Source organism: Podarcis pityusensis (genome assembly GCF_964106645.2).
Source record: "Podarcis pityusensis genome assembly, chromosome: 1".
NCBI classification, from domain to species: domain Eukaryota; kingdom Metazoa; phylum Chordata; class Lepidosauria; order Squamata; family Lacertidae; genus Podarcis; species Podarcis pityusensis.
The window spans coordinates 63,511,440-63,799,797 of NC_138028.1; the positions used below are offsets into that span (position 1 = coordinate 63,511,440).

At 42.0% G+C, this 288,358-nt stretch overlaps 2 protein-coding genes across 5 annotated transcripts; one reads left to right on the top strand and one right to left on the bottom strand.

Annotated features, from left to right (window-relative positions):
* Positions 1 to 18,436: 18,436 nt before the first annotated feature.
* On the bottom strand, positions 18,437 to 57,204 carry KIF18A (kinesin family member 18A). Of its 2 annotated transcripts, XM_080983217.1 has the most exons (17): positions 57,095 to 57,204; positions 54,014 to 54,401; positions 52,894 to 53,051; positions 52,045 to 52,149; positions 49,412 to 49,522; positions 48,055 to 48,252; positions 46,281 to 46,457; positions 45,331 to 45,405; positions 44,978 to 45,075; positions 41,264 to 41,426; positions 38,938 to 39,102; positions 37,346 to 37,467; positions 35,656 to 35,894; positions 25,646 to 26,123; positions 24,002 to 24,106; positions 21,767 to 21,876; positions 18,437 to 18,585 (listed from the first exon to the last, which is right to left on the bottom strand). In XM_080983217.1, the coding sequence occupies exons 2-17, from the start codon at positions 54,339 to 54,341 to the stop codon at positions 18,470 to 18,472; spliced, it is 2,748 nt and encodes a 915-aa protein (XP_080839343.1). In that variant the 5' UTR covers positions 54,342 to 54,401; positions 57,095 to 57,204; the 3' UTR covers positions 18,437 to 18,469. The 2 variants fall into 2 exon arrangements, 1 of the variants encoding a protein (XP_080839343.1); XR_013979854.1 differs by lacking the exons at positions 18,437 to 18,585; positions 57,095 to 57,204 and having other exon boundaries at positions 25,678 to 26,123; positions 54,014 to 54,404.
* Positions 57,205 to 59,328: 2,124 nt separating this feature from the next.
* On the top strand, positions 59,329 to 161,726 carry METTL15 (methyltransferase 15, mitochondrial 12S rRNA N4-cytidine). 3 transcript variants are annotated; one of them, XM_080983735.1, is made up of 7 exons: positions 59,329 to 59,459; positions 66,043 to 66,362; positions 66,601 to 66,684; positions 101,879 to 102,015; positions 134,740 to 134,931; positions 137,084 to 137,262; positions 159,661 to 161,726. In XM_080983735.1, the coding sequence occupies exons 2-7, from the start codon at positions 66,102 to 66,104 to the stop codon at positions 160,104 to 160,106; spliced, it is 1,299 nt and encodes a 432-aa protein (XP_080839861.1). In that variant the 5' UTR covers positions 59,329 to 59,459; positions 66,043 to 66,101; the 3' UTR covers positions 160,107 to 161,726. The 3 variants fall into 3 exon arrangements, with proteins under 3 accessions (XP_080839861.1, XP_080839863.1, XP_080839862.1); XM_080983736.1 differs by lacking the exon at positions 59,329 to 59,459 and adding an exon at positions 59,475 to 59,664; XM_080983737.1 differs by lacking the exon at positions 66,601 to 66,684 and having other exon boundaries at positions 59,330 to 59,459.
* The last annotated feature ends 126,632 nt before the right edge of the window (positions 161,727 to 288,358 follow it).

Below are 288,358 nucleotides of genomic sequence, written 5' to 3' on the forward strand. Positions count from 1 at the left end.
AGTTCATTTGTCAAGTCCAAAAGCTCATGTTCCTGCAGGGCCACAGCTCTGGCGCCCAAAATTCAGCAACATCCTCTTCTCTCATCTGTTCTGTCAGGGCACACTCCTGATTTGATTCCTGGGTGGGCTCCATATAATTTCCCACTGCCTGTTCAAAAATTCTGACCGCATTAGTCATCAAATCTGTCTTCTCATGTAGCTGTTCCAGTAGGGCATTTGTTTTACAGAGAGCACACCACAGAGCTTCTGAATACATTGTCCTACAAGGTCACAAGTCTATTCCCACGATTGTAATCTGTAACAGCTGCAAGCACCCTGGAATTAGTTACAGTTTCACAGTCTCCCTCTAGGGGGAAAACTTCTATTTGTTCTTTCTTTTAAGTACAAATCTAGCAACAAAGTTTCCTTTTTGAGATATTTTGTCAATATTTGTTCCTTTAAAATGCGAAAGGGAACAGTGGAATCACTATGTTTCTCTTCTTTTAGCTATCTGTCAAAAACGTTTGTCTCTCGTCAATGAGCTTCAAACGTCAGTCCTGACACCCCGCTCCAGGATCAGGACGGTGGAAAGTTACTTTACTTTAAACTCACTTCTGCAGGTTTAAACAGTCCGAAAAAGATCCCCCTTCTTCTCCTGCTTCCGAAGGGGGGTTCAACAATTTTAAAATGATGAAAGTTAATCTTTTAGAAGCTATTTTCTGAGCTCTAGTTTACGTTGTCTTTGCTTTATTCTGTCTACAAAGAAACGGAAGGCTGACTTCCTGTTTAGACCTTCCCGTTTCAGTGCCAAATTGAAGTAAATTTTTAAGTCCAATTCCTTTCTGCTCGCAAGTCCTTATTTAAAGTCCAATTGTCCGAAATTTAAGTACTCACGGGTGATTATTTTAGAAGCCAAATTGTCCCAGGAAAAAGGCAGCGCTCTCCGGCAACAGCTATGTGGCTTCGCTCCACGGAAATAGCAGTTGACTCTCAGCACCGCGCCACTTCCCCCTCTTCACTTCGGAGCCCGTTAGTGGGTTCCTTTGCGGGTTGGGGGGCGCTAAGGGTGCCCGCCGAGTCCCATGGTCACAGGCTTCATCCGCCTGTGATTTTTGAAAGGGTCCCCGCTTCGCCGTAGCGGAAAAGACCCGTTTCCCGCGGAGCTAGTCCCTCCAGATCGGAGGGAGTCCGCCATTGCCGATGGCGCCACCCCGGAAGTCGAGCCCCATGTACTCATAGAGGCCTTCCCTGATGCTCAACAGTCTCCCTCTTCCTGCTGAAGCTAGGCTTGAAAGTAGCCACTAGAATAGGTTGTGGTGCATAATATCTAGGATACTACAGAAATGCCATGAATGGAAAACACATGGAGCCAAGCAGCATAGCACACCCCATGCCTTACAAGATCTCCAGAGGGAAGGTGCATTCGGACATGGAGATTATTCTGCTAGTTTTCCTGGTTATAATGCTAGTGCTTCTGCCCTGAATTCCAATGTTCCTTTTACAATGCATTACCTGTTGCATTGTGGAACTGTGGCTTTTGGTCAATAGACCACCATGCCATGCTAACTTTCGTTCACAACAGACATCATGGGACATGTCGGCATGCTTCATGCACATGCACACTTCTGTTTCCCCATAACTCATTCATGAGAACACCAGAAATAAATTTATGCTAGAATACTACCCCAAATTTCCTGATGTGAGCAGCAGTGATGTGGTCCATGAAAAGTACAGCACAAAACTGCCATGATGTTCTGGGTTACTGCGTCTCTCTCTCTCTCTCTCTCTCTCTCTCTCTCTCTCTCTCTCTCCGTGTGTGTGTAAGATGCCATAAAACAAAAATGAACTGGTAAGGAAATTTGGGGAAATGGAATAAAGTGCTGTCTCAATGCAGCCAGGGGCAGTCTCAAATGATCCTAGCCTTCCACAGCTGACTTCAGCTTAGAATTTAGTTTTCTCTCAAAACTGCCATTTTTCTTTTGTTCCTTTCTACACACACACATGCCCAGCTATTTTGTATCCAGTCTGGATCCTTTGACTGCAATTTCCTTAAAATGTGAGACTGACTGCTGACTCTTATGGAACTTTATGAAAACGTTGCCTCTTTCTTTGCTCCCCTGTCCAAGTTGGGCCTGCGGTTGGCATATCCATCATCTCACCCTAATATACCATTACTGCCAGCAACACCTGAAACAGGAAAGCAATGGGAGAAGGCTGGACAATTTGGCAAATTTTGCCAACAGCAGCATCCAAACTGTGCTCGCACGAGAAGTGACCACAACATCTGGTCTTCTGATATGCTATGCTTGTCAGTCTTTAGGACCTGCTTCCTGCTCCATGTCCATACATGGTAAAATGTGGACTGGACAGCAGTAAACATGTCATTAATATAACAGCTGGTCACATGTGGACTGGGTGAGATAAGTGTTAGGTGGATTTGTAGCTGGTTGACTGACCCAACCCAAAGAGTGCTCACTAATGGTTTCTTGTCATCCTGGGGAAAAGTGATAAGGTGAGTGCCACAGGGTTCTGTCCTGGGCCCATTGTTGTTCAATGCCTTTATAAATGACTTGGATGAAGGCATTGAGGGGATGCTCATCAAATTTGCAGATGACACCAAATTGAAGGGATAGCCAATGCCACAGAAGACAGAATTGGGATTCAATATGACCTTAACAGATTGGAGAACTGGACAAAAACAAACAAAATGAATTTCAATAGGGACATATGCAAAGTTCTACACTTAGGTAGGAAGAACTAGCTGCACAAATATAAGATGGAGGACACTTGGCTTACTAGTCAAAAGGATCTGAGGCTCTTAGTAGACCACAAGCTTAATATGAGTCAACAGTGTGACACAGCAGCAAAAAAAAAAAAGGGGGGGGAGGGAGAAGGCTATGTGTGGCTGCATCAACAAAAGCATAGTGTCTTGATCAAGGGAAGTCATAGTACCACCCTATTCTGTCAGACCACACCTGGAATACTGTGTCCAGTTCTGAGCACCACAATTTAAGAAGGATATTTACAAGCTGGAATGTGCAGAGGAGGACAATCAAGATGAACAAAGATCTCGAAACCAAGCCTTATGAGGAACAATTGAGGGAGATGGGTATGTTTAACCTGGAAAAGAGAAGACTGAGAGGAGATATGATAACCATCTTCAAATATCTAAAGGGTATCACATGGAGGATGGAACGAGCCTGTTTTCTCCTGCTCAGAGGATAGAACCTGAACCAATGGCTTCAAGTTACAAGGAACAAGATTCCGACTAAACATCAGGAGGAACATTCTAATGCTAAGAGTTGTTTGACAGTGGAACAGAATCCCTTGGAAGGTTGTGGACTCTGCTTCCTGGGAGGTTTTTAAGCAGAGATTGGATGCTCATTTGTCATGGATGATCTACGTGAGATTCCTGCGTTTGCTCAGGGTTCCTTCCATCTCTACAATTCTATGATGCCTTGATTCTAGGGCAGGCATAGGCAAACTCCAAACCTCCAGATGTTTGGGACTACAATTCCCATCATCCCTGACCACTGGTCCTGTTAGCTAGGGATTATGGGAGTTGTAGTCCCAAACATCTGGAGGACCGGAGTTTGCCTATGCCTGTACTAGGGCCATAGTTACGTTACTCAGAACAGGGCTTTACATGTCTAGTGTGTGTGTGCCTTATGAACGATGGATATTCCTGCTGTCACCATGGTTTCAGTAAGCAAGAATTTCCTGCTTATTCAAAGAATGATGATTGAAAAGTCCAGCACCGGATGTTTCGGCTGGTACTGTTAATTTCCCTTGGGCTGATTCATGCTACCAAACTGGCTTGTTGAGATCACGTAACTGCTTCATCACTGCACACACTTAGCACACACTGATCAGTCAGGTGTTGGCCCCATCACTAAGCAAAGTCAGGTGCCCGCCTCAGGTGATGGATTGGGAGTGCTATCACAGCAGCAAATTGTCAGCTTTGTGCCAGGTGTGAACCTACATGAAGGCAAGGTTTCAAATATAAAGGGACAAATCCCCCTAACTGGTCAGCGAAGGGGAACTACACATACAGAGAGCATTCTGAGTGGACCCAAGAAGTTTGTAGAGTAATGCATGTACAGTGGTACCTCGGGTTACATATGCTTCAGGTTACAGATACTGCTAACCCAGAAATAGTACCTCGGGTTAAGAACTTTGCTTCAGGATGAGAACAGAAATCGTGCAGCGGCGGCGCAGTGGCAGCGGGAGGCCCCATTAGCTAAAGTGGTGCTTCAGGTTAAGAACAGTTTTAGGTTAAGAACAGACCTCCAGAACGAATTAAGTTCTTAATTCAAGGTACCACTGTACAATATAATAAAATATAATCAAGCTTTCCTTTGCACAATGAAACAAGAGATTCAGTTTTCTTTCCTGTTTTGACATCCTTTCCCTTAAATACATATTATGCTTCTCACCTAAGTAAGGATTAATGTTTGGATTCAAAGAGTTGTTTATATTCCAGAAGGGTGCTAGTGCTTTCCCAGCCCAGGGGCATTTTTGGCTGTTCCTCCTTGATAAACTGACTCCCCTGACATATTCCAAAGTGCTTTTGAAATTCTCCCGAAATTCCTCACAATTTGCAGTGCACCAAAGGAAGAAGGCTGTTTGAGGGTCAGTGGGGGGGGGGGGACACCCAAGTATTTAAACTGTCTCCCAGTTTCATGGACTAGTTTTCTTGCATCCTAGCCTTAAATTTCGGGTCATAGGATGGGAACAGGATATGGATACTTTGTAACCTATTGTAAGTTTAGCAACCAGCTGTAGTTGACCACAAATGCAGATGTTGTTGTTTGTGTGTATTAGGTTGCTTACATTTCATTTGGTATGCCAAAAATAAAAGAAAATCAAAATAGTTAAGGATAATACAATTTAAAATATATCGAACATGGGTGGTTAGTACCTTGATTTTATTTTTTTTAATCACTTTGATCACTCAAGAGAAGTCATATTGATTTAGCTGCCTGGATAAAGAGGATGCTGTTGAAAAGCAATGAGTCAGAGGAAAAGCACAGAGGCTCTGTGTACAGAACAGGTCTCAAGCTGATTTGCCACAAGATGCAGAAGAGTTAAAAGGAGCAAAAAGGATTACCCTGCATTTTAAAGCAAAATAAGCACACTCCTCTCAAAGCCTGGGTTCGGCTGGAGTGAAGCAGGAGACAGAGATGAAAAGCTCTTCACTTGCAACAACAACAAGAAAATCGTGACATATTGACGAACACCCACCCTTGTCTCACCCAGGTTTGGCTGCAGCAGAGCGCTTTGCTCCTTGCATAATTGGTAGCAGAGTTGAGCTAAAAAACCATAGCATGTTTGACATTTATTTGGTCACCTTTGCCATTCTAAATCAAACATTGGAGGGAACATTACAAAAATTGGTGGAAAAACTGACTTTGGGAATAGCAACAGTCTGAAGAAGAATTGCAAGATGGCACCTTAGTGGGAAAACCAGTGTAGTTTGTAAAGGGTGCAGAGAATTGTCGGGAAGCTGCTAATTCCCTTTACAGGACTACAATTCCAAGTGTTTCCTGTAAAGAGAGATTGGTCGTTAATCCACTCTGAGAATTGTAGCTCTGTGAGAATAGGGGTCTCCTAACAACTCTCCGCACCATTCACAAACTACAGTTTCCAGAATTCTTTGGGGGAAGTCATGAGTGCTTAAAGGGGTATCAAATTGCTTTAAATGTATGGTGTGAATGGGGCCTTAATCACATACCACCAAATGATCACATGCAATGAATGATCAGATAACCAGTGGATTGGATTTAGAGGCGTCTTTCCAGTAGTAGAAGCGACCTTCCACAAGCATAAGGGCTTTCTATGGCTTAGCATAAGATAACTTTGTTTGCTGAAGATACTAAATTGTTCAGGGTCATTAAAACAAAAGGTGCTTGTGAAGAGCTCCATAAGGACCTCTTCAAACTAAGTGAATGAGTGGTAAGATGGCAAAGGCAAGTCAGTGTAAACAAGTGTAAAGTGATGCATGTCAGGGTATAAAACCACAACTTCACATATACTCTTCTGGGGTCTAAACTGGCAGTGACCAACCAGGACCTTGGGGCTGTAGTAGGTAGATCGATGAAGATCTATGGCAGCTGTGAAAAGGGCATATTCCATGCTAGGGATCATTAGGAAAGATACTGAAAATAAAGTTACTGATATCATAACACTGTTATACAAACTGATGGTGCAACCACATTTGGACTATTGTGTTCAGTTCTGGTTGATCATACATTTATCAGTATCAATAAAAACAGAACAGTACAGAAAAATGTTTTAATTCAGGATTAAATCCTGGATTATATCTGATATCGATCAAGTGTTTGGCAATTTTAATTCACCAAATGTGTGAAACAGATTGGATCTTTCCAACAGGGTTCCCAATAGGCTAATACACAATACATTTTATTTAACAAAAGTTTGCTGCATGTTTTTCAATAACTGCTGTTTCCACCTCCTGAAATGCACATGGAAGGGTGTTCCAGAGAGTGGGTGCCACCACGAAGAAGGCTTATTTCCTAGATGTCAGAAGATGGCATTCCACACATAAACAATGGTGTAGTTTAATGCCCCATCTGCTCCGTACATCTAAAGCACTACTATACCACTTTAAATAGGCACAAGTTCCCCCAAAGAATTCTGGGAACTGTAGTTTGTAAAGGTGCAGAGAGTTGTTAGGAGACCCCCCAATTCCCTTCACAGAGCTACCATTCCCAGAGTGGGTATGGTGGCTCTGTGAGCAGAATAGAGATGTTGTGACAAACTTCAGCACCCTCAACAAACTACAGTCCCCAGGAGCTTGCAGCTGTTACAGATTACGATCGTGGGAATAGACTTCTGACCTTGCAGGACAATGTATTCAGAAGCTCTGCTGTGTGCTCTCTGTAAAACAAATGCCCTACTGGAACAGCTACATGAGAAGACGGACTTGATGACTGATGCAATCAAAAATTTTGAACAGGCAGTGGGAAATTATATGGAGCCCACTCAGGAATTAAATCAGGAGTGTGCCCTGACAGAACAGATGAGGGAAGAGGATGTTGCTGAATCTTGGGCGCCAGAGATGGAGGGAGCAGTGGCCCAGCAGGAACATGAGCTTTTGGATTTGACAAATGAACTTGGAAAAAGCCAGATTTGGAAAGATAAAGTTTGGTTTGGTTTGGAAATGGGGGGTTGGATAGACCCCCCTATGCAGGGATGTTTGGACTTTTCAAGTCTGGCAATGGGCCGTGAGATGTTTGGGGTTGTGGGGGCTCTTAATTTTGGAGAGACTTTGAAACATGTTCTTAAATACCACATGGAGTTTAGTGTGGACTATGGAAAAGGGGCTGATTTGTCGAGAAGGGTCAAAAACATTGCTAAGCTGGAGTTCCCACGAGTGAAAGGAGCAGGAGACAAAGGAAAATACAGTTATAAATATGAAGAAGAGCCGTGAAAGGGACATGGAAGGGACTTAAGGGCCTCGGATATAAGATTACCAGGTTAATGCGCTAGATTGATGAGATAAAAAGGACTGACAAAACCCGGGACCAGGAGGAAGAGACGCTGGATGAAGATTGGATTTTTTTAAATTTCTTTTTTATTATTAGGATTGTTTTATAAAACTGATGAATGTTAGAAAAATGTTGGAACGAAATTATTTGGCTTTAGCAAAAATGTTTAAAGAATTATGTAAGAATATTATGGTTATGAGAAGTTGGTAAAAATAAGATTTAAGTTTTAGGTTTTAAGGTTTTTTATAGTAAGATAAGGTTAAAATAGATTAAGGTAATGTAATGACAGAATATTATGAAATATGGAAAGGATTTGCTGCGACAATTAACAACTAGGATACAAAAAAAGGGAGGAGGAGGAGGTCAAAGAAAGAAGGTAATGACAGTTAAGGATTTGAGAATAATGGATTTGTTTTTAAATGTTTGTGGTATATTTTTGTCTTTTGATCGTGTTGTGCTATTTTTTGATTTTGACTTTTATTAATTTGTATTGTTTGATGTGGTTTGTTTTTTCTTTGTTTTTTCTTTCTCTTTTTCTACCTTGTTTTCTTTTGTAATTCTAAAATTTTTTCAATAAATATTATTTTTAAAAAAACACAAACTACAGTCCCCAGGATTCTTTGGGGAAACCATGGCTGTTTAAAGTGGTAGAATAGTGTTTTTAATGTTTTGTGCAGATGGGGCCTAGCTCTTAGCTGGCATCTATTAAAACAAAAAAAGCAAGTGGTAAAGAAAGGAAGAAGCCGCTGAAAATATCCATCGAGAGAAGCAGGCTCATCAATAACATCAGTAGATATTAATGTTCAGCTAAATTACCTGGCAATATAGTTTAGTTGATTGATACCATAGCTGGAGACGAACATAACCAAAGCGGTGACAGAACCTCCCAAACAACCAATGGCTTATTTATTGATTGTAGCACAATGGAGTTTGTTGGTTTTTTAAAGAACTATTTGTCTTTGCAACTTTTGGTTTTGCCACCCACAAAGGGCTCCCACACAGCTCGTTACATAACACCTAGACAGTATAAAGTAGGTACTGCTTATTTCTAAAGCGCATGAATCAAAATGCCAGCTCAAATCCCCACCTACAAACCCTGAGGGACAGTCACATCAGATGCTTTGCTTCCTTAGGAAATGTAATCAGCAGGGAAGCACAGGCACTGAGGAGAATGTTCATTTCCCTCAAACTGTGAAAGAACAAAGAGGTGCCCACCACAAATGTTAGAAGTCCAGCAGAGGAAGGGGAAAAAAACTTTTTCTTTAGTTTAATAGAAAAACACTTTACACCTCCTTCTCTACACAGCTATAGAAAACAGTACATTTTTGGAATGCATGGGAGAAGCTAGCCATCCTTTTGGCTGGAGGCTTCAGATTGAAGCATCTTAAGATTCAAGTTTCATGGAAGCAGGAAGGCAGAGATTCAAGGCAAGAGGTCTGTAGGCATAGATTCAGCAGAAAAGACTTTATTAAGTGAGATTCTCAAGGAGGAGTAAGGAATGCCAAATACCAAGTGGAATGCCAAGCACCAAGTGGGGAAACATCTTGGGGGCTGCATCCCAAGGCTCAGCAGCGGGTGGAGTTGAAGGAATAAGTGTGCTGGGCCACCTATTTTCTCCCCCTCATCTCTCTCCCCCTCCCTTTCCACCAATCTCCCCCTGACTTGCAACAGTTGCACAAGTGGAAGCTTCTTTTGTAAGCCTAATTGCGCTCTCTCTCTCTCTCTCTCTCTCTCTCTCTCTCTCTCTCTCTGTGTGTGTGTAAAGTGGGGCTGAGGAGGGGAGGGTGCAAGCTGAATCCCAAGATGTTGGATGTGGTCCACTGGCTGGCACTTCTCCACCTCAGTTATAACAGCCTGGCATGCTTCCATTCTCCTGTTCTGGGTGTCCTGTGTCAGGCAGGAATGCTGAACAGCGGTAAGTACGGCAGCCGCCATAAATCTGCTCCAACAAAGCTGGCTAATGCTACCATGATAGATAACAGGCAGTCAATTTAACTTAAATAGACAATATTCATGCTACATTAACCTTAAAGTCTTCATAATTGTGGGGAAATTAAAGTCGAAGCAACCAATGTAATGGATATTTTCTCACGAAGCAGCATACCGCTGTGAAATAAAATGGATCATTTACCATTACAACCACATACATTCCCCATTAGATAGCCTACTGGGATATCCCGAAGGAGAGAGCCAATCTGTTTCATACATTTGGTGAATTAAAATTGCCAGACACGGGGTAGTTATCAGACCGGGATTGTAAGCAGTTCCTTGCGTGACGGTGAGTGCAGCAGGCATTGCTGTCAATCATCAGCCAGACAAATTAATCAGAGGCAGAGGAAGGGCTGGAGCAGAGAGGGCTGCATTTGATTTGAGTCCTCCTGGGCTTGTGCTTATGTAACCAAAACTGCATCACCCATGCATAAGCCATCTCAGTGTAACCCTGAGGTTTGCAGGTGTGGTCTGACCAAGACAGAATAGAGTGGTGCTATCACTTGCTGGGAGAAAAGCAATGACAAACCTAGACAGCATCTTAAAAAGCAGAGACATCACCTTGCCAACAAAGGTCCGTATAGTTACAGCTATGGTTTTCCCAGTAGTGATGTATGGAAGTGAAAGCTGGACCATAAAGAAGGCTGATCGCCGAAGAATTGATGCTTTTGAATTATGGTGCTGGAGGAGACTCTTGAGAGGCCCATGGACTGAAAGAAGATCAAACCTATCCATTCTTAAGGAAATCAGCCCTGAGTGCTCACTGGAAGGACAGATCGTGAAGCTGAGGCTCCAATACTTTGGCCACCTCATGAGAAGAGAAGACTCCCTGGAAAAGACCCTGATGTTGGGAAAGATGGAGGGCATAAGGAGAAGGGGACGACAGAGGACGAGATGGTTGGATAGTGTTCTCGAAGCTACTAGCATGAGTTTGACCAAACTGTGGGAGGCAGTGGAAGACAGGGTTGCCTGGCGTGCTCTGGTCCAGGGGGTCATGAAGAGTCGGACACGACTAAACAACTAAACGACTAAACGACTAAACAACAACAACATCACTTGCTGGATACTATACTATGCTGGATACTTGCTGGATACTATACTATACTATACTGGATACTATACTTTTGTTGGTGCAGCCTAGAATAGCATTCTCTCCTTTTTTGGTGCTGCCTCAGACTGTTGACTCTTGCTAAGCTTGCGGTCTACTAGGCCCCTTAGATTCTCTTTACATGTACTACTGGCGAGCCAGGCATCCCCCATCGTACATTTGTTCAGCTGGTTATTCCTGCCTAAGTGTTGAACCCTACATTTATGTCTGTTGAAATTCATTTTGTTAGGTTTGGCCCAGTTCTCCAATATGTTAAGGTCAGTGCTTTTTTTCTAAAACAATGTTTAGGGGTACTCTCATTTTGACTCAAGAAAACCACCATTTTATAGTTCAAATCGGGGAAAATAAATACAGTAAATGGACAAAAGTACAAAGATTCACAAAATGTTTAGGGGTATGTGTACCCCTGCATCCCCCCAGAAACCCCCCACTAATTAAGGTCATCTTGAATTCCAATTCTGTCTTCTGTGGCATTAGATGCCCCTCCCAGTTTCTTCGTCCTCTAGGGAATGCCAGGAGTCATTCTATACACTGTACCTTCCGCAGCCACTTGGTGTGTTCTGAGGTTTGCAACTGCTGTCCTTGCTCCTCTGACCGAGTGGTGTCCGAGGTGAGGGAATCAATTTTGCAGTTCCATTGATACAGCATGGCTCCTGATGGTACCATGTTTCTTCAGGAGTTCATCTCCTGCAATCCTCCCTAGGGACACCCCACCTCCATTGCTGTTCTAGGAAAGACCACTCTGCTCCAGCAAGAAATTCCTCATCTTGCCTAGTAGCTCCAAGTGTGGATAAGTGGGCCGCAAGTTGCTGCACCTGCTCTTCCAGAAAGACAACCAGCTTGCACTTCCTCCAGGTGTACTTTTGCACATTCTCACGCACCAAGACAAATGTGGCAAAGGTGTTGCAGCTCACTGCAGCAGCTCACTCGCTGTCCATGTCTCATGGTTCTACATATACCGTGAGACACGTTTCAGACTTCACTCTCAAAATGCCCTCACAAATGCCCCTGTTTACAAGCCCTGGAAACAAGCTCCCAAAGGCTGCATTCAGCTAAACAGAACTGCTGCTGACTGCTAACTCCTCCATCAACTTATAAAGGGTGCTGAAGGTTGTTATTATTTATTTAATTAATTAATTAATTAATTTATATACCACCCTATACCTGGAGGTCTCAGGGTGGTTCACAGAAAAGATCACAATATATAAAATAAAAACAATAACCCAATAGGTAAAGGTAAAGGGACCCCTGACCATTAAGTCCAGTTGCGGACGACTCTGGGGTTGCGGCGCTCATCACGCTTTACTGGCCAAGGAAGCCGGTGTTTGTCTGCTGACAGCTTCTGGGTCATGTGGCCAGTATGACTAAGCCACTTCTGGCGAACCAGAGCAGTGCACAGAAACACCATTTACCTTCCCGCCGGAGCGGTACCTATTTATCTACTTGCACTTTGACGTGCTTTCAAACTGCTAGGTGGGCAGGAGCTGGGACCGAGCAACGGGAGCTCACCCTGTCACAGGGATTCAAACCGCTGACTTTCCGATCAGCAAGCCCTAGGCTCAGTGGTTTAGACCACAGCACCACCCACGTCCCACATAACCCAATAACAGCCCCCCAAAAGAGACATTTTAAAAGGGTATAGGTATAGGATGTCAATCAGGTCAACCAAAGGCTTGGTTAAAAAGGAACGTTTTTGCCTGGCACCTAAAGGTGTATAATGAAGGCACCAGGTGAACTTCCCTCGGGAGAGCATTCCATAGATCGGGAGCTACTGTAGAGAAGGTTCCTATTCCTCTCACAGAGCTACAAGTCCAAGAGTGATTAAAAAACTAGTGACTTTTCTCATGAAAGTTATTGAGCCTTCAGCTCACAAATGGCTTGAGCTTAATAAGAATTCTGTGTAAGAGATGCTAAGCAAGCTTCAGTCTGGAATTCCAGGAATTCTAATCTAGGACTTGCAGCTGAAGTTCAGAAGTCAAATATCTTTCAATAGTCAATGCAAATGCCAGATCTGCAAAGATCAGATTGGCTTACACACCAGCAACCCACACATTAGAACACTTTGCTGTACTTTCTTCTCACACAGCTAAGAAAGATGAGTCACTCATTACCCATGAACATTCAGGTAGGTACGGCATTATAATCAAAACTATCTGAGACCAGCATAGGGCTATTTATTCTAACATCTCCAAAAGAAAAGAAGACATTAGAAGATTCCAGGTAATTGTCATGCACTTCACATTTCGTCCCATGTAACCTTGGTACATGCTGCTAAAAGTGATTAAGTGTATATGTGTCACAGTTGTTCACCTATGCAAATACATCTAACAAAAGACAGAAGCAAAGATTCTATCTTTAGAATTAACCGAGCAAATATGCATAACTTCTGTAAACTAGGTATTTTGTAAAAGAGTGGTTTATGGTCAAGGGCAGTGAAATAGGAATGTGTTTGCTGCAAAGCCACTGAAAATAATCCTTTAGCTTGGGGAAAACCAAATGCTGCAGAGCATGGAAAGTATGTCCATAGATATATGCTCTGGACCTCAATACTTGCAATTGCTGATCACCTCTTGCTTGCCAGTTGGTTGGAAGCCTTCTCCAGTCCCTGGCTGAGCTGCTGCGACATCATGGAGTGTTCACAGCTATGAGGAGAATGTGAAGTGGTGCGATGTTTATGGGTTTCTTCCTCCCAGGAGACCTTGACTACCCTGACGCCTGCATAACACCCACAGAGCCTCATTTGAATTTCTCCTTTTCGTCTTCTTACCAAATGCAGACGCTTTAACACCAGCCAATTTCTTTAACACCAGCCAATTTCTCTCTCCATCCTGCTGTTTATTTTCTTTACCATGTGTCCTGATAAAGTGTCGAGATAACATTTTGGTCGACCTGATAAAGTTATTGTCCTAATATGATTTTGTGCACTGACCACTGTGCTCAGTAGACAATCATAACACTTCCAGGTAGCATACCTCATGCAAAGAACTCAGCATCCTTCATTCCAAGTGGAAAAATCCCCCCCCCCCCCAAATGGTTTCTGCTTCCAAATTTCCTTTTACATCCATGAACCATGCCCTCTCTTGGTAAACAAGCCTTCTGCACTGATCAAACCTTTTCCTGATATTCTGAAGTCTGGAAAGTACTATTTATTAATTTAAAAACACATTTCTTCATAATTCAGTGCCAAGTTGCATTTCACATCTCACTTCCATCCTTGTGCACACAGCCAAAAGTATGTATTCTTTGTTTCCGCTATGCAGTTGCCTAATGAACTCAGAGATGACCTGTTCACATGCACAAATGTAAATCTGTGTGCTATATTTTTTCCTCCTCCAAATGCTACTTTCTCTCTTTGCGAAGAGGAAGAAAAAGGACATTGGCATTAAAGTAAAGAATTCATTACATTTTTAACATTTCTGTATCAGCTAGTTCTTGGAACATGTTGTAAGGCAGGCTGCCTTGTAAAGGTCTGCGAAATATATCAACAGCAAAAATGTGTTTACACTTTGTAAAAGCTTTTAAATCTTACCATTGAAAGTGTGCAGCTTCAAATACAGATGTCAAACATTAAATAAGAGTCCATTTTTGTTTATTGCAGCAGTTATTGAGAACAGTCTTCATAGATCATACTTTCCCAGGTTACTTATGGTAGCCGGCTGTAACGGGGCTTAGGAAGCACGTCTCTTAAATACATCAAAGTTTGTCATGTTTCCTTCAATAATGCTTGCTGTGTATCTAAGAGATCCTCCAGAACTTAAAATGCTTAATAAATTCCATTTAACTAATTGGTCACAAATGCCTTCTCTTGGTTATGAGCAGGGCTGTGGACATTCTGTGATTCTGAAACAATTCTGTGCTAGCATGGAACCAGCTGCAGAATATCCTCAGAGAAGCTGAACTTGCATTTCGTTTTTAAAAGCAAGGCTCCAACCTTTATGGCTGCAAAGAGAGACCTGAAAATATTGAGGCAATGACTGCTGAAATCTGAGAAACTGGCCAGGATCACACACAGCTGCTTGCCCTTCAGAATCACCAATAAAAAAAACCCACAATCAATATATACAAATCTGTATAGTTTACTTAGGTTGTATAATTTAGTTTTCCTGTGGTTTGTCTTTGCGGGAGGTGAGGGGAGGGAACAGAGCATCCAGATTAATGTTATTAAACAAAACTCAATATTTATATTAAAAAAATGAAATGATTTGTCACTTCTGAGAAATCTTGTTCATATTCCGTTTTCAAGGATATTTTTCAATGAATAGTTTTCTAAAGCACCTGCTACTCCCTTTCCACAAAAGCATCTTGGTTTTTTTGTCAATGGCATTCTTGCAACATTTGCTTTGAATTCTAACCCTCCTACTCCACCTTCGCAATGTTACTTCCCTTTACAATATTTCATTGAAGCTCTCTGAATGAAGTTAGTCACAAAGGAATAAGTTGTCTCTAATGACCTTGTGGCAAAAATAAAGTTGTTATTGTTGATGGGAGGGGGGGAAATGCTTGCATAAGATTTGCGCTACATTGCCGAAACTGAGTCATCCTGCCTCCATGTCCATGTGGCATGCTCATCATGTACAATGACGAGAGCGCATAGGGGCTGAGATGTAGATGGAAGTCACTTAAGTGTCCCCATTTTTGTATGCAATCAAAATGTCTCATCCTGTCAAATAATTATGCAAACACCTTTCCAACTAGTATTGTGCACATTAACTTTCAAGGCTGAACTTATTCATTCTCATGCATATTGGGTAGGATGTCACAAGAACTGAACAATCTCTTTTGTACATAGAGATGTTTTCTACTAGTGAGAGTGACTTCATTTTGCATGTGTACCATCATTCTCACATATGTACTTTAGATGTACTTTAACAGCTAGTTTTACAGCAATCAGGTGCATGGTTTGATTTGGGAATCTCCTACCATATTGGACTAAGTATTTTGCCCTGAAAAATGCTTAAACTACTGCAGTGTTTAAGAGATGAGATTTTATTTATAAGTCTAAATTGACATCGTGTTTTCTGGTCAGCTTTGCTTTGAGTCAGAAACTGCAGCCTAGTTGACATAAGTGTCAAGCCACTTGGTTCTGTGCTGCTTTGCTCTTCATTAGGACAGTTACAGTGTAATTGGGAATCTCCATGGGTGCACTGATATGCCCATCTAACTTATTCGTTTGTTAATAAGGTATCATTACCTACTGAGATATAAATAAGTGGGAAAATGGTGGCACTCTCCTTGATGTCAGTGTAAAGGCTGGAGCAAGATGTCAGTCCACTTTGCTTCCTGAGTAGTGCATGCTACAACTGTGTTGAGAATTGTTTTCATTATTGAGCAATTATTTGAAATGAAATAATATGCAGTTCTTTAACAGTTTGTGTATCCATCTTGTGCTCTCCAAGCGCCATATTCATACGCGGCGAGGCCCCCATATCCTCCACTCAGAAAAAGTGGGAACAGATTTGTCCTACCACTCACATACCAGGAGTATCACATATTTTGTTTAACCCATGAAAAATGTAAAACATTTGAGTACCAAGATCAATCCTTTACTTTAGCAAAAACCATTCCACTTGGATCTGCAAGCAATTCTCCAGCTTTTGCTCATGACTCTTAAGAAATATATTCAGTTTTCTAAAGCCACCTTCAGGCATTATGAAAACAGAGTTAACACACAAGGAGGGAAGTGTTGGGATAAGCAATTTAGTCCCGTTCTTATTTTTGTCATCTTCTCATGGAAGGCAACCATCTAGCAGTGAGCCTCTTGGATCCACAAAGGCTCCATACCCATTTTGGAACCAGATTACTGCAATGCAGATATGTGGGGCTGTCCTTTCAGGCTGTCAGAATACTGCCACAAGGCTGCCAACAGGGACTAGGTGTTGCCATCCCATCTCACCAGTGTTTTAAAAGCTGTGCTGTCTCCTGGTTTGTCACCAGGCTCAAATCAAAGTGGCGGTGTTTTCCTCGAAAGTCCTGCATGGCCTAGAACTAATGTATCTGAAGGGCTGCCCGAGTCCATATCAGCCTTGTTAGTTAGGATAATCATCAAAGGTCATTCTGTCCCTCAAGCTCCACATATCTGAGGTGCAGTTGGAAGCAATGGCAGGGCCTTCTGGTGGTACCCTGAACATGCTCTGTAGCTGCCTTGCCCAGCACTCTTCTCTTTTTGATATCAGGCCCTTTAAAATAATCAGTCTATCTTAATCTTATGCAAATTTACAGCAATGATGGGGAACCTGTGGTTTTTGCAGGGCCAAGGTGACACGGGCTGAGGGGAGATATAATCCAACAGGGCCGATTTCCCTACCCCTGATCTAGTCTGTCTTAATTTTTCTTTACTGTTAGTTTTTATTTAAAGGAGTGGAAGTGTATTAACCAAGTTAGAACTTTGGGAAAAGAGGCAGACTTCAGCATAGTTGAAAGTTCTGTGCAGTACTCAGGCCTCAGTTGAATTTTAGGAGTGGTTCTGTATAAATTTTGTTGTTGTTGTTCACAGAGTTCTTGACTGGAGGGCAATGTTACCCTTGCCACTGCCACCACAAGAAAATACAGAAATAGATGATGGAGGAAAGGGGACAGATTCTGGAAAGTTTCTGGATCCTTTCTGCTGAGCTGGGCATTAACATGCTTCCATTAAAATCAAGGACTTTTAAATCCTCAGGAGCAGTATGCCACGTATGCCACGTATGTCATATCAACCTATGAGTAAAGCAAACTAATTGTAAGAGCCAGAGAGTTTCGAAGGAGGAACAGGTGTGTGACAAAGACTTTGGTTTTACAAAAAAAAAATAAAATTTAATTCACAAGCAACACAAGAGTTAATCTAAGACACACAGATACAGACTAAAAATACAAGGACATTTTTACATTCAAGTTGTTAGAAGGTTTAGTTTCAAACACCAGTTTGAAAAAGAAAATGTTGCCATGTGCAGGAATTTCACTAAAAGAGCACCTAAAAAGCCAATGGTGGGAAACCTTTGTTCCTCCAGAAGCTGCTAAACTACAGCTTCCATCATCCCTAGGCCACTGACTATGCTGGCTGGGGCTGATGGGAATTGGAGTCCAACAGGACTTAGAGGACCACAGGTATATTGGCTTATTAGGTAAATTTTTAAAAACTAAAGTTCTTACATTCATTCCCTATGAGTCCCAATGAGTCATGAAATCCATGGATACATTCCACTCCTACTCCAAATTCAGCACAGGGAAGGACATATGATATTCCTGAGTGCACTGGCTCCATACCAGGCACAAGCAAGCATTATGATGCATGCACTGTAATTTAGCCAGCAATGCGAGGCAAAAGACATTAAGGCGCATCGCTTAAGATCTGTTTTGCACCTTCCTCGCTGGAATACAGTAGAGCTGTTTCTTCAAAGGTCCACAGTATGTAAGGTGTTTGCACCCTGCATTGGGCAAGCATGCAGGGATGAGAGCTCAATGCTACCTGTCATTTATGAAGAGCTGCATTAGAAGGAGGGGAATTTTGTAACATTTCCTTCTTAAACTTTATGATGCTTCATGTACCAACTAAGTACCAATTATGTACCAGCTAAAGACACTATAGAGGAGCCCCACCCATCTTTCTGACTGTATTCTCACTGCAAGAGATTATTTCACTGAAATATGGCGAAGGGCAGAGATGTCAAAAGCAGCCATTTGTGAAGTACAATGCAGCTTCCAATTACATGTTCAAAGCGAGTGAAGGATGCACCAAAGCACAGATGCGAGCGTTCGAAAAATACATGTTTGTAAAATATAATGAATAACTACTACCACAGGTAAGTGAGCAACAGTGCAGAGAGCAGATGGAAAGTTCACCTTTCCTGTCTTGCTAATAAATTAAAATCTGTATAAAGCAAGGATTTATTTCAACGTAGGTAATTTAAAATGCTTTTTTGGATGTCTTGAATTTCGTGTCTAAGGTTGCATTTTCCTTGCCGTTGTTTCTGACACGTTTTCTTAGCACTTCATTTTGCTTCCAGCTTCTTGTTCTAGTTTCTATGGAACAAAAAATTAGCCATGTTAAAGAGAGACACAGATACTACTGCTTTGATTATGTTTATTATTTCCCTAAATGTTAAGGTTAACAGAACAGGGCAGACGTAGGACTACTATTACTATATCATCATCGTTGTTATTGTTATTATTATTATTATTTAAATGACATTAACTATATGCTTGAACTGTTAACTTCTCTGCATCTGATAAGTGTCTGAAAAATGCTGCTAACATAGTGTTTATTGTTTTACTCCATAAGCCACTCAGAGAGCCGTGAATGGCCAAGCAATAACTTGTAGTATCCTGTGGCTCAGAAAGTTTTCAAAACTTACCACACAGAACTAATATGAGGCTCAGCTCCATCTAATGAATAGTTTGGGACACACCTTTCTCAGACTGAAGCACTAAGTTCGGATAAGGGATTTCTTATATCTGACATCAGCATCAAGCACCATAGTACTAAGGTTCAAAGAGAAGCGCTTGCTCAACAGTAAAAGGCAACAGAAGAGGCTGATTCCTGATCCTGGCACTTTGCCTGTTGCCTTTGAAGCCTGACATTTTAATCACCTGATGTCACATGACAGTCAAGAGGGAGACCCTGCCCCCTTTTCAAAAACGGCTCCTGGCAAGTGGGCCAGTTCTGGATCTGTGCTCCCAGGCTGAAAGAGGTTCTCCACCCCTGCACACAGAACAAGCCCAAGCATGTGCCTTGGAATATTGATAGGGTGTTTTTTTTTGGTGTTTTTTTTTTTTGAGATTCTAAGCATGTCTAATGCGCTCCCAGCTTCTAAATTAGGAATTCAATTGCATGATTCTTTAACAATACAATTACAGTAATTGATGCTGGTATCCTTTATTACCTAACATTTGGTACAAATAATTAACACGAAGATAGCATTGTGCAAAGTACTGATAACACTGTATTCGGCTTCTATTAGCTCCGGGGAATGCTACGTGCAGCACTTCACCAGCTGCATAACAGAAAGAGAACATTAATTTTGCCTGGAGGAAGGGTGGTTAAAAGGACAAGAGGTAGCAAAAAGGCAATTGTTTGGGGACCTCTTGAGTATGTGAGATTGTCCAAATCAAGCTTTTGTTGTAAATGCACAGATGCAATTGGAACCATGATGGAGGCAAAGGCAACCTGTTCTTTGGCAGGGGGAGCCTGGACAGTGGCATGCATAGCCCCACATCAGCAAAACTCATTATATCCTTGGCTAATTTAAAACTGGCTTCCCTGCCATAACCATGCTGCCCAGGGAAATGTCCTGCCTCTGCATTCCCCACCACACAAAAAGGTATCCGAAGAAGTCACTCTTACTGCTGGCAGGAGTGGCTAGGGCCGTGCACCAAAGCAATGATTCTTCAACATCAACTTCATTGGACATGTTGTGCGGATGCCTGCTTATCGTCTTCCAAAGCAACTACTCTATTCTGAACTTAAAAATGGAAAGCATAATGCTGGTGGTCAACAATAGAGATTTAAAGACTCTCTCAACGCAAATTTTAAAAAATGTAGTATAAACACCAGCAACTGGGAAACACTGGCCTGCGAGCGCTCCAGTTGGAAAACAGACTTTACCAAAGGTGCCATGGGCTTTGAAGACACTCAAACTCAGGACACAAGGGAGAAACGTGCTAAAAGGAAGGCACGCTTGGCAAATCCACACCATGATCAACTCCCACCCAGAAACCAATGTCTCCACTGTGGAAGGACGAGTGTGGAGTGTGGTGGAGTCTCCTTCTTTGGAGGTCTTTAAGCAGAGGCTTGACAACCATATGTCAGGAGTGCTCTGATGGTGTTTCCTGCTTGGCAGGGGGTTGGACTCGATGGCCCTTGTGGTCTCTTCCAACTTTTCTATGAGTGGATCCAGAATTGGCCTCCACAGTCACTTACGGACTCATTGTTAAAACCATGTTTATGGAAGACAATCTTACTTGGCTACGAGTGATCGCTAAAGAAGAAGGTGCGTCCACCCACTCTTGACCTCACCACCCCCCTGCCCCGTGCCGGTAAGCTACAATGCCACCACTGTCAGAGAGTGGCAGCATGGCACTGCCCCTCTGCTCCTGCCTATCACTGCTCTGGATTCAGAAATATATGGAGCATGGCTATGATGGTTAGCACCAAGGAGGCGGAGATATCACAGAAAAGAGGTGGCGGAAGCTAGGAAAGAACCTGCCAGAAGGATTTTATGAGACACTGAAAATTGTGGAAGAAGAAGAAGAAGAAGAAGAAGAGGAGGAAGAAGAAGAAGAAGAGGAGGAGGAGTTTGGATTTGATATCCCGCTTTATCACTCCCCTTCAGGAGTCTCAAAGCGGCTAACATTCTCCTTTCCCTTCCTCCCCACAACAAACACTCTGTGAGGTGAGTGGGGCTGAGAGACTTCAGAGAAGTGTGACTAGCCCAAGGCCACCCACCAGCTGCATGTGGAGGAGCGGAGACGCGAACCCAGTTCACCAGATTACCAGTCTACAGCTCTTAACCACTACACCACAAGGGTGTGGCGAAGAATTCAGCAGCTCCACCTTTTGCCACAGCTATGATGGGAACTGCCAACAAGCCACTGCACGGTGAGGAAGACAACAAACAGCTCCAGGGTTTATGCTCTTCCAAACAGATGGATAAACTGCTAGAAAACATCCAGGCAGTTTAGTGTCACAGGTAGGGGTAGGTAAAAGTGGGAAGATGTACATACAGTCCTGAAGTAAGGGAGAATATGTAATTCTGAGAATACTGTCAATCCCCTTTGTGTTATTTGGCTCCTCTTTCCCTAAACAGTTGATCCTCTGGATACGAACTTAATTGGTTCTGGGGGTCCGTACGTACCCCGAAAAGTCCGCATCTAGAGGCACCGCTTCTGCACACGGCGAAACCTGGAAGTACACTCTTCCGGGTTTGCCACGTTAGCAACCCGAAAGTTACGTTACCCAAAGGTAATGTAACCCAAGGGTCCACTGTATTAAAACATGGAACCGACTAAGAGTTTCTTAAGGAGTAACTTTTTCACTCAATTTAACTGAGTAGCTAAAATATATTGACCCAGCTGTACATCTAAATTACCACAGCAAAAGACTAAGAAAAATGGTAAATATCGGCCCACAATCTTGGCGCTCCTCCACAGCCACCTACTGCTCAAGTTTGGATATAATCACTGAAAATTGTAATTTGATACCTACCTGTTGATTTAGGGACTCTTAGAGCTTTATAACTTAACATGCTGTCTTGTTTAATACGCTTTGCAGTTGTATGACCGTGCTGATTTGTAATGTCGCTGTTCGATACTGAACTGTAAGAAAAAGTTATAGTTTGCTTTTAGCACAGTGATCTTAAGCTGGCATGCTCAGTTTTCGGTTTTTGGAACACAACATCTAAAAGTATATTAGATCGAGGACCACGTGTGTGACTAATTTACTACAAGAAAGATCCACCACAGATATACTTGTATGGATTGTGGCTATTTCTTCTCCTGGTCCTAAGAAAAGCTGAACAAGTATGATTCAAATTATATTTCTGGTTTGTGTCTGTGCATTTGTTTCCCAGTGTGATGGAATAGAACTTTCAGCTATTCTGTGCTGGGTTTTTGGTTGTAAAACCTGAGTTGTAATAATGGTTGTGCTTTGCTTTAAAGCTCCTGTATAGGAAGGTCAATAGTGCGCAGGTAGGCTCAAAGAAAATAGGAAATGTTCTGCTCAGGAAGTTCTGCACAGGAGCACTGAAAATTCAGCGTAGGAACCTGGCAATTAAAGGGCAGTCAAAAACTGATCAGGAGTTTACTCCTGGGAGTCTATTCTCCTGATTCATTAAAGGTTTAGGAGAGGGGAAAGGATCAAGAAATGATGCTTAACCTTATAACTGCTGTTAAGATTGTTGTTGTTGTTGTTGTTGTTGTTTAGTCGTGTCCGACTCTTCGTGACCCCATGGACCACGTGGTTTTTTAAAATGTGGGCATTGTACCTCCTGCAAATATGCTCTGCAGGTAAAAGAGTTTAACAACCAAGCAGGCTTTAAGTTCATTTTACAGGCATTTGCCACATGTGCTACTCCACGTGTAATTTACGTGATTAGATATCCCTGTGGATTGTTGTATGTAGGTCATACTCTCGGACCTATCAAAGTAAGACTATCAGAACACCGATCTAGGATCAGGAACAATGTAATAGATGCTCCTTTAGTGCAACATTTTATTGAAGCATCTCATTCCGATGAGGACTTGACATTTTTTGTAATTTGGACATATTCAGGTCCTGTAAGGTAAAGGTAAAGGGACCCCTGACCGACTCTGGGGTTGCGGTGCTCATCTCGCTTTATTGGCCGAGGGAGCCAGCGTACAGCTTCCGGGTCACGTGGCCAGCATGACTAAGCCGCTTCTGGTGAACCAGAGCAGCGCACGGAAACGCCGTTTACCTTCCCACCGGAGCGGTATCTATTTATCTACTTGCACTTTGACGTGCTTTCAAACTGCTAGGTTGGCAGGAGCTGGGACCGAGCAACGGGAGCTCACCCCGTCGTGGGGATTCAAACCGCTGACCTGATCTTCAAGCCCTGGGCTCTATGGTTTAACCCACAGCGCCACCCGCGTCACGCCTATTCAGGGCAAAAAAAATCCTTATGCAGAAAGAAACTAGGTTTATTTTCTTATTCAATTCCTTACATCCCTCAGGTCTGAATACTGAAATTGGTTATAGGTTTTTTGTGTGTATTTGTACTAATGTTTACATGTAGAACACCTGAGCATGGACTAAGTTTGTTTCACTTCTGTGGGCCAAGTGGTTTCTTTTGAGTACTTAATTGTGCATGTGTGGATTGCCATTACTTTAGATCCAAATTGTTTACATTTATGTATGAGTTTGTATTAATGTTTACATGTATATCATCTGAACATGGATTAAGTTTAGTTTTACTTTTGCTGTGCCATATGGGTCACTTTAAGATATTCTGTATCTGTGGATTGCCAACACTTGTAACAATTTTGTGCTTGTCCATATAACTCTACTTTGTAACAGTTGCTACTTACCACAGCTACCAATATGCCATAAGAGCCACTGTCCTGTAATATCACATATGGTATGTACAGTTGTTTATGGTTTTATATTATTTTTGCTGTAAAATGGGTGAGATAATGATATTGTATTTATCTGCATTACTTAGAGCTTTAAGTACTGAAGCCCAGGACGGCGAAACAAGGCCAATATTCTGGAAATCCTTGTCTAGACTCTGTGTAAGGATTTTGTGGAACTGTAACAACCTTTCATGTGGATTTTTTGGACTTTATGAACAGACAGATGGAATAGACACCATTACACGGCTGGACCTTACGAATGAACTGACTAAGGAATGATCTGATCCACTGGGTCTTCTGCAACCCATTTCACAGATGGGGAAAACAGCACTGAACCTGAAGCATGACTTACCTTAATAACTTTCTTTTCCTCTCAGCAGCAGATGTCATTGCCATATAAGATGGCTTATTATGTATGGGGTCTGGCTGCCTATTTAACGATGGAGCGACAGCAAGTCTGAAATAACAGCAAAGGGGGGGGGGGAAGTAGTTGTGAAAAACCCAGAGTATTTCTTTAAAACAAAAGCCACAAATTCTAAAAATAATCTTGCATTCAAAAAAGTGTCAGTATTAAAACAAAATATGCAATGGAAGGATATTTTATTTGCATAGCTTTTAAAAATCCAGAAATTGCCAGTAGTGACGCTTACATGTCTGTTTTCACTGGAGGATCTGTTCTGCAATACCTTCAATGGAAATAACCTGGTTTCACCTGGAATTGGGCCAGGATGAGAAATTTGCACAGGAATCAGCAGTTGACACTGCTGGGTACCTGCAAAGGTTGATGCTGCAAGAGGTACCCTACTACCAACTTCTGGAACCCTATGACCTTGCTGCTCCTTGCTAATGCTGAACATTTTCTAACAGCAGTACCCAGAAACACTGTGGGATCCACCCAGGGCCCACTCTAGTACAGTAACCTGATTCGCCAGCCAGGTGCTACCAGGAAGCGCGCAAGCAGCACTTGAAGGCAACAGAACTCTTCTGTTAACATCCTTGCCTATAAGAAATGAAGATATAGAGGCCTACTGCTGCTGAATGTACAGGCACCATTTTGTCATCATGGTTTCTTTTTTTTGCGACTGATGAGACACATCTGTCATGGGTTTATCTCATCCCCTTTCAAAGCCATCAGTGCCAGTGGTGACCACCACATCTTACGAAAGTGAATTTCATCTTGTGCATTGGTCTGCACTTTTTACAGCTCTTCAATGTCATTTTCCAAAAGAGACTGCCAGTTGTACCTTTGATTTATTTAAAGGCATCCTAATACAGGCAGATGTATTTCAATCCTTAGCACAACATTTCCCATTCTCACCACCATAAACAAGCCAACGTTTTCAGAGCTGTTTAGAACAACCCCAAGATCTCTTTCCTGAGTACTTACCAGTTCAGAGAGACCACATCAATGAATACGTTGCCATGATTATTTTATTTTGATTTTTTGCCCCAATGTGATTTTGAAAATGAGCCTCACTTGCCATTTTGTCGCCCACCCACTTTGAAGAGATGCTTTTGGAGCAATTCACAGCCTGCTTCGACTTTCATCAACCTGAATAATTTGGTGTTACCTGCAAGTCTGCCTACAATCCCTGACTCCAGTAGCACAGATCCCAAAATAGATCACTGGAGGAACCCAATGCTTCCTTCACTCCATTGTGAAAACTGCTCAGTATTCTACCCTTGCTTCTTCACTTGCCTTATTGTCGTGTTTCGCCAGACTTTGTGTTCATGGACTGCAGTCCATGAAAGAAAGGAAAAAGGGATCAGCAGGAGGAAACAGCAACACGATCTTTTGGACAAGGCCATACATAGTTTAACAATTCAGGCACGTCTTTCAGAGGCTTTAAATGCCACAATTATCTGACATTAGAATGTGAAACAACTGAGGTCACACTAATTGTGCAAAAAGGAAAAAAAGCAGATAAACCAATATCAGGATTAAAGTGGCGAGGAAGGAGAGAGGCTATTACACCTCCTCTTCCACAGAAAATACCTTTGTAAACTATTGTTGCTGCTGTCGGTCACCTGCAATTTGCTTTCAGATTCATTGGGAGGGAAGTCTGTACTGCCCATGTTGCTTTCGTAGAGAGTAACTGTCGAGTTCATGAGGCGCTCTGGAGTCACGATGCATATGTTATCCCCATGGCTCTCCTGCTTTAATGGCTCCTGAGCCTGTGCAGTGCGGCTGTTCATTTCTTGAAGGCCTGCTGCTGTATTTAACAGTTGCTTTACCACAGTCTCAGTATGCAGGTTCTCCACAGGCTTCTGGCAGCCCTTAGGTGTATACAGAATGGGGTGGAATTCTTTGCTGATGGAATCCACCAGGTGATTAGGACTTGGCCGACTGGATTGCTGAGGACTTTGCATTGCCATGGGAGACTCCATCAATTTCCGCCTTATTCTTTTGCTAGGAGGTACTCCGTATTCTGCCTCAAGTTCCACATGGGTCATAACTTTCTCTGATGGCATACCTAAGTTGAAACACAGGCAAGAAAAATCACTTAGGTGTGTGTTCTAGGCTTTGCAGAGAAGAGTAAGAACAGTTCTGTAGAGCTGGATCTAGACCAAGGTAGCTGAGCCTAGGTTTCACTGAAATCAATGGGACAAGTTAGTAGTGACTTAACTTTTTTTTATGTTTTAATGTAATTGTATTACTTTAAGTCACCCTGATCTCCCTTTGGATTCAAGTACAGTAGTACCTCAGGTTACAGACACTTCAGGTTACAGACTCCGCTAACCCGGTTAAGAACTTTGCTTCAGGATGAGAACAGAAATCGCGTGGCGGCAGCGGGAGGCCCCATTAGCTAAAGTGGTACCTCAGCTTAAGAGCAGTTTCAGGTTAAGAACGGACCTCCAGAACGAATGAAGTTCTTAACCCGAGGTACCACTGTACCTTAGTCTGGATCATTTTAAGCCCTCTCCAAGCTTTCTTTTTTCTTTTTGAAATTTGCATTTTATTTATTTGTTAACATTCTTATATTAGATCAGTAAACGTTGTCATATTACATTACAGGACTTACTATAATATAATTTCCTACATGTATACAAAAATTATATACAAATACCTATAAGTGCACCAGCAGCAGTGTGGGAGAGAAGGAAACAGGGAACTAATATAATAATTTATCAACACATAACTGTACAGTTGCTGAGGATAGCAGCTTATAAGCCATAATTAAAAGCAGCTGAGCCAGTACAGAACCATTGTAATAATGGCTGATTGACAGAAAGTATCACACAGTGAAGGAGGCGAGGGCAGTGAGGAGCAAGTAGGAGAACTTAAGAAGGACGCATAAGAGACCACGGAAAATGGAAAGCGGATTATAGCAGTGGTGGTCTTAATTTCTTGCAGCTCATACACAATAGGCAATGGAAAGCAATACTCGTTTCTGTCAGATTGGTCTCCATGGATATCAGGCTATGTCTGATACAACATGAAAAAACATCCTTAGAGTGCATTGGAACCCACAATACATTTTCCAAAAAATGTATGTAAAACACAGAATAGTGCTGGCATTGTGCTCCCCCCTCCAATAACATAGTGCCATATGATATGATCCTGCCCCAAAGTAATGACATTTTGGTCAGAGGTAACCATAAATATGGTCTTAAACAGATTCCTGAGATGTAAAGATGTTAGTGTTTTGCTGTATTATTTACTAGTCCTTTAGAACCAGAGAGAGGGAAAATATAACTGGCTAATGAAGGTACTCATGGTGACCAAACACTTGACACTTCAATATTGAAAGGAGAGATCTTCTTCCCATATAGTACAAGGGATGGAAGACATAAGCCAACTAGCCACTTATGAGAAAGCGACTTTACCTAAGCAGAGGAAGGGTGGAAAATTATTAGATAGATGGACTCCCTACATGGATATGTTTGCATAAATAACAAACATCTGGCAAGTTGGGATCTCCAACTGAAGCCCTTACCTCTCTACTGATACACAATTATTTTATTATTATTCATTAGTACTGTATTTTCTTTGTACTTTGCTTCTTCCTTCTGTATACAATGTTTTAAACCTGCTTTCCCTTCCACACATAGACTAAGCAGATGGAGGAAAAACTATGAAAGGGGCTTAAGAAATTTTATTACAGCATGTGACTTGATTTCACCCCTCTGTTCTGCCTGCTGAAATAGTTAGAAACCAAAACACAGAGGTTTAGTACTGCCTTTAGAATGTAGTAGTGCATTTAGCTTGCTTATCTGCATAAAACAAACACTTTGCCTTTATTTCCACCTCTGCCAGGCAATGAGCTTAGCCTTCGTAAGACATTTATTCAAAATCTACCACTGCTTGATTTTGCTAGAATAAATTCGGAAACCACACATCAAGCCACTTCAAAAAAGGCATGTCACCCTAACTGACATGTTAAGTCCAAAACCAATGAAAGACGAACTACTGGGGTGGTGGTGGGGAGATCTTCAGCAATTTAGAAAGCATTGCACCACCATTTTAGATCACTCACCCAAACAAGGTGCAACTAGACATAGCCATGATTCTAACCACAAGCTAAAGGTGTCTAGAAGGAAATATTTAGGGTTGGCTTACAAGCAGCAGATCTTTAAGCTGAAAAATAGTACACAGAAGGTCAGGAAAAAGTGTATCAGAACATCCTAGGTTTTGATGTAGAACATACAAAGTATAGCTATGTATTATACTTATGATGGTGAAGGGTTGACATGCTCTGCATAGCAGTTGGACTAAGTGAGACCATTCCTGTGAATATGTAGTAGTTAACTGTACAGCCTCTGTTCTTGGTCCTACCCTCACAGGAAAAATAACAAGAGAATCCTACCTACACACTTGCTTCAAACTCAATGGCTCAGAGGCATTCTCTCTCTCCCCCGCCCTCTGGTTAAAAATTCAGATTGGTGTTTGGCTAGATACAATTCCAGTACTTCCTGGTTCATAAATTTTAGTCTGAAGTATTCCACATTGCATTTCTAGACAATAAACAAACTCTGTGTGCTCAAAATATTTATCTTCCAACATCCTATGGCCGAGAAACCCGATTATATGAATAGTGATGCAGGGCTCCAATCATAACATTTTGAATAGCCACTTTGCTGAATATCAACAATATGCTTTGCCCGGAGAATCCAATTATAATCTTTCAAACAGCTATCCATTAAACATTTTAGGCAACATTTTAAAATATTAATTTATGAGGCGTTGCTCTAGCTTATGCATCTGAAAGTATGTGTTTCGGGGAAAAGTAGTGGTTGGCGGACCGTTGGTCTGTGTTTATACATTATAGCACTGACGTTCCTCTTTCCAAAGAAGAAGAAAAAAAGTTTTGTTTACTGTAAGGCACTGGGTTTTTTCAAAATGTCCTAAGAGAAACTGGGAACGAAGTCTTGGGGGAGAGAAACATTTTGGTGAGAGTGCCAAGTTTTAGAAGCTTCTCCCAGTACTGAAACCACTTTTAAATTACCCGTAAATGTAAGCATTTAAACTGCAAACCAGATAGGTAGAGAACACAAAAAGTATTGCCAACATTAATAATTTGTTGAACTTCAACACAATGAGCCATATTTCATACTGCACTGCAAGCTCATTAATAAAAAGCAGGTTGCTGGGGTTCCATGAAGCACAAATGCGAGCCATTAGGAAAAAGGAAACCCCATATAGCTACTTAATGTCATCAGAATGAAAGAAATCCTTAGCAAAACAATTGTTTCAAACAACTTGGGCCCAAAGTACCTCCTGATTCCTTATGCTCCACCTCAGTCACCGGGATCTTCCTGCCCCTGATGTGCCCCCTGGAACTCCTTGCCTGTAAAGATCAGGCAAGAGTCACCCCTGCCATATTTTAGAGGTCTTCTGAAAACAGTATTGTTCAGACAGGTCTTGAATGGAACATGAATGGATATTATTATGGATATTATAATGCTCTACACCAACTTGCTATTATTATTTAACGAAAGTACTGTATATTTAAAAGAGTGATTGTCCTTGTTTATCCTGCCCTTAAAAGTGGCCAGCATGGGCAATGGTCACGGATAATGGGATTTGTAGTGCCACAGGCTGCCCAACCCTGGTTTACTGCTATGAGGACAAGCTTAGGTGTGCCTCAAACCCTTCTCTTCCAGTGAAGTTGTGAAGAGGAGATGATCAGAGGTTGATGGTCCTGGCTTCTTTGGACAAACCATAGTTAAAGCTCACTACTCAAACCCCCTCCCCTACTTTCAACAAACTGGTGTGCTGAAAATGGAGGCAAATGCTTGTAGCCATGCTGGAAAAGCGAGCCCACAAGCCCAGTCCCATAAATTAAGATAAATTGGATACAATACTTAAGGATTAATTTAGGATGTAAAATCGACCACATCCCCCCAACTTATTACCATGTGTGTTATGGGGAAAGTAAATACACCTTATATTAAAGCTGCGTTCCTTTGCACAGATACCTAGAAGTAAGCCCTATGGCAAGCAGTGCAACTTACTTCTGAGTAAACTTTCACAGGTTTGAGCTGCACCTGCCAAAATATATTTTTGCCATGCTTTAGAATCGACATGAAAAACAGGAGTTGAACATGAAGGTATTCAAATGAATGATTTCTCTCCCTTTCAATTAAGAATTTTTGGACAGCCTTGGCTATGCCATGTCATGCCTCCAGAAATCTCTGCCGATAAAGGAACTCATTTATCACGAAGTGAGTATACAAAGACAAGACTTAGCATGGTATCAAGTAAAGTGAAAAGCGTGAGGGAAGTATTTAGCAAACATGAGTCACAGTCCACAAAAGTCGAGTTCATGTCAAAAAGACATTGATGAATGGGACAAGTTCTAATTGGGTTTGGGACAAAATAACGGGTTGGGATTTTTTTATTCTTCCAGAACTCATGTTAAATACATGCATGAGAAGGTATTTCTGGAATCTGTGCTAAATTAAGTCTGCTCGGTTGTTCGGCTAAAGTGAAATCAAATATTAATGTATTCATTTCAATAAACATTTCTGGGCTTCCAGTGATTGATCCAATTACTCTACTAATCATAAATTTTGATTCTTTTAACAGCTTTCTGACTCATGGAATTCCGAGTTGCAAATGTTGCCTAGTGAATGAATTTTGGCTATTTAATATTCATGTGACCCCAACGCGTTATTATGCCAAGCAATTTAAAGATATTCTAGAAGCAATAAATGCAATGTGGGTGTGTGGGAGCTACCCAAACCCCAGCTTGCATCCAAAAGAATGGCAACATTACTGTGATGCTATTACTTAAGATGGAGAAAGGAAGGCAGTTGTAACAGGGCAGCTTGAATGGGAAGAAGCTCTCCAGTACGTATTGAAGCTTACAGGTGAGAGGATGAATGAAGATGAAATCCTGCATCTCAAGTCAATGTTTTGACTAACATGAGAATTCACAGCAATTAGCTCTTCCCAGTAATAAATTGGCTTTGCTTCTGGTCACTGGAGGAAGTAATGGGCACTTCCCCCTGCATTTAAAAATGGACCCCACCCCCCTCTCTACTAATGCACAGCTACGCTTAAAGAAATGGGATATCTGAAACAAAGCCAGAAATACTGGCAAGTGCCTGGCTGTGAATGGAGCTCGCGTTCGCATCTCACACACAGAGAGAACACGGATCACGCCATCAATCAAAATCCTACTGCGCAAGCCTTAAGAATGCCACTCTTAACTTAGAGCTTGTGTTTTTACTTGACTGGTATAATAATTTATGTTGCACTTCAATGGCAGGAGTTAAAATATCACAGCTGCCTATGATTTTGCAGTCTGCTATAAACTGCAACTAAAAGGTAAACCCCTCACTCTTTTTTTGAGGCAACAGTCTATTTGAAATTAAAGTTGTTTCAAGAGCAAAGGATGATGTTGTTATTCTGCTGCCAAGTCTCATTTCTTACTCTCATCCAAGTGCTACTGAAAGCATATAATAACAAGGCTTTGAAGTTGCCAAGTGAGGTAGAAAAGCCAAGAGTGATGGGTTCAATCAAACGGCAACCCCACCCTACTCTACCGGGAGAGAGAAATCTCTAACCAACCTTACAAGTTTTGGGAAGCGCGCTACCAAGTTAAGTTCTGGAACTGAAAACTGTCCAGAGATCTTTGTCATTAAAGTTTGCTATAAGCAGCCTATCACCAAAGCACGTCTGTCTATCTATCTGTCTATAGCAAACACAGGGGCACTGTAATTTGGGCATACACATCCCGAGAACTGAGTTTTGCAAAATATGGAGAATTTTTTTTTTTTACCAGAAGAACCCTTAAACTGATTCCTTCACCAATACAGTGAGAAAACAGTTAGAACTATAGAGGGAAATGAATGGGATTTACTGCTAAAGCTCATCACCCTCAGCTTACTCTCATGTAAAATTTTTGAAATCTTGCTGACTTCCATTCTAGCAGCTTCTTTGTCTTTGGTCAATGATGATTAAGATTGCCTTGTCCCTTGATTGCTTTCTGTGCCAACTTTACATTGCTAGTTCTCACAATGCCCCACTCCTTTAAAGCACAACCGCTGCCTTTGCTTTTTCTGCTCCCGTCTTTAACTACCTGGACTAGAATATCAGAGAATCAACTTTGCTCTAACTTCTGATAGCAGCCGACTTTTCTTTGTGTTTCTCACAGTCCATTTATAAAGCCCTGCCTACTCTTTCCCCAAGCTAAAATACTGTACTATACTATATTTCCATCATATGCAAACCAGAAATGTTGAGGTGTGACCAGAAACAAAGGACTGGTTTAGACTGGACAAATGTCTAAGCCTCATTATCTTTTTTATGCATTGCTAGTGTGCCGAACAGATGCAAAACACCAATACAGTGGTACCTCGGGTTACAGACGCTTCAGGTTACAGACTCCGCTAACCCAGAAATAGTACCTCGGGTTAAGAACTTTGCTTCAGGATGAGAACAGAAATCATTAGCTAAAGTGGTATCTCAGGTTAAGAACAGAGCTCCAGAATGAATCAAGTTCTTAAGCCAAGGTACCACTGCAAATATTATAAATATGCTGAGACGTAAGCTATCATCCACTGATAATTCACAGTTGATGGCATTATTGGTACTAGACAACATAGCTGGCATTTATGGGTATTGCTACACTTAACATCTAAAGGAAGACATTTAGGGGAAAAGCATTTCCAAACTACACTTTCCTAGTAATCAATCCACATTTAAGAGCGAAACAGTAAACTACATATGCTAGCAAGCTGGGCTCACACACACCCTTCCTGTTTAATTCCCGAGATGCCCATTATTTTATTAAAATTATACTGCATACATACTTCATCGTAAATGAAACATTATGATGACCAATTTATCCAAATATAGAGAATTTTGGAAAACCCTCTGAAATATTCCCACGGGAACATATATGTCTCTTAATTCAACAATGGATTGGAAACCAAGAGTCTGGTGCCCCCAAAATGGAACAGCTTTACTGTTATGTTGACAAGTAAAGCCCATGCAATTATGCTGCAAGTAAAATATGGATTTTTAAATGAGGAATAATGACCACTGTGTAACAGGTGGCCAATGTTTTTTCAGCCTCTGTGCAAAACCCCATTTCCTGCCTAACATCTTGAATAGATTGCGTACCAAAATAAATAAATAAATAAAATCAATGAACCAAAAATGGTGCAATGGGATCTGTATGAATTGTCGTTTAAAAATTTCCTAACTAAAGATAAGTCGGGGCTTCCTAACAACATGGGAACTCCCTGCTCCCCATGACTTTTCTAAGAAATAATTTCTGCTGCTGGTGATTTTTGTGTGTTGGATCTTTAAACAAAACATACAAATGTTCCATCCTAACTTATAAGTACCATTTTGTTTATCCAAGTTTAGATGGTAAGAGCTCTAGAAGGCTTATAAAATATCCAGTGTTTCATGAAGTCTTGTTCTTAAGCATAGCTCTCCATAGCATATTTTGTTTCTGAAAATATTAGTATTTTGTTTAGGAGGGTTGGTTTCCAAATTTTCTGCCTCGAAGGAAACTTTCCCACATCAATCTAACTGTTGAAGTGCACATGTATCATAGGTTGGAGGATCCAGAGTGCACCACAGGCTCACATGGTGTAGTGACAAGATCTATTGGGCCTCATCATTTCCTACGGAAGCTGAGGGTGCATTCAGACTAGGGAAGATCAGGAATGGAAGTCTTTCAGTGAAGTTTGCCAATACTGATCTTCTAATTGTAGAAGGAATACCCAGGATCACCTTGGACTCTCTAAAACCATAGGCTTGGGAAGACCAACAGCAATTCTCCCCCTTGTGTTTCTGCATAAATCAAATTATTTTCACTAGCGAGCTTGCAACTTCCCCCGCAATTCCTATCTGCATCGCTGCTTGCTCTGAAATGTCTCTAGGGAAGGGAGCACCCAGGATGCAGAAGTTGTAGAGGTACAGTAAATGCAGAAAATTACCACATTAAGGAGGAGTCAGTAGAAACATTAGCGCTCACATTTCCAACAGAAAGCCACAGACAGGAAACAACGTTTGCTAAACCGATTGAAAGGTGCCTTACTTCATTTTATGACCAATAAGACTGTTCATGACATAAATTGGCTGGATCGTACAAACGCCCAGACTATCTACTGATAAGGATACCGGCAAAAGATGACTGCACTGCACTAGGAAAAGTAACACAAAGCTAACAAATGGCTTTAATCTGTCGAATCACCCTTATTTGTCAGGTGTACAGTGGGTATTTTCCTTATCTTAACAAAACAGCCCGCCTCTCAAATGAAACATCACAAGCGCTGTGGAGGAATTCAGAAAGGTTACAAAACAGGAAGGAAAAGGTCTTGCTGTACACAAGTATCTTTAAATAATTATCTGGATCAAGGCTTATATCAACATTTTCTACTTTCTTCGGTGATCTGGAGAAAAGCTACATTCAGATTCATTTCAATGCCCACCCTAGAACTGATATTTTCGCAAGGCTGTAACTGCTACATTAGGAAGAGTTGAGTGATATAGGCGGATATTCCTGAGGGGATGACGCACACCATTTCCAAGAAAGGGCTTCTTTTGCTATCTTACACTTTAGCTGCTACACTAAAGTTAGGTTTAGTCACATTTGGCTGGATTCAGAATTCAGGCGAGGAGAACTTGTAATAATTATTGGCAGGTCTTTTATCTGTAAGCTGTCTTGAGTCTCAACAGAGAAAAAGGTGGGGTATAAATAAAGATATAATCTTCATAATAACCAATGTCCTTTATTGAAAGATTTTTGGCAGAAGGTACCTGAAACCATCAACAGAACTGTATAGAACAACCTTACATTTACAGAGCAAAATATCCTCTTGAATTATATAACCAGCACATGGAACCTTACAAAAGGACAATGTGAGTGGACTCTCCGTGCCCTTACCACAAAAAGACTGATACTGATGAATTGGAAAAATAAAAATGCGGCACCCTTCTACGATTGGATTGAAGACTTATACAAACTCGCAACATATGAACGTCTTGCATATAAACGCAGACTTGCCATGGACAAATTCAATGATATTTAGAATCCATTCTTACAAATACCGTAAACTGTCATAGGTTAAGATCTAGTAAAGTACAATAACAACCTTGTAAAATATATAGTTTTGGGTTCCCCCCTTTGTTTTCCCTCCTGCACAGGCTCTGTTTCTCTTTTTGGTTTGCGTTCACCATGTCTGGTGCACATATAGTTAGGTACTTTTTGAACTTTCAATAAAAAGATCACCATCACCATTATTCTGTCTGCAAGGCACTCCTGCTAGAGAAAGTGGGTGGAGAGGCTGCTCTCCAGACCCCTCAAAAGCTGTTCTGGACAGTTCAGTGACCCTCCAAGGACTGGGAGCTGCAGGGGCTGAAGCTCACCTTCCCAGTCCCTTTCTCCAGCAGCTGCCTCTACTGGAATTCCAGTCTTTCAGCACAAGGAAGGGGCATTATGGATCCAACTCACTGTAAATCTACCTTCAAATTTGACCTTTTTCTCCTTAGGGAAGGTGCAACACCTTAAAAAATAGAAAAAGAGACAATTGTCTACTTACGGCAAGGAGTATTCTGGTAACTCACAAGTTGTGGAAAGGCCATGATAGCAGACATCACTGGTGAATCATTTTGTTTTGGTTCTTTTTCAGTCATCTGGTCAGCCCAGACAACGGCTTTCTCTCTGTGAATCAGCTGCTCAAAAGCCTTGAAGTCATCCTCCACAGCACTGTTTGCTAACCCTGCTGTTTTCAAAGCTACGTACTGCTTTCTTATAACAGAAAGCAAAGCACTTAGTATTCTGTTAAAAAATGAAAGTTTCACGGTAAATAAGCAACAAACATTTCAGAGATAGCACTGCATGCTGCTTTCATGTAAATTGTATTTAAGGAACATTATATATATGCAGACATTCTACTTAGAAAGTATACACAAGCTTTTAAAGATCAGTTGCGCAGTGAGAGAAGACTATTGTCAGAAGGCCTGTTTGAATTTTAACACTCTGACCATATTCCCAATAACCTAGTGTTTATATTTGTAGAGTTTCTTTCTGGGGTTAAATGTTGCAGAGTGCCTTCACAATTCTAGATTTGATTTTATGGTCATTAATCCTTAGGTGCCAACCTACATTTTCAACAGGATTCCTATACCCTAAAATATTTGAGTTGATCTTTCTGCATTCTGGATTAATTGCAGATTCAGAATGCGGCTGCCGAGACCATGTAACACCGGTCCTGAAAGACCTACATTGGCTCCCAATTGGCTTTCTGAGCATAATTTAAAGTGTTGGTGCTAACCCTTAAACCAAATGAGAGATCTTGGTATAGGTCATCAACCAGGTCCTTCAAACCAGGTAGGTAGTCAGACTAGAAATTTATCATCTCACTGTTAGGCACCACTGAGCAGCTGCCTACAAAGAACTCATTCATCGGTATCTATTCTATAGGCTTCTCTAAGGGGAAAATTCCCAGGAAGGGAAATGCTATTAAGATCAGCTGTTTTAAAAGAGGGGTTATAGGAGTTCCAAAGGGAGCCATTACTCTGGCTTCTGTATTTTGGACCTGTTGAAGTATCAGAGATGTCTTCAAGGACAGTCCCAAGCCCTTGGCCAAGTCATTGTTTGGTGAAGGGGCAGAGGTGAAAACCCCCCATTCCCCCATTTATAATCAGCTGAAGAGAAGGGCTGGGCTGGGTACCTGTGGTGCATGAGATACCCACAACTGACATGTGCCCCTGAATCACTGGTCAAGAGTGAATTTGGCCTTCAGGCCAGAAAAAAAAGTTAGCTACCCACAGAATGGAACTAGGCACATTCTCCTGCCTACATCTTCCACACTGCAGGACTGCCTTATTCCTGGTTCCAGAGGCAAGACAAGAGGCAAAGCTATGAAGTCACAGCAGTCTGCCTATAGACTACAATGGATGCCAAAATGGCACTCTCATGCTCTGGATTTGATTTGCTGCACACCTTCCAAAGAGATTGGCCACCACTGAGCTTAAAAGGTCAAAGTGTTCCTACTAAGATATTCTAAAAGAACTAGAGAGCAATCTGTTCAGCTTTGTGGAATAGGACAGAAAAAGAAACATTGTCGTTGTCACTTTCAGACCTCTTGTTCAAAAGCAGTCCAACGAAAGTTTAATCAAATGTACCACAATTTTCGTGTAAAATTAGCCTATTTGTAGCCTCCACATACGTCAAAAGCTTTAAATAGGGAAGCTGTTCAAAATATGGCATTTCAAACGTCGACTTACTTTTCTGTCTGTTTATATTGCTGTTCTTGGAGGGATGCAAGAGTCCTCATGTATTCAGCCTGAGTTCTCAAATCCTTCACTTCCAACTTCAAATGGAAGTACTGCAGATCTAGGTTGAGCTCCTGGAAAAGGGAGCCATGTTGAAGCCAAGCTCATAGGCAGCCAACCCAGTAATGACAGGAATGCTACTACTTTGAAAAACAACAGTCCTACTTCTAGAGTGGAAGTCTTGCCAAGTGATGGGGAATAGGTCAAGAGGGTGGCATCCAATTGTGGCAACAGCCATTCCATTAACTAACTGTTGGCTTGGGCCAAGGGAAATCTCGTGCAATTTTTTGCCTACCATACACTGATTTGTACTATCATGCTACTTCCCCTTGCGTTAACAATAGCTAACAATGCTTCTTGAATTAACGTTATACCTGTATATAGTGAATCTCACTCAGAGCTGATAGCCGTCAATACAAATCAACCAAGGTACTTCAAGTTAAAACCAAACCGGAATGACCTAGGAGACCTCTTATTGAAGCCCCTTAAGTCTGGGGCTGCTTGGGAAGCAAAGTATCAAACCCTGCCTGCATGCTGGTGCTTTGAAAGCTTCCAGGCTGGAGGAGGAGGGTGCAGGAACCCCCCCCAAAAAAAAACCACACACACAACTGAGGTAAAGTCCTTAAAAATGACCAGTACCATATCTAGTATTAAACTTCAGTGACAGTGGGGGCATACTAGCATTCATCAAGCATGGCTCTCATCCTTGCGACTCCCAGTTATTATCACATTTTTACATGCTAATAACTTCCATTTTCAGCAGTGGCTAAGATGGATAAGGTATTATTTCAGCGGCAGAGGTTGTGGGAAGAATGCAGCAGACACCAGGTCAATTTTGTTTAGAGGCTTGTTTGAAAAATGGAAGGCAGGTGCTTTGTTCGCTTCCTGGTTTTCTTCTTTTCTTTCATATGAAGACAGTATCTACTCTTACGCTACGTGAACAACAAGAAACTACAATAGTCTATTGTAGATACACTACTATTCAGGGAAGTACAGCAATTTGTTTGAGACTTTTTAAAAAAAGGGGGGGGGGAATGGATCTATTTTCATTGAAAGCAGTGAAAAAACATGCACATTTAAAAGAGAAAATTGCAACAGAAAATATCTGTCTTCTACCACATTACAAAGCAGCTATCTGCAAATGGGAAAGCCTTTACAGTTACAGTTAGCAAGCACTATTTTTAAGTAACCGAGGAAGGACACATGAAGCAAGATGGGAAGTGATTTGGCCTGAAGGGTCAGCTCAAAACCAATTCCCTGCTCACCCTCACTGACCCATCATCTTCCTTCAGTTCTGCCTTTCCAAGCAAATTCCTGGTCTGGAGTGTGGAAAGTCCACTATATATATATGATAGAGTCCATATATATATGATAGATAGCCCTTTGCTTACTGCTATAGTAGAATAAAGAACAATCCCTCTCACTTGAACATCCAAAATATTTCCCAGGAGCCAAAGGGAACACGAGAACAGTACTACTGGATTAAGCCATCTAAGTCCAGCATCCTGTTCTCACAGTGGCCAACCAGAGGCAAAGGAGCTTACCTGAGGAATATGGCCATCTTGACCTAGGAGGCGCATTTCGTTTTCGACCCGGTGCAACCAATTAGTGTTGTCCTCTAAGCGTTTAGTCTCTTCCGCTTCCCTCTGCTCTATTTGCAAACGCCGGGTTTTAAGTAACGCAAGCCGGTGGTCGTGCTTGTCAGTCGCCTGTAACAAAACAAACCTAAGTTTCAAACTAAAGGACAGAACCGGATACTATGGCGAACTACATACCACCAAAGCAACAGCCCAGCACCTCGTCCTTCCAGTAACACTTTGCAAAACAGAACACATGATGCAATATTATTCAGTTTCCTCAACTGGAGTTCACAGGCTGTTGTCATCAGCGAAGCCCAGTGTCATGCCATCTGTTTTAATTTTTGTGTGGTTTTAATTGTATTATATTTGTTGTAAACCACTTGTGAAAGCGTGGCATGCAAATATTTTTTATCAAAAAATAAATACACACATATTTTTTAAAAAACTTAAGATTTTACCAGAGGGAAAGCTGACTGCTGTTGCAAGCTGTTCCCTCTCTGTATCAGCTAGTTCAGCCCACACTCTCCCAAATCATAAGTAACAGAGTTGGTCCAAATAATTCATTTAGGTTTTTTTGCCTGAACCCCAAAGGAGTGGGGTGGGTGCTTGAATGTTCTGCATGTGAACCCAATATTTTTTCCAGTGCGATTTCTGAAGAATGCGGCCCCCAAATGCTCTTTGAACTCCCAAATTTAAGACATGATTTTGACTATTAAGAGCAAGAAAGAAAAAGAAAAGAAAAAGCTGCCAGTATATGTACCCTGTATTTCAGCGTTTAAAATATTTCCTGCTTAGTTCAACAGAAGAAATTTATATCACCTTCCATTTCAGACAGCTATCACTATGCTCAATTGAAAGCAGATGTCTAAGAAAACCTAACACACAAAATTGTTTTGCAATAGAACTTCAAAGATTGTCACTTACAGTTAAACTGCTATGTGAGGGAAGTTTTATACATTTAAGTATTAGCCACTTGAGCCACATTATATGTGAGAGGCAATATATGAACAATGTATGATTAAAAAATCAGAAGTAAAAAGCCTATCCGTAAAATGCAGAGCCAGGAGTACAAAGTTCCTCCTTACACCACACAGAATAAAAACTGGCGGCTCAGGCCCAAGCCCTCTTTCCTGTCGTTCTTAAAGAAATGTCACAAAATGGAGTAACAGCTGAGGTGGTGCAGTTTGTGTAGTGGCGGAAAGCAAAGTAAGAGTAGAGAAAGAACGCTATGATCAACAAACCTCGAGGGGCAGAAAAAGTAATGCTGGGGAGACCCACTGAGAGGAAAGAGCCCCCAAAAAGTAAACTAAGAGCCAGCAGATGTGAGCAGCAAGATTGCCAAAGGAATGGGGAAAAAGAGTTGACAAGAGAAGTGGGGACCAAGGAAAAAGTATGCAGACAAGTCAGAGGACATATAAAAGAGCTTTAACAACACAGTGTGAGGTAGAATTCCTATTATGTACTCAGGAGTGTAACCCGACTACAAAACTGGTAAGAACCAGTTAAGGAGGAACGTAACAGGTGAATGTTTAAAGTGAAAACTAACTCCATACAAGATGCAAGAAGAGTTCTAATACATACAGTGAAAGTGGGTTGAACAAGTTGTTTTTCAAGGACTGTGGTTGGATGAAGAGATGGTGAGGGGCTGGGGTGGCAGAAGGTGATTCAGTTAGAGGCCAGGCAGCTAAGATGATGTACATCTCGCCTATTTATAAAGCTCTGGTAGACTCTTTGAACTTTGTTCGAGAATGCTTTACTAAATCAAGTCAGACCGAGTGAGAATTTGGTATGAGCCTCTGCACTTGAATCCCCAAGGGAAATTTCCCGCAAAGGTGGTGGGACGGGGGCGGGGGGACCTGGACAGGAGGACAAGGTGAATTCTAATTGGAAACCACGTTAAGAGGATTCACGCAAGCCCACACATACACCAAAAGCACATGAAAAGATGGTGTCAGCTAGTGCTGCTAATATGTGTGCTGGGGGCTGAATGCTTTATAGCTGTGTGAAGTAGCTCCACATTCCTCTAAATGAATGTACATAGTGCTGCTTCAAATGACTGCTGGCGCATGTATTGCCAGTGCAACCTTGCAACACTCTCGTGCATGCTTTCCATAGGAGAGGGTTCAGGTGAACACCCCAAAGATCTAACCCTTGTAATTCGTTTCAAGAGGCCCTGGATAACTGCAGTAAGGAGACACACAGGATCAGAACCATGTTCTTTTCATTAGCCCTAAAAGCTTGGCATAAACATGGCAGAAAGGACAGCAGAACTGTCATACTAATAGCTTACCCTCTCCATTCTCTCAGGAGCACACATCATTTCAATTTGTTCATGGCAATTTTTTTGATAATGGGTTTTCAGGATGTTTTCTTTATGGCGCAGTTCCAGCTTCAGAAACTCTTGCCTGATTTCCTCTCGATTTGCGAACACGCACTTCAAAATTTCTCTAAACCTGCCCCAAACATTTATATAGAAAAGGACCAAGTTACACAAAACACAGCTTCGTGGCAGGGCGTTACACTGTAGTAAACAGCAGCTTCAATTAAAAAAAATTATGCTTAACAAAAGAGGTTAAAGTAGGAGTGGTACTTCAGATGCTTCTTTGTTTACAAAATGATTATGATGATAATTATTTATTATTTATTAAATTTATACAGTACTTTATCATAAAAATACCAAAGCGGTTTACAGAATAAAACCACAAAACATAAAACCATAGAATAAAAACATTAAAAAGTTTTTTAAAAAAATATGTTGCTGGTCTACAGCTGCTATCGTCCCTGACCATGGACAATGCTGGCTGAGGCTGATGGAAGATGGAAGTCCAGTAATATTTGCAGCAACCTACTGAGTATATAAGGGGCAAGGCAGTGTCTCAAATAACCTGTTCTTTCTTGCCATTTAAACATTTCGTGCAATATTGATCAAAAAGCCACATTTCCATAACCCAACAGGTAAAAAGAAGGTTGGAATCCAGGAGAGAAATGCATTATAATCAGGGAAACTAATAAAATAATCCCCAGATCTGAATGAAACCCCCATGTTCCCATATTCTCTCATGTACGTGTATCAAAAGGCTACGTTATTGGAATGACTAGCACAAACCCCTTTGTTTTGGTCTAGGCTTTGCACTGTGGGGGACCATGTCAGGTCCCATTAAGGTCCAGAATGCCACGATGGTACGCCAGCAGTGAAAGTCCTCACGTAGCAGTGTGCTTTTCATTCAGACATTAATCTCAAGGACAGGAGCCAGGAGATATCTGCTTAAACACTCGCCATGCCTTTATGATCTGAAGCAACAATCAGCAATGCATGCCATTCGACAGCTTAACCAAGGAGCTCAGACGGGACCACCTCTCTTTACTTGCTACCAAGTTTGATGCAGTAAAAAAGGGATGTGGGTGGTGCTGTGAGTTAAACCACAGAGCCTAGGGCTTGCTGATCAGAAGGTCAGCGGTTCAAATCCCCGCGATGGGGTGAGCTCCCATTGCTCAGTCCCTGCTCCTGCCCACCTAGAAGTTCGAAAGTACGTCAAAGGACAAGTAGATAAATAGGTACTGCTCAAGCGGGAAGGTAAACTGCGTTTTCATGCGCTGCTCTGGTTTTGCCAGAAGTGGCTTAGTCATGCTGGCCACATGACTCAGAAGCTGTAAGCCGGCTCCCTCGGCCAGTAAAGCGAGATGAGCGCCACAACCCCAGTGTCATCCATGAACGGTCAGGGGTCCCTTTACCTTTAGATACAGTAAGTTTTCAAGTGGCTTACTAAGCAGCACCTGGTCAAAAAGGAGCGCCAGTGTGCAGAACACTGACTTTAGCGCATGTGAAAAAAAGGAATAGGCAAAAGGGGAAATGCTGTATTGACAAAGCAATGCTAGAGATTTTCTGGAAAGCTGTCTCCTGAAACATTGGTCATCAGCTGGTGGGCAGGTAGGTGGACTGAGCCTGCAGTAGTGCCATCTGCATAGTTTTCTTGTAGGTTGCCCCCCCCCCCGCAAGAATAATAGAATTGTAGAGTTGGAAGGGACCCCTGCGATAGCTGCTGCTCTAAAGGATCTAAAATGGCTCTGTCTCCAAGCATAAAAATGTTTTATCTTATAAATTCAGGATGTCAACACAGCTGTAAATTATTAGAACTTAGATTTCACGTGTTTCAACAGGTGTGCCTTTTTTGACAGCTTTTAGTAGCTTAAAAACCTCTTAATTGGAGCATTAAAATGCGGGTTACCATGGGAAAGTTCGACTGTAAAAATCCGTAATGTAACAAACGGTGATTAGCACCTATGATCCTTCCCTGGGGATATTTGTCTATATATGGAGTTATAGCAGCTTTAGTTTATGTCAGAGATTTAAAAGAGTAAAATTGCTTAATGTGTTCATTATACAGAAAAAGGTCATTAAAAAGTTGTCTTGCTATATACACAGTTCTGCAAAACATAATTTTCCAGATTATTTTTAACCAAGTAGGCAGCAATTCTCTCTTAACAGAAGATTCTTTTTTTAAACACACCCCTGTAATAGTATTTTTGAATTCCTGTTTTTGAAATAAATGGTATTTTGAACCAAAACGGAGCTGCCGATAATTTGCTCTTAACACAAGATCTAGGGGCTCAAATTCTCGTGATTATCTTGATGTTACATGGAATATATTCCCACATTCTCAGTGGCTAGTGCTTGCTTCCCAGTTCCTGGAATCCTGATTTTGCCAGATTGGATAAGGACCCACTGTCTCAAACATGCACAAGTTACACAGCTGCACTTTTAACCCTTCCACTGCCCCTGTCGGTATTAAGTTATTTCACAGCACCAGGCAGCGTTAAAACTTCAGAGATTTTACTGGGCATAATTTTTCTCCTTATGTCTAACTGAATTTCTAGAGCTTAGACAGAAAATATAGCCGTAAACAGCAGTTATATTTATTTATTGAAAATATTTATATTGCCCATTTTACTAAGAGAGCCCAAGACAGCTAAAACAATATAAAAAAGTTATAATACAAAGGCTTAAAAAAATACAAAAAGGGAAATGGTAAAAATAGCATAGTAAAAACGAAAGTATCCATTGAAAACCATTTCCAGCACAAAATTTAACAAATTTTGCCCCAGCTTAAAAACACACTTGAAAAGCCTTTCTAAAAAAGGAAATTCAACAGCATGGCGAATAAAAGAAACCAGTAACAAGGAGGTAAGATGAATGTTTCTCGAAAGGGGGTTCCAGAGCTTGCGTGCAGCAACTGAGAAGGTCCTATCCCTGGTTCTGACTAAACATAATTCTGGGGAGTACAGTCCTGACATGGGTTGTGGGTTCAAGCACCAAGTTTGGCAAATTACTCCTGCATTGCAGAGGGTTGGACTAGATGGCCCTTGTGGTCATTTCCAACTCTACAATTCTCCGATTCCATGATGTAACTATGACACGTGCTACCACGGCCAGATCTTCAGTCTCCAGGAACAAGTGCACCAACTTAAGCTGGGCAAAGGTGTATCTGGCTACATCTGGGACCTGAGCATTCAAGTTTAAGGACAGGTACCCTTAAAAGTAGGAACCTGCATTTTCAAACCTGCATTTTCAGGTGTTGAATCCTTATCCCAGGATAACATTAAAGGCAATACCATCAAGAAAAGAACAATGGCTGTTTTATAGGCACAATAAGATAATCAAATGTTCCCTCCTTTGTGCATGGGAGTGGACCATATATGGGAGTTTGCTTATTGACCAGGTGTTAATCTCGACTTCCCTATAGATCCCCAGGAGCTTGTACATTAAATTTTGGCAAGGGAGGAGGCCACTGGATAACAATATGAAAGTATGGACGATCCTCTCTGTTGTAAGGAGTGACCAGGTGCATTATGGTACATTGGCTGACAGCGTACCATTGACCAACTAAGGCTGACAAGAGAGAAGGTATTAGAAGTATTTTATCATCTTATACACACAAGTAGTTGTGGATCATGTCATAACTTTGTACAAGACAACACAATAAGCAAGCATTTATTTATTTTTTACCTTGAAATTTCCACCTGTTGTTGATCTGTGGCATGTCTGTCAGGAGAAGATGTTTTTTCCAACTCAAGGACTCGTAGTTTCTCTTTCAGCATGATGATCTGAAACAGGATAATAGTGTATTTGAAAGAAATGGGTGCATGTGCGGTTTGTATCTCATTTTTAGTATTCCATGAGTTTCTTTTTCAAAAACCAATTTTTAAAGCCATACTAATGATCTACATTACACCTAATATGACACAAACACCAGGTTTTCTGGAAATCTGGGTGCACAACGATTAATGCCTTCTTTTAATTATACTGTTATCCTTTATGTGTAACTAAAGCAACATTAACTATTCTAGTAACTGACATACCTCTTTCTTTTGTTCTTCACAAATCTTAACGTATTGGCTTATATGACTATCCAAGCTTACTACATTGCTCTTCAGCTGTGAAGAGAAGACAAAGTTCAGCTTCATAAACATCAGAAGACAGCATATTCTTCCTTTGCTAAGGAAAACATGCCATGTGATCATCATATCAAGCAACACAAACATCAGTCACAAAACCCCCTGATTAAATAAAGGTAACAAAAAGGTAATGGGATGGATCCAGACATGCCTAAAAATAATAAAAGTCATGGCTTGGATTCAGACTTCCACTCCACAATTATCACCAATTACTCTTTCCTCCTGCTGCTCCCACATGGTTCTGGAGTTTTCCCCAACCCTCCAGAACAGCTTTCCCCAGGGCCAGAGAGGAGAATGAATTGGTGGCAATCACCACCTGCCGTTTTTCGCCAGTGCCAGATAAACTTTGCTTGGTTTAGTTGAGTTTCAACCCAATGGGCAGGACCCAAAGCTGTGCTCATCCCAGGGGGGAATTCCCCACTCCTTTCTGCAGATTACAACACCCAGTAACTACACCCGCTCCCAGGATCTCCTTTATGTAAGGATACTCTTGAGAAAGGCCTAAGATATGCATTGAGGAGATGCAGATGAAGAAGGAAAATACGGAAGGGAGAAGGGAAAGTGGATGTAGGTTAAGTGTATCAAGGAATTGTTTTCCCCTTTGAAATACTGCCATGAAACAGAGAGAAGGGTAGATAAGAAAGTACAAGCAGCAAAGAAGGCAGTTGTGACACTGCTTGCGTAAAAAGAAAAAGTGCTCAGTAAGATTGCCACAATATTTAAAAATATGAAGCAAAAAAGAGAGAGAGGGCAATATCGTTCCCCTGTTGCAATTATCCACTCAATCAGAACAAACAGACATCATTTTATAATTTGAAAGCAACAGCGCAGAACTTAAAAAGAAGTTTACTTACAGAGGATTTGATGTCCTTGGCTCGATTGGCATATTTAAGAGTGTTATATGTGTCATCATAGAACAGAGAAGAAGGACTAACAGCAGCTATAATTATTGTGCGACAATTTCCTCCTAGAGAATCCTTCAGTAAACGAGTAAGCTTGCTGTTCCGATAAGGAATGTGCTGGTTCTTCTTCTGGAGGAACAAAAAAACACACACAACCCCACACAGAAGAGGGTGAGTGTTTAATGGAGTGCTGAGATTACTTTAGCATCAGACCATGACTTACTATGAACAGCTGTTTCACAATGCACATAAATGACAGGATATAAAAACCTTGAATTTCCCCCCCACTAGAAAGCCTCTTGCAATACCTAGCCAATCCCTTAAAATGTCCTCCTATATGAGACAGGGTACCAGCAATTTAGATTCTCCAATTCTTGCAAAGAAAGGATGGGTGCTACATTCTCTCCACCCGCAGATCCCTGTACATACAACGAGTCAGCAGTCTAGTGAAAACCCAGATTCCCTCCCAAATTCAGCAGCAGCAGTTCTGTGTTCCCAGCAGAATAAATCCTGAAGCTCAGTGTATGCCAAGCACTGTTTATAGATTTCTAGAGGAACCGAAAGAGGGGAACACAAAGGGAAACCTGCAGTAGATTCAACCCACATCCTATATTTAGTTACTTCTTTTAAGTGCTATAAGTGATTTGATGGGCTTTGCTCAACCTGCTACTGCTATTCATCTCTACTTTCACCAGGGCAAATCCTGCATGGAAGTCCCTGCTGACCTAGGCTTCCTGCTCCAAACACCAAGAGAATCAGCTGGAACGACTAGCAGCAGCAAAGTGGTCACTGTACTAAGTGAATTTTGAATTGTTGGGCCACCATACCAAAATGTTTGGGAACAACTACCCTATTGGCCTGAATATAAGATGCACCTGAATATAAGCCACACCTTTAAAATTGGAGGGGGGCGGAGAAAAAATATCTGAATATAAGCTGCTCCCTTCCTTGCTGCTCCTGGCTGCATACTGGGGGGGGGGGGGAGGGAGGGAGGGAGGGAGAGAGGGAGAGAGAGAGAGCCACGCTGTGTTGCTGACGGCCTTTCCCCTTTCTTGCTCTCTCTCCCTTCCTGGCCTTGGGGGAGAGGATGGGGGACTACGTGCAGGGCGGGCACTGCTTTGCCACACTCCTGGCTGCATACCGTAAGGTTGCAAATGTAAGCTGTGCTTTAACTTTTCACGGTTGGAATTTGGGGGGAAAGTGCTGCTTATATTCAGGCCAATACGGTACTTTATAGCACATTCCAAACTGCTTCACATACACTATTTCATGGGTAGGAAAAAACGAAGGCCTGGGGACCGGATCTGGCCCAACTGCCTTCTCAATCCGGCCCACGGACAGTCCGGGAATCAGCAGCATGCTTTTACATGAGCAGAATGTGTCCTTTTATTTAAAATACATCTCTGGGTTATTTGTGGGGCATAGGAATTTATTCTCCCCCTCCCCCCAAATATAGTCCGGCCCCCCACAAGGTCTGAGGGACAGTGGACTGAAAAAGTGCCGAAAAGGTTTGCTGACCCCTGCTCAATTTTCTTGCATGCCTACCATGCCACTATTCTTTTTGAGATTCATGAGTCACTTGTGACCTAAAAGGTATCCAAGCAACTTACATTTAAAAACACAAACATACTAGGCCATGGGGGGGGGGGGATAATATAGAACATTAAACTTCTTATGCAACACAATCCCAGCTGGGAGAGGTGGTAAGAAGAAAATGGGTACCTACTTTTGGGTCTGCCAGAGCATTAATGATATTGCCAAGGGCTAGCAGTGAGCGATTAATATTTGCCCCTTCTCTAAAACGCGCTCCCTTGGTCTTTGTGGCGCTGGCACGTTCTGAGCCTGCCAAGTCAATGAGGCACATTTTGGCAATACGGACATTTTGATTGATACATGCTGTCCTGTCTTGTTGTCTCAAATAGATCTGAAACAGAAGAGTACAGAACAAGGAAATGAGGAAAGAATCCAGATAAAACAATCACCCTTCCATGCCTACAAGTTGGGCAATGCAGGGGAGGAAACATGCACAAACCTAAGCTTTTTGTAATACAGACTTTCTGGCAGTCATGCAGAGAGTGCAAAATTGAATCGGACAAGGAAATTAAAAATGAAGATTAGATGCTCCTCCTTAGATGAACACAGTGTTTCCCAAACTTAGGTCAATAGTTGTTTTTGGACTACAACTCCCATCATCCCTAGCTAGCAGTCAGGAATGATGGGAACTGTAGTCTAAAAAACAGCAGGAGACCCAGGTTTGGATTAACACACTTCAGAAAGGATTGTTTATTTTATATTCCCAACATTTTCATCCCACTTTCCACCCGCAATTCTCAAAGTGCCGTTTAAACAATGCAATAAAGGATACACAATCACAGCTGTCAACTTTTTGCTTTTCTTGCGAGGAATCCTATTCGGAATAAGGGAATTTCCCTTAAAAAAAGGGAGACCTTGGCAGCTACGTACACAATGAAACCACCAATCTGAAAGCTTGCTATTCCAACAACACTCTCTTTGGGATCTTAACATGTTTACTCAGAAATAAGTTTACCTGAACTCAGCAAGACTTACCTCTCCAGCAACTGTGCATAGGATTATACTTTTGGTTTGCAATCCCAGCCACGTCTCCCTGGGAGCAAGCACCACTGAACTCAGCAGGACTTCTGTATAAACATGCACAGGCTCAGTCTGCTATATACTAAGTCAGCTGCTTTAGTGGGAATCACTTTTTGATATATATTTATGTATAAAAATAAATAAATGCACAGAAGCAGTTACACATGAAAAAAAAATGCCATTTATATGAGCGTGAAGTACATTTATTTCTCACAAGCAGCTATGACACCTCAATAGATTCCTCATCTGAAGTTGAGTGACGGCAGAGACCATGAGAGCTCCCCTCCTGAATGCTATTTAGCACAAAGGATTTAATGCAGACAAGAGTGCGAGCTGGATCTCTCTTCCCAAGACCAAAGCTATTATAGCTGGTGTGCCATAGGCCAAGGATTCTTTCTCTCTCTCTTTTTAAACAAAGCTTCAAAGGTTATCTAAGATCCTCAGACACCTTATCTGCTGTATCATCTTACCTGAAAGACAGCATGGGACCGAGATGAGGAGGCATTCACATCAGTGGGATGCTGTGTTCTGTTTTTGTTTCCATAGTCCAATATTTGCAAGATCTCCATGGCAGACTTCGGCTACAAAAGGTGGAGGGGGAAAATAGTCAAATGAAACTAGTAAATCTTTTTGCTAGATTTTAATCTGGGAGTTTCATTGTCATGGGATTTCAGTCATAATGTTAACATCGTAGCTTTGGCTTTTGTTGCCATCTTGGTCCCAGAGGATGACACACACAAAGCAGGTAAGAAGATACCTTTTATCAAACCAGCTTCTGTAGGTGAGCATAAGCTTCAGCACCTGCCCAAAGAAGATTATGTTCAAGATTAACTTGTGCCTAGTGTTGCCTCGAGAAGTTGGGTCAGCTAAAAGGCATCATTTTACTTATTCCAAAACCGCTAGCTGTCAGGTTGTGCTAGGCACATTCTTTTAGTAGGTGGTGATGCCACTGCAAAGTTCATCTTAAAGCCGTTAGGAAGGGAAAGGAATTCACAAACACAGAATTAAATAAACCCAAATCAATTCATTGAATAAGTAGATCTCATAGTAAGACTTACACATTCATCAAAATTTAAAAAATAAGATACAATATCCAATAACTCTATTGACAGATAGAAAAATGTGGTTATACCCTATTTGTTTCAGAAGCAACTGAATATTTATACAGGAGCAGTCCTATGAAAATGGACTCGGACCATTAATGGCAATGTTTGTTATAGGGAATAGTCCTCACACAATTATCCCCAAGGGCTATCTTGGTTTGCTTTCTTGGCAGTCTGCTTCCATGTTCAGCCTTCCCAGAAAGCCTTCAAATATCTGATGTGAAGAGAAAATTATCCAGTAGGCTGAAGTACAAGCTGGGAAGGTGGAGGCAAACATGACTCCATTATCCTTGTTTGGGCCAGCCACTTTACAACCCTAACCCAAACCGATGAAAATAATCCTGGACTGGGTGAATGGAGGGGGGCGCAGGGAACCTGAGCTGGGGATACGTTGAGGGTCACGAAGTGCACACATCCGTGGCCCCAGTTCCCTCCAAAATTCTCCCATACACCACAGGGAGGCAAAAATACAGTCGCCCCTGCACCGTGTTATTCCAATTCAGAGCCACATGAGCAAGGCCGTTGTAGACTGCCAAGCTTCAGGGCTTAGCAAAAAGAGGACTACCCAGCTGGTCCCCAAGCTCAGCAGCTTCATGCTGATACTTTTAGGGTTGGGGGATAGAATATTCTAATAGTCCACCCCCCCCCCAATTTTCTTTTTACAGGCCGTCAGCTAATTCTGCAGGGACCATATCGCTTCACTGTTTAGTTTGCTGCTGCTGACATTAAAGGCATTAAACAGTAGTAGTACCACCCCCGTCAGCTTCTGATATTTTTGGCCCTTTGATAGCTGTACAAATGGAAACAATGGCATAGGTAGAAGACTGCCTGGAAGCAGGCTCTCCCCAGCTGCCAGCTTCCCTCCAAGCCTTGACCGAAGAAGCCAAGGTGCACTAAGGGTGACAATAGCAGAAAGAGAAATAAGAGGAAGAGGGGAAAGTGGAGAAATGAGAAGGCAGAAATGAGAGGACAGATTGGGAGAAATTAGGTGCATGTGTAGCAGATATAAAAAATTAAGAATATGAGTTAGGATACAACTGTGATGAAGAGGTTTTTGTGTTTGATCAAACGCTTCAGCCCCCAAGCCACTTTACTCAAAAGAACTGTTTCAATTTTGACAGCGCAACTTTGAGATAAAGGGGTTGAAGATTGCTACCACGTTTGATTTAAACAGTTGTTTCATAGCAACTGCCTTCGCAAACAGGTCACTTAGAGAGGCCCGCTAGTATTTCAAGTGTCTTGATAAAGTAATGGTTTTGCACTGTGTTTTCTTCCCAGAAATAAAGCTTGTAAATCTTCACATCAAGATGGATAGGATTGAACAGATAGCATTCATGTAAAGGACTTGATTTGCCCATAGTATATGAATCATGGCTTGGGAGGGCAGTCTGATCTGTTCTGCTTCTTTTGATAGAATAGTGCCCGTAGTGGGTTGAAATGACTCTGAAAACTTTTCAAGGTATCCCAGTTAAAACCGATTTAGGGGGGGAAATGGAATTTTGGAAATGAAGCTGCAGACAGGCACGCTTATCTATTGGGTCAAACGTCATAACTCTGGAATGCATGTAATACTAAACCATGGTTTAACATGATGTGGACAAGACAAATTTGGTCAACAGGGAGAATCAATCAGAATATTGTGAAAGTAAAAACAAAACAAATAACCTTCTAACTCACACAAAGCCTTATAATATTGGCAGATTTAATGCAAATATTTCCCACGTTCCCTGTCTGCCAACTTTCTGGCAACTTAAAGAAAAACAACTTAGGTGACAAACTAGGTACCTCAAACTTAAGATTTTCCTCTTAGGTGAAGCCTTAAAGACTCAAAAACTGCTTTGAGAATTTGTTATAGAATTTCAGTTGCTTTGTGAGCTACTCTGAGAATTGTGTTATAGAACTAGCTGTAAATACTGCAAGCAGGCAAATAAATAAATAAATAAATAAATAAATAAGCAAGCAATTAATGAATAACGTAGATAATATAAATACGTGCAAACCTGATGCATTGTTAACCCATGGACTAGCACTCCTTTTTGAGGATCTTCTCGAACAGCCAGTGGTCCTGAACTTACAAGCAAATCATGTATCTTCTCATTGTAGACCTTGGGAGGGAAAGGCATTGGAAAAGGCAGATATTAAGATACACAAATGTAAGCAGCTAATCATACAGAAGGTATCTAGATTTGGTAGGTGTAGTCCCATTTTAGAAGATGAAAAATGCACCTACACGAGATAGCATGCGCTTCCAGATACATTTTATCCCTAAGTTTTAAACTCAGTTAAGAGTCCTAATTTTCTTTCCAAATATCCAAATTGCCGTTTTAACTTTCCAGCGCAAAGGAGGCATAGTGGCAATTTGACAGGAGGAAAGCACCATACATTTGAAACTAGACAAGCAGAAAACTCTCAATTGTGCATGCTGTCATGAGACCTAATCCTAGGCTTGGCTACTGGGAAGTTATGTTGTATTCTGTTCTCTGGCAGCTGGGAGCAAATCCCTTGGTTGGTTTGCTTGTTTGTTTCATTTCTTGAATCCCAAGAAGCTCCCTGAGATCAGAGCGGGGGAGCAGTTTTAAATCCTCCAATATCAGGTCAGGGAGAAATTCGAAACACTTTCTTTCCAATTCTACTGGCTCCTCTGGTGCTGTGATGCCATGGGTGTACTCCTCAGAAACATGGGACTGCACTGTAGGAGAACATCTCTCACACTGGCTGGAAGACAGAATGTTTGGCTGGAAGATAGCCAATGTTTTCTCAGCCTCTGACTAAGCTGGTTTGGGTCCCTTTCACCCTATTCCTTATACAAAAAACAACTGTTATTGTGCAAAATTATTCTGCCTGCTTACCTCAAGGTAAGAAACGGCAATAGCGCAATGCTTCTCCTCTTTCATCCGCTCTATGGCATTGTAGAGCTCCAACATGGTCCGGTACATCACTCCAGGGTCTTCCTGCGAGCCCAGCATCGTATGAGTCTTCCCAGCTCCAGTTGCGCCATAAGCAAGCACTAAATTGAAAGCAGGCGATTGCTTTTAGCAATTTTCAGCCATTTTCAGAAGACTGTTTTACGCAGTTTTTAGAAGTTTGATTGCGTTAGGGTTGATACCTTTGCTGCCACGGGCTTCTTTGGAGGAAGGTGTGAGATACAAACAGCAAGATTGGGTGTAGGAAGGGGCACGTTTAATTAGTGAATCCATTAAGTAACTCAACATTTGAAAACAGGAGAATCTGGCTTCACCCGATATATATATTTGCTCATTTTTGGGGGGGGGGGGGGAGAATGAGGAAAGAGGAAGAAACATGGCAGCCCTTCAACCAAGGCGATCAACTTATCATTCAACTTGTGAGAAGGTGCAAGTGAAATATGGATGCAGAACGCTGTACCACTGTGATAGCTAGCAACTGCTCAGAACCAGCAGTGTGACAGAGAGGATCAACAGAGCTGCCTTCTGATCATGGCTCTACTGCTGCTTATCTGAATGGGGCTGGGAGGACTGTATACTTGCACTGACAGGCGTGCCGGATTGGCAGCGGTGGTACCACTGGTGCAACCATGAACCCCCTCTCCCAACATTGTGACTGTTCTGGTAAGCAGCAGCGCCACCAATGTTGGTCTGCTCCACCACACACACTGCTACTGCTCAGTACCAAAGCTAGAAGTAACCGTTAGAATCAGAACTAGCAGGAAGTATTCTTATGCTCTTCACTACTGCAATATCTATTTTTTTGCAAATGGGATGCAGGGGGTTTTGGCTATCATTTGCAGGAAGAGAGAGTTACTACATGTGAGGCAAAGGACAAGAAACCAAACATCCCCAACAGCTTGGAAAATAGCAACAACAAAGTTTTAAAGCTTATAAATAGAATAGGGGGCAGAAGGACACCCCTGCCCCAGCTCAAATTAGAACTGACTACTGATACAGGATTACTTCCATAGCTAACAAAGGGAGAAATACAGCAGAAAGTTACCTGTGCAATTATATCCATTTAAAAAGCCATCCAGCATGGTCAGGGTAGTGTCTTCAAAGACCTCCAGCTGAGAAGAATCTTCGTCAAATACAGCATCAAATACAAATTTGAGGTCCTTGTTTTGCCTCTTGTTAAGATCACGGCATGGAACTTTTTTCCCATGAAAGAAACTGACTTCCTCCACTTTGGGATCAAAGACCAACATATGCTTATCGACAACCTGGAGCACTTTCCTGAAGTTTCCATCTCTCTCTTTCTGACTTTCTGGACGAACACGGACCACTACCTTCACGTGATTGCAGACATCTTCTTGAACAGTAGTAGACATTACGAAAGGCAGTTATGGTGTCTGGGGAAGATTTGTCATATAAAGTAAATCCAGTTTCTTCTGCTGGTGGAAGAAAATAAAAGCAGATTAAACAACAACACCTGCACTCCTATACCTGGGAGTAAACTTCTCTGAATGAGGTAAGTTTCTCTTCTGAGTAAACATGCATATAATTGTGCTGCTAAACCAAGCAAGCAAATGAATTTAGGTTAGGTCTAGGGTTGATAATTTGACTGGCCGAAAATGTAAACTGACCCGTTATATTTTTAAAGCAGTAATTTAAGAAAATGCAACAAGAGGTTTATGCAAATGACAAAAAAAAAATGCATGTGAGAAGACACACTGCTCTATGAGTCCCACGTATACTGGGATGTACAATTAAACCCACCAAAATGTAATTTTGTAAGTGCTATTTTTGGTTTTACAAGCAGCAGTTGATCTGTTTACACACGCTTAGATGTAACTCAATTTTCTCCTGCCATTTGTTTGCCAATTACTGGAGTCCAGTAAAATAGGCTGCTTTGTTTGCTCCAATTGTCCAGCTGGCCACCACAGATCCCATGCAACTATTTTAGATATAGTAGAATTCTACCAAAACGGGTTTCTCAACTTAACGTGTGAAGAGTGCAAATACTCTTGTGTGGAGGGAGGATGAGGCTATGAAAGACTCACAAACTTAACAGAAAATAATATCTGCAAGTTTAACTCCTAAAGAAACAAAATGATTCAAAACACACTACACTCATATTCCAAAGAAACTCTCCTACCACATAGAGAAATTTCAATGTGCATAGGTTCAGAATATGTATTTTCTAGACTGACATAAGATCTAGTTTAAGAACTTAGTTCTTTCTTTACTGTTAATAATGATCTAGAAGACATGACTTGGTGCTTGCTCACACTGTCATTTTTCAGTTAGCATATTCATATGCATTAGGTTTCACTCACGCTATACAATAATTACTCTGTCAATGCCAACAGCAGTTAGTTAGAGGAATAAGGTCTGGTAAACTCCATTTGTTGAGAGGAAGTCCTTTGTATTCCACTTTGCTACTCCAAATGTTCCCATACAGCACAAGATAATAACCATGTTAGGTCTCATAAATACAGCCAATTGAATGTTAATGGATTCTAGAGTCTTGTAGCACCTTAGAAAATAATGAAGTAGATGCTAATCCACACAAAAAATCCCCATAATATACGTGGGAGGTTGCTTCTAGTCTGCCAGCGCTTTCTCTCACTATCATAAACTACTCTCAATAAAGTGAATGCATTATTATAAATAAGAACAGTGGTGCTCTATCTCTTCAAAACCAGACTTTATGCTGTAAGAAACGTAATGGGAAATGGCTCTGGTAAGTGTGGGGTAACTATCATGATAACCTAAGGGGCCTCAGCAGTGGTACCTCGGGATGCGAATGGGATCCGTTCTGGAGCCCTGCTCACATCCTGAAGCGAACGCAACCCGCGTGCGCGCGTCGAGTTTTGCCACTTCCGCGCATGCGTGTGATGTTATTTTGACTGTCTGCGCGTGCGCCGAAACCCAGAAGTAATGCGCTCCATTACTTCCGGGTCGCCGCAGAGCGCAACCCGAAAATACTTAACTTGAAGCATTTATCCCGAGGTATGACTGTATCCTGTTCTCAGGGTGGCCAAGCAGATGCCTATGGGAAGCCCAAAAGCAGGACATGAACCCAACAGCACTGTCCCACTTGTGATTCTCAGCAACTGGTACACAGAGGCATACCACCTCCGATGCTGGAGCTAGTGCATAGTCATCCTGGTTAATAGACTTGCCTTCCATTAAATTTGTCTAAACCACTTTAAAAGTCATTCAGATTGCTGACCATTGCTGCGTATTACATTCGTGAATTCCACAACTTAACTATGGAGTTTTTCCTTTTGTCTCCTCTCTATATTCCATTGTTAAGCTTCACCACATGGTCCTGGGTTCTAGAGTCATGACTCATTTCATGCATAGTTTTCTACATCTCTCTCACATTTTTCCTAAACCTCAAACCCCATAGTTGCAAGCTTTCTTCATAGGAGAGTTGCTCCAGCCCCAGGGTCATTTTCACTGAACCAAATTTGCAGATATGATATCAAGGGCTAAGACTCACAAAAGGACAAACAAATCAGGACGCATGCTCAGCAACAGGTCATCTGGAGGCGACCAGTCTTGAAGGCGTTTACAAAACTCTTTACGCCGTTTCCATGGGATGCTATTGGTTCAATGTTGCCACCAACCGCGCGGCATAGATATGCATTCACCTATGCTATCTTTCACAGCGTAGTCCTATAAATGTCACCTTGGAAGCCGTGCCCACTGATTTCAACGGGACTTCATACCGGGTAAGTATGCAGAAGAGCGTACCCCCACTCCCTAATAAATACGCCGGATGCTAACATTCTAACTCGAAGCCAGCCAGAAATTCCATCCAACCGTGCGCAGGGGTGCAGACTTAAAAGGCAATTTGGGGCGGAGAACTTCCCGATCCATCTTAACTTTCTTTCGATACGGTACTATAAAGTCCCTGCAGGGACCTGGGCGAACGAATGGAATAAAGTCGCGCGGCTAATAAGCAGCGACCCTCCTATGCGGCTGCGCTGCAAAAAGAAAGGCAAGAGCGCAAAACTCCGCCGGAAAGTGTAAGCAGCCATGGGCCACCCTCGCTAATGCAGCGAGCTGATCGGGACCCTCTTTCAGCTGAACCGAGCTAGATACCCTAGTAGGCGTAAATGGAGATACTCACCCGGGCATTAGGGACCCTCCTTGCTGATCAGCAGCCCGCGCCGCTTCTTCGGGCGTCGCCGCCGCCGCCTCCACGCTCGCTCGCTAGCTTCAGCGAGCCACCAAATTCAAACCCAAGCAGCCTCTCGTTCCACGGCTTCTGATTGGTTGAGGGCCGCATAACGTCATAAGAGCCGCCCAGCTTACGACGCGTCCTCGGATGTATTTTGGTCCAAAGGAGGATCCATCCCTCCGCCTTCAGCCGCCTCCTAAACGAGGGCGTAATGCTGGGGTTGTGGACGTTCTGCTCGGTTTGGTGGCGCGCATGGAAATCAGGGGGGCGGATATTGTCAGTGAGCGAATGAATGGAGGGCGGGACTCGCGCGAGTGGGTTGGGGGAGAGACGCGTATTCAAAGCAGGGGAAAGTCGAGGTTCGACTGTTTCTGTGCCGAACTGGGACGATAAGAAAGGGATAGTGTCTTTGCAGGAATTGATGAGCACAAACAAGCAGGGAGGTTGCATTTTGCCCGAATAAAGCAACAGCGAAAGTTCCGTGGAGCAGCATTTCGTCGTCTCAGTTCAAGTTTCGAATAGAAATAAGCTGTTGCGTAGTAGTCGGCGATCATCTTAAGACATGAACTTGGCTTTAATTGGTTCAACCGCTGATTTTACAGCGCTATTCTAAACAGTTACGCAGTGACTCAAAAGTAAGCTCAATAGAAATGATTTCCCCCCACGCCGACGTGCGTTCGGGTTGTGCCTCTTCTAGCACAAGCGAGTGACTTGAATTTAAATTTTATTTCAGCCATGAGCTGAAATAGCTCTCAACGCCACAGAGATTAACCATACACGCGTCTTTTTAGGTGCACGAGCATTTGAGCCCAGCGCGCAAAGTTTATGTGCAAGTCTTTAAAAGCGCACGTCCTTGAGGTTGTATGGCTGCAAGTGCAGGGCGGAGTGAGGGGTAAATTGGACAGGAGACACCAGCAGTTCGCTTGAAAGGTTTTTTCTTAACTAAAAAGCAAAACTAGGAGCCTGAGATTGGGAGTTAAGGAATGCTCAGGGAAGGGTTTAACTTTTTCCAGCTCAGCTGGCTGGAAATTGACACCACCCCCAGCTGCTTTTATGCGGGGCGGGCGATACTGTTTTAGGCTAGAAAGATATACGCCATCCTTTCTCAAACTGGTGCCCTGTGAGCTGGTTCGAGAAATGAGTTTTGCCGCTGAATGGGATCAAGAAAAGTGAACGCCCATGAACCTCGCGATTCCTTAGTTTGTTCCATAAATTGCAGTTACTCTGAGGAGTTGTTGGTGCTTGTGAAATGTGAAAACAGTAATTCACACGAGAGATTTGTTTGTAGCTGTCCTCGTGCGCGTAGCTCTACAAATACTGAATGAAAAACGAGCGCCCGTTCCGGGCGGGATGCTCTACTGGTAGATGTCAGAGGAACCTGTGCGCTTTCGGAAAGATGCTTTTAAGATGTTCTTAAAATAGAGTACAGTATTTGATGAACGTATCTGCTGGTGGCTTAAGGTCTGCGGACTGCAACAGATGTGTGTGGTAGAGAAGGACCTATGTTAATGCAAGGCGGGTGAAGACGGAGCACAGCATAGCCTGTAGCAACTCCGTTGGGAAAACGGTCTCTGTTAGGATTATATGGGCTGCGGGAGGTTGTGTGGCGGCCAGCCTGATCGCAAACGGGTTACCTCTTACTACGTAACAAGACACGCATCGAAGTATTGTCGCACCGCAGCATCCCTTGGAACAAAACTGCCCCTTTATCCCTAATTGATGTCTCATAAAAAGATAGCCGCGGTTCTGCCGATGGCGTCTTAATTATTTTGCTTTGGGTCTGACAACCGAGTTGCAAAAAGCAGGGATGTCGACCGGGAGGAAAGGAAATACGGGGCTTTGTGGAAAGAGGCAGGAAAAAGTCTGCGTAGAGATAATGGAGGGGGCGGTGGAAATCCCGCCAGTCTCGCTGGAGAACCTGCGCATCCCTGCAGTGCATTTGTTGAGTCAGCCCCGCCGCGTTCATCGAGGCCGATTCCGAATCCGTGCGCGCTGTGCACACGACCGCCGCCTTGCAACCCCCGAGCCTGCTTGAAATGAAGGCACTACAGGCAGGCAGGCAATGATCGAGCAGCTTTCGAGAGGGGGGCGGGTGCCCAGTCCCGTATTTGTGGGGGGTGGGGAGAAGGAAGTGGGTGGGATGGGAGAAGCCCTGCGTAGCCCTCTCACCGCGTTGCTGCAAAGGAGGAGCGGGCTCTGAAGGCGGAACTGAAATCCGCAGCGCCTTGTTGCAGGGAGGAAGCCTTTTGGCAGCGCTCCTGGCGCTGTAGGCTGTGCGAGGAGGAGCGTGGGGGCAGCGGCCTCGTCGAGCGCTGTGAGTAGCACGGTTCCGCCGCAGAGCGAGTGTCCCCAGGCGCCGGGACGGGGGTGGAGAGGCGAGCTGCGAGGGAGGGGAAGGCTCGTGCTGTTCTCCAGATGCGCACACTTCAGAAGCCTTGTCCCCCCCCCTTCCTAGGTCCACAGTGGACCCCCACCTTCCGTGTCTCTCCCACCCACAAGGGAGCTCACCCGTTGCTAAGGTAATAGAGGTGGTGGTCAGACATTCCTCCTCGTCCCTACTCTCCCTCCACCTCTTGCAGTGAGTAACGTCGGACATGTACCCCCCTCCACGTGTAAGCGACTGACTCCTTGTCTGGAGCCTGCGAAGAGCGGTCGCGACATTAAACGCTCCTTTAAAAATAACGCGAGGTGTAGAAGAACGAATGATTGTGCCAACATGGCTCTTGAGGCGAGAATGAAGCACTCGCTCCCCCAGTTGCCCCCTGTTTGCGCTAGCTTTTTATGCATTGTGTGGCATTTCTTAAGTGTAAATACACACCGTTCTCAACTATGTGTGAGGTAAAGCAGGTTGGTAGTCCATCTTGAGTAGAATGAGTATGAAAAAAAAACATTTACACTGTGGGTTAAAAAAGGTTAACACAATCAACTCTTGTGACAAGTAGCGCAAACAACTAATAATTATTGAATAATTCCCATACACCCATACTTAAATATAACCCAGTCCTAACCAGTTGAATACATGGTATGGTGCCAGTTAACATTTGCTAGTCAAATAGCAGATTGTGATAGTTCTCTCAGTTTGTCATTACCTGTTGTTTTGAATTTATTTTTCCACTTATCTCTGATGTCTTGTCTGTCCACTTTCTTCTTTTTCTGTTCTGCCCCTTAAGTAAAACTCAGTTTTCCAAAACCCATATTTTCCCACTTGCTGTTTTCAAACAATCTGTGTGCCCGACAAATCTCATTTCATTTTTTGATAGTTAGAAGCTTGGTGGATCAGAAGAATGCTGTAGACGTAGTGTATCTTGACTTCAGTAAGACTTTTGACAAAGTCTCCCATGGTATTGTGCAGAAGCTGGTAAAACGTAGGCTGTATGAGGTAACTGTTAGGTGGATTTGTAGTTGGTTGACCGAACCCAGAGAATGCTCATTAATGGTTCCTCGTCATCCTGCAAAAAAGTGCTAAGTGTTCTGTCCTGGGTCCTGGGTCCTGGGTCTGTTGTTGTTCAACATCTTTATAAATGACTTGGATGAAGGAATTGAGGACACGCTCATCAAATTTGCTGATGACACCAAACTGGGAGGGTTAGCCAATGCCACAGAAGACAAAATCAGGATTCAAGATGGCCATAATATATTGGAGAACTGGGCCAAACCTAACAAAATGAATTTCACTAGGGACGTATGTAAGGTTCTGCACTTAGGCAGGAAGAACCAGCTGCACTAATAAAACATTGCCAGTAGTATATGTGAAAACAATCTAGGGGTCTTAGTGGACCACAAGCTTAACATGAGTCAACAGTGATGCAGCACCAAAAAACCCTAAGGCTATTCTAGGCTGCATCAACAGAAGTATAGTCTCACAACCAGGGGTAGTAATAGTACCACTTTATTATGCCTTGGTCAGACCACACCTAGAATTCTGTGTTCAGTTCTGAGCGCCACAATTTAAGAAGGATATTGACAAGCTGGAATGTGTGCAGAGAGGGTGACCAAGATGATCAAGGGTCTGGAAACCAAGCTTTATAAGGAATTGTTGATGAAGTTGGATACGTTTACCCTGGTACAGAGGAGACTGCTTTCACTGTTTTCTCTGACAATAGGAGCTTGCATTACATACTACTACCCCCTTGTTGGATTCAGATCTGGTTCTGACTCAAGGTTAGCCACATTTCACATTTCAGTGTTTATCCTCAAATAAAGTTCAGAACCATTGTTCAGTTAGAATTCCACCTGATGTCACTTTCATTTGGAGGGCTCTCACACTCCTTGATTGTTCATGCTCCTGCATATTTGTTCATGCTCCCTATATTTGTCATCCTTGCTTCTGTGCTACTCTTTGATGCCAAGGACTTTTGCCTCATTGGCTGCTGGTGTAGACAAAGTCAACTAGTCCCCAAAGGATACTTTTATCAACCTGTGCTAGAGATTCTGTGCCAGGTCCTTCAAGTGTGTTATCTCTGCCTGCAGTGTTTTGTTAGCATCTCTTTTCTTCCGAGCTAAGTAGCCTACTGGTAATGAGCTTCCATTAAGGTATGCACACCTGATACTTCAGAGGGCAGGTTTAGAAAGCCTGGAAGCTGTTGATCAGGGGCCAGTAAGGTTTATCTGGGCCGGACTGGTCCTGCGGAGATCCCTCTGTGGGCTGGATCGCGCCTGCGTGGGAGCCTGTGATTTCCGGCGTCTGCGCAGACGCAATTTCCGGTGCCACAGAAGCGAGTTCCTGCACTGTGCCAGTTTAGCACAGCGCGTGAGCGGGCAGCTCAGTTCAGGGGCGGCTCGTGGGCCAGTCAAACGACCTCTGTGCATCGCTTCTGGCCCATGGGCCTTAGGTTGCTGACCCCTGCTGTAGATGATTCTTCCTGAGCATTTTCTGTATGTACCCCTGGGCTCTCCAGTGTCTGCACCCTCCTTCTCAGACTCCTTGTCCAAAGGCATAATATAAGTCTCCAATCTACATCTTCTTGCTATGTGCCCCACAATACTATATTTTCTCCAAATAGATGTGAGCTTGTGTCCTCCAACTCACTTCCTCCTTCAGCCTCTCACAGTACCGTGGCACATGACCAAACATACAAACACGCAAACAAGCTTCCAAACAGCTCAGAGAAACAACCAGCCTTAATCCTAAAGATATAAGCTGACTCTTCTAAATATTGGCAACCGGTGCAGTTGTTTGAGCAAAGGTGTAACATTCATATGGTTGGCTGCATCACTCAGCAACCCAACTTCTGCATTAACTACAGTTTCCAGACCTGCCTTAAGAGAAGCCTCACACAAAGTGCATAATAGCACAGCCCTATGATATGAATTTATCAACACAGATATTTTCCAATGAAGTAAAGCCAAGCTTTATGTGAGTTGACTTCCTCACTGCTGTTCTGTAGGATTCCAGCTTATTTGCATGTATTGTCAGAGTTATACTTCTTCTGTAAGCCTCAAAACATTTTTTCAAGTGTAAGGACCTCTGTTCAAAAGGAAGGAACCTGCTGTAGTCCAGTTATAATATACTGCCTGACCTCTAGCTTTTCCCAACTACAGTGGTACCTCTGGTTACGAACTTAATTCATTCTGGAGGTCCCTTCTTAAGCTGAAACCGTTCTTATCCTGAGGCGTTCTTTCGCTAATGGGGCTTCCCACTGTGCGTGCGCGCCTCCTGTTTGCATCCTGGGGCAACGTTCGCAACCAGGAGCAGCTACTTCCAGGTTAGCGGAGCTCGTAACCTGAAGTGTTCGTAACCAGAAGCGTTCGTAACCAGAGGTACCACTGTATATATTTTGATTCTAAGACTGCAGTCATGTGTATACATACTTGAGAGTTTGCTCTACTAAACTTAGTGGAACTAAACTTAGTGGAACCGCCCTGCATTCTATGATCTCATAACAGTCAGCATTGTATTGAATTGTGCCTCCGGATAGCGGGATAGCTACTGAGGGGGAAATCCTTGCAAGCTGCAAAGAAGAAGGATACAAGAGATGCTATGAGGTCCGACACTGTTGTGACAAATGTATTGGAGAACTGGAAGGAAATTATTTCCTTGCACCTGCAGCAGAAATGTGGACAATCTATCCGTTTTCCCCAAGGCCTCTTCAGCAGTCACTGGGCTGTCATGCCATTCGCTTTTCAGCAGCCCTCTATTAGTGTGCCTGATCTCCATAGGTTCCTTGTAGCTATTCCTTCACTTTTCTTGCTACCTCCTTATTTTAACATTTTCAACAGACATTTGTTCTTTTTCCATTCAGCTTCTGTATTCTTGCACACTCTTGCGTTCCCTTGAGGGTTTTACTGTCGGGGAAGCTGTAGACGGCAATCCAACAATTCAGTCAATTTAAGCCCATTATTTATTCTAATTGTTGATATAGTGCCTTTAAAAATATTTCTCTCTAAGGTAGCTCACAGAATAAAAATAACAGAAACAGTAACAAAACCACCAAACAACATTGCAAAAGCAAAAAAAAAGAGATACTCAGAAAAATCCTTGTACAATAAAAAAAACCTTCCAAAGACTGCTTGTGATGAAAAAAAGGTGGAAGATGTAGCTGCCTAGGAAGGCAGTTGCACATTTGGAAGACCCTGCCAATATAATCTTTACTAATGGGGGGGGGGGCAGAAAGCAGAGGACTGTAGATGCTGATCTTAGGGCTCAGTTTAATATGGATGGACGTGGCCCTTCAGATAACCTGGTACTAGATCATTTAACACTTTAGAGTTTGACACCAGCACTTTAAATTGAGTCTGGAAACAAATTGCAAACTGTTACTCATAATCCTCCTCCTACAAACATTTTGGCAGTCTCATTTTTCACCAGTTAGTTTCCAAACTGCGTTTAAAGGCAGCTTTGTGTAGACAGCATTATATAGTCCAGCCTAGATCTAACTAGTGCATGGATGACTGAGGCTAGCTGGGCTGTAGCTGGTGAACCATCTGAAGCTGGTAAAAGTGTTCATAGTTACTTATGTAACCTGGCCATTCAGTGATAATGTTGGATCCAGTTGGACTTTTATACTCTATACTTGATTCTTAAAAACATAAGAAGAGCCTGCTGGGTCTGGCCTACTCTATGAGAGTGTTAACTCCATCCAAAACAGATTGCATATCTATGTCTAGATCCACAAAACTTCTAGTCACTGGATTTTCACCTGCATCTACATTGGAACTGTCCCTACACCCTGATCCTGGGTTTCCATAGCATCCCTGGGGTAGGCTGGTGGAAGCAAGAGATAAAGCTGAGTATTTTCAGTGTACTGAATTGATTATTTTTCCCAGTAGTATGATGTCAAAGTGAAATAACATGGATGACAATATAATTGGAAGGCATGGTATTGGACAGCAGTTGTCATGAGTCCCTTGGCGCTTTCAGTGTCAGACCTGGGGTGGCAAATTCTGGAGAAAGACGTGGAGGGAGATGACGAATGGGAGGCTAATGACGTGGCCCAGAAAACTATCATAGCTGATGGTGTTGAAAAACACAAGATAATCAATAGGATTGTGTTTCATCCTCCTGGTGCATGTCATTATCAGGGTGAACAAGGTCCTGAAATTAGGTTGAAACCAGCCTGGAATAATCAGCAGCATCCTGAGTTGAGCTGCTACTACCCACTCTAAAACTTTCCCCCAAAGTGGCATGTTTTACAGTGGGCAATATTGCTCAAATCCACCAGATTAGGATAGATTCCTCTGAGGCAAATATGTCTTAAAAAAACAAACAAAAACTGCAATTCAGAGGGCATTATTATTATTATTATTATTATTTTAATTGAATTTATATACTGCCCTCTACCCGGAGGTCTCAAAGCGGCATCTCATCACCTGAAGCGTAGCCACCTCATAAACCCATTTAATATGTTGCATAGATCAGCAGGCCAGGTACAGTCATACCTTGGTTCTCGAATGCCTTGTGATTCGAACATTTTGGCTCCCAAATGCCACAAACCCAGAAGTGAGTGTTCTGGTTTGTGAATGTTCTTCGGAACCCAAAAGTCCGACACGGCTTCCACTTGAGTTCAGGAAGCTCCTGCAGCCAATCAGAAGCCATGGCTTGGTTTTCGAATGTCGAACGGACTTCCAGAACGGATTCTGTTCAAGAATCAAGGTATGACTGTAGTAGGTTTCAAATGTTGAAGCAGACAGTTCATATCCTCAAGCCGCATAAAGAATCCCATCTCTAAAAGAATATTAATGTATTGCTCCCATGATGTAGATTGAGAACAAGAATGTACAATGAAATGTTCATGTAGCACACAGGCAATCCTATGAGGTTGCAAACATAGGATATGCTCCATATTTTTCTCCATGATAATGTCTGCCTTCTATTTATAAGCTTCATCCTGGAAAGGTATTATATACTTAATAGTATTTTGCAGAGTAAATTCTTAGCTCATTTTTGCTAACACCAACTCTGAGATGGAATATAGACTAAGAGACAGTGATTTTCCCAGAGCAAGTCAGTGAACTTCATGACTGAATCAGACTGCGAAGCAGGGTTTCTGTTATCCAAGCATCATGTTCTGGCTACTGCTCAATACTGACCCAATTATGGTTGAATCTTTTTGAACTAGGAGCAGTTTGGGCGTCCCCAATCTACACTGTGTTCAGTGAGGAATATATGTCAATATGGTTTATATTTGAATAGATCTGTGATTGAGAACAGTTGAATTTGTAACAGATGCTCAGGTTGTAAAGTTATGCTAGTGGAGTACTTGCAAGTACTAGAGTTGGCCAAATACGACAGCATCGTTAGTGGCATATGTTAAATAGCATCTTGCAACATTTACTGCCACTGAAATCTTTTTGTGCTGATTAGTAAAACAAATTACTATTGCTTTTATACAGTTCTTCTTTTAATACAAGCCATTTAAAAAATGTTAATTTTGACTTCTAATATGTTTTTTCCCCAGGTTTGCTTCTTTGTTTTATTATTTTTATACCCTGCCCTTCAATCAAACTTACCTACAATATGAACCAGCTGCTGTATTTATGCAAGACCTGCAACCGATTTCCTTTTCACAGTTTAGTTAGATCTAGCCCAAATTGCTTAGGTACATGGGTAAAAAATATACACTCTTCATTAACCCGTAAATGTGAAACTGAAGAAAAATTGCATTTGCATGGTGATGAATACTTAAATGGCGGAGTAGACAATGAAGACTATCAACAACGGCATATACCAGTTATGGTTGAGGAAGTTGTTAATTTTTTAGCACCACGTAAAGGACAGGTAAGTTGAAATTTCTTTTCAAAGTAGATTGAATAATAATAAAGAATTGCAGGCTTTATTTTATAGCTAGAGTAAATTATAGATGAAATTGTTCTGTAATTTATGTCCTTGAAGATTCTCTATTGTACTGAACTGATTTGTGATTGACTTGAATGTATTTTGCTTACTACAACAATATTGTTGTTGATGATGATGATCGTGGTAAGATAATACAGTACTTCTCTATTTCTATATGAAGCTGACTGGAGGGGAGGCCACAGGATCTAGCATGAGATGCAAGTTAAAAGTTGGCAGAAAGTCCAACATAGAAGTCATAGAAAGGGTGAGCAAGATCAATAGGGAAACATTTCCCATGTATATTTCAGAATAGAGATCTACCAGAGCTGTCAAAACTGTATCCATCCCATATCCAGGTTGGAAACCAGATGGACAGAGATCAGGGAAGGATTTTTTAAACCCAGGAATGCCTATGGCTGTTCAGCCACCACATGTTGCACAACTTTTTCCCAAAAGAAATGTTGTATGTGGACTTAAACCTGGCCAGGCTATCTAAAGTTTTAAAAAGTGGGCAGATCATCATCTCTTAGAACAGGAGAAATCCTACGCTCATCAAGAGAGGCATTATTTTTTGTGGTCCACCAAGTTCTTCCTTGCTGACCTTCACCACCAGAGATGGCCAGGCTCCACATTATCTTTGGTGGATCTCACAGAACCCTATCTACATCCTTGAGGATGACCAGGGCATATTCCTTGAAGAACTTTCAACAATTGATTCTTACACCTCCGTATATAATGTCATCCAATTTGAACTCCCCCTGCCCTGCCTAGCATTCTTACAAGATTCATAAGCCTTCAGCTGGCCAACGAGACAAAAATAAAGTGTGAAAGGATTTCTGAAGCAAGAGGGAGCTTGCAGTGAAGTTGAACAAACTTTGTGTTGGTCTTTAATGAGGTAGACGTGGCATAGTTGGGCTTCCAAAAGGCTTTTGAACATTAAACACACACACACTGAAAAGTCCTGTGATAATCTGTGTATTAACATACCATCTCTAACTATACAGAGATATAAGAAAATATTTCTTAAGATATTCCCATATGAATTTTTGATTATTATTATTTTGTTGTATGTTGCATTCGATGCTACCGGTTCCAGTGAGACTTCTGAGAGCTATGACTATTCAGAATTGTGCAGCTTGTTTATTGTTCCTAATAATGAAATCCTGTGCATGCCTGCTTATAAGAAAGTCTTGGGATGCGGGTGGCTGTGGTCTAAACCACTGAGCTTCTTGGGCTTGCTGATCAGAAGTTTGGCAGTTCGAATCCACACAGTGGTGGTGAGCTCTCGTTGCTCTGTCCCAGCTTCTGCCAACCTACCCATTCAAAAGCATACTAGTGCAAATAGATAAATAAGTACCGCTGCAGTAGAAAGGTAAATGGTATTTCCATGTGACCTGGCACTCATCACAGTGTTCCGTTGCTCCAGAAGCAGTGTAGTTGTGCTGGCCACATGACCCGCAAAGCTGTCTGTAGACAAACACCGCCTCCCTTGGCTTGAAAAGCGAGATGACTGCCGCACCCCATTGTTGCCTCTGACTGGACTTAACCACCCAGGGGTCCTTTACCTTTACCTTTTTTTACCTATAAGAAAGTAAAGTTCAGTGGTGCTTACTCCCAGGTAAATGTGTATAGATTTCAGACAAAGTCAACTGCAAGTTTCAGAGTGAAAACATGAATGATTAGAAATACTTGCACCATATGGCTTTTAAATAACAATAATAATAACAATACTGGATTTGGGTTAGAAAAAAATTCATATTTGTTTTCACATTCAGTGGTAAATGATACTGTAAGCCACAAAAGTGTGCTTCACAAAGATTTATGTGTTACTGAAGCAAAACGTGAGGCTCCATTTGGCATAGGATCATCAATGTTTTCTCCTTTAAACACCAAAACTGTAATTATTAAAAAATAACCAATATTTTATACTTTGTATTACTCTCTTCTCTGATATTGTCTGCAGAAATTGTGATTTTATTCATTCATATACATATAATATGTTAAGCTTAAAAGGATATGTGAATTTCTGGTCTGTCTAATCTGTAACTTCAATCTTCAGCAGCCACTTTATGTACTCAGGATTCCCCTCTGGAAGAATTTTGTGGTCATTTTGTGCTATGGCTTCAGTCTCAGTGTTGGCTAGGGACGCTGCTACTTCAGAACTTTAAATGCTGTTTCATAACCATGAATGGCTGCCACTTATATGCTTCTGTAAATGATAGTATCTTCAAAGTACCTTTATTACACATCAGTGGATTTTTGTTATGCCTCTTTAGAGTACAGCTATGCAGTTACGATGATGTAGAATGAAAGCAGGTACTATTTCTCTGTATTTTTGTTTATATCCTCTTATCTTAGGGGATGGCAAGTATTCTGATTCTGACATGGAGGGTAGTGTATGAGTGCCAGCCAAGTTTGTTGGGCAAAATATTGCACAAAGAGTTAATATTATTTGGCCAGTTTCTTCATTAAAGTTGAGGTCAGTAATCAAGGCCAAAACTTGCTTGCCTTATGGTTGCTTATAAAATGTAGGCTGCTTCTGTGATAGAAACTACGTTTTCCAATTCCTTCCATCTCTTGACCTACTCTAATGCAGTTTTAGCACATTGTTCCTTTTGCAGGCTTGACGGCACAAATTGTAACTATCTCATAGGTACTGAATATATTTGACAAAATATGTATCATAGCAGAAAATGAAGAAAGAGCATACTGGTTTGTTTGGGTGATGGGATCAGAGCTCTTTGAAATAGGTTTGAACTCTTTGCTCTTGCCTGTGGGAAAACTTTCACTTAATGTAAGGGTTTGGATTTCCAGGCAAACTCTTAAGTATCTACCCATTGCTTTAGAACCCTTTCCTCCCAAATCCCTTTTGTGCAGTATTCTCTGAAGTACATTGTATGAATGAGTCACTCCCTTTTTAGTTCATTTTCTTCTCAATGGAACGCCTACTGCAGTAAGCCTGCTGAAACATACTTCCTGTAAAATTTGCTATATTAACTATTATTTTAGGGTATTTTTGTTCTAGTTCCCCAAAGGTTCTGTGCTAGTATGTACATAGCTGTAGTGAATAATACAAAAGGTCAAATCAACACAACCTTTTTATAGGCACATCTGGTTGTGGAGCCAAAACCACCCATAATACTTCATACCTCGACTAGTGCCTGTCCCTCATCTTCTGTGATTTGGAGGGTCCTGTAGCTAAATGGCCAGAGGACATTTATTTTTCTTCTTGTTCTTTTTTTTTTGCTTGCGATAACAGCCAGTAATGGGCAAAGCAAATAAGTGTGGGAGGGCTGCAAAATAATAGATGAAGTGTAGGCGTGCTGGAGCTGAGAAGGGACTGGCAGCATTGGTCTTAAAATGTACAGGCTATACAATGAGATGCCCACATTGATGTCTCTTAACCATTGTTTATTTCAGCCTCTGTGTTGCTGTTAAGTGCATCTAGTTTCTCTGGGAGCCGGGGGCCAAAATATGCATGGCACTAAATCACATGCAGCTTTTCCTGGACTTTTTTCCCTCCTACAAAATGAAGCTGCAGTCCTCCATGGAAGAAGACCAGAGCTGGAGGCATCTTAAACCTTTCCCCTAATGGCTCTTTTTTTTTTTTTGACTAGAAATTGCTCCCACTCCAGAACTGCTTTTCAGTGTGCCAGAGAAAAAACGCAGGTAACTTCACACACCCCTTCGTGGGACGGAAGGTAGATAGCTTACGAGAGAAGAATTCTTCGGAGGAGAAAGGAAGCCTTTTCCCATAGGTCTTCCATGGATGTTGGAGCTGCATTTTGTAAAATAAAAAATGGCGAGGGGGAACTATGTGAAATCTGTTTTTGTAAAATTCTCTTGTGTCATAATTTTGAATTGTGCAATGGCTTGTGGAGAGTAGTGGGAGCAGCTGTCAATTTTAGGTCTTCTCGGCCTTTGAAAACATTTGTTTATTTGGGTTGCTTTGCCTTTGGTTGACCACCACCATCAGGTTTCCTGAGAATTAAATCCCATTGAGTGTGATGGGGCTTGCTTCCAGATAAGTGTGCATAAATAAGATTGCAGCGTGATATAGTAAGCTATGCCATAACTGCTTTGTGATGTTATAGTTTCAGCTAAATATTAAAGACAACTTGGGTTGCAATCCTATACTCGCTTAGAGCTTGCTTTTGAGTAGGCATGTATCAGATTGTGCTGTTGCAAACTCCTACAGGTTCTGCCTGAATTGAAATGATTTGTATAGGTTATTTAAAAAAGTGGTAAAAGCTGCCTCTGCTTAAACTACATATCGCAAGCCAGCAAATAAGGATGATTGGCCATAATTCAAAGATAAGCATTTTTAGTCCCATTGATTTCAGTGGGAGACAGTTGAGCAGATTTCTCTCTGAAATCTGAGACTTAAAGTGGGACTTTCTTGATAGGACATTTAGGTATACATTCCATTCCTATGGTTCATGGCCTCGCCATCCAGTCACATCGTATTATCTGTTATGTATCTGTGACGCTTGCATCTCAGCCTCCAAATAGGGGACAATATATGAGGATGAAATGTTAGGTTATATTTCCTCACATCTTAATACCTCAGAAATTCTGGTCTTCTTAACTGAAGTATGAAGTTTTGATATGTTGTGCGGAAATAGCTGCTTCTGCAAATAAAGCAGCAGGCTTAGGATATGCAGCTGTATGAAGGAATTTTCAGGGATCATTCCAGTTTATCTTTTACTGTAGCATATGTACACATGGTGATATGCTGGGATTTATTTGCTGTACCTAGTATAAAATGCTTCAGAAGCATAACTGCTCAAGACAGTCTTTTTGTTATGAAGACATGAATGTAGTTTCAACATTTTATAGAATAAAATGTCATGGCCCTGAACCTATGATGTGCCTGCCAAGATTGGGTTGGTGGGCAGGCATCTACTGTAGCTTTAAGTGCGAAAACCAACGGTTGCATCTAGCAACTTAGCTTTCATGTGAATTTTTTCCTCCCTTGCTCTTGCCTACCAGGCAACGAGTTCAGCTTTTCTGATAGCACCAATAATCAGTGAGATAAAACAGGAGACTGGAAGGCTTCACAAATGCAATGGCCTGCGCAGAGCCTTCTGCTGTTCTTGGTGTTCCTTGGAGTGTTGTGAATTTTTGCACGAATTCAAAGATAGCGGTACCATTGTTTTAGGGTGTTGGCTTTATTGCAAATGTGGTTCACAAAGTGTGTTCCCAAATACCAACAAGTGGCAAAAAAAAGCCTGATAAAATATTAAAATTATTCTTTGATGGATCTGTGCAGGTGTTCACTTACATTGCAGTGTGCAAAATGAGTTCAGAGTTTCAGCTTGATACACAGAAGTTTTGAGCAGTTTGAGCTACACAGATCCTGCTATAGCGTTTCGTAACCTGTCTAGACTTTGTACTTGTACTTTGGTTCTCAGCAGTTAGACCTTCTTGGTACCATCGCCACTGCAGTTCCCACCAACTCTCTTCCTATGTACGTTTCTACTGAAGGAGAACCTGTAGCTTCTACCAAGAAAGAAAACAGCAAGGCACTTGGTCTGCCCACTGAGAGCCGTGCTGTGTATGCACTTGATTTCATTTTCCTGTGATACTAAGTTAGCTTGCTGCTATCACTATATATCACGTAACAAATGATAGTATTTCAGGAGCCTATTTAAGGCACTATGTTATAATAAAAAAGATGCAGTGCTGTGGGATGACTCAGCTCGTAAATGACGCTGTGTACGCTTTCCCTCTGTGCTACAGCATTAGTCTTAGCACTTCTTTGGTAAAACTACTCACAAGAAAGTAATCTTAAGTCTTTTGAATGAGACACTGGTCCCAGAAGTAGTGATAGGAATAAGTGGTTCTATACTCTTCCCAGGATTGGCTAGCCTTATAAATATTTGAGGACCAGTTTACACACAGTGATTTAGATTTTCAGTTTTCTATCGCACCAGATAGTCCTAGGAGAACATTAACACTTTGTGCCATGAAAGTTAGTGACACAAATGCCACTGAAACCATCCGTATTGTAAAAAAATGCTGGAATTAAAGTTGTCCCAGGGACAGGCAATTTTTTAACCATACATGACTTCACTGGAAGCTAATTCTGAGCTGGAAGAGTGGTAGTTATGCATATAGAATCAGGACAATGTTTCCCAGTATTTGTTCAATCATTTTTTTACATTTCTTATTTCTCGGTATTCTTCTTCTGCATAGTTTTAAATCAATATATGAAATTTCAAGAGTCAAATAATGATTGGGCTTAAGAACTGTGACATGAAAAACCTGATAAAATTCTGGTATCTTCTTATGTAGCTTCTACTTTTGTGTGAATAGACTGTACCTGAAATAATTGATAAATAGAATGTGTTTATTTGACTTGTGAATTAATACAACAAAAACAACAGTTTTAAAACATTATATACTAAAGTGCTGTTTTGAGATAACAGTAGTTATTGTGGCATAACTATTATTTGGGCATAAGCCATTTCATATGAGAGACAAAGTTATTAAATCCAGCAAGTAATGTATAATTTAAAGTTCATAAGATGCATCTTTTTATAATTTTTCCATTCATAAAATAATTATTTTTTTAAATTCTGATTGATGCAGTGAATATTCATTATCAGTATATATCTGTACCTTTCAAAGTTGGTTAATAATATGACACCTCCCCACCATGCGCCACATTTTTATATCTGGAGGGAGTAGCAAATTCAGAAGAAAAAAGCAATCTTGTTATGAAAATCATCTTAGCACAATCAAGTTTATGTAGAATATTATGGTAGAGTGCATCATATTTATCATGCAACAAAACTGTTAGATTTAGGCTGCAGACCTATAAACGCTTAACTGAAAGTAAATTTTATTAAACTATGGGATGTTTACATTTGAGTAAGCCTGCTTAGGAAAGTGTTATCGGTCACATGAACAATTTAGGCTGCAATCTAACACTGCTTAACTGAGAGAGAGCCCCACTGAATTCAATATGTCTTACAATCATAGAAACATAGAATCATTGCTTCTGAATAGACCTGGTTCGGATTGGACAGTTGAAGTTTAAGGATAGGGATGTAATTATAGTTCTGTATGGAGGAAGGAAATCTATTTCTCAATTGGCATATGCGCTTGACTCATGTATGTATCAGAAAAGTTACCCTTTAATTAGCACTTGGTAAAAATACATATTTTTAAAAAGTCAAACAATTACCAACTGCTTAAAATTTTCAGGTCTAGAAAGCATCTTGACAATTTCACAGGGGAATTACGTTGAGGAAATAATATCAGTAGGTACATGGACGGTTGATTGTGGTCCTTTCTGTTGAACTTGAAATGTCATGTGTTAGTATCTTCAACAATTTAATTCTCACATTTGAGCATATGAGGAACAATGAGCATTTGCCTCTGCAGAAGATTCATTTAACTTCTATTTCTATTAATATGATTGCACCAATAATCTAGCATGATTCATAGCAGCTCTTTATTGCTATTAGTACTCTTACTGTAAAATTTAAACAGTGTAAATGTGTTTCTCGTCTCCTAAACACCTCTGATACAGGAAATGATGTAAATATGCAATGTAGAAAAAGACAAAAGACTATTACCAGATTGTTCTAATTTTTCCAAGTTTACTTTTATATACTTTCTTCTAAGTAAACCTGAAAATCTGAAATCTACTGCCTGAAATGTCATCTGTGAAAATGAGCAGATGCCAACATAACATTTAGGAGTTTGTGGCATTTTCGTTTAGTAAAAAGGAGCAAGGGGGCATTGCGTAGAGAAAAAAGTGAAGAGAGACATTTTCCCTCTACTCTCAATGCTCGAATTCAGGGTTATCCAGTGAAAGTGATTGGTGGTAGATGCATGACGGACACATGGAAGTACTTCTTCACTCCGTTCATAGTCAAACTATGGAATTTGCTACCTTAAGATGTGATGGCCAATAGCTTTGATGCCTTCCACTGGAAATTAGACAAATCCACAGAAAGTAAGTCTATCAAAAACTGCTTTTCATGATGTGCATATGTAACCTTCCAGTTCCGAGAATGTGTGCCAGTGAATACAAGTTGTTGAGAGGAAGAAAAGGAAGAAGGGGTATTGCTTTCAAGTCCTGATTGTGAGCTTCCCGGTGGCATCCATTTGGCAACCAGACGGGCTGTTGCTCTGATGCAGGAGGGCTCGTCTTATGGAACAGTTTGGGCATGATACATGATAAGACATGATACACATTTTTCTTCAGATTGAAGCTATGAAAATAATATAATAAGACTTTGGCTAAATCGTTTAGGATGGGGCAAGGTCAGGGATAGAGAACGTTGCTCAATGAATGTGGTTAAAGGCATGGAAGCCATTTGCTGTAATACAGTACTTGGCAGCTCTGGAAAATGTTAGGAAATAAATGAATATACAGAAAAGTAGAAGGACAACTCCTTTTCCTATTAAATGGGATTTGGAACTGAAAACAAAATACCTTTAATATAAAAGAACAATTAAAACAAGTTTCCTAAAAAACAAAATACTTCTGTAGGATTGTCAGTCAGTAATCTGAGCTGACAACTGTGCTTTAATTAAATTTGAGACTGTTACCAATTAGTCTATAGCACTACAGGCTTCAAGCTGCCTATGACTCAGTGCACTGACTCATCCAGCAAAACTTTTCTTACTAAAGAAATATCCAAGCACCCGCAAGGATGAAAGATCAAAAGGAAAGCAGGTTCACCGACCTCCTTTGCAAAACCTTTCTATTAAATTTCAATTATCAGAACTGTACAATGTGCCCCGTACCCAGTGTAGTTTAGTGGTCAAAGCAATTTCAGAAGCACAACATTATTATTACTAAAAAGTAAATAATTCATCTTGAGTATATGTTATCCTAAGAATTCCAATTATGGTTAATATTTGAATTAGTACAAAATGAAGCTCAGTTGCTCATAAATGTGGCATATATAGCTTGCTAATATTTTCAATTACTTAACCATAACCTTTTACTCATTTGGTAATTTTTATTTTATTATTATCCTTGAGGAAGGTTTAAGAGATTCCAAATGCCATTAATATATTGCTCTTTCACACTGAAACCATCTCACTGCCTCTTTTGTATGATTCAGCTACCCCTCACCACAAAATATATAGAAAAAGGTGAGACAAAAGGTTGAGAATAAAGAATATTAAGCTGAACCTGTGTTACATTAGACCAGGCATAGGCAAACTCGGACCTTTAGATGTTTTGGGACTACAACTCCCATCATCCCTAGCTAACAGGACCAGTCGTCAGGGATGATGGGAGTTGTAGTCCCAAAACATCTGGAGGGCCAAGTTCGCCTATGCCTGCATTAGACTATAACTATTTTTACTCATTACAATTTAAGTAAAGATCAGGTGCCATTTTGCCTAAACAGTGGCACCCCATTAATGGAACCCCCTGTTACTGAAGGTATGATTGGCCCCTCAGAACTGTCTTTTAGGTGCCTTTGTAAACGCACTTTTTAAACTTGGGCTACATATGTTTGAATCTTTAAGATTGCTTCCGCTGTTTCTTTATCTTAATGTTAAATTTTATGGTATTTTAAGATTCCTCCTTTTTATGGTATGGGTTTGTATTATCTTGTATGCCACCCTGCAGTCTTCAGATGAAGGGTGGGCCAGAAATAAATTAATAAAAATAAATGAGTAGAGGAATATTCATTGGTCAGCGTTGCTCTGTCGGAAGTGCTTACTTCCTGGAAAGCACATGGCCAAAGTATTCAAACAGCTGTATTGAACTACTACTCTAGCCCTGTACAGATAATAGACTTAACCCTGGTTTGTTTTCCTTAAAGCTGGCTTACATCATGTCTAAATGCCTAAACCAGGATGTGAAGCTGATGGCTAACCATGTGTGGGCTTGCATTGCCATGGAATCCATGTTTGGATGAAGGTGTGGTTTAGAAATTTTCTAAATAAATAGATAAAATAGGCTGTTCCCCCACCTCTCCAACCTCTTTCTTTGCAGGGGTTTTTCCAGTATATAGTCTCTGGGACCAGAGTTTCTCTGTGAGATCAGAAATTTCTAGTGTTCAGGCAGTAACTTTAGGTTAGTGCTAAGGTTGGTTATATATTACATCTCCAATGGATCTAAGTGCTTACCACTAACCACTGTTTTAAATGATCACTCTGGGGCAGTTTTGCTGTATGTCAGGCATAGGCAAACTCAGCCCTCAAGATGTTTTGGGACTACAGTTCCCATCATCCCTGACCACTGATCCTGTTAGCTAGGGATGATGGGAGTTGTAGTCCCAAAGCATCTGGAGGGCCGAGTTTGCCTATGCCTGCTATATGTGTTTTTGTGAAGTTAATTTTCGTATTTCTTCATAGCATCTAAGAGTTCATTTATTGAAATACCTATGCTGAAATACCTATTTCTGCCTTAAAAGGTCCATTTACGTTGCTACATTTATTACCATGGAACGACACAGAAATGCCTTTAGTCTCCATTTTTCCATGTTGAATGATGGTGAAATGATCAACCAGGATTTGCTTACTTGGAACATTATCCAGCTCTGTTAAAATCATTAGAAGTTTCACCAATGACATGTAGACTATGTGCAGTAAGGTTGCTTGTGTTCAATTTTTTGATGATCAGAGACAACTTGAAATTGCGTGAAATTGGTCATAGTCTTCCCCACTATAAGGTGTATTTCTTCTTAACCATAGTCATTATTTCTTAAATTTACATCCAAATCTGCATCATATTTTTTGGCAATGTGTAAATGGTGAGTCTAATTCCATTACATCACAGCAGCTGAGGCAATTGCTGTCAAAGGATTCCCCATAAATAAGTGACATGTTTGTGTTATGTCCCATATTAGATTTCAAGGAGAGTTGAACTTTAATGTACAGTGAAATATGTAATTGATATAGGAGTCTCTTTTTTTGCCAGGGGCAGAGTTTGCAGTAGGTCCCAAACACTAAAAGCAGGACCTAGTCAACGTTACACAACATAAAGAGATTTCAGCTGTAGTCACCAGGACTCTGCCTCTCCCATTATTGGTGCTATACCTTTCTTGAACTCAGGACAACCCCATGTCCGCCTGTCCAGCTCCAGCTGTGGAGCTTGAAAGAATGGCAGGGACTTGCTGGTTTGGTCCTGTGCAACTGAGTCATTCCAGGTTCCTTGGCAATACGCTTGTAAAAAAACCCACCCCTATATTGCCCCCAACTTTGAGCTAGAGCATTGGAGTGTGGGTTGGAGATCACTACCTATTTAAACTGAAAAGGTAAAAAGTTTAATGTGTGTTTGTTTTATCACCAGACATAAACAGAATTATAAACGAAAGATAAGGTTTTCAGATACAGAAAGACCACAAAATCCTCTGCCAAGGTGCTTTTGACAAAGCTTTCCTGTAATCCTAAGTACACAAATACCAAATTATCCTTTGTTTGCACAAGTTCTTATCCGTTGAAGGTGTGCACAAATCTACAGATGTCACTCCTGGCTACAGTGTGATGGAAAAGAATTTGCCGTACATTGTTAGTTTCAACTGAAAGGAAGAGACATCTTTATTGCCACGGTGTAGTTTTTGAATTTGTGGTTGAAAATGTTTCCTGTGTTATTTGTATAATTATATTCCGGAATATCACTTTCACAAAGCAGTTTATCCCACAAGGTGGGACTCTTTCAGGAAATCAGGCTGGTGTTTTCAATTGATAGGAGTGGTTGGTTGGTTGGTTTGTTTGTTTGTTTGTTTGAATTGACAACAGCAAGTACCATTTAAAAACATCCATCAAAATGAGTATTGCAGTCCTCAGTATTCCAAATATTCAGTAGCCAAAAACATATACCAGGGTGGGTGGGTGGTGGATTTCTGTCTCTTGCTCTGAACAATCAATGCAGAAATAGGAAAATGGTGGCCCTCCATAGAATACCTGCACAAATACTGCCACTGAAGCAATGGGACATATCTCCCTTCGTTCCCTGTACCCCACCTCCAATTTGACTCGGGGGGATCAAGAGAAATCCTCAGAACAGTGCATGGGGCAGGGAAGGGAGAACTTCTGTCTGGGAAGCTAATATGCTAGTGCAGATGGAACACCTGGAAGAGTGTGATGTTGAATTCTACCCATAGCTTTTAATTGATTGATTTCTCGCTGCCCCCCCCCCTTCACAAGTTTCTTACAAATATTATCAGAATTAAATTGAGTTTGAATAATTGTTGGGAAAATTTGCTCAAATAATTGGCTTATAGTTTATTAACTGATAGTTTCTTAACTAATTATTAAACTCTTAATAATTGGAATGATTCTAACTAATGTGACAAACCACTTAAAACACAGTTTAACATAAGCCTAAAGTGCGCGGCAGAGTGTGTCGAATCAATTTTATATCATTTAGATATGTTTTTAATCAATAGATTTGTGAATTATATAAAGATATACAGTATTTCTTTCTGTCTTCAAGGTGACTAAGTCTAGTGATGACTAACATGCCCCTCAAGGTGGTTTTGCTCATTAGTTTGTAATGCCAAGCTCAGTTTGCAGACTTTTGCCTGCTAATTTGAAGTTTATGAAACTGCATTTGAAAGACTAATTGGAAGCATGCAATTTACCTTTTAAATTTTGTGTGAGGAGCAAGCAGAGTTGTAAAACTGTCTTGCAAATGGACTGTAATTGCTGTGCATTTTTAATTATGTTAGGTGTGAAGTTGATTATCTGCAATATTAAAACTAGCTAAACACCTGTACACAGTAGGGCGATATAGCTCTTTCTCTGTATATTCACAATTTTTAACTTATAATCACCTGAAGTGGTAGAATAAATATATATATATAAGTCCTACTGTTTTATTGAGTATAACTTAAAGAACGGGAGTCCACTTTCTAAGTAATTTTTATGTAAGGAATCCTAGTTATAGTAAGATGCCAAATTGCTTACAATTTTCTACAGGTTTAGTTTGATCTTACACTAAATGTGCCTTGAAAGCACAGAATCCAGCTTAACTAAATAGTGAGTCTGCTTATTACCAGGACATTTTAAGAACTGCAAATGACACATGACTTTGTGCAAATGAGAGGGTTTCTGGAGAGGAGATTTCACCACCTGTGCTCTTCCCAAGATCCTCCTTGGCTACTGTGAGCCAAGCCATTATTTATCTCACAGTATGCAAAGCACCTGAGCTCATGGTTTTCCTGGTTACAGTCTGTGGTTTGTCTGGAGACCAACTATGACAGTGGCTGCAGATGACATGTTAACCCAAACCATGGTTTAGTTTGCAGCAGCAGCAGCAGCAGCAGGGCCATAGGAATAAAATGCCTGCAATCTGTCTGGAAGCCTATTTACTAGCCTGTTCTTGCTAAACTGGTTTTGTGTTATATGAAAACCAGCTCATTGTGTGCCTAACACATAATGTAGATTGCTGGGATCATCTGGGTATTTCCCATTGCAACCTTAAAGGATAAATGACACTCGTTTGGGAAACACCATATACTGTCCAAGTAACTTGTATGATACAGAAATCCAGATACTACTTCTATGACATGGAAGTGGACCATGGGAAACAGTGTTGTCACTTAATCAGAATTTACATTTCTCTTTAGAGGCAAACAGGATTTTCATTCATGCAGAGAAATGGAAAAAAGTTCAGTTACGGTATTTCAGCAAGTCTACAACCCAGCAGTCCTCAACCATTATGTTGATCTCTTCCTATTCAATGTGGAACACTACATTGTAAGAGTTTTTTTTTTAATTCTCTCTGTGTATATTATTTATTGATTTATTTTATGGCTGTGTTACTGTCATACTTGGCCTTGGAAATGGATGAAAGCGGTGAAGAACATGTTGAACTTCAGATGGTTGCATGCTCTTGTTTGAGTGGGTCTAGAAACATATATTGCCATCCTGGCTTAATTGAAATTTTGGATCACATTTCATTTTACTTGGCTGCATTGGGGGACTTTAAGTGGATAAAAAAGCATGCTGTTTGCATAAATAAACTTTATTACATGTCTGAAATATGGTTGGCAGTTTCACATTTAATCTTTTGAAATCTTTGCAGGAAATTATGGCGTTCCCACAATGGGAAAGTATAGCTGGCTAATTCCAAAATGGATATTTTAAACCTTTTTCTCCACGGAAGCGTGAAATGATTTCCAAACTCAACAAAGCACAATAATAGTTGATATGTTTGGAACAATAGACCTCTCCAACACTTTCTAGTAACCACTTACTATTCAAATTTTAGTTTTGTAGTTTTTCTGCTTCACTGTTTCCATTGCTGTAACCCACTTTGCACATTTTAATCCAGAAAAATGGAATAAAGGTCAGTTATTGCAGCAATTCTGAAGCACAATTCTGAAACACAACCATCTCCTCTATGTGTGTTTGTGCACACACAGAAATAGACGTGTGTATATTAAGCGCAGTCAACTTGAATTTTCGATTTCCCATATTTTAAATTTCTCAAAATAGAACTCATTTGCTAAATATACTCCTTCTGAAGAAGAAACTGAGATGCTGCAGAGGTTCTCACTGGAGACAGGCAATTCTTGTCTATTCCCCACATCTCCCCCACCCCCCTCTGTTCCCAGTCCTCTGGATCAGCTTTTCAGGCAGCACAGAAGGAAGGAGGAGATTAAATACCTCCCCACTCCGCTTCTTCCAAGAGGAGTACCCCATGAACCAAATCCCACTCATGGGTGTTTTGTACTGAAGTTCTCACCCTGGGCCAGCAGGGGGATACTGTAGATAGTTATTCAAATAAGGGATCGAAAGTGACGTTCAGTGATTGGATAGTTTTAGAAAGTTGTTATAATTATGTGTACTGGAGCTCTATATAAGCAGGCTGCCTGAGCCCTTCAGTTCAGTTCTGTTCTGGCCTCTGAATAAACAAGAGCTGTTTGAAGAATTGCTGTGTCGTCTGATATGTTCACCCACAACTTAACAATGGGAATTCTGGACTGTATTTTCACGGTTCAGTTTTACTGCTGTTTGCTTTATTAGATTTGTTTTTAGTTTTGGCTGTTGCATATATTTTATCTTTGTAAGCCACCTTGAATCTGATTGTATCATAGAATGTGATAAATTCCAAAATTCTTTACTATGAAATAACTGGATTAATATGCATTCTGAATTCATCTTGCACTTCATAAAATTAATAAAGGAACAGCTGCAATAAGTAAAAACAATTGCTGCCATATATGGATGAGGAACTGTAGGCCTTGTGCATTTACCACTGTCTTAAGAAGATAATACAAGTCAATGGCACCTTTGTTCAGACGCATAACTATGAATCTTCCAAAACAACATTTCCTCTGCCTTGGGAAAGGTGGCTTATAAATCTATACAAATAAAAATAGGCATTGTTGGAATGCAAAGCAATAAAGGTTTCAGGTTGAATCTGACAGCATTTGTGTGCTTGTGCATGAGCAGTTTACTTCCTCCTTGCAGCCTCTTGCACACTCCTTAAATCTAATTCAGCAAATTTGAGGGGTGCACAGAGGGCTGTTGGGAGGGTGGGGGGAAAGGAAGAGGAAGAAGTCCCGTTTGGTTGTGCAACATTGACTTCCACTTTACATTCTGAGAATTCATTCCTCCTTTTATATAAGGAATCTATAGAGTTCAAGTTTATACTGGCTCAATTAGAGTCCATAGCTGTAAGCTGATAAAAGTGTTTGTCTGGGCATAAGTAATTGTTCATGGACCAAGTGATTACTTAGGCTATAAAACACCAGAGTGGCTGCTTGTATCAGCAGGCGATAAACATTCTCTTGTGATGTCATGAGACAAAATTATAACTTCGTTTTTTCTTTTTACTTCTAAGCCTTACGATTTGGTTATTTTCCAAACGCAGTGAAATTCTGTTCTGCTGTCTTGACTGTACTTAAGCAAAACCAACAAAGAGTCTTTTGACTGTTTGAAAATCTGTTGCAGCTTGTTGTTGTTGGTATCTGTCTGCATATAGATCCTCGCCTACATGCACTGTATCATAGGACATTGTGGAGGGGTTACCTGGATATGAATCAACCTGTGGATTGTGTTGCTTGGTCATCATGGTATTAAAACAGGAAAACATACTTTGCGTTTGTTATGTTCATGTTCATGTACATTGTTTAAAAGCTTTAATAGCTACATTTGAGGGGGAGGGACAATGGCCCTTTAAGGGAGGTTAGCCGAGCGATTGTGTGTGGAGGTTGTAAATTGCTTGGAGTGCAGTTCAATTTTATATTTACCTGGGATTAAGCCCCAGTAAGCTTGGTGGAGCTTGCTTTTGAACAGACATCTATAGAATTGTGCTGATCTTTGTGGTAGAGCATAGATTTGAATCTAGTAGGCAACCAGGTTGAAGTGTGACACTCCAGAAGCTTCACCAGACTGGTTATTGGCTATAAAGTTCAGATTTTATGAACATGAAATTAAATAATTGATTGATTATGCAAGAAAACGAACAAATCTTACTACTTGAGAACTGGGAAGTTGTATAATTTAAGAAGATTCGATTTTAAGTTAAAGATAAAGTCTGTTGCAGGTGGGAGGTTAGGGAGCCTGAAAATCCTATATTAAGAAAAGCTCAGGCAAACCCTGACAATCCTTGAAGATGAGTAATATGGCATCTCCATGGACCTCAGCCATACTAAAAAGATTCCCATTAAATAAGGAGGCCTAATAAATATCTCAGGATTACTTCTTGAGTGTGAGTGATGTCATGTTTGGAGTTCTGCTGCTGGGAAAATGCTGATAAAAGAGGGACTTTGTTTTTCTACACAAGGGCTGACAAATTAGATGGTGTAAAATTAGCATCAAATGTTCCTGTGTGTTGCTCTGAGGTGCTGTCACAGAAACCCTGGAGTACCAGGCCTTTGCACTGAGAAGATTCTGATACGGAAAGTGAAACAGGACTCATCCCATTTGCCTTTCTTAAAATAGCTCAGTTTATTTGTTTTAAATGAAGGGTCGGCACAAAGTAACTTCTAAGCATGTATTGTAAGGAGAATAAGGACGTGCACAATATTACCTTTGGAGAGCTTTTAGAACTCTTTCAGAGTTTGGTTCTGTGTCTAAGGTTCCTTCCTATTCTTTCGAAATAAGCAACTACAAATGAGTGAGAATTTTCTTCTGGGATGATTTTGTTGTTGTTGTTTAGTCGTTTAGTCATGCCTGACTCTTCGTGACCCCATGGACGAGAGCACGCCAGGCACTCCTGTCTTCCACTGCCTCCCGCAGTTTGGTCAAACTCATGTTCGTAGCTTTGAGAACACTGTCCAACCATCTTGTTCTCTGTTGTCCCCTTCTCCTTGTGCCCTCCATCATTCCCAGCATCGGGGTCTTTTCCAGGGAGTCTTCTCTTCTCATGAGGTGGCCAAACCTTATTCTTACCCTTACCTTATTCTTGCAGGTAATGAGGGAGGACTAAAAGAATTAGATGTGTTTATACTACTGGAAATATTGATAAAATAGAACAATACAGGTAGTAAACTTACACCTAACTGTGCCGTTTTGTTCATCTCTCTCACTCGCTTACATTCTTTGTTTTAAAACTGGTACTCCCAAAACAATGAGTGGACAGTATCCAACAAAGTAGTTACGTTACTATAAGAACTTCAGGCTGCTCGATGGAACTTCCCTTCCCTCTTCCTCAATAAATAGAGTCGAGAATGTAAATTGTGGCTGAAGCATACCTGAAGTTAAAAAAAAATCCACATAATTCAGAATAGTGTGTTGATATGCACTTAATTTCAAACATGTTTGATAAATGACTGTTAGCAACTGCTGACTACTGCCTCAAATGGGACGCTCAGGGAAGTTTGGGGAGCTGCTAAGCAGTGTCCCATGTGGTCACTTAGGGTTCTCAGTCCTAACTTCACCCAAGCTAGCTGCTGGTTCTGGCATATCATGTGTTTCTAGTTATTCTCCTTGGTCATGACTCCTGACGTTTTTCTCCAATTCTGTCTTTTGGTTTATGCTCTGTTCCTAATTGCTCTTCATTACTGACTCCTGGCTTGTTCTCTAGCTCTGCCTTCTTAATGAAGCTTCTGATTCATTATTCTTCAATCCTGACTCTAGTTTCTGGTTTATTCAGACTATTGCTGACAGTTCATAATTTGATGTGATTTTCCTCAGAGACTATTTCAAAACAAGTCACCAAAATTATATTGAGAACAACACTTTTCTGTTTAATGTATTTTAGTTTTTTGAAAACCACTGCTCAATTGTGAACATTTTTTATAAGTTATTCCCATTACTGTATATTAGTTTGGAAAAACATGTGGCATGCCATCAGTATTTAATATACATTGTATGCATGCTATATTGTAGGATTTTACACAGAATAATTTTTCATCGGACAGTTAGTTTGTGGATTTAATTTTTTCCAGTAGGTAGTATGCTGGTAGTTGTGTTATAATCATATACTGGTGAGAAATTTGAGCTTCAGTAGTAAGAAATTAATCTGGGGTAAGAAATTAAAATAAGATTAATTTCCCTATGAGCTTGAAATACTCTCCATTTTGTAAAACCGACCTCACATAAATATAAATCACAATAACTTCATGTTCTTTAATTATGTATTGGTGTATTGTACCTGCATCCTAAATGAGAATATGAGCATCTCGAATTTCAGTGTATCAGAGGTCATTAAATCCTCTCTTCCTCAGAAGCATTGTATTTCTAATTACTGAAAAATGTAGTATATATGTAGTGTTCACTTCATAGTAGCTTTTCTCCTCTCAAGAGACATGGTTGCCTCAGTTTAAATCTGCACACACATTTCTGAAATGTACAATAACAAAAAATTGTATTGGGAAAACTAGAAGAAAAAACATGGTAGTAGTTATGTTTGGGTGGCCTAATCTGATGGTCCTGCCAAGTTAGGTTTTCTGTGGCAGTCTGTTTTGTGGACATCAAATGTTAACTGATTTTTGCAGGTGTTCCTTTTTAATTGTTATTTGAAGCGTGGTATGTAGTTGTTTTGAGTTAAACATATTTTTTTGTGCATTTTATTTTCCCAGTGCAACATCTTGTGTTTGACAAGGTGCTGAGTAATCTGAGCAATTTGCTTTTGCCTCCAACGCACCCACTAAATGTATTGTACTGCTGTAAAGCAGGGTAGCTGTGCAGATGCTAATACAGCAATCAACCACATTGCATTAGTGCAGGCAGATTTATATGTGATCTTCTCCCCTTCATGCTATAGTAGGGTTAATCGTGCTGGGCTTCTGAACCAGCCAACTGTGTTTAGCGGCCCCAGTGCAGGGCTTCCCCGGAGAGAAGTGGAAGACAGGCTCTGCTTTCACCAGATATAAGAGGGAGCCTCTTGTCTGCTTCAAGAGACTCTTGGGCTCTTTGATCAGCATCTGGGCCTATTCGTTTGCCTGTTTTTATACATTCTGCACCTTATCAGTGTCTAGGCACCCTGTCAGAGAAGCAGGAAGGGAGGCAGAAAGAATTCTGTGTGGGAGCGGCTTGTTGCTTCATGGGATGAGATGAAGTGCTTCTGCGTGTAAGATGCTGAAATTCAGTGCGAGTTGTTTGAACTAAGAAAGCTGCTGATGACTTCTTTGGTGGTGGTGTAGAACTGCCTCTAACAGGCCATTGTTCCGACCCATCTCAACTATTTCAAAAACCCATTAGGGCAATACCTTTACAAGGCCAATCAAAATGTTGCTAAATAGCTTTTGAGTTACCCAGAGCTCTTCATGAGGCTAGATGGTTAAACACATGCACACCAGGATGGAGAGAGAGAGAGAGAGAGAAGTTTGCAGATGATGAAGCTCTTGTAGAGGCTGAAGATGGACTGTGTAACAGACATTCAAATCAGGCTCTGTTAGGAGCTGTGCTGGTCGTGCCTATCGCTGCTGAGAAGAAGGAACCAAATGATGGTTGATACCCCATATGTGAAAATAACAAACCCAGTTGTTATCCAAGTTTGTCTGCATCCTAAGGAAAAACATGCAGTTTGGAGCGAGCCCGACTTTTACTGTTAGATTTGAGCTTGCCTGTACATTTTCACTGTATCGGGTACATTTTCACTGTATTGATGCAACAAACCTCTTCTTGTGCAATGGAACTTTCCCCTCCAGAGCAGATTTGGGGGAGGAGAAGAAGAAGAGGACGTCTTGCTGGAAGACTCCTTTCCATTCCCGAAAAACATGGCTAAAAATAAAAACGATATTTTCATGCTAAAATCTTCCATTCTATCCATATTTAAAGTTATTCAAGTTTACCCGATTAATTAACCAAATGTCTGGTGGCTAATAAAATAAAATGTCCTACTGTAGACCCTGGGGTACAACCCAAACCTCTCTTGCCATGCAGTAAGTCCCATTGAATTCAACAGGGCTTACTTCTGCATAGACATAGAATTGCATTACAAGTACACTTTATTCAACTGTGTGCATGTGCAGAATAGGTAGTAGGGGTGAGAAGGAATCATGTGGCTAAGAGGAAGAGGAGTAAACCATAATTGTCACGTCCCACCCACTGCTATGATTGCTCTGAAATGTGTTTTTTTGAGGTCATCGCAATGGAAGATCACACACGGTGTGAATACAGTGTTGAAACCAACTAACTAAAAATCTGGGAAACTCTTGCAACAATGTTGTGTCTGAATACACCACTATGCTGCAGTGAGCTATGTATTTTACTGGTGTATAATGCTGAGAATTTTATTTTTTTTAATTATTATTATTATATTTATTTATACCCCACCCATCTGGCTGGGTTTCCCCAGCCACTCTGGGCAGCTTCCAACAGGAGATTAAAAATACATTAAAACATCAATCATTAAAAAAAAAAAAAAAAACTTCCCTACATTTATTAGTATTGTTCAGCCTGAGTTCAGTGCTATTTATTTAAGAGTCTTCATTTCTACCAAGTGCTTTTTGCTTTTACAAAAGCAAAATCCTTGAATCTGGGTAGCTTGCCTGATTATTTCCACAATCTTGCTCAATGTAAATCACTTGAGTCTTAGCTTGAAGTTATTGTTAATTTAGCATCTTCCTGCCTTGTGTCCTCCTATGCCCTCTTCACTGTAAATTACCATGATGATATGATGTGGGGTAGAAAGCAGAGGCTATTTGTGTTGCTCTGCAGCAGAGCTATCTGCATTTCTGCATTGGAATTTGGGAATAGACAACCAATCTTTGTTGTCAGATTAAATTTGTTTGCATTAATGGGGTCAAATTACCCAAGCCAGAGGAGTGGGGATATCTATGTGCACCACAGGCTGTCTAAGAATTTTCTGAAGCACCTATTCCCACTTTTTATAATATTAGTTAATGTGTTATTAAAGTAGTTTTTAAAAGTGGAGTGCATAAAGTGGAGTGCATTTTTCTGCTGCTCCAGAGAAGCGGACACGGAGCAATGGATCCAAACTACAAGAAAAAAGATTCCACCTAAACATTAGGAAGAACTTCCTGACAGTAAGAGCTGTTCGACAGTGGAATTTGCTGCCAAGGAGTGTGGTGGAGTCTCCTTCTTTGGAGGTCTTTAAGCAGAGGCTTGACAACCATATGTCAGGAGTGCTCTGATGGTGTTTCCTGCTTGGCAGGGGGTTGGACTCGATGGCCCTTGTGGTCTCTTCCAATTCTATGATTCTAAAGACATGATTTCAGCAGTGATGAAACTGCTGTGGAAGTGTTCTCCTTCTCTTGCTGTAACAGTTTTCAAAATCTAAAAAACAAAGAGGACACCCCCCTTTAAAAAGAATAGCAACGATAAAACATGTCTAAATATATAAATAACAGCTCTGAATATAGGGCACAAGGAGAAGGGGACGGCAGAGGATGAGATGGTTGGACAGTGTTCTCAAAGCTATTAACATGAGTTTGACCAAACTGCGGGAGGCAGTGGAAGACAGGAATGCCTGGCGTGCTGTGGCCCATGGGGTCATGAAGAGTCGGACATGACTAAATAACAAAATATATGTTTAAGCAGATAACTATTCCAAGCAGTGGATAAACAGAAGCAAAGTGCACAACTCACTTGAAGCCCAATGTCTGGGGCACAATGTTTGCTCTAGAGCAGAGGTAGTCAACCTTTTTATACCTACCACCCACTAATGCATCATTCTTGAAGGTAAAATTTCCTTACTGCCCACCAGTGCTCGATGGAAGGAGAATTCAGCTTGTGCTGTAGAATCCCCTACTGCCCACCGATAATCCTGAAACGCCCACTGGTGGGCGGTAGGGACCAGGTTGACAACCCCTGCATGCAGGTTAGTATAGCAGCAAAGGTGTAGAGAAGCAGAACACATCCTGGTACTTCAGGTACATCTGCACGCAACCTCAAAATGCTGCTTGAGAAGCAGCATATAGAAATGAGAACCCGATCCTTGCTGATGCTGCAATCCTATGCCCACTTATCTGGAGGAAGCTGTATTGAACTCCATGTAATATATAGTCATATATAGAAGTCCACTGTGAAAAGGTTTAAGACATTCTAATCATCTGTGTGCCCCTTGTCCTTGTAGAAATGTGTTATTTTGTAGTCATTAAATGTTGCTGTGTTTGATGCAATTAACCCATCAACATTTTTTCCCTAGATTTATTATTTATGGAAAGAAAGAGAACTGTTGTGTTTAATAATCTCTGAGAATAAGCATAGCATTCCGAGTTTGCTTATTGCTGGGACAGTGACAGCACTAGATTGTCCCATGCTATTGTTTGGCTTTCTCATGGATAGATGGTGGCAATCTGTTGCAGGTATAAAGGTATAATGCCTGAGATCGTATATTTGTAGCAGTCAAATTCTTCTACAAATACTGTTTATACAAAATGACTACTGTGCAATGACTTAAACTGGGTCTCTTTTAAATTCCCCCCATATATTCAAGCTATTTCACTTTGCATTACATGTTACAACTCCTAACATAATAATCTAGTCTGCTCCCCTGCTACTTTAATTTGGCTCATAATATACAGTGGTACCTCGGGTTACATACGCTTCAGGTTACATATGCTTCAAGTTACAGACTCCACTAATCCAGAAATAGTACCTCAGGTTAAGAACTTTGCTTCAGGATGAGAACAGAAATCGGGCAGCAGCGCCGCGGCAGCAGGAGACCCCATTAGCTAAAGTGGTCTTCAGGTTAAGAACAGTTTCAGGTTAAGAACAGACCTCCGGAACGAATTAAGTATGTAACCAGAGGTACTACTGTAGTTGAATCAATAGCCTGACTGTAATCTGATGATTACAAAAAACTTTTGTAAATATTTTGAAAAGATAATTCATGCTTTGAACAATGTGTATTAAATTATCATCCTAATTACAGTGCTTGTAGCTGTCTATGACAATATTGCTTTAAAGTGCAGATTAAAGAAGAACATATATTGGTTCTAGTCTGTTTTCCTTAATGTTGTATTTATCGTTCAACAGAGAGCCTATTTACAATCACGATTTGAGTGTTCCAAAGCAATACATTATCATAGGCTGATGAGATTTATGCCATGATAGCTTTGTGTATGTTGTACTCGGCTGAGTTGTAAATTGAGTCCAAGCTTGAACTTGAGTTGACAGGAAAAAGACTCCATGTGTGTGTCAGACGAAAAGTGATACTGCTTCCATTAGTCTCCTTTAAATAGATTGATTGTTGCCATAATAAGCCATTCTGCAGTTGACACTGATATTTTGGATTGCTCCCTGAAATTAAACTGGTGTAAGCAATTTTGTTAATTTTTGGGTGCAGAATAGCAAAACAACCTGCAGAGAACAGCAGGAACAAATCAGTTAAGGTTTTCATCAAAAAGAGATAATTATAGAATAGTTCTTTTTAAATAAAACTGCGCATCATGACATGTTAATTTAAGGGTATGTTTGTTGATTATTTCTGCATTCTCTTTGCAATATGCTGAAGTCAATTGTAAAAGCGGCTAATGATGGATAGAAAATGAGGGGAATTCATTAATAGGACGGGGATGTGAGATGACTTTTTGACTATTGCGTTGTATAATTCTGTAGCACCTTTTCAATTATTTAGACTTAAATTTTATCTTACAGGTTTTGTTACCGTATTCTGGGGTATGTTGTTGCTCAGGACCACTATTAGTGTAAGGATGTCTTCTCATCTGACTTGGGCTTCTTCTACCTTTTCAGAATGTTAGGTCAGATTTTAATGCCCTCTCACATGTTTTCCATGAGGTATTGGAATTATGAAGCTCCTGTTAGAACAAAGTAAAAAAGGTAAAGGTACCCCTGCCCGTACGGGCCAGTCTTGACAGACTCTAGGGTTGTGCGCTCATCTCACTCTAGAGGCCGGGAGCCAGCGCTGTCCGCAGACACTTCCGGGTCACGTGGCCAGCGTGACGCTGCTGCTCCGGCGAACCAGCACCAGAGCAGCACACGGAAACGCCGTTTACCTTCCCGCTATAAAGCGGTACCTATTTATCTACTTGCACTTAAGGGTGCTTTCGAACTGCTAGGTGGGCAGGAGCTGGGACCGAACAACGGGAGCTCACCCCGCCGCGGGGATTTGAACCGCCGACCATGCGATCGGCAAGTCCTAGGCACTGAGGTTTTACCCACAGCGCCACCCGCAAAGAGAAGGTGGTAGATTGTTATCTGTGGTAGTGGGCTTTTGGGAGTGTTTGGTTTTTTTTGCCTGTATCTCAGGTAACAAAATATGATGACCTTCTTTAAGATGGAGAAATGTTTGTGAATAGGGCCAGATCTAGGTATTTGTGAGCACTTCCCGCCTGCCCCTCCCTTGAACTTGCTCCTCACATTACACTCCTCCCTCTTCAGATCTTACTTTAGAACTACTCCACTTACCAGATCAAACAACACACTTCAGACTTGTGGGATCTACTTTGGGTTTGTTTGTTTGTTTGTTTGTTTTACTAGGGTCTTGAAATCCACCAAGCAGAATCTGTTGAAAAGATCATATTCTTACAATTAGTGAAATTTAATCCCAAGATTTATTTATTTTTCGTATCAGCACTTGATATGGGTTCATAATCCTCCCACACACAATTTCCCCTCTGGTTACCCCAACCTTTCTTCATTCAGCAATGTAATTTGGGATCTGGGAGGAAAGGAAGTTGTAGGCTCATTGCTGCTCTTGTTAAGCAGCTGGGAGTCAGAAATCTTTGGTGATGTTCTGAAAGTCACCCAGAGATCTACCAGTTGTCTAGAGCTACCTTATGCTCAACTCTGACTTAACATGTAAAGTGTGTGTGTGTTTCTTTTTGAAATCTAACTTTAACTAAGATGTGCATTCTGTTTTCCTGGGTGAGAGGAGCACATTGCAAGCAAGCATTCAAAGAAATATATCGAAATTACATTGCAAATTACTGATAAGAATCATAGAATTGTAGAGTTGTATTAAGAGTTAAAGAATAAATAGAGTCCAGAGACCTTGTAATCCTGGTTTATCTTCATGTGCCTGTGTGGTGCTGCTTCGTCTGTGGAGCCATGCCCACTCCCACCCCCCTTCAAGTTTTCTGTACATTTTTACAGCATGGAAGTCCCTTGTATTTGGCAGGTACCTTTCTTGCTTCAGCCTTCTGCTTGCAGTGGTTGATGTTTGGAGATGTGGGACCAAGCATAGAAGGCTCTGTCTTAGGGACAGATGATTGAACAAATCTCTCGTACTAGTATTTCAAAATTGTGGGAGTTTGCAGTCAATACAGCTAGCAAACATGAGGCTGGTTAGTTAGTGCATGAAGGGTTAAGGACCACAACGCTGAATTGCTAGATGGACTCAATTAAGTCATGCCCCCTCTTCTTCTGGAGAGTAAGTGAAGCTTCTCTCCCCCCCCCCCCCTTCTGCATCATGTAACCATCATGTTCCTGAGCTTACAGCACATGTTTGGAACTATATTCTGTATTTTCTACCCAGGAATATTCTCCCTGTGTTTCTCCTTGCAGCTGCATGGAATAATGCATGTATCAGACCTGTGAATCTGTAAGTAAAGCGTTCTAACTTTATTAGCAGTATGTAGTCAGTTCCTTAAAAGGGGGGTAGAAAGAAGTGGGATAAGAGAAGTCTAAAAACCTATATTCCTAACACTGTACTGCTGCACAAGTTGTGATTTGATTTTTGAGAGTTTAATATCAGCTACTGGAAATCTCTCCCTGCAGGAGAGTGTGCAAAGCCCCACTTTTTGAATCCAGGCCATTTCTTTTTGTTGTTCACCCACACGTGGGTCCACGGGGATTCATATATTTAATTCCCCACAAAAATGCATTGTGACTGCTTCATAATTAGGTAGTTTCACTTCCATGATCACATTTTTGTACGGCAAGTTTCCTGCACTTTCTGGATCTGATGAGGTCGACTCTAGTGCACAAATGCTTCTCACTTTATAAATGTGATGGTCTTTTAGAGAATGAGTGTAGTAGAAATATATTTTACCCACAATTGGGCTGTGGGGATGGAGCAGAACTACAGGTTCTTTAGAATTTTGTTCCATTTTATTTCTAATGTAACAGATGTTTTGCGGGAGAATAGAGACCTTCTTTTAAAAAAGAAAAAAAAGCTCAAGCTGGATTTAACCAAAAGCCATAAATATGAAGCCAATTTGATGTGTGTATTTGGAGATTCCCATGGCAGACAGATTTGTTGGGCACATCAAACAATGTCGTTTCTAGCTTTTTATATTTTACTTGTCAATCTGTCTAGATCACATAAACTGATAACTGTGTGTGTGTGTGTGTATTGGCCATATAAAATGATATATGAGTTGTGACTACATAGAATGAGAAAGCCACAACAAGTCGTGGCTCTCAGTACACCGTCAGTCATGAAAAAGGTAGACTACTTCAATCTTTTAATTTTCGTGTACTTAGAGTTTATGGTCTAAAGCTGACTAAAAACAAGTTCGTTGCAGCAAGAGGCGATTTCTGCTGTGAAGAAGTAGGATTTTGAACAGTAAGACTAAATAGTAAGACTAAACATTTGCAGAGTTTAGATAGGGTGACTCATCCTAGTAACACCAATGATCTTTGTAAAATGGAGGGAAAATGAAATATATAGCATTGCATTGATTTGTTTGGTTTGTCTTTATAGCTTTTCCCTTCCTGCGGATTTTCTCCTTACATAAGTATATAGCATAGATATATACAAGAAGAATGAGTTCTTTGTAGGCAGCTGCCCAACAGTGTCTGACAATGAGATGGAAAATGTTTGGTCTGACTTCTGACCTGGTTTGAGAACCAGGCTGATTACCTATACCAGGAAATGGACCCTGTTGCCTGGCTTTTGACCATCATAGCTTCCTGCACTGCTTAGAGGAGCTGTTTTGTGCTACCCAACATCTGCACAAAACTGCTATAAGAGGTTGCTCAGAGATTTGGAATATGGACACTATGGTGGCATTGAGATGTAGTGGGAGATTTTCTGAAAGGGGGCTTTAGATCATTAATGGTGGGTTAGGGTAAACATCCCAAAGCACAACCCACATAAGGTCATGGGAACTTGGAGTGGGTAATATTCTTATTCATTGTGGAGGATAATAGGATCATGCCTGCAGTTTGCTCCTAGAGTTGCCTGTGCTCCTGAAAACTCAGGTGGCCCATAACCAGAAGGGCCTTTACGAGTTTGGGTTGATATAACAACGGCACCATATTCTGAGAAATGCTGCTCTGACGATGGGCATATGTATGCTGGTATTACTATAATGAGCTGAACGTGGGGCTGTATTTGAAGACTATTCAAAATCTGCTGGCACAGCTACTAAATGTGAAACACATTATGCCTCTTGAAAGAACTGCATTGGATCACAGCTTTAAAGATACCAAACCGGAGCTCCTGCTGTTCTTAATTCTGACAGATCCTCTAAACAAACTTTCCATCAGTACTTCAGACCCTTGGGATCTTTTGCTGGGTTCTCAAAAGTATTGTGCTTGTAGTGGGGGAGCCCCTGACACTGATTAGCTGCTATGGAGCGGCGGCAAAGAATGTTCATTTGCAATTGTCTGGGATTCAGACCAAACGCATGTACAGCCCAAGGACTTGGAAGATATCCAGAGATGGACAGAAACTTAAGGAACAGGAAGACCAGGCATAAAGGCTCACAAGGATGGTGCATAATAATCAGTGGAGTAAGAGAAGAATTTGAAGAAATGGTAGGTGGTAAAGGAGGCTTGAGAAAATTGAAATAAGGGAAGTACCGGTAAGTCAATACAGGTGGCTGAAGGAAGTAGCACAATATAGGTATCTGAAAGGTGGGAGGGAACAGGTGGTGACATGGAGCTGAAGAAAGGAGGAGTCAAGCAGGAATGGGGCGAACCTTCCAAGCTGTACACATCAAGGATGTTGTTGTTGTTTAGTCGTTTAGTCGTGTCCGACTCTTCGTGACCCCATGGACCAGAGCACGCCAGGCACTCCTGTCTTCCACTGCCTCCCGCAGTTTGGTCAGACTCATGTTTGTAGCTTCGAGAACACTGTCCAACCATCTCATCCTCTGTCGTCCCCTTCTCCTTGTGCCCTCAATTTTTCCCAACAGGGTCTTTTCCAGGGAGTCTTCTCTTCTCATGAGGTGGCCAAAGTATTAGAGCCTCAGCTTCATGATCTGTCCTTCCAGTGAGCACTCAGGGCTGATTTCCTTAAGAATGGCTAGGTTTGATCTTCAAACACATCAAGGATAGGGAGGGCAAATTGGTAATTTCTCTGGAATCCACGGGGGGCGGGGAGTTACATATAGTTAAAAATGGCTTACATAGTCTGTTTACTAATAACAATGCATAAACAATAAGAAAATACGAATGACTCATCCCCATCCACCACTGATTATGTATCATGGTGCCAATTAACTGTTGCTAGTGAAATAGCAATTTCTGTCACAGTCCATTCATTATGTTACTTTTGCTCACTCTTTGTCTCTTTTTCCTTCTCTTGACTTCTCTCCTCAGTTGCTTCTCCCCGCTTCAATCTTCAGCCCTTCCTCACTGCATGTACTACTTCAGCTACTCTGTTGCATTAACTCCCCACCATTTCCCTCCTCTTGCTTACTATATCCATATATTATGTTTCTCTCTTCACAAATCTAGCACTATTACACCTTGCTGGGGTAGGCATTACACTTGGACTGTGCATTATTGACAGGAGGAGCTGAGCAGGCAAGGGAGATTTGATGATCTGGAAACCCATGTTATGTGGGTGTGAGATGCCAGAAGGGATAGGCTTACCCTGAGAGAGCTTTTGTTGTCACTGCAGTATTGTGAGCTGTAATCCTAATGGGGCAGTGAATGTCAAGAACTTGTGTATATATGTAGGTGAGTTTCCTATTGATTGGAACCAGCCAGCCATTTATTGGACTGCAGATGTCTAGGCTATGAAATATTATACCATTAATATATAAGGTGATCAATAGGTTTGTAAACATTTGCACCCACACACATTTTGTTGGATCCAGAGTTGTGTGGACTAGTTGAAAATGGAAGAGGAGTTGAAAATGGAAGAGGAGCAAACACGTTTCACTGGTTTCCCCTATGCTCCCCATTCACCTGTTCTAGAGGATTGGGAGACCCCTTGAAACAGTGGGAGGGTGTAGTAGGAACTTTGGGTGAGCTGATGATGATTGGTGAAAATAGTCTCCCCTCTTCCTGTCTGCCTGCAGGAAGCCAGTGGAGCAGGAAATTTTGCTGGATCCAGTTCTCTTCCATGAATGGAGAAGACTTTCCATTCAAAGAACAGCAGGTCTAGATCACACCCTTTGCATTTTGCAAGGTGGAAAACAAAGGCCCCAAAGCGATGACAGAGAAATATAAGCTTCTCAGGCGGCATCTTGTAATGTGTGATCAATGAAAGGAAGTGGGCAAAGCAATCCTAATGAGAGGCTGGAGAGACATGGAGTGGTATCAGAAGTCCTACTGGTTCTTGCTAGCAAGGCAGAAGGTCTGTGAGGTTTTATTTCACTATTCCATCTCCAGGCTGGCATAGGTGAAAGGTTGAAACATTGTGGGGCTTTAGGATCCAGTGCATTCAAGACCTCTGGCACCTTGTGGCCCACCTAGCTACATTCATTCTGGGGGCCTTTCCGCTGCTTACTACCAGCAATAGCTTAGAACAAGCTGGGACCTCCACTGCAGTGGTGCCCTCCCAAGCCCAGTGGCTCTCCTTTTCACCAGCAGTGAGTGTGGCACACAAGAGCCTAACCCCACTCCCCATCCATCCATCCACATCCAGGGTGTGTGTAGGACTGTAGCCTAAGCCATCATTGCAGACCTCACCGAAAAATAAAATTAAAAAATCCTACTACACTGTAGGAACAAAAGTCATTAATAAGAATGATTATCTCAAGATCAGTTTTAATACTCTTGCATTTTGCGATTTATGCTTTTATTCAGTACAGCCAGAGATCTAATGGAACAAAATATTTTTCCGTATTTTTAATCTAATCTTGTTAAAAGGTGGAAAAAATAGTGACAAGAATACATTAATTATAGAAAAGTAAATATTGAGACATACTGTTGAAAAACATGACAAAGCGATTTAAACCAGTAATATAATTTCAAAGTGAAGATCATTATCTCTTATTTAAATGCAAACTTAAGGTGATGGACTTCCATAGATGTATCACTAAATTTGGGGTGGGGGGAAGCAGCATTGGAATGCTTTATTTTTCTGTGGCTATCATGAGAAACTTTAATACTTTCAAAAATGTACAGTCACAAACTGATTATAAAATTCCTATGAGAAACTGTAGCAGGGCATCATAACTTAACTATAGAAGTGTGACTCATTGCAGGAAGTGGTCGTATAATAATCTTTTCTGGTATTTACAGGACCATGGGGATAAAATGTCATCTAGTTGTACAGAATTATCCCCCCCTTCAAAAAAAGGGGGGGAAACGGGGGGGGGGCAGGCAAGGTGTGTGAAGTATGCCCAAACTAATGATCTGTTTTCTGTGCTCTTGAATGTTGAATGAATTCTGTAATTAATGTATTACGAAGTGTTGGGAATATGCTTAAGCTATTAGTACAGTGCAGTCCTATATGTCTGCTCAGAAGTAAATCCAATTGAATTCTGTCGGGCTTACTCCTAGGAAACTGGGTATAGGATTGCAGCCTTAATCTTCCAAAGGGGAGATTAGTTATATATGACACTTTAAAAAAAAAAAATGTGTTGAAATCAGCCTTTCAAGTACTGTCTCTGGGTTGGCCAAGGAAGCACAGGATAAAGCATACATGTTCTTCCTATTTGTATGTACTTCTGTCAAGTTCTAGTGCAAACCAGGAACTTTAATTATGGCATTTTATTTGGAAGTTCCATCTTACCTACACTTAAATTTTAAAGTGACTAAAAATGATCTGTGTGTGAGCAGTCCTGCTGTTCTGTCCATCTTACTTGGAACATAGCTGTAAACACCCTACAAGTCTGGGATGCTTGTCCAAACTTCTGCTTTGTTACCTGCCATCGCTTCCATTTTTTATGTATGACATGACCTTTTGGGTTTTTTGCTTTTGTGCAGCCATGTTGGCCTCTTCAGAACGCTCTGAGTTTTATGTTCTTTGAATTCTTTATAGTTGCAACTTAGGCAGTCATACATAGAAACTCCCACCCATCTTGGGCTCCTTTTTCCCATTACTGTAGCTAGCCATAGAATACTGTTCCTCTGGGCTTTCCTGAAATCCAAGGTACATATTTAACTTTAGATACTGTGATGGGATGAGGAGCTGCTTGTGCGTAAAATCGTATCCCCTCAGAGTTTGTTCAAGTCCACAAACCTCTGTCTGTGACGGAGCCCCTCAGACATGGCTCCTCTAGTCACTAGCAGATTCCGACAGTGGTTGCTTTCGGAATCGCTTCCAACATAAAAGCTCCTTAACGGAAACACGTCTTCTGGACTCTCTGCGTGACAGTTTCCGGCGAGGAGTGGGTGTCCCTACAGGAGGTCCTGAAACCTCCCCACTGTTTTCGCTGGAAGTGTCTCTGAGCCATCCCTCCAGCTCACTTTCCCTCAGCTCACCTCCTCTCCCCCTACTGGTTCCCTCTTCAGCTGCTGAGTCTCTCCCAACCTGTGTGAGCCCTTTCACCTCCCTTCCTTCCGATGGCAGTTCCCTGACAGATACCTTCTATTAAGAACTGACAAAGTGATCTTTCTTTTCCACTCTTAGCGCTAAGCAGCAGAGAGATAATGCCTGCCTGTTCTTTAAGAGTAAAAGGCAGCATTTCCACTTGCCCCTGCTCTGAAGTAGGGGTGTGGAGAAACGCTGCCTTTGCTTTTCACAGATTATAATGTTCCAAGTAAGGGCTGGTTGTATGTATGCATGTGCACCTGTGTTTACGTATGTTTGTGTGTGACAGTGTATGCATGTGTGTGTGATTGCTTGTGTGTGAGAGAGAATGAGAGAGTGCTGTGGGCCTGGTTGTCTCGTGTTTGTGTGCTGTATGTGTGAGGTCACTACATATAACGTATACGTAGCATATGTGTACATGCACACATACATCCACCACATCTACCACTGCCCTGTAGCCTCAAAGGTATACCTGTCCATCTTTAGGGTCAAAAGAGTTTAGCCACCCTTGCTCTGGGGAGATGTGCCTGTTCTTAAGCTTCACGTAGTAGGGGCTCCTGCCCCTGCTCTCATGCCACCCTCACCTCTTTGCCACCCCCTCCCTTAAAGGTAAAGGTAAAGGGACCCCTGACTGTTAGGTCCAGTCATGGACGACTCTGGGGTTGCGGTGCTCATCTCACTTTACTGGCCTAGGGAGGCGACGTACAGCTTCCAGGTCATGTGGCCAGCATGACTAAGCCGCTTCTGGCGAACCAGAGCAGCACATGGAAATGCCGTTTACCTTCCTGCCAGAGCGGTACATATTTACCTACTTGCATTTCGTGCTTGCGAACTGCTAGGTTGGCAGGAACAGGGACAGAGCAACGGGAGCTCACCCCCATGGCGGGGATTTGAACTGCCGACCTTCCAATCGGCAAGCCCTAGGCTCTGTGGTTTAACCCACAGCACCACCCGCGTCACTACCCCCTCCCTTAATCTCACCCAACTCTCCTCCATCCCTTCACAGATCCTTAAACCCTGCCCTAGTGGACAAAGGAGAGATGGGGGGGCATGGGAAGATCTGCACAGGCCTCCCACTTGCCCACTCACTGCCAGCCTGCTCATGAGTTGTCTCCCATAAGCAATCAGCAATGGTAGCAACAGGGAGAGTGCTTGCCTGTCATGGCATCTCCCCATTGTCCTGCCTTGTTGTCACTTTCTTCATCCTTGGCCTCTGATGCTGTTGCGGCCAAAGCGGCAGCGACACAATGACAACAGATCAGGATGGTTGATGGGGAACTACCCTGCCCTGTCCTGGCTGTTCCTCCGCAGTTCATCTGGGTCACCCACGCTGCTTGCTTGCTTACCTGCCTGCCTCTGCCACCTGCCTGCTGTTCCGTCATCACACTGAAGTTGGCATGGCCACTTATCAGCGGCCATGCAAACTGAGGCATGATGACATATTTTGTTACAAAAACATAGTAAGAAAATGGGAAAACGGGTTTGATAAGATTGAATAGCAGAGCATAAAAGCCATACAAATATGTCATCCACATGAGAACAACTCTGTTTTTCACTATAGTGAATCTATTTTCTGTATCTATATTCTGCTGGGGTTTTCTTTTAGCAAATTACCTTTCAGCTGTTTCTTCAATTATGCTATATTAAAACAAAGCATCAGGCCAGTAGAACAGAGCTGTTGAGAAATGGCAGAGCATGTGAAATTACCAAAGCGGAACATCTCCATATGCAGTATTGGTATCACTTAGTGAAGTAATAGCTGGAAAAAAGAAGTGCAAAACCTGATATTATTCAGCAATTGCAACTTGAGGATTGCTTCTCTTGAGTTGTTTTTAGCGCAAGTTGACTTTTTTAAGTCAGTCTTTTCAGAAATACATGCACATTATGGCATTGTGAGCAACTCACTTCCATGTCTCCAGGCCAGTTCATGTTCTTTAATTGCATAGTTTGTGAAATACATTTTAAAAATACAGTTAATATGCATGTACTATTGGATTGGCAGTCCTAGGAAAATGCTTAAATTAATATATGTAATCTGGACAGAGGAACTTGTTAATAATTAACTTTTCATAGTAGCATCTAGGAGTGTCCTAGAAAGTTTTCTGTAAAGGTAAAGGGACCCCTGACTATTAGGTCCAGTCGTGGCCGACTCTGAAGTTGTGGCACTCATCTCGCTTTACTGGCGTCATGTGGCCAGCATGACTAAGCCTCTTCTGGCGAACCAGAGCAGCGTATGGAAACACCGTTTACCTTCCCGCCAGAGTGGTACCTATTTATCTACTTGCATTTTGACGTGCTTTTGAACTGCTAGGTTGGCAGGAGCAGGGACCGAGCAATGGGAGCTCACTCCGTTGCGGGGATTCAAACCGCCGACCTTTGGATCGGCAAGCCTTAGGCTCTGTGGTTTAACGCACAGCGCCACCCCCGTCCCAGAAAGTTATCTACTTACTTTTTTATACAATATATATTAAGTTCTTTATAAGCATCCCTCACAAGGCACCACACAAATAGAACTATAGAACTGCAGGAAATGTATGGCACATTATCTTAAGGGAGCACAATATTACAAAGCTAAGTTTATAAGGCCATCTTGAATCCTAGTACTGTAGAGACCAAATGAATGTTAATTAGAAGAGAATTCCTCAGCTGCAGTGTTACCACTGAGAAGACCCTGTCTTGGATGCTCAGCATCCTGACCTATTACATGGATGGACACCTGAGCAGGATATCTGGTGCAGATCTTGGATTACAGTACAGGTGATTCTAAAACTCAAGAAGAGGGAACTTCTGGCTTGTGGACCAAACTAAACCTGCCAGCAGTCCTAATTTGACATGTGAGACTGGTTTTCCCCAGTCACACCCACTTACCCCACACCAGATGTCATAATGATATCAAGCGACTGACAGGTAGGCAGCCCCACTTACCTGTCAAAAGTGGACCACAGAGGGTGGACCAGTTCTGCATTTCGCTTGGCAGCCAAACCCAGTTGCCCACCCTTTCTTAAGGTAATTGTGTTCCACACTGTTTAATGCCTTGAAGGTTAATACCAGTGCTTTGTGTAACCACCATAGTTGTCAGTGCAAAAATGTTATCGTGCTCAAACCTTCTGGTCTCATTAGCATCCTGACAGCTGCATTTTGCAGCAGTCGAAGTTTCCAAGCCTCATTCAGACGACACTCCACATAGAGCAGATTGCAGTGGTCCTGTTGAGACTATTGCGGCCAAGTTGTACCACTGCAGGTAGCTTGACCTACCACAGCTATCAAACATGACCTCTGAATGGTGAAGTTTCTTTTCCACTTCTTTTGGAAGTTAAGACATCTTCAAGGGTGTGGACTGATGGCAAATGGTTTTTCTGTGAGTTATGTTTTCCATTTAGGAACCTAAGGACTGCTGATGTTGATCTCAAAATGCAAATATACGCATAATGTTTGGGTAAATAATACGATCAACAATTTAAAGGTTAATAAGCAGAGATGGATGCTAAACTTGAATTCCCCCCTGCACTATTAAGTAAAATAACAAGGTTATTATTTTTCTACCTCTCAGTGTATTCTTGATATGACATTTGGAGCAGGAGGCCATACCAAGGTGCTTATGCAAGAGGCAGCAGATATTAAAATATATGCTCTTGACAGAGATCCCACAGCCTATCAACTAGCTCAGCGGCTTTCTGAATCTCACCCGTGAGTACAATTCATTTCAGGTCTAATATGTTAATAGCATAAGAGTGTGCACACATGCATGTGTTTGCATGACCCCTGAGGTCCTTTCCAACTCTGAAACTCTTTGGTTCTATGATAATAAAATAAAATTAATGATACAGATTTACACCAGATAGTTTGCTCTGGTAGAATATATATACGTTACAGGTAGAATTTTGAAAGCAGAATTACATGCCACAACTTGCATGTGTGTGTGTGTGCGCGCGCGTGCGTGCTTTTATGTGTGTGTGTGTGTGTGTGTGCGCGCGCGCATATATACAGTATAATTTGAATTTAGTGCCTTGAGTTACTGTTGTTACAGCCATGTATACTTCAGCTAATCACCACCGTGGGAGTCTTTAGGTTGAAGGTCAATTTTTAAAATGCAATAAATAATTTATAAGTTTTGTAAAATAAGTATATTACTTTTATTATTTATTGATTTATTAATCACCTCTACAACTGTCTCAAGGCAGTGTACACTAGAAACAACATAAACAAAACAAAAAACTAGCAAATGCAATTAAAACAAAAAGGAAACCGAGCAAAATAGATGCTCATGGCAAAGTTCTATGTATCCAGTTGGGAAAGCCTGTAAATATGTATTTGGTTGTTTCTGGAATGTGCAGACAGTGGCCGCCTGTTGTGTCTCAACAGGAATGCTATTCCACAAAACAAGGGCAGCCACGCTAAAAGCCCTGCTCCAAGTTACTGCAGTGTGAGCTTCTGAGGTCTTTGGAAGCTACAGGAGAAGCTCTCCTGCAAAGTGAAGAGCAACTCCACAAAAGTTCTTTCTTCCCCTTCTGTTGTACTGGAAATATAAGGGATAACTTGATGTCTTAAGTAACCTGGTCCTGATCTCTAGAGGGCTTCATATGTTATTACCAACACTTTGAATTTGGCCTGGTAGCAGATTGGCAGCCACTGCAAATCCTGCAAGTAGGGTATTATATACTGGCAGTATCAGATACTGAGATATGAAAGCTAGGAGCTAAATGGCACCTTAAACCTAGGTTATGGGCACAACAACGGAATGTCTAGGCTCACTTTTTTATAACAAAAATACAAAGCTGAAAATGAATGAACTGCAGCTAAAATATTATGTTAATTTTTTCACATGGTCTAGTCCTTCCCCTGCCCACCCCACTAATATGCTTAAGAGGGTCTCTTCTCCAGCCTTCAGAGAATAGCTGGAAGTGAGGAGGCAGAAAAAGGTCCTCCTTTCTTTCTACTCGACAGTTTTAATCTGAAGTCTTAGGCACAGTACTGTGCCCAGAGCTCAGAAACTGCTCGTGCTAATGAAATTCCCAGTTGCAAAATGCTCCTAGAACAATGGGAGTTTCGAACACTGTATACTAGCAGTAGTTTGTCCCCAGAGGCAACCTAGCCACCGCGTTCTACACTAGCTGCAGCCTCTGGACCAGATCCAAAGATAATCCGACATAGAGCACATTGCAATAATCCAGTCATGAGGTTACCAATGCATGGACAGCCATGGTCAAGCTATCTTGATCCAGGAATGGCCATAAAAGACACTCCTAACCATTAAGGATACCTGAGCCTCCAGTGACAGCTGGAGCCAAGAGCAACCTCAAACGATGCACTTGCACCTTCAGAGAGAGTGTAACCCCATCCAGGGAAGGCAATTTACTGACTTCCTAGACCTAGGAAGCACTCAGCCGCATAGCCTCTGTCTTGCTAGGATTCATCCACTCCACCCCACCACTGATTCCAGGCACTGGTTCAGGGCCTTCTAAGTCAGTCCCAGTTCCGATTTTTCAGAAAAAAGAGAGTTGGATATCATCAACATACCTTGGAGAGGGTGCTTAAGGATCATATGTATGGCCCTCCACATTTCGCTGTTCCCCAAAGTATTACATAATACATACATAACGTTATTTGTAGGCTGCCTTTACATAGTTAAACCATGCTTAAGGTGGCTTACAACATGAAAAAAAGGGAAAATTGCAACATAAACAAAAAATAAAAACATCAAAAAGTACACAACCAAACCAAACAATTTCCACATAATCCATAATAAGATCCATAAAAAATAAAGATACAAACAAGTAATATCAAAAACTGCAGCAACCCCGCCCCAAACGAAAACCCCTAAACAATTCCCCAACCCAAGTGTTTCGTCAGTGGCCTCAGCTTTATATGGAGTCAGTCAGGGCCTGCAAGGTAGGAAGCAGGTCTTCCAGGTCTCACAGCCAAAATCAGTTAGAGACCATAAGTCTCCAGGGAAGGAGCACCCTAAGGAGTCCCCACCCCACCCCTAAAGGGGAAGCTCATACTATCAGAGGCAAGTCATTAATCTAGTACAGGGGTCAGCAATCTTTTGAATGAATTCCTATGCCCCCAAAATAATCCAGAGATGCATTTTAAATAAAAGGACACATTCTACTTATGTAAAAACACAAGGCAGGCCCCACAAATAACCCAGAGGTGCATTTTAAATAAAAGGACACATTCTACTCATGTAAAAACATGCTGATTCCCGGACCGTCCACGGGCCGGATTGAGAAGGCGATTGGGCCTCATCTGGCCCACGAGCCTTAGCTTGCCTACCCCTGATCAAGTACAGCCGTACCTTGGTTGATGAACACCTTAGCAGCCGAATGTTTTGGCTCCCGAACGCCGCAAACCCAGAAGTGAGTGTTCCGGTTTGCAAACGTTCTTTTGGAAGCCAAACGTCTGGCGGGGCTTCTTCAGCTTCCAATTGGCTGTATAGGTCAGGACCCACCTGTACCCAGACTCTGAACACAAGATTTCCCTCGAAGAGAAGTAGTAGGACCTTACTCGGAGAAATGAGTCAGCATTCCCTGATGGACAACCTAAGGTTACCCTCTTCCACCACAGATGGCCCCTGCCCAAGCTTCAGGCCAGCTGATCCTGGCCTCTAGTCGGTGTCTGCTCTCACTGCTCAGATTCTGTCTAGTCTCGGACATCTTGCTCAAAAACCTGTGTTAGCTGTTGATTTTCCCATCTTTTGAGAATGGCAGAGTCATATAGCATACTGTTTACAACCAAATTGGTTATTAATGCTGTATGTGGATTAGTTATGGCAAGGAATGCTTTGGGTTTTTCCTGGAGTTTAAAGACTCATAATTTTTGAGCAAGCTTAGCCCTTCTTTTTTTTTTTTTTAGCTGTGGTCTTCATTAAAGATGCAGTGCTGTTTTAATAAGAAAAGGAAATGGGTCAGGCCCTATTAGGTATTCAGTGTGTGGGTAGGAATCCTTTGACGTGCATTCGGGGGAAGCCTACAAGTTCGGAATTGCTGCAAAGATTCCAGAGCAAAATAGAATTCTGTCAGTTGCAATATATATTACAAATAAACCCTCTTACAGCCACTGAAAGTGAAAGGTTACAAAAGGTGCCTGCAATCTAGCACTTATGTTAGTATCATTGCAAACTTGAAAGGATGAGAAACCTACGCAGATCCTACACGGTGGAGTCAAGTTGTTATAATATACTCAGTTGGAAATGAAATCATACCTCAGATGAAGGAGGAAATAAATTCATCATATATATTGACTGCATAAAATGTGTGTGCTTTGGTTCAAGGTGAAATTAAGTTTACTGCAACAAAATGAATTCTGATTTGTGTGTGTGTAAAATTTAGAATACAAACCCAGACACGCAAGAGGGAATACCTACAATTCAACTTTCTGCCTCTCTATGTGCATGTTCAGTACATTGGCTTTTGTAATCTTTATGTGGCCTCAGTTTGGAAGAAATAATTGCAGGAGATGTCTACATGGTGCAGAACTGTCTCTTCAGTTTGTCGCCTAGTTATACTAGTCTTTCAAAACTGGTTTGTGTAGTTGACCTTACAAATCATTGTGTGAATAACAAGGAAGAAAGCCTTGAGGGGTGCATCGCAATTTTAATCATTTCTAAAAGAAAGGGCCATGGGTCAGTGGTGGTGTAAAATGTGTGTGGAACCTTTTCCAGTCCACGTTTCACGTGCCTTTCTGAGTAACCTTGTGGCAACCACCAGTAGTGATCAGGGCCAGAGGCAAAAGTGAGTACTACCTCGGTCTTTCAACCAAGCAGGCAAGAAACTTTATCTGAGTTCAAGGACATATTCCAACCAGGCAGAAACATGCAAGGGGGTACAAAGCAGGGCCAGTAAGGGGCATGGCCTGGGGTGAGTCCAGACAGCAAGATAGGGAAGTCTGGAAGGTTGCATTTGGCCTTGCATCTGCTCCTCATCCATGGTGTACATCATCTCTCTAGTTCAGGGCTGGACTACATCATCCCTAGTTAGCAGGACCAGTGGTCATGGATGTTGTGGTCCAAAAACAGCTAGAGACCCAAGTTTGGGAAACCCTGAAGTAGTTCAGTAAATAATATATGCAACCTTTTCCCCACCTCCATGCAATCCAAATTAGGAGGGACTAGGATGCATGTACTTTTTGCTGGGCACCTATCCCCTGCCCCCCAAATAGTGGCTGTACCAAAGTTTAGAACTTGTTTATATTATGGAAGTAATTCTGGATATAATGTTAGTTTAGTTGCAGGGCTGTTCAAGGTTTTTTCCTCATCATTTTGAAATTGCTTTTTTCTTTCCTTCTTTGAGTAACTCATGTATTCTTGGAGAAACACTGCAAAATAACTATATAGTACTGCGCTGTGAATCATGCAAGCCTCTTAAAAAAATCCAATTTATATCAATTTTTCCTGTTGGTTGTAGTAGTGGAATTTGACAGCGATTTATGCTGCCATCAGCCAGAACTTACAAGACTGAGGTTTAATGTAATCAGATCTGCCTCTCTCTTGCTAGAGGTCCCCTATAGAACCCTGAGAATGCTTGTAAGAGGTCCTATAGCTCTGTATCAGAACCTGGTTTCCCAGTTTCTGAAGAGAAGAGGTGGAATTACCTCAACTAGTATAGATACTCGTGACCAAATATATATTTTGCACTTTATGATGCTTTGTTTTTAATGCTAGTAGTGCTAGTTTTCAATTTATTTATTTGTTTGGAGCTCTTTGCAAGTCAGAGAATTATAATATATCAGCTTTAAAAATAATTGGCTTACTAAATTCTAGTCCTGCTAAACAATTATATCTCAGCTTAATAAACTGAGATACGAACACACCTTTTTTCCATGCACACATTCCCTTTGTTCTTCCCTTCAAACCAGGAAGTCTTTAATTAACCATAAGTTTCTGTTTTGTCTCAACTGGGAAACTATGGTTATCAGCTTCTGAACAAGCTAGGGTATTGTTATGTACTGAGTTGAATAGGATCCAAACTGTAGCAGTCTGATTGGTCCTAGAACAATAGGATCCAAAAGGCAGCAGTCTGATTGGTCCTAGAACAATAGGATTCAGAATGCAGCAGTCTGATTGGTCCTAGAACAATGCAGCAGTATGATTGGTTGGCAGGAACCACCCACCCAATCCTGCTCCAGATAGAAGTGAATCCACAACCTGATTGGCTTACAGTAGAATTCCAGAATTAGCCAATCATGTGCAGCCCATTGTGTAAATAATGTATATAAAGCAGATACTGTGAGGGGACATTTATTCATTCCTCCTCACCACTATGAGCTGAATAAAGAGCATGAAATCACTTTGCGACTCTGAGTATATTTCACTGGCGACGAAGGTGGGATCCCGCTGAGCTGACTGCCACACACAGCACCGCAGCACCGCCAACTGCCGCACCCCTGCCTCGCACCGTGTATCCAGGCTTCAGCTCCGGGGCACAAGGAACTCAGAATGGCAGCCAACAGCAGCTTCTCGCCATTCAACCCAGCATCTGGAGACTGGGAAGCGTACGCCTCCCGTTTCACCTTCCTCCTAGAAGCCAAAGGGGTCACCGACGAAGAAGACGCCAAGAAGAGGGCGATATTCTTCAGCGTCTGCGGAGAGGAGACGTTTGAAATCGCCCGGGCTCTCCTTGCGCCTGAAGACGTCGCTACTGTTCCATACAAAACAATAATGGAACAGCTGAAGGGGCACTTTTCGCCGCAGCCCTCAGTGGTGGCTCGTCGAAATGCCTTCTACGCAAAGCGGCAAGCCCCTGGGGAAACCATAACTGGGTTTGTGACCTCTCTCCGCCAAGCCGCCCGGTTCTGCAACTTCTCAGAGCTGGAGAACATGCTTCGTGACCGCCTCGTCGGTGGCCTGAAGGATGAGAAGCTGCAACGGCACCTCTACGCTAAGAAGGACCTAACGTTCCAGGTCGCTCTGGAGGAGGCCCTGGCAACAGAAGCTGCCGAGAGGTCGACCCAAGAGGCACGGCCGAGCCTGCCATCCCAACCGAGGGTCCACCATGAAGACCTCACCGACGACTCAGGATCCGACAGGGAGGAGGTGCACCGAGTACAGCAGCGCACTCAAGCAGCGCACAGACCACAGCTGCCTCGACGAGAAGGAGGGAACTGCGCAAGCTGCGGGGAGAGTCACGAGAGGAGGACCTGCCGTTTCCGCAACGCAGAGTGCAGGCAGTGCAGAAAATCGGGACACATCGCCCGGGTGTGTCGGGCTCGGCCCACCCGACACCAGGCATCAGATGACCAATCCAAGAGCCCCAGGTCCCGGGGCCCAACGCACCAAGGCAACTCGACGGAGCTCACGGACTTCCAGGTATACCAGTTGCCCCACCCCAACGTAGAGAAAATTTATGTAGAGGTACAGATAGAGGGGGCCCCATGCCGCATGGAGCTTGACACGGGTTCAACTCTATCCATAATCTCGGCAAGGACCTTAAGGAAACTGTGTCCCACTGGGGGTCCCAAACTCAGGCCGGCCCCATTCACCCTCCGGGACTTCCAGAAACGTAAGGTCCCCACAATGGGGGTGGGGACCTTCAGGGTGCAATACCGAGGGCGGACGCGGCAACTGGACTTGCTTGTGGTCAAGGGCCCCTACATTAGCTTACTGGGATTGGCATGGTTTGGACCACTGGGGCTAGCTGTCACCGGGGTGAACCACACTAGCTTACAAGTGGACGTGGACGCCATATGCAAGGAATTTCCAGGGGTTTTCGATGGGAAATTGGGACAGTATACGGGCCCCCCCATTGCGCTACAGCTTGACCCCGCAGTACGACCGGTCAGGCTCAAGGCCCGCCGGGTCCCGTTCGCCTTGAAACCCCGTATAGACGAGGAATTGGACCGACTCGTAGAGCAAGGAGTGCTGGAGCCGGTGCCTAATGCTCCCTGGGAAACCCCAATCGTCACACCCGTCAAGCCTAATGGTTCGGTCCGCATCTGCGCAGACTACAAATGTACCATAAACAAGGCCCTCACGGCCCACGCATACCCAGTGCCAGTGGTCAGCCATGTCCTTGCCACCCTGGCTGGGTCGAAAATTTTTGGCAAGCTGGACTTGGCCCAAGCATATCAACAGCTGCCAGTAGATGAGGCCACAGCAGAGGCACAGACGATTGTGACGCACAGAGGAGCGTTCAGGGTAAAGCGGCTGCAATTCGGTGTCAGCGTGGCACCAGGCATATTCCAGAATATAATGGACTCTCTCCTTAAAGGGATTCCTGGCGTCACCCCCTTCTTCGATGATGTGTTGATTGCCGGCCCCACACCAGAGGAGTTTGAGGACCGCCTCCGCACCGTTCTGCACCGTTTCCAGACGGCGGGTCTCAAGGTGAAGCGGGAAAAATGTCTACTAGGAGTGCCTCAGGTGGACTTTCTGGGATTTATGGTGGACGCAGAAGGGGTCCACCCGACTGGGGACAAGGTACGGGCCATTTGTGATGCCCCAGCGCCCAAGAGCAAGACTGAACTTCAGGCCTTCTTGGGACTATTGAACTTTTACCATTCCTTCCTTCCCCACAAGGCGGCGGTAGCGGAGCCCCTACACAGACTCCTGGACAAGCGGGCCCCTTGGGTGTGGGGCCAGCGCCAGGAGGCCGCATTCCAGGCAGTCAAGGACTTGCTTGTCTCAAACTCGGTCTTGGCACACTTCGACGAGAGGCTGCCGGTGGTGCTAGCATGCGACGCCTCACCCTATGGCATTGGAGCTGTCCTGGGGCACCAACTCCCGGATGGAAGAGAGGTACCGGTGGCGTACTTTTCCCAGACACTCAACACAACCGAGCGGAACTACTCGCAAATCGACAAGGAGGGTCTGGCAATCGTAAAGGGAGTAAAAAAATTCCATGATTTCTTGTACGGGCGGCCCTTCACCGTGGTGACTGACCACAAGCCGTTGCTTGGCTTGTTTGCCCCCGAAAAGCAGACCCCCCAAGTGCTGTCTCCTCGCGTCCTCAGGTGGTCAATTTTCCTTGCCAGCTACCAGTATGCACTGATTCACCGACCTGGGAAGGCGATGGGCCATGCGGACGCCCTCAGCAGGCTACCACTACCGGAAACAGGCCCTGACCCAGCACCTGCACAAGAGGTTATGAGCCTGGAGCTGCTTCCCGACCGCCCCATTCAGGCACAAGAAGTTGCACACCATTCCAAGAAAGATAGGGTCATCTCCCGGGTCCTGGACTGGGTGTGGAGGGGATGGCCCAGCAGCAGCCCCGGGCCAGAATTCGCCGGCTACACAACCCGCAAACATGAACTGTCGGCCCACAAGGGGTGCCTGTTATGGGGAAGCAGAGTCGTTGTTCCCCAGCCCCTCTGCAAAAGGGTCCTCACAGCCCTACACGAGACACATCCAGGGGTAGTAAGAATGAAGGCCCTTGCCAGGAGTTATGTGTGGTGGCCGGGGATCGATGGAGAGATAGAGGCCTGGGTCAAACACTGCCAGGCCTGCCAAGAATCCCGCCCAGATCCCCCAAGGGCCCCAGTCCAGTCCTGGGAGTCCGCCCGAGCACCATGGTCACGCCTGCATGTGGATTTCGCTGGCCCCTTTCAGGGGAAAACATTCTTCATAGTGGTGGACTCCTACACCAAATGGCTGGAAGTCGCACTGGTACCGTCCACTTCCACGTCCGCAGCCATCCGGGTACTACGCAGGCTGTTTGCAACCCACGGGCTCCCTGACACTCTCGTCTCAGACAACGGGACTGCATTTACGTCAGGAGAATTCCAAACCTTCACAGCGCAGAACGCCATCCGCCACATCTGTTCGGCGCCGTTCCACCCTGCCACCAATGGCCAAGCAGAACGCATGGTGCGGACCACCAAGGACACCCTTCGCCGCATGACGCAAGGGGACTGGGAGTACCGCCTTGCCACATTCCTTCTAGCACAGCACAGCACCCCCAGCTCAACGACTGGCCGGAGCCCCGCTGAACTACTAATGGGTCGGCGCCTTGCAATCAGATTGGACCGCCTTCACCCCGATAGAGCTCAGGATGAGGTAGTGGTGGGGGAAGGCAGGAACCCCCGGACCTTCGAGGCCCAGGACCCAGTGTACGCAAAGAATTTTGGGGCAGGCCCAGCATGGGTACCCGCCACAATCACCAGGGTCACTGGCCCCGTGTCGTACGAGGTGCTAACGGATGGGGGGCAATGCTGGCGCCGCCACTGCGACCAGATACGGCGACGATTCCCGGGAGAAAACCAGGAGGAGGACAGGTCAGAGGAGTCCCAAGGGAACAGCGGGGCAGTGAGGCCCATAGAGCAGGAGGGGCCAGCAGGAGAGGCAGAATCAGTAAATACAGAGAGGACCCGTGAGGCCGAAAGGACACCGGAACCAGAACCACGACTGAGCGAGCCGGTTGCACCAGACCAAACAGCCGCATCACAGCCAGCATCCTTGGAACACGAGCCAGAACCCGGAGCCCGGACCAGGGAACACCCCAGGCCACAACGCACACGTAGGCCGCCGGCATACCTTGAGGACTATGAATGCGACCTCCCGGGCAGGACTGGAACTTAGAGGGGAGGGGTGTTATGTACTGAGTTGAATAGGATCCAAACTGTAGCAGTCTGATTGGTCCTAGAACAATAGGATCCAAAAGGCAGCAGTCTGATTGGTCCTAGAACAATAGGATTCAGAATGCAGCAGTCTGATTGGTCCTAGAACAATGCAGCAGTATGATTGGTTGGCAGGAACCACCCACCCAATCCTGCTCCAGATAGAAGTGAATCCACAACCTGATTGGCTTACAGTAGAATTCCAGAATTAGCCAATCATGTGCAGCCCATTGTGTAAATAATGTATATAAAGCAGATACTGTGAGGGGACATTTATTCATTCCTCCTCACCACTATGAGCTGAATAAAGAGCATGAAATCACTTTGCGACTCTGAGTATATTTCAGGTATTAATCACAGTTTGAAGCTCTTTTAATAGCTTTCCTTGTTCCAAAGCTGGTAACTGCCTTTGCAGTGGTGGCTTATTGACAGTGTTGTTGTAGTAGTAGTAGTAGTAGTATTTATTAATACCTTGCCTTTTCCCCTGACAGGACTGAAGGCAGCTTACAAATAAAAATGAGAATTGCTAAAAATATAGACAAAACAATAATTTAAAAAACAATTGAACTGTGATAGAATTAAAACTATATACACATATAAAATCAGTTTTAAACGTACAAATGATTACATTAAAAACAGCATGATACTAACCCTTCCATTAAAAGCAGTCGGTTCCCAAAAGCCTGTTGGAACAAGGTCTTCACTTGCAAACGGACATTACATAGCATGGATGTTCAACGGTCCATAATAGGGAACAGATGTCTTAAAGAAGGGGTCCTCATAATAAAAATGGGGCCCCTTTTCTGATCCAGAATATATGAAAACCCATTTAGAGCTTATTTCCAGTGTCAGGCTTCATACCTGGAATGTGTGTATGAAGTAGTGTTAGGGAATGTTTTCTGTGCATATGTAGAATGGGCATATTTCCCTCATCTCTGGACAACCACAACTGTTCCACACATCTGCCCATAAGAGGTACGTCTTTTGCACTAGACTTCCTTGTAGGTACAAAGCCTTGCACTTCAGAAAGACAGAGAGAAAGAAAGAAAGAAAGAGAAAAGGTCTTTAACCGCTTAACATATGCGCCCTTTAATACTTGCCATTCCCTCCTACCTAATGACTCTAATACCGTTTTTGTTTAAAAACTTCCTCAACCATATGTGGGGAAGACTCCTGAGTTAGTACTATGAAAAATCTACTAAGTGAGAAGCCAAATATATGATGACTTTCTCCTTAAGCACTATGCAAGTAGTTAAGCAATTTCCTACCATTCGTTTAATGTGAAGTTTGGCCATTATTCCCCTTTTCCTTTTTGTCAGGTATTATATGTTATGTGCTTCACACTGAATCAGTCCTGAACTTGTTATTCCTTTATTTCCATTCATAACATCGAATGAACCAGTTCTGGCCTTAGTATTGTCTTCAGCTGATGAGTCACCAAGACCTCGACTGTGTTGGATTTCAGAATGTGCTAGTTAGTACCCTCTTGAAATCAGAAAAATACTGAAGAAATATTCTTGCACTTTCCTTCAGATAGGGAGATCTCAAAAGCTTCTTAAACTTTGCCAAGATTTCAAGTATGGCTATTTAATTCTGCCTGGAAGAAAATAATTTCACTGTAGCTTCCTCAGTGCTTCATGTTGTGTTGTCTTAAATTTTCAGTATAATTATCCAAGGTTCTTACCACTGTATATGTAATTAAAGTTATGCCTGTTTCCATATATTTTCCAATTGGAGAATGTGTTTCACACATGATCATAAATGGGAGCAGATAGGTGGTTTATGAAAGTCTAGATGTGTGGGAAAAGGCCCTGGAATTAGAACTCTGTTTACATTGATTTGGCGTTTTGGTATGTTTTCGCTTCAGCGAGGCTCCTTTGCCCTAGCCATCATTTCATGAATACAACTCTCTTTGCTGCCTGGGATTAGTTGTACCTGCTGAGGTTACTGCAGTATCAATTATAGATTAGACATAAATAAAACTAGAACTGTTAATACCGTAATGCTGCTATACAAATCTATGGTGCGACTGTGTACTTTTCTGGCTACTTCATCTCAAAAAGGATATTGTAGAGCTTGAAAGGGTTCAGAAAAGGGCAACCAAAATGATCAAGGGGATGTAGCGATGCCCCATGAGGAATGTTTGCAGCGTTCACAACTTTTTCAGTTTAGGGAAAAGGCACATAAGAGGTTACATGACATGGCATGGAGAATATTGACAGAGAAAGGTTGTTCTCCCTCTCAGTACTGGAAGTCCAATGAAGTTGAATGTTGGAAGATTTAGGACAGATCAAAGAAAGTACTTCTTCACATGGTACATCAACTGTGGAACTTGCTCCCACATGAGGCAGTGATGCACATCAACTTAGATAGCATTAAAAGAGGATTGCACACTTTAAAATCCTTGCCTGATGATGTTTTTTGTGTTGTTGTTTTTTAAAATGTACATTGCAATCGTATACATCATAGACTTGGAATGTCCTACTGGCTTCAACCAGATTCGTATTGGACTATAAGATGCAATGAATTGGGCTGGAATACTGAACCCAAGTAACTGTTACTTTAAATTCATCCATTGCATTTTTCATGCCCATTTTTTATAATAAGAGTTCTGGGGGGTATATATATGGCCACATACTTTCGCTTAAGGCTTTCTTTGCCCTGTACAATAAAAGGTACATATAAATTAGTTTGAATTCCAAGGTTCTTAAAGCTTTTAGTCATTGCAGGCAATGTTGCTGTTCTCTGGCCCTAATGCTATATACACAGTATAAGCAAATGACAGCAAACAGAGAAACAGGTAACTTCACAAGTAAGAATAAGTAATACTGTTTCTCATATAAATGTGTGTTTCAGTGTGATCTTGACTTCTGTGAATCAGAAATGTCAATTGTCAAGCGATTATTCAGAAGACTGACTAGATTCTGTCTATAGGAAGCTAACTGAATTTAGAGTATGGGATATAACAAACCATTGATAGAATGCTTTATATACAACCACTTCCATCCATCCTTATGCTTTCCCCTCCCAATATGATCTGGGAAACACCCACGCCAGAGCCAGCCCTGAATCAAATTGGGGTCAGGACTAATGTTTAAATAGGGTTTATAAACCCTTAATTAAAGATACCATCAGGAGGTGGTGGGCAATACTGTGTCTGCTGACCTCAGAGAGTGGGAGATTCAATCCTGCTAGGGCTGCTTTCACAACAATTTCCATGTGAAGCAGACCCCTGTAGCCAGCAGAATTGCACTCTCCACTCATCTATTGGTGAGGGAGGGTTTAGCCCTGCTCAGTTTAACTGTGTGTGTGTGTGTGTGTCCCTCCTAGGAACAGGCACCTGCATTCAAAGAAAGTGCTATTTGAAAGCCCTCTTGCAAACTGACCTGCCCTTTGTACAGCTTCAGTTTGCCCTAGGCAGCCCAATCTTGGGTTGGCTCTGCCCAACTTGGCTGAAGCCTGTAGCCTATAAAATAATGATGAGACTTGAATGTTACCTTAGCTATGAGTTCCTGATTATTCCTGCTGTTACAATCCATTTATCAACAGGAGAGGTTTTCAGCAAACCATGGCTAGCTGTAAGGTAGTAATCCCATTTATAGACTGATAGTAAGTGAGGGCTTGTTTGATGCAAACACATAAATTGAAAGCACAGGAGGGGCGGGATACCCATTCCGTTTAATCTTTGGGGAATCAACCGTACAGTGGTACCTCTGGTTACGTACTTAATTCGTTCTGGAGGTCTGTTCTTAACCTGAAACTGTTCTTAACCTGAAGCAGCACTTTAGCGAATGGGGCCTCCCGCTGCTGCCGCGCGATTTCTGTTCTCATCCTGAAGCAAAGTTCTTAACCCGAGGTATTATTTCTGGGTTAGCAGAGTCTGTAACCTGAAGCGTATGTAACCTGAAACGTATGTAACCCAAGGTACCACTGTATACCTAATCTGAATGAATACGTTCTAGAGAATTATATAAAGTAGAAGTTATTTAACAAAACTCAAGCCTGGGTATATCCAGTGGGAGCTCTGCACCCAACACTCCGAAATTCCCTGCCAACTTCTAACATAATTTCTGCATACTGTATTGTAAAACTTTCAAAAGGAACAAGTTGTAAAACATTGTAACAAGTTGTATACCGTAATTGTTTTGAATTTGTTTTCAATGGCTGCTACAAATTTAAACTAATATGTGGAGAAGAATTTGAGGAAAATATAGTTAGTGGAGTAAACACAATAGCATCAATAACTAAAGGCAGCTCAGTGTTTCAGAAACATTGTTGCATTTTTCTATTCTTTAGTGCGGAATCACTAACGGTTGGTCTGCCCAGCTGCCTGCAGTTGCATCAACACTCATTCTGTGGCTTCCCCACTTTCCATGCACATAGTGGAACTTACTTTCAAGTAGACAAAATGCTTGATTGAATTAATTCATTTTTAAGAAGCGCAGATTCCCCAGGAAAAAACACCCACCTGGCTTATGATTTTTGGTACAAATCTACTTCGGAGCACTGCATTTTATTTTACATATGCAGATATTATTACTTTACAAATGAAAGCAGAAGCTGATCCTGGCTTTGGTTTCATATTTTTATGTGGGTGGACTTTGTTTTGGTTTTGTAAAAAAAAAGTTTAGTAATTAAAAAAATAATAATTTGATAACCATGAGTGTTGTGTTTTTCTTTGCTTTAACTTAAAAAAACAATCCTGCAAAATAAAGTTGGTTATTCAAGCTCTTTTTAACAACCGAACAGCTGGCACTTAAAAATAAGACACAATATATTTTTGAGTTTCTTCTCTTTGCTATAAATGATCAACTAATTGTCAGGGTTTTGTTTTGGTTTTTTTGCAGAACTGACGCACTTCTTAAATTCTAAGGTCAGATCCTGTGAACATTTGAAGCTTGAATGACAATTCAGATAGTATCTTGGGGTGAAATGCTTGATGCAGCCAGTACTAAAACAAACCTTCTTGAGCTTTCTGACGTCTTTTTGCCCCATAATCAACTTAGGAGCTACAGCAGGTGGCTTGGAGGTAGAAGTAAGTTAACGATTAATAAGGCGTTTGCACATCTTTTGCGTCACTTTTTATTTCCAAAGCATCTTGCTAACAAGTCACCCAAGGGCTTGAGATCGATCAGGAAAATAACCAAAGGGATCCTGTGGTGCAGCTGATACTGATGATTAGAAAACAGAAAAACCCAGAACAACAAATAAGAGTAGTTCATTATTTACCTAGCTACAGTTTTTGCTGATTGATCAGGGTTTTCTTAAGTAGAAGGAATATGACTGTTGGCATTTGAAATACAACTGCTGCATATTTTATATGTATGTCACTGTTATCAGTGCTTTGTAGAATATTGTTGCTTGCAATTTAATAATTTCAAAGGTAATAATATGAAACTTAAAAAGGAAAAAAGCTTTACAAGAAACATACCCTGCAAAATGTCCCAAGTAGGACATTATTATTTTGGGGTAGAATTGCTGGGCCATGAGAGTTCAACTCACTCTGAGCTTGCAATCCTTAATTAAAAAATATGCCATGCTGTTTAAAGATGAGTTGCATGAATAGTTAATAGGGTGCATGGTGGCTAATGAATATACTAAATAAATTAGGCAACGTGTATTAGTATTTGCATATTGCTTTTAAAAATTGCTGTGAAGCCTCTGTAAGCTGTAGCTGAATTTTCTTGATCAAAATAATTCTGGTCGTGTCTCATGATGAATGAAAATTGATGTGTGGGTCCTTTCGGACTTGGAAGAGGGCAGAGCAGGGGTGAAGCAGAATGGGCTGGGTGTGCTTATGCATGCTCAGCTGACACGCATAGGGGCGGGAACAGAACCCCTGCACAAAGCCGCGTGTACATTTTAAAATAAAACTTAATTGGTCACTTGCAATCTCATACTATGCACTTAACTATCTAAGATAGCACGCGAGTGTGCAAGCAAGAGAACAGCTGATGAAGCACTTCAGCCTCACTGACAAAGCTTCAAGGTAACAAAAGTTCTGAAAGAACTCAAATATGAAATTTCTGGTCTTCCAACTTCTAACCAAAATACAGTGGTAAGAACTTAATTCGTTCTGGAGGTCTGTTCTTAACCTGAAACTGTTCTTAACCTGAAGCACCACTTTAGCTAATGGGGCCTCCTGCTGCTGCTGCCTCTGCACGATTTCTGTTCTCATCCTGAAGCAAAGTTCTTAACCCAAGGTAATATTTCTGGGTTAACGGAGTCTGTAACCTGAAGTGTATGTAACCTGAAGTGTATGTAACCCGAGGTACCACTGTATCTAACTTGCCCTCAGGAGCAGATGCTGTTCCAAGAGACAGAAAAGTGGCCAATGTTACACCAGTTTTTAAAAGGGGATGCAGACAATTACTGTGTCTTAATGTCTATTTCAGGGAAATTGGTGGAAAGCATTCAAGAGAGAATTGCCAAACATATAGAACAACAATCCCTGCTGAAGCAGAATCAGCAAGGCTTCTGCAAGAGTAAATACTGTCCTACTAACCTTTTATAGTGCCTCATTGCCAAATCCAAAGGTATCTTTACAGTTCTTATCTACAGGTGTCCAGTCAATACAGTGGTGCCTCGCAAGACGAAATTAATTCGTTCCGCAAGTTTTTTCTTCTTGCGAGTTTTTCGTCTTGCGAAGCACGGTTTCCCATAGGAATGCATTGAAAATCAATTAATGCGTTCCTAGGGAAACCGCTTGCCAGGCTGGCGGTGCGGAGAAGGGCTTTTCTCCCCACTGCAAGCCTTCAGGACAGGTACGGGAACAGAGGGGAAGGCGCGCAGCGCTTTCCCTCTGTTCCCGGGGCTTGCGTGGGAGGAGGGTTTTTCCTCCCCACCGCCAACATTCAGAACAGCATTCTGAATGTTGGCGGTGGGAAGGAAAACCCTCCTCCCACCCCAAGTCTTCAGGAAAGCCATCCGAAGCTGGGCGGCGGGAGAAGGTGTCCCCACCCCCCCGCCCGGCATCGGAGCTTCGTTCCGATGCCGGGAGGCGGGAGGAGGCGTCCCCCCCCGCCCGGCATCGGAGCTTCGTTCCGATGTCGGGCGGCGGGAGGAGGCGTTCCCCCCCCCCGGCCCGGCATCGGAGATTCGTTCCGATGCCGGGCGGCGGGAGGAGGCGTTCCCCCCCCGCCCGGCATCGGAGATTCGTTCCGATGCCGGGCGGCGGGAGGAGGCGTTCCCCCCCCCCGCCCGGCATCGGAGATTCGTTCCGATGCTGGGCGGCGGGAGGAGGCGTTCCCCCCCCGCCCGGCATCGGAGATTCGTTCCGATGCTGGGCGGCGGGAGGAGGCGTTCCCCCCCCCGGCATCGGAGATTCGTTCCGATGCCGGGCGGCGGGAGGAGGCGTTCCCCCCCCCCGCCCGGCATCGGAGATTCGTTCCGAAGCTGGGCGGCGGGAGGAGGTCCGAGGACAGTGGGGAAGACGCGCTGCGCTTCCCCGCTGTCCTGGAGATTTCCCTATGGGCTGTCGTCTTGCGAAGCAAGCCCATAGGGAAATTCGTTTTGCGAAGCGCCTCCAAAACGGAAAACCCTTTCGTCTAGCGGGTTTTCCGTCTTGCGAGGCGTTCGTCTTGCGGGGTACCACTGTATTTCTGCTTTGATTCTTTGTAATCATCTCAAGTTCAATATTCTCAAGACTGAACTTCCCATCTTTCTTCCCATTGTCACCTATCTACCCTGTTCATCAGGTACAATGTCTTAGTTTTCTCTGACTCCTCTTTTCTTCCCACTTCAATTAGTATGTCATCAAATTATTCTGCTTCTTACTTTACAAAATTACAGAAAACAACCTTTCCTCTCTGTTGTCGAAGAGAAATCTTTGAAGCATCCGCGGTCCTCTCCCACCTTGACTACTGCAGTCTTCTTCTTTGTGCTCTTCCACTGACTTACCTTGGTCTGCTCATGTCCCCTCAACAATCTGTCCCAAATAGTCTTACAAAAAGTTCCATTAATGTCTTTACAATTGCGCCGGAGCAAGCCATCACTGCATTGTCACCTAAGAGTAGGCTTGCAAAACTCTCTTTCTAACTAGGAGAAGTGTCTGCTGTTATCTCATGGTAAATATGCACGTGTGTGATGTCTTGTGAATAGGTTAGCATATGTCCCAACTTCAGAGCCAACCGGTTTTAGAGACTGTACATAGGTCATTCCACAAATGGAACAAGCATTGAATCATTCATGCACCTATGCGATATCAGGTGACAGAATATTCCTTTTGATCTATTTGTCTAAATATGCAAATCAGTGCTCTCATTGGAGATCAGTGTATTTCAGTGTACTGCTGCAGTATTTTATACACTTATGACTTAAAGCTATAATATTGGTGTTGTTGCATAATAGCTTATTATGTCTCCTAATTTAGTGTGCTTATAAGAGTAATGCATTCATGCCAATGGAACTGGCTGGACATATACTGCTGATTCAATATACTTTGGAAGCACACTGTTTCGGAAACTGCTTAATACAGTTGTACTCTGGAAGAAGTAGTGACTAGCGGTGTGGTTCTTCTCCCCTGGCTTCCCATTGCTGCTGATTACTGAAAGAGGGGAAGGCAGCGGGGGTACAGTGTAGGCGCAGCAGTGGAGTCAGTCCATCGTTCCTGCCACTGCACTTGTGTCAAGCTCCCCATTTTGCTCCTCCCTCTTGGTAACTGGCAGTAGTGCAAAGTATCAGGATGCCTGGTGAGCAATGCTTGTGCTGCCCTGCCAGCCATTACTGATTGGAAGGATCCTGTTTCCCCTTGTCTAGAAACCTGCCTCTTCCCCTGTTGACTTTGGGTTTGCTTAATGCAGTGTAGCTGGCCAGTTTTGTGGGGCCAGCTGGGTGAGAAACTCGCTGAAGGCAGACACAAGGAGGTTTTTTGTAACTCTCTACTCCATGCATTGCAGATTATTGTGGGTCCACATTTACTCTTACACCCTCATACATGCACATGCATAATCACACATGCAAAACCGTTAGTTAGAAGCATGATGTGGTTTTCTGTTTGGGTAGGAAACCGGTTCAAAACTATTCTAGTTTACCGATATACTGCTTGTTCCATTTTTGCTGAGACCCTAAAATGTAAAATGCAACAGTATAACCTTTGAGGGAGTGGAGTAATCTAAAAGCTCAAAACTCAACATGAGGAGAGGGGCTTCATGAGCCTGAAAATACTATTTTTATGTTATCTGCTTCCTTTCCAAACCATTTATTGGCCACAAATTGTATAGTGTCAGGTGGCATAATGACAGTGTGGTTTGCCATGCATTCTATTTTTATATCTTTATTTAAAACTGACATGTAACTCGCTGTACCTGAAACCCCAAGTGAGACAGTTATTGGAGTGTAACAAAGTTTTGACGTCAGAACTGCTATTTATTCCACTGGAAACCATTAGTGATGCATTACCCCTTGGCACTTGTGTTTTCAGAAACAGAGTTAAATTTTTATGACTGGTTTTGGCCAATTAGAGTTCTTTCTCAATATAGAAAGAAGGAGAGGGGCCTTCTATAGAGTTTTAAAGATGTGGCATCTCAGCAATAGAATCACTGTAAATTCTCAATCATGATAGAATTAATTCAGTTGCCTTTACCTTGCCTTTACATACTTCTATTTCTATATTTAAACTGATCATGTGTATGCTTTGAAGTAGAGTCTCGGGGGGGGGGGGGACAACTTAAAATAGTGCAGTAGGGTGAAATAGAATATGGAATTCCACACTCAATTTTGTTTGTCAGTGAGGACTATATGCACCATTAGCCTGCATGACAAGATATATAGTTCTATATTTTTATTTTAAAATAATAGGGCATGATGCAATCGTAAATTTAAAACTCTTTAAAATCCACAAATCTAAGTGAGATACTTGTGTGCACCTATTACTTCCACTAAACCTATGTGACCTCAAAACAGATGTGGCTAACCCGTGGCCCTCCAGATATTGCTGACCTACTGCTGCCATCATGCCATCATATTCACCAAGGAGACCCTCATATCTGCATCACCACGACCTCCTTGACCACTCTGCCCTACCAAGTACAGGGTCCACTAGTCACCACTGGCGACTAGGCTGCCACTATCCAAAAACTGCCCACCTCTGCTATAGGGTTTTTAAAACCGGGCTCACAGGAAAGGGAAATAAGTCTTCTTTGTTTTGCCTCATTCCATAATAGGTGAATGGTGTTAAAAAATTAAGTATGATGCTTATGCCTCGCTAGTTTAAACGCACACACTACGAAACAGATAATTTGGGGCTGTAGACAGTGTGTGAATTCCATTCAGTGTGAGGTTGGGGGTGCCATCTGCTTATCAAGGTGAAGGAAAAAGAGATTGCTCTTAAGTGTTTGTTTACCACTGTCAGTCTGTTTGTATTTTGAAAATGAAGGATAATGCCATTGTTTCCAAATGTAACATCAGCTGCAACAGACAGATTTTCCTGCTGCCTGGTTTTCAGTATCTCATGGGGATTTTGAAATATGCACGTTGCATATATGCATGATGCTCAAATCCCGTCTCTCAGGCCTATGTAGCACCGTCTTTCATATAATGCTCTGCCAGCACAGCTGATATGATCTGAAGGCGTCGGTCTTGGTTACAAAAATGAGTTATTTCAGTTTCTCTCTTTAAGGTATAAAATGCTATGTTTAGTTCCAAGTTGTATCATTGATGAATTTACCATGACGCACCAATCTTGCCATGATATAATACGTTTATCTTCTTTAAAGGGCCACAATCTAAATTTGTTCTGCTGTTTGCCTGTTTGAAAGGGATAATCAAGGAAAATTGGGACTCCTTGGTTTCCTTAGCCACTCTCAGCACATCATGTTCTCATCTGTTGGCTTTCAGCCCCACATTCACAGCCCTTATGTTTCCCACTTCCCTTTTTGGAGAACCACTGATGTAAATAAGTGCTTGCATTCAACATCCCACTGCACCACTGGTTCCACCAGTGCAAGGTTTTCTCCCTGTGCAAGAGAACATTCTCCCCCTCCCCCTGCGCACCCTCTAAAATCTGTCCCTGGGGTTCTCCTAACCCTCCAGCAAAGTACTGAAAAGAGAAGAGGCAAAGTCCTGTTGTGCTAGTGCTAAACTTTGTGCTAGCCACAATTATTTCATTGAATGTTGCCCATTGATAATACATAAAAGAAAATATTCAGAAGAGAGATGTTTTGTCCACTGGAGAAATTAATGCTACTTTTGGTTTCATCAAACTCTTGGAAGGAAGAGTTGTGTCCATTTAATGTTGAATGTCAAGGATTTCAGACACAGCTTTAAAGATCCCTCTTACAAAAGCAAAAGTGAGGATCAGCGCTTGACACCCATCTTAACATGAGCACAACTCTTCCTTCCTCTTCCTTAAAATTTAGCTTCTGGAATTGTGTTTCATGCTTCTGATTTTATTTTTAAAACTGCACACCCTTTATCTTTCATATGGACATCACAGAGTTCATAATGTTTCACGTTTAAAATATCCCCGTGGCTTCTGTTGACCTGACTAATAAAGATACATTATGGTAGATCAGCAGTCATTTTTCCTGTGCAGTAGGATTCCTGTCCTGCCTCTTTTGGAATCCAGGAGGCAAAAAGACTTTGCTGTGCGGTTTCAAAAACCTTCCTCTGCATATAAAAGAAAGGAAGGGAGCATATTAGAACACAGAGTTCCATATGCACTTTAGAACTGCTGGTTCCTAATCCAGCGCAGAATAATGGACAATGCCTTTTCTGGCAGCTAATAGTACCGCCCCCCCCCCCCTTTTGTATCAGTTACATTCTGCCAGAGAAGCAGGTTTGCCATGTTTGCGAAAGCCAATATGCAAGGAACTGTCAGGAAAAAAATTCTCCTGGACACCAGCTTGGAGAGATATTGTATAATAACTACATTAGCCATGTTTTGCCATTGGAAAATTTGGTATTGTTTTATGCCAAAGCAGAGAGCCTACCTGTTGCCAGATGAAAATGGAAAGACAGGGCAGTTTTCCTCACACTTAGAGGCTACTGAATTGTTAAGGACCTCATGAGAAAGGCTGTATCCTGTTCAGTCACAATGTTTTATGTTGAGGTATAAAATAAATAATGTTGTGTATCAGGTTTTAAAATGTCTTGAACAGTGGGCAAGGCAGTGACCTTTTCCTTCTTCCTGTTGCACCTGTATGCCTGGCAGCCTTACAGAGAATGACATCCTTAACACAGTGACATGCTTATTCCAAGAGAGATGGCAGAAGTGACTGTTCACTGTAATTCCCTAGGTAGTTGATTTCTCTGTAAGTTTTTCCAGTTCACGCATCACTTCCTAATGAACTCATCTGACTACAGCTTTTTATTTATTTAAAATCTTGTTGGAAAGTCATCAAAACAAAAAGGTTTTTTGTAAGGGACAAAATGGGAAGCCCGCAATAATACATGGAATTCTCATCAAATTTAATCACCTACCCTATTTGCATTTCGGAGACTTTAGATTTTAAAAAGTTAGGTTATTATTCCTTTTCACACATGTGGTTTTATTTTCTGAAAAAAGGGCTTAAATTGCTATTTAAAAAGAGAGCCTTACTCTCAGTGCCCCCATCTCCAGCTGTTTTGGACTACACTTCCCATCATCCCTGACCACTGGTCCTGCTAGTTAGGGGTGATGGGAGTTGTGGTCCAACAACAGCTGGAGACCTGAGTCTGGGAAACCCTGCTGTAGAAGCATTTTATATTTTTACAGAGTTTGTAAAGAAGAGATTGAAAAGTAGTATTTTGTATATATTTCGCCTTCATTTTAAGTGTATGTGTAGTGCATTTTTGTTTGCCAGAAATGGCTTTGTTGTGGTTACAACTAAAACCTTGCTAATAAATCTATTGATAAAGGGGAAGAGAGAGATACTGTAACTGCTTTCTAGATGTTCCTATGTAGGTACACAAATAATAATGCCTGTTCTCAGTAGTCAGTCTACCCTACCACAAACTTCCAGTTGAAATCACAAGATTTCTATTGAAAACTTTGCACAATGATATTATGAACTAGTCTCATTTAAAAGGAATTGGATTTTACTTTTACTGAAAATGAATTGCACCATGTTTTTATGCACTACTTAAAGGTGAATTGGGGAACTTGTTTTCTTTGATCAAACTTGGGTTGAAAGGAGTAGACTGGAAGATCTGAGAGTGCACTGTCTATGCTTGTGTTTCACTGTAGATTCCCATAGCCAAAAATATTCACCATAATTTAACCTGGGGTTTGCTGTGGCAGCTTAGGCACCTCTTGCAATTACTAAAGACCTTGTAAGAGGCATAATCCTTTTATCATTCATTGTTTCATCCAGCACTACCACTAACTATGCTAAGGGTATGCATATGTAGCAACAGAACTGTTGAGACAAAAGCTATGAAGAAGTTTACAAAAGACCGCTATGAAAAGCCCTCCTTGAAGAGTTAACATTTTATGATGTGGGGCAGGGGGTGGGATGTATAAATGAGTTTTGCTAGTTGAAGAAAAACTTGGGAGTAGTAACATTTGTTGTCCAATTTTAGAGAAGATAATAAAAGTTCTATACTAGTCTGAGTGTTTATAACAGTCTTACAAAATGTAAATCAAGCTCAAGTGTGAGTCATATGTTCAAACAATTGAATATGTAGGTGTGGAAAGAAAGATCCTGTTTTGACAGTCCATTTTCATCTACTTTCTGAACCCTTAATATTTCTGTCTGTTTTAAAAATCAGAATTGGTTTTTACACCCTGATGAATACACAGATGCATTTTAAATTAGCACAAATGTAAGGACCATTTAGCAATATTAAATTGAATTGATGTGATTAAATAAAAATGGGACTTAACTACGCAGGAGACTTGTAGTTCATGGCCAAAATGTTTCCAGAATGATGTGTAAATTTATGGAGATTGAATAATACTGCATTACTGCTTGGTAATAAATCCCATATCTTTGAAAAAGTGAAGGCTACAATCCTAAAAACACTTAACTAGTGAGTAACCTCCATTGAATACATTGAACCTGTCTCAAAAGAAACATGCTTAGGATTGCGCTCTGAGTTGGAGAAATGAGTAAGAATGCATTCATTAATTGGAGATCTGAAGTTTTGGAATTGCTTGATTCTATGTAATGACCAATACGTAGCTGCATTTTGCAAAGAAGAGTTGGTTGATTGGTTGAAGTTATTGTGCAGTTGATACTATAGCATTTTGCTGGGTCAAAGCAGATGGTTCAGAGTGTTCAAGTGAAACTGAATAATAGAAAGCACGTTCATGCCTCTTCAAAATATGGCTGCATTTGCATTCAGAAGTACTGGTTTATAGCACATGTAAAATTATATTACGTTACATACATTGAAATTGACACATTGCATCTCTCTTCTGAATGTAGACTAGTGCTAGTCCTTTTCCTAACTTTCCCCCGGCAGTATACTATTCCAGATTTTTTTCTTCTTAATTCACATTGATATACTTATTTAATATCATAATATCATATTACAATTTGTGATGTTCTGTGAATAGTTAAAACTCTTACTGGGACTCTCGCTCAAGCAGAAGGCTCTCCCTCTCAGTCAAGGAGACTAGAACCTTTCCATTGTGGAGCCAGTGTGGTGTAGTGGTTAAGAGCGGTAGACTCGTAATCTGGTGAATTGGGTTTGTGTCTCCACTCCTCCACATGCAGCTGCTGGGTGACCTTGGACTAGTCACACTTCTTTGAAGTCTCTCAGCCCTGCTCACCTCACAGAGTGTTTGTTGTGGGGGAGGAAGAGAAAGGAGAATGTTAGCCGCTTTGAGACTCCTTAGGGTAGTGATAAAGCGGGATATCAAATCCAAACTCTTCATTGTTTGTGGGATGGTGTCATGCCCAAGGCTGGTTTTATTGATCACTCAGCTGCTTCAAATCTATGGTCACTAAATTAAGCCAGTGTTAGTAGTCAGTATATTTCTCCACACCAGTATACTATCTTTTGTTCTATTATTTATTACTATTTTTAATTTTGCAACCATAAACAGAACAACTTACACATAAGCAGGAGAAGTGTCTGTATACTATTAACCCGTTATTTTTTTCATGTTTAATTGGGCGACCAGAGATGAAGCAAAGTCTTGTTCAGTCTGTAGCTGTAGCCCTTGTGGTGTGAACCAGCCAGGAAAATTGTGTAAATCCATAAGTCAAGGGTAATCTTGTGTCTGTTTCCAAAAGTATAATTTCTTGTGTGGTATGATGGTACACCTGTATTATACCATTTAGCTACAAGATTACTCCTCTGAATTAAATGAGTGGAGAATGAACTGAGGGGTGTCTTTTATTAGAAGCTAGTAATCAGGTCTTAATTTTTAATTTGCCAATTGCTTTAAATAACCCTCTGATACTTTCTTATGATAAATGAACACCAAAACTGAGGTTTGCATTAACATGATTTTTTTTAAAAAAAAAAAAGGTAAAGGATTCCCAATCTTGTAGCTATTATATATATATGAGACTAATTTTGCTCCTTGTTAAATATACAACCCTATATATCTCAACAACCTGCTTCTAGAATCAAAGTGTGCTTTTCATTATGTTATTCTGGTGTACATCTGTTGGAGGAAAATTTGGTGAGGAAAAAAACCAATAGATCATTTTCTTCATCAGGCACTAGTGGGATTGTCCATTCTTCCAGTTGCTCTACACAATATGTTTTGTGCCCTAAATATGACCGTTTAGCTAAAGAGCCCTTTAACCCATTGTGGGTTTTTGACCATAAATTCCAAATATCTGGACTCTTGAATATGTCATTTGGAGTTTATAGTGTAATTAAATTGTACAGTACAGTCTATAGGTGCTTGAAATTAACATTTCTGTGGTTTTTCATTTGCAGTAGGAAGCCATGAATGACAGTTGTTAAATTTGAGAATATGAGGTTTGCTTGCAGTGTATATTAAAAGAAATTGGATTTTTTTTCATCCTGCCATTTTTCATTTTCTTTACGTTCGGAGATTGATGGCTGCTGACAGAACCTGGAACAACAAAAAGCTTAACCTGGCCATAGTTGAAGCATGTGATTCTTTCCTAAAATTGCTAAGTGTCCTGAGGTCTCAATATAAATTTGAGCTTCCTGTGATTTGTGGATAGATGTAGCATATTCTGCCTACTGAGACACAATATTTTTCTATTCAAATAATTTTACGTTTTTTTTAATTTGAGAACTTGTGCCAGATACAGGCTTTGTTTTTGTGTGTGTATGCATTCGTTTATTTAACACCTGGCCTTTCCCAGTACAGAATCCAAAATGGCTCACAACATAGATTAAAACAGATGCCGCTAAATACACACAATAATTAGAAATATTTTTTTAAACAAATCAACTAAGTAACTCTATTAAAACAGCACTAGAAACACTCAAAACCATTGAAATGCACATACAAAAAGAAGAAAAGACAGAGTGGTGGGGCAGGGAATAAAATATACAATACCTGGTGGCCAAAGGGCTGTAAACTGAAAAGTCTTAGCTTGCCACAAAAGAATGGAAAGCACAAGGGGTCCAGCTCTGGTGTGCCGTGGAAGAGAGTTCCACTGGTTGTTTCGTTCTTCGTTGCTTTTGTATGTCATCTTGGGAATTTAGGCATAATGTGATTAGAATTTAAACATCATTTGCAGAGAGCTGGTTCGCAATATACAATCTTGGTGGTTAGAGTTTAGCTGTTAGGCTCATCTCAACCTCCCAACAAATACAGAAAACATGGTTAACGTTTCATACCTGCACTTTCCATGAAACCCCTTATCTTCAAGATCCTAATTGACAGAAATAGGAACTGCACTGTCTGAAGTTTGAAACTCTGAAAACAACTATCTTTAACAGAAGGCCCGTCACATTCAGATTTAAAATTCTATTATTTTGGATTGGATTTGCATCACTACCTATAGACAAACAATGAATATTTGGTGCCTAAATACATTGTGGGCTAGGTTGTGTGAGAAGTTGTGCTGTCTTGCTTAGAATTGAGAGGCCTTTGGATTACACATAAGGAAGCTGCAACTACACACAAATAATGGTAAACACTAATATTTTTTCATGTTTCTGCATCATTTAACTTCTTAAAAAAATATTGGGGTATGTGTGTGTTAGAAACTGCCATAAAAAAGAAATCTTCATATTTTTGACCTGTTTTTTGGTTACACTCCCACTGTTTGCCTTGGGGCAGAGAACTATAATGTGAATTTAAAGATGTAGATAAAAGTTATCATTAAAGCAATATCTGCAGTTATCTCTAACCACTAAATGTGGGTTTTAAAAAACAATTAAACCTTCATAGGCTTCGACAGAGGAAGAATTCCAAATATTACTGTTTTGTAATATTTCATTTTGTTTGCTTGCTTGCTGTTACTGTCCTGTATATTTGCTGTCCTACAGTCTTTGCATTATCTCCATACAGACATACTTATTCCTCCTGAGACATCAAATGAGTTTAAAGATAAAATAAAACTCTCCTGTGGGGGTGGGGAATTCTAAATCCTTTGGGAGAAGCCATTCCCTTGAGACAGGAGGCAGAGACAAAACTAAATTGACTCCGGCAAAGGGAGGAACCTCCCTTATCACATAGTGGCTTTGAAGCACATAGTATGCAGAGATCAGTCAGAGTTGCTCTTTAGTTATATATCTTCTCCTCACACCCTGGTCTATTATCTCTTTCCTTATCCTAACATATTGTAGCTACTAGTTGTGGGTATTGGATTTGGTGAAGGTGAAGTGGAATTGTCCTTGTCCATGGAGTTTTCTTGGCAGGGATACTGGAGTGGCTTGCCTGTTCCTGCTCCAGGTGGATCACGTTTGGTCAAAACTCCCCACTATGACCTGTCCATCTTGGGTGGCCCTGCACGGCATAGCTCATAGCTTCTCTGAGTTATTCAAGCCCCTTCGCCACAGCAAGGCAGTGAATTGCCTCCAGGGTATTTGGGGCTTGTCAAAAGGTGAAACATGAGCAGGGATCCCTGAAGCACTTCACAATGACATGGTGATCCAGACATCTAAACAGTGCTGCAGGCAAGCAATAGGGCCCAAACAAAAGGGTTCCAATTGCAAGATAAAGGATTAAGAGTAAATATTAGAAAGAATTTCCTAGTGGTATGGGTTATTCAACCGTCAAACAGGCTATCCTGGTAGGTGGTGGCCTCATCTTCATTATATGTTTTTAAGCACAAAATAGATACCCAGCAATGGATTTCCTGCTTTGGAAAGTGGTTGGACTTTTAAGATCTTTGTGATCCTTTCCAACTCTGGTTCTGTGTCCTGTGGAGGTGTATCTACACATTCAGATCAGACACAGCCGTTGTTTGTTTGTTGCGAAGAAGATAGTTAATTGTCCACGTAGTTGTCAAGAAGAGAAAGAACTCTTTCCTCATCCTCCGTTTCTTGGAGAGTGGTCCTCAACACATACCTGTACAAGCTTCTGTCTATCAGAGGAGTATCAGCAGAAGATCTTGAGTAGATTGCAACAGTTTAGAAACTAGACTTCGTATATCTCATTCAAGTATCCTGTCAGGACCTGAGTCTGTTCTTGGGTACTCTAGATGGTGCTGTATGTAGTGACCAGGCAACTCAGGCAGTCTCTGAACTGCTGGCTTCAGAACAACTGTCCTAGGGAACGAGACTGTTTATGCTGGACAGGATTCTGATTACAATGCCAGCCTATTGAGTTACAAAGCTCACCTGGAGGACCTGCTGACACAAGAGACATTGACTCCTCATTGTCAGACTGATATTCTTAGCATTCTTGAACTGGGTGTTATTTATTTATAGGATTTATATTCTGCCTTTCATTCCAGGTGGTTTCAAGGTAGCTTCAAACAAAGTAAAAAGAATCCATTCCCATAAAATACATGAAACAGCAATAAAAACACAAAATAAAGGTGGCAGAGCCAACAGATAAAACAGCCAAAAGGGATTTGAAGGATCTAAAATATTTTTAAAAGGATGAACATTGTCTTAGCAAAACGTTTACATCAACAGGCAGAGTGAATCACTTTCCATCTATTCATTGGGAAACAAGTGCCATATTGGTCAGAGTGAAGTTTAATTTCTCCTCCCTTAAGGCAGAGCATCTTGTGTATGATTCCAACATGGCAGTAATTATTGTACACACATCCTGCTGAGGTAATTGGAACAGTGTGTTCATCAGCAAGACTTCTGAATGACCATTAGTTGCTTTGGGTTGCTGGCATCAGGTCTATATGTTGTCACCAGAAATCTCTCAGCTGGTGTTTATGGCATAACACCAGTGCAAAAATCCCCTATATAAAAACAAACACTTTCGATGCTCGGTAGCAAAGTGGGGCAGGGGAGGTACTGATGTGTGTCTTTCTGTCCAAATCTCTCAATCTCTCTCTCTTTCTCTCTCTCTCTCTCTCTCTCTCACACACACACACACAGAGAGCGAGAGCTCTTGAGATTTTAAAAAAATTGGCCAAGAAAGCTGTAGTTTTGTTCAAGAAGTCAATGCAGCTTCCCTGAAAGTTTCCCAGATAAATGGGAAACTTAACGTCTGCAACCAGATCTGTTCCAGCTGACAGCTTAAAAGCTCAGCAGTAGTGACTGAAACAGTTGGATTACTTGGTACCTTGAATAGTATCCCAGGGTGTCCTAAATACAGTTCTCTTTCTGGTCATCCCCATATCCATAGTATCAAGCAATGTTTTGGTTAAGTCTCATTTCTATTGGCTACTTGAACTGAGTTCTGACAAGCCTGGATGAGAATTCTCTTGAACCTTCTTTCAATGTTCCCTTAACAATGCTGAATCTAAAGACCATGTTTTCTGGTGCCTGTTAATACCTTCTTCTGTGAACATCAGTAACAATGGAAAACCAATTGAAGTGAATGCACCTAGAGGAACATTCCACTTGAGTGTTTCTCTGGTGCTAGAACTACAAGTTATGAGGGCCCCATTATAACATTAAACTGGAATGGCTGCTGCTTTGGGGTGAAGAAGGGGCATTTGCAGTTGGGAAGTGGTGGGCCTGTCCCTCCCTAACACTTTTTTTTTATTATTTGCTTTGCAACATAGCCTTCCCAAATAATTTTGCACAATTTAGATTCTAGCCCCATCACAGACATGGGTTTAAAACTGGCTGAGGAGAAAACGTTGGGCAGGGAAGAAAGGGTTAACTCCCCCTCAGTTCTCTGCAAATCATCCCCTACTGACACCATTTATCCAGAAATAAGTGGCTGGTTGCTTGTGCACTATCACTAGAAGACAAACCCCCTACACACACACACACACACACACACACACACATGCATCACTGAAAATCAGCCCAGTTGCTTTCCCCCCATTTGTTGTTGTTGTTTAGTCGTTTAGTCGTGTCCGACTCTTCGTGACCCCATGGACCAGAGCACGCCAGGCACTTCTGTCTTCCACTGCCTCCCGCAGTTTGGTCAGACTCATGCTGGTAGCTTTGAGAACACTGTCCAACCATCTCTTCCTCTGTCGTCCCCTTCTCCTTGTGCCCTCCATCTTTCCCAACAGCAGGGTCTTTTCCAGGGAGTCTTCTCTTCTCATGAGGTGGCCAAAGTATTGGAGTCTCAGCTTCAGGATCTATCCTTCCAGTGAGCACTCAGGGCTGATTTCCTTCAGAATGGAGAGGTTTGATCTTCTTGCAGTTGATGGGACTCTCCCCCCCAAAACCCCTCCCCCCAAACTATGTACTCCTGGCTTTCTTTCTATGCCAGTTTCTCCTCCCAATTTTTAAAAACATTTCCCGCCCCGCCCCCAAGGGCTTGGTCTTTATTCAATAAAAATAATAATTGAAGCTGCTCTGTCAGAAAGTCAATGGCTGTAGAAGTTTTAGCCCTGTTCAAACCCATCCTGAATTGCTAGCGATTGAGAGTAATCACTGTATAACAGTTGACTGAGCCCCTTTCCAAGCGAGTGTCCATGCAAATTGTCACTTGTAGGCATACATGTTAACTATCTCACGGAAAAAAGCTGAATCTGTAAATAGACCTTTCTGTTTGAAGTTTGGAAATAAGCTTCTTTTCGAAAGCATTGACTTTTGGCATGTTCCTTACATTAAGCGAAACACTTTGGGTTGCTAGTGTTGGCAGGCAGCAGTTAACCGCTAAGATTAAGCAGCAAGTGACATGAATAGAATGCTGTGATTTGGGAATTACCTACCCTTGCTATGAACTGCCGAACAATAGCTGTGAAAGTGATCGTAGGTGCAAAGACCTGTCCCCACCCCCACTTTATTTCTGTGGCTTTTACACAACAGGCAGTATTATTGTTAAAGCAGGAGCAACAGACATTTTAACAGCAATTTGTTTAAAATATTTCTTTAAAATGAAGAAGCCCTAATGTAAAGGAATTAGGAACAAAGGCAAAGAAAAGGAATGCAAAAGAATCAGTTGAATATTTCAGATAGAATGCCATTCAAGTGTGGATGCTATGCAAAATGGAGGGAAAAAGTGGCGAGGGCCAAAAAAATTGTGTGTGTGGATATCTAAGATGGTTATGATAAAGTCAATGTTTATAGTTATAAACCCTTGGGTTGTGAATATCCTAAATGCCAATCCAATTTTATCATCATTACTATTCATCCTTGGGCAGCTCACTTAAAATTGCATCCTTTGTCTCATACAGTTTCCCATTTGAAAAGTAGAAATACTACTACTCAAGGATTTTATGAGTCTTCTGGGGAAAGAGGTGAATTATGGAAAAATAATAATGTGCTAAGGACCTTGAATTGCTGCACATCCATTTTACTTTCTTCAGAGCTTAGATGTCATCAGATTTTCTTAACCAGACACAGATCAGTCTAGTTTCCCTCCGGGTGGGGTAGAACATAGTCTTTTAAAACTAAATAAATGGGAAATGATAACAAGACACCTTGAGAATGAAAAGTTGTGCTCTATTTCTGTTGAACATACCTTTCACTTGCTTGTCCATCCCTAATTGACACTTGTACCCCCTGACACATTCTGACAGGCCCCTGAACACCACATCATTCAATCCAATTTCCTTCCCACACACCCAACTTCTCAATTAACCAGTTGAAAAATGCCTCCACGTAGCCTCATTCAGGTATTGATCTGGCAGCAGTAGCAAGGCTGTTAATTTATGAGTAGACCTTTGGTGGTTAGGTTCATTGTGTACCTCTGGGAGTTATTTCATTCACCTTGGTGATCTTGACAAAATGTGTGCACCAGTTGAGGAAGCAATGTGTTCACTTGGGACAATCACTGTTTCTCTTGATGTTGCAAGAGCTATGCTTTAATAAAGCAACAGTGTGGATTTAAGAGATCAAACAGCAACTCTGAGTTTAATTTCCTTCTTTAGAACTAAAAAAGTTACACACCCATGTATTTTGACACATAAAGCAGCCATCTGTGGTCTTATTTTATATCAGGAGTCAGCAAACTTTTTCAGCAGGGGGCCGGTCCACTGTCCCTCAGACCTTGCGGTGGGGGGTGGACTATATTTTGAAGAGAGAGAAAAATGAATGAATTCCTATGCCCTGCAAATAACCCAGAGATGCATTTTAAATAAAAGCACACATTCTACTCATGTAAAAACATGCTGATTCCCGGACTGTCCGCAGGCTGGATTTAGAAGGCAATTGGGCCGGATACGGCCCCCGGGCCTTAGTTTGCCTACCCATGTTTTATATCATAGGGCACTAGTGTTGCATTTTAATTTTTTCATAGGTAGAACAAAGACTTAAACGGTTTTTGAACTTCTGTTAGGTTCTTATCCAAGTAAGCATACCAGATTGCAATGAGAATAGACATTCCAGTCACAATGCTGCTGACTTCGGATGAAGGAGTTGCTGATTATATGCACAGGGATCCAGGAGGAAATTAAGTTAAGCATTGCTATCCTTCTGCTAACTATATATATATTATTTTCTCTTCTTTTTTTCTTGTAGGCAACAAATCCAAGCTCTTCTTGGACAGTTTAGTCAAGCAGAAGCCTTGTTAACCTTGGCTGGAGTGCAGCCAGGGAGTCTGGATGGAGTTCTTTTGGATGCTGGTTGCTCTTCGATGCAACTTGATACTCCAGAAAGAGGTTTTTCCCTAAGAAAAGATGGTCCTTTGGACATGAGGATGGATGGTGGCAGGTACATATTGATAAAACATTTCTTTCTTTAACAAGAAATCAATTTTTCACTAGCATGCTGAATTTAATTTCCGTTTCATGTTGCAAATCCCCATATTTACCTCTGCATATGCACCATAAATCATCTCCCCGCCCCCCATGGCAGAATACTTTCCCTAATGTTCAGTGTGTAGGCCTTAGTGCCAGTGTTTGTTTTGCTTATTGGCTTGTTACAAATGTTTGCAAACGCGTGGATTTTAAGTCTGGCATTTAAAATAGAAACTATGGTTGATGACAGCAACAGCAAACCATATGGAACACAGAACTGAAATGTATGTGAAAGATTCGCTGGAGTATGACCAATGAGGCAATTCCTATCTATGCATCTTTCCTCTCCTTTTGATTAAATCAATTATGCTTTTCTTCCAGGTGGTTTCTTGGAATTGTAAACAATAAAAACAAAAACTCCTTAAGCTTCTGAATTAAAACTGACTTCAAGGCATTGCCCATTTTGAAATGGCCCCACATAGATAACTGTTGCCTACTAGTGTCAGTGTGGAAAACTGGAGTATTACATTGTGTGGCTGTACATTTTACTGAATGTATAGCAGCTGTGTATAACCTGCCAAGTGTCTTCAACAATAAATACACTTCATTAAAAAGTATTCTAGAATCAGTATTGCATTGAACCTACTGTTAGATGAGCCAAGTGGAACATCTATAGTTTACAATGGCAATGAGCTAGTACAATTCCGATGGCTTCAGTACTGGCAGAACTTTGGTGTCTGATGCACAGATTGATAGAGCAGATAGAATGTCTGAATATATTAGAGACCACTTTTAAAGATTTTAGTCAAAAAATATTTCCAGAAGCTCTGTATATAAAAATCATCAGAGTGTCTGTGGTATTAAAAATGCAAATTAATATAGCCAGGAAAAGCATAACCTAAGCCAAGATCCGTATAAATTACACTTGAAATCAGTCATGTATATTTCTCTTAAGAATGATTAACCATTAAATGAGATTGCTAAGGGGCTTGACAGATTTCCTGTCACTCAAAGCACAATCAACCCCTGACCTCCAAAAGAAAGAAAGAAATATACTTTAGTCCTGTAGAAATTTGATAACACAGTGTGTGTGTGGTTGGTTTTTTTTAATGAGGTAAAATGAAATAATCCAAATAAAGAAGCAATACAAATAATAATTTTTGATTCAATGGTCTCCTAACTTTGCAGTTTCTGGGAGATCTATAATTCTGAAGATCCTCCCTGCCCCCAGCATTTTGGAACAGTGGTGGGGGGAAATCTTAAAGCACACAAACTTCTTTGCCTCACAACGTTTTTCTGGTGTCTAAATTGTCACATTGGTTCAGGTCAATAAATCTCGCTTAAGTTTGTACTATTGTACAACCTGATTGTACTGTTTCTTGTGGATTTGGGTGGTCTAATGTTTATAACAAAATCCCTTGCCTGTGATGAGCACACAGGACTCTGAATCAGTCTCTGCTGCTGCTGCTGATACATAAAATCCCTCACATCATTCCAAAAAGGCAAATGAAAGAAATGCTGGTTTCTCCCTTATGTTCTGGGAGTGTTATCCAGGCTGATCATTTCTACTACCTTTCTTCTAAAAGAGAGACCATTTCTGAATTGAGAGACCTTTAAGTGATCGTTAAATACCTCACAGAAGATCATTTTTCATAACACCAGATGTGAGGGAAAAGGTCACAGAGATTAAGGTTCTCTTTTTTTTTATCAGGAAATAGATCAAGCAATGTGATGTCTTGGAAAAATATCTGCTTGTAAAATGAGTTCATCTCCTGGCATTATACAAGCCAAGGCAGCCTTAGCAGTGTTTTGTCTTTCGAATTTTATTTGAGCTACTGCTATAATGTTAAAGTTTATGATAAAAGGCATCTCAACTACTCTTTATAGCTAATTAATGTTAGGAGGTAGGGTTGGAGGGAGAAAGCCTCCATGTGAATTAATAAGAGGTGATTTACAAGATAGGAGCTGTTTCTGCTTTAAAATGATCTCTGCCTCTTATTGAGAAATCTCAGAAGCACTTGCATGCAGTGAATGTGTGTTTGACTTTATGTCTCAATGCTGTGAAGCTTCACCCCTTGTCAATGAAAGCTGACGTCAGTGAACTAATTGGCTGTTCTTGTGCGTAGGTATCCTGACATGCCCACCGCTGCTGATGTTGTGAATGCTTTAGATCAACAGGCACTTGCGTCCATCCTGAGAACATACGGGGAGGAGAGGCACGCCAAGAAAATAGCTTCAGCAGTTGTTCAGGCACGCAGCATCTACCCCATCACCAGGACTCAGCAGCTTGCCAGCATTGTTGCAGGTACCCTCATTAATTCCAAGCAGTGTCTGAGAGAGAGAAAATATTAATCCACTAAGTCCCAGAGGGATCTATTTGTACTTGAAATCATGCAAGATCTAATCCTGTCTATCCTGCTCTGATGTCAGCTATTTTTCCATATGCTCTATCTTTTTTATAATGTTGGATGCTGATTAGTTTAATAATAGACTTTACACGGAGACGTTTTTAATTTTGCCTACCAAGGTGAAACCCTGGATGACAAAAACAAAGGATCTGTTTTATCGCTATTGTTGAGAAGCGTTCAGTTACCCGAAACAACAAAGCTTCTGTCTTAATTTCACACAATTGGATGTAGTTGCGAAGGAAGAAGAAGCAATTGCCCACCTAGTGAAATAACGGGTCTACTAGCTGATTTCTCTATTCGGTAGAAATAGGGTGCGGTCCAACATGGCATAATCACTGAGTCTTCCCCATTTTCTGCTCCCCACTGCAGCCATCTGCACACCCAAAAATATACCCTGAAGGATTGGATGACCCAGCAGAGCAGATGGGGGGGGGGGTAAGAGAGGCTGGAGAGGGGAGAAAACAGAAATCCTGTTGCCCAAGTGTATTTCCATTGCACACACAGGTAGACATTATTGATTTTAAAAAGTAAAGGACCCCTGGACAATTAAGTCCAGTCAAAAGTGACTATGGGGTTTCGACACTCATCTTGTTTTTCAGACTGAGGGAGCTGGCATTTGTGCACAGACAGCTTTCCAGGTCATGTGACCAGCATGACTGAACCGCTTCTGGCACAACAGAACACCGTGACGGAAACACCATTTACCTTCCCGCCACAGCGATGCCTATTTATCTATTTGCACTAGTGTGCTTTCAAACTGCTAGGTTGACAGGTACTGCTCAGAGTAATGAAATATTTCACCGATGCTAACAAGGTGAATTTGGGAGGGCTTATTGAGGCATACAATCTTGGCAGCTGTTTCCAGAAACCTTCCAGATTCCTAAAGGACCATCTGCTCCTCCTTAAATCTGCCTGGACTTTTAAGGTGGGTCTCAGAGTACTGATTCAAAGTCCCTCCACTATCTTAAGTAAAGTGGCTGTTGATCAAAGACAAGTCCTTTTCAGTTCTGGTACCTTGCCCTGGAATTACTTTCCCAGAGAGGTTTGCCTGGCGCCATCTTTGTTTTTCATGGTGCCACATGAAAAACCTTTAACCAAGACTTTCTGTTTTTTAACATCTTGCTGCATTTAAAAAAAATGAACTTCTCATTTATGCTGATTTTTTTTATTTACTCTATAAGCCTTTCTGAGAACTTCAGCTGAAAAACAGCTTCCAAATAAGTTGTGGTCCATTTCTTATGGATTATTGAGCAAACAGTGATGCCTGCCTCTGTGTGGGTGCATGGAGAACTTGCAATGCACAACAATGCCATCTTTCAACTATTTCACTGTGCAAGTTTTTAATGAGTTGAGTGAGTGAACACTCTCATTTTTGTATCATTTGGCCAAAGAAAGCATCACATGAACATGTGATAGTTTGCTAAATTCAGCCATCATCATGTTCCTAGGAGTGTTGTGAATGAATATATGAAGCTGCTTTTTACTGAAGCAAACCATTGATCCATCAAGCCCAGTCTACACTGGCTGGCAACAGCTTTCTAGAGTTTCTGGCAGTAACTTTCTCACCTGTGCTAGTTCAGGTTCTTGTAAGTGAAGGTGCCAACGGTAGATTTTTTGCACACAGCACATGTATGCCACTGCACTTTGGCTCCTAGAGAAAGCTGTTTTGTCTTTGTATCCCAGGATAGAAGTTCTTCACTGTAGTTTCTATCAGGTGGTCAATACAGTTTTATCTGGAAGGTTACACATTGCAGTGAGCAAACCAAAGTGAGTAATTAGAATTGTTAAATTTTGAGGATGCTTGGTATAGATGATCTGTCAGACGGTATAGATTGCCTTTAAGCCTTTTCCTAAGTCCACAGTTACATGACTGTGACAACTTTGATACAGCAAGAACAATGATTCACACGATTCAGTAAAAGACCTCTTAAATTTTACAGGGGCCATGTTTGCAGTGCTACCTTTACTATAACTCATCCACCATTTAAGGAATGGCCATAGAGACGTCATAAATTTCAACTGTAAGGTGTTCAAACCATCCTGGTGAACTGTAACGTTTACCTCTCCCCTTTGATAAGTTATTCTGCCTGGTCATTAAGGTCTTTGGAGGAGTCTTTGTTAGTGGTCTCCCATGGCTCAAATGCACAACTGGTACCCATTAAGAGCTGTGCATTCAGGTATTATGGGCCCCACCATGTTGAACTTCAAGTGCCTACTTTTTTATTCCAGTAGGCATTTTAACTGTATTGTGATTTTACAGTTTTAATTTATTTTTTATCTGTACTGAGTACACCACTTAGTGACAACTGTAGTTAAGCAGTATATAAATTGTCAATATAAATAAATTCTCTGCAGAGAAGCAGGAAAAAGTTCCACCAGCATAATATCAAACTTTTTGGCCAGATAGCTAAAACATTTTCTGAACCTTTTCATCATCCCTGGGGCAGGACAATACAGAGCAAGGGCCATTTGCAGAATACTTTGGATATATGCCACTTTACACTGAGGGCATTCTAAAGGTTTTGCATTGAAATATAAACGTAATACATAAAATACATTCCCCCTTCCCAGTCAGCAACCCTGCATTCTCGGAGCACAAAGTACCTGTCCAGACAAATACCTTTACAATTACCCTTATGGGTTATGTTTGCCCCAACAATGGTCTGAGGAGCTAGCTGTGATGAAATGGCAGGGATGATGCCTAGAGTAAACCTTTTATTGGCTGTCAAGGTGCAGAGACTATAGGAACTTGGGCATTCCAAAGCTACTGGAGAATGGACATTGCCATCTGCTGGTTGATCATTTATCGCAGAATAGGAGGTGACTTGTCCCTTAAACTTTTAATACTTGATTCTGTGCTTATACACGAAGCAAACTCTCTTGTAAAACTTTAACTCAACTTTACATTCAAAGGGCTAATGGAAAGACCTGTGCTGTTGCTGTGTATTATTATTAAATAGATTTGTACACCACCTTTTCAGAATTGTTTGAAGTAGCTTTGAAAAAATGACAGTAGAAACCATACCCCCCCACACACATATATAACTGCAAAAGCTAAAGACTGCACAGAGAAGGTAAAACAGTTCCAGTAAAGTTCCAGTACTGAAAACAGCAATACAGTCATACCTTGGAAGTCGAACAGAATCTGTTCTGGAAGTCCGTTCGACTTCCAAAACGTTTGGAAACTAAATCACAGCTTCTGATTGGCCCCGCCGGACATTCGGATTCCAAAAGAACATTTGCAAACCGGAACAATCACTTCTGGGTTTGCAGCATTTGGGAGCCAAAACGTGTGAGTTCCAGGGCGTTCTACAACCAAGATACAACTGTATACAGAATTATAAAATGCCTGGTTGGATAAAAAGTTTTTACCTGTCCCTGAGAGGTAAGGGCTGTAGGCATCAGGCATTGTGAAGGAAGGGAGGGAGCATTCCAGTTACTCCCCAAGCAGGAGGACTCAGTGAAGAATCCTACCATACACAGTGGTACCTTGGGTTAAGTACTTTATTCATTCCGGAGGTCCGTTCTTAAGCTGAAACAGTTCTTAACCTGAAGCACCACTTTAGCTAATGGGACCTCCTGCTGCCGCCGCGCCGCCGGAGCACGATTTCTGTTCTCATCCTGAAGCAAAGTTCTTAACCCGAGGTAATATTTCTGGGTTAGGGGAGTCTGTAACCTGAAGTGTATGAAACCCGAGGTACCACTGTACATTCAAAGCACAAACAGGGCTTGAGAAATCTCTCTCCCAAATATAGGGCTCTCTAGGTAAATGCCATCACTCTGAATTGTACTCAAAACACACAGGAATTCATTGACACCATGTCAGAATTGGGACGAGATTGTTTCATATAACTCATGCCACCCCACTGCTGAGCAGATGCATTTTTATTTTTGAACCAACTGAAGGCTCTGACAGGTCTTCAGGAGCAGCCCCCTATACAGTGCATGCTAGTAGTCAATCCCAGATGTTATGAGTTGCCAGGCCCCCTCTGTCTGTGTGGTGCTGCCGCCGCTTTGGGCAGTACAGTAAGGGCGAGGTGTGACAGCACTCCAAACCTACCGTATTTTTCTCTCTATAACATGCAGATTTTTCCTCCTAAAAAGGAAGGGGAAATGTCTGTGCGTGTTATTGAGCGAATGTGTGGTCCCTGGAGCCGAATGGCGCGAGTGGAGGCAAAAATCAGGCAAAAATCAAATCGTGTCTCGGAGAAGGGAAACCTGAAAAGAGGAAGCGGCTGCTTTCCTGCATTCTGCCTCAGGGTCTTACTGCCCACCCTCTCTGTTTCGTTGCTGTGTTTGCTCAAACGGAACAAAGAGCAGGGAAAGCCCCTCCCCTCCAGGCAAGCAGAGGGGAAAGCAGAGCGTCCTTCCTTCTAATTCCTCTCCATGCTCCGGAGGGAACAATGTTTGTGAAGGGAAGAGAGATTACAGGTTCAGCTTAAAATTCTGATTTGACTTCCTGCTTTTGTTTTTGAGGACACACAGCATTCAAATATGCTTTCTTCCATTTAAAAGGATGAAATCCTTAAACAGTGTTTTGCCTGTAAATTCATGCGATCTGGAAGATTACAGTGTCTGTACCTCTTAAGGGATGGCAAAGCTTAGGTTTTGCTGCTAAATAGTTCTTAATGCAGTTAAAATGCTTTCTTCTGTCAAGGCAATTAAAAAAATATATATCAGGCAGCCGGAAAACATGCAGGTGGGAGAGAGAGAGCGCGAGCTGGGTGGGTGGGTGGGTGGAAACTTTTGCCTTCCTTTCCTCCCTCCCATTATACCCCTCTCCTGCATTCTTAGCCAGCTGCTTCTCTGCACACCCCTCTCGTGCTCCTTGTCCCTTCTGTGTTTTTCCTTCCCTCCCCACTTAAAACGTGGTTACAAAGCATGGATCCACATGGATCCTCAGGATCTTTGCATTGGGTCACCCCAAATTCACCATCAGAGCACATAGCATGTCCATGGCTACAGCCTGCCCCCCCCCCCAAATCACGCACCCACTGTTGCCTGGGGCTGCAATGGTGCAAAAACGTGGTTACAAAGCATGGATCCACAGGGATTCTCAGGATTTTTGCATTGGGTCACCCCAAATTCACCACCAGATCACATGTCTGTGGCCACAGCATGAAGCACAAAAATGATACATCCACTGTTTCATTCAGAATGTTTTTTCCCTTGTTTTCCTCCTCTAAAAACGATGTGCGTGTTATGGTCAGGTGCGTGTTATAGAGCGAAAAATACGGTACATCGAAAACAAGGGCAGATGGGCCTTTTACAAAGGCAGAAATCTCAGCACTGCAGGCCCTCCAGGATTTCTTTATCTTTATTGCTATTGCTCAGTTGTTTTGCATTTTGTTTTTCTTTGTTCCTGTGGAAGGGAAGGTCATCCCTTTGTAAGCATTAGTCAGATTATATAAGATGCACTCCAGCGGGTGCAGAATGCCGCGGCGAGACTCCAGCGGGTGCAGAATGCACTCCAGCGGGTGCAGAATGCCGCGGGTGCAGTCCAGCCGCGGCGAGACTCCTTATGGGGTCTTCGCTGCGAGATCACATTCATCCGGTACTACACCAGCTGCACTGGCTCCCGGTGGAGTACAGGATCAGGTTTAAGGTGCTGGTTTTAACCTTTAAAGCCCTATACGGCCTAGGACCCTCGTACCTACGGGACCGCCTCTCCTGGTATGCCCCACAGAGAAACCTACGGTCTGCAAATAATAACATCCTCAAGGTCCCAGGCCTCAGAGAGGTTAGGCTGGCCTCAACTAGAGCCAGGGCCTTCTCGGCTGTGGCTCCAATCTGGTGGAATGCTCTGTCACAAGAGACTAGGGCCCTGCGGGACTTGACATCTTTCCGCAGGGCCTGCAAGACAGAGTTGTTCCGCCAGGCCTTTGATCAGGGCGCAGCCTGACTCCCTCCTCTGGCAACCTGCATAGAACTTTGCTTAATTGGTTGCCATCAATTTGATTTAATTAATTTTTATAATGAAATATTTTTAGATTGTGTGATTATTTGATTTTTTGATTATTTGATTGTTGTTAGCCGCCCTGAGCCCGGCTTCGGTTGGGGAGGGCGGGATATAAATAAAATTTATTATTATTATTATTATTAGTCACTACTAAACTACTGTGCTGGACTAGTGACACAGTCTTTTATCTTACTCATTCGCAAGTCATAGTCATGAGCCCTGATACATCTGCTAACATCTAGGTGTTGTCTAATGATACAAAAAGATTGGACATCTCAGTGTACCTATTGTATTCTTCCGCAGGGCCAAACCAAGACATTTTACTTCCTAAGGCAAAGGGCAAAATAGTCTCCTCATTCCATGTACAGAAGCTGACTGGACTAGCAGTTGAATCTTACTTTACTTCTGACAATGAAATATGTCTGCCAGTATATCTGAGTGCATCAGGCTAGTTTAGGGGTGTATGATGCCACAGTGACACAGAGGGAAATGGCCAGGGGGCTCAGGTAACTGCCCCCTAGTAACTGCTGCCTGAGGCAATTGTCTCACTCCACCTAATGGTAGGACTGGCCCTGTTCTTCCCTCAACTCCTTCTGATCTTTCCTTTTGGTGGCTGGTGTTCCTTGTTAACTGATAGCTTTCGTGACTTTTTTCCACTTGCTTTCATTTAGATTTGTGACTTGTTCACAGACAAGTAAGATTATGTAAGCCTTTAAGATTCTCTTGATGAGAACGTAAGTTTATGGGCCAAAAAGGCAATTAAAAAGAATCTTGGTAGGTAAATCTAGTTTATCCAGATCTATCTAAGTCCACAGACACTTAACTAATGTCTTGAAATATGTAATATTGCTTGAGTTTCAGATGGATATATGATATACATCCACATTTATTAAGAAAGCCTAGACAAAAGGACATAAGCTGCGTCATTGAAACTTATTAAATGTGATTCAGATCCAACAGGAAATTCCTGTAAACAGGTGCCCGCTCAGAATTAATTTTTGAAGTCTGCCACACACTCTGTCTCACAGGGGACTTGAATGCTGCCCATTGGCAGGCACTGCACGTTGCTAATTTCATTCTGAAGCTTAAAGTTTCAATGCATTTTAACATGTGAATCTATTAGATTTTCAATAGTGTAAGCAACATCAGGGTATCCCAAAACTAAAAAAGGATAATTTCTCTCCTTGGGATTTTAAATCATTCATCTTGCCAGAAGCATGGGTTTTTTTATGAATGAAATCTATTTTGCATGCTTCCCATACAAATTTTGTTCTATTATTATCCGTAGTAAAGACTGTTACCAAGCAAGATTTTTCTTCCATTGGCAATTCTTTTTTGTGGAAAGGTCAGAACATGATGGATTCCCCCCACCCCCCCGGATCCACAAATGTTCCTCCGTTTAAATGATTAAGAATGAAATAACATACATCTCTTCCTGGCTGGGCTAGTCCAATTAAAACAGGATAGAAGGAATACACTACTAAATTCTTTCTGTTGTTTTTTCTCCTGGCAGACCCCTGCAGAGATAAACATATTTATTTAAAATTTTTGTACCTACTTTTCCTAAGAATAGTCAAGACAGCTTACAACATCATTATTAAAACAATGAAACATTAAACAAACATTACAAAACTTAAGGGGCATAAAACAGTGAGCTAAAGCATAATCTATAAAAACATCCTTGTAAAAGCAGCGGAAGATGATGATTACAACCGACACTAAATCTTTGTAGCATAAAAAGCATCTTAGCCAGAGGCTTTTCTAAGAAGGATGATTTTTGCCAGCCACCAAAATGCCGAGACAAGGTTTCCTAGGAAGGGAATTCTGGAACCTTAGCATGACTACAGTGAGGTCTCCCTGGTCACAGTCAAAAGGATAATATGTATAGGATATGAGAACCTATGATGATGATCTTAATAAAGCAAGTAGGTTCATACAAGAAAAAGTAGTTCTTTGGATATACTGGCCCAAATCATACATGACTTTACAGGTCATTAATAGAATTTTGAATTGGGGACCGAAACAAACTAAAAGCCAGTGCAGATGCTTGTGATAGGTAGCTCCCATTAACAAATGCAGCTTTCATATTCTGGATCAGTTGTAAGTTTTTGGATATTTTTTCAAAGGCAACCTACATAGGCTGCATTCCAGTAGTCTAGACATGATGTAACTAAGAAAGATATTCCCATAGCCAATCTACAATCTCCAGGAATGGAAATATTTGGTGCAGCAACCTAAGGTGAGCAAAAGCATTCCATTGAGAACATTTTGTGTCCTTAAGGGAAGTAAAATCCCAACAAACACTAATTAAATCATTATTCATGGATCAGCAGTCTTATGGACCCATAAGACCTGTCTTGTCTAGACAAGGCTTCAGTTTGGTAGCCAGTCCATTACTGTCCCGGGCACTTATTTACAATGGCAATAGTATCTATAGATGGAAAGAAGATAGAACTGTGCATCATCTGCATATTGGTGACACTTCTCTAAATCTCTTAATGGTTTCATGTAAGATGGAACCCTGAGGGGAAGCCAGAGGCCAATGGGTAATGTGTTGAGAAGAGTTCTCCCACCACCACCTTTTGCAGTCAGCTGTCCGGGACCTGAATAACATTTTAAAGCAAAGTCCCACTTTTGCTAAGCGATTCAGATGGATATCATGGTATTTAAAGCTGCTGACAGATCTAGTACAACTGATAGGTATGTACTTCTTGGCAAAGGTCATCAGTCATTGATACTGAGGCTGTTTCCATTCCAATATTAGGCCTAAATATAGAAAATCCACATCTAGAACTGAAAGGCCTAAATATAGACAATATTGAAAGGCCTCCTAAAATCTGAGCACCTTTCTCAGGGATGGAATGTTTGAGTCCAGCTGGAATTTATCCTACATGGTAGAACCAAGAGGGAGCTGCTTCAGAAGTGTTTGAAGAAGCCTGTTTTAAGTTTACAGGAACCACATCATTAACCACCCTTCCACTCAGCTAGTCTGCCTCTAGCTGTTCATGAAAACTTGGAAGGACAAGGGTTGAGTGTGCACATGAGCAGCTTCTTTTGTATACCTCCCCAGGCTACATAAATATTGAGAAATATCTGTCAGGGAACTGCCATCGGAAGGAAGGGAGGTGAAAGGGCTCACACAGGTTGGGAGAGACTCAGCAGCTGAAGAGGGAACCAGTAGGGGGAGAGGAGGTGAGCTGAGGGAAAGTGAGCTGGAGGGATGGCTCAGAGACACTTCCAGCGAAAACAGTGGGGAGGTTTCAGGACCTCCTGTAGGGACACCCACTCCTCGCCGGAAACTGTCACGTAGAGAGTCCAGAAGACGTGTTTCCGTTAAGGAGCTTTTATGTTGGAAGCGATTCCGAAAGCAACCACTGTCGGAATCTGCTAGTGACTAGAGGAGCCATGTCTGAGGGGCTCCGTCACAGACAGAGGTTTGTGGACTTGAACAAACTCTGAGGGGATACGATTTTACGCACAAGCAGCTCATCATCCCATCACAGCATTCCGACAGTCTTTGAAAGCAGCTTGTGCAGGAGAAGGCATCATGAGCAACCCAGCCGGAACCGGAGAAGCAGGAGCTGGAGCGGGTCCAAGCCTGGAAGAAAGGTACCGGGCGTTGGAGGTCCAGCTAGCGCTGCAGACGGCGAGGCTTGAGGAGAGGAGGGCTCAGGATGCAGACAAAAAGGGGAAAGCCACCCAGCTCGCCAGAAAGGTACCAGGATTGGTGCAGAAGTTTGGGGGGGAGCCCAAAGACTATCATGCCTTTCGGACAGAGATGCAATATGCCCTCAATCTGCAGTTTGATGAATTCCCTGACGAGGAATCACGAGTGGCTTTCGTGATTGGGCATCTTGAAAAGGGGGCGAGAGACTGGGTTAGACCCCTGATGGCAGCGAATAGTGACGTCCTAAAGGACACGATGAAGTTCTTTCGCGCCATGGATCTGATGTTTTCCAGCGATATTGAGCAGGGAGTGGTGCGCAGACAGTTAATGGCTTGCAAACAGGGGAGCCGATCTGTCCGTGAGTCCTGGACTGAGTTCACCATGCTGGTTCACAGATTGGGGTGGGACTTATCGGCGGAACCTATTCAAATGCTATTTGAAGAAGGGCTTTCTTCGGCTGTGAAAGACGAACTTTCCCGGGGCCCCAGGGCGGATTCTATGGACCAGCTGACCAAATCTGCGCTGACCATAGGAGCGCGCCAGGAGGCGAGAGCATTGGAGAGGCGGGAAGGGAAGGGGGAACGTTGGAAGGAGTTCCGCATTCCAGACATTCCAGAGCCAACTTTCCCGCCGGCAGAGCCGATGGAAATCGGAACAGCGCGCGCGCAGTTTCAAAGCCCAGTGAGGGGGGAAAGAAGGAGGGAAAAGGCGCCCGGAAATGCTATCTCTGCCAACAGCCAGGTCACTTTGCCAGAGTCTGCCCCCAGAGGAAGGAATGGCAAGGGATGGTGGGAGCTGTGGAGGGAAGAGAGGAAGAAATACCGGAGCAAGTAAAAGCCAACGCCTGGCTGCCACCGTCGGGGCACAGCAGCCAGGCCAAAGAGCAGTGAAAGTGCCCACGCCAGAACCTCCTAAACCCGCCCTAGTGATAGAAGTGGCGCTAGAGCTGCCAAACGGACACCCTCTAAAGATAAAGGCGCTGTTGGACTCAGGCAGCTCCTGCAATTTCATGAGCAAAGAGTTTGCAGCTGAACACCAGATACAGACGATCCCTTTAAGCAACCCCCTGCAGGTGACCACGATCGATGGCAGGGAGCTGTTGGGAGGAGAAGTCAGCTTGCAGACCGTCCCAATGATAATGAAGGTGGCAAGGCACACCGAACTGATAGTGTTTAATGTGGCCACCTTGGGAGGAGCTCCCATTATATTGGGGATGAGCTGGCTAGCGTTACATGATCCGCTGGTGGGCTGGCATCAGAGAGTGGTTTCTTTTGGTTCAGCACATTGCTTAGAACACTGCAAAGAGGGAAAGGGTTTGGCAGGGGCCCAAGCCACCCTAGCAGGGACTGAAGTAACGGAGAACGTGAAGGTACCACGACAATACGCAGATCTCCGCGACGTCTTCAGTGAAAGGGAAGCTGACCAACTACCCCCGCATAGACCCTTTGACTGTCAAATCAATTTACTCCCTGGGGCACAGCTCCCTGTAGGCAAGCTGTACGCCATGTCAGACAGAGAGATGCAGGAGCTAAGGGAGTTCATTGACAAGAACCTGAAGAGAGGGTTCATCAGAGAGTCCAGGGCGGTGGGGGGCAGCCCAGTGTTTTTTGTGGATAAAAAAAACACGGACAAGCCGAGGCTGGTGTGTGACTTCAGGGCCTTGAACGCAGTGTCAGAACCAGTGGCCTTCCCTATGCCCAGGATTGACGACATTTTGACAAGGGTGCGGAAGGGAAAGATTTTCACAAAGCTGGACCTAAGGGGGGCGTACAACCTGATACGAATAAGGAAGGGGGATGAATGGAAAACCACCATGTTCACCCCTTTAGGGGCATTTGAATATCTCGTTATGCCCTTCGGCCTACAAGCAGGCTCCGCGTGCTTTCAATCGTTTATGAACCACGTCCTGGGGCCTTTGCTTTACAAGAATTGTGTGGCCGCCTTAGACGACGTGTTGGTGTATTCTGAGAATGAGGAGCAGCATGTGAGAGACGTCAGAGAAGTGTTGAGCAGGCTGCAAGCCAACCAGCTGTGGGTGAAACTGGAGAAGTGTCAGTTTCATACCAAGGAGGTGGAATTCCTGGGGTATCGCCTGTCAGACAAGGGATTGGCCATGGATCCCGGCAAGGTCCAGGCGGTGCTGGAATGGAAAACACCCAAAACAAGGAAGGATGTGCAGAGGTTCCTAGGATTTGGGAACTTCTATCGTAAGTTCATCCGAAACTTTGCCCACCTGACGGCGCCCATTACGGACTGTCTCAGCAGTAAGAAGAAGTTCGTTTGGACTGAGGAGGCGGAGCGAGCATTTGAGGAACTAAAAAGGGCCTTCGCCTCGGAAGAACAACTCCTGCATGTGGATTTACAAAAACCGATGAGAGTGGAAACTGACGCATCAGACAGAGCGATTGGGGCGGTGCTTCTGCAGCCAGGGAAGGAGGAGTCAGAGTGGAGACCGTGTGCCTTTTTTTCGCGAAAGCTGAACAAATCCGAGAGGAACTACACGGTGTATGACCGAGAACTACTCGCCATTCATGAGGCATTCCGGAGATGGAGGCACCTGCTAATTGGCGCACAACATAAGGTGCAAGTGTGCACTGACCACAAGAACCTAGAGTATTGGAGGACGGCACGAGTGCTCAACCAACGGCAAGTGAGATGGGCCCAGGAGTTCTCCAAATTTAACTTTGAGATTTGTTACGTGCCAGGCCCAGAGAACATTAGGGCGGACGCTCTCTCACGCAAACCTGAATATTTGGAGGGGGAGGGAGCACCCGAAGAGAGACATGTCATTCCAGAGGACCGCTGGGTGTGTGGGGCGGCATTGGTGGGACACAGAGAACTGGTAGAGGAAACAGAGAATGATGAATACGCCCAGAATAAGCTCAGAGGTCTTAGGGGTGAGGGAGAGGAACCAGGGGGTTTCGAGGAAAGAAATGGAGCTTTGTATTACAAAGGGGCACTGTATATCCCTGAAGGAGACTTAAGGGGGAGGGTACTCAAGCAGTTGCACGACAGCCCCACGGCGGGGCATTTTGGACAACACAAAACCATGTGGTTGGTCACCAGGGAATTTTGGTGGCCTAAGGTGAGGGAAGATGTACGGGAGTATGTAAGAGGGTGCGAGCAATGCCAGCGAGCCAAAGGGGAGAGGCGGGCGCCGGCGGGGCTATTAGAACCCTTACCAACCCCAGAACGACCTTGGGAGGCAGTGTCGATAGATTTTATGACTGATCTGCCGAAGTCCAAGGGGAAAACAGCCATCATGGTGGTGGTAGACCTACTAACAAAGATGTGCCACTTTGTAGCCTGCTCGCATGCAGTCACGGCGGAAGAGACAGCGAAGTTATTTGTAGAACACATTTTTAGGTTGCACGGGGTGCCATTGAGGGTGGTCTCAGACCGAGGAAAACAATTTACTTCCAGGTTCTGGAGGAAGCTCATGAGCTTACTGCAGGTGGAGGTCAACTTTTCGACTGCCCGGCACCCTGAAACCAACGGGCAGGCGGAAAGAGCAAACGGTGTCCTCCAGCAATACCTGAGGTGTTATGTCAATGACAGAGAGAATGACTGGGTAGAAAAGTTGGCGCTGGCGGAATTTGCCTACAACAATGCCGAGAATGTGTCCACAGGGATGAGCCCCTTCTTGGCTAATTATGGGTGTCATCCCAGGGCTTTCCCAGGGGGAGAAGGGGAGAGATGGAGCGTCCCGGAAGCCGAGCATTTTGTAGAAGAAATGGAAGCAATCCATCGTCAGCTCCAACTCAACTTAGAAAGGGCGAAGGAAGAATACAAGAGGCAGGCAGACAAGAACCGAAGGGAAGGTGAAACCATAAGGGTGGGAGATAGGGTGTGGCTGTCAACCCAAGGGTTGCCGTTCAAAGGAGGTTGTAAGAAATTAAGACCCAGGAGATTGGGTCCCTTTGAGGTCATTCAACAGGTCAACCCAGTGGCTTTCAGGCTCCGGTTACCCAACCACATGAAACTGCACCCAGTATTTCACAGGTCGTTACTGTCACCGTATGAGGGGGGACGAGAAGGGATGGCCACTCGGGGACCGGTCATAGAAGAAAGAGAATGCAGCAGCCATGTGGCAGAAATCCTCGACGCCAGGTGGAAGGGGGATCAGGTGGAGTATTTGGTAGCGTGGGAAGGAGAACCGGAGTCAGAAAACACTTGGGTAATGGCAGAAGATATCAATGACGAGGTATTGATAGAAACGTTCCATCAAAGGTTCCCAAGGAAACCTCAGCCTGTGGAGAGGGATTCCGGAGGGAATACTTTGGGACCACCGATGAGGAGGAGGAGTTGGAAGGATTCCCGGACTCGGAAGGGGAAGGGGAGATGGACTCTGAGGAGGAGGAGTACTTCGAGACCAGGAACCGCAACAGGTGGAGAGAAGTGTTCGAGACATCGGAAGATGAAGGAAGTTCATTCCGGGGTTTTGCCTCCTCACCGCCCGTAGAGGAGGGGGCGGGAGGGGGTGAAGGGGGCCCTGGAGGGGAGGTGGATGTCAGGGAACTGCCATCGGAAGGAAGGGAGGTGAAAGGGCTCACACAGGTTGGGAGAGACTCAGCAGCTGAAGAGGGAACCAGTAGGGGGAGAGGAGGTGAGCTGAGGGAAAGTGAGCTGGAGGGATGGCTCAGAGACACTTCCAGCGAAAACAGTGGGGAGGTTTCAGGACCTCCTGTAGGGACACCCACTCCTCGCCGGAAACTGTCACGTAGAGAGTCCAGAGGACGTGTTTCCGTTAAGGAGCTTTTATGTTGGAAGCGATTCCGAAAGCAACCACTGTCGGAATCTGCTAGTGACTAGAGGAGCCATGTCTGAGGGGCTCCGTCACAGACAGAGGTTTGTGGACTTGAACAAACTCTGAGGGGATACGATTTTACGCACAAGCAGCTCATCATCCCATCACAATATCCAACAAAACTAAACAAGAAAATGTGAAAGGTACATCTATGGACTCTTCTCAAGCTCTGGTGTTTAAGTTGAAACAAGCATGAGCAGTTCAATCCACTAAGCGCCTGGTAGATTGGTAACAGCAAGCCACCGAGTGGTCATCATCTCGTTTTTGATGGTCCAGATGACTACCTGAGAAAGATCTAATCTATCATGAACTTTCTGCCACAGTCACTCTGTTCATTCATAAGAATAAATTGTACCTTGACTTTTCTTTTTTTCCTTTTTTTTAAATGATATTTATTACTTTTTCAACATTTCCAACACAACACTACAGACAAAAAAAAAGAAAAAAGAGAAAAAAACAATACAATTACAATACAAAAACGCTACATGGACTAACAAAACAAACAAAAAACAATTTAAAAACACCTCAAACATTTTCAGTATCTTATATTTCATTCACTTATTTCCAGCGACCTCCTCACACCTCCCTTTTTGTATTCTACTTCTATTACTTGTTTCAGCAATTCCTTTCCATCTTACTCTGTTTTCTGTTCTATAATTATCTTAACACATTCTTACCATACTTTTCCTTTAATTTTCTATTAATCTGTTTATACTTAATTCTTTATGACATTTCTACTAAAGCCATGTAATTTCATTCCAACATTTTTCTAACATTCCTTAATTTTACAATATTTCTATAAATAGTCTTTAAACTTTTTCCAATCTTCTTCCACCGACTCTTCACCCTGGTCTCGGATCTTGCCAGTCATTTCCGCCAATTCCATATAGTCCATCAACTTCATATGCCATTGTCCCACACTTGTTTTCAAAAAGCAACCATTCTCTCAACCAGCAAAAAGCAGATGGATCACAACGAAGTTTAAAGGTCTGGCAGGGCAGGTCCACCTCCTTCTTTGGCATCCATCAATATCTTAAGTTTTACTCGAAGCTTCCTGCCCTGCCAAACAACTCTAGGAGCATCCCTCTGCCACCTCCTGAAATCCTCCGTCCCATCCAAAGCTTGCAATGTTTGAAACAAAAGCAACATCCCCAGCAACACAGCAGCCCTCATCCCCACCACAATAACTCGGCCCAACAATAACAACTTCTGATTTGTCCATATTTCCAAATCCCCCTTCTCGTCAATCCAACATCCTTCACAGTTATCCTTAAGCAGATTCACATTTTTGGCGGTCATACTAACCCCCAAATACCTCTCTTTCTCAACCAATGTTAGTCCTGTCACCTCCTGAAACTCTGTCAAGCTTTCCTTTTCCAATTCAGATAGGGCTCTGGTCCTCAAATTCATCCGTTCTTCTTTAAACTCAATCATAACAAATTGTACCTCGACTTTTCATTTGCTTGCTCAGGGTGGCTAATCTAGATGTCATCCCCATCAGCTCTGCAGATCACCATGCTCAATTAGCTGCGAGAAAGCTTCAGTGACAACCATTTGTAGAACAGCTATTCTGGATCCAAGATATAGAGCATGTTCTTTCCTTGTAGATGTTTTATCTGTTGTTGGACCCGCCAGTTCAGTAATTCAAATTTAAAGTTGTGACAGGCAGTTCAAATCCAATACTGATTATGTTCTTGATGAGAGGTGATGTTAATTTTGTTCTTATTGTTTAGTCATTTAGTTGTGTCCGACTCTTCGTGACCCCATGGATTAGAGCACGCCAGGCACTCCTGTCTTCCACTGCCTCCCGCGGTTTGGTCAAACTCATGCTGGTAGCTTCAAGAACACTGTCCAACCATCTCATCCTCTGTTGTCCCCTTCTCCTAGTGCCCTCAATCTTTCCCAGCGTCAGGGTCTTTTCCAGGGAGTCTTCTCTTCTCATGAGGTGGCCAAAGTATTGGAGCCTCAGCTTCAGGATCTGTCCTTTCAGTGAGCCCTCAGAGCTGATTTCCTTCAAAATGGAGAGGTTTGATGTTAACAAGGCTGCCCAAAAGGAGGTGAGAGGAAGCAATTCCTTCCTATGGGAATTGCCAAGCCAGGCAAAATGCATAAGAACCCTGGTGGATCAAACCAAGGATCCATCTAGTTTAGTATTCTGTTTACATGAGTAGTTTACATGAGTAGTCAGCTGGATGTTTCTAGGAAGGCCACAAGTAGAGAGAGACCCAGGAGTGGTTCCTTGCTTGTGAGGGCATGACTTCACAATTTTCTTCTAAAGGAACAAGGGACGTGCACAAAGGAGAGATTTCCCTTCATATTCAGGTTTTAAGCACATTGTTTCATCTTTATCAAAGAATACCATAAGAGCATTGACCACACTGGTACTGTTTATAGTTACTCATTTAAGTGCTTACCACAGTGAGCTTTACAGTATATGGAAGAATTGCTTTTTTCATTAAGATGAAGGATTTAACCTATAAATGAAGGTATATTTTTAGATTTATTCGACATAAGAAGACATATGTCTTGCCATATATCTTTTCCCCCAGATCTCTTTGCTTGGCTCAGGTGTCGGCCTTCTATACACAGTGTGCTGGATTTTCCTTTTGTCTGTTTCTTTATTCTATCCAAGTACATAAAATAAGAGACTGGATGCCATAAATACATCCAAGATCATAAATAATGTGTGTTAACCCAAAAAAAAGTTCCTAGCTGATTCTTCCATTTGCTTTTAACTAGTAGGCAAGTGGAAGATGACAATACATGCTTTCATGTAAATGCCTAGGATCCATTCTGTGGAGCCAAAGGGGCAGAGAGGGTAGTCTGGAAGGCAGAGTGACTGAAGATCCATCATTCCCCTGATTTCAAAGTGGTGTGTGATGTGGTGGGTGGGATGGGCTGCTTTGCCAAAAAAATAAGAAGAAAGCAATCCCTCTGTTTGTGCAGATGTGGTTCATTTGCTCTGCTGGATTACAGCCACCACCTTTGGTGAATACGTAACCCGTGGATCAAGGGACATCATTTTATAGCTCCTTTAACCAATTTAAACATTATTTCAGATTCATGGCTGCCATTGGAAATGGTTTCTGCGGGATTGTGGCGCCATGCTGCAGCCCTGCTGGTTCCAAAGATGTGAGGCGCCAGTGTGGATGCTTAACAGGCAATGTGGCAGAACAATGTAGGAAGCAGATTCAAATGTTGCAGCAACTGAAATTAGATGAATAGCAGTGAGAAGAGCAGGGAGTGCTTGCTATGTTTTCTCTTACCTCCAAACATGGCATTATTATAGAAATTAATACACTGTTGCAGTGCAAAAATTTGGATGGCCACAGCCTGATGCAATATGGGCCTTAAATATTTTGCCTCACAGATATTGAAAATAAAAAAATTGTCCAGTAGCACCTTAGAGCACAACTTAAGTTTGTTCTGGGTATAAGCTTTTGTGTTCATGCACACCTGTTGACGAATGACCTGGTCTGAATAGAGATATTGGATTCTTGTCTAACTACACATGCTAAAGCAGTGTTTGGTCATCTGCATACTATCCCTTGCTTTTTCCTGTAGGACTAATTGCAGTTGTTAACAGTCGTCCACAGGTTTACTATACCCATTGAGTCAATCACCCATCTCCTACTGTTGTTGTTGTTTAGTCGTTTAGTCGTGTCCGACTCTTCGTGACCCCATGCACCAGAGCACGCCAGGCACACCTGTCTTCCATTGTCTTCCGCAGTTTGGTCAGACTCATGTTTGTAGCTTTGAGAACACTGTCTAGCCATCTCGTCCTCTGTCATCCCCTTCTCCTTGTGCCCTCAATCTTTCCCAACAGCAGGGTCTTTTCCAGGGAGTCTTCTCTTCTCATGAGGTGGCCAAAGTATTGGAGTCTCAGCTTCATGATCTGTCCTTCCAGTGAGCACTCAGAGCTGATTTCCTTAAGAATGGAGAGGTTGGATCTTCTTGAAGTCCATGGGACTCTCAAGAGTCTCCTCCAGCACCATAATTCAAAAGCATCCATTCTTCGGCGATCAGCCTTCTTTATGGCCCAGCTCTCACTTCCATACATCACTACTGGGAAAACCATGGCTTTAACTATACGGACCTTTGTTGGCAAGGTGATGTCTCTGCTTTTTAAGATGCTGTCTAGGTTTGCCATCGCCTTTCTCCCAAGGAGCAGGCGTCTTTTAATTTCGTGGCTGCTGTCACCATCTGCAGTGATCATGGAGCCCAAGAAAGTAAAATCTCTCACTGCCTCCATTTCTTCCCCTTCTATTTGCCAGGAGGTGATGGGACCAGTGGCCATGATCTTCGTTTTTTTGATGTTGAGCTTCAGACCATATTTTACGCTGTCCTCTTTCACCCTCATTAAAAGGTTCTTTAATTCCTCTTCACTTTCTGCCATCAAGTTTGTATCATCTGCATATCTGAGGTTGTTGATATTTCTTCCGGCGATCTTAATTCCGGCTTGGGATTCTTCCAGCCCAGCCTTTCGCATGATGAATTCTGCATATAAGTTAAATAAGCAGGGAGACAATATACAGCCTTGTCATACTCCTTTCCCAATTTTGAACCAATCAGTTGTTCCATATCCAGTTCTAACTGTAGCTTCTTGTCCCACATAGAGATTTCTCAGGAGACAGATGAGGTGATCAGGCACTCCCATTTCTTTAAGAACTTGCCATAGTTTGCTGTGGTCAAAGGCTTTTGCATAGTCAATGAAGCAGAAGTAGATGTCTTTCTGGAACTCTCTAGCTTTCTCCATAATCCAGCGCATGTTTGCAATTTGGTCTCTGGTTCCTCTGCCCCTTCAAAATCCAGCTTGCACTTCTGGGAGTTCTCGGTCCACATACTGCTTAAGCCTGCCTTGTAGAATTTTAAGCATAACCTTGCTAGCGTGTGAAATGAGTGCAATTGTGCGGTAGTTGGAGCATTCTTTGACACTGCCCTTCTTGGGGATTGGGATGTAGACTGATCTTCTCCAATCCTCTGGCCACTGCTGAGTTTTCCAAATTTGCTGGCATATTGAGTGTAGCACCTTAACAGCATCATCTTTTAAAATTTCAAATAGTTCAGCTGGAATATCATCACTTCCACTGGCCTTGTTATTAGCAGTGCTTTCTAAGGCCCATTTGACTTCACTCTCCAGGATGTCTGGCTCAAGGTCAGCAACCACACTACCTGGGGTATACGAAACATCCGTTTCTTTCTGGTATAGTTCCTCTGTGTATTCTTGCCACCTCTTCTTGATGTCTTCTGCTTCTGTTAGGTCCTTTCCACTTTTGTCTTTTATTATGGTAATCTTGGTACGAAATGTTCCTTTCATATCTCCAATTTTCTTGAACAGATCTCTGGTTTTTCCCACTTTATTGTTTTCCTCTATTTCTTTGCATTGCTCGTTTAAGAAGGCCTTCTTGTCTCTCCTTGCTATTTTTTGGAAATCTGCATTCAATTTCCTGTATCTTTCACTATCTCCCTCGCATTTTGCTTGCCTTCTCTCCCCCGCTATTTGTAAGGCCTCGTTGGACAGCCACTTTGCTTTCTTGCATTTCCTTTTCATTGGGATGGTTTTAGTTGCTGCCTCCTGTATAATGTTACGAGCCTCCAACCATAGTTCTTCAGGCACTCTGTCCACCAAATCTAAATCCTTAAACCTGTTCCTCACTTCCACTGTGTATTCATAAGGGATTTGACTTAGATTGTATCTTACTGGCCCAGTGGTTTTTCCTACTTTCTTCAGTTTAAGCTTGAATTTTGCTATAAGAAGCTGATGATCTGAGCCACAGTCAGCTCCAGGTCTTGTTTTTGCTGACTGTATAGAGCTTCTCCATCTTTGGCTGCAGAGAATATAATCAATCTGATTTCGATGCTGCCCATCTGGTGATGTCCATGTGTAGAGTCGTCTCTTGTGTTGTTGGAAAAGAGTGTTTGTGATGACCAGCTTGTTCTCTTGGCAGAACTCTATTAGCCTTTGCCCTGCTTCGTTTTGAACTCCAAGGCCAAACTTGCCAGTTGTTCCTTTTATCTCTTGACTCCCTACTTTAGCATTCCAATCCCCTATAATGAGAAGAACATCCTTCTTTGGTGTCATTTCTATAAGGTGTTGTAAGTCTTCATAGAATTGCTCAATTTCAGTTTCTTCAGCACCAGTGGTTGGTGCATAAACTTGGATTACTGTGATGTTAAAAGGTCTGCCTTGGATTCATATCGAGATCATTCTATCATTTTTGAGATTGCATCCCAGTACAGCTTTCACCACTCTTTTGTTGACTATGAGGGCCACTCCATTTCTTTTACGGGATTCTTGCCCACAATAGAAGATATGATGGTCATCCTAACTGAATTCGCCCATTCCCGTCCATTTTAGTTCACTGATGCCCAGGATGTCAATATTTATTCTTGCCATCTCATTTTTGACCACATCCAACTTACCCAGGTTCATGGTTCTTACATTCCAGGTTCCTATGCAATATTTTTCTTTACAGCATTGGACTTTCCTTTCGCTTCCAGGCATATCCACAACTGAGCGTCCTTTCAGCTTTCGCCCAGCCGCTTCATCAGCTCTGAATCTACTTGTACTTGTCCTCCGCTCTTCCTCAGTAGCATGTTGGACGCCTTCCGACCTGAGGGGCTCATCTTCCAGCGTCATAACTTTCATATGCCTGTTGTCTTTGTCCATGGAGTTTTCTTGGCAGGGATACTGGAGTGGCTTGCCGGTTCCTGCTCCAGGTGGATCACGTTTGGTCAAAACTCTCCACTATGACCTGTCATCTTGGGTGGCCCTGCACGGCATAGCTCATAGCTTCTCTGAGTTATTCAAGCCCCTTCGCCACGGCAAGGCAGTGATCCATGAAGGGGCATCTCCTACTACCCTTCTGAGAAAAACCCCACCCCACCCTCCCACTTATATATAAGGGTCTGGTGACTTCTGTTTCAGTGTATCTGAAGAAGTGTGCATGCACACAAAAGCTTATACCCAGAACAAACTTAGTTGGTCTCTAGGGTGCTACTGGACAATTTTTTTTTATTTATTTACTTATTTACTTACTTACTTACTTACTTACTTATTTATTTAGACTGTGTCCGACCAACATGGCTACCTACCTGAATCTAGATTTTGAAAATATTACCATACGTGTCAGTTTAGACAAATCAAAATACCTGATTTTTTGTCAATTGAACCATGATGATGGGAAGCAAGTGATAGTTTAAAAATGAACAAAGATAAATGTGGCAGTATTTAGGGGGGAATATTTGTATGCAAACAGAACATCTGTTTATATTTCGCTTACGAATAGATTGTGATATGAATTCTCCATATTCGTACATAAGAAAACTTGAACATCAGCTGACACTGAATGGACTCTGTAGGATGACAGATAGGACAGAGGAGGCTGCCTAACAGCCTGATATTGAATTAGGTCCTTCTAACTCATGTATGTGTAGAAATAAGAGAAAAACATTTTGATGTCAACGTTTATTTATTGACAGTGCCATGTGGGAATAAGTAAAGTTATTAGTATATCTCCTAATTCTATATACTAAGAAACCCCCCCCCCAAAAAAATAAATCTTCACAGTTCTGACCACTTCTCAGTTTGCCCCAGTAACACTAACATTGATTAGAAATTATGGAAATAAGGATGGCATTTTTATATTGGCTAAAGACATTTGATTAACCTGCGGGATTCAGAGGCCGCTAACTTCTGGCCACGAGACTTCTAAAATGTTGAAAAGTACCATTAAATATCTGCATTTACAAATTCTAGCACTAATATAGTTAAGAGTAAAAATAAAGGGGAGTAGAGAAGGATCATTTGGGAGTTCATTGCTACTGAAGAGTAATCATTTAATTCATTCTCTTTTATTCAGGTGCTTTCCCAGACGCAGCTTTGTATGCTCGAAAAGACTTGCTTCACAGACCAACGCATGTTGCTACCAAAACGTTCCAAGCCTTGCGCATATTTGTCAATAATGAGCTGCACGAACTATTTGCGGGGCTAAAGGCAGCCGAGAAGTTTCTAAAACCAGGGGGGCGACTTGTAGCAATTTCTTTCCATTCGTTAGAAGATCGTATCATCAAGCGGTTTCTTCATGGAATAGATATATCAGAAAAATTCAATCTCAGTGTCAGGCAGAAGATCAGGCAAGTGGAGAAGAATTCTTCAGAGAATGAGGAGGAGGATGAATTGTGCAGTGGAACTTCTAACTCAAGATGGACCTCAATACAGAAGAAAGTGGTCACTCCCCAAGCTAAGGATATTAAAGACAATCCAAGAGGACGCTCAGCAAAGCTAAGAGCAGCTATTAAGATGTAAACATTTTTTCAACAGCAAATTTGTAGCATTTTAAAAAAGTTAGCCACACATTGTTCCTACTTCACTAATTAAATCAGAATGCCAAAGAAGGGAAAGCCACATGACTAAACAACCTTTTTTCTGCATTGCTACAGAAAAATATCTTTCACATATACAGATTAAAGGACAAGAAATATGTTAGTTTCTATATAACTCACCATGATATTATTCAATAATATCTAAAATGCAGGTACATATATTTTAAATATGCCTACTTTCCCCTATAACAGCAAATGCACAGCCATGTGCTGTGTAGCTGTATTCGTTTTTATATATGTTTTATATTGTAAATTGCATTTATAATCTATGAGAAGGGGTTAATAAACAAACAAATTGGCTCAGATTCAGAGTGTTAAACAAGTCAAGCTGTGGTTTTTTGATGCATCCAAATGGACCAATATGGCATGGGCTGAACCAGAAACTTAGCAATATGATTCTAAAAGAATCCACTGCAGATCCTAAAATGATGTATTGTGGCTCAGAGCTGCATGTGAATATTGATTCCATACCTAACAAAAGCAAGTCTCATTGTGCAATGAAAATCAGGCCAAATTGCCTTCCTCTTTTACTAGAGTAAAACTTCAATGGATTGCTGTTCAGCTGCATGCACTCTCTATAAGATCTGCCAGTTGGAATTTCTAAGCAACCTCAGGGAACCATATAGTGTATCCCATTACTTTAATTGGCTTAACATGGTATTCCATGCAATTTGCAGTTATGATCTGTAAGCCTGAATATCACATGCTCTGAAGAATATATGTTCAGTTGTGTTTCCCGTTCTCCATTGTGCTGTTAAAGATCAGTCACAAGCACCTCCTTAATCATGGTACAGCAAATGCATGTTGTTGTTTTTTAAAAGCACTCTTAATTGTTACTTCCCTCATCTATGCAACTTCCCTGTAAGTTAGTGAAAATCTCAAATGTACCATCTTCCAGCATCTTGGTACAGTGATACCTCGGGTTACATACGCTTCAGGTTACAGACGCTTCAGGTTACAGACTCCGCTAACCCAGAAATAATACCTCGGATTAAGAACTTTGCTTCAGGATGAGAACAGAAATCGTGCCGTGGCGGGAGGCCCCATTAGCTAAAGTGGTGCTTTAGGTTAAGAACAGTTTCAGGTTAAGAACGGACCTCCAGAACGAATTAAGTACGTAACCATAGGTACCACTGTATTAGTATGCAATTCCAAAGGATGACAAGTGTGGGCACTCTTGGCTGGGTTCCAAGTCAGTAGAGAGCTTATTGCCCTAAACAGTGCTTTTGTTTCCACTTTGTGTGGCGTATCCAGGAAAATCAGATGCCACCTAAGAGAATTATCAGCTTGCATGTCCTGTTTTTTTCCAGGTTAGGGGGCCTACAGGTTAGCAGGTCCATGCCTGAGTTGCTGAAGGCACACACTGCCATACATTTTTCAGGGATGGTTATCCCAAAGTGACATGCTTGTAGTAAGCAGCATAGCTTTCCCACCTTAAATTAGTGGTGTGTTGCAGAACACAGCAGATGTTTCTGATTGATTTTGCCTGATGATCTGATCTCTTTCCTCTGCCCCGGACAAATACAATAAAAATGAAAAATCATTATTTTTACTTCGCCCTTTTGTAATAAAGAGTCAAGTTATTCCCATTTTTCCTAGTAAGGAATGTGTAGGATCTGTTGTGAACTTAGTCTAAATTAATAACGTTTTTCACAGAAAATGAATAGATAGGCAATTTCTAGGATGGAGTTTTCAGGAGGATCCAAGAATTTGCACTAGGACTGGTGTTGTTTAACTTATTAATGGTCGAGGAAAGGAGCTCCACTTCTTCCTCGTGTAGCGATAATTTCATCAGAATGACAATACACGTTATGAGAGCTAAATTGAAGAATTGCATTGATCAGTCTTTCTCTGGTAGTGTAAGCCTCTTTCATGAAGGAAGGGAGCATGGAGCACACTCGAGAGATTTAAGCAATTTATCATGTTGTGTCTATAAGCAGACAAGATTCATGGTTTTCTAAAGGATGGGAAGTGATCCTGTTGCAGCTTCCAAGAGGAAGGAGAGCAAATCCTTGACCATTTGTATAGATAATATGATAGTAGGAATGCAGGTGTGCCAAAACTTCAGGGGGAAAAGTGAAAAGCAGACAAGGATTGTAGGAGCTGGGTGAGTAGGAAAGGCTTATGGAACAAAGAATATAGGGAAAGGGGTGATTCAGTGATTGGGAGATGATGGAATATCCTAGATAATTACCTCCCCCCCCCAGTCAATTTTTTGATGTTTGAGCACAGTATAGCATAGCACGTTTACAAGAAGAAAATCAATAAAATACGTCACTATCTAGCACAGTAAGGCTAGTGGGATGCATACTGATCAGAAACAGGCATATCTCTCTCTCAGCACTTGACATGCCAGGGTTGAACTTGTGATGGACTCCCAATCCTATAAATCTCTTGCAGCGTGCTTTATTATTGGACTCAGAGGGCCCTTATATCCTGATGGCTCACTCCATGTTGTCTTCTTCCTTTCCATATCTAGCTTGATCAAATGATCCCCCTGGATTCTTGGCCCTTTTTCTTATATGACTCAGAGACAGAAAGTGACTCTTTTGGCCTGTTTCCCAGCTACTACTTGATAGAGCTCCAAGCCATTCAAATGCTATTCTTTGTCTTCGAGAGGAGAGTCTAGCATTCTTTTATATTTCTTCCAGAAAAGCCCTAATCTTTTAAGTTTTTACTTTATTCTACAGATACCATATATTTGGTGTAAAAAGGTCAATCGTAGATATAATACATAGGCAATATGATCAACATAGTGGAGGATTTTTGATCATACTGCTCTTTTATGCTGTAAGCCGCCCAGAGCGACTGTGGAAACTGAGCCGGGGTATAAATAAAATGATGATGATGGTGATGATGATGATGATGATGATGCTTTGTTGGAAGCCACCCAGAGTGGCTGGGGCAACCCAGCCAGATGGTTAGGATCCAAGAAATAAATTATTATTATTATTATTAGGGTGGCAAAGTAGGCTTCTTCCCAGGATTCCTTCCTCATGCTAGAAGGAGGGAGGAGTAATTTCTGCTCCATTGTGTATGTCCTGTCCCCAGGTAGCCATAGATGCACTGGACAAAGGGGAAGAACTAGGAAGGTGGGATGACTTACTGTGCTATTCCTGGCAAAGGACTGGTCCATAGCTGTCAGCGTTTCCCTTTTTTAAAGGGAAATTCCCTTATTCCGAATAGGATTCCTCGCAAGGAAAGGGAAAAGTTGACAGCTATGGTCTGCTCTTCCCATCATCAATAAAGTGGAATATGGCTTATCACAAGGGAACAAGATATGAGTACCAATCCCAAATATACGGTCTCATTGTAATGGCTGTTGGTTATCCCCCTCTACTAGGAGTATTTATCATAGGCAGTTACTATTACATTAGCAGAGTTATTATTCATAATATTTTGTTGTTTATTTAGTTATTTAAACCATACTACTTCATTTAAAAAACAAACAAACCAAAACCTCAGCTACATTGTGACTTTGTAAAACTCAAACTTTTCCTGTGGATTATCTAGAAGATCACAGTGACATTGTTGTTTCTATTATTTAAATGACTTTAGGAGAACCCGGAAGACAAAGCAAATAATGTTGTTTCATTGAATTATGAGAGAAGGCAGTAATTGACTGTCATGGCACACTAAGTCATCTACTCTTGAAGAAAATTGGTAATAATCTGCTTTATCTTGACAGACCTTTTGGTTATGGCTATCACTCGCTCATTTAAGCAAGTTAACATTTGCACTATTAATACATAATAAAAATTTCTGTCAAATAGGTTATTAAAATATCACAACCCTTTAAAATTTATTAATTTGGCTGTCATAAATCCATTTCTTCAAAGTGCAAGAACTAATATGACTCACAGTATCTTTGCTTGAACCTGCTCAATGAATGTCAATTAATTCTGCCTATGACAGTAATTTTGAAATATTCTGGGGGCTGCATGTCTCAATTCTAGATCTGTGCTGTGACTCAGAGCTGACTCAAACATGCAGAACATACAGTAGAGCTCTAGACTATACCACTTGAGATATCAGAGTGACTTCATTACAGTAATAATATTTTGGCTTAATAAGACAAGATATAAGCTGCTTCAAAGCACAAGCAAGCAAAACAGAAAGTCTTCTATTAGCCACAGTTTACTATTTTGTATGAGCTGGGAAACTGTGGTTAACAACTTCAGAACAAGGCAGGCCATTAAACCATAGTTTGAAACCAATTTAAGATTCTGGCTTGTTTTGAACATTGTAGCCATAGTTTATTGATTTGGACCAAATGGGAAACTGGTTTATTATAGGCTTCCTTCTTCGTGCACAGGGCCTTAATGTGCAGGGTGAGGAATTCATTCATATCTTGTTTTATAAAGTCAAGATCTTGCAAACTACCCCATTGTCTTCCCAAGTAAAAGACTTTGCCAAACATTGAAACCTATATCTAGAGAAAGACATTTCCCAGTGGGTCACTTACTCTTCTTGCTCTACCCATTCTCACATCCTCTGTTTCACTCGCAACCTCTACTGTGTGCTTTTTCTGCACTTGATGTGTCAACGAGTCCCTGTGTTTCCTGTTCTCGATGCTTCTCCAAATACCTTGAAATAAAATTTGCACATCTTCCCACCCAAGTGAGGTGCACTGAAGCCTGGAAACAGTTTGTACATTTCACTGGTAAGTTAGCATCACCAAAAAGAGATTTCCATGCAGCTTTCATATGTTAATTTTATATGAACTGATGCAAATTTAGAAGTTATTATTGTAATTTAAATAGATACACATCTCACCATGACCTGCTGTCCAGGTGTTAAAAGTCTCAATGGGCAAATTGAAGGCCTCTGCTCTCCCTTTTTTTGCTTCTTTATCTTGGGCCAGATAGTCTTTCACATACAGGACACTTTCAAATACAGGATTATCCTCATGGCCACCCTACGCATTGGAGGGATGAGGTTTGAAAGCTCTTATTTCAGTAATGATGGCTAAGAGCTAGGAAACACAACTGAATGTCCCTGCGTTCCAAAGTATCCAGGTATGGTCCCAGGCACAGTATGCCCTATGGACATATGAGAAGGTGAGGCGACAGTCATTGAACAAACTGACACTTGGGATTGAAATTTGCCACAACTTTATGGATTACAGTTTTGGCTTGGCATTGGGTTTGCTTCCTGATTAATACTACTGTTGGCTGGATCATGCCTGGGAAGGGCCACCTCAAGATATGGGTCAATTAAGCCACCTGGGCCACCATCTGTAAGTTCTCTGGCCCAACTGTTCCCTTCCACGCTTCAAGAAAGAACTATCCAGGCCCCTTTACCGGGGTACCCAGAGATATTGCACCTACTGGAGGGAAATGGGGTGATGTACCACTTCCAGAAAATGTACTACAAGATTCAACCCAATGCCTTATCTGCCACACAAGCCAGCCATCACTTCCCCGGCTCACCATCAAATCCGCCCACGGCTGCAACTAACTCTGCAGGCCCCAATATATGTCTAGCAACAATTTTTCATAGCAGGCAGGTGATAAGTGTGAACCATCTGGGCGATACGAGTCCTTTTTGTCAAAAAGAATGACGCTGCTGCTCGGGCACAAAGCTTGCTTTTTAAGCTGCAGCAGTGAACCAGAGTGAGGACTTGCTCCCTCTGGTTCACCAGTGAATCCCTTCCACCCAAAAGGCTGTGACTGACCAATTCAAACTTGAGATTTTGACAGGCAATCCCAGGTTTCTTCACGGCCAGCCTCAAAGGAGGGAGGGATCGCCCTCCCCACGTCCTGCGGGGCTGCAACCATCACCTGACAAGGGGGTAAGTGATCGTCTCTGCTCTTCGTGGGCACACCTCCCTACCTACTTATTGATATATTTATGTACATGGCTCTTCACAGAGTCACATATACAAAATAGATGCCTCTTTCCTGATGAATCTAAACTTCACCTGTGAGGGAAACAGGCAGGAAAAGGGGAGAAAGGGGTGATGCCTCTGCAAAGAGACTTGAATTTCCCAAAGTGACGTCTTCATGCAGAAAATCATGAGTATTCCCATGTTCATCCTTTTACTATCTAAATATAACATGCTATTCCATGTTATTAGATCACATGCAACATACAAGAATAGTTTTCAGAGTGCTATTTCATTGCATCCCAGCATATCAAATAGACTCTCAGACGGTTTTAAAAAAAGTGTTTTCACATTTAATAAATTTACTTGTTGCTGTGTCACTTACTAAAGGACACATGCTAATTAATTACCTTTTAAGTGGAATTGCTAATGACTGCTCATCACAATTAGGAAAATTTCTGGACTGAATCTACATGTAATTTACCTGTGGTGCAAATAGTTTTACACTTAACCAAGGTTACTGGCTGCAGGCCATCACCCTTATTTGCTTTTTTTTGTATTTGGCCAATAAATTGCTTTGCATAGATGCAAAAAGACTGATACAAATAGTAATGCTTGCAAACATGCTGAGGCACTCTTTTTCTTCTTGTTTTTCATCCTACTTATTCAGTAGACTCTCTGAAGGTATTCTTTGTGGTGGAATTTTAGTCATTTTGGTTGCTGTTTCCTATTCCAGACAATGCAACTTGCTTGTATATGTAACTTGCAAAGCAAAATTTTTTGTTGCAAAGCATGACATTGCACCATAAGCAACTATCCGTGTTTACTGAGGTAAGCCCTATATGCATATTGAGAGAGAGAGAAAGAGAGAACACTAAGACCTATGAAATATAGTTGGACCTACCTCCAAATAAGTTTATATAGAACTAGAGTCTAAGGCTGCATTCCTACACATGCTTACATGGGAGTAAGTCCCCTGAACCTAATGGGGCTTACATCAGAGTTGACATGCCTAAGATTGGGCTGTAAGGCAGCAATCCTATGCACACTATAAAAAAGTTCCATTGAATTCAGTAGGATTTACAAGTAACATGCATAGGATTTACAAGTAGGATTTACAAGTAACACGCCGACTCTGGGGTTGCGGCGCTCATCTCGCTTTATTGGCCGAGGGAGCTGGTGTACAGCTTCTGGGTCATGTAGCTAGCTTCAGGTGAACCAGAGCAGCGCACGGAAACACTGTTTACCTTCCCGCTGGAGCGGCACCTATTTATCTACTTGCACTTTGACGTGCTTTCGAACTGCTAGGTTGGCAGGAGCAGGGACTGAGCAATAGGAGCTCACTCCATCGCAGGGATTCGAACCGCCGACCTTCTGATTGGCAAGTCCTAGGCTCTGTGGTTTAACCCACAGCGCCACCCACGTCCCTTAGGGTTGAGACTTACTTCTTAGTAAATATGCATAGCACTATGCTGCCCCTGTCTTACTGTGAATTTGTTCCATGCAGCAGCTTATGCTACCAGACTGTAATAGCAAAAAGACAAAGATCTGAGGAGCACCCTCAAGACCAAGGTCCCTTCAAAAGGGATATTGTAGAGTTGGAAAAGGTACAGAGAAGGGCAATGAAAATGATCGAGGGGATGGACCAACTCCCCTACGAGGTAAGGTTGCAACGCTGGGGTCCTTTTTAGTTTAAAGGAAAGGCAAGTAAGAGGCGACGTGACAGAAGTTTATGAAATTATGCATGGCATGAAGAAAGTTGGAGAAGAGTTTTTCTCCCTCATAACACTAGAACTTGTGAGCATCCAATGAAGCTGAATGCTGGAAGGTTCAGGACAGATAAAGTACTTCTTTGCATAGCACATCGCTAAGCTATAGAATTTGCTCCCACAGGAGGCAGTGAGAGTCACCAGCTTGGATGACTTTTAAAGAGGATTAGGCCAATTCATGGAGGAGAAGGCTATCAATGGCTACTAGCAAGGATAGCTGTCTTCTGCCTCTACTGCCAGAGGCATTATGCCTCTGAACACCAGATGGGCAAAGTGCTATTGTGCTCATGTCCAGCCTGTAGGCTTCCCACAGGCATCTGGTTGCATCTGGTTGGCCGCTGTGAGCAAAGGATGCTGGACTGGATAAGCCATTGGCCTGACCCAGCAGGCTGTCCATACGTCTTATGTTCTTAACTGGCAGGTTGTGGCACAATTCTTATTATTTTCTTTTTTAGGTAACAGCTTGGCTATGAAATACCTGTGCCTGAAAAAGCCATAAATTGCCAGCCATTCAGATTAAACCTCAACATATCTGTCTGGCATTTTGTTATACTGCACCTGGAGTGCCCACTCACCAGGTCATCAGTGGCAGCTGCAAAATTAATTCTGGTGACACATTCCAGTGCATATTTTGTCCTTGTATTTTCCATTATTAGGAGCAGCTGCAGAAGTGGGAGGTTGTTCCTAAGATGTTCACCCCTTTTCTTTTGTGAATGACAAGTGTGGCCATCTATATTTGTTTGTTTGTTTGTTTGTTTGTTTGTTTGTTTGTTTGCTTCCTTGCTTGCTTCTCTGAAACCTGTGGAGTTGAAGCCACAGATGCCTGCCAAGTTTTTATTAACGTCAAAGCTTGTGGGGAAGAAAGTGGGTTATGCTACACAGAGTATCGCAAACAGGTCAAACAAAGGTGTTCTTCATCAGCTAGCTAGACTTTGTGACCTTCACTTGGGTGTATTTCGCTGCTTGCTAACCACAAAAATCTGAAAAGGCATGAGATCCATGCCTCCCTAAACAAGCCTCACTCACCCAACAACTAAAAATACTTGAGTGGTGTAATTTATGTGAAAGGTTTTCAAATTGTATACTTTCACTGGAGCACGGTAGATTTAAGTCTGGGCACTGAATAAAAAAAATGAATCCATTGAACAGCTGTCAGGGAGACACTATGAACTTTTATTTTTTCCCAAAAAGCGAAAATATTTTCATTGCGGCCGAACTCAATTTTTTGTTCGTATATTAATGATTTCCCTTTTACGCAGAAGCTTCCATCTCCCTGATATGCAAGTGTCTGTGTGTTCTTTCTCCATTTTAGTATTAACAGCGGCCTTGTGGCTTATTCTTTAAACAATGAGGCAGCACCATAATTCCCTTTCATCCCTGTTAGGAGCAGAGATTCCTTGTTTGACATTTGGCTGGTTTTACCATGCTTCCATACACAACCATTGTTCCCTTTTGTCATCTTGACAGAGAACAAAATCCAGCCGTGTTTTTACTCATTATAACATTCCAACACTTTGCCTCAGGCCCCAAGAATGATCTGCTACCACCTGGATCAGCAGAATAATGCTTAAAGTCTTCATTCAAAATGCACTTTTGTCATCCCTCTAGATGCACAAATAATCCCGAGCTAATCTGTCTCCTGTATACTTCTAAGAACCTCATTCATTTCAGGATCTGTTTGCTGTGTGTTAACAAAAAGCACGAGAGCACTCCCATTCAACCAAGTCTAGTTCTGCTGCAATAATGTACGAAAAAGGAACATTACCCCCCCCCCCCGCGCTGTCTCTTATTTTCAAGGTTAGCATTATCAGGGACATTATGTACTGTGGATTATTCTATTAGGGTTTTTTTGGTTGGGGGGAGGCAGAGACTCAGCCAGTTAAAGTGAGCCAGTTAGAACATTGTAAATACAATGCCAACCATTATGAAAATAAAAACAAGTTAATGAGGTAAACAAACTAGAGGAACTTTACATTTCTCAAATCAGACTCTTAAGGGTTGAGTGCTGGATTCTGTTTGTACTGTAGTTTAGTATCTACAAGGTTGGCCACAGGCTATTATTTTGAAAGCTTTGTGACCTAAACCAATATTAAAACTTTATTTAGCAGCCTTGTGAAACAGATCTCTCACTCGCTTAATCTCTTTAATCTATTGTGTCTGAGATAATATAGATTCATTCTGGGCTTTTAACATACACCCCACATCTCAAGTTGTCTTTAGAGCATCCACAGAATTTTGTTTATTTATTACATTTTATACTCCACCTTTCACCTCAAGGTGGTATACATGCATTTCCCCTTCCCAATTTTGTCCTCACAAGAACCCTGTGAGGTAGGTTAGGCTGAGGGACAAGGTCATCCAATGAGCTTCATAAATGAGTGGTGATTCCAACACTACTCTCCCAGGTAGACAGCCCAATGCTCTAACCATTGCACCATACTGTTTGCAACCCCCTTACCTAATAACCCTGTATTAAGGATCCTAAACACTTTACACTGGCATGGCATACAAAAGGCACCTGACCAATCAAGAAAAGAAAACGTGAGCCTTTCAAGTTTCTCCATTTGAGAACATATGAAATTGTCTTAAATCATTCAAAGTGTTCTTCAAGCCCAGTATAGTCTAAGTTCTGTGGCAGAGGTCTCGTTTAACCTTACTATCCGGATATATTGGGAGTTTGAACCAATACTACGATTACTACTACTACTACTACTACTACTAATAAAAATAATAATATACCCTGCCCATCTGGCTGGGTCTCCCCGGCCACTCTGGGCGGCTCCCAACAGAATATTAAAAACACGATAAAACATCAAACATTAAAAATTTCCCTAAACAGGGTTGCCTTTGGATATCTTCTAAAAATCAGATTTCTTTCACATCTGATGGGAGGGGATTTCACAGGGTGAATGCCACTACCGAGAAGGCCATCTGCCTGGTTCCCCGTAGATTCATTTCTTGCAGTGATGGAACCACTAGAAAGCCCTCAGAGCTGGACCTCAACTGAATGATGGGGGTGGAGACGCTCTTTCAGGTATACTGGGCCAAGACAATTTAGGGCTTTAAAGCACCAACACTGAATTGTGCTCGGAGTCACCAGTTTAGCTGCCACATTCTGGATTCATTGTAGTTTCCTGGTCACCTTCAAAGGTAGCCCCATGCAGAGCGCATTGCAGTAGTCCAAGTGGGAGATAACTAGAGCATGTACCACTCTGGTGAGACAGTCTGCGGGCAGGTAGGATCTCAGCCTGCATATCAGATGGAGCTGGTAGACAGCTGCCCTGGACACTGCTCACCTGCGCCTCCATGGACAGCAGTGAGTCCAAAATGACTCCCAGGCTGTACACCTGGTCTTTCAGGGGCACAGTTACCCAATTCAGGATCAGGGAGTCCTCCACACCCGCCCACCCCCTGTCCTCCAAAGCAAGCACTCTGTAGTGAAGGGTGCCCTCAGACTGGTCAAGGTGAGTTGTCCAACCTTCCAATCCATAATTGAGCTGAGTAATATGGTCCTGTCTGTCCCTTCTATCATGCAACACTCAATGCTGCCTCTGGGACATGTGAGTAATGCTGAAGTTACCCCTTTCTCAACCACTTCATTATGTCCCTGTCATACATACAGTGTGCATTGTGTTGTGATAGAACATAACAAAAATACTTGGAAATGTTTGCTTGGTTTCCTCTTGGCGCATCATTTTCTCAGTGAGCAGGAAACAAGTTATTACAAACAACATAATGGCTGCCCCAACCACCTTCCATCCATTCAGTTTTTCCACTCAGTCTGATAACAGAGAAAGCTCTTATCCGTTACCGCTACTAGGACCACCACTTACATAAAACCTAGCACGGTTTTCTCCCTAGCTCTGCTATTTTGCTTAAATAATAATAGTGAAGTGATAGTAATAAATCGTTTAACGTCTTTTTTTCCTTTCACTGTTGTGTCATGCACCTCTGCTGTAGGAACTTCTGTGTGCGCCGAGGGCTTTGTGAAGAGCGAAAGAGGGAAAAGCTGTTCAAGATTAATGGACTAAGGTTAGCATCAGGAACATGCCAGCAGGAAATGTGTCTTGTTTTGTACTGCTTGTTTGTGGGAGCATGAAAGAGTACCCTAGCAGTTCTTTTAGAAACTGTTCCTCTCCTATTTTGCTTTGTCAAAGCTTTTCAGCCCAACTGCTGGAGGGTTGGGGAGGACCTCCAAAGATAAGTGTGTGTGTGTGTGTGTGTGTGTGTGAGAGAGAGAGAGAGAGAGAGAGAGCACTTCAGTTGTTTGGCAAAATTTCTAAAAATAAAGAATAACAAGAATGGGGAAAGGGAGGATTGCCTGATAGATACAAGATAGTATTGGAATATGTGGACATCCAAGATGTTGTTATTTATTTTTATTTCTTTATTAAATTTCTATACTGCCCTTCATCCAAAGAGCACTGGACAGTTTACAATTTTAAAATACAAAAATACATACCGTAGTCACACAAAAAATGTAATAACCCACCAACCCACAAATGTTGCTGGACTACAATACCCATCATCCCTGAACGTTGGTCATGTAGGCTGACACTGAGGGGCGATGGAGTCCAACAACACCTGGAGGCCCACAAGTTCCCCATTCCTAGTCTTTTAAAAAAACTTTGTGTGGCTTTTCAAGCAGCAGAAGGCCCCTAATGAAAAGAAAAATTGCAATTAAGGAAGTCTAATTATAACCCTCTGCCTCCTGGTGTTTTACCAGGTAAGCCTTCCTCCATTTTGCAGAAGGCTTAATATGTGTGAAAGAAAGTGGGTATTTTATGCTTTTGGCTGACGCATCTGCATTTGCTTAGGCTGCTGCAAATTCTACTTTGCAGCTTGTCTTGAGAAGCTGCTGGGGTGGGGCAAATAGGCTTTACTTTGAAGTGGACAGGAAAGCCCTTGTCTGTGCACAGCTTTTTGGCTCTTGGCTACACTCCAGAATATTTTACAGGTGTATCCATACAAGGACTATTTATTGCCCTTGTATCTTGTAGTAGTTTATAGCACAATAATCCTGACTGTACCTACTTAGAAGAAAGTCCTGTATGATTCAGTGGGACTCACTCCTAGATATGTGAGGTTAGGATAGCAGCTTTATTGTAGGTGTGTTTTTCCTTTAATTAAGCCGCAGAGTCGAGAACTATAAGAGTATTTTATAAGAGTCTTTCTAAGCCAATGACTCATAAACAAAAAGAAACCTCAAACTACGATAAAATCATTAAAACTTCACAACGTTACAAAATCATAAAATACAGAACAAATAGCTAACACTGAATCAGATGAAATTCTTAAAAACACTTGACAAAACAAGGAATGTTTTCAGCAGAGTTGCTGAAGGGCGAGAGTGTTTGCAATCAAACCAGCACCTCCCTCATCTGATTTGCAATCCATGTGGTTGAAAATGGCCCCTCGCTCCACTTTTCACCTTTCAAGATCCCCTCGTGTGGTTGCTTCTTGACTCCTGTGGTTGCTGATCTGTGCAAACTGAGCAATCCGACCGGATAGATTTCTACCTCCCTACCACAGAGAATAAATTAAGAGCTGGCTCTTTTCCAAGTTGAATATCCCTGAATATTATGCGAGAGCTAATACCGTAGCTGTGCAAACACCATTACAAAATAACTGAGCAGCGATTTAGAAGTATCATAGACATTACCACTCCCCACAAAAGCGAAACCATTCCTGAAGGAAAGTGGTGAAAAGGTGTGCTTAGAAATGAAGCTTCACTATGACCTTAGTAATCAACCAGAAAAAGACAAATTGGTTGGATAAATTCAGTTTTATTGAAGTCAGTGGGGGAGATGTTGGCTTAAATCCAAATATTCTGTCTTAATTGATTTGTGGACAGAGTTAAAAAGATTTACCTGAAGTTTAAGGGACATGGATGAAGAATCTAGGTTCCCTGCCCCCACAGGATTTATTTATTGAATACAATATGTGTAAAAATGATGCCCCCGAGAATGAGGGATGGAGGTATTTATCATGTCAATATTCAGTTCAAGTTTTTTCAACTTGATAATGCATAATTCCATCAATAAAGCGAGATGAGGGCTGCAACCCCAGAGTCGTTCGCGACTGGACTTAACTGTCAGGGGTCCTTTACCTTTTTTCATATATGCTGTGGAATTGATCTCCAAACATCTCTTATGCACTGCATCTGTAATACCGCATAAGCTCAACCAGAATAAATATGCCATGGGTAGTTTTTTACCCTTCAGTTTTCCCTTGTGTAGAATTTGCCTCCCAGCATCTGGCAAAAGTTAATCTTATTTATTTACCTTTTTAAAAAAAAAAAAGAAAAAAAGACAGCACTTCCATATAACATATCACATGACAGAATGCAACCTTAAAGCGATAAAAATGTCAAACACATTAGTAAAAGCTGGTTAGCAAAGAATATCAGATTAAAAAGGCCTGTCTGAAAAATGCAGTTTATAAAAGATGTCTGAAAGTGACTAGGGAGGATTCCTACAGAGCCTATATTGGCAAAATGTTCCTGCAGCAGTAGGGTATATAATACAGCTTCTTGAAAACTTTCTTCACCTAATTCAGAAAGGAAATAAAAGGATCTAAAGATAGATACATATTTATCATTTCCATCATTGTTTCCTTTCCCCTTTTTCAGAAAGGGATGAGGGATGCTGGGGCATAATATGAGTGAAATCACCTGTAGTGCAGGCACAAAAATCAGCGTTTACCATTATCAATTTTATATGTTTTGTTTCATGGTAATCTTTAAAAAGCTTTTCTCTGTTATTCATGTGATTTTAAGAAGACACCCCCCCCCCAAAAAAAAAAAAAACCCAGTGGCAGCTATCTCCTTCCCATATGTCACAATGCTCAAGAATTACTGGGGCATTTGAGGCAATTCTAAGATGGCAGATCTACGAAGCCACCTTGGAACTAGGAAAATATTCAATGGAATCCAGGACTAGCATTAGTGGTGAGCCCTTGCAGCAGCTTGAGTATGTTTTGTGGTGGCATGGAGCAGGGGGAAGCTGTAGAAGGAACTGGTTTTGCAGGTTGGCAGCTTCCAAGTGAGGGAAGGGCAGTGTAGAACTGGAGACTTGCATTTTGTGGTGCTTGCAGGAGATAGGCAGGGAGAGTGATCCTAAGTCAAGGAGTGGGTGTTAACTGCCTGTCAAGCTGTGGTGCCATAAAGTCACCATTTGCAACACTGAGGCTAAAATAGATGAATAAGATTACACTCGCCAGCAATTCTTGACTTTCTGAATGTCACACAGGAGACTTGGAGAAGTTTATGAAGAGTCTTATTTGAAGAAATTATACTACAAGGTACTTTCATATTAGCTTCCATCTTTAGTCTTGCTATTTAATTAAGAGTGTGGGGGAAAAGGGGAGAGACATCTTTAGACTGTGCGTTTTAAAATCATTCATGAAATGAAAAGCTCCAAAATAATCAAATTTTAGCATAGAAAGGCAGCCCAAAGTGCTCCAAAGATTTGGGGGTGTAACTGAATTGAAGCCAGGGCTGCTTCAAATCCATTGGTTCAGATTTGCTATGAACTAGGGGTAGATGGATCTGTCAGATTCATTTCTCCACACTTCTGCATCAGGTTGTGATTTTTTTTAAAAAAATACTCCTGAAAATTCATTAGCATTTCAGTGCAAAATGCTCTTAATTTATACATTTTTGGTATGCAATCTTGCCTAATATACAAGTTTTTGAAAGCATTTCCCCCCAATATAACACACTGTTAGGTTATTTTCACAAATATATGCATTTTCAAGCACACTTTAGTCTAGCATGTGCATTTCTGTACACAAAACATGTGCCATGTGTACAGAACTGCCTTGCAAAATCCAGCCATGTGCAAATTTCAAAGGATGGCTGTGTTTTTGCTCCTGCATTCTTTCAGGAAGTGTGAACTGAATCCAGTAACTTCCCCCATCCCAGCCATGAACCTAGAAGTATTTATAGAGGTTTCCATAAGGCCTGCTCAGCTTTGAGGGTCTTCTGCCAATTCTTATATTAAGGTGTGTGGTATGTGAGCTTCCTGTTTGGGCAAGTGACCCTCCTTCAACCTCAGCTCTTCATATGACACTAAAAACCAGAGGAACATGAGAACAGCCCTGCTGGATCAAGCCAGTGACCTGTCTAGTCCAGCATCCTGTCACGGTGGCCAGTTGGATCCCTTCCAGTCGGGATTCAGGCCTCATCATGGGACTGAAACTGCCTTGGTTGCACTGGTTGATGATCTCCGGCGGGCTAGGGACAACGGTGAGAGCTGTTTCCTAGTTCTGCTGGATCTCTCAGCGGCGTTTGATACCATCGACCATAACATCCTTCTGGACCGTCTTGAGGGGCTGGGAGCTGGGGGAACTGTCATACAGTGGTTCCGCTCCTTCCTCCTGGGCCGTGTTCAGAAAGTGGTGGGGGGGAATGAGTGTTCAGACCCCTGGGCTCTCACTTGTGGGGTGCCTCAGGGTTTTGTCCTCTCCCTCATGCTTTTCAACATTTACATGCAGCCACTGGGAGAGATCATCAGGAGGTTTGGGCTGGGTGTTCACCAGTATGCGGATGATACCCAGCTCTACCTCTCTTTTAAATCAGAACCAGTGAAGGTGGTGAAGGTCCTGTGTGAGTGTCTGGAGGCGGTTGGAGGATGGATGGCGGCTAACAGATGGAGGTTGAATCCTGACAAGACAGAAGTACTGTTTTTGGGGGACAGGAGGCGGGCAGGTGTGGAGGATTCCCTGGTCCTGAATGGGGTAACTGTGCCCCTGAAGGACCAGGTGCGCAGCCTGGGAGTCATTTTGGACTCACAGCTGTCCATGGAGGCACAGGTCAAATCTGTATCCAGGGCAGCTGTTTACCAGCTCCATCTGGTACGTAGGCTGAGACCCTATCTGCCTGCAGACTGTCTCGCCAGAGTGGTGCATGCTCTGGTTATCTCCCGCTTGGACTACTGCAATGCGCTCTACATGGGGCTACCTTTGAAGGTGACCTGGAAACTACAACTAATCCAGAACGCGGCAGCTAGACTGGTGACTGGGAGCGGCCGCCGAGACCATATAACACCGGTCTTGAAAGACCTACATTGGCTCCCAGTACGTTTCCGAGCACAATTCAAAGTGTTGGTGCTGACCTTTAAAGCCCTAAACAGCCTCGGTCCAGTATATCTGAAGGAGCGTCTCTTCCCCCATCGTTCTGCCCGGACACTGAGGTCCAGCTCCGAGGGCCTTCTGGCGGTTCCCTCACTGCGAGAGGCCAAGTTACAGGGAACCAGGCAGAGGGCCTTCTCGGTAGTGGCGCCCACCCTGTGGAACGCCCTCCCATCAGATGTCAAAGCGATAAATAACTACCTGACATTCAGAAGACATCTGAAGGCAGCCCTGTTCAGGGAAGTTTTTAATATGTGACATTTTAGTGTATTTTTCATCTTTGTTGGAAGCCGCCCAGAGTGGCTGGGGAAACCCAGCCAGATGGGCGGGGTACAAATAATAAATTATTATTATTATTATTATTATTATTATTATTATTATTATCAGATGCCTATGGGAAGTCCACAAGCAACGTAATTTTGAAGTTCCTCAGATCATCTCCTCTCATGTGGTTTCCAGCAACTGGTATTCAGAAGTGTACTGCCTCCAACAGTATAAGGCTTGGTGTAAGGACCACACAATGGTGATGATCTGAGGAACTTCAAAATTACGTTTATCCACATAAAAAGGCCTTTAGTGTGTGTTTCTCAAAGCAGTAGTTCCCCAACCTAAGCTATAGTGCAAGCTCCTTTCCAACCGTGTAGATGGAGCAAGCAAAAAACATTTTGCCATGAGATTTGTTCAAATTTGTGTGTATATCCCCACTCACCAAACTAATAAGCAAAAGCCCTTGAGCTTTGGATCCTAGTTAAGAGACTATAGATAATAGGAATATAGAAACCAAGGGTAATATAAATAACTACTAGAAAGCTACAATGAATGTTACAGTGTAGGATGCTTCAGCTCAGGGTTCAGCCACCCCATTCCATTCACTGCCTCCCTGTTTTTATCCCCCCCCCCACAATTCATCTTTCCATGTCCACTGAGCGTGATTAGGGCTTTCTTGGGGGGGGGGGGTACCCTCCATTTTTGTTGTTGTTTAGTCGTTTAGTCGTGTCCGACTCTTCGTGACCCCATGGACCAGAGCACGCCAGGCACTTCTGTCTTCCACTGCCTCCCGCAGCTTGGTCAAACTCATGTTCGTAGCTTCGAGAACACTGTCCAACCATCTCGTCCTCTACCGTCTCCTTCTCCTTGTGCTCTCAATCTTTCCCAACAGCAGGGTCTTTTCCAGGGAGTCTTCTCTTCTCATGAGGTGGCCAAAGTATTGGAGTCTCAGCTTCACGATCTGTCCTTCCAGTGAGCACTCAGGGCTGATTTTCTTAAGAATTGATAGGTTTGATCTTCTTGCAGTCCATGGGACTCTCAAGAGTCTCCTCCAGCACCATAATTCAAAAGCATAAATTCTTCGGTGATTAGCCTTCTTTATGGTCCAGCTCTCACTTCCATACATCACTACTGGGAAAACCATAGCTTTTACTATACAGACCTTTGTCAGCAAGGTGATGTCTGTGCTTTTTAAGATGCTGTCTAGGTTTGTCATTGCTTTTCTCCCAAGAAGCAGGCCCCAATTTGGTATTTTAAAAAACTCTTTAATTTCTCCACTGATGTCTGTGAGCAGCTCTCTCTTCTGTCCCTGGGTGCAGTTAAAAATGGCTTCTCAGAGTGAACCAGAAAGCATCCAATCCTGGCAAGGAGATGGTTTTTTTCTATATACAATCTGATCTGTCCTCCTGTTCCAACTGCTCCTGTCTAGTAATAAATACTACCATAATAGAGTTTAAACAGAAAATGTGATTCTCCCTAATATTATGACAGTTGTTAATTGAAATTAGTTGTATACTGTATACCAGGCATAGGCAAACTCCGGCCCTCCAGATGTTTGGGACTACAATTCCCATCATCCCTAGCTAACAGGACCAGTGGTAAGGGATGATGGGAACTGTAGTCCCAAACATCTGGAGGGCCAGAGTTTGCCTATGCCTGCTATATACCATCCTCTCCGAGGATGTCCACTGTTAACAGAGACCACTTTCAGTAACACTATGACAAGTTCCAAAGAACTGTACACTCAAAGGTCTCCTGCCCAGAATGGGGAAGGGGAAAATCAAATTGGGCATACCCAAACTTTTGAGCCTAACTTCTAAAGTATAACTTTCAATTCTGGCAAGTGGTTAAAATAGCACAGCTACTTGATGGCACTCTATAGGTTGTGTGAGAATAATGCTGAAGATAAAATTGGTGAGCCAAAATCCAACAATACAATATATATATAATTAAAACCTTCACTGCAACAGTCTGAGAAAGCATTGCAATAATTCTGTGTTACTTATACTTACTTTCTATGTAGATATTTGGCTCATGGAGCTATCGTTGGCTCTGATTCCATAATGTTTCCTACTGGGATGTTAAAATATCCACAAGGTAGTGTTGTTTTCTCTCTGCATGCCACAGAAGTTGATGATGCCAGCTTGATTTGTACTGCTCATTTTCTGCAGACAATATGTATACTTAATAAGACTATTAAGTTGCTGGCTCCCTTTGGATTTGGGGTGCCTTAGGTTACTCTGAGATACTCTGGAAACCTACTCAATACAAGAGCAAATAAGGAATTACATATATGAAGTCTAATCTGTATTCGTTTCTGGACTGTAAAGTAGAGTTTGGGATTTTACCCCCTGCTGGAATATGAATATTGTGATCCACCCTGAATTTGTTTCTATGATGAAGGGTGGAATTTAAACTCTATACATAAATAAATAAAGATTCAGTGAAGTTTTATTTCTACTGCCTGATGTGCAAATATAGTCAGATTTGTAAGTATGTTTGGAATAGAACATGTTTGTGACTACAAAAATACTAAGTGGTGATCCAAAAACTGGGGGTGGGATGGGAAATCTGTGTTTACAGATGATGGACACATTGTCAGTGTGTATCACTGCATGCTGAAAGTGGTGTAGCATTTTATGTCATGCAAAATTTACAAATGATCAGGCATCCAATTAGGAAGCATGATGAAACCCTGTCCAGCAAGGGAGATCTGCACGCGGAAGCAAACTTTTATGTGCACAGAAAAGAAAACCTTACCTGAGAAGCTGCCCTATGGTTCGCTACTAAACTAATTATGTACTACTCGCACACACTCAATAGCACATTTGCCAAGAACAAAGATTGCAACTTGCAAACATTTCCCATGTAATGGAACATGTGGGACTTCCTTCAAAATAAATTCATCACATCCAAATCCCAATGCAGGTTTGTTTTTTTGTTTTTCAAAAACTTCCTTTTCAACAGTAATTACTGACCTGAGGTGTGTGATTGCCTTTGCAAGAGGTTATTCAACCCGGCATGATGTTTACTCTAATGACACTTTGGCAAGCAGCCCATCCCATTTTGATGGAATTTAGTAAATAGTATCACATTAGTTTACAGGTTTACTCCATATGATATTTATTGGCTGTCAGTCAGAGAATGACACTCAGCCAACACTCTGTTCAGTGGAGTTTTCCATCCATCTGTTTATCCATCTGTAACTGGGAAGATATATTAATCCCATCCCCCTAAAATAATCCAGTCTCTCAAAATGATTGTTAAAGGAACATACTTAATTCTTACACTCTGTGCAAGTATATCAGTGAAACCACAGTCAGTTTATTGATCTTGGGATATCACTATAAATTCATGCAGTTTGGGTACTAGTAGGAGCAAAGTAGCAATAGCAGCCAAGGCCACTGTTTGCCTTGTGTGTGTGTTTGTGTGTTACTTTGTCCTTTCTGAACTTTGATTCTAGAGCCTACAATCAACTTTAAAGTACATAGAATGTCATGCAATTGCCTTTCTGCTCCTGTTTCCAAAGAGGAGAAGTTGTGTATTCTGGGGTCTGAGCACCACAGAAATGTAGAGTACAAATTGACGGTAACACTATAACTGTGTTGTTTATACCTGGGTCTGATCATCTGCAAGGTTCTATAATCATTGCAGATCATTGCTGTTTTGTTTTTTTCAGGTAGTTACCTAACAAGCAGGCAATAAACCTTTCAGAGGATGCTTACAATTTGCATCAAGTGTGTAAACGTGGATGTGCTCCCGTATCAAGAGCCGGGAAGACTCTGTGTAAGAGCATTAAAAAAAAAGAAGGTCTGTGGGAGCTGAGTATAATCAGTTCACACAGTGGCAAGCCACATGGAACAGCTTTGACACAGTTCTGTTCCCAAAGGCCACCCACCAGGCTGGTTCTGTAGGTGGCTCAGGCCGGAGACCCTGGAAGCAGATGATGGAACACAGGCAATACATCTGGCATCCTGGTCCTGACTACATTTCCTTGGAAGCCTCTGCTAGAACATCCTGTACACTCTGATGATCATTTACGACAAACCAGTTAACTCTTAACTTGCTTTGGCATGGCCTCTGTTTCGTTTATATTGTAGATAAATTCCGGTCTTGATAGTTTGTTGCATTCTTCATTTGTGTGCAGAATACGGCAATTGGCACAGTGTCCCATGAATCCCAGTATTTGCTTTGAAAAAAGACACACGTCACTCCTATGGTGGTGAATATTGTAGAGGACAGCACAAAAACAAAGTGTCTGCAAAGGCAGGAGTGTTGGGGTAGGGGAGGGTGCTTTTGTTGCTTTTTGGGTGAACTCCTCCTTCCTTATGCTCCCCACTCGCTTTCCATCGCTCACATACTTTTTAAATGTTGGGAAAATAAATTGGAAAGAGCTGCATAAATCATGCAAAATGAAATAAGGAAAATGTTGATTTGTAGTTACACAAAACTCTTTGGTTTAGGTACTAACACCTGTACTCCTGTACTTGGTATGTGAGCTTTTTGTTTGCTTTAGTATAATATACAGCACATCATTTGCTTTATAGTTATTATTTAGGGCTACTTCATGCCCCTACGGTGCTTGTTTTTAGTTTTTGTTATTTATTAATTAACCTTTATATCACTTTAGAGTCCCTAAAGTGGGACTCTAAACAGAAAGCTCTAAACAGTTCACATACCCCCCCCCATATCAACACCATGTTCAATACTCAACAATATTATTGCTGCTGCTACTACAGCAGTGGCCCCCCAGTTGTGGAGTGCTCTCACCATTGAGTTCTGTGTGGTACTTTCATTGCCATCTTTCTGGCACCAAGTAAAGACTGAGGGCTTATCCACACTTCCTCCTGTCGTGCTGCAAACAGCAGTTCGAGTTTTCTCCAGGTTGATGTTTGCTCTGATTTAGAGCTAAAGAGTGGGGTTTTCTTGGGAAAGCAGCGGGTCAAGGGGGAAACCACTCCGACCTGTTCTTTCTATGCATGGAACAAGCAGAAGTGTAGACAAGCCTTTACTCTTTTTTTCAAGCCTTTGACGGACTGAGCTGATTCCGATCTACTGTTTGTGCGCTGTGCAAGCTTTCTATGACTGTTATGGTGGTGGGTTGTTGTAGGATGGAAATATTAATGTTTTATCTTAATGTTTTATATTAATTTCTCTCTCCCCCCCCAGTAATATCTTCATGTTTATTTATGCATTTCTGTCCTTGTTTTTTAAGTGTAAGTCGCTTTGCAACCTTTTAGGTAACACACAATACGTTTAAATAATCATCATCCACATTTTCAGTAACATAATTGAACAACAATAAATATCTCAGAATAAATACCACAGAAGCAAATCATATACCAAACATCAAAATGCAATATAATTACCCTATAGAGTTAGAAAATCTCATGACCAATACAAAAAAGCCCTCGTGTAATAACAAAGTCATCAATATCACATGCACATTTGCACGACAGGAGGTTGAATCAGATGGGTCATTGACCCAACCCGGCAGAGATATTCTTAGGCCTCATAACCTGCTGAAAAATGAGTATGAGGTTCATGGCAACTATTCTGTATTCCTACCAAGTCTTCTCCAAGAAGGTAGAAAAGCAACTGTTGTTTAACTGAAAGTGTCCCTTCACCAATAATTGCTTTAGAATGATGTTTCATAATCTGTACGTGGCTTTTACTGGTAATGTTACAAAATCTGTGAAGAGAGTATCCACAGATTTACTTGTTCATAATGCCTTAAATGCTTACGAACAACTGCAAATTTAAAAATGTGTGTCAGGCTGTCTTATCCTCCATTTATGTTGATGCTATGATACGTTGATTGGTAAGCTGGAAAAGATGGCAATTGCCAGAAGAGGAATGAAGAGTTGCAACTTTACTCTTTGTGTGGGAGAGAGAATGATTCTTCAGTTCAGGACTGAGAGGCAAAGCAATTACAAAATGGAGATGACAGCAAAGCTTTCCCTTTCAGACAGACGACACCATCAGAAATGTTTTATAATTTAATTTTTGAATGCATTAGTAATCACTCAGTATTAAATTTAATCCAGTCCCTTAGGGAGCATATTTATAGACCTGACCAATATAAATAACTTGGTTGGGGGACTGAAAGATACAGTCCACATCGGGATCTGTTTTTTTTTATTATTCCTCTATCTCTTCCTGAGACGGAAGAAGTCTTGCTTTAATGTATTGTGTGGCATATTCTACAAGGATGCACTCAGAATCTGTGGTGTGTTGCTTAATTAATATGAAAAATGTGTCAGATCATCTGGAAGCACTCTAGATGGAATGGAGTTGGCTCCTTTGGGTCCAGACTTGCTCTCACTGCTGGTGAGACCAGAGGAGCAGACTTCAACTTTGTGTTGGTTTAGTCTGTTTGGAAAACTGAAAGATCATGTGGTTCCTGCATATACCTGTAAGTAGCCAAAGTAGGCCAGGAAGCAGCAGATCCACGCAGGTTTTCCCACCGCACCCTCTGGTACAACTGCTCTCTGCCTAGTCTGGACTGCCTTGCTAGACTATTCTGAGTGCACCTGGACTCATTTAAACATCTTGTGTGACATATGTTTATGATTTATATACTTACATGTTTGTGGGGCTGTGGGGAAGGGTTTTAGATCACTGGTGTACTATCTGCTATGTATGCCCACGATCCAGCCTCTCCAGGAAGACCTGAGGAAGACTCCCTGTCTAAAAATCCTGGACAGCTGTTGCCAGTCGGTGTAGAAAATACTGAGTTAGATAAACCAATGGCTGGACTCTGTATAAGGCACCTTCTCGGGATGCCATGTTTGTATGTAATATATTGTTTGTGTGAGAGAGGATGGGGAAGGTAGTTGGGTGATGGAGGAAAAGGAAGAAGAGTGGGGGAATGGAAATGTATTATCTTTGTTAAAGAATGTATACCCCACTTTCAACTCTATGGCTGCAAGCTCACAGTAAGTTATTGAATTTCTAACCCACTCTTCATCGAAGAGTGATCCCTGTGAAGACCACATAATGAATTATTTGTTCACGCAGAAAATCAATACAAAGTAAATCTTATTTGATACTGCTATTGGTATATATACAGAATTTTCAATATGACGATAATAGGGTTTTCCCTGATAAATGAAAGTAAATATTAATTTTAATTGGTTCTGAGATGCAATTTAAAGATTGGGATAATTTGAGGAATGAATAATCTTTTGGGACTGCCTTTACTTATATGAGCGAAAATTCATTGAAATGGACTCATCACTGGTATCAATGGTATATTTGCCTCTTGGTCACCTTTTCTAAAAACAAAACATGGGATTTTCAGTATTTATTGTCATTTATAGTGGAAATGCATTTATATGAAAAAATCTGAACTTTGGTTTCATGAGGAAAGGCTTCTTGTTACTAACAAGAAAATATAGTTTAGGCCAAAAATTGTTGTTATTGAATATTTTTGTCTGTGATAAGGAGGCTATATTCTCAAAATAACTTAACATTTATGTGACTGGCAGCAAAACTGGTAATAGTTTCATAATGGAAAGTGTCTCCAGATCTGTGGAATATAGTCATTATGGAAAAGGTGACTTATCAGAGAAGGTAAAGGAAAACCAAACTCTTTCCACTTGATTTCACCTTGAAACCTGGATTATTATAGAAACCGTCCATTCAGGCTTGGGAAATAGGGCAGCATATATAAATAACTCCTTAGTCTTGTATATTTTTTATTACCACTTTACTGTTTTTGTTGTCTTTGCTACAGAGTGAAATTAGGTGATGTGCTATCTATAACTCCTCTGCATGCGATACACACCTAAAGGCTCCTTTGTTCTGTCTTTTTGTTGTGGTTTTTGTATTGTATCCCAGTGCTGCCTCAGATCCCCCCCCCCAAAAAAAATTACACTCCTTGTGCTTGAGAGACTCTGCAAAAAGGAAAATGGTAATGAGACTATATATATATATATCCAGTTGTTACATTCCAGTAGATAACTACCAACAAAAGCACTTGAAGTACAATGTAGGCTGAGCAACTTTTTATAAAGTAGTTGTGATTACCATTCAGCCAGGTAAAAGATGAAATAAAGGAGGAGAAAGGGGGATAGCTACTTTTCCCTGCCCATCTAAGTTTTTTCCTCTTGAACCATTGATGGGCTGTAGTTTTTAAAGGCCTCACCCATGCCTGGTACCGTTTCTTTCCTAGGAATTTACTAATCAGGGAAGCTCAGGCCTGAGTTTCAGGGTCCATTGTGCTAAATTCCCTCAAGCCGCATCCTATGAGGCCCTTCGTTGTGGTTTGTTGTAAGTAGCAAAGTACCGAGCAGGCATCAATAGCCATATTTTAGGACATCCTTCCTGGCAGCGTGTAAGAACAGTTACTGGGAATGCTGCTGCGGCAGAACCACAAGTGCTCTACTTCCTGGAAGGACATCTCGGTTTACAGATGATAAGCAATAATAAGGCAGCTGCAAACATGTTTCCTTCCAGAAAAAAAAATAATGAGATTGGCACTGAAGCATTTCAATAAAATATCAAAAGCTCTGCTTTGGGGTGATTACCCTCAGTGGCGTAGCGTGGGTTGTCAGCACCCGGGGCAAGGCAAGTAATTTGCGCCCCCTAACCCGTGGATTTTAGCAGGGGGCAGAGAGCTGCGAGTGCGAGCGCGCCCCCCCCCAGATGTTGCGCCCGGTGCGGCCGGCCCCCCTGCACCCCCACGCTACGCCACTGATTACCCTGGTGACCACTGTATCATGGTTGCCTTGTGAAGCAACACTGCCAATGTATTATTTAGAATCCAGATTGTAGAGTTTGTCTTCCTAATATATTTGATACATATACAAAGGCAAATAACTTGTATTATTTTTTTTAAAAACTGTTTATAAGGAACGTAGGAAGTTGCCTGATACTGAGTCAGTCTGTTCCTTCATGTAGCTCAGTATTAGCTGTACACACTAGCAGGGACTCGCTGTGTTTTCAGACAGGGGCTTTTCCCGACCCTGCCTGGAGATGTTGGAGATTGAACAGGGAATGTTTTGTGATCAAAATATTTCCATCTTTTTGTGTGGGGAAAGCAGCTGATGCTGCAAACCAAACAATCTCAAACGACTAACTGGCCGGCCTGCCAGACAACCAAAAGACTTTCTATTTCTCCTTCCCTTCTCAAATGTCACATGTTTCAACTATAGATGACGATAAAGGAAAAAAGAGAAGTGCAGCAGAATTGAAAGGAGGAAGGGAATAAAGGAGGGGTTTAGGGCAGTGATTCTCAAAGTGGGGGGGCACCCCCTGGAGGTAGTGGAATTACCTAGGGCAGTGGTTTTCAGCCAGTATGCCATGGCACCTTGGGGTGCCTTGAATGATGGAAGGGGTGGTGTGGGCAATAATAACATCATAATAATAATTTATTATTTATATCCCACCCATCTGGCTGGGTTTCACCAGCCACTCTGGGCGGCTTCCAACAGAATATTAAAATACAATAGTCTATTAAACATTAAAAGCTTCCCTAAATAGGGCTGCCTTCAGATGTCTTCTAAAAGTCTGGTAGTTGTTTTTCTCTTTGACATCTGGTGGGAGGGCGTTCCACAGGGCAGGTGCCACTACCGAGAAGGCCCTCTGCCTGGTTCCCTGTAACTTAGCTTCTCGCATGGAGGGAACTGCCAGAAGGCCCTCGGCACTGGACCTCAGTGTCTGGGCAGAATGATGGGGGTGGAGACGCTCCTTCAGGTATACTGGACCGAGGCCATTTAGGCAACACTGGTCTCTGTCTCTCTTTCCTTCCATCCCATCCTCTGATGCCCTCTCACGTCTCTGCCACCCAAAGGCTTGTGCAGCTGTTTGTTGTAGCAGCCAAGGCTACAAGCTTCCCAGGTGAATGGTGCCTCTGGGACTGGCCAGGTAGTGCTTCCCAGGCCCCTGTGTGAAGAGGCACCTCTCTTTGAGTCAAGGGGGGGAGCAGCTCAGCTGCCCAGAGGACTCCCAAGGAGAGGGGAGAAGAGAGGAGGCTGAGGGTGCTCAAAAAAGGGTGAGAGGCTGCTGGCTCTGCAGGCAAGGGCTAACTGGGCTCCACAGGGGAGCTGCAGAAAGAAGGTAGTTGGTCAAGGGAGCCATGGACCCAAAAAGGTTGAAAACCTCTGACCTAGCAGGCTCTAAAATGTAAGGGGGGGGGGTGTTAGGGGGAACTGGAGATGTAAAAAGCTGTCATCAATGGATCAAATCCATCAATTTTATAATTTAACTAAATAGTTTTATTTGGAGTTTGAATAATTATGCAATTAATTATTACTGTTTTGAATTTTATTGTGTTATTATCTTTCTTAGTGGGTTGAGATAGTGGGTAGTCGATATTTCATCATGGGCAAATTTAATTCTCTGTTCCACTATTGGAAAAGTTCTCTTGTGATTGGAGTATCTCTTGGTTTCTTCCATGGCGCATAGTGCCTTTAACATAGCACCTTTAGAAAAAATTAATGATAGATGAAGAGTCAGATGTTTGCTTCTTGACCAATACTTTTCACTGCCAAGAGGAATGTAATGAAACGCACTGTGGCTGTTTACATAAGATTATATTAAATGTTATACAAGATTTATAAAGAGTATAATTTATGGCTATTACAGTCTTAACTGTAAGAATCTACAGTTTGGGATTATTGATTTTTGGATAGGATGATTCCGGTTCCTTTCCCCTCATTTGCTGTTTATGTGTGCTGTTGTTCAAGAGATCTGGATTCTACAACAATGACCATTCCCAGAGGAAGAAACAGGGCAGGATGGGGAAAAATCTGTAAGGATCTTTTCCAGTAAGAGCATCTGTGGTAACATTATGCCAGTTACAGAAGCGAGATGTTCTCAAGAAATACGAAAATTCAATCAGTCAGCATTTGGGCTATTTAAAACTTGTCAATCTGACTAATTTAGCAACTATCCCATTATTGTTCGTCATAATGGAAGCTTTATTGAGTCAGGCTTAGTGAGTACACCAAACTGGAACATTAATAAACCTGTGAAAAATTCTATTTATATGCAAAATATAGACACCCAATATAATACATACATGCAAGGTTTTATTAAAATCACCACACCGAGCCTTATTCTCCTTGGGATGAGAACAATTTGCTTAGAGGACAGTGCAAGGAAGAATACTTCTCAACTGCAGAATCTAAATCTCGTATGTCAAAACCTAAGGCTCTCCCTACTGTTGATAGGCATGTAATTGTATAGGACAACCTAATGGTTTGTTGTGCCATTTGGTGATATGGGAGAATAATACAATTCTATGAACTAATTCACACCAAAAGCAAATGAGCTGCTCCATAAGAGTCATGCTGGATCACATGAAGGATCCCTGTAGGTTAGCCTGTTGCATTCACAGGGCATTAAGCAGAAGTGGGGTCCTTTTTCCAGCCCAAAATCCACTAAAGGCCAGCATAGTGTAATGGTTAGAGAGTTGGAATCCCCATTCACCCATGAACCTCATTGGGTGACCTTGGGCCAGTCATTAACTCTAAGACTAACCTACTTCACAGGGTGGTTGTGAGGATGAAAGCTGTACATAGAACCCCTTGGAAGAAAAGTGGGATATTATCTCAATCAATCAATCAATCAATCAATCAATCAATAATCTAATATCATACACAAAGGAGCACTACTGGGAGGTATAAACCAAAGCTGTGACTTGGGGATCCAAATCTTATTTTACCTTCCTGGGTAGTTTTAAAAAAGGAGAAAAGATAAGGCCTCCTTTTTTAAAAAAAAGATTAAAATGATGAGTAAATTAGTATATGAAAAGGAAATGAGAGTGCTGATTGGTCACCGACTGTCTAAAAGAGATGCGGAGGAAATGCAGTCCCATAGAGGTAAGACTTGCTAATTCAGCTGTGTGAGTCAGAGCTGCAATGTTCTTTTAGAGCAGCCACACTATCCCCTGGCAAAGATAGAATTATTATTTTTTTTGCTTCCCAGCATTTTGTTTAGCCTAGCTTCAAGTGTCCCAGGTGGTGACAATTCTTCAGAAGTCTTTGAAACTGACCTCACTGTCAGAAAAGTTGCTGCTGCTATTAGCTGAATTGACCCTAGCCTCTCCGTATCTTGTGTATCTGTCCTCCTTTATTTCATTTCATTTCATTCCTTATGTGCCCTTTGCTTCTGAAATATTTCCAAGGAAGATGTTTAGAATTCACAAGTGCATGTGGTCTTCACCTGATGGCTGTGACATCAAGTGCATAAAACATCCACTGGGCCTCTTTCAAAAAGAGATGCTGGTATGGCAACATTGCTATGGTTGTTGTGAGGGCTTTTTAAAAGCAACAACAACGAGTCTCTCTTTGAGTTAACTTTGAGTGACACCAAGCAGGCCTTTGGATTTTGCAAATTGTTTCACATTTTATGCACAAAAAGTGCAGAAGTCTCAAATAGAGCCCAAGTCCCAAGCTTGGAGGTGGTGTTGAATTTCCCAGATGATGCTGATCACTTTAGGTGTGCTTAGCAAATCTGGAAACACTGGGAAGTGTGACTGATGACCAAGGACATTCCAACATTTTCTGCCTCACTTTCGATGTCTTTGTGAACTGCAAGGAGCTTGTAGCGTTTTCAAGCAGGCATGTTTGAAATGTCTGCATTTCACATTATTACATTTTATGACAACAATACATTTTGCATCATAATATCTTTATGCCAGTTATAATGCCCATCTTTTGGTTGCAGGATTACTCTTCCTGTGATTCTCTCCCCACCCTTCCTCCATTTCAACCCTGTTTATTTATTTATTTTCTATTTGGAGCCAGAATGCAATCCTGGAAAACAAGAAGCCACAAATAGAAGAAAATAGTTTGATCAATTTTATCAGCTGCCTGCTTGGCGGAAGCTGTGAAGCTGTGACTCCAATTTTAAAGTGGATTCAGCTTTCCACAGTGAAGTTATGATGATTCATTGTTTCTAAAGGGCCTATTTTTAGTTGGCCTGAATTATTGGGAGATTAGAGAGGCTCATTAGCATAATTGTCACCTTGATAAAAGTCCCAAGAACATAGTATACAATAAGCTCTCAGAAATAGATACAATCCCTCCATCCTGGGTACATTTCCAAGCAATTCCGGAGTGAATGCAAAAGACAAATCTTTGACCATGGAAACATATTAGCTTAGTGATACTTTCTGCTGAATGCAATGCATTGCAATGCTTTTCTTTTTTGAAGGGCTGTTTTCCTAGGGTTATTCACAACACCAGAGAACCAGAGCACCCTCTGTAGGGCCAGCTCAAGGTTTGTATATGTCCCAGTGCAAGCGACTTACATTAGATTCCCCCAATGTAAAATGGTGCATGCTAATTTTGAGAGCTCTTTATTGGGTCTTACTGTTTTCTGACTTCTGTTTATGTATACCAAGCCAGAGAGTGCAGAAAGGATAGCCAGAACATATTGTAGTTGGTGGGTCACTCTACTGCCACACCAACATCATGAAGCGGACCCTACAGTTATCATAAGGAGGCTTCTGCTAGTTTTGGAAGAAGCTGAGGCAATAGTGGCAATGCTCATCTCAACATTGCCTGGCTGTGAGTCATGAAGGCCACTTCCTGCAAGGCCCTTTCCACCTGGCCTAGAGGACAGAGCCCAGACTCACCAGCTCTAATAATGAGGCTCCTGGTGAGACCAGAGGGACATCAAACCCTAACTATTGGATTCTTTTGCCCCATCTTTTTGTGCCTGCCAAACAGCCATTTCATGCTTACGATATTATTTTATTCTTTTGTTAATTATGCTGTTTAAAATGTGTATTTTATATTTGACTTCATTTAGCTTTTTTTTTTTTGCTTTTTGAAATGTTTAAGGTTTTTTTTTTTTGTTAACTTTGTTTTAAATATATATTCTGTAGTTGACCCCTGTGGTAATGTTTTATTTTGAAATCTTTAAGATAATGTTTTAGTTTTCTGTCAGTTATGTTGCTTTGACTGTATACTCTACATTTGACTTTCTTCAGAAATGTTTGGTTCTGGATTGTTTTATTGATGTTTTAATATGCTGTAAACCACTTTAAAAGATAAAGCTGTATAGAAACCACTTTAAAATATAAAGCTGTATAGAAATGAAATGAAATAAATAATACAGTTCTGGAGGTGAAGAGTACGGATGCAGCAAATCCCTCAAGTCTCAATTTGGCAATTCTGGAACATTCTGGTTGTGCAGATTGGTTGTAGAATAGTATTGTATAAAGCCCCACCTCTTTTCTGACTGAACTCTCCGGTTCCTAGACCCATGGCTTCTTTGAGGAGGGGGGTCCTTTAGATCTCCATGGAGAGAGGGCACCTGTCCATTTCATCTTTACATTTAGTTTCTCCCATCATTATAGCAGTGAACATTTCTGGCAGAATAGCTCATACATCAACAAGAACAAGAAACAGGTTATGGCATGTGAGTGGGGCTGAAGCATGAACCAAATCAGAGAAAACAAGCAACTCTTTAGATCCTGCCTTCAGGGTCACCAGCATTCTGATCAGTTTCTGCTAGGCTTACTCATTAAAACGTGTCTCGTCAATCAATCACTCTTCACCTTGTTTCCTGTTCTGTTCCACTTGGGTGGTACCTTCTGTTTTAAAATGTAGGGAAGGATATTCAAGGGAAGTGAGACTCTCAGATGGAAGATAAAGAGTTAGGGAAAGAGGACCGGAGACCCAAGTCCTCAGACCTTTCTCAGAGAAAGACTGAAGTATTAACAATCAACAGTTTCAGTTCCTCAAAGAGGAAGCACTGAAGGTCAAGCTAACCTCAAGCTTAGTCTACCCTCTGCCATGAAATTCCTTCATCTGTTATCAGATGCATGTGGAGAATTGTGCTTTACCAGCCTTGAGTGAAAGGCACACCTCTACATGCTCAGGTGAGCATATTTAATTATGAGTCTTGTCATGAGTTCATAGCTAAGCTTTTATGAACTCAAATAGCCACCTGCAATGAATTCCATCATATTAGGAATCATTGTTTCTGTTGTTATTACATCATTATCTGCTCTATTATCTTTAGACCTCAAAGAAAAGAGGTTGCCTAGCCCTAGTTTAGCTGATGGTCAAGGGTTATTTCTCTGTGTCATTTAGTAATGCTGTAATCCTATACAAATTTACCTGGGAGTAGTTTTCATTGAACTCAATGGAACTTGCTTCAAAGTACATTGCACTCCATATGCCTTTCTTTACTGAAACAATATGCCTTAGAATATGAAATTCAATGACTTGACAATAATGTTTCCTTTTATATTACCATGTCATTGAAGCTGAAGTTATGCAACCTTATCCTTTTGAATTGGATCTCTGGATTTTTATGCAGCCTCTGTATTTTGGATCAAGGTTTATTTTCTTTTTCTTAAAAAAAGTTCCTATTTATTTTTGGTGTCAAATACCTTCTTGCTGTTGCCTTTTAGAAAAAAAGGTTTACAGCTGCAATGTTTGAAAGCTTGCTGTTACAGGTAAAACATGTCCTTGTTTTTTTTTTAATGAAGAGCTGTCTGGATACTATGCTAATTGAACAACAGAGTTCATTCTGTGTGCAGAAGAAGAAAGATTTCTCAATGAACCACTTTGAGATGGAAGTTATTTGAATTATTTTTCTGAATGACGCAAGGCTGAGCTCAAGAGAGGCAGATCAAAACCAGTTGAAGAAAAGAAGATGTTGAGAGGGAATGAGAGTCCAGCTGGGATTCCTGCTATTCACAGACTCACAATAAAAACTTTGATAAAACATGATCCTTCTGAAGTCCAGGCTCTCTAGGGGAGGTAAAGCAATTTAAACTGAGACAATGAATATGTGAAACATTTCCCTCTATTAAAGCTTGCTGGTTATAACCAAAGTCTTGTAATAGTTTTATGATTTCAGAGTTGATTATTTACATAATAAATTCATACAATGTCACTGATTGGTTTTTACAGTTCAGCATTGCTGTGATACATAAGATTGTGGTATGATTGCTTATTAATCTTATTACAGAATACCTTCCCGTTGTACTTGGGTACGCTGTTGTTAACAGCTGGCTCTAGACTAGCTTATGAAAAATAGCACATCAGTCTTAGTAGTGGAATGGATTTCATCAGTCTTTCTTCTCATGCCTTGGCCTTCAGATTTTTGGAAGTACTTCAGTAAATTTTGTTTATTTGCCAGCTGTCATCATCAACCATTTATTACCAACACAAAAGGAGAATGAGAACAATACTGAGCTGAACTTTGTGGAGTTTTCTTTAAATGATGGTAGAATACCTTTGGTCACACGAAGACCAATACAGTTTATTCTGGGGAAGCTTGAGGTGAAGTGGGCAATCTCTGTTCCAAGTGAAGTGCAAGCAGATAGCAGGGAAGAACAGGACCTTGGACAGCTCCAGGGGGCCTGCAGGCTGAAGGGTTCTCCTCCTGAGACAGCTACAGTAGATACTGTCTCTGCAGGGAGCTAGAGCCAGCTGAAGCCTTTTGTAAGGTAACTTTGCTCCCCCCCCCCCGTAGTATTGAACTTCTGAGAGACTGGGGAAAGAAAGGTATTGCAGGGGGTAGATCTGCTAAGTCTGAGGATGGTAGGGCCTTGAATACTGAAAGTCATACTCAGAGTTGTTTTTTGACTAGTAAATTTGGCTCCATGCTGCAAGGGAGTTACCAGAAGTATTGTACTGTGGGCCCATGTAGTCAGGTGAGCATCTGCTAAGTCCTCTCAGAGAACTAGCCCCTCTCCATAATAATTTCAGGTTTCCACCTCAAAGAAATGATGGCAGCCTACTCATAAATGACATGAAATCTGGTCTAGCTAGGTCCTGCATTGCAAGGCAGGGAGAAGGGTCCATTGTGGGTACACTCTGAAACAAACCTGTGCTGTACAACACCCAAGGCCAGGCAAACTCCAGGCAAAATCCTCACCACATCTTCTGGTGGTGTGACTTAAGGAGTAAGTCACGCTTCTTGACCTGTGGTCTTTTCAGACTTCAGAATGAGTTACTTCCTTCTCTAAGATGAGCAAGGGTCTGGAAACCAAGACTTTTGAGGAATGCTTGAGGGAGTTGGGTATGTTTCACCTGGGAAAGAGGAGACTGAGAGGAGATATGATAGCCATCTTCAAATATCCAAAGAGCTAACACATGGAAGGTGGCACCAAATTGTTTTCTCCTGCTCTGGAGGGTAGAACCCAAACCAATGACTTCACGTTACAATGAGGTTGGATGGCCATCTGTCATGGATGCTTTAGCTGAGATTCCTGCATTGCAGAGAGTTGGACTAGATGACCCTTGGGTTCCCTTCCAACTATATAATTATAATATTCTACAATTTTGTATCCCTCCACATCCCTTTTAATTAATTGCTGCTGGCTACTCTTGATGGAGAACAGCTTCTCATTTGGGAGTTTCATGGGAAGGTCTACTCTTTTGTGGCTTTGAATTTGATTTATTTATCCCAAATGCTCCCCTTGTAACACTCGAAGTGTGCCTTAAGCCCACATCTTGTGCCGATTGTCTTGTTATGCTACAAATGGAATTTCCCTGCTTGTAATAGCTGTGCACAGATCATGGCAACCACAAATGACAACATCCCCCAAACATTTTTTTCCCTTTTCTGCTCAGCCATTTTCCCCACAGCCACCTAGACAATATTATGTTTCGTGCACCACCACAAAAAGAAAATATTTTCCACCAGACATTATGCATAAGTGAGGTTTTAAAGCCTTTATTTACTACCACTTGGGCTCTTGAATGCACAGCACCAGAGTTTTGAAAACCATTATACTTATTAGACACAGTGCTTGAGCTTCATTCTCCTTGCAATTTGAAGGCAAATCTGTTTGAAGTTACTGCCTACTCACATTCTGGCTTTTCAAGCTCCCCTTCTCCATGCCAGAATCTAGCCTACAACTAGAAGCAGCAAATGTCTATTGTATACAAATATACGATATTATTCCTGAGCCAAAATCTCCATATGCAGTCTCACTACAACCTGCTCTTTTCTGTTACCGCATGAGCCTGAAATCTGAGTATCGCTAACAAGGGTGTGCTGAACTTTGCTCCCAATTGGGCAGAAGAAAATATTTTCAGTGTGGTGCTTTATAACCCATTTCATGGGAATATTAGAACAATTGCTTACATCTGCTTTGCATTAGCACTCTAAATGCAAAGAGGTGGGAGGTTATTTTGTAAGCAGCAATGTGCTTGTGAAATACCAGGCACATGCAAAGTGTAGTAGAAGGCTACAGGATGAAGGCTGGGGAAAGCAAAATGCTGAAAGAAACCAATGAAAAGTTCTTGGACATGGTGGTCTATTTTATACATCTACTGATAATAAATCTCTAGGAACCTGAAGTCAAAGATTTGGCTGCTAATTTCAAATCAAAAGCAACATGTGAATTTCAGGTTCCTTCTTTTCCTTACCCTCTCAAACCATCCTCTTTCCACCTCAGTCTTCTGGATCCAGCCTGCTGCTTTCTTGGACCCTGAACTCCTCCTTCTGCATCCCTCTTCCCTGGTTGCTTCTCCTAAGGTCTCAATTTCATGCTTGCTCTAGTGGCATGTATCAAGTATCTTCTCACAAATATGCAGGGTGGCGTTTTCATCTTGGATGATTCCACTCACGGCAATCCAAGAGGAGAATGCTCTGATTCATGGCCTCTTCTGCTGTTGCCAAAGGTTATCTTCCTTTATGTACATGACAAGCTCCTCCCACTGGTACAATGGCTATGTCTGATTGGTTGACCCTCATTTCCCCTTGTTAAGCCTGTCTATTTGAAAAGATGAGGCTAATGCTGTTTTAAACATCTCTCAAGGACCTCTCCAGGAAAGAGCCTGACTGGTATGATATCAATTATGTAAGTCTTTATGCTGGCATCCATCTGTCTCAGGAGACAATGGAAGAATGCACCTTCGGGGGTGTAGTCAAATTGTTGGATAGTTACAATACCTGCTATGGCTGTAGAGACCAATATGCGAGAGACATATTTTGTTGCAGCTGGGGTAGATGAAGTCTCTATAAGGATGGGGGGTATTGTTTTTAGAATTATTTTTAATCTCCTCTTGCTCCCTTTTCTCTCTCCCATCATATTGTAGCAGGACTTTCCCTTCCTCTCATCCCCCACATGCACCCCCAAAAGCTGCTCTGGAGAGTCTCCTAACTCTGGAGCAAATTTTGAGTGATGGGGGCAGCAGGTGGCAGCAGTGGAAGGGGAATTTTTGTTGCATTTGGGCAAATGTGTTGTACGGACAGAAGTGCAGCACTGAATAGAACTCAGTGCTTTGTTTTGCCAAACAAAGCACTGAGAATAGAGGGTCACAAGAGAAGAACTTTTGGATAACCTCGGGTACCGATATGGCCTAGGCTGTATAATGAGCTATAATACCACCTCCCCTCTACCCATCCTTGGCCCAAATAGAAGAATGAGTGTAGAAGTTCATGGCCTTAATTGATTTGTCCCAGCATGGGCAGGAATTGTTTGTACTAGGAGTATCATGTGCTCCCATATTTCCCTGCAAGAAGGGGAAGTAATCATTGAATTTCCTGATGGATGTAAGTGTCTTCCAATCAGCAGCTTATTCTTTCCTCGGGGCTGAAAATGACCCTTTCCTCCTTCCAAATATTTCAGTAATGACAGAGGTACTCTTTGCCACGAGGCTGTAAATATTTATCGCCTTTGTCAGCGTGTGAAATGCAGGCACCATTTCTTGCCACCAAAACCCACCAAGGGAGGTGGCACGGGGTCTGGGGGACAATTGTGATCAAGCGGAGTCAATTTCATTGCTAAGAGATGAAAATTGGCTGGTGTATTTTAGCAAATCAAAGCAAATTCTCTCAGCCCAGACGTAGTCAAAGAGCTGTGTCTATGTGACAGCTAAATTACAGGAGTGCTTTACACACACATTATCTTGTCACAACATAAGAGCTGCCTACTGTGCTAAAGTACCACTTTCAGGAATAACATGTAATTTTCTCTTATTGCTGAGGAGGAAGACAAGGCGGTCGGGTCTTTTCTGCTTATGGTTCCTTACAGTGCTTTCCTTAAGGCAGGTAAAACATTGATGCTCTGCATAGTTAAGGAAACTGGGTTTTTGAAGAAGCGTTGGTTTGTTGTTGGTTTTTAATCAACTGTTTAATGATATCTCTGGGGAGTTCCAGTCGATGCGGAAATTGCTGTACAAATTTCATACGTGTTTTTTTAAAATCGTAAACATATATGAGATGCATAAGGATTTCCGCTGGTATTGAAATGTGCATAAGAGGTTGACATAGGACAATTCCGATGTCACATACCTGGGACTCAAACACTCCCCCCTCCCCTTTGCTTGTGAGGAGTAGCGTATTCCTATTTCTTCCTCTCAGTTCTCTTTCCCTGCCCCTATATAAGCAGGAACGTGTTGTGTGTCCCCCCCCCCATTTTTATTGTAGAATACCTAGTAAAATATGTGTTGAATAAATATTAAGATATTGAAAAAGAATCAGTTCCACCCCCAATAGGATGAAAAGGCTGTACATGTCAATTTCTCACAAACCTTCCACGTATAGCCTTTGATTTTGGACATCTACACTGGTCTTGCCTTGAATTTCCTCTAGTTTGTTGATATTCTTTATTTATTACTCTACAGTGGTACCTTGGTTCTCAAACTTAATCCATTCCAGAAGTCCGGTCCAAAACCAAAGCGTTCCAAAACCAAGGTGGGCTTTCCCATAGAAAGTAATGCAAAACGGATTGATCCGTTTAAGAACAACCCCCAAAACAGCAATTTAACATGTATTGTACTATCTAACGAGACCATTGAGCCATAAAATGAAAGCAATAATCAATGTACTGTACTATACAATAAATAAAACAGTATTGTAGGTTAATAAAATTAAAATTATTTTTCTGCACCGATGATAGTCATTGTTTGGATGGCGGGCTTTTATCCATTTCTGCAGTCACACAATCAATCAGTCAGTAACTGAACTGGGTTTCACACAGTCACAAAAACAAATTAACCAAAAAAAGCCTGAAAAACAAAAATGCAAAATAAATAGCAAAAAGAAAAGCACCAAACTTAATCCAATCTGGAAGTACGTTTGACTTTCGAAATGGGGGTTCTGCTGAGGATGGCAAAAGTACCATGTTGAGCTGCATTCCACAACACCCCACCCATTGGATTCTGGAACGTCTTTGGGGCATAACTAGGATTCATTCAAAGCGTACAGCTGCATCAACAACACTGCACTGGACAATGATGAAATCAGTTTGCATCACCACATGATATATCTTATGCCTTCCATACATCACACAGTGACAATGATGCTTGATTGGGTTGGTGATACTGCAGACTCTCAGGATGTGCTAGATGTGTGTTCGGTGAAACCGTCTTCATGGATTTCCTCGGGCTTCAGTAGGCCCTTGCCATACATACACCAGCTTCCATAATTGCTTTGCCAGAAAAAGACAAAAAAACCTTGTGTCCTATTTTTTATTGATCTGATGCTTATCTATGTAAATATGAAATTCGTCCACTTCCCCCCAAATTTCCAGGCATCAGGAATCAAAGCATGGATAATGTACCACTTGAATTGTCTCTTAGTGTTATCTTTTGATGCCTAGCAAGAGTTCTCTTTCATATACTTTGGTCTTAACGTTATCAGTACTTTCATGTTTAGAAGATAACTGTTAATGTTTCCATTCATTTGTGCATTAAATAAGTTAACAACTGGGGCACGTGTGTTTCTTTTTTCTTTTTAGCTCTAGTGCAGGAGCTGCCAGTTACTCTGTGTGTGCTACTGCCCTCTACTGCATGGAATTTGAACTAGGGGATGCTAATTGTGCTGAGCTGTGCTGAATTGGATTGTTACCACTTATCAAAGGCTGGAAAGGGCATTCATAAGAATTCAGTTTAATTGCAAGATAAATTCTCTATTTATTGCTGTTTCGGGGGTTTTAGTAGAACAGCAACTGAATTGGAAATATGTTATCAAGAGCAATTTGTTTTCCTTTAAAAAACAATTTCGCAGCCACAGAATATCGGAGAGTTGTGCTCTTAAATGTTGCCATCCAAAAAGAGAAGTAATGTATTTGGAATAAAATTCACCAAGGTTATTCAGTCTTTACAGGGCTTTATTCTCAGGGACACAACAAGAAGCTCTTTAGCCTAGACAAATAAGCAAATGGTCTTTATTTAGCGGCATAGAAAGCATTTTTTAAATATAAAGAAATAGTCTCTAGTTTTGCTGACATAAAGACTGTCCCCTCTCTCTACCATTCCCTGAGGTCAAAGGAGCTTCGTAAGTCATTTTTAAAGTCTCTTTGAGCTATCTTTTCTGAAAAAAAACAACAACAAGAAGAAGCAGCTTTCAACAGGAAGACTGGGCATAAATTACTAATGATATATATTTTTATTTTTAAGGGTTTTTATTTTAATTTACTACTTTGTCCCTCAAAGACTCTTTGATAACATGATATTTGAGCAGGGGTCATGTTGCACACCTGATCTGCTCTAGCCCATTTCCTTCATCTTGCAGGATATAGTGCCAGGTAGGTTCAACATCCATTCCCCTTTTTCCTTCTCTTGAACATAAGCCTGAAAAAGAATCCTATAGCATTTCAAAGGTTATATTCTGGCATATTGGACATTATCCAAGAGCACAGTCCAAACTCCCACCCAATGGCTGTGTGTCTGTCTGGGGTGGATGGCACATTGCCAGCAGAGAGGAGTGCCACAGGTGTAGGAAGGGGACCTGTAATGGCAGAGGTTTGACTTATGCTCTAGTAGGCAGAAAGCTAACAGTAGGAATTGTCTTGCTTTGGAATGGGACATTTGGGTGAGTGGATTCCCAAGAGGCTTACCGGTAATCCACAAGGCCTTCAAGTATGTCAGCCTGGAGCTGGTGTTGCAAAATGGAAGGCACACCCACCACCAACAACACACACCTTGTAAGCCAGCAGAGCTTCGTTCTCAGTGCTGGAGAGAGAGAGAGAGAGAGAGAGAGAGAGAGAGAGAGAGAGAGAGAGAGAGAGAGAGAGAGAATTGCTTCGCTTTGTTGCTGCTCCAACTGATCTTCCATTCTGCCTACTAATGACATGTTTTAATGAACTTTAGCAGCAGAGCAGTCAGAACTGCATGTCTCCCAGCTGATGCTGTGAATTTCCAAGAGTTGATGGTGTTGAAGCTTTAATGACAACTGTGAGAACCGATGTAAATAAAGAGGGAATGAAATCAAACTGTTAAAGACAGGGTACGAGATGATATTTTTAAAGTGCAGAAAGGTGCGTATCAGCTTGTTGGCGTTGATATACTATATGTCCACAATTGGTAGTAACCATGTTTGTGTTATTATTTAATGAAGTAGCATTTTTGATATACACACAGTAGTGAAACATCGGTTCACCTAAATGGGCCACCCTGAAGGATATAGATGGACATAGGTTTTAGTTCCACATAAATATTGATTCGCCCCATCCCATTTCATAATCATCTACACCACCCACCAACGTTTTGGACTGGATGTGATTTTTTTATTTAAGGTGAAAGATTTAAATATAACATTTGCATGTAAAGATAAATAAGTACCTGATCCTTCCCCTTTTCTTTTTATCCTAACTACAACCCTCTAAGGTAGGTTAGGCGAAGAGCTGATGACTGGCCCAGGGTCACTCAGTGAGCTTCATGGCTCAGTGGGGATTTGAACCCTGATCTCTCAGGTCCTGGTTCAATATAGCCATGAAAGGCATGGGTGACCTTTCCTTGCCTTTGGTCACCTTGAGAAGGGGCCCAAGGATTGTGAACCTACCCTGGCTTGAAATTTGAACCTTACACACTTTGCAAGTTCCTAATTTTGGCAAAACAACTCTTCCCACTTCCAGTATGTTTCTTACCATTCCTTCATACCCCTTTGCAGATCACACATGGCAAGCAGATGGGAGGCAGGGATAATCTAGGTTTTACTATAAGCACCTACACAGACCTTCTAAATGAAATACTGATGAGAGAAGACTCTGAAATGTTGCAGTCCTGATGTGGACACTTGAGTTTATCACAGACACCATCTTTGATCCTTACAGGAATTAATTAAGTTGTCTCTTTTATTCCATACCAATAGTATTAATCTGATTTTTCTCTTTCTGACAGTAGGATTATTAGTAACTTGGAGATTTGGTTTTCTATTCAGGAAAGGTCTCTAGCTTATGCAAATCAAAACTCCTCTCTGGCTGAGAGTTTGTCCTTCAGGCTCTGTGGCATCTTTGTGACTTGAATAACTGAATGCACCCAGACTGCTGCAAGTGTTTGCCTAGCATAGTTGGAAGCCCTGCTAGAGAAGTGGGAGATCTAGCCATATTTTGGATCTAGCAGCATTTTGGTGGTTCAGCCATGCCCTTATCTGGACAGGGGCACCCTAGCTATACTTGTTTATGTTCTGGTAACCCCTAGGTTAGATTACTGCAACACATTATATGTAGGGCTGCCTATGAAGATGGTTCAGAAAATTCAGTTAGTGCAGAATTCAGTGGCCAGGTTCCTCACTGGGGCAAGATGGTTTGAACATACTACACCGAAACTGGTCTGATGGCACTGGCTACTAATTAGTTTCCGGGCCCAATTGAAAGTGCTGATTTTGACCTACAGTATAAAACCTTAAAGGGCAGTGTACAAGAAGAAGACAACAAAGGACTCTCTTGCTAGTGCAATGGGGCTTCTCCCCAACTCTTCCAAATCTGCTCTGATTATGACAGAGCCACAGTCTTAGTACTACACTGAACTCCACCAGGGTCTGGGTTAAGTTTGACAAGCATTTTCTCACCCCTGTTCACAGCAGCCAATACTGGGAAGTAGGGCTGAGGATACAACACAGCCATGTCAGCACTTAGGCTAAGTTGTACTAGAACTTATGGAAAGGGAGGTGGGGGAAATTCTCATGGTACCCCACAATGCAGGAACAAATTTTGCAATGTCAGGAAGTACCTGACAATTCTGTTTCTCTTTGTGTCATCTATTAACAAGTTAGGCATAAAAAGAGACAGCTTTATCATTCTGCAGCAAAAAAATATTTTTGCTGCATCACATTTGTGTATCTCTTCCTCATTCCTAACAAAATAGATTGCATTTGATTTTTTTATTAAGGCCCCCCCCCCAAACATTTTCGACTCTACTGCCCCCTTGCCATTGCTCTCACATGTATCCAGTGTGGAGATCTGTTGCCATGGAAAGAATTGTGATGCTTTAAGGATGAGCGTGTTACCATGAGTGAAAACTGCAAGCATGAGAAAGACAGGCCAAATATGGGTTTGAAAGCGTTTCTCTCTCATACCGACACAATGAGACTCTGGCCCATCCGCTCATCTCATTTAAATCAATGTGACTAGCCAGCTGTCATGGCTATTCCATTTCCTCACTGCTTTATGTATTCTTTGCTAACACTGGATGTTGACAGTAGGGCTGTGGGTGTGGCTTTGAATAAAATTTGAATCAGTGTAGTCTGCATTGATTCAGATGCTGGATCCAAAGCTAAAAATGATAAAAATTAAAATGTGCCAATGAGGTGGTTATGCTAAATCAGGTGGCAGAGGGTGGCTCTTGATGTTAGATTTCCCACAAACGATTGTCAGATTATAAGAAATGTCCAAAGACAAGTTGCACAAGCTATACAGTGGTACCTTTGGTTACAAATGCTTCAGGTTACAAATGCTTTGGGTTACAAACTCCTCTAGCCCGGAACTAGTTGCTCTGGATTGCAAACTTTGCCCCAGGATGAGAATGGAAATCACATGCCGGTGGCACAGCGGCAGCGGGAGGCCCCATTAGTGAAAGCGCGCCTCAGGTTAAGAACTGTTTCGGGTTAAGAATGGACCTCCAGAACGAATTCAGTTTGTAACCTGAGGTACCACTGTATTTCCATCTATACAATTTTCCTCCCTACAGATACCATAAAGAAGCACTGAACCACCAGTCCTATGTATACTAGAGGTTACACAGATGCAGGGTCCCCAGCTCCTTTTGGGGCCCCCCAAATATTTTTGGGGTAGGGGCCAGGCCTCCTCAATGTCCAAAAATCAAAGAAGCGAAATGCAGAGCAGAGTGCGGCCTGGCTCCAGTGGCCGGCTCTTTCTCCTTCTCTAGGGGTGTTTGGCTCTGCCCCCAGCTCATAGCTGTCAACTTACAGATTTGAAAATAAGGGACCAGCAGCCAAAATAAGGGACCTGCAGCCTCACCTGTTCCAGGCACTCCTGGAACTTCCTGTCCTCCTGCAGTCTGGTTAAACTCATGCTGGTAGCTTTGAGAACACTGTCCAACCAACTTTGTAACCAGAGGTTCAACTAAATAGAATCTGAATCACATGCACCACAAGGCCTATGCAGCCTCAACTTAAGATGGCTCCCCGGTCTGGCTTTGCACTGCAAAGTTTGCAGCAGCACGTGCAACAAAATGGCGTCCAGCATTCAAAAAACCCCTCAGCTTGCATTAACTAGCCACACACAAGGCATGCAAGCTCCACCCCCCAGTCGTTCTTAGACTTCTTATTGAGTGAGCAACACAGCCAAGCAACACAGTTGGAGCCTCCCTCCTCCCTGGCCGGCAGGGAGGGAGGGAGAGGAGCTGCTTCCTTTGAAATTTAAGGGACATCATTTAAGGGACATTTAAGGGACATCTATCAATAAGGGACAGCAGCGGGACATGGTGCTGGAATAAGGGACTGTCCCTTCAAATAAGGGACACTTGACAGCTATGCCCCAGCTCCTCCTGATGTCCTGACATCATGTGCATCATATGAGGACATCATGTGCATGTCAGGGCACCAGCATCACGTGTGATGTCACATGTGCGACATTGGTCCCCTCAACTGCCCTCACAAGCTGGCGCCTCTGAACAAGTGGTCGGTGAACCTTGTGTGTAATGGCAAGGGACATTCAGAGAGCCCGCAGGACCTTTGGAAAGCTCCCAGGATCCTGCTGTTCTCTTCGCAAGCCCCTAGCACTAACTGAAGCTAGGACCTGCAGTGTAGTAAGCCCTCCATCATGACGACAAGGGTGGTTTTCATTGCGGAGGGGATCCCTTTGCTGCCAGTGAGAACTTTTTTTCTAAGCCTCCTAGCTGCATCTGTGATGGTGGAGGAGATTCCCATCCTAATTGCAGCTTGGGGAAACCTCTCTCTGGACATAATAATTGTCTAATACATACATTATGAAATCTGAATGGGAATACCAAACCTGGAAATGTAGCTGCAGGCTGGTACCCATTTGGCCCTCAGCTGCATCTTGCTAGTTTGGCCCTCGAATTATCATCTTTCCACACACTACTACATCTGTTCAAAGGACAAGATTCCTTGTCCTTTTTTCTCCAACACACATTTACAGTCAGAGGTCCCAGCAAAGTTCTTTGATGGCAGAAACGGAAAATCGTGCCTTTTCCAATGTTTATAGCTTTGTAAGAGGCATACCAGGAAACACACAAGTGTTGCTTAATTTTCATCTTTTTTTCTCTTTAAAAACCTTCTTGCTGGAATGCATCCCTTCTGTTTCCTGACACGCTTTATTTTGGCCGAGAGATTTTGAAGACTAGAAAATATCCATCAATAATTAAATGTACAACCGCAGCTGAATCTTCAGGTAGTTCTTCCCCCACTCCCTCTTCCTTACTGACATTTGATGAATCACAAAGCCAATGACATCAATATGGGGGAGGTTTTCTTTTCTTTCTTTCTTTTTAGCACTTTCTCAAGCTAGCACACTAGCTCTTAAGTTAAACAGTGACACGAAGTACGATATTTCTCTCAGATTGCAGTGGTGTGGCTGGTCAGGAAAACATTACTTTCTTCATTATCCACAGTCGCCTTCATAAAGTTCCCCACAGATGTTCTTGCATAGAAGGTAGGAACATTAATTATTTTTTCATCTCAATTTCATGGCTATATATAGTTGGTTTTGTTATTTGTTTGTATCACAGGAACATGTTGGGCATCTCCAACAGAGTTGGGCCACCCATTGAGATATGGTTCATCGTTGCATCACAGACAGAGAACATAATTTGAAAACTTGGTATAAAAATAAATAAAAATCAACCCCAAACCATATTATTGAATGTGTGAGTGCAAATCTACATGTGGAGAATAGTATGGCACAGGATGTTGACTCACTGAAATTCCTTGGGCAACTGAAGGTCATTAATGAAAATATTGTATAAAATGCTCTTTTGCTAGGTTTTTAAGGAACGTGGTCTTTTGAGTTTTTACTATGTGGGGCCCCCTCCATAAGATCACCTTACGCTGGAGCAAAATGCATGAAAATACAGTGTGATGACTGTGGGAGAATTTATTTATTTACTTTTTATTTGGATTATATTTCTATGCCACTTTTCATTCAAGCGAATCCCAAAGTGGCTTACAAACAGCAAATAGCAATAACATGATAGAACATTATAGAGCATCACAAATACAGCATAAATCGTGTAGCATAATTTACAGATCATCCGTGAAACAATTGCAATCTGTAAAACACAGCTAACATGGCAACAACTAAAAAACCAAGCTATTTCCCTTTGGGGGTTCAATTTGGAGGCTCAAACCAGCTTCCTAATATGTCAGACTTTATTCAGGACAGAGCCCCAAAGAGTCTGTGAGAACATAGCCATTAGTACACCCCCTATGTAGGCACAATATATGACCTTGGCTGTTTATTCTATAGCCAGATGCCTTCTGCCATCCCAGTGCCTCACCATCTCTTCATCCAACCATAGTCCTCAACCTCACTTATTCAACCCAAGTTTTTTGCTGTATGCGCAGAGCCCTCTCTGGGCATCTTCCTGATGAAGCACAACCCAGGACGTTCATAAATCTTCAGTCCTGGTGCACACCAGCGACACATATCTGGAGAAATGTGCACACTCAATCAGCAGAGTATAGCAGAAATGATGTGGAGCTTAGGTGTGTGCATTCTAAGTAATTTATTCAGCAATATATACAGGACAAAGCAATCATGGCGTCCCCTCACATCTTCTCCAAGATGTGGAGATCTTTTCCATTCTAGCAGTCTGCGTTCGGCTGCTCCCAAACTTGTTCTTGCCAGTTTTGTGGTCAGTCCACAGTCTCACATAGTGACATTGGCCTTACTAATAAGGGATTTTGCAGAATTTCTACCTCATGATTCTACTTCAACTAACCCCAAATATTTGTGCGTGGTTGTGCTGTCCGTTAGTGAGGAGAGAAGCTTCTGGGTGAAGACATTGATAAGTATGGCTGCTTGTCCTTGAGCTCCACAGTCTATTCAAGTTTTAATTTGCTTTTATCTTGAATAGTTTTAAAGTTTTAAAGTCAATTGGCTCAGCAGTTAATGTTAATTGCTTCACACAGGCAAGGAACATGTCTGTTTTATTTCTGTGTGGCCTTAAAAGCTGTATATTTTAATTGGAGGACAGAAACTGGGAGAGTAACTGTTTTGGCTCAGTGTTTTTAACCGATAAAAAATGCTTAGAAGACCATCTCGACCAAAGGATACTCTGATGTTTTAACAGTTTTAACATGGATATTACACGAGTGCAGACCCACAGTGCTTCAGTTAAAGCATCCAGAACTCCACTGCCAAATTTAGTCCAGAAATCTATGCTGGACTACTGTGACTCAGCAAGGGAGGCAGAGGTAACTGCAAAACAATTGCTGCAATATGAAATTAATATGTCTTACCTGGACAGCCCTAGCCCTTTACATTGTGAGTGTGCAAGTAATGGGGCTGGAGAAGCCTTATCCCAAGTAAGAGATTTTGCTATATATATTTCCCCTAATGAAAGCTTAGCTAACTGGTCAATTGACCCATACTTGTTAGGAGCAAATATATATGCTCCAGGCAACCTCTGCTTCCTCCATTTAACAAAACCTCAACCAGACATAACAACAATCTTGGCATAATAGACTGGGATGCAACAGAGATTGAAACTCACTCACTGTGGGAACTTTTACACAACCAGTGCCTTCTGTCTGAGCAAACAGCAGAGGAAATCTTTAGCAGAATTGACACATTGGAAAAGGAAGTTTTGGGTTTGAATGCCATAACTGGACTACTGGTTGGGTTAGTGGAGACAGGAATTCTGATTGTAGCCCTGCATATAAGACTACCAGCAAAGAAGTTAGTGACAGTTTGAAGCTAGCTCAAGATGGGGGTTGATCTGAGTTTGCTAAATCCCTATCAGTCTGAATTTGCTAAATCCCTATAAGATTTTTGTATTATGGATGCATGTTCTCTATTATTTTATTAATACCATTGCCCACTACAAGTTGGTCATGGCCTTTGGCTAGAACAATCAACTTATGAACTTGGTGAAGAGAGAGCTTAAAAGTAAGTCCGGGTTTGGACATCATGCTAAGCTAAACCATGGTCTAAAATCATGCTAAGCTAAACCCTAGTCTAAAAAAAAAGACTAGGGAGCTTTGAGATCCTGGTGAGCCATGGTTTGGATTGCCTTGTAATGCGAATGAGGAGTCATGCTTTCTTGCACTTCTCTTGCCTGTCCACTCATGTTTTCTACTCTCTCAGTTCTCACATTCTCAGTTTGGAAGATTAGAAGTTAGGACTAGGAGGGCGCACACTGGTCAGTGGAAGAAAGAATGTCCATTGACAGCTGTAATTCAAAAGATGGCTTCTGGTGTTCACTTCAAACTAGAGTGCACTTGCATAGTTTGAAAAGGCATACAACCAGCCTGTCGTATGAAGAATCCTACACATATGGGCTTTCAGCAATTGCCCATACAGTGAAATATGTGTGTAGAAGAGATGTCACTTTGGAATTTAGTCTTCATAAAAATGTACAAGAATAAGATGCAGCAATCAAGAAAGCAGCTTAGTAAGTGTGTGACTATTGTATGAATGGTAGAAAGGTCTTCTGAAGCAGAGGTTGTGTGGTTTGAAAATGTCAGGGGTGAGGCCAAGGGATTTGCACATAGGAGTGATTGCACATGCTGTATTGTTGGGGCCCACAGTCTGTCTCCCCAGACGCCCATGTATTTGTCCACTGCTTAAATGAAACTCAGATAAACTGAGAAAGGACCTGTTAAATACGCAGTCCCAGATTCTTTTTGTTCTCTCTGCTCACCCTGATGTTCAACTCCTGTCTTGGAAACCTGTACTCTGAGTCACTTGAACTTTAATATAAAAGTTTGCTTTTAGTTGGGGTGGTGGTAGAGGAAGGAAAGCTATTATAATTGGTCTTGCATTTAGTTGAGGGTGGGAAATGGAAAGAAAAAGGATTCTGCGTGAGAGAATATACTGAGAGCCACAATGAAAACTTCTTAGACTCAAAAGCTGTTTCTAAAAAAGAGAGCTCACCAAAAGGGCAGGGCAATGATAGGTTAGCTTAGTAGGTGTTCTCTGTGGGTTCTGACAACGTCCTCTAGTAAACCTTCCGACCTTGCCCCACTTCAAGCAACAGCAATGTCGCACAAGCCAGAGTATTCCACAGACTCTAAATTGGTTATAGCTTGAACTTCTAAGGTTGCATGAATCACAACAGGGCAATGTTGTGAAAAGGTGCCTGATCTGCAATGCCCAGAAACAGGAAGAAAAGAAACGGCAATTGAGGTTTGGGCATAGCACACAGACCAAATGTCAGAGCAGCATTTGAAAGGTGCAAAATGTTAGCAGACTGCAGCTCAGACATCTGTTCTCATACAGTGCTAGGGGAAGCTCCCTTCCTCTGCCTGCCTCCAGTGTCTGCCCCAATTATTGCTATTTATGAAAAATCTGGGTAGCTTTTTTCCTGGCCAGTGGTGCTACATGGACTTCACAGGTTCTAATTTGTATAGTATATTACTTGCCTATATGGTGAAATGGAAAGGTTGTTTATAAAGGTACACATAATGACTTTGTTTTAGACAAGGTATTTTTTTTGGGGGGGGGGGATCTAGGTGCCAAGTAGTCATGGCTTGGCAACTGGGCTGTTGAGGAGGAAACAGGAAACAGGTGACTCCTGTTCTCCTCTGTGTTGCTGTTTGTAGGGCCTGGCCTCTGCCTCCTCTAAATCCCTCAGTCTAGGCATGGGAAACCTGTGCCTTGTCCCCAGCTGTTGGACTCCAGCTTCTATAAACCCCAGCCAGCATAGCCAACAGTCATTACCAAGGATGATGGGAGTTCATTCACATTTGGAGGGCTGCAGGTTCCCCATTCCTGCCTTTGATTGTTTTTCCAGCTCAACCAGTTCCCTCAGGCCTACTAGACTGGTGCAGAATGGATTGCAGTACACTCTCAGCTGAGGCTGAGGTAAGGTGCTCTATATCCTACCTTTTTACTGTGACAAAATTCAAGGTGGTGTATGTGGGATTCCCGAGCCATCTCCCATCCAGACACTAACCAGATGCAGATCTGCCTATTGACAGCAATACTCCCACCTTGTGTGCTCAACCTATCCCTTGTTAAGTCCTGACAGGCAAGCAAAGTTGTCTTTGCAAGAGGGGGAACAATCATAGCTTAGGAAAAGAAGAGCCCAGGTTCAGCTTCTGCCATCTCCAGTTAAAAGGAACAGATTGCAAGTAGTGTGAACAACCTCTGCCAGTGATCCAGCTGCTGGATCAGAATATCTGAGAGTTGCTGTCAGTCAGAGAGTTGCTGTCAGTCAGAATATACTGGATTAGATGGGGAGGGATAGTCTGATTTAGGTATCCATGTATTGCATCTCCCTCCTTCCCTCTCCCTTTCTCCTTTTATAGAGATAAAACAACAACAACAACAACAACAACAACAACAACAACAACAACAACAGTTTTGTTATTTATTCGTTGCCCATCTAGCTGGGTTTCCCCAACCACTCTGGGCGACTTACAGTGAATATAAAAACATAATAAAGCATCAAACATTAAAAACATCCCAATTCAACTGTGCCTTCAGATGTCTTCTAAAAGTTGTGCAGTTCTTTATCTCCTTGACATCTGAAGGGAGGGCGTTCCACAGGGAGGGTGCCACTACTGAGAAGGCCCTCTGCCTTTTTTCTAGGTGTGGATTTGGTATTACATAGAATCACATGTCACCTGCCTAGGGTGTCTAGAGCTGTGTGTTGCAAAGATCACAATTAACTTAAGTTTTTACAAGCGCATTGTGACACCACATTAATTGAAGCGTTTAAACTCTTTAATCATACAGTGGGAGCCATTCCACACCCCCACCCCGTATCTTTAGTTTTCAGTTGCGTCATCCTTGTTATATAATTAATACAGCAAAATGTTATTAATCATCCCTATGCTACAGCTTTTTCTCAGTATTTCTCAACTGGTACACAGGGTGATATAGGGAGACGTGGTTTCTCAGTAATGAGCACCATATATTGCCCCCGAAGCAAATTGTTGCAAGTGTAGTTACGCAATATTGGTTGGATATGCTGGCAACTTTCCCTACTTGTTAAATGACTGAAGCAGGATTGTGCAGCAGCTTCAGAGTCCTTTTTAAGAATAGCCACACATAAGTGCATTGTAGTAGCCAAGCCTAGAATTGCCAAAGCATGGATTAACATAGCACTATTTTTGTCCCTTCTAAACAGGCCAGAGCCTAAGCAGTAGATGTAAATCAGGGGTGGGTAACCTGCAAGCCTCCAGGTATTGCTGGAATTCAGCTCCATATCCCTGACCATTGGCCATGTTGGCTGGGGCTGATGGGAATTGGAGTCCAACAACATCTGGGGAACCAGAGGTTCTTCACCGTGATGTAAATAACAAAATGTACTAGCCATGACTGCAACCTGCTTTTCACAGTTCAACCTCAGCCTGAGACCACTCCAAGGCTCTTAACTTGATCAGATGGAGATATCTCCACTCTACATCAAGAAGGACATTTAGATAACATGTGTGTCTGGGGTATGGAATCTATGTCCATCTTTTTCTTTTTCAACAGAAGTCATTCCCACTTCCCTGAAACAAGGAAACAAGAGGTTAGAAGCTTATATATCAGCGCTTTGGCTAAAGTTATTGCACGAAAGAGGTAAAAGGAGCATAAAACCAGAAATAGCACAATAGCCTTAGATACTGCCACAGCTTAAATGACATGGGCATGATTCTTAGCTACCAGTTCTCTAGCTAAGGTCATTGATACATTTCAGGCATGTGTTTCCCAGGAAGCAAAACAAGTTTGTCGGTGTCATAACATGGGCACACTGGATACCGACAATTATCAAGGATGGAAAGAGAAGAGAGAATACCAAGGTAGCCAGGGACACACTCTTTTTATGGCAAATGCACTCTCTGCAATAGAGGGTTTCATGTAGCTAGAACCAATCAAAAAGTGATTCAGTTATATTTTTATGATAGACAAAGGACTCAGAGTGAATTATGAGAGAAACAAAAGGGATGGTTATCTAGCCAGAGTGTGTGGAGTCCTTTATGCATTTGTTGGGAAAGGCTTGTGGAAAATACTAAGGATGGTGCTGAATTCTGAAAGTCTTGAAATTCTCCCAAATTTCTGGCTTAGTTCATGAATTAAATTTGAGATGTAGCTGCCTGAGAAACAGTTTCTATTCAAATGCGATTTTGGTTTTAAACGTAGTGTAAGGTAGTCGCTATGGGAGTATATTGTATTTAATTATGGGGTATCAGAGTTTTTAGGGGGCTTAACCAGGCTGGGATAGCAGACTTGTTGGTTTTTGAATGTCTGATGTAGATTTTTTCAATTTCGTTGTTCTGTATGGGACAATGATAATAAAGATTATTGTATTGTATCGTATCATATTGAACATGCCAGTTTTGTACCTGTGTGGTCGACGTTCATCAGAACAGACATCCAAAGTCTGTCACTGCTGAGCATGCTCAGAGATGGATTATTTCCATCCCTCACTCTCCCATGAAACTGCCCTTGGTTACTGAAATTACTTGAAAAGTTAAAATGGGAGTGTATTTGCACAACAAAAGTTTAGTCACTTGGCAATCATTTGGCTCATGTGCTGTTTGTGCATCACTGGGGTGGACCCATACTGGATCTCAGTCTGGCTTGAGCTGTGCTACTGGAAACTTTCCCTGGAGGAAGCAAGGAAGATTCCCATGTGTTTCATCACTGCTTGCTTGATGGGAAGAGCATGTGTGTGACAGCCTTCTAGGTCACTGGTGGCTTGAGGCTGGTTATTTTTACCCCTGCAATACAATTCCCCCAGCTGGATTGTGAGAGCGAGCACTTGCAAAACACTGCAAGCCAAAAAGGAAAAGGAGTAATATTTCTTCACGTGTTTAATAATGACACCATTTGCAATCCAATTACGATTCAAGCCAAAGGGAGTCCATTACACCAATCAGCCAAGACAGTGAATGTAAAATCTATCTAAATCACTTCTGAACAAACAAAAATGACCATTGGGTCTAGCATGCTGAAAGCTGGCTTTGGGTGTAGGAAGTTGTGCCTTGGGTCATGAAGGACACAAAAATTCATATGTAGAATCTAGTGGCAAATTGGGCACGATGAATGTGTGCATGTATTATGGTGTATACATATTTTTTATATCGTCTTACCTCAATGTCACCTGTGAGGTCACTCTAACTTAATTTGAAAGGTGTGGATACAGGCTAGAACACAATTTTCAGTCACCCTAGAGTAGCTAAGTGAGATGACTCTCTGCAATGTTTGCATGCTTGCTCCCCATGAAGAGACAACTAATTTGCCCAGTAACTTCTTCACCTTTGCTGATGTTTTGAGCAAGTAATTATGGAGGGTCAATGTTCGGTCAAATGAAAAACCAAGATAAACAGGACTAACATCATGGCTCACCCTCAGGCAATTTTAAGATGGCATTTAATTCTTAACTAGTGCTAGCGTTGCAGGGATGGAACTCGCCTGAGACTGTTTTTGACAAACCAGTGTTGTCAATAATCAGTTATAATAACTATGTGCAAAATGTTTTCCCAGTCAGGAAAGGGTCAGAAACAGGAGGGAGAAGAGACCCAATCTTTTGTTTTGTACCATGATGTATGTGATAATGGTGCCTTAAGGCTTACTGCTCCAAATTAGTTGGTTGCACCTTTGATTGCATCCCTCTTAGTCATGAAATCTCTAGGTCTATTTTATAGAAATAAAACCAGCCAGTTTTGCTGAGTGTGATGATGCAATTTTAGATAAACTGTAGAAAGTAGCTGGAATGAGTGAAACAAATGTTTCCTACATCTGGATATTTTCTTCGCGTTTGGAGAGTTGGATGTAACAAGATGAAAAGTGCTATTAGTTATAGGCCAATACTCTCTGGTTTTCTGCAGGGGACAACTTAATGGCAACACACTTCCTCTGAACCTGTAAGAAAGTTCAGCATCTTGCAGTTAAGTGCTAAATCTTTTTCTTTGTGGGAAAATCTTGGTGGAGGAACTTTAGTTTCAGGAAGCTTTTCTAAAAAAAGTTGTTGGCATCCATCTGTCTTGAGAGACAATGGAAGAGTGCTCCATCAGGGGTAAAGGTAAACCGTTGGAAAGTTATAGCACCTGCTGTGGATGAAACCAATATGGAAGATACAGGTTTCATTGCAGCTGGGGCAGATGAAGGCGTCGGCTTTCACTGTTACAGATGCACCATGGCGTTTCTTTTCTCTGAACTCCTCCCAGTGGTAATTTCTTTTCTGGTCACTGCTGTGGATACATGATCTGACTCAGTTTCAGAATTTTTAAAAAAATAGTGCTGACCTAGGATATGCACAGACAGATAGAAATAGACAACATTTGTCACTCACCCCCCACACGACAAGGTAGCATGTGGCCTGTGAGTTCAGTTAATAATAATAATAATAATAATAATAATAATAATAATAATTTATTTATACCCCACCCATTTGGCTGGGTTTCCCCAGCCACGCTGGGCGGCTCCCAACAGAATATTAAAAACATGATAAAACATCAAACATTTAAAACGTCCCTAAACAGGGTTGCCTTCAGATGTCTTCTAAAAGTCAGATAGTTGTTTATTTCCTTGACATCTGATGGGAGGGTGTTCCACAGAGTGGGCGAGAAGGCCCTCTACCAAGAAGGCCCTCTGCCTGGTTCCCTGTAACCTCATTTCTCGCAGTGAGGGAACTCCCAGAAGGCCCTTGGCGCTGGACCTCAGTGTCTGGGCTGAATGATGGGGGTGGAGACGCTCCTTCAGGTATACTGAGCTGAGGCTGTTTTTTTTTTTTTTTAAATGATATTTATTAAGGTTTCCAATAGTAAGAACACATCGATAAAAAATAATAAAAAATACACAATTCAAAAGTACACAATACATAATCCAGAAAAAAAAACAAAAAACAAAAGACAAAAAAGAAAACAGTTAAAAACAATACCACCTTTTCATCTCCATTTTTAAATTTACTTATTTTCTGGACCTCCTCATACCTCCCTCTTTTGTATTCCAGTTCAAATTGTTTGTCTAGCAATTTCTTTCCCTCTTTCTTAATCCCAATCTTTAATCTTAATATAATATAACATTAAATTTTACCTCTTAAAGACCAAATTTCCATTTCCTTTAACTTTTTTTAATCCTAATCCTTAATCTTGATCTATATATAACTTTAATCCTGTACAGCTGGAAGCCACTTATTTTCAATCCAACATCACTCTAACTTTCTTTAATTTTGCAATGCTTCTGCAGATAGTCTTTGAATTTCCTCCAATCCTCCTCCACCAACTCTTCTCCCTGGTCACGGATTCTGCCAGTCATTTCCGCCAGTTCCATATAGTCCATCAGTTTCATCTGCCATTCCTCCAGTGTGGGAAGCTCTTGTGTCTTCCAGTACTTTGCAATGAGTATTCTTGCTGCTGTTGTTGCGTACATAAAGAAAGTTCTATCCTTTTTTAACACCATTTGGCCGACTATGCCCAGGAGAAAGGCCTCTGGTTTCTTGAGGAAGGTATATTTAAATACCCTTTTTAATTCATTATATATCATTTCCCAGAAAGCCTTAATCTTTGGGAACGTCCACCAAAGGTGAAAAAATGTACCTTCAGTTTCTTTACATTTCCAACATTTATTATAGGGCAAATGATAGATTTTTGCAAGCTTGACTGGGGTTATGTACCACCTGTATATCATTTTCATAATATTCTCTCTTAGGGCATTACATGCCGTAAATTTCATACCTGTGGTCCATAGCTGTTCCCAGTCAGTGAACATAATGTTGTGTCCAACGTCTTGTGCCCATTTAATCATAGCAGATTTTACAGTTTCATCCTGAGTGTTCCATTTTAGCAGCAAGTTATACATTCTTGACAAGTTCTTAGTTTTGGGTTCTAACAGTTCAGTTTATAATTTTGATTTTTCCACCTGGAAGCCAATTTTCTTGTCCAATTTAAATGCCTCCATTATCTGAAAATAATGAAGCCAGTCTCGCACTTTGTTTTTTATGAGCTGAGGCTGTTTGAAGTACTCTTGCAGCCCACTTGGTATGAAAAGTTTGGCTGCCCTCATCCAAAGGACTGCCACATGGAAGATGGGGCAAGCTTTTTTTCTTGTGCTCTGGTGGCTAGGACCTGAACCAATGGCTTCAAGTTACAAGAAAGGAGATTCTAACTAAATATCAGGAGAAACCTTCTGACGGTAAGAGCTGTTTGACAGTGGAACAGACTCCCATAGAAGGTGGTGGATTCTCCTTCCTTGGAAGTTCTTATGCAGAGGTTGGATGACTTCCTGTCATGTATGATTAAGTTGAGATTTCTGAATAGGAGGTTGTTGGACTAGATGATCCTTGGATTCCCTTCCAACTCTACAGTTCTATGGTTCTGTATGATGAGGCAATCTGTGGATGAGATTCAAAGGCTAGCAACCCAGTCATATGCATATTAACTCAAAAGTATGTCCCAATGTGTTCAGTGGAACTTACTGCCAGGTATGTATGCACAGTACTGTCGTCTTAATCAAACAGCTCTGACCTGATGTGGTCCTTACCTGCTTGAAAAACCAGGGAACATTTCTTTTCTTTTTTAAACCACATCATATATTTTGGATGTATTTTTCTCTTTGTTTCCTCAAGTTAAACCAGCTCACTTCATTCAAACAGCATGTTCCAGATGTCCTCCAGTTCATCCCTTAAAATAGTTTCTAAGATATTACACACAACTGACGTCAACTCAACTGTTTTGTGATTCCTGAGCATTTCCTGGGGCCCATTCTTGAATAACAGTGTTACATTCATTTCTTCTTGATTCTCAAGTGGTCCCTTCTGAGCTGAAGTGAACCTGTAAAAACCTTCATTTTAAACCTCTCCAATTTCTGTCTTAGCACACTTGTGAATACCGCATTTCAATAGCAAATGCTGTTTGTCAATGCTCTTAATAATTTCAAAGGTTATTTGTGATCCATCTAGCTCATGACTTTCCGTTCACGAAGAAGTGTTCCTGTAAAACAGACAAATTGAATTGTCCTGGAAGCACTAAAGCTTCCTTGTATCTGACAATGGTTTAGTCATACATTTTAGAAAGCCTTCAAAGTCTTAACATTTTGCAAACAGCACAACTTCAAGGTACCTGCAATGCACATTTTGGTGAAAAGACAAATGCACTCACTATGACAGACAAAATGACAGACAAAAATGTGTATATTCAGAGAAATTCATACTAAAACGCTGATGATTTTTGTGACGACTTTTTCAAAAAGTGCTGATGTTTTTGGCATCACCATTTGCTTGCAGCTAATATTTTCACAAAAGTCAAGAAGTTCCCCGTCGTTTCTTGTAGGTTGGCCTCATCCACATAATCTAACCACCTAGATCCATAGGTTCAGTACATTCCCAAATTAATCTGATAAATTTTATTTTATCATAATACTGCAATATTTTATTCTTATGTTGTCAGCCACTTTGAGGTCCCCTATGATTGAAAAGGTGGCCAAACAATAAAATACAAAAGTAAATGTAAAGTAAAAGATTTGGATAGCGATTTATCTTTGTCATCTATTTTCAAATGTAGCATCAAATGTTACCGCCATTCTGGAGCTACTACTAAAAAAACAACATCCATGCTATCCAAACTTGTGTCCTGGTCCTGTTTAATAGATGGAAGCTTCTCAGTGGGTCTACAGAAGTTTTCAATCAGTTTTGATTGTGGTTTTGTGCACTGATCTGCTAGAGGACACATGAGAACATCTATGAGCCACAAACACCCGCTCCTTCCTCAAGCTTTGGAAAATTGTGAGACCACAGCTCTGATGAATATAATTAAATTAGGGAAGGATGGTCCGGTTTCATAATTTTTGCCTCAGTGAAGTAGATTCTCCTTGCAAGAATAGTGTTCACCTGTTTCCACCAATCTGCAGCATGAAGGTCATGATTACGTCTGAATTAAATGCAGCAGATTGACACAAACAATATTATCCACGGGGCAAGGGTCCTTACTGTGTACAAACTGGACACAGATGTGAATGGCAAGAAGCTGGCCAGCTTTCCCCTCAATTTTGGCAGGCTATTTGTGGAAAGTCATACAGTAGCTGGCAAATTTGGGGGCTGCTTAAAAGGTCAGCTCTACTTTTATTGCAGAAACGTGTATAATGATATCCTCTAATAAGGTTGTACATCCTTCCAAGAACCATTTTTAACAAGAAGAACACTCATGTGCTTCTCCTCCTTTCCCTTTTCTTTCCATAAAATGTGTCCTTAAGTAACAGTTCTTGGGTATGTGAAATTAAGAAGGGGAAACATTATGCAGGCATATTGAATTTTGTTGTCATTGGTGTTGCTGGTTATACAACACAAATGAAAACTTCTGCAGGAAGTAAAAGACAGGAATCTGGGCAAGATTAATATAGATGTAAAATAGACAAAGCAGAAAAGGAAGTCCAAAGGGACAGCAGAATTTGAGCCACAATGGAATTAGATGGCTATCGCAGATGTGCGATGCAGTAAAATGTTCCATAGAAATTAGATATGCACAGTCGTGACTGCTGACTATAATAAGTCAGCATCCCTTTGAATAATTCCTTGAATTTGCAAAGGGCAGCAATTGGCACTTGGAGGTGGCATTTTCTTTTCTTCCGAGGACTTATTAGGGGAAAGGGTAGACGGTGGGCTGATTGTGAGCAACATTATACACTGCAAGAGGCCCTGCCTTCAAAATCAATATACAGCACTTTCCTGTAAACCAGTAGCGATCTACATCCATGTTTTAGAAATTACATGTTGGCGGTGGTTTGGTCAGAGGCTGGAAAAACTTGTGGCTTGAAGTCTGTCAGCAGATCCACCGCTTTTGGATTGGTTGCTGATTTGCATGCTTTTTATATTTACAAATTTAAGCTGACAAGCTCTTGGAGGGGGGGGAGGAGAGAAGTAGTGGGCCATTTTTTTGTGCTTTGCCGACGAAGAAACGTCCTTTGTGATAACTACATGCATGTTCATTACTCAGCGAGGCAGGGATGTCCCAAGACATTTTGCTGCCTGAGGAGAAAGACAAAATGTTGACACCCCCCTCCCAAACACACATACAGATGATGACTAGACTGGAGGCTGAAACTTACGTACTTCAAGACTGGCAACAGGATAGCATCCTCCACCCCACCTGAGGCAGCAGGCTGCGGTGTGAGTTTGGACAGACCATGTGGCCTACAAATAAGAGGAGGAGGTGAAATGGGGAGGCAGGAGGCACTGGTGATGCTACATGCAGACAGTTCATGTCTCTGCACATCACCTCAAACACACCACACCTGGAATTCCTATGAGGCACCCTCCCATGGGCCTTCCAGAAACTGTATACAGCCTGGGGAAATGACAAAGAATAGTACACAAAGATCTGTGTTTTTTTTTTAAAAAAAGGAAGTTAAAAGGAAGAACACTCCTTGGTAGCCTTTTCATATTTCTTATTAGTAAGTATAACCCTGCTTCAATTTAACCAAAAGGCTCCTGAATGTTGTGGTGGTTTGTTTCCACTCCACAAACTGCCTCTAAAAGCTGGACCAGCTCTACTTCCAAGAAGCATCCACCCCTACACACATATCAAAAGACCTGTGGGGTCCTTGGTTCTTTGTAAAAGGATGAGGCACCTTGATTTTGTTCTTCTGCAAAACTTGGGTTTTCCCCAACATCTTCTCGTTGTAGAGGTCCCATTTTGACTACATAAAGATCCCCAGTGAAGGGGTTTGCTACAGGGTTGGCCAACTCCCAAGAGACTGTGATCTACCTCATAGAGTTAAAAACTGGCAGGGTTCAGGTCAAAGAGTTGTTGAGCTTTTTTTTTGGAAGGGAAGCCCTGTTTTTTGGGGGTGCAGCCCAACACTGCTGAGCTTTTTTAGGGAGCCAAAGATCTACCAATGATCTGCCACAGACATCAAATTATCTACCAGTAGATCACAATCTACCTGTTAGATGTGCCTGGTATCTAAGATTATGTTCTTGGTGGTATCAAAATAAACGATTAGTCAACCCCCCCTAATATTTTGCACTTCTCCAACCCTGTTTATTTCCTCCCTTATTCTTATGCTAAACTTCTCGTTGTAGCTGATTTGTATCTTCAAAGCTTTATTTTCTGTAGCCCTCGGGTCCTTAGCTTTTCAAGATCAAGGGTGTCAGTGGTAGGGGAGAGAAGACATGGTAATAGCTTATAAATATTTCAGCAGTGTAGATGCTATTTATTAGACTATGTGAGGCTATAGCTAAAGAGTTCTGAGATGAAATTAAGTCCATAACGTGATCAGGAAAAATTCTTTGAGATTGTGATCTGTAAACTGTAAGCGACTAAATACTCTTAAGTGTAATGGCTAAAGGTCTGGCTCTTCGTTTTCTGGAAGCCTTCCCCAACCTGATGCTTGAACTCCACCCAAGCCATTGGTCAGGGATGATGGAAGTTGTAGTCCCAAGCTTTTGAAGGATTTTAACTATCTCCTGTATAGGGAAAAATAAGGGCCTATGGAGGCCTTGGTTTCTTTTAGCTGAAATTATGGAACTTTGGTTCACAATAGAGCCATGTATTGCATATGAAACCAAGAGCAAAATATGTTGTCCTCATCTTTTGTTATGGCTGTAAGGTTGACTAGATTTATGGCGATGGTTAGACCTTACTATGTAAAGAAGACAAGCCAATAAGTGGCCAGAAAGAATTCTCAGCAGACGTCGCACAAGTGTGAAGTTTTTACAATTTCTATACATTGGCTCTGTCATGGATGCTTTAGCTGAGATTCCTGTATTGCAGGGGGTTGGAATAGATAATAATAATAATAATAATAGTAATAGTAATAATAATAATAATAATAATAATAATAATAATAATAATAATATTTTTTATTTATACCCCGCCCTCCCCAGCCAAGGCCGGGCTCAGAGCGGCTTACAAGCAATAATAAAAACAAGTTGAATGATTACAACTTAAAAACAAAATTAAAATACAACATTAAAATATTTAAACATTAAAATATTAAAATATAGCCTCATCGTAGGAGGAGAAGGAAAGGAAAAAAGAAAGAGAGGGAGGGAATCAAATTGGCTCCAAGCCAAAGGCCAGGCGGAACAACTCCGTCTTACAGGCGCTGCGGAAAGAAATCAGATCCTGCAGGGCTCTGGTCTCATGAGGCAGAGAGTTCCACCAGGCCGGAGCCAGAGTTGAAAAGGCCCTGGCTCTGGTTGAAGCCAATCTAACTTCCTTAGGGCCCGGGACCACTAGGTGTTGCTATTTATGGACCTTGAGGCTCTCCGTGGGGCATACCGGGAGAGGCGGTCTCGTAGGTACGAGGGTCCTAGGCCGTGAAGGGCTTTAAAGGTCAAAAGCAGCACCTTAAATCTGACCTTGTACTCTACCGGGAGCCAGTGCAGTTTGAAAAGCACTGGGTGAATATGCTCCCATGGCAGAGACCCCGTGAGGAGCCTCGCTGCAGCCACTGGAGTTTCTGCACCCACTGGAGTTTCTGGGACAGCTTCAAGGGCAGCCCCGCGTAGAGCGAATTACAGTAGTCAAGTCTGGAGATGACCATCGCATGGATCACTGTGGCCAGGTCCGGGTGGGAAAGGTAAGGGACCAACTGCTTGATGCGGCGAAGTTGGAAAAATGTCGCCTTGGCTGTTGCTGTAACTTGCGCCTCCATGGAAAGGGAGGCATCAAGGATTACACCCAAACTCTTAACGGAAGGCAATGGCACTAATTGGGCCCCGCAAGAGAAGGGAGTTGGTCCCTCATCCCCATGCCATCCCGTCCCAGCCATAGGACCTCTGTCTTCGAGGATTTAGTTTCAATCGGCTCCCACGAAACCATCCAGCCACAGCTTCCAGGCATCTGGTCAGTGTGTTCGGGGCCGAGTCGGTGACCCTTGGGGCCCCTTCTCACTCTACAGTTCTATGATTCTATGCTCCTATATATACACATACAAAATAGGAATCGAATGTAGCACTATGGCAATCAATCCATCAGGGTAAACATTTCAGCTTGCCTGTCATCATGATCCCCCCTCTCCTCATCCTGCAGGCTGTACTGGGTGTTCTCCTGACTCTTGGGAGACTGCCGTAATTTTTCTTGTATTGTTTTATATACTGCATTTATTACTTCACGATAATAGTGAAATGTTTTCATTGTCTTTGCTCTTCAGTTAGCTGTTCTGGAACTGGAAGGCAGATATATTGATAGTATTGCTGTATTCATAGATGCACACACACACACACAGAGAGAGAGAGAGAGAGAGAGAGAGAGAGAGAGAGAGAGACAGTCAGACAGACAGACAGACAGAAAGAGGGTGATATCCATATTAGAATTGCTTCATTCCTTATGGTTTTATGCAATTTATTTATTTTATATCACTGCTCTTAATATATCTTTATGCTTCTTCTCCATTTCTCTGTTATTTTAATACATTTAATTTTTTCCTTTTGGTTTGGTACTGGCCCTTTGACCACTAGCCATTTACTTGCTGGAGCAAATGAATAGAGAGAGAATTGAGAATCTGATTTATCAAAGGGCCTCAGGCTGGAAGGCTAGCAGACAGCAGACTGCCTTATACTGGCCATTGGTCCATCTAGCTCAACGTTGAGCCCCCAATGTGTAGAGTTCATTGGGAATGGGCAAGGAGGGCATGGCAGAGGGAGCAGAGCCCCTCCCCCCTCCCACCATTCTGAACAATTTAATATGTTCTAGTGTTCACCGAATGTTCTACAATCTGGGTTTGGGAAGCGAAAATGGCAACCATGTCAGAATAATGCCCACTCTGGGAAAACTAGAGTAAAATATGTGTTATTTTCAGAATTGAGTCCTACGGAATTAAATGGGAGATATTTAAGAGATATTTAAGACCCAATGAAATAATCGGAGAGTTGATTCTTATTCCACTGTGCCCCACAATCAATAATAACTTAAATATGAACGTTAATTACGTTTTCCTTGCATACTAAGCTCATGTTTTACAAAGGCAAAAAGGTACTCTCCATCATGTATATCACATTTATTCTCGTGTTACAGATAGATGTGTGTACATGTGCACACGTAGACAGGCTTTTGTAAGTCTCTACATATTTGTCATATATAAGAGAACATTATGAGCTCCCTCTTGTGGTTAAATTTTCATTTCTCTGTGTGCCATGAAGTTCATCATACTGCACCATGCACCAAGTGGTAAATCAATGATTTTTATTTATTTATTGTAAACCCTCTGGCATTCTTTCAGTCATAACTTCCTGTCCCAGATATTTATGGCAAGAAGCACTGTCATTCATCAGCAGCCTGTCATGAGTCCCATGAAGGTGACATGGATGGGATAGTTGGATCATGAGGAGGAATGGGATGATCTCAGAGAGTTGGAGCTGTGGGGGCCCCAGGGGAGGGTCTTAATAGGATGGGGGAGGAGGATTGGGATCCCAAGAAGTGTCTGTTCCTGGGAGTCTGTTCAGAAGCCTGGGAGATGGAAGTTAGGAGCCCTGGTGAGGGGTTGAGTGGGTTCTCAGAGGAGCATCCATTGCTATGCAAGTGGAATTCCTCTTGCCAATGGGACTTTGCCTTCGTCTTCTCTCCCTGTACAGCCTTCCCCCTCTATGGACCCCTTAAATCTGTTCCAGAGAGTCCCCCAACCCTCTGGAACTGATTTTGTGCAGAGGACTGCAGGGGAGAGGAGAGGAAGGGGAAGTCCTGTTGCAGACAACTTCATCACCCTCTGTGTGATGTTATGCTAGTAGACAGCTACTAGCATAGTAGCATCAGTAGACAGATGTGCTTTTGCTCCTCTTGCACAAGCACCCTCTGCCTCCGATGCATTCCGGGAGCTATGGGAAGACTAAGCTGGTAGCCATTTGTAGACAGAGATGGAGAAATGGAGCTTGGTTCACATTTCAGTGTGACGCTACCTAATTTGCACTTCTGGAAAGGACACAAACTGAAGCACACCCATGTTTCAACTTTTTCACTTCTCCAGATTTTGCTATTCAGTCCCCCAGTGTACTAAAATGCATATGTTAGTGAAAATAACATAAAAGTGCATTTTAGTAGAAGAAACTGCTTGCAAAAATGGTTGCATGAAACAAAAGGGCCCTTAAGCACTAGGGGAAATGCCTGCTAAAACTTTCATGAGAGTTTTTAAAAAAACCACAAACTGGTGCAGAAATGTGGCAACCAAACTTAAGACTGGGAAACGAGAACTTGAAATGGACAGATAACATCCGTCTTTATTTGTGGGTAAGGCTGGAGAAAGCTGTGATTTGCTCCAAACAGCTGGCACACTAGGAAAGCGGAAAGTTAAAATACTTTACTACACTTAGTCTTGTCATATTTTCCCACCTGTATTTGGGTTTGGGGAAAATCCTAACACTTTCTTTTAGTCCCGTGACAAAGTTTCTAAAAGACTCTTGCGGGGCAATCCTATGCATTTTTACTGAGATATCTACCCTGTGTTCAGTACAGCTTATCCCCTATGAAGTGTGTTTAGGTGCAATCCTAAGAATACTTTCTAAGGCAGGCATCTCCAAACTCAGCCCTCCAGATGTTTTGGGACTACAATTCTCATCATCCCTGACCACTGGTCCTGTTAGCAAGGGATGATGGGAGTTGTAGGCCAAAAACATCTGGAGGGCCGAGTTTGGGGATGCCTGTTCTAGGGGGTAAGTCCCACTGAACTTAGATTCTGAGTAATCATGCTTTGGGATTGTGTTATTCAATATGCCGGGGGGGGGGGTGTCTACTTATTTACTCATCGCCACTCTGGAAATGATCAGCATTGCTCGATGAGACTTAAAGGTGGCACAGAAACCCAGAACACCTTTTACTCTTGATTCTTCAAAAAGTATTCAACAGTGAACCACTTGCTTCTTTTCCCCACCTTTGCTAGGTGCTCTGCAAGGTAGCAGTCTCTTCTGCGAGCTGTCCAGAAATTAATCACATCACAAGCTGTCACACAAAAAGGCAGCTACGCAAGTGTTACTCCTTGACTTGGCATCCTATTACTCGTGCTGACATAAAATAACTGCTAACTAGCCATATTGCCATGTTGCCATACGGCACCATATGCCTCCTAGTTCTTATGGCACTTATGCTTACCTCAATTAAATTAGCACATTTCATGCATGGAATTATTGTCCATAACAAAGAGATGAAATGTATTCCCACAATGATGACTATAGTAAATGAGTAATTTGCTGGAGTCATGTTCCTTCTGTCAGCTGACAGAACTGTTCACTTCAGCCTAATTAATGTTCCAAAGATTCCCAACACATTAACTATGGTTGTTGGCATGGTTTTCGATGACCATTTTTGGACGCTGTACAGTTGCCTGCAGTAATCTTGAAGTGATGTCACTACAACATGGCTACATAAGTATGTTAGAAAGATGATTATCTTTAGAATGATCATAACCCTAATTAAAAAGAGAGAGAGAAGCTACTCTTCTAGCCTTTCCAACAATTGCACATAAATCACAAATTTGCTCCTGCCCCCATGTTCTCCAAACTAATCATCAACCTGTCGCATTGTCTACCCTGTCAAGAGCCGATCCGAGCTTTCTTTGGCACATACTATTAGTCAATGTGGTGTGGTGGTTAGAGTGTCAGATTAGGACCTAAGAGTGACCTTGGACCGGTCACAGTTCTCAGTCTAACCTACCTCACAGGGATGGTGTGAGGATAAAATGAAGGAAGGGAAAACTTTTTACGCCACCCTGACCTCCCTGGAGGAAAAGTGAGGTAAAAGGGTAATAACAAACAAACAAACAAACAAACAAACAAACAAACAGCAGCATGAGTTTGTTAGAGTTGCACGCTGACATCACAATGGATTGTCTGAAAAATGCAGATATTTTTTCAGGGTGGTATATGAATGAATGAATGAATGAATGAATGAATGAATGAATGAATTTTGTACACAAGCAGAGCAATCCTACACTTACATTATTCCACAAGCAGAAGAAGAAGAAGAAGAGTTTGGATTTGATACCCCGCTTTATCACTACCTGAAGGAGTCTCAAAGCAGCTAACATTCTTCTTTCCCTTCCTCCCCCACAACAAACACTCTGTGAGGTGAGTGAGGCTGAGAGACTTCAGAGAAGTAATGACTAGCCCAAGGTCACCCAGCAGCTGCATGTGGAGGAGCAGAGACATGAACCCGGTTCCTCAGATTACAGCTCTTAACCACTACACCACACTGGCTCAGAGATATGTTCAGTGCACTGAAGGAGAAGTACAGTGGTACCTCAAGTTACATATGCTTCAGGTTACATATGCTTCAAGTTACAGACTCCGCTAGCTCAGAAATAGTACCTCGGGTTAAGAACTTTGCTTCAGGATGAGAACAGAAATTGTGCTCCAGCGGTGCGGCAGCAGCAGGAGGCCCCATTAGCTAAAGTGGTGCTTCAGGTTAAGAACAGTTTCAGGCTAAGAACAGACCTCTGGAACGAATTAGGTACGTAACCAGAGGTACCACTGTACACATATAATCTGAAATACAAAAATTGTGTTAAAATGACAGGCATGCCCAGTGTGACCCTTGAAACATTGCCACAGTTCATCAGTCAAAGACTATGCTGGCAACGACAATCACATACCACACACCAGCACAGAGGAAGCCAATGAACTCACAGTGATGAGGATACTCCCCCAGCACACACTTCTGCATCAACACATGGACAATACACAAGACTGCTCTGTTGCGTAGTTTCCCACCCCAGAGTTCCCCTTTGTGAGTGTGCAAAACATGAAGCCACACATGCCCCGTCATCTGAGTTGTGGTTTCCCTGTGAGGTTGTGTACTGTGATTGGGTGTCGAGTTATACCACATCCTGTGCTCCGCCATGGTGACGCAGTGGGGCAGTTGTTGACACGCAAAGGAATCTTCCATTTTTAAACTGAAGTCAGCTGGAGGAAAATGTTTTGTGCCTGGTATGGGGCTGTTGCTGCTGTCAAGGGATGGGGCATGGGGTGGCAGCAGCTGTGGATCGAAGGGGACTAGAATACATCATAAGGGTGCTTCTCCCCTGTGTTGTCCACATCCTGCCCACTGGCACAGATCTGCATCTGATGTATCTGAGGGGTTTCACCATTGTATTTATGGCTGTTTCCACCATATCCTATAGCCCCCAGCCACTATATTTTCAGTATAGTACTGGATACTAAGGAGAATAATCTGATGACTGTTACTCTCTACAAGACAAAACTGCAAGTATTATAAAAGGTAAAGGTAAAGGTACCCCTGCCCGTACGGGCCAGTCTTGACAGACTCTAGGGTTGTGTGCCCATCTCACTCTATAGGCCGGGGGCCAGCGCTGTCCAGAGACACGTCCGGGTCACGTGGCCAGCGTGACAAGCTGCATCTGGCGAGACAGCGCAGCACACGGAAACGCCGTTTACCTTCCTGCTAGGCAAGTATTATACTCAGTGCTTTTTTTTCTTTTAAAAAAATGTTTAGGGGGACTCGCATTTCCCTGCTCATATTGAAATACTGCCCCTCAATGAGGCCAAACTTAGATTCACAAAATGTTTAGGGATACCCCTGCATCCGTGTCCCCCCCTAGAAAAAAGCACTGATTATACTATTATTGCTCCTGGCCACCCTGATCTCGACCGAGCAGTACATGGGATTCCAAGGGGTCTTGGGACTCAACCAGGGCCTGTATTCCTTTTGGGAAAATAGGCATGACAGAGTCTGCAGGGTCCTTGAAATATGATGCATTTGCACGTATTTACATTGGAAGCTTTCAGCGGAGAGAGTTTTCACAGCATTCACATCTCAGGAGGAACCCGTGGTTCCTAACAGCCCAGCAGTGGATTTGCAGACGTCTCCGTGCCTCTCTCCCAGTCTGCCTTCAGCCACCTGCCAAGATGGCTCTGGCCTTCATCAAGCTCTCCCTCTTCTTCCCTAATTTCTAAATTTCAAAAGGACGCATTTTCCTGTGTGACATCACAGCTCCCGTAACTTCCCGCTCCCAACTCTGCTATTTATTCAGAACTCAGGCAGAGGGTCAATGACTGTAATTACACCTTCATGAACCTACTCCTCAGGCAATTTCCTGGTTTAGCTTGCATTTTAAATCTAACATTTAGCATCTTCAATACTTCAGATATTATCTAAATTCTACCATTTATTGATTTCTAGCATTCCCTGACTGTAGCAGTTATGGGTGCCCTTGCACCCCCAAACTCTGTTACCTCAGATCTGTAACATTTTAATTAACAGGAATAATTGTGCTGTTTGTGCTCATATCCTTCTAGTGGACATCTAATTGCTCATTGTGGGTACAGGGTACTGATCCTTTAGTCTGATCCTAAGTTACCGTTACTAAAACTCATAAAAACACACTTCCTATGCAGGGTTTCGTTGTTGCTGCTGTTTGTTCCACAGCGAGTCCCAAGGATTTGTATTCCACAATCGGCTGGATTTCAGAATTAGAGAAGACAAGAGAGTTCTTTGCTTCAGTTTAAGGGATTCAGCTTACGAAAACTTGCCCAAATTGATTCTCAAAAGAAATTGGATCTGTGCTGAGAAACTGAAAAGGTCATGACAGCGGTTTAACTAATTTCTGCTCTGCAGCCAAAAAAATCTGTCTGTGATGAATGTGAAATGTTAAGCTGGACAAATCTGAGGAGTGCTAAGTTTCAGTGAACTCATTAGGAACAGATTTAAAGGTGTCTGTGCAGGGTAAAGGCACATGCTAGTGAGTCTCCATCTGGACTTTTAAATATTACTAATAAAATATATTATTATATATGTCAGTGACTATCATGCTGGGAAGGGCTGTAGTTCAGTGTCAGAGCATCTGCCTTACACACATAAGACCCCAAGTCCCTGGCATCTTCAGAGAGGACCAGGGATTGTCCCCTGTGTGAAACCCTGGAGTGTTGCTGCCAGTCGATTCCAGTGGTTCTCAACCTGTGGGTCCCCAGATGTTGTTGGACTACAACTCCCATCATCCCTGAGCTCTGGCCTTGCTAGCTAGGAGTGATGGCAGTTGTAGTTCAACAACATCTGGGGACCCACAGGTTGAGAAAGTCTGGTTTAGACAATATTGGCCTAGGTGGACCTGTCTTGATTCACTATAAGGCACTTCTTATGTGTTCTGATTATCTGGCCTTTTTCTATATCCTAGCAATTTCAGTTGGATAGGTGTTTGATTTTTAAGTTGTCCCTTTTGCCTTTATGTTTGCTCATCTGTTCCGATATTACTTTTGTTTCTGATTTATTTATTTACTGGCCCATCTTCCCTTCGCTCTTTTGTTCTAACTATCATAGCCTTTAGAGGCAGCAAGAAACCCCTTTAGAGATGCAGTGTTGCTTAGCAATGCCATGCATCCCTTTTTGTCACCGTTAGAGCTATGGTAACCCGGTTTGCATTGCTAAGATCACCCCTTTTTGCTACATGCTCATGATAAGGAATGATAAGGCTGGAGAGTGCACTAAGAATATGACTGAGTGATGCAATTTGATTAAATCTTTATCTCTCTACCAGAGCCCACCAATACCTTGCCTCTGAAAGTTCAACAGCTTTTATTTTATCTCTTGCTTTCCCAGATAAGCTCTTTACTTTGGGCTTCAAATGCAGCATGGCGACTCCTGATAGGAGTTTGGAAAGAAAACCTCTCCTGCTGTTATCTCATTCAACTTTTGACAGTGAGACATTTTAATTTCATGAATCATTCCTTTGTGCTTGCTTTGGTGTTTGAGAGCAAGGACAGTGATCTTCGTAAGAACTCAGTTTGTTAGACTACACAGTATTTTCATGTAGGGGAAGTGTCATAGCTCAGTGGCAGAGAGAGGATAATAACCTGTCATAAGAAGGTCCATACAGCCAGTGGTGGACTTTGTGCTCTCAAATTTCAATGGTGCCCTGTGCAATGCTAAAATTTGGCACACCGCCCTGCCACTCTCGCTCAGCTGAAGCAGTGATACAAAGTCTGTAAAAATACCAGTTATGGGTTGCTAATCAGTTTGTGTCATTATCAGGCTTTTTGATGATATACTGTAAGCCTGCCTGGAAAGATTGCAGAAGTTCATTCTCAGTTGTCCCTACCCACTGACCCTGATCACTTGGCAATGTGAACAGCTCTTCCAGAGCTTCCCCTTCTAGCCCTTTATGCACTGCATTTTTTCCAGTAGATTTACATGTTTCTAAAACATGGCACCCTTCAGATACTTGCTAGACTACAACACCCATTTTCCCCATCATTGGCTATGCTGTCGGGGGCTGATGGGAGTTGGAATTCAACAACACCAGCGGGGGGTGAGGGGCCATGTTGGCTGTCCATGTTGGGGACCTGCTGTTTAAAGTGTTTTGGAGGGTAGGAATTATCTTGGTGTGTCTGTACTCTGCTAGTAAAAGTCCCCATAGCATGTGACTGGCTGCAGTTGGAGAGAGTATGTGGGACTAAATGAAACATCTCTCTTAACCCCCTAGGCATGCCTAAAATAGCTATTTTGCATCCCACTCATCAGCATTATACCTCGTTAGAATGACAGCATTCTGATCTCTTGTCTGAGGTCGACTTCAGCCTTCAAGGTGTAAATCTCTCCACTCAACAATGATGGAAGAGAAATATAAATAGAACAACAAAACTTGCACCGCTATCCTGCCCATTAAATGAGCCCAAGACCATATGCTATATTCTCTCTGCAACACCCCCCCCCCCTTTTCTATCTTGCTTGTCTGGTGTTAATTACTCCCAGCAGCTTGTCTTTTCAGATTTCTGCCATGGACTGTGAAATGATCACTGCACAGTGCTTGGGGAAACCATCCTAATCCAAGGGCTTCCCTCTATATTACAATGAAGAGAGCTCCATCTTCATGGGATAATACATCTGGCCTTCACTTGCCCCAACCAACACAGTCATTTTCTGATCTCCTACTGCAATAGTAGGAGAAAACAAACGCTGGTGAATTCTAATTGTTACCAGTAGTAGTGAAGTTGCTACCAATCCAACCCACAACTTGGGTGGACAGAAAGAGACACACACAGAGAGAGAGAATAAGCCAATATATTTTATACAAAGACATCTGTTTTATGAGACATGCCAATAAATATTAGATCATGCGCGCTCAATGCTATTTGTGAAGATGACATAGAGCAACTCTTGAATAGGAACTCTTCAATTCTCACTGGCTGGGTTTTGTTGCTGCTGATAATCTTCTCAAATACACCAACATGCGTTTGTATTTCCTTCCCCTGAAATACTTGCTCAAGGCCTTTTAACCGATTTGCTTCAGCGCTTTCTTGTTATACTCAGCACTCCCCCCCCTCCAAAAAATCTTGTTGCAACCACACTGGGTGTTAATTTGCCTGTGTCAAACTGCTTTGGGTTAATTAGCACTGTCAGGCACACTTACCCATCTCAGATGCAGGCTTTTGTCCTTCCGTATTGTGCAGTCAGCCTCATCATAGAGTCCTTGCCCTCCAGCCAACAATGAATCAGTAACCTAACATAGCACAACTGTTGTTCCAACTGTGCAAGCTCAGTAAGGAAACAATTGGATTTTCTGATTTAAATTGCTCACATTTGTTACCCTCTTTTTTTCTACTGTTGCGAAGGTTGGTTATTTTAATTTTCAAGTGATTGTAAGGAACTATGGACCACCCAGACTTTTTGGACCTCTGATGTACATTTTGGAGTACTGGAGGAACAATACAGAGTCCTTAATTGTTAGCTAACCAGAGAGCTAACTAGAAATCTCCTGTTGGTGGCTTTTCTTCCCCTTTCGTTTCTCCCAAGTACAGCAGAATCATTAGCTGTCCTGGTTATCAATAGAAGTAAAAGTAAACCTAAACACTTTGCATTAAGTATAGAATGCATCTAGTAAAAAACCAACAACAATGGCAACACAACTCAATTATGGATATGATTTTATCTCTGATTCATCTCATCTAGCCTCAAGGAAGCTTACAAAAAAAGAGAGGAAAAACAGCAATGGTGGGTTGATTTCGAATTGTGCAAATGGAAGGCTGCTCAAGTAATGGAGTTTGATTGTGCCTTCCTTTCCGTCTGTAGCCCCCATACCTCCAAAAAGCTTATTGGGAAGGAGGTAGAATGCTCTTGGACTCCTACAAAGTGCCAGCCCCTGACACATGCACTCTGTTGACTGGTGGCTGTCTGTACCATCTGACAATAGCATTCCCTGGGGCTGGGAGGTACAGGAATTTTATCCACAGGTTCTTCTGGGTCTTTTGCTCCAGATGGAGCTGAGGTTGATTCTCTGGAAATGCTGGAGGTGTCCTAAAGGTGTATTTACCGGTAGATTTTGTGTCATCAGGATCTTCATGGCACTAGATAGCTGGTTTAGCAATTGATCAACACCTTTCATTCCATTAAGATTTTGGTGAGTTCCAGGGCTTTTTTTCAGCTGGAACTCAGCTTCAGCACCTCTTAGGTGGGTGCCATTGCCATTCTAAGAGAATAAGGGAGGCATTCATGGTGAGTTCCAGCACCTCCTTTTCTAGAAAAATAGCACTAACTTAGCTCTTATTAAAGGAGTTCATACCTAATTTATATTTTGGAATGGTGGTACAGTGGTGCCTCGCAAGACGAAAAGAATCCGTTCCGCGAGTCTCTTCGTCTTGCGGATTTTTTCGTCTTGCGAAGCAAGCCCATTAGAGGTTTAGCGCTTAGCGCTACAGTATTAGCTGATAAGAGGCTTAGTATCAGCTGTTAAGCGGCTTAAAGATCAGCTGATAAGCGGCTTAGCATCAGCTGTTAAGCGGCTTAAAGATCAGCTGATAAGCGGCTTAGCATCAGCTGTTAAGCGGCTTAAAGATCAGCTGATAAGGCTTAGCCATCAGCTGATAAGCGGTTTAGCAGCTTGGGAAAAAGGGGGGGGGAAGGAAAAAAACCCTGCAGGAACTCGCAAGACATTTTCGTCTTGCGAAGCGAGCACATAGGAAATTCGTTTTGCGAAGCACCTCCAAAACGGAAAACCCTTTCGTCTAGCGGGTTTTCCGTCTTGCGAGGCATTCGTCTTGCGGGGCACCACTGTATCTGAATTTTTAAAATATTGCTATTTGAACCTTTAGATCCGTTTATTTTTTAAATGTATGCTTTTGTACTTTGTATCACAAACTGTTTTAGGTATTTTCTGTTGACAATGATTAGGAATAAATAAGTAAATCCTTTTTGAAGCAAGACAGTAGCTTTTTTGAGGGGTGGGGGAATCAAGCATAATAAAATAATTTGCAAGCCAGAAATAGAAAGATGTTTAAATGAAAGAAGAAAAATATGTAGAATGCACTTCAACTTTAAGTTTCAGAAGGTAGGTCCTGTTCTTTAGCTATTTTTGGATAGTCTGACAGTCTTTTTTCCATGAACTTTCTGAATGGCACAGAAGTGACTGTTTGAGTTCAGTATTGTGATGTCCGAAAGGATAGGGCTGCTACTCTTGGGAAGGGGAGGGAATACGGGGATTGGACATCTGGTTCAAAACAAGAACTCCTTCTGTAGTTTTAAAGGAGTGAATAGAGTTAGAAATCTTGAAGTTAACCTAGGATTTTCATTACAAATGATAGCTACAGTCCAAGTAAACATTTTTATTTGGAAGAATGTTCTATTAAGTGTGATTTATTTCCAAATAAGCATATTCTGGATCATTGAGAAATGACCAGTTAAATGAGGTTTTGGGGTTTCTTTGAACAATGAAAGGAACTATAGCTAAAAGGTTCCCGGTCAGATGCTGCTTCATGCATAAGGTGTTCTTCCTACAGATAAATTTATTTACTGATAATATGATTTAGATGCTGCTTTTAAAAAGAGGGACCTGACAATGGATCTCATGAAAATTAAACAATAAAAACAATTTAAAATAAAAAACCCAAGAAAAGAACAAAGCACAATAGCATAACCAGCAAGAAGAGACAGGCATTTCTTACACATATAAAAGCTAGGCAAAATTATCAGCATTGTGAAGAGACTGCGAAGAACTTTGAAAGGACCTATCCAAACTTAGCTGGTGGTAAAACTGCATATGCAATTCAATGTAAACAAGCGTCAAGTGATGCGCGTCAGTGCAAATAACCTTATTACACATATACGTTCATGGTGTCTGAACTGGCAATAACTGATCAGGAACAAGACCTTGGAGTCATAGTGGATCATTTGATGAATATGTCAGCCCCAGCGTGTGGCAGATGCAAAAAAGGCAAATTTCATGCTAGGGATCATGAGGAAAGACATGGAACATAAAACTGCCAATATCATGCCATTATACAAATCTATGGTGTGGTAAAGGTAAAGATAAAGGACTTTGGATGGTTAAGTCCAATCAAAGGTGACTATGGGGTTGCGGCATTCATCTCACTTTCAGGCCAAGGGAGCTGGCATTTGTCCACAGACAGCTTTCCAGGTCATGTGGTCAGCATGACTAAACCACTTCTGGTGCAATGGGATATTGTGATGGAAGCCAGAGCACACAGAAACGCCGTCTACCTTCCCGCCACTGTGGTACCTATTTATCTACTTGCACTGGTGATCTTTCGAACTGCTAGGTTGGCAGGAGCTGGGACTGAGCAACAGGAGCTCACCCCATTGTAGGGATTCGAACCACCGACCTTTTGATCGGCAAGCCCAAGAGGCTCGGTGGTTTAGACCACAGCACCACCAGCATTCTGACCACATTCCAAATACTTAGTAAAGTTTTGGTTGCCTCACCCCTAGAAGCGTGTTGTAGAACTGGGACAAATGAAATGGTCAAACGGATGGTGCAACTCCCCTATGAGGGAAAGATGCAGAATTGGGGGATTTTTAGCTCAGAGACAAAGTGACATGATAGGAGTTTATAAAATTGTACATGGCATGGAGAACATGGATAGAGAAAAGCCCCCCCCCCCCAATAGCACTGGAAATTGTGGACATCCAATGAAGCTGAATGTTGGAAGATTCAGGACAGACTAAAAAAAGTACTGTGCTAGCTATGATGGCTAAGTTATGCTTCCGTGATCAGAGACATTTAAACTTCTGAACACCACAGGAAGGCAGAGTGGTCTTGGGCCTCGCTTGCAGATTTCACACAGGTGTCCGGTTGGCCATTGAGAATAATAATAAATAAATAATAAATTTTATTTATATCCCGCCCTCCCCAGCCGAAGCTGGGCTCAGGGCGGCTAACAACAATCAAAATAATCCAACGTTCTAAAAACATTTCATTATAAAAATTAATTAAAATCAAATTGATGGCAACCATTAAGCAAAATTCTGTGCAGATTGCCAGAGGAGGGGGTCAGGCTGCACCCTGACCAAAGGCCTGGTGGAACAGCTCTGTCTTGGAGGCCCTGCGAAAAGATGTCAGGTCCCGCAGGGCCCTAGTCTCTTGTGACAGAGCGTTCCACCAGATTGGAGCTGCGGCCGAGAAAGCCCTGGCTCTAGTTGAGGCCAGCCTAACCTCTCTGTGGCCTGGGATCTTCAGGATGTTTTTATTTGCAGACCGTAAATTTCTCTGTGGGACATACCAGGAGAGGCGGTCCCATAGGTACGAGGGTCCTAGGCCGTATAGGGCTTTAAAGGTTAAAACCAGCACCTTAAACCTGATCCTGTACTCCACCGGGAGCCAGTGCAGTTGGTATAGTACCGGATGAATGTGATCACGCTGCGAAGACCCCATAAGGAGTCTCGCCACGGCATTCTGCACCCGCTGGAGTTTCTGGGTCAGTCTCAAGGGCAGCCCCATGTAGAGCGAGTTACAATAATTCAGTCTGGAGGTGACCGTCGCGTGCATCACAGTGGCTAGGTCAGAGCGAGAGAGATAAGGAGCCAACTGCTTAGCTTGGCGGAGATGGAAAAAATGCCGCCTTTGTTATAGCTGTAATCTGCGCCTCCATAGAGAGGGAGGTATCGAAGATTACACCCAAACTCTTAACGGACGATGCTGGCACTAATTGCACCCCTGCAAGAGATGGGAGTTGCCCCCTCAATCCCATATCGTCCCGTCCCAGCCAGAGGACCTCTGTCTTCGAAGGATTTAACTTCAACGGCTCCCACGTAACCATCCAGCCACAGCCTCCAGACATCTGGTCAGTGAGTCTGGGGCCGAGTCAGGATGGCCATCCATCAACAGATAGAGTTGGGTGTCATCAGCATACTGATGGCAACCCAGCCCAAAACTCCGGACAAGCTGGGCGAGGGGGCGCATAAAGATGTTAAAAAGCATCGGGGAGAGAATCTCACCCTGAGGCACTCCACACACCAAGAAGCGGCGCGATGACAATTCCCCCCCCCAAGCGCCACCCTCTGTCCCCGACCAGAGAGAAACGAGCGCAACCATTGAAGGACTGTGCCCTGGATCCCCACGTCGGCAAGGCGGTGGTCCAGGAGTTCGTGATCGACCATGTCGAAGGCTGCTGACAGATCTAGAAGAATCAGCAGCCCCGACCCGCCTCGATCCAGCTGTCTGCGGAGATCATCTGTTAGGGCGACCAGAGCCGTCTCGGTCCCATGACCAGCGCGGAAGCCGGACTGGAATGGATCCAGAGCCGATGTTTCATCCAGAAACCTACCAAGCTGTTCAGCAACCACTCTCTCAATCACCTTACCCAGGAATGGAAGATTCGAAACCGGGCGGTAATTGGAAAGATCTAAGGGATCTAATGATGTTTTCTTTAAGAGCGGGCACACCACTGCCTCCCTCAGTTCCCCTGGGAATATCCCGGTGCCAAGGGACAAATTGATGATATCCCCCAGGGGGGCCCGCACCTCGTCTGGACACGCTCTAATCAGCCAAGACGGGCACGGGTCAAGAGGACAGGTGGTGGGCTTTCCAGCTCGGAGGAGTCTGTCCACATTGGCTGGGGATATCCGGTCAAAGTGGTCCAATACTGGACCCGAGGACAGTCGAGGGGCCTCCAGTTCCTTTATTGTATCCAAATTGGCAGGGAGGTCATGGCGGAGCAACAGGACCTTCTCCGCAAAAAAGCTCGCAAATGCCTCACAGCTGTGTGTCAAATTGTTATTTAGATTTGGCTGTCCTTCAAGGGACGTTAAAGACCTAATTATACTAAATAATTGTTGGACTAGATGGGCCATTGGCTTAATCCAGCACTCTCTTCTTATATTTTTATTATCATCTGGTACCACCACCATCTTAATCCATTTGCCTAAAGCTGGAGGGATCCAACAGTACTTCTCTAGGGAGAAAGTTCCATAGCAGCAATAGAATAGATTCTGTCTTGCGTCCCAGTCAGCTGGACCGCCCTAGATGGTGGATACAGAGCAAAGCCTCTAATGCTGAACAAAGCAGGTGGGCAGGATTGCATGGGAGGAAGTGACCCTTCAGAAATCCTGGGTTCAAATGACTTAGGTCAGGAGTCACCTTCAAATGAGTTCTGTAATTGCACTCATAAACAAATTAGTTATATAAAATAATATCTGTAAATGCAATAGCTATATCATCTAAGTGAACCATTACTTGTGAAGTGCAACAGCAGTCTTTATTTTGCCACAAATATACAGGTCAGAAAGTGGTAGCATTCCACACACCCCTCAGTGTTAATTTGTGTGTATGTGCTGTGTCTGGAGGAATCATGTGTGAAGCTGTGCTCACACAATGGTGTCAGATTTCTGATTAGCAGAGAATGTCAGAGGCTGGATGAATCATTTGACTGTTATCTGACGAAAAGTGAAAGAGAATGTAAAGCATAGGACAAATATTTTTAGATGTGTTCCCCCTCCCCGCCCACTGAAGAATTGCACCTCTCTCCAGATCCTGTGATAAAAATATACTTGTGTAGTTTCAGAATCGACCCCCCCTCCTTTAATGTTTATTTTATAAAGGAGAAGTGTCACAAATGTTGAAAATGGGAAGGAGGGAAACAAAAATATATCAGAGAGATCATGTGAAACATGGAGTGTGAAAACATACCAACTTGTCATTCCAAAGGCTTTAGTCATGACACCTGAAAGTGTGCTTTCTGTAAGATGCACACTATTTTAGAGCCATTGCTGCCACCAAGCACTAGTGTCAGGATCCAAAGAAGTAACACATGTACCTAGGGAAAAGTTGCAGTCTTCATTTGTTTTCACTGCAGCAGATCCTACCCATCTCTTTGGGGGAACCAGTTCACTTTTTCTGTCTGTGCACACCCTCCTTGGATCCCTAAATACCCATGTGCACAAACTTAGGATTGAAGCTGAAATCTAGTACACAGTTACCAGGGAGTAAGCCTCCTTGAACTCAGTGTATTATACTCAGACATGGATAGGATTTTACTGGAAGTCTCTCTGGATCTCTGGATTGTTTGCCTCAGCATCTGCTCAAAGACTGCAGTATTCCTGTTTGCTCCACATACAATGGACCAGTTCATGTGCCTATTGAACAAGAGAGCAACAGTGCATGCTAATTCCTTCCTTCTTCCATTCATATGGTGTAATGTGTGATACGGATAGTCATGTGGACATGCATATGTCACATTTTCCTCTCTAAGAATGGAGAGACATGTAAACTCAGTTCTTAATGAGAAGAACGATGTCTGTAGATTAACCTTGTGTGGCTGTTACACCTGTATGACTTAGCCTCATTTTGTATTGTCCTTCCTACAATTTATCAATATGCATGACATGTCAATTCTTATGCTATGGGAGCTCTGAAGCACTTATTAAGGACTTCCAATCAAAGTCCAGGGGTTCATGAACCAAAATGGATTTTGGAGTCAAAAGGTAGAGCTAATATCTTTTAATAATATAAAGTAAATATATTTTCAAATAAATTATTTGGTTTGTTATATGACGTCACAATGTTTAATTTATTTCTGATAGAATCCTAACCCGTCTTAATAATGCTTTCTCAAAGCCAATTATCCCTGCATTACATCTGCATATTTTGGAGTTGTTGTCATTCATCTTATGCTTATCTCCTTTCCTGTGTTTTGTGATACTTTCTTAGCCTCCTTGAATTTTGTTGTAAGGTTCTTCTACCCTTCTGTCCCATTTACTGAAATAATTTTTAGGGTTTTGTGTATGTGTGTAAAAATGGCTTTCAGAAGGTTTTCATTCAGTTTCACATATTGTGACTTCTCTCTTCCAGTGTTTGAAGTCTTCCCAGTGAACTGTCCACTTATAAAGTAGCTGGCTTATGGTAGCTTTTCATAAGAAACATGGGTTTTAGTGTGAAATGTTTTTTTGTTTAGAAAAAGATGGGCTTGTGTTAAAGGTTCTTTAAGAAGGACACTGACTAGCTGCAAAGTGTGCTGAGGTGGGCGACCAAGATGATAAAGGACCTAGAAACCAAACCTTATGAGGAATGGTTGAGGGACTTGAGTTTGTTTAGCTTGGAGAAGAGATGACTGGGAGGCAATATAATAGCCATCTTCAAACAACTAAAAGGCTGTCACATGGAAGCTTGTTTTCTGCTGCTCCAGAGGGTAGGGTGCAAACCAAAGCATTCAAATTACAAGAGATTTCAGCCAAACATTAGGATTAACTTCCTTACAGTAAGAGCTGTTTGACACTGGAAAGGACTGCCTTGGAAGTTGGTGGAGTCTCCTTCATTGAAGGTTTTTAAACAGAGGTTGGGTGGCCATCTGTTGGATGATTTGCTGGAGATTCCTGCATTTAGTCCAAAAATATCCCAAGACCAAGAATGGCACAATAACCAGTAAGTAGAAAGATTGCCTGTGGATAACTCTTCAGCATTCCTTCCTCCACTGTCAGTGATCTGATGAGGAAGACAGAAAAGAGGCATTTCAGAGGCATGTTGGAAGCAAATCCATAGACCTTCTGCTCCCCATTATGATCCAGAAGGGGAGGAAAGTATCCCATCTCTGCAGCAGATTTCCCTTCCCACTGAGTTCAAAGGACCCAAATGTGCGCTGGAAGTTCTGTCAAGACTCTGGGACAGATTTGGGGGGGGGGGTGCTGGAGAGAAGAGGAGGTGAAGGTGAAGTTCCCTGGATGCAATTCCATGTCTTGGTGCTCCTTGTCCTTCCTTCAGTGGTGGGATTCGGCATAGAATTTTCCTTCTTAAAATAGAAGAGACCATTCCGTTCCATTCATGGAAATTCACTTAGGGCTGGAACCCAAAGTATTTGCAGCAGCCAAACCTTGTGCTTGTGATCTTCCAGTGCCTCTTGATTACTTGTGAGCGAAGGATGAAAAAGAAGGGGGGGGGGGAGGCAGGAGAATTCAACATGAAGAGTAGACAAAAGAGATACATTTCATTTAATCTGTTCTTGAATCCCTTGCAACAGCTAAAACAAAACATTCCTTTTCTCTCTGGTCTGAGATTTTTAACATTTTCAAAGAGTAGCCAAAGCCTCCTGGAAATTGTTTTATTATTTTAAGCACCGTCTAACATCTGGGGAGGAGGGGAGGTTTCAAACAGCTGCCGCAAGAGGACAGATCTAATTTGTAAAAACAACTGGGCAGAATGCAGCCCAAAACACAAGAGGTAAGAGGAGATGACAGTTCAATTTCTTGCTTTCTTTCATTCTCTTCATTGGCTTGATTGATAAACAGCTCAAAGGCTTCTTGCGAGTGACCTCAGTCCTTTTTTCATATGACCAAGGGGAGGCAGGCAGGAAGCCAAAGCTTGCCTTTAGTCAGTGATCTGTGAATAACCCTCAATCCCTCAATGACGTGAGAGAAGCCTCCAAAGGGAGGCTGTGAGTCAGACCTAAGGAGGCACAGAGATTGCTTGAACAACCATTAGCACGTCATTGGTAATCCCAGGGACACCTTTCACATCCGTGGCATTTTGTCTCAGTGCATTCTCCTGAAGACTGATACTATGCTTATTGGAAGCCTTTTCACTGGCTCTCTCTCTCTCCTACTGAAGTCTGACTGCCTGTTTGTTATGGTGACTGTCATTGGGTGTGCTAGGAGAGAGAGGAAGGGTATGAAATCCCTGCTATTATTGGATAGTGAAACATTATTTACACAGCACCTAATTTGATGCATAAAGTAGCTGACATGCAAGCAAACAAAAAATCCCCAAAGATGGATTCTGTTTACATCATCTCATGATTGAGCTTCATTTCATCTCGCATCAGTGTGTATAAATATACATATAATTGCTGATTCAGTGCCTTTTGCAGTCTTTGCTGGCTTTCAGAAGCTAAGATCTAAAAGGGCTTTAGATTGGCAGCCTGAAGCTACTGAAATGTGAACTGGGGGAGCTCTTGGCAGAAGCAGAAAACACGGCAGTCAGAAGGTATACATAACATGGTAGCATATTGATGCCTGTGTTGTCATATGACCTTGAACATCATAAGCATTAAACAATGCACCAGACCACCAAGTATATTTAACTCACTAGAAATAAGTGCCTTGAAAGTCACCATGAGTGGACAGAGAGAACAGACAGGAAATACTCCATTCCCCAATGTATGCTGTGACAGTTCTTTCACATTCACATGAGTTCTTCATTTGCTTCCCTCTTCCACAGCTCTTGGTTCACTGTTCTTTTCCTCAAGCCTCCCTCTCCGCCACCTATTCACTCCCCTAGGTGCATGTTTCCTTTTTCACTACAGACTCTGCTTGCCGCACCCCATAGTTGAAATTGACTGGACTTAACTCTCCAGGGGTCCTGTAGTGGTGTGTAGTGTAGTGGTGATAGGGGATTCCCTACTGAGGGGAACAGAAGCAGTGATCTGTGGGCCTGACAAGATGTCTCGGGAAGTGTGCTGTCTCCCCGGGGCTAAGATCCAAGATGTAACTGAACGACTGCAAGGAATCATAAAACCCACTGACAAATACCCCTTCCTCTTGGTTCATGTGGGAACCAATGACACTGCAAGCAAAAGCCTCCAGAAGATCAAAAGAGACTACGAGGCTCTGGGCAGGAAATTGAAGCAATTAAATGCACAAATTGTCATCTCATCTGTCCTCCCAGTTGAACGACGTGGCCCAGGGAGAGAGGGAAAAATAGTGGAAGTGAACAGCTGGCTTCGCAAATGGTGTAAACAGGAACGGTTTGGATTCTTAGATCACGGACTGCAGTTTCTTGAAGATGGACTTCTGGCAAGCGATGGGCTGCACCTCACAATGGTTGGGAGAAATGTTTTTGCCAAAAATCTCAGAAACCTCATCAGGAGGGCTTTAAACTGACTAATGTGGGGGAGGGAGACAGTGCTCCTGAAGGTAGGAGTCTATCAATTGATGAAGATAATCATCCAAATGTCATAGACCAAATGGAGCAAACAGCACGCAGACCTAGTGGTGGGAGGAAAAAATCCTTAAATAAGAGATACGGGGGAATGATTAATGGACTTCAATGTCTGTACACTAATGCGCAAAGCATGGGAAATAAACAAGATGAGCTTGAGCTCTTGGTACAGCAAACTAAATATGGCATAATAGGCATCACTGAAACCTGGTGGGATAAGTCCCACGATTGGAATGTAATAATGGGGGGATACAATCTATTTCAGAGAAACAGACCAGACAAGAAAGGAGGAGGAGTGGCGTTATATGTCAGGGATGTGTATACCTGTGAAGAGATCCAAGATTTAGAACCTCAAAGCCAAAGTGAGAGCATTTGGGTCAAAATTAAGGGAGAGAAGAATAACAGTGACCTCATTGTGGGAGTTTACTATAGATCCCCAAGCCAAATGGAGGACATAGATGATGCCTTCCTGGAACAGATGGCCAAGCATGTAAAAGGAAGGGAGATAGTAGTAATGGGGGACTTCAATTACCCGGATATTTGTTGGATGTCAAACTCAGCCAAGAGCATAAGGTCAAACAGATTCCTCACTGGCCTTGCAGACAACTTCATTGTCCAGAAAGTGGGAGAAGCAAAAAGAGGAACAGCCATTTTAGATCTGGTCCTAACCAATGTTGATGACCTGGTTAGTGGGGTAGAAGTGGAAGGATCATTAGGCGCAAGTGATCATGCTCTTCTGAAGTTTACTATACAGCGGAAAGGAGCAGCCAAGCATACTAGGACTCAATTTCTTGACTTTAAGAAAGCCGACTTCATAAAACTTAGGGAAGTGCTGGGTGAGATCCCATGGACAGTAATATTAAAAGGAAAGGGAGTTCATGATGGCTGGGAGTTTGTTAAGAGGGAGATAGTAAAAGCACAACATCAGGCAATACCAATGAGACGGAAACATGGAAGGTGCCTAAAGAAGCCAGGGTGGCTATTTAAAGAACTTTTAACTGAGTTAAGATTAAAAAAGGATGTGTACAAAAAATGGAAAAGGGGGGAAACCGCCAAAGAAGAATTCAAACAAATAGCCAGCACGTGTAGACACAAAGTCAGAAAAGCTAAAGCACAGAATGAACTCAGGCTTGCTAGAGAGGTTAAAAGCAACAAAAAAAGGCTTTTATGGGTATGTTCGTAGCAAAAGGAAGAACAAAGAAACAGTGGGGTCACTCAGAGGAGAAGATGGTGAAATGCAAACAGGGGACACAGAAAGGGCTGAACTCCTCAATGCCTTCTTTGCCTCAGTCTTCTCTGATAAAGAAAACAATGCCTGACCTGAAGAATTTGGAGCAAATGATTCAGCAAAGGAAACACAGCCCAGAATAACTAAGGAGATAGTACAAGAATACTTGGCTAGTTTAGATGTATTCAAGTCTCCAGGGCCAGATGAACTGCATCCAAGAGTATTAAAAGAACTGGCAGATGTGATCTCAGAACCACTGGCAGTCATCTTTGAGAATTCCTGGAGAACAGGCGAAGTCCCGGCAGACTGGAGGAGGGCAAATGTTGTCCCTATTTTCAAAAAGGGGGAAAGAGAGGACCCAAATAATTACCGCCCAGTCAGTCTGACATCAATACCAGGGAAGATTCTGGAGCAGATCATTAAGCAAACAGTCTGTGAGCACCTAGAAAGGAATGCTGTGATCACCAATAGTCAGCATGGATTTCTGAAAAATAAGTCATGTCAGACTAACCTGATCTCGTTTTTTGACAGAATTACAAGCCTGGTAGATGAAGGGAATGCAGTGGATGTAGCCTACCTTGATTTCAGCAAGGCATTTGACAAGGTGCCCCATGATATTCTTGTAAAGAAGCTGGTAAAATGCGGTCTTGACTATGCTACCACTCAGTGGATTTGTAACTGGCTGACTGACCGAACCCAAAGGGTGCTCATCAATGGTTCCTCTTCATCCTGGAGAAGAGTGACTAGTGGGGTGCTACAGGGTTCTGTCTTGGGCCTGGTCTTATTCAACATCTTTATCAACGACTTGGATGATGGACTCAAGGGCATCCTGATCAAATTTGCAGATGACACCAAACTGGGAGGGGTGGCTAACACCCCAGAGGACAGGATCACACTTCAAAACAACCTTGACAGATTAGAGAACTGGGCAAAAACAAACAAGATGAATTTTAACAGGGAGAAATGTAAAGTATTGCACTTGGGCAAAAAAAAATGAGAGGAACAAATACAAGATGGGTGACACCTGGCTTGAGAGCAGTACATGTGAAAAGGATCTAGGAGTCTTGGTTGACCACAAACTTGACATGAGCCAACAGTGTGATGCGGCAGCTAAAAAAGCCAATGCAATTCTGGGCTGCATCCATAGGAGTATAGTATCTAGATCAAGTGAAGTAATAGTGCCACTGTATTCTGCTCTGGTCAGACCTCACCTGGAGTACTGTGTCCAGTTCTGGGCACCACAGTTCAAGAAGGACACTGACAAACTGGAACGTGTCCAGAGGAGGGCAACCAAAATGGTCAAAGGCCTGGAAACGATGCCTTATGAGGAACGGCTAAGGGAGCTGGGCATGTTTAGCCTGGAGAAGAGGAGGTTAAGGGGTGATATGATAGCCATGTTCAAATATATAAAAGGATGTCACATAGAGGAGGGAGAAAGGTTGTTTTTTGCTGCTCCAGAGAAGCGGACATGGAGCAATGGATCCAAACTACAAGAAAGAAGATTCCACCTAAACATTAGGAAGAACTTCCTGACAGTAAGAGCTGTTCGAAAGTGGAATTTGCTGCCAAGGAGTGTGGTGGAGTCTCCTTCTTTGGAGGTCTTTAAGCAGAGGCTTGACAACCATATGTCAGGAGTGCTCTGATGGTGTTTCCTGCTTGGCAGGGGGTTGGACTCGATGGCCCTTGTGGTCTCTTCCAACTCTATGATTCTATGATTCTATCTTTTTTACCTCTTTCAGCATTCCCACAGCATGGAACCTACTTGACTCAGACTTCCAGTCTTCTCAGTGACTTACAAGTTTATAGGTAGAGCAGAGGCCCCAGCCTCTTTGGGGACATGTTTGATTTTTGGGAAATGCTGTAGGTATCACCACCAAATGACTGCTGCAGAGTGTGGCCAGTCACAGAAATGACCGCCATGACTGTGGTTCCTCCTCCTCCTCCTCCTCCTCCTCCTCCTCCTCCTTCTTCCTCTTCCTCCTCCTCCTCTTCTTTTTCTTCTGTACATCTACTACTACAACTATTTCTTAGTAGTCAGAAAATAAATTGCTTAAAACTTTAGAGTTAAGCCTTTGGTCATGTAACAGATAGATTTGGAAATGGCAAAGAATGGTTTTAGGTTTGTGCAAAATATTTCAGCCCCCCGCTCCTGCATGGCGTACCTTTTTAAGAAGGTACAAAGGCAAGCAGTACATGTTTACTACTACCTGCCTGCTACCGTTGCTTCTCTTCTTGTGCGAATTGTGGGCTCAGTGCAAGAATTCCAGTTTACCTTTACACTCAGACACTTTCATAGCTGCTGAAAGTACCAACACAGGTCCCTCACTTTGTATGGTAGAGTGTTAACGCTTTTATTTTTTATTTTTAAAACGCAAACAAGTTCAGGATTGCAGCTGGAAGGTCCAAAACAACATGGGCACATTGGTAAAATGCAACTTTGTTATCCTTGTGAAAGGGTCATTTTAGCAAATGTTCCTAATACCTCACAGGAATTGCATACTAGTGGTCATATGATGCAGAGTCTGGATGGATATGTTTGTAGGGGGAATAGCTTCTTCCTCCAGTACTGCAGAACCTGAAAGTTGATGGGATCTCACCACAGAAATAAAAAATTGGTGCAGGGGTTTCCAAGATATAAAAAGCATGTAAAAAAGGTGAGGTGTGGCTAACATTTGGATAGGAACGGAGGTAAAAATTGCTCCGCAGAGGAGTACAGAAATCCAGACAAAGCCTTTGGACAAATAATCTAAGAAGGCCTTGTAACTCTGTTTTGTACTAAGCATTATCATAAAGACCAACAAGGCAAACAGGCAGAAACAAAACACTTGGGTATCATTTGTAAACAGCTGTGAAGTTAAGCTAATTAATTAAGTGCAATAGATATTCAGTAGCAATGGGAACAGAAATGAGAGTTAGATTAATAGGGGCATGATCCTAATCTTTTGCAGGTGGGGGCAAGCTATTCAAACCAGTTATAGACAAGATCCTTGTAAAATTAGTCTGCTGAAGTTTAAGATGTTACATGCCATAGTATTAAAAAGAGAGAGAAATAACTCTCCCCCCCCCCCCCGGTTACTCTGAACAATTATTTTATACAGTGAGTCATTTGACAGGAGGCAAGTGTATTTGCAAGAGGGGTGAGAAAAGGTACATAGCAGGTGTGTGCATACACCCTGCATCCATGTTTGCATGCCAAAATAAATGCAACACCGAGGATCCATGGTAACCAGATCACATGGCAGTGTTGTTGTTTTTAAAAGTCACAAACTGGAAGAGGCCAAAATCAGATAAAGATTATGGCACAAGGAGGAATGGGTTAACTGTTAATCGTGGATTATTTTTCTGCCTATATATCCCCTCCACTCCACAGGGCAGGCAACAGGTTCAAGGGTGATGATAATTGGAAAAATGGCATGGGGGAGGGAACAGGTGACCCTTCCTCCAGCTCTCCAGGTCCAATTCAGCCCCCCTCCATTTATTTATTTATTTATTTAAATTAACATTTTTATCACTTCTCTAGTGGCACATGGAGGGGTGTGTGTGTGGAAGGGATATTAAAATTTGGTATTTTTTTTCTTTCCACCACACATTCTGCTCCTATTTGAGCCTTTTTCAGTGCACTAGAACTGTGGTCAATAACCACGTGAAGCCAATGGTGTGTCAAGATGCAGGACATAGAGTTGGACCACTTTCATCAGTGCTGCTTATACCTGCACCGATGGGCAATAAACTTTTGTGATTTGAACACTAGACCTCTGTTGCTAATAAATCCTCGATTAACTACGAAATCTCAATTTGCATACAGTTTTATGCAGGCAGTTGATAATCCCAGGGCTGCTAGAGTCTTCAGCATTGAGGCCAATAGGTCAGCACAACCAGACTGCCAAACACATCTGTCAATGCCCAGTGCAGAAATAATCATGACCAGTTGCTTAAGAATGGACCACCCTCTGCACCCTGAATCTGGCCCCAGATCACCAGGGTGGGAGTGGTGGCTAATGTTAAACTGGGTTTTTTAAAACCTTAATCACACTGTGGGAAGGTGGGTGGAGGAAGAACAAAGCACTGTGTGTCCTTCCCCACCTCCAGAAGGTGAGAAGAACGGCCCGATCCTGCAAGTGCCTTCCCTGCAGGGAACATGGCTGTGAAGGAGCACCACACAGAATTGAATCTTGACTCCATACCCAAGGCCACATTGCCATAACACTGCCATAGCAATGTGGTGTGTCCCAGGTGTATCTTCAGTTGTAGCACAGCCTTTGCAGCAGTGTTGGGCTTTGACAGTTGTGGCTCCCTGTTTGCTTCTCCTCAACCAGGTGCAGTCTCCTCCAGATCGCTGGACTTATCTGCAGCTGGTGGTAGGCCTCAGTGGTTTCCATGGCAGTGAAGGTTTTGGAACTGGTTGTGAAGCCTGCAGGTGATAGGAAGTTTGGACCCTGACTTGCTGGTGAATGGTCAATTCAGTCCTGCTGAAATCCACCTTCCAAGTCACACTGCTGGTTTGCTGCCCAAAGCCCCATCCTCTAACAGCCCCAGATTGTTCTGGGTGGACCAACCCAAGGCGGTCACCTCCCGACTCCCCCTCCTAAATTTGTTTTAGAATTTGGGCTTTGGTCCAATCTAGTACACAGCCCTAGAAAGAGTAGCCAATGGGTAAGCATTCATGCAAACACTCCAGAAATTGATGGCTAACATCAAAAGGATTGCTATTTCACCACCGCCACCATCAATTTTATTTTGTGTTTTTTTTAGTGCCTTCCTGGACATATAAGGATGCTGAAGTATAGCTATTGCCTGGCTGAGTGGGAGGTGATGCAGGATTACGCTATTAGTGAGCAGGAGGTGGGAGGTGAGTTGGACTGAGGGGCAGGTGGGCTACATATGTTTATCGATATTTTTAGATGAGAATATGGAAAATGGAAACACCAGCCTAGTGAGACATAGGGCGTATAACTGACGTGATGCAACGGGAGTGGAAATATATTTAGAAAACAAAAACTGATTTATTTATTCTTACCCACGTATAAAGATCGTGCTTTACGTTAAATTAAAAAAGGAAATCCAAATGGCAGCTCTTCCCTGAAAAGAGACATATATATATAAGAAACAAGTTCCAGAAATATAGATGAGCATGCAACCTTCAGCTTTAGAACAGAGACCTGGGTTGGAAAGAGAATTTCAACTTTGGGGAAATAAAGAGTGGGGCAGAGCTTGGGGTTAGGCTTTTGCTCTCCACCTTCCTGCTTCAGCACCATCTGGTCTGCTATTTTGCTGCTGTAGCTGTGCAGTGGAGGCAGGTGGAACCTAGACTTGGTAGGGTGCATAGCAGTTTGCATGGGTAGTGCCTAGGAGGTTTCAGTCTGAAGATCTTTTTTCAGTGTCATACAGTGGGCTTCATAGACGGCTGGGGATTTGAAGTCCGGCAATGTACCTCACAATTGTACCTCACCGGAAGCTCTCAGTGGATGTTCTGGATCAACCTGATATGACTTCATAGAGAATTGCACTGGATATTTGAATTTGAATCCATCTCCGTTAGCTGTTGCTGCAAAAACAAAACCTAAGCTTGACAGTTTGCACCCCATTCAGAATGGCGATGCACACATTGCATTTTTGTATATGGATTTCCCAGATAATTGAAACACACACCTGGCACTCAGGAATGTATGTGTATAGTGCTTTTTAAAATAAAATAAAAGAATACTTCTGTTAGTCTTGATTACCAGTTGAGGCGAGTTTCTGAGTTTAGCCCCCACCCTGCAAAAAAGTAGGTGACTTCCTCTGTCACTGATCATTCATTCAGTACTTGGGATGGATATTGGATGGCCTTTTTGCTCTTTTCCCAATAACGGGCAGCAATACAGTTCCTGAAACGTAATTGAATAGTATGTCATAGGGCAAGCACAACAAAAGAGATTATTGTAGTTATGCGGGCAAGTGGTAGATGCTAAACAATTTGGGCTAGTACATAATGCCATCTAAGAAATTGCCATTCTCTCCTGTTCTTTTCTTTTCTTTTTTTTGGCATTTATATTCCTCCAGACTCCTTTCCAGGGGAGAAAGAGAGAGAAAGCACTGATGGAGTGTAATGGCTGAGGATGAACTGTGAACTGGGAAGTCTCTGGTTAAAATCACACATTGGAAATAAATTCTGTGGGGGAATCTTAGACAAGTCATTATCTTTAAACCTCAGCCCACTCCTGTGTCCATGATGTGAAGAAAATAGAATTGTTCTAAGGATTACTGATATAATATATGTGAAGATGATATAGGTGGACATTTTGAGAAAGTGCTATATAAATAATCTTATTATCTTCAGAAAGCAAAGTTTCTGAATGTGCCTTGGCAAATAAATCCTAAAAACTGCTGTTTGACATTCATGCTTCCCATCAGGTTCTCTATTTTTTCACATCTGGCTAGTCTAACTATTTACCAATTATGATGAGTTATACTTGAGAACACTGGCAAAGCTTGGGTTTAGATTCAGGGTGGGGAACATGTGGTTCTCCAGGTGTTGCTGGCGGGGCCGGCCCACCCATGAGGCAAGATGAGGCAACCACCTCAGGTAGCAGAATCCACAGAGGAGCAGATACCAATGTAGACATTTATTCCCCCATTGTTCTTGATGTAGATCTTCACTCACCCCTTATTCCCTGGCAGGGAGCGGGAAGCCATTTTGTGGTTTGCCTCAAGTTCCAGAGTGTCACAGGCCAGCCTTGGTTGCTGGAATACAACTTCCATTAATCTCTGATCATTGACCATGCCGGCTGAGATTGATGGGAGCCGGAGTTCAGCGACAACTGGAGAATGTGCATTTTCTGCCGCTACTTCAGCCCATGAACTGGGACTGATTCCAAGACACAGGCAAACACAGAGTTAAAGCTTACTAAGCAAGAGGTTGAAACAAAGTCATATCTGAAGGGTTTTTAGAGTTAGGACCAGGTTGCTCAGGATCTATGTTGTTTACTCTAAATTAGCAATTGTGACTCAGATAAAAGGGTTTGTTTGCTGCCTTGCCTTTTCCATAAACCCATTAGTTGCTTGTGCTTAAAGAAAAGATCATGCCAGTTCCATCATCGTGGTCCCATGGGCTCTGTGCACCCAACATGCAAGTTTATCTGCTTGAGCAGAGTACTTCTTATTTTTAATCTATTTTTAACTTCATCCTTCTCTATCTTTCCCCGCTCCCTTCTCTCTTTTCCTCTCATTCTTTCTGGCTTTCTGAAACTTCCTTCATGAATATTTCAGGCACACGCTATCAAGGTGTCTTACTGCTTAAACTAAGGAGTAGTACACACAGAGTATGCATGTTACCAGTCTGATGGTCCTGCACTGCACCCACGCTGTGCGTCACTCTCCTTACTTAGTCCCTCCCACTGGCAATGATGATTGGTACTTCAAAGGCATGTGAGCAATGCTGCCCAGCCTGTACCATCCCCTGGTCTCTGCTGCAGTGGGCTTTATCCCAGGTAAGTGGGTCAGAATTGCAGCTTAATTTGTTAAATGAGTATGAATAATTAAGTAAGTAAACCCTGTAGCCCTTTTTCAGACAATTCCCACTATCTAGCAACTACAAAAGTCAAGAAAAAAGCTTGTAAAAGCCTGAACCCCCCCTCCTTGTGTCATACCTTCATTTGAGAGGAAGGGAGAGCTATAAATTCATTAAATGTAATTGATTGACTGGTTGATTTTGTTTGTTTCTTTGTTAAGGAATTGCATGAAATCTGGTTCTTGTCCCTCTTCAGAATCAGTGCACACCATCTAATCATGTTGAACGATCTCTTTCAAAATGAGAACAGATAGTTAGTTACTCTCCTTAAGAGACGTAAGTGTCTTTGGCAAAAATATGAAAACACAGTTGCAGAAGGAGAACAATTGAACTCTGCTCAAAACCTCAAACTACATATCTCTCAGAAAGATGAGGAAAACATTTGCTCTACGTTGGACATTATACCCCCTCATTCACCTTTACGTTTTCTTATTTTATTGAGAGGGGTCAGTGAAGCTAGCAGTGTAAGAAGGCCCTATACTTTCTGTTACAGCAATTCTGGGGAAATGTGGCAATTCTGCACAAACATTGGTTCTAGGAACAGTGGATCAAAAATAAAAATGAAACAGCTACAACAGAAAACCCTGCACAATCCTGTTGTTGACACTTCTGGGGAGCAAGATAATTTGCTCTGATATTAAACATTTTTATTTATCCTACTGAGAATTTCTTCTCTGAATTGCTAGTGTGACACTTAGCTTTCTTAAGTTCTTGAGAGTGTATTTCCATCCGCCTTATGTCACCATTAGACCCTGTAACAAAATGTTTCTTACTTTCTTTTCATTTAAAGTATTTATAGCCCTTTGGCCACTGAATATTTAAAATCTCAGATCCAGGGAGTGAGGACAAGGAACATCAGGAGCAAAGTTTTCAACCCTTTCTCTTCACTCTTCTTTTCTCCTTGCTGGGTCTGAGGGACGAGAAGCAGAAGAAGCAGGTGTGTGTGTGGAGAAGGGAGATGGTGGTTTTGGCAGGAAAGGGCTGAAAGTTTGCCTGGACTCAGCACGAAGGAGAGGGAGAAGTCCTCTCCTTTGCAGAAGCTTCAACCCCCTTGGTGTGTGCTGGGGAAGGCATTGCTCTGGGCTCCCCACCAAAATCCTCTGAGCTCTGCGAGTGCAGCTTTCTCCCGATTGAAGTGCAGAGTGTTTGAGGATTGGGACATTCACAGGGAAACCAAAATGCTTGTTTACAAAGCTATTGTACTACCAACCTCATTGTATGCTTGTGAAACATGGACCACTTATAAACGCCATCTCCAACTCCTCAAAAGATTCCATCAACTGTGTCTCTATAAAATTTTACACATCACTTGGGAAGACAGGTGAACTAATACCAGTGTACTGGAAGAAGCAAAGGTCACCAGTGTTGAAGCAATGATTCTTCAACATCAACTTCGTTGGACTGGTCATGTTGTGCGGTTGCCTGATTATCGTCTTCCAAAGCAACTACTCTATTCCGAACTTAAAAATGGAAAGCGTAATGCTGGTGGTCAACAAAAGAGGTTTAAAGACTCTCTCAAGGCAAATCTTTAAAAAATGTAATATAAACACCAACAATTGGGAAACACTTGCCTGTGAGCACTCGAGTTGGAGAACAGCCTTTACCAAAGGTGTCATGGGCTTTGAAGACACTTGAACTCAGGACGCAAGGGAGAAACGTGCTACAAGGAAGGTGCTATGGTTTCCTGCCTGGAAACCAATGTCCCTACTGTGGAAGGTTGTGTAGATCCAGAATTGGCCTCCACAGTCACTTATGGACTCATTGTTAAAACCGTGTTTATGGAAGACAATCTTACTTGGCTACGAGTGATTGCCAAAGAGAAAGAGAAATTAGTGGTAGGAGGCATAATTGTGGTACAGGCATAGGCAAACTCGGCCGTCCAGATGTTTTTGGACTACAACTCCCATCATCCCTGACCACTGGTCCTGTTAGCTAGGGATGATGGGAGTTGTAGTCCCAAAACATCTGGAGGGCCGAGTTTGCCTATGCCTGTTGTAGTAGGACTAGGCTCAGGGGAGGCTTCTACTTTCTTCCTCACCTGAAGAAAGCAGCAAGATGAGGGGCTTGTATGGCCTGTAGGGTAGGAAGCAGAGAGGGCTCTGACAGGGTCCTAGAGTCCACCCTTCTTCTTCCCAAAACCTAGTAAGTGCTCCCCAATGCTGCTGCCAACCCAGGAACGACTTCCATGGCCCCTGTCTGCTAGCTGGGAGAAATTGGGGTGTCCTGGGATCAAGGAAGAAGCTGTGGTGGCTTTAAATATTCCAGGGCCGTCCCAGCCAAATCGGGATGCTTGGAGGACATGTACATGTACACACACATTTGGGATACTCAGACAAACACATGGAGGATACTCACATATAGCTCTGCCTCCTTACCTCTATGCAGATCAGCTGAGGGGGGCTATTGCTCCCTCCCTGCTCATGAAATGACAAGGCCAATGAGCAATGAGTTAGGACAACTTGCCTCCATGTCAGAGCAATGGACTGGGGTGAGGCGGAGAGGGTGGGAGAGGTTTAAAACATCTTTGCCTAGCCCAGCTATGCAATAGCAATGTAAGTTGCCTTTCCCTCATGGTTTGGATGATCTGGCAAGTTACATCTTTAGCAACCTATTGTCTCTGTCAAAACTGTGTACTCTCTTGAAAGTATAGTGTCATAATTAAGTAACACGTTTCAATAAAGGCTGTGGAAAGTTCTGGATAATCTAGCAGTTCCCATTGGAACTAATTGGGAAGGAAAGGCCCACATCCCATCTTCCATGACAGTCTGGGCATTGAAGTTAGATACAGCTAAACATAAAAGGTAAAGGGACCCCTGACCATTAGGCCAGTCGCAGACGACTCTGGGGTTGCGGCGCTCATCTCGCTTTATTGGCCGAGGGAGCCGGCATACAACTTCTGGGTCATGTGGCCAGCATGACTAAGCCACTTCTGGCGAAACAGAGCAGCTCACGGAAATGCCGTTTACCTTCCCACCAGAGCGGTACCTATTTATCTACTTGCACTGTGTGCTTTCAAACTGCTAGGTTGGCAGGAGCAAGGACCGAGCAATGGGAGCTCACCCCATCGCAGGGATTCGAACCGCCAACCTTCTGATCAGCAAGCCCTAGGCTCAGTGGTTTAACCCACAGCGCCACCCACGTTCCTTAACTATGACAACTTCTGGTGCCTCAAAAGAAGTGTAAGTATGACTCTTAATATGCCATGACCATTGCATGCATACTTAATATACATTTGTTTTAAGAGCTCCTTGCACTTCAGTAGCAATTTACAGGCCACCTTTTATCACATTTAAAAAATAAAAAATAAAAGCTTGATACAATTCTCAGCCAGCTGAGTGGCTTAAGGAGGCAATATTTAAAGGTCTAATTGGCCTGATGTAAATTTAGCACCAATATTTTCCTGTAGTGCCACATCTGTGTAGGGCTTCAAAAGTGCTTCCAAATTAGTTTAATCATATTTAAAATTTTAATCTTTTTGAACATTATCACAGTTGCCCCCAGCTAAACTGTATAGTACACTGAACTCCCCATGACTCAGACTAAAAATTGTTCCAGTGCTTTGTGAATCACCACTGTTTCAAATCAACCTTTATTTTTATTTTTTTTGCATTCTTAATTATACTCTTGAGTATATGATTAGTATGAACATTTGAGAAATTTATATCTTCTCTAACTATTATAGACATATTTTGTGCAAGCAATGAAGGAAAATTACAGTAGGGAGCAAATTATATTCTCTTTTTTTACAGGGCATATTTTTATTTCTCTGACTAATTTAAGAGAATGTTTATAGATGTGTGTTTTTCAGGACTAGGTTAAGAATATGTCATCACCAGCAGTTCCAACAAACTGGTGGTGTATTATTATTCTAATTATTCTTATTAGTTTGTTATTTGCTTTATCTTGCCAATGCCAACCCAAAGTGACTTACAACCAACCAACCAACCAACCAACCAACCAAACAAACAGATAATAAACTCCACATAGATACATTAAAACCGAGAGGAAAGAGAAATAACATTTAAAACATCCCAGCCATTTCTAAAAGATAGTTAAAGGACAAAGGCCTGTTTATATAGGAAAGGATTTGCCTGGTGCTTAAAGATACATAATGATGGCACCAGGCGAGCCTCCTTGTGGAGAGCACTTCACAAATGGGGAAATGTTGCAGAAAAGGTCCATTCCCATGTTGCCACCATCTGGACCTCTTGTGGAGGGGGCACCTGAAGTATATAATGTTTATGCATATCAGGGAGCATTCAAACAAGGTGATTATTGTGTTAGTTTTCCCGATTCCCAACCTTCTTTTTATATTTGCACCAGCTTTTGTGTTATGGAATTGTGGCTTTTTGAATGATATACAAACAACATCAGGCTAAATTTCATTCACACCACTGGGGGTGGTGTGACACAACTGTGGGCATCATGGGACGTGCTGCCACTCTTGATGCACACAAGTGCTTCTCTTTCCCCCACAATTCATCCATGAAAGTGATGGGAAAGAGCTGACTGCTGAAATACTGACCCAAATTTCATCCTTGTGATCTATGAAAATTGCAGGGAAAATACATTTTAAAACTCCCATGATATTCTGGGTTAGTGGGGTGTCAGATGAATCCCTGCCCCACCCCCTGAAAGCAATTAACTTGGACTAGATTTTTACAAGTCGTTTTTGCCTTGTGTGAAGTGGATATTATTAGGTAAGGAAACACTGGGAAAACGTACTGTCTGAATGCAGCCTCAGTGAGTATAGCAAGCTAGTAGATCTAAGTAAAAGCAACATTTTGCTTCTCTCAGCATGAACGTGTGTGCACGCACATCTGCACAAGGCGTGAGGGTGATCAGTCATGTTTTTCACAGGAAAAGTAATTGGCACACACTTTGCTCTGACTGTTGGAGGTCTTGAGCAGTGAGACACAGAGGAACAGAGGAACAACTTTTGTAGCAACAATTGCAGCAGGGTAGATTGAGTGACAGCGTCCTTCTGCTTTCTTTACTAATGAATGATGAACAGTAAAAGTCAAACTATGCCTTGGGTCTCTGCCAGTTACATGCAATTCTCTTTCAATTACCTTGTGGACCACAGCTTAGAAACAAGCAGGCTATAGTGAAAGAGAAGGGGCCTTAATTAATTTTGAGCTTTGTACTTGCCATGTGAAAATTAATACACTCCTTATCTTTAGAAGTTACAGAGTGGAATCACTGTAACCCCAGAGTCACTAGGCTAGCTTCCTTGGGTTAGCATGAAAGATGCTTGGGGTGGGGGTTGGAAGTCACTTCCTTTCTCTGGGACACTTCCTGCCCTGACATCCTGCTGAAGAAAGATAATAGCTGTCACACAAATTATTGCCATGAAGCGGGCAGGGATGGGCAGAGAACCCTCACAGGTTGGGGCAGCAATTGTACTATGGTTGACAAAACCAGCCCCATCTTTACCCATCTCACTACTATCTCGGGTACACAATTTCACTGATGGCACTTGGAACTGTTACCATGATGCCCTCACCAAAGCAGACAGCAGCCAAATTGATGCTGAACCAGCTTGAATCTTTATTAAGGTCCAATACATAGACCCTTGATAAGTTAGTACAGGAGGCAGAATTCTGATGCATGACAACACTAATATCAATAATTCTGATCACACACTGCTTTGTTAAAGCATCCACCTCTTGACAAAAGCATTAGCATTTTAGGTACTAGGGTAGGGATAGGGGGATCTGAACATTTCAGTTCCTCTCTGTTTTTCATTTTGTCCTGTCTTAGGTTCAATCCTCCATTTTTCCACATAAATTCATTAGCATTTTGTGTGAACTTCTCCTGATATACACATTTTTGCCTGCAATTTTGCCTAATAACATTTTCGCAAAGAAATTATGCACTTTTGTAAATGCCATTTCATAGCAAATTACTTGGCGAGAGAACACATTGCAAAATTCAGAGAGGCATGATGGCTGTGTTTCAGTTCACCCATTTCCCCCAGAAAGGTTGGATCCAAACAGATTTCTTCCCCACCCATATAGAGGAGGATCATGCTGTGTGCACAGTATGTGTGTAGTTAAGAACTGTAAATCATTTACCACGTAAGACATAAAACTTGATACATTTCATTGTACACAGGTTGTACATTGACTATAAAGGTGTTATTATTATATCATTGACCTGAAAGGAGGGGTTAGAAGAGAGAACCATATGAAGTGAGCCTTATTGTGATATGTTCTCCATCACCACCTGTATAATTGGGAAGGGGGAGGGTTTTGTTTGGTGTGTTTTTTACTGTAAAAAAACCCTCAAAAACCTTTAAACAAACAATAATAGAGAGTAATTGCCTTCCATTTCTCATTTTTTGTTCAGGCTTTGTTTTTGCTTTTCTAAAAAAAAATCCCTAAGAACCATTTCACAAGGAAACTTATTTACAATGCAATTATTTTCTAATTAAATAGTTCAACAACAATACTTCTAATTAATTATTTCCACCTCCTGTTAGGAATGCAGTCTTGGGGGAAGGGAAACCAGAAGACTAAAGCAGTTGTGTTATAAGAATGCTCCCTGAACAGAGATCTCATATGTAAATGCAAGTTGAATCACTCTTCCTCCATTTATTGGCCAGGAGGGCTCCTGAATAACCTGGATGGAGGCTGCTGCAGAGAGCAGGGGATAGGAAACTTTCCTCCCATGAAGTTCCTTGAGTGAGCTTGTCTTAAGAACTAAGGCTGCTGCAATTCTTGCCAGGGAATAAGTCCATTTAATTCAATAGGATTTACTTCTGAGTACAGTAAATGGTTAGGACTGCCATTCATTAGTTATCTGACATAACCAAAGGTGGATATGTAGATTTGAACTCAGGATCTCCCAACTGTCCAGTCTGCACATTCCATTATTTGTTCCTTTCAGTTTCTTCCCTTCCAATTAAGCCAATCCCCCATGTTTTGTGATTCTTTTATTTGAGCAAGGATTGTGTCATGTGGAATCATTTGAAGGAAAATGGCCATTCTATTCCATTCCTCCTCCTTCCCTCCCTAGTAGCTACACTTTGACCTAGCCATGAGTGACCTGTATTTCTCTACTCCTTCCAGCCACATGACTGTGATCTATCAAGGCAAACTTGTTCATACATGAGAGTCACTAAAAAATAAAAAAACCACTAGATATAATAAACGGAATTTTTGCTCCATACTCTGCATTTTTTTTAAAAAAAGCCATTCTGTGGGGTTGTTTTTTTTTTACCACTAGAGAAATGTTTCCATTTCCACCCTGAAGCTAAAAGGCATTTTTAAGTTCACTGGCTAAAATACCACTGAAGAATCAGCTTGAGGCGCTGCACAATAGAAGATAGTGTCCTCGCAGATGAAACGTACTATTTAAAACCACCAGTAGTACTCTCTAGCTTGCTTGAAATAATTAGTGGCTGTATGCTCAACGGGCACCCATATTCAAGGATACAAAGTTCCTTCCCTTCCCACCATGCTAATAAAGAGAGCTTACATATAGATGTTGCTTCAAAGAAGGGGATGCAAGGCTGTTGCCAACAATTGTGTGTGAGCAAAAGTTTAATTAGCAACTCTTCCCAGAGAGACATTTTGTAGGAAGAATGACTCATAGGATAATAATACAACTTTGCCAATAGTCAGGCAAGGAAGGAAAAACATAAAGGAAAAACTTCCACTTAAAGACGGGGAGTTAGTTGTGGTGTCTATAGGAACTTTAAAAGGACCTTTGTTGCCTGCTTACTCATGTCCCTGCTGTAAGTTCAGCAAGGTTTTCCTTAAAGGAAAAAGACTTTTTATTTCCTTTAGTAACATATGGCAAGGGCAAAAGGATCAGTAAATTCATCTTCCACAACAGAAATAACTTTTTGTGCCATGTGAGAAATTGCGTCAAGAAGGACATATCCACCCATCACCCTACCCCTAGGATTTCCTCTTGCTCCAAAATTTCAGGTGTTGCTCGGTAATTAAATCTTTCAGGAGGAAGAGTCTTCAAAGGTAGCTGTGCTGGTGACAGAGGAAATTGAACTATGTTTCCCAGGCTCTTCAGAGAATTTTTTTTTCCAAATGAAAAGAATGGTGACATTTATTGTTAAGTTTCCCATCTTGCTTCATCACTCCTACTAATGGAGCATGCCATAGACAACAATGATACATTGATTCTGGTTTTTTCCACAGTCTTTCTTTTCCACTTGTTGGCAGTCAAGTTGAATGTCTTATCTGCCACTGGAGACCTTTCCTTCAAAGCAATTTTGAAGTTCCTACTTTATGGCATGGTCACTCGGTAGGGTCATCCTATAAATGGAATAACCAATTTTCTCTTCAATAAACCATTCAACGCACTCTTCACCTAGACTGTTTTCATTCTTCTGAAGAAGGCAAGGCAACTTCCAAGCATTTGGCAGGAAAATCAAGTGTTCAGCAAGGCTCCCGGTTGAATTTGCTCTTGTGGGTGGTGCTGTGGGTTAAACCACAGAGCCTAGGACTTGCCGATCAGAAGGTCGGCAGTTCGAATCCCCACAACTGGGTGAGCTCCCATTGCTCTGTCCCTGCTCCTGCCAACCTAGCAGTTCGAAAGCACATCAAGTGCAAGTAGATAAATAGGTACTGCTCCGGCAGTTTCCGTGCGCTTCTCTGGTTCGCCAGAAGTGGCTTAGTCATGCTAGCCACATGACCCAGAAGCTGTACACCGGCTCCCTCAGCCAATAAAGCGAGATGAGCGCTGCAACCCCAGAGTTGGTCATGACTGGACCTAACGGTCAGGGGTCCCTTTACCTTTACCTAATAGAAATCTAATGAAAGAACATCTCACATTGTGTGACTGCGAACCATTTGAAGATCAACGCTGGCAATGTTAAACAATTAAGGGTGCAGTCCTGAACCTTGGCTGACAATGGTGGGGCTTGATCGAGCAACACAGCCAGCATCGTATCCAGTGGTGGCTGGTGCCCCTTGAGACCAGTGGGGTAGAAAGTAGGGATGCCAGCAGTGGGTGGAGCCAGAGCCAATGGCAGGCAGAGCCAACTAATTCTAGGTCTGCCTCCATCCTCCTCCCTGCTGAGTTATATGATAGCAACAATGAGTGTAAGGAGGATGAAGCTGACAGCATGGGTGGAAGAAAGATAGCAGGCTGGTGAGGGCTGACTGGGGGCACAATGACTGAGATTGGTGGAGCAGTGTCCTATTTGCCCTAATATACCAGCCCTCCTATGGCCAGGCAGAAATGTGCCCTCCTGTGCCAGGCAGAAATGGGGGTGGGAGAAAAAAAATCATTTCATTAACCTCTGACTTCACCGCTTATATTCCCCACCACACACACACACACACACACACGTGTGTGCATATCTGCCAACTCAGGAAGACATTCCATGCATCAAAGTGATGAACAATAAAAACAGCAATGACTAAGCCATTAGTTTAAGTTGCTATTCTTTTTCGTTGGGACCTCGCTTGTTTTCCATTTTTGGACTAGCAAAACACGGGCTGCAGTAGTAGCATACATACATAGTCTTTTTTGACACCTGGGAATTTCCCTCTGAATTATCCCCAACAAAAAGGACTAGGGTTTTTTGGGAAACATACTTTTAAACCTTTTCCCCCCAATTCATTATATATCATTTCCCAATACTCTTTAACCCTTTTACAAGTCCTCCACATATGATAAAACGTACCCTCTACCTCATTGCACCTCCAGCACTTATCTGATTCGTACTTATACATTTTAGCAACTCTACTTGGTGCAGCTTGCAGATTTAACAAATAGAATAAGAGAACAAGAAAAATATATGTTTAAAGAAGACTGGAAAATGTTTACTGATTATATACGTGAAAATTGTGTACCTTTAAAAATGCTGGTAGCATTAAGATAAATTACACAATGTAAATAAGTTTTGATGGTGTAACAATGGGTTACTGAATGGTTTAGTTCATTTAAAATATGCAATGATGTATGGTATGCAAAATGAACCACGGAAAGAGAAGAAGGGAAGTCATTGATTTAAGGTTGTTTAAATGAATACAGTGGAACTTCGGGTTGCAGACGTAATCCGTGACAGAGGCACATCCGCAACTCATAGCGTTCGCATCCTGAAGTGCCGCGTCTGCTCAGGTGCAGGCGCAATTTAGCGCTTCTGCACATGAGCGAGCGGCAAAACCCGGAAGTAACCCATTCTGGTACTTCCAGGTTTCTCGCGGTCCACAACCCTAAAGCACGTAACCTGAAGTGTCCGTAACATGAGGTAAGACTGTATTTTGAAATGTAAATTAGAAAAATCTAATAAAAACTCTATCTATCATCTATCTATCATCTGTATGTACGTACGTAAATACATACATACATACATACAATAATAACAGCAACAATAGAACATATAGAACACTTGCATATAAAAAACAATTAAAACAATGTGTTATATAAAAACAATTCCAGCCCAAAGCAGATACAGTCTAGGTTGAAATTTTGCAGCTGCTTATTGTTGTTGACTATTCTGTGGTATCCATCATTGGAGTGGGGCGTGACAAAGCCCTGGTGTAAACCATCAAGGCAGAGGCAGCTTGCCAACTGAGGGAGAAAGGGTGACACTGCTTGTTGACAAGCCCCAGCTGCTAGGCAACCTCTCTTTCCCTCCTGCTGCAGGCCACATGCCTTCTGTGGCCATTGCTTGTGGGGCAGCACACTGACTGTGAGCAGGGGTGGAGTCAGCAGCAGGCATAGAACTAAAAGTGGACAAGGAAGCCCCATGTCTTTTTCTTTCTACAGCTCTTTCTTTTTTCCTTAAAGGAGTTAAAATTAATGTGAAAGTCAAGCTTTGAGAAAAGGAAAGAGAGGAGTGGTGCCAAGTAAAATGAGTTCTTTTATAAAAGGAAATTGAACATGAGATTGAAAGAAAGTGAAATGGGATGAGTGCTATCAAACTATTACTTTTAGTGTGTGTGTGGCAGTGAGAATATGAGGCATGAGGGTGTGGTGTTTGTGTATGTGCATACATATGTGGGGGTATGGCCCTGACCCACAACCACATGCAGTTCTCAGGATCAAAAAGGTTTGCCCATCCCTCTTGTAAAGGTGTTTGACAGTATAGAATGGGCTTACTTGAAACCATTACTACTACTACTACTACTACTACTACTACTGTTTCTTTACCTGTAAGGTCTCAGGCAATTTAAAACAATTTAGAATTCAATGTTAATAACAGTTTATTTTTTTGTCTAAGATAAGATGGGTATTGGTTCCAACCTTCTTGGAGTGGTCCAAGATAACATTTAAAATGAGGCATGATGCTTATGACATGGCAGCCATCATTTACTAATCCTACCTTGGTTGGTTATTGTTTTATGGGGAATTAGACATACTGTAAAGTCAGTAATGTTAAGTATTAAAATTATAATTATTTTAACATTGCAATTTCTCACAATTTGCCTCAAAATGTCAAGTCCAAGTTCTTTCTCTTATTTTGCTGCCCAAATCATGGAAGCACATTGGAATTCAAATTTCTCCATATGATGTAACATTCAGGTGGGTTTGCATTGCTGTCCCAAATATTCTCTAATCTTGATCATCCACTTTGATAGCACATTCAGTGCAGCCAAAGTACTGAAACATCTGGCCAAGTATTAATTTGCTTTGCTGCTGTTCAGCCCCCCTCCTGTTACCTTAACCTTTCCCCTTCTTCTTTGACATCTCTATCCTTGGCCTCTTTTGCCCATAATTGGCTGTGGTATTCCCTGTAATCCAGGCTTCCTCAACCTCGGCCCTCCAGATGTTTTGAGACTACAGTTTCCATCATCCCTGACGTGCTAGCTAGGGATCATGGGAGTTGTAGGCCAAAAACATCTGGAAGGCTGAGGTTGAGGAAGCCTGCTGTAATCTGTCTGCAAGTGTGTATTACCTCATCATGCCAGACCAACCATTATGACATTAAAAAAAAAATCACATGTGAGAGCAAATGAGACTGAGGCAAAAAAAGAAAACAAGAGGTGCCTTTCAACACACAAAATCTAACATAAAAGAAGTAAAGTCATTTTGGCAGCTCCAGGGGTTAGTACCTGCAAGTCTGTGGGGGTTATGGCCTTAAATTTACATTTCTAAAGCCCAGTTATGTAGACTGGGTTGAAAATGCATAAGGAATTATTTTGTGGAATCAACATCTGATTTCTTTTCGATCAACAACTCAAAACACTTGCATGCATTTATCAAGGAGATGTTAAGGTAAGAAAGATATTGCCTTATGTATGTTTTTCTTAGTGAGCAGGATATTATTAAGTAATGTGATCTTCTATCACTTGCTTTTCATTCCCACAGGTTTTGGTGTGTGTTTTTTAACCAACTCTAATTCTTATTAGGGCTTGGCATTTGGATGTAATGGCTGCTGGACTCATCTCCTCTCTGTTGTTATTTCTGTACCTGATCTCTTCAATATACAGTTATAAAAGGCTGTATTGAAGCCACTCTTCTCTCTGCAACCCCTGCACTTACTTTGAGGCCAGCACATCAGAGACTATTCATTTTCCGCCAAGCACTCACCTTGAAGTGATTATTACATATTCACCCTCAATCCCAAAATACATCACTTTTAAATAGCCTGAAATTTCATGAATCAAAAGGATTGAAATTTCTCCAAAGTGAGGTGAAATATATTTGGAAGGTATTGAAGATCAAGAAAACTGCTTGGCAGCAAAAGTTGCTAGAGTTCTGTGTGGAGTGGGGCAGCAAAAGGAAATTAAGTCAGCTGTGCCGCATACATGGGATTATAATGAATGAATCTCTGTCTGCGTCAGCCATTGGCCATAGCAATAAAACAAAAATACAATATACAAAGAATAGAAATAAAAAGTCAATTATACAAAATTAGGGTTTTGAATCAATAGTCAAATAGTGGATCTTATTCTGATTGCCCCAGCTAAAAACCTTGCAACCTTTGCTGTCACCTGCTCATCTTGATCAGCCAAGAGAAAGGACCCTGTGGCAGTGTTTGGGTGACCTGGAATGAACAATAAAAGAGGGGTGATAATCTCATTCCTCAAGTCTTTAAAAAGAGTGCAAGCCAGAAGGGCATGCACCACCGATTCGGTACTGCCACCTCCACAGGGACATAAGCATTTTTCGTGTGGAGTCTGTTGGAATTGTCCCTCAAGTACAGCCGAGGGCAATACATTCAATCTTGCGAGAGTAAAAGCACGTCTATATTTTAGAATTGCTAGGTTATGCAGATAGGGTGCCAGAGAGGCAAAATGGGAAGGTGGAAAATAGTCATACCATGGGCAAAATTTCCTTACTGTGGCCAAGTTGTTCTGACGCTCGATATCATTTAGGTGCAGACAAATTAGACTGCTTGCTTTACTAAAACCCAAAGTGAGTAGCTGTTGTGGTGATAAACCACAAGAGTGAAGTTTTTGATAGACAATTTTAGTCCAGGTGCTTTTGTGACAATCTTGCAGCACTAGGGATATTAGATCGGGGGGATTTGAGCTTAGGCGAAGCCAATAGTTAAGTGTCCTATGCCAGATCTGTAATTCTACTGAGGGGAGATTAGCCTCTAGGAGCAATGATGAGTTTGGGACACAGGGTAGTACATGGGATTGGATCTACACTGGCCTTTCTATTTGTGGAAGTGACTAAGATTCAGTGGACTCTTCTCTTAAAGGAGAATCTGCGACCTTCTTGATGTTGTTGTATCTTCCTTCACACCCAGCTAGAATGGCCAATGATCAGAGATGATGTGCCATAGGTTGGCCATCCCTGCACTGGCAGATGAGGAAAGGTTTATTATTATTTTTTACCAAGAACCTTTTCTAGGGACCGAGAGGGAAGGAGGTGTTGGGAGAATCCATCTTCATTTTTAGATGGAACATCTCATCAGCAGAACCCGTGGGGAATATGCATCCAACCTAGGGTAGTTCCAATGGTTTCTGTAGCAAGTAGGAGAAAGGCAGACTTCATCTAAGCCTCTTGTGCAACATCGTACTGGCCAAGTGGCCTGAGACAATGGACATTCTGTGCGTTGCACATTGTGGTTTAATTGCAGCGGCACGCAAGACACTACATACAGCAGAAAAGCCAAAATCCTACTCCGTAAATCCAGGCTGCAGAAAACAAGTAAGTTGTGGAAAAATGTATTCCAGCCTGCTCACATACCCAAGTGTTTAAAGCATCTTGATTTATTTTGCAAAGCCGTATGATCGCACGAAGCAAGTTGAAATAATGCTTCTCGGTTGTTAAAATGTGACACAGAGATTGATTACTGCATTTGAAGCTATCAATAAATGCTATTACTCACAGAGACAACTCAATAATAGTTGTTCTGAATGGATCCCCCCCCATTTCACTCCCCACAATACATGGGAAACACCTGCTTCTGATTTGTAGAATAGAAATATGGAAGTTTCCATCTCATTTATGGAAGTCATTGGTCACAAAAAGAACTACTATCCGTAAATCTTGTGATAATACGGCGTGTTTCTCTGATGCAGATTCATACTTGCGCAATACGAAAAACTTCATTCTCAATTACCCACACTTCTGATTCACTATATATTTCAGAGTCCTTCTGGCAAGAAATTAGACTGTGCAATGCAAAACAGCTTTCCTTGTTTATACCACAAAATAGTTTACTTTTTTGAAAACATCTCTCCTGATCTAGAAATTACAGAAATAGAAAAAAGACCTATCCACACAAGTTTCCCCCTTGGATGGCTTTAAAAGAAGATTAGACATATTCAGGGAGGATAAATCTATCAGTGGCTACTAGGCATGATGGCTATGTTCTCCCTTCACTTTTGGAGACTCTACTGTATGCCTCTGAATCCTAGTTGCTGGGAGTGGCCTGATCCAGCAGGATCTTGTTATGTTCATAGGGTTGGATCCAGCCAAAGGTACTGTGCAGTCCTATGCATAATTACCCACTGTGTTCAATGTGGGTTGTTACCAGGTTAGTGTGTTTCGGATTGTGGTCATACCTGCTACACTTTAGTTCCACTGAAACCAACAGAACAAGATGGCCATGGCTCACTGAAGTCCCTTGATTTATTTCAAGGGGGCCAAATCACAACGAACAGTACAATCGTAACCATAACTACTCGGAAGTATGTCCTATTGAATTGGATTCAACACATTGCATTAAAGCATTTATAACCAACCTTTTGAACTAAGAAGGTCTACAAAGTGACTCACACATTTAAAATGCAAATATGTCTTCAAACAATAAGTGAAGAAAAGAAAGAAAGAAAGAAAGAAAGAAAGAAAGAAAGAGAAAGAAACACAACAATTAAAAGAAACGAAAACAGTCGCTAAAATAAGCTGCTATAAGACCCAGCAGAAGCAGCTCACTCAGCCAAATCTCCTCCAGCATCCCATTCTCAGAGTGGCCAACCAGATGCATATGGAAAGCTCACAAGCCAGTGTGGTGTAGTGGTTAAGAGCGATAGACTCGTAATCTGGGGAACCAGGTTCGCGTCTCCACTCCTCCACATGCAGCTGCTGGGTGACCTTGGGCCAGTCACACTTCTTTGAAGTCTCTCAGCCCCACTCACCTCACAGAGTGTTTGTGGGTGGGGGAGGAAGGGAAAGGAGATTGTTAGCCGCTTTGAGACTCCCTAGGGTAGTGATAAAGCGGGATATCAAATCCAAACACTTAAGCCGGACATGAGTGCAGCAGCCCTTTGCCCACCCCTCACGATCCCCTTCAGAAGCATACTGCCTCTCATAACTGGCAGTAGTGCACAGCCATCATGACTAGTTGTCATTCATAGTCTCATCCTCTCTGACGTTGGGAGCTTGTGCATCGCAACTGTTTTATGGGCTATGTTTAGTTTGGCTTTTAACTGCTTATTTATTGATAGTCTGCTTATTGTTCACCCTGTGTGCGTGTTTTCAAGGTTTTCAAGGTTGCAAGCTGCTTTGGATGGGCTTAGCCAGGTTGGGGGGGGGGGAACAGCTTTAAAATACCTTTCTTCCTTTTTTTCTATTTTTAAAATATTCTTTGTGCCTCTTTTCTTTTTAGATGAAGTATTCTAGTGTATTATAAAAAGATACTTTGAGATGGTTATTGTAGGGAAGTATCAATAAAAATACTAATGAAAATAAATAATAAAACACCCCCCTTTTTTAAATGCCCTAACGTTAGATAAATATGCAATCTGTGTTCTTCCTAAAGTTTATCTAAATCATATGAAGCTGGCTTAGGCTGAATCAGATCATTGGTCCAAGTAGTTCAGCAGACTGAAAACAGCTTCTCCAAGGTTTTGGGCAGGGATTTGTCCATAGATGATGGAGATGATAGGGACAGAACCTGGGGTGATTGGAAGCAAAGTTTGTGCCCTGCCACTGACTTATAAGCTTCATCCATTATTCAATTCCACCTCTCCTCCAAGGGTTTAGGGTAGCACACATGCATCATTCTCTCCCCTCCATGTAACTTTTTTTAAAAGAACTTTTTCATTCATCTCCCCCTTTTCCAGTTACCAAAGTAGCACTCAAGGTGGCTAACAGCATTCAAAATGCAACAAAACAACCAACAATTAAATGTTAAAGTGAAGCAGCAGAGCAGGTAATTAAAACAGAGTTAACTTCACAATTAATGGGAAGCCCACCTGAACAAAATTGCCTTCTAAACTTCTTCGGGAGAAAGTTTCACAATGGGGCAGAAGCTACAGAAATGACCCAGTCCCACATTTTGACTAACCTCACATCCACCCATATTAGGACACAAAGAAGAGACTTTTCATCAGGATCCTGCAGTGCTGAACAATCTTTTCTCTATTTCCTTCTCTGTTGTCTTTCACCCCTACTGATTTTGTTCAACAGAATTGAAACCATTCCAATACATAATTTCTTCCACTTGTCTTTTTCTCAAAAGCAAGAAATATCAAATATACTTTTAATCCTGGAAGCCATAGAAAATAATTAGTATGTATGTATGTATGTATGTATGTATGTATGTATTTATAGGCATTGTGAACACTATGGATTTTCTGAACGCATAAGTGGTTTTATGAATAAAGCCATGTTGGAGGCTTTTTGAAAAGGTCAAAGGCAAGGATATATAATATATTCAAAGAGCAGCGTTTGGACTGAATTCATGAATTCAGATTTGGCATTTGTATTTGTGCCCTTAGAATGAAATTTTGAGTGCACCTGTTCTGAGGTGCATCCCGCGGATATCAAAGAACTTGCTCACATATAAATATATTTAGGTTTGGAATGTGCTATGGATGATTTATTGTGTTGTGCCACCCTGTGGAGTTTCTCTGTAATTTCAACAAACAGCACCTTGAATTATTTCTGCACATATTTCTCGGCTGGGACAGATGCTGGGATGCATTTTTCTTTTCTTTTTAAAATGTTGCCTATGACAAGATTTCCTGATGATGTTGAAGACAGGTTGCGTACAACACATTGTATGCTGAGAGGGATTGAACAAATTGAAATAGCACATGTTCAAAATTGAGATTAAAACCCAAATTCTTCTACAAATTGCATATTTTTCATTCATCATTTGGCTGAGATTTTGACTATGAGTAATGAGGCACTAAAACACTTCAGATGAAATAATAATAATAATAATAATAATAATAATAATAATAATAATATCTTCTTTTGATGCAAACTTATATTCTTCTAAGAAAGCTTTTAGAGAGGTGCTGGTATTGTGCATATGGCCATATTTACAATCTTTAGAGTTTTATACAGTGGTACCTCGGGATGCAAATGGGATCCATTCCGGAGCCCTGTTCGCATCCTGAACAGAACGTAAGATGCGACAGCATGTCTGCACGTGCGCGGATCGCGTTTTGCTGCTTCCGCGCATGCGCATGATGCCATTTTGACCGTCTGCGCATGCGCGAGCGACGAAACCTGGAAGTAACGCACTTCGTTACTTCCGGGTCAGCGTGGAGCACAACCCGAAAATACTTATCCTGAAGCATATTTATTCCGAGGTATGACTGTACTCCCTTTTGTATTGTAGGAAATATATGACTGATAATTTATTTTCTTTTGCATTCAGTGCTGAATTCCTAGTTTTAAATGGAAGAGATTCACAGCAGAATCCTATATATGTCTACTCAGAGCTAAGTCCTATTGAATTCAATGGGAGTACTGCCAGGTAAATGTGTACAGGATTACAGCCTCAATCTTTTCCAGTTTTCAAATAAAACTGGAAAACTGCAGGATTGCAATGGATATCATTCTGGTAGAATGGCTACCCTAATTGCTGCATCCTCCAAATTTTTAGAACATAATGTTTTCTGTTACTGGATCAATCCATATATCCAACTAGCCCGGGGGTGACCAATGTAAAGCCCTCTATATGCGGTTGGACTCCAATTCCCATCAGCCCCAGTTAGCATGGCTAATGGCCAAGAGTGATGAAAGTTGGAGTCCAACAGTATTTGGAAGGCACAAAATAGGCTGCCACTGAGCTAGTTAAACAATAGCCTGTCAGATGCCAAGAGAAGCTGACAGGTAGAACATGATGTCATATCCAACCCCTGGAGCATCCAGCATCTAGCAACTGGAGGTGAGCCAACCTCATCCAATCACTGAGGTTTCATTTGACAAGTCTATATTCCTTGAATTCACCTAATCTCCTTATAGTAAGTTAAACTAGGAATTATCGCCATAAGTTGGTAATGAATCATAGAAGTTGCTACTACATGGTTCGAAGTCTAGGTACATCTAAATTCACCTCCAATCAAATTGCTCCAACTATCTGAGCACAGCATGGCTGTTAGTTTTACCCCTAAGTCAACATTAGTTGACTACCTTGGTTGACCCTATATCTTGCCCCCAGAATTAAAATGTACCACTAAAAAAGAAGACAAAGGATAACACAGACAGATAAATGTGCATATGCAAATTTATAAAAGCAAATTTGGAAATAATTATTATAATTTAAATAGATATACCATACATCTCACCCACATGGGGTAGACTGTGACCACATGCTTGCTCATTCTGTTGTCCAGGTGTCTATTGTTGAGGGACAGCTCCAAGTCTCCCCTCTTAAATTTCTTAATCTTTAAACTTCACTTGGAGTAGACAGTCCTTCAAATAGAGGATTCCTTCACTGTCTTCTGATGACTTGGTTTAGTTCAGCTGGTAGAGCAGAAGACTCTTAATTTCAGGGTTGTGGGTGAGCTGAGAGTTTGTTTGGACCTTGGGCGAAGACCTGGAGGCTGAGAGGGTATGTGTGTGAAAAGGAATTGATACATTAATAACTGCTCTGGTTCACCAGAAGTGCCTTAGTCATGCTGGCCATATGACCCTCGGCCTATAGAGCGAGATGAGCGCCGCAACCCCAGAGTCGTCTGCGACTGGACCTAATGGTCAGGGGTCCCTTTACCTTTAACTTTGTATTAATGTAACATTTTTATATGTAACTGTATATTTTTGTAATATTTTGTTTAAATTGTCTGTTGCTTCTTTTTTGTACACTGCTTAGAGATATTTTAAATATCAAGCAGTATAGAAGTTAAATAATAAAATCTCTCAGATCCTACTAGCTCTCCTCTCATTGCTATGAGACCTCCAGTTCACTGCGTATTCAATAATTATTCATCCATTCATTCAATTTGCACATTCAACACTTCATACAAAAAATCCCAGAGTGGCTTACATAACAAAACTTTAAAATACAAAAACATCCACTCAGCATAACTCTGATAAATATCCAGTATACAGAAGAAGAATGCAACAAAACAATCCAGCAGCAACAGCTTCAATACAAAGGTGGATTCACTGAATCTCTCCAAAAGGCCTGCATGGAGAGATGCTTCTCCATCTAAGCATCATCAGTGATGGAGGCAGTTTTAGGGGAATTGTAAGCACTTCATCTTCCCAGCTTCTGGACACAAACACCACCTACCAACAGTATCCCCATCTAACTGGGATTTGGTCTCATCCAGCTCATTGCCACCTCCAGGCATCAATCCAGACCTGTCCAACATCACCTGATTAATATAGTATAGAATAACAGAGCTCTGCATCATCAATATCTGTGACTCCCAGTGACTTCAAACAAATGTTAAGCATCATGGGGGACAGGACGGAACTCTATGGGAACCTATGGCCCAGGATCCAAGTTGCTGAGAACAAGCTGCTAATGCCATTCTCTGGCAGCAACCCTACAGGTGGAAGTGGGACTGCCATAACACTGCATCTCTAGCTCTTAACTCACAGAGCTGCTCCAGGAGGGATACCATGATCCAAAAGCCATGGGAAGATAGATGAGACTCAACAGGGTTGCTCACCCCCTGTCTCTCTCCTAACAGAGGCCATCAACTAGGACAACCAAAGCTCAGTCTCATTCCTTTGGTTTTTGGCGAGGGAGGCTCTTTATCTTAATTGTGCAAACAGATTAGGGCTAAGGAGTATTAAGCAATAGTAGTTTCATATGTTCTACACGCTGATGTTCAAAGAGGATGTGTTGTTTGATGATTTCCAAATCATTTTATTAGCTTTTACCTGGACTGGGGAGAACTATTGTGCACATTCTATGGAAGAAAGACTTTTCTTTAACAGAACATCTGTGTGTGTGTGTGTGTGTATACACACACACACACACACACACACACACACACACTATTGTTGCTTTTTTTCTTTTTTACAAAGGACAAGCCAATAGTTTGGTCTGGAAATCATCAAACAACACATCTTCTTTGAACACCAGATAGTTGTTGGTTTTTTTAATCAGCATAATTCACCAGCTCCTGAACCATAGAAGACAAGCGTAACTTTTTTAAAAAAAAAACCTGAAGAGCCTATTTGGCTGAGTTGATCTGCACTATGTTAACAGACTGAGTTTTAATTGTAGTCTGGAGTTATGGGCAGCCTGTAACACAGCACCGTTGTCTGAAAGGCACGCACGCTTTGTTGCAATACCTTTACATCTGCGTAATATGAGATGTTTTGCATCAGAGAGTAAAGTTTCTAGTGTTTAAATATTTACCAACAAGCTATTGGCCATATGTCACAGAGTTTGCCTGGTGACAGACTTGATATTCGTCACCTTTTGCAAGACGCTTCTGTTAAATCTGCTGTGTGATATGCAGGTGCACAAAACTATTTCAAAGAATCCTATGTTTTTGTCCTCTGTCGTCTCTGTGTGAAGCTGGTGTCAATATCACATTTATGTTCCACTGGAACGTTTGGCAGGAACAAACTTGTCTGGGTTGCTATTTTCTTTTTTCTTTTTGTTACTGGCATCACGTAAAAGATGTCAACAGCATTCCATCTTTGAGTGATATTTATTTGACAGTGCTTGTGCTGGATTACTATTCCTTTAAGCACAGAGATACCTTCCAAGCAGAAAGGACGTTAGTCATATGATATTGCAAGACTACAGGTGTGTCCTCACAGAAGCTACCTATACTCTAGAAGTACGGGAAATGTCTAGGCAGGCATGCTATCTCCAGTCTCTGCTGGTACATCTGAAGTAACCATCCACAGAGGACCAGTGCTTGCAAAATAACACCAAGCTCAGCTGTCACAGACATGTGACCTTATAAACTCCTCTCCCTTTCTGAATATTATGCCAAGGTAGGCCTATATAAAAAGGGGTTGCCTGAAGAATCCAGTCTCTTTCCTTACCTGCCAACATTTGTGGTTCAACAGACCATTTCCCAGTTAAATGTAACAGGGGAATGGGGTCAGACAATTAAATTGCTTAGGTATGTGTAGTGGGATTCATCTCTCTTATCTGCATATTGGCAGACAATAAACTGACATGTGGGCTAGGCACGATTAACATCTTTCTGCATCACACAAGGCCTTGAAAATTTATTCTGTGTGCATGATGTCTGTTAAATCTGTGTCTGGGCTGTCTTTCTCTAAAGATTAGCTTGCAATCCTGTTGCAGTCTCTGTCTCTCTTCTACACACACTCCTTTTCTTTCTAGGAAACTCCCTTGAAGGCTATCTATAGGGTGAAACAGACTTTCTAAAAGCATTTCTTCTCAGTGTTTATTAGCCAGCACTTAGCCACCGCTTATTTATTTATAATAATTTATATCAAAACATTCCAGTAATATATGCATGTATATATGTGCTCGTGTGTAGATAGATTGTGTGTGTGTGTGTTTCTTTGTACAAAGTGTCTAATAAGCAATACATTTTAAAAAATGCATTAACAGGGAAATCATAGCCTCTGGTCTGCCATACTGTGCAGATATATGGTGAGGCAGAGGTTTCTTTCTCCCATCTCCAGCTGAAGAGCCAATTCTACCCATGAAATGCCCTATTTACAATGGGAGATTGGTGGAAGCCACTGTAAATAGGGCATTTCATGGGTGGAATGGGCTCTTCAGCTGGTCTAAGCTGCCAGCTATGGGCTCAGTCAGGGTCTTTCTATTGCACCAGCCTGTAGATGGTGCAGAGAAAGCCAGAATTTTTGCTGCTGCCCCATACCTGGCAAAAATGGCCTCCTCCTTCACCCCGTGGAAGTGTCCTATGAGCAAAGGTCCATTCAGCAGTAGTGGCTGCTGTGGTGGTGCAGTGTGACAGAGCTGATCTCAGGCATACTGGCAGAATGCCACCACACAGCATGCACCTTGTCACTGCCTGGCTGTGCCTCAGCACCATCCAGGTAAACTGTAGCTATACCAGTGTCAGGAGGGTGGTTCTACTACTCTGCCCTATCATGCCAACTGCTGCTGCTGCTCACAGGAACTCTGGATCCAAGCTCATGACTAGTAATCCAAGTGCAAAACCTTGGGTGGCTAGAATGTATACTTGATTTAAAAGATGCTTCCCTACATTCTATTATTGTATAGGAAACCATGGGCAGGACCCTACCAAGTTCTGCTAGTGGAAGGTTTTCCATTTCATGGTGGAACTTCCTCTCCCTCTCCTCTGGTGACCTGAGCCCTCCCCGCTTCTACTGCAGAGAGTTGAGGGAATTGAAAGAAGAGATTTTGGGGTCATGGAGAAAGAATGCAGAGAGACGAGAAGGAGAAGTTCATTCCTGCAGCCGGAAGTCCTCACGCTAGTTTCAAAACTATGCAATTCGTTCCCATAGGAAGCAGGGATGGCCACAGCTTTAAAAGAGGATTTGATAAATTCATGGAGGAGAGGTCTATCAATGGCTACTAGCCATGACAGCTGTGCTTCCACAGTTGGAGGCAGCAATGCTTCTGAAAACCAGTTGCTAGAAACCACAGGAGGAGAGAATCCTGCTTGCAGATTTCCCACAGGCATCTGGTTGGCCACTGTGAGAACAGGATGCTGGACAAGATGGGCCATTGGCCTCATCTAGGAAGCTCTTAAGCTCGTACTTTATTGGATAATGCCAAGGCTCTGCGGCATAAATTTCTGTGTACGTCTTTGCAACCATGGAGTTGTGGCTTCAAAACCAAGGTGTCAGCAAAATGTCAGAATGATCGCTTCAGCAGTTTTTCAGCAGCAGCAGACTTTACAGTTCCAGGGTTGGTTAATAAAAGATCCACCTTAATATCTGGTGGCAAAAGGTCCAAAATCAGGAATATATGAAGAGGCCAGCATCACTTGGTAAATGGGGAATTCCCAGCCTCAAATTTTACTTTGAAGTGAACCAATTAAGACAAATTATTCATTTTTTTTAAAAAAAAGATACATCAAAGTCCTGATTTCAGCTTGAGAATACTTTCTCTTGTAATGTCCCCACAGATGCACCACCATTTCAGGATAAATGCCTTAAATCTTTAGGTTGGGCTGCCAGTCCATATCTCAAAACAACATTCATAATCTGGAAGACCCTAAAGGGCACTTTGGCTACTGCTCAGTCCTTCCTCAAACCCACATTGTTTAATCCTCAGTTTTATAACCAAAATAGATTGAAATATTTCAAGGGCTGAGGGGAGAGGGGTCTGCACAGGCTTTGGGGTTTCTATGCAAATGGAGAAATAAAAGGAGAAAGGGTAGTTCAGGACTTGTGGAACAAAAATGGATTTCCTTAAAACAAAGCACTTCATTTACTAGCAGGCAATATATATATATATATTTTTTTAAATCATATTTATTAGAATTTCCAATAATATAGAAAAATAACAGAAAGAAAAAGATAGAATACATTTAGAACCTTACTTTCATTATCTTCTTTCTGGGACTCCCTCCCCCCCCCCCCGACTATATTCCCCTTTCATTAATTTGGTTCCACAAGCTCTCACTCCCAATTTAAAACTTAATATATTTAACCCATTAACCAATTTAAATTATACAATTTTATCATCATCCCTCATCATTAACAGAAAAAGAAAAAAGATTTTTCCCCAAGATCAACCCCAATTTCCTTCCACGAATTCCCTTTTTTTAACATGCCAAATCATAATACCATGATATACAAAAGTTATATAAAGAAATAAAAGATAAAAAGTATAAAAAGGTTCAGACAGATAGTTACATTAGCCTTTGGATTCCAAAACTCCCCCTTCCCTTCCCCGGTTTGAATTCCACATGTCCATCAGTCTATATGTTGTCAGCCTGGAGATCTCAAGTCCATGGCCAGATTTTTCCCATTCCACCTTGCCGGTTTTCTTTTAATTTGTTTATTTTAATAATGTTTAACTTCAAAAATCCAGTCTAATAGATGCCTTTAATTTCCTTGGTCTTTGCTGCTCCTCCCATTATTCTTTCCGTGTCGTAGTTAGTCCTTTGTTCTTTTTATTCCTTACTTTCTCAGGTTTCTTGTCTTGTTCAGCTGCTAAAACTTTCTTATTCCGAAATCTGGTATCTCTACAGAGGTTTGTTGTTCAGGAACAAAAACTTACGTCCAGTCCCTTCCTTTCTTCAATAGAAAATTCTATTGTCTCCTTTTAATGTAAACACCTCTGTAGACAAAATACTATGTCAGTTTTGCAGCTTTCCCAGAAGATAAGTCCTGTACGAATCCCAGAGTGATTTTCCACATACGACCACTTGTAATGTCCCGAAACCCCTCTAGGGGGATTGTAGTAACTTTATATCCTCTAATCCAAAAGTCAAATTGTTGTTCCTTATTTTCCGACAGTTTATATCCATATTGTGTCAAATTGTAACAGAATTAGCCAGCAAAGTCCTTGTAACAAAGTCCTCTTTATATTCTCCAGCTTTGACAGCTACTTTGACAGCTGTCAAAGTCTCCGTCTCTCTTCGCCAGGTTCTACGAATCGCCCCGGTTCCCAGGGGGGGTTGCATTTTCCCTCTCACCCTCCACTCTTCTCCTCCAGCACAATTCTTGTAATTTCCCTTCGTGGAATTAATGATTTTTGTCAGCAATAAACTTCTCTTTCGATCTTGGTTACCCAGTCCTTGTTTTAGAATGTTTACAATCGGGGGGGGGGGGGACTGACTTCCTTTTTAGATCCCCCCCGCTCGTGCCGAATCCGAAAAAAAATTTCTTTTTTTCTCCTTTTGTACCCGGTTTCCCAATTACTCACGGGTTGTTGTTGATAGTCCGAATTTCCAATGGAAGAAGTCAGCGCTCTCCGTCGAATGGCATGCGGCTGCGCTCGGCAGGGGAAGCAATGGACTCAAAGCACCACGCCACTCCCCGGCACCCGATCCGAAGCCTTTAAAAAGGCTCCTTCACGAGTCGGGAGGGCGCTAGCGGTGCCAGCCGAGTCCCCATGTCCACGGGCTCCGTGCCCGTGGTTTTTGAGGGTCCCCGCGTCGCCGGCGCGGTAGGACCCAGCCCCTGCCGAGCAGACTCCCTCCGGAGCTCGGAGGGAGTCCGCCATTCGGCGATGGCGCCAACCCGGAAGTGACTAGCAGGCAAAATATAAAACTAGAAGCCACCAGATACTTGATTGCATTGGAAATATGGCACTATCTGAAATAAATGATACCAAGGGCTTGATTGCATAGATTTAACATCTGCTGACTGCAGTTCAAATGGGTTCTAAAAGAATATTGGGAACAAGACTTTAGCTATCAACTTGAAGAACGTGTTTGCCCCCCAAAAAATCTGGGAGCATTTGATTTCGGCATTAGCTAAGAAAACAAGTCTTAAAATTATTTTTACTGTATATGGCACCTGACACCTACTAGATTGTCACATATAACACAAATATTTTATCTAAGCTGTTGGAGATTCGGGGCCTCAAAAGCTACTTGCATCCACATGTGGACGTATTCTGGTGCCAGGTTTTTGAGGAACTAACAGGATATTACTCACCAAAATGATGTTCTAATTTCATCCCTAGCACTTTTAAATATTTGAGAAAGACAAAATCTTGACAGCAACAATAAAGACCTAATCAGCTTCCTCTTATTAGTGACTACTGAATTAACAATGACAAGATTCTGGAAATATTTGGGATATGACACTTAAGAATACATTGGTATAACAGGATTTGGTTTCTGACTCTATCTGTAAAGATACATTTATATAAAGGTTTAATAAAAAAAGATACATTTTATTTGATATAATGTGGTAGTGTGATTTTATTAACTCTATCAATGAAGTAATTGAGGCTCTATTAACCCCAGCTAGGTATGTAGATACATTGAATTTATAGCTGTAATATAGCTTCCCTGCCTTAAGGATCACCAACTGTATTTGCTAAACCCTTTAAAAAAATATGAAGCCCATAATCCCCCCTCCTTATTTTTCTTCATTTGGATTGAACTATGGATAATACTGAAAGACTGTTTGAAATGTTTTATAATGTCATGCCACTTTTATATTTTGTTTTCAAAATCAATAAAAATGTTAGTTAGTTAGTTAGTTAGTTAGAGTGCAGCCTGGGAGTCATTCTGGACTCACAGCTGTCCATGGAGGTGCAGGTCAATTCTGTGTCCAGTGCAGCTGTCTACCAGCTCCATCTGGTATGCAAGCTGAGACCCTACCTGCCCACCGACTGTCTCGCCAGAGTGGTGCATGCTCTAGTTATCTTTCACTTGGATTACTGCAATGCGCTTTATGTGGGGCTACCTTTGAAGGTGACCTGGAAACTACAACTAATCCACAATGCAGCAGCTAGACTGGTGACTGGGAGCGGTTGCCGAGACCACATAACACTTGGAAGATCTACATTGGCTCCCAGTACGTTTCCGGGCACAATTCAAAGTGTTGGTGCTGACCTTTAAAGCCCTAAACTGCCTCGGTCCCATATACCTGAAGGAGCGTCTCCACCCCCATCATTCAGCCCAGACACTGAGGTCCAGCTCCGAGGGCCTTCTGGCAGTTCCCTCACTGCGAGAAATGAGAATACAGGCAACAAGGCAAAGGGCCTTCTCAGTAGTGGCACCCTTTCTGTGGAACATCCTCCCGTCAGATGTCAAGGATATAAACAACTATCTGACTTTTAGAAGACATCTGAAGGCAGCCCTGCATGGGGAAATTTTTAATGTCTAATGTTTTACAATTTTTATGTGCTGTAAGCTGCCCAAAGTGGCTGGGGAAACCCAGCCACATGGACGGGGTATAAATAATAAAATTATTATTATTTATTAATTTCCCATACTCTTTTGTGGGCTTCGAGATTGCTCAGTATCATGAGTGCATTATTGTGGAGTGGGATGATCACCACAGTAAGATTTCACCCTCAACCTCTCCACTTTCGTCAGTTCTTAGAAATCCAGATTGAAGGCACTATTGTTTGCAGGGGGTATCTTCATTAGTTGCACACTAATCTGGATGGTGTGCATTTCCCTGTAGGGTCATTTTGACACATGTGCCTTCATGATGGAATAACTATAAATCATGAATTATAATCAGGACAGTAGTACAATGCCTAGAAAGGTGAAAATCTGCAACCTGAGTCATGCAAATCAATATCTTTCCCATATTGCTCCTTTGTAGAAATCTCTTTTTGCTAGCCATGGGGAAGAGGGATAAAAATCTATACAGATTGCTGGAGGCCCATTTTCCAACCAGCACGAGTCCAGCTTGTTTTCCTCCTGTTTCTGCCCACATGCTTTGTTTCTTCAGTCAGAAGGGATAGACACTAGTTTTCTTTGAAAAATGGAAGGGTGGTATCTCAGGGTTCTGAACATGTGCAATAGGTTCCAAATTCTGGGTATTTGTGTTGTGGGATTGGTGGTATGTGGAAAATGCACAGTCCTGAGGGATAACAGTTGAGAGTACGCAGCCTGCTCCCTTTAAATTCTTGCTCAACTGCATGTACAAATTTGATCTGTTACACTTGGGTTTAAACACAGCTTGGAAAGTTCTTTTGAACTATAACTCTGGTTCAAGTTCAACATGCTGAAAAAGAAACCTAATTCCAGCTCACATTTGAACATTACAAAATGAACCAGTTTAGTTCACATTCATTTCCAGTTCAAGTTTCTTAAGAAGACTAAGAATAATATATATCATATATTATTCTTATATAATAAGATATATATAATAATAATATATAATATATAAGTTCACCTGTAGAATGCAAATCGAATTGTGCTGGGAGAAGTGTTGTTGTTGTTAATTGAATTTATATACCACCCTATACCCGGAGGTCTCAGGGCAGTTCACAGTTCACAGAACAAGAATAAGTATTCACTGCTTTCAACACAACTTTAGAGCTAGTCACTGCAACTGAACTATCATAAATCGAAGGAATTTACTTCTAAGTAAATCTATTTTGGATAAAATACACTGGTTAATCAAGGTCTTCTAGCTTATTTGGCCTGTGGATAACTATTCAGCCATAAAAAACTCTCCCTCCAAGCTCTGCAAACCAGCCCCAGTAGCTTAAAAATGACTCAGTATCTCTTTTCCCTCAGCATCCTGTATAATGAAGAATTTCTTACCAGTCCTTCACCATAAGGTCCCAGAATAGAAAATAAAATTATAAAAACACATAACCATTAAAATTATAAAATGCAAAACACCTGTTCCAAATAGAAGTGAAGACAGTAAACAAACAAACAAACAAACAAACAACAGCATAAAGAAGGAAGCATCTTTCCCATCTGTAGTTTTGATTCTGATATCCTGTTAACAACAATATAAACTCCCAGGAATTCAAACACTAATGATAACGATATCTTTATTGTCATTGTCCCGTGTGGAAAATGAAATTGAAAAACTACATAAAACTACATAAAAACTACATAAAACTACATAAAACATTTTAAAACCCCTAAAAACTCCAAAACCCCATTTTAAAATACACTATACTATAGAGACCCCTTATGCTGCGTTTAGAGCCAGAATTGCATTTGCATAGAAAATGTTTCTAAGGTGGCTAGTCCTGGCCTTTATAACCCTATACCTTCTTCCAGAAGGCAGAAGCTGAAAGAGATCATTTCCGGGGTGCGTACTATCCTGTGCTATCTCTGCCGCTTTCTTATGGCACCTGGCAGCATAGATTTGATCTAAGGTGGGAAGAGTGCACCCAATTATTCTCTCTGCAATCTTTACAACCCTGGATAGCATTGTTTTTTCCCTGGCCATGCAGCTCCCAAACCACACACACAGACCATAAGTTAGTACGCTCTCCACAGTGCAATGGTAAAATGCCATCAACAGGTCCTTTGAGAGATTGTTTTTCTGGAGGATTCTCAGAAAATATAACCTCTGCTGTGCTCTCTTCACCAGGTCTTTGCTGTTCTCTCCCCAGGTTAGGTCGTCTCTCAACTCCATTCCCAGAAATCGAAACACCAAGACCTGTTCCACGCACTTCCCCTCAATAATAAGTGGCTGAATATTCAATTTACATTTCCTAAAGTCCACAATGATCTCTTTTGTTTTCTTTAAGTTAAGGAGTAAGTTGTTTTTCCTGCACCACTCCCCCAACTGCTCAACTTCCTTCCTATAGGCCGCCTCCCCTTCTCCAGCCATGATTAAACCAACCACCGTTGTATCATCTGCGAACTTAATGATCTTATTACTGGGGTATTTGGGGGCACAGTCACCCCTGCGGCGTCCCCGTATTCGTGATGAGATCCGCAGAGACGTGGGAACCCAACCTGACCCTTTGGGAACGGTTTGATAGAAAATCTAATATCCACCTGCACAAACATGGTGGAAGTCCCAGGTCTAATAATTTGGGCACCAATCTATGCGGAAGAATAGTATTAAATGCAGAACTAAAGTCTACAAATAACAGTCTCGCATAGTTCCCTTGCTTCTCCAAATAAGTCAGGACAGCATGTAAAGCCATTGCCACAGCATCCTCTGTGGATCTCTTTGCCTTGTACGCAAACTGGTAAGGGTGAGGTCCCACTGGCAGACAAGATACGATGTGGTTCCTCATCAGTTTTTTGAAACATTTCATTATAATGGGTGTCAACGCCACAGGGCGAAAATCATTCAGACTGTCTATCTTTGATGTTTTTGGCAGGGGTATAATGGTGGCGGATTTCAGACAGGGTGGAACAGTGGCTTGGGCCAGAGACTGGTTAAAAATCTTCGTAAAGATTCCTGCCAGTTGGTCCGAACAATCTCTTAGCACCCTGCCAGCCACCCCATCCGGGCTCATAGCCTTCCTCGTGTTTACCTCCTTTAATATTCACCTCACTTCTCCCTCTTCCACCCTGGCAGCATTTCCTGTAGGTAGTGACGCCAATAGCTCTGGCATCCCTGTTGGAGTCACTGTTGGTGTCACCTCAAAGAATCTGGAAAACAGGCAAAAGGGAGTAAGCCACATCAAAATCAGCTTTGATGTGCTGCATGTTGGATGTGTGTGAAGAATGAGGTTTATTAAATCCAAATAGAATCAGTCCAACTTCTCTGGATTATGTGGCTATTTTCCAGCAGGGCTACCTAAGTGTTAGTAGCTTGACTCTAATCCTGGAATTCTAAGATTGCATTTCCAGGTATATGTGAAAGTTTAGTCCAACTGAATACAACTCGGTGGGACTCATTTAAGACAATATGCAGTCCTAAACAGGCTTAAATCAAGATAAATCCTACCACTTCAAGTAAGACCTCCAAATGGAGCTGAGCTGAAACGAAGCTATTAAATTTGCATGCTTCTCCATGAAATTTGAAGCTGCACCCCCTTTTCCCCAGTGCTTCCTGTCACAGTGCCATTTTGTTTGTTTCAGCACTGTGCTGCTGCAGGAAGATTGGGAGAGTCACCTGGTTGCCTAGGCAACACAAGGATGCTTCCTTGCAATACAGCACTGGAAGACAGGGAACCTGTCCCTGCATTGCCCTGGGCATCTAATGTCTTCCGGTGCTTGGGATGCAGTGCAGCACTGGAACAGCAAAATGGTGGAGATCATTGTGGCATCACTATTACAAAAATAAATAACTTTGAAGATAAACTGGTGCGGTTTTTTGGGGGGGATTAGGGGGCATGTCGGACCCCACAAAACCTCACATTCTTCCTGAATTTTCTACTGAGTGATATTTCTGATCAGCTTTAATTCCAAGAAATTCTGTCATTACATAATTTATACATGCCAACTTGTTATCTGTGCCGCTCTAAAATGAGAACTTTTAAAATGTATTTCTTTATTTTTTTGTCTTTGATATCTGTGATATTTTAAGGATATTTTAAACCAATTAAGAGATTTTCTTTGAAATATGAAGCAATATCTAAATCACCAAACAGATTATAATGTGGATTATAAAATTTTTGCAGACATTTTGGCTAAAAGATTAAAAAAGGTACTAGTAGAAGAAATTCATAAAGATCAAGCGGGCTTTCTCCCGGGCAGACACTTGTCTGACAATACGAGGAATATAATTAATATTTTAGAAAAACTACAAGTGAATATTAACACTAAAGCAGTTTTGATATTTGTGGGCACGGGGAAAGCCTTTGACAATATTTCCTGGAGTTTTATGATGAAGAATTTACAAGGGATGGGGGTTGGCCAAGGTTTTGGAAATGGTATAGGTGCAATTTACTCAGAACAAAAGGCTAAATTAATTGTAAATAATGTAGTGACGGAAGAATTTAAGATAGAGAAAGGAACACGACAAGGTCGCCCAATTTTCCCATTGCTTTTTATATCCGTCTTGGAGGTTCTCTTATACATGATTAGAAGGGACCAAATGGTTAAAGGTATACAAGTCGGAGCTAAACAGTACAAATTGAAAGCATTTGCCGATGATTTGGTACTGACATTACAGGAGCCAGAATCTAGTACCAAAAGAGTACTGGAATTGATTCAAGAATTTGGTCAGGTTGCGGGTTTTAAGCTGAATAAGATGAAAACTAAGGTTTTAGAGAAAAATCTGACAGGGATTGAAAGAGAGAGGTTTCAGAAGGAGACAGGATTAACATTGGTCAAGAAAGTGAAATACCTAGAGGTCAACATGACTGCTAAAAATGTGAATTTATTTAAGGATAACTATGAAAAATGCTGGTTGGAAGTGAAAAAGTATTTAGAAATATGGTCAAATCTGAAGTTATCATTGCTAGGCCGAATTGCTGCGATAAAAATGAATGTATTGCCAAGGATGCTGTTTCTGTTCCAAACATTGCAAATTTTGGATAAAATGGATTGTTTCAAGAAGTGGCAGAGAGATATTTCTAGATTTGTCGGGCAGGGCAAGAAGCCTCGAATAAAATTTAAGATATTAACTGATGCTAAAGAAAGAGGTGGATTTGCCCTGCCAGACCTTAAACTTTATTATGAATCGGCCGCATTTTGCTGGCTGAGAGAATGGCTGCTTCTTGAAAATACTGATGTGTTGGACCTAGAAGGTTTTACCAACGTATTTGGGTGGCATGCATATTTGTGGTATGATAAGGTTAAAGCACATAAAGTGTTTAAAAACCATATTGTCAGAAAAGCACTGTTTAATGTCTGGATAAGATATAAGGACTTGCTTGAAAATAAAACCCCAAGGTGGCTGTCACCAATGGAAGCGAAGGCTCAGAAAAAGCTTAATATGGAGGCCAATTGGCCGAAATATTGGGAAATTTTGGAACAAGAGGGAGACAGATTAAAATTGCAGAGTTTTGGAAAACTAAAAAATAGAGTGCGAGATTGGCTTCATTATTACCAAATAATGGAGGTGTACAATTTGGATAAAAAAATTGGCTTCCAGGCGGAAAAATCAAAATTGGAAACAGAACTGTTAGATCCCAAAACTAAGAACTTGTCAAGAATGTATAACTTGCTGTTGAAATGGAATACTCAGGATGAAACGGTGAAATCAACTATGATTAAATGGGCACAAGATGTAGGACATAATATTATGATGGCTGACTGGGAACAGTTATGGACCACAGGTATGAAGTTTACGGCATGTAATGCCCTAAGAGAGAATATAATGAAAATGATCTACAGGTGGTACATGATACCAGTCAAGCTTGCAAAAATATATCATTTGCCCGATAATAAATGTTGGAAATGTAAAGAGACTGAAGGCACATTTTTTCACCTTTGGTGGACGTGCCCAAGGATTAAGACATTCTGGGAGATGATTTACAATGAAATGAAAAAGGTATTTAAATATACCTTTCTGAAGAAACCAGAGGCCTTTCTCCTGGGCATGGTCGGTCAATTGGTGCCAAAAAAGGATAGAACTTTTTTTATGTATGCCACAACAGCAGCAAGAATACTCATTGTGAAGTATTGGAAGACACAAGATCTACCCACCCGGGAAGAATGGCAGATGAAGGTGATGGACTACATGGAACTGGCGGAAATGACTGGCAGAATCCGAGACCAGGGAGAAGAGTTGGTGAAAGAAGATTGGAAGAAATTTAAAGTTTATTTACAGAAACATTGTAAAATTAAGGAATGTTAGAAGGATGTTGGAATGAAATAATGCGGTTTTAGCAGAAATGCTATAAAGGATTAAGAAAAAATAGATTGCTAAATGGTGAAGGAGGGAAAGTAAAGTTACAATATATTAAGATAAAATAGAGGACAAAAACTGGAAAAGATGGGAAGGATTTGCTGAAATAGCTAATTGAACTAGAATACAAAAAAGGGAGGTGTGAGGAGGTCAAGGAAATAAGCAAATGAAAGATAAGTTATGGGAAGATTCATTGTATTTTTTCCTCTCTTTCCTTTCTTGTTTCTTTTTTTATTCTTGTGATGTGATGTTTTGTATTTCTTAAATATGCTGTTTTTTTAATTTTTTCTTTTTGAAACTCTTTAAAATTCAATAAATATTATTTAAAAAAATAAATAAATCACCAAACAGAGCAACCCCCAACCTCTATGCCAGGCTGCGGCCTACCAAGCATGAAGGTGGTTAGGAGGCGCCCAAGAGAAATACTTGAAATGGAGTGTTCTGAAAGTGGGGAGGGGGGTGAGGCTGAGGGGACCCAGGATCCACTGGATCCTGAGTTGCTCTCACTGACATCAGCAATGGCATTGGGGCCCAATATGAACTTGATCACTACACCAGCCTGGAGCTTATGCTGATTCCCTTGCCCCCACCATCTTCCAGTGCAGCTGCCAAGAGTGACTGGACTGCAGATGTGGTTGCTGGTTCTGCGTGAGAGAGGTCCGGGTTAGGATTGCAGCCTTAATTAATTAGTCAAGGCTCCAAACAGCTCCTCATGAGCAAATGGCGTGATTTCTGTGGGCCCTGTGCATGGCACTCCCACTAGATTCTTAACATATTTTTCTCTTCTCACAAACTGTAACCATAACAGGGTGATGACATTGCACCCTTCTTGAAATTTACAATGTACAATGGACTTCAGAGCAACATGTTGCAATGAGAAAGGGGCTTTAAAAAATGAGCAGATGCTAGCAAAGCCTGGAAGACTGTGCATTGTTTTGCTATAATAACAGTTAATAATTTTCCTCTGAAAATTCAACAAAGGCAGACACTGACTTTTTCTTTTTGCAATTTCATGGAAATATTAATCCCATTTGAATGAAATGCAAAGGCCAAGCAGACATACAGTGTGTAGCAGTTTTATAGTGCAGGTGCTGTTTAAGGGATCCATATTAGGATCCACTAGATCCTAATGCGAGGCAGAGATGTGTCATGCAACAAACAAGACTAGGTCCAGACCCATGCTTTTCTGTGAGCCACCCTGAGACCTCCAGGTATAGGGAGGTATAATAATAATAATGCAAAAATTTTGAGTGAAACTTTGGGGCTGCACAAACTCCTTCAGTCAAGCCACATCTATAAGTCAGCTCTCAAAACCTAGCCTCCTGGATCATAGCTGTTTATGGGGCCATGTGCCAGATAATGTATACATTACCTGCACACACAGACATGCACACATATGCATGCAAGGAAGCAACAGATAATCAGTCCATTTTCACAAGGAGAGAATATTTTTGTGAAAATGGAAGTGGGATTTCATCCCAGCCATAGCTGAGATCCTTACTGTAGCAATTTTCTGTCCAGCATTAGTATCTGAATTCACCTCTTCAAATGTGCTCTTCATGTGCCCTGGGACTCCAGCTGTGAGATGTGGGGCACCACAACCTTTTGGCTAAAGTGAAATATTTGAGGTGAATTTCTAGGCTCTTGTTCAAATAAAGTAGTTAAGAAGTATCTGAGCAAATTAAAAAGAGTAGGCTAAGAATTTTTTTTTGGGGGGGGGGAGCTGGGCAATCGATACATACCTAAGTTGCCTCAAACTTTAGACAGAAGTGAAATTTAAATATTAATTGAGAGGATTCTACTTGGGTTAAATGTCAAAGGAACTTTTTGGAAAGCAAAATGATAAATCTGGAGAAATTTCTCAGGGAGATTCTGCACATTCTATTAGTTGCACTGGCAACTTTCCAGAGTTACCACTCTGAAAGAGTAGGACCGTGCCCCATTACAACTGCTAATAATACCCAGGCAAATAAATTCTGACCTTGTGAAGTAATGAACCTGAATCGAAAAAGTCATCTCTTGCCTTCAAGTTGCACCTCAGCAATTTCCAAATGCCTCGATTGTGGAAGGGGTAGTAAAGCTTTATTTTTCCAAATAATTCCAGGATTCTCGGTTCTAACTGTATATATTGGGTTGCTTATTGTACACCAGTGTGGTGTAGTGGTTAAGAGCGGTAGTCTCGTAATCTGGGGAACCGGGTTCGCGTCTCCGCTCCTCCACATGCAGCTGCTGGGTGACCTTGGGCCAGTCACACTTCTTTGAAGTCTCTCAGCCCCACTCACCTCACAGACTGTTTGTTGTGGGGGAGGAAGGGAAAGGAGAATGTTAGCCGCTTTGAGACTCCTGAAGGGGAGTGAAAGGCGGGATATCAAATCCAAACTCTTCTTCTTCTTCTTCTTCAGCATAAATGTCGCCTCTGAATCCTAAGCCTGCCTACACATTTGGCGTCATTAAAAATATTTAAAACTTTCATTGAGACCTCTGTCATTTCAGCAGGGTAGTCACTTGATTTGTGATGTTTAAACCTCACTCTTTGAGTCTCTCTCTCTCTCTCTCTCTCTCTCTCTCTCTCTCTCTCTTGTGTGTGTGACATCAGTGGGTTTTAAACTTTTACCACATCTGCACCATACACTTAAAGCTCTCACATACCACATTGACTGTCATGGCTTCCTTCAAAGAATCCTGAGAACTGTAGTTACCATATTTTTCCATGTATAACATGCCCCCGTGTATAAGACGACCCCTATTTTGGTGGACTCTAAATTAAGGAAATGGAGGGAGATTGCCCAACGTTGTTGAGTTTTTTTCTGGGGGGGATTGCCTCCAATTGCTCACCCACCTGTCCAATCGCATGCCTCGCAAAAGCAACCAATCGTCTGCCTGCTCATCGCCAGCAGCCGCCAATCACCCGCCCACTTGGCGCAGCAGCATCCAATCAGCAGCAGACCTTATTGCAGCCACCAATCACCTGTAATTGCTGTATTACAATCTCCTGATCGCAGCTGCCACCAATCGCACGTCCCACCTATGCACTATCCGTGTACAAGACAACCCCCAATACTTTACAATTCTTTATAATAAAAAAACCTTGTCTTTGACACGGAAAAATACGGGACTTATGGATGCTGAAAGTTCTAGAAGTTCTTTTCACAGAACTACAAATCCAAGAATTCCCTAGGGAGAGGGTAAACCACAGTGTAAGTTGCAGCAACTCTCAGCAACCTTAACAAACTGCACTTCCCAGGATTCTATGAGAGAAGCCATGACTGTTAAATTAGTGTAAGTGTGTCTTAAATGGTGTGGATGGGGCATTTATGTCATTATAGGTCTTGGTATCTGTATACCTGTACTGAAATGATAATTCTCAATTCATAGTTTTACTCTAAATTGTTTTTCCTTTTTTTATATAAAAACCCCACCTTAATTGAGTTGTGTCTGACCCAAATATCCAATTAGTCAAATGCCCTTTTTGAAACTGGGACAACCGAGCCAGTTGGGTGGGGAATAAATAAATAATAATCCCCCCCCCCAAATGAATGAAAATTATGTACCTTTTGTTGGACAACTAGGCTCTTGTCTTAGTTGGAACTCTGACCAAATGTTACTGGCTCATAATATGAAGCTTTTGAAACAGAATAAAGAGTTCAAGGGAAAAAATGTTGTATTGAGCATTGACTGGAAAATTGTATAATTTAAAAAGAGCTGGGCTGGGGAAAAAGTAGCACACAAAACATCTGTGTAAACAGCCACTAAATAATATTTATATGTTTTTAATTAACATTAAGAAGAAAGATCATTATAGACATGTCCTTGGTAAGGGGGATAAGAACGATTTCATGCTAAACCACAGAAAATACGCATTGTGGGACATACTGGGCACTTAGCAGAAATGAGGTTTGGAATAGCCGACTGCATATTTAGTCTGCCTTTGTTAATAAAAATAAAATAAAATAGCAACAAGAGCATTTGTTCCCTTAAAGGGATCACAGGCAACTGTTATGCAAAACAAACAGGCCATAAGTAAGAAATAAATGTTTTGTTGCATGATGGTTAAAGTGAATAATGTGCCTTGCATTTAATATGAATAAAGTAGTTCTCCCTGTCCAGAACTGTGGGTTCATTGTGGTGGAGTTATTGCAGCCTAAAAACAACTGGTGGGGATGCATACGGTGTCTCTGTCTGATTTCATTGATTCCATATGAGTTGTCTGGATTCTTTCTCCTGCTCATTCTGTATGTTCTTCTTTTGCTTCCATATTTCTTTCTCTTCCCACTGACAGTTGGGACCCGCATTATTTTGGGACTGATTACCTGCACATAAGACTGCTCACATGAGTGATCTACTCAGGCGAACACCAGAACGACAGAGGAATTGCTTGTGGAAGTTCATAACAGCTACCTTCATGGCCAAGGTGAGGGCTCTTCCAGATGGGTGGTTTAT

Excerpts from the sequence above, each read along its gene's own strand:
- KIF18A (XM_080983217.1), bottom strand. The coding sequence starts at position 54,341 with ATGTCTACTACTGTTCAAGAAGATGTCTGCAATCACGTGAAGGTAGTG. Across the intron at positions 24,107-25,645 it reads AGCAACAATAGTTTACAAAG|ACTTGCTGTCGCTCCATCGT; the intron begins GTATTTTCTGTG and ends CTGTTATTTCAG. Across the intron at positions 21,877-24,001 it reads AGGAAAAGAAAGTTATTAAG|TTCAGTATCGAACAGCGACA; the intron begins GTAAGTCATGCT and ends TTTTTCTTACAG.
- METTL15 (XM_080983735.1), top strand. The coding sequence starts at position 66,102 with ATGAACCAGCTGCTGTATTTATGCAAGACCTGCAACCGATTTCCTTTT. Across the intron at positions 66,685-101,878 it reads ACATAGAAGTCATAGAAAGG|TGTATTCTTGATATGACATT; the intron begins GTGAGCAAGATC and ends TCTACCTCTCAG. Across the intron at positions 102,016-134,739 it reads CGGCTTTCTGAATCTCACCC|GCAACAAATCCAAGCTCTTC; the intron begins GTGAGTACAATT and ends TTTTTCTTGTAG.